The sequence below is a fragment of the Marmota flaviventris genome, chromosome 2 (assembly GCF_047511675.1).
Source record: "Marmota flaviventris isolate mMarFla1 chromosome 2, mMarFla1.hap1, whole genome shotgun sequence".
NCBI classification, from domain to species: Eukaryota; Metazoa; Chordata; class Mammalia; order Rodentia; family Sciuridae; genus Marmota; species Marmota flaviventris.
In genome coordinates this window covers 136,749,385-137,029,508 of record NC_092499.1, presented here as the reverse complement: position 1 = coordinate 137,029,508, position 280,124 = coordinate 136,749,385, and the positions used below count along the sequence as shown (strand labels likewise).

At 45.9% G+C, this 280,124-nt stretch overlaps 13 protein-coding genes, 1 long non-coding RNA gene and 1 pseudogene across 38 annotated transcripts; 7 read left to right on the top strand and 8 right to left on the bottom strand.

Annotated features, from left to right (window-relative positions):
* The first annotated feature begins 54,087 nt into the window (after positions 1-54,087).
* On the top strand, positions 54,088-93,978 carry Sema4b (semaphorin 4B). 2 transcript variants are annotated; one of them, XM_071608620.1, is made up of 15 exons: positions 54,088-54,150; positions 67,729-67,977; positions 81,095-81,258; positions 81,415-81,477; positions 83,075-83,173; positions 83,890-84,001; positions 84,302-84,415; positions 84,523-84,674; positions 87,759-87,940; positions 88,080-88,230; positions 89,560-89,770; positions 89,869-89,984; positions 90,259-90,425; positions 91,889-91,974; positions 92,240-93,978. In XM_071608620.1, the coding sequence occupies exons 2-15, from the start codon at positions 67,866-67,868 to the stop codon at positions 92,980-92,982; spliced, it is 2,472 nt and encodes an 823-aa protein (XP_071464721.1). In that variant the 5' UTR covers positions 54,088-54,150; positions 67,729-67,865; the 3' UTR covers positions 92,983-93,978. The 2 variants fall into 2 exon arrangements, with proteins under 2 accessions (XP_071464721.1, XP_027775654.2); XM_027919853.2 differs by lacking the exon at positions 54,088-54,150 and adding an exon at positions 54,889-55,010.
* A 945-nt stretch (positions 93,979-94,923) lies between these two features.
* Positions 94,924-98,488, bottom strand: Cib1 (calcium and integrin binding 1). The gene is made up of 7 exons (XM_027921973.2): positions 98,352-98,488; positions 98,187-98,221; positions 97,028-97,136; positions 95,899-96,049; positions 95,644-95,762; positions 95,467-95,555; positions 94,924-95,171 (listed from the first exon to the last, which is right to left on the bottom strand). The coding sequence occupies exons 1-7, from the start codon at positions 98,400-98,402 to the stop codon at positions 95,150-95,152; spliced, it is 576 nt and encodes a 191-aa protein (XP_027777774.1). The 5' UTR covers positions 98,403-98,488; the 3' UTR covers positions 94,924-95,149.
* Positions 98,489-98,721: 233 nt separating this feature from the next.
* On the top strand, positions 98,722-104,487 carry Gdpgp1 (GDP-D-glucose phosphorylase 1). Of its 2 annotated transcripts, XM_027922108.2 has the most exons (3): positions 98,722-98,965; positions 99,147-99,227; positions 103,113-104,487. In XM_027922108.2, the coding sequence occupies exon 3, from the start codon at positions 103,132-103,134 to the stop codon at positions 104,281-104,283; it is 1,152 nt and encodes a 383-aa protein (XP_027777909.2). In that variant the 5' UTR covers positions 98,722-98,965; positions 99,147-99,227; positions 103,113-103,131; the 3' UTR covers positions 104,284-104,487. The 2 variants fall into 2 exon arrangements, with proteins under 2 accessions (XP_027777909.2, XP_027777900.2); XM_027922099.2 differs by lacking the exon at positions 99,147-99,227 and having other exon boundaries at positions 98,722-99,091.
* A 4,717-nt stretch (positions 104,488-109,204) lies between these two features.
* On the top strand, positions 109,205-123,974 carry Ttll13 (tubulin tyrosine ligase like 13). The gene is made up of 14 exons (XM_027919859.2): positions 109,205-109,464; positions 110,014-110,054; positions 111,076-111,194; positions 113,849-113,979; positions 114,245-114,401; positions 114,979-115,122; positions 115,461-115,546; positions 115,859-116,090; positions 116,579-116,763; positions 120,858-121,043; positions 121,323-121,503; positions 121,797-121,976; positions 122,549-122,867; positions 123,242-123,974. The coding sequence occupies exons 1-14, from the start codon at positions 109,205-109,207 to the stop codon at positions 123,469-123,471; spliced, it is 2,451 nt and encodes an 816-aa protein (XP_027775660.2). The 3' UTR covers positions 123,472-123,974.
* Positions 123,975-124,136: 162 nt separating this feature from the next.
* Positions 124,137-130,560, top strand: Ngrn (neugrin, neurite outgrowth associated). The gene is made up of 3 exons (XM_027919877.3): positions 124,137-124,356; positions 124,771-124,881; positions 129,545-130,560. Exons 1-3 carry the CDS (start codon positions 124,193-124,195, stop codon positions 130,149-130,151), a joined length of 882 nt encoding a protein of 293 aa, XP_027775678.2. The 5' UTR covers positions 124,137-124,192; the 3' UTR covers positions 130,152-130,560.
* A 2,908-nt stretch (positions 130,561-133,468) lies between these two features.
* On the bottom strand, positions 133,469-137,297 carry LOC139704741 (uncharacterized). The gene is made up of 3 exons (XR_011706717.1): positions 137,230-137,297; positions 136,652-136,811; positions 133,469-134,192 (listed from the first exon to the last, which is right to left on the bottom strand). It is a non-coding gene; the product is annotated as an uncharacterized lncRNA (long non-coding RNA).
* Vps33b (VPS33B late endosome and lysosome associated) lies at positions 136,775-159,785 on the top strand. Of its 2 annotated transcripts, XM_027919867.3 has the most exons (23): positions 136,775-137,187; positions 142,498-142,578; positions 142,955-143,016; positions 144,080-144,129; positions 144,327-144,394; positions 149,871-149,916; positions 151,602-151,696; positions 151,989-152,093; positions 152,590-152,686; positions 153,049-153,126; positions 153,313-153,386; positions 153,950-154,036; positions 154,213-154,303; positions 154,532-154,606; positions 154,846-154,910; positions 155,034-155,088; positions 156,368-156,414; positions 156,984-157,116; positions 157,706-157,779; positions 158,259-158,360; positions 158,822-158,897; positions 159,004-159,120; positions 159,423-159,785. In XM_027919867.3, the coding sequence occupies exons 1-23, from the start codon at positions 137,092-137,094 to the stop codon at positions 159,500-159,502; spliced, it is 1,854 nt and encodes a 617-aa protein (XP_027775668.1). In that variant the 5' UTR covers positions 136,775-137,091; the 3' UTR covers positions 159,503-159,785. The 2 variants fall into 2 exon arrangements, with proteins under 2 accessions (XP_027775668.1, XP_071464720.1); XM_071608619.1 differs by lacking the exons at positions 136,775-137,187; positions 142,498-142,578; positions 142,955-143,016 and having other exon boundaries at positions 144,108-144,129; positions 149,871-149,932.
* On the bottom strand, positions 139,180-141,570 carry LOC114107361 (non-histone chromosomal protein HMG-17 pseudogene; annotated as a pseudogene).
* A 3,171-nt stretch (positions 159,786-162,956) lies between the features above and the next one.
* On the top strand, positions 162,957-191,696 carry Prc1 (protein regulator of cytokinesis 1). 4 transcript variants are annotated; one of them, XM_027919885.2, is made up of 15 exons: positions 162,957-163,058; positions 172,897-173,029; positions 173,250-173,372; positions 175,912-176,145; positions 176,227-176,397; positions 177,484-177,633; positions 178,112-178,259; positions 179,375-179,511; positions 182,657-182,752; positions 184,123-184,269; positions 184,479-184,589; positions 187,698-187,808; positions 188,437-188,613; positions 188,937-188,978; positions 190,664-191,696. In XM_027919885.2, the coding sequence occupies exons 1-15, from the start codon at positions 163,048-163,050 to the stop codon at positions 190,733-190,735; spliced, it is 1,863 nt and encodes a 620-aa protein (XP_027775686.2). In that variant the 5' UTR covers positions 162,957-163,047; the 3' UTR covers positions 190,736-191,696. The 4 variants fall into 4 exon arrangements, with proteins under 4 accessions (XP_027775686.2, XP_027775700.2, XP_027775694.2 ...); XM_027919899.2 differs by lacking the exon at positions 188,937-188,978 and having other exon boundaries at positions 188,437-188,536; XM_027919893.2 differs by lacking the exon at positions 188,937-188,978.
* Positions 176,894-201,254, bottom strand: Rccd1 (RCC1 domain containing 1). 10 transcript variants are annotated; one of them, XR_011706716.1, is made up of 11 exons: positions 200,735-200,895; positions 200,004-200,312; positions 199,432-199,822; positions 199,224-199,345; positions 197,548-197,646; positions 197,022-197,186; positions 196,294-196,323; positions 195,722-195,853; positions 195,457-195,619; positions 178,088-178,141; positions 176,894-177,568 (listed from the first exon to the last, which is right to left on the bottom strand). XR_011706716.1 is itself a non-coding variant. In XM_071608617.1 (10 exons), exons 1-9 carry the CDS (start codon positions 200,835-200,837, stop codon positions 195,468-195,470), a joined length of 1,503 nt encoding a protein of 500 aa, XP_071464718.1. In that variant the 5' UTR covers positions 200,838-200,894; the 3' UTR covers positions 176,894-177,568; positions 195,461-195,467. The 10 variants fall into 10 exon arrangements, 8 of the variants coding, with proteins under 8 accessions (XP_071464718.1, XP_071464717.1, XP_071464716.1 ...); XR_011706715.1 differs by having other exon boundaries at positions 195,461-195,619; positions 200,735-200,894; XM_071608617.1 differs by lacking the exon at positions 178,088-178,141 and having other exon boundaries at positions 195,461-195,619; positions 200,735-200,894.
* Positions 201,255-202,406: 1,152 nt separating this feature from the next.
* Positions 202,407-215,614, bottom strand: Unc45a (unc-45 myosin chaperone A). 2 transcript variants are annotated; one of them, XM_027919953.2, is made up of 20 exons: positions 215,517-215,614; positions 215,135-215,296; positions 214,859-214,895; positions 214,394-214,569; positions 213,017-213,109; positions 212,254-212,421; positions 210,545-210,713; positions 210,022-210,192; positions 208,838-209,009; positions 207,670-207,970; positions 206,784-206,878; positions 206,409-206,550; positions 205,918-206,058; positions 205,640-205,767; positions 205,362-205,428; positions 204,618-204,731; positions 204,272-204,387; positions 203,409-203,526; positions 203,145-203,300; positions 202,407-203,025 (listed from the first exon to the last, which is right to left on the bottom strand). In XM_027919953.2, exons 1-20 carry the CDS (start codon positions 215,520-215,522, stop codon positions 202,768-202,770), a joined length of 2,790 nt encoding a protein of 929 aa, XP_027775754.2. In that variant the 5' UTR covers positions 215,523-215,614; the 3' UTR covers positions 202,407-202,767. The 2 variants fall into 2 exon arrangements, with proteins under 2 accessions (XP_027775754.2, XP_027775744.2); XM_027919943.2 differs by having other exon boundaries at positions 215,472-215,613.
* Positions 215,615-218,772: 3,158 nt separating this feature from the next.
* Positions 218,773-252,491, top strand: Hddc3 (HD domain containing 3). Of its 7 annotated transcripts, none has more exons than XM_071608606.1 (6): positions 218,773-218,962; positions 219,223-219,278; positions 219,389-219,629; positions 222,085-222,211; positions 222,291-222,356; positions 252,235-252,491. In XM_071608606.1, exons 1-5 carry the CDS (start codon positions 218,803-218,805, stop codon positions 222,325-222,327), a joined length of 621 nt encoding a protein of 206 aa, XP_071464707.1. In that variant the 5' UTR covers positions 218,773-218,802; the 3' UTR covers positions 222,328-222,356; positions 252,235-252,491. The 7 variants fall into 7 exon arrangements, with proteins under 7 accessions (XP_071464707.1, XP_071464708.1, XP_071464709.1 ...); XM_071608607.1 differs by lacking the exon at positions 252,235-252,491 and adding an exon at positions 241,002-241,167; XM_071608608.1 differs by lacking the exon at positions 252,235-252,491 and adding an exon at positions 240,693-240,744.
* Positions 225,733-244,666, bottom strand: Man2a2 (mannosidase alpha class 2A member 2). Its single transcript, XM_027919963.2, has 24 exons — positions 244,470-244,666; positions 244,021-244,222; positions 243,055-243,204; positions 242,177-242,434; positions 241,961-242,105; positions 241,665-241,836; positions 241,142-241,269; positions 240,738-240,911; positions 240,174-240,360; positions 237,691-237,868; positions 237,254-237,456; positions 236,921-237,103; positions 236,682-236,796; positions 236,413-236,480; positions 236,081-236,246; positions 235,199-235,435; positions 234,362-234,484; positions 233,973-234,087; positions 233,549-233,682; positions 233,207-233,348; positions 231,285-231,418; positions 228,743-228,937; positions 228,482-228,592; positions 225,733-227,779 (listed from the first exon to the last, which is right to left on the bottom strand). Exons 3-24 carry the CDS (start codon positions 243,184-243,186, stop codon positions 227,627-227,629), a joined length of 3,453 nt encoding a protein of 1,150 aa, XP_027775764.2. The 5' UTR covers positions 243,187-243,204; positions 244,021-244,222; positions 244,470-244,666; the 3' UTR covers positions 225,733-227,626.
* An 18-nt stretch (positions 252,492-252,509) lies between the features above and the next one.
* Positions 252,510-263,673, bottom strand: Fes (FES proto-oncogene, tyrosine kinase). Its single transcript, XM_027919983.2, has 19 exons — positions 263,565-263,673; positions 262,820-263,041; positions 262,498-262,671; positions 260,542-260,638; positions 260,223-260,406; positions 258,385-258,522; positions 258,192-258,311; positions 257,888-258,010; positions 257,575-257,761; positions 257,370-257,453; positions 256,307-256,516; positions 255,833-255,955; positions 255,390-255,443; positions 254,743-254,861; positions 254,340-254,434; positions 254,126-254,249; positions 253,753-253,910; positions 253,521-253,643; positions 252,510-252,871 (listed from the first exon to the last, which is right to left on the bottom strand). The coding sequence occupies exons 2-19, from the start codon at positions 263,030-263,032 to the stop codon at positions 252,729-252,731; spliced, it is 2,469 nt and encodes an 822-aa protein (XP_027775784.1). The 5' UTR covers positions 263,033-263,041; positions 263,565-263,673; the 3' UTR covers positions 252,510-252,728.
* A 966-nt stretch (positions 263,674-264,639) lies between these two features.
* Furin (furin, paired basic amino acid cleaving enzyme) lies at positions 264,640-277,178 on the bottom strand. 3 transcript variants are annotated; one of them, XM_027919990.2, is made up of 17 exons: positions 277,026-277,178; positions 275,732-276,031; positions 272,169-272,506; positions 271,698-271,796; positions 271,489-271,584; positions 271,092-271,220; positions 270,906-270,982; positions 270,515-270,603; positions 269,836-270,008; positions 269,102-269,314; positions 268,546-268,646; positions 268,332-268,435; positions 268,117-268,234; positions 267,825-268,004; positions 267,284-267,408; positions 267,071-267,181; positions 264,640-266,816 (listed from the first exon to the last, which is right to left on the bottom strand). In XM_027919990.2, the coding sequence occupies exons 3-17, from the start codon at positions 272,343-272,345 to the stop codon at positions 266,224-266,226; spliced, it is 2,385 nt and encodes a 794-aa protein (XP_027775791.2). In that variant the 5' UTR covers positions 272,346-272,506; positions 275,732-276,031; positions 277,026-277,178; the 3' UTR covers positions 264,640-266,223. The 3 variants fall into 3 exon arrangements, with proteins under 3 accessions (XP_027775791.2, XP_027775798.2, XP_071464704.1); XM_027919997.2 differs by lacking the exon at positions 275,732-276,031; XM_071608603.1 differs by lacking the exons at positions 269,102-269,314; positions 275,732-276,031 and having other exon boundaries at positions 277,026-277,177.
* Positions 277,179-280,124: the final 2,946 nt, after the last annotated feature.

Sequence of the window (280,124 nt, the reverse complement as noted above, 5' to 3'; positions counted from 1 at the left end):
AGGATTGAACCCAGTGCCTTGTGGATGTCAGGCGAGCGCTTTACCACTGAGTCACAACCCTAGCCCTTGACATACTATTTAATTTACCAAAATTTTCTCTCTGTTGCATTTATAATCCTAAAAAGTCCTAATAAAACAGAGAGCCAGGGCTGGGGTTGTAGCTCAGTGGCAGAGCACTTGCCTAGCATGTGTGAGGCACTATGTTCTATCCTCAGCACCACATAATAATAAACAAATAAAATAAAGGCATTCTGTCCATCTACAATTACAAAACAATTAAAAACACAAAAACAAAAACAGAGAGCCAGAATCTGGACAAGGGGAAATAATTGAAAGCCATTAAAAAGAAACAGATGTGGGACTGAAGATATAGCTCAATGGTAGAGTGCTTGCCTGTCATGTGTGAGACCTTGGATTCAAGTCCCCAGCACTGCAAAGAAAAAGAAAGAAAAGAAAAAGAACCAGATGTGATATTATTATGTTGTAGCAGACTCCCAGACCATAAAGGTTTCTCCCAATTTGCAGGAGTAATTTGTATGATTAAGGGTCTCATTGCCTGACTATCACCTAACCTCTCTGAGCCTCAATTTCCTCATCTGGAAAATGAGGATAATAACAGCACCTAACACAAATAAAGAGCTAGCCAGCTGGGCACAGTGGCACATGCCTGTAATACTAGAGGCTCCAGAAGCAGAGGCAGGAGGATTGCAAGTTCAAATCCTCAGCAAAGGCAAGGCACTAAGCAACTCAGTGAGACCCTGTGTCTAAATAAAATACAAAATAGGGCTGGGGATGTGGCTCAGTGGTCAAGTGCCCCTGAGTTCAATCCTCAGTACCAATAGATAGATAGATAGATAGATAGATAGATAGATAGATAGATAGATAGAAGGATGTTCTGTGATATATTAAATGAAAATAGAAAATTGCTTGCTTGCTTGCTTCATCTTATTTATTTATTATAGCACCAGGGATTGAACCCTTTTTTATTTTTATTTTGAGACAAGATCTCAATAAATTGCCAAGGCTGTCCTCCAACTTGCCATCCTCCTGTCTCAGCCTCCAGAGTAGCTGGGGTTACAGGCTTGGGCCACCACACCTGACAAAACAAATTTCTTTCAAAAATAAATGGGATGGTACAGGCCTGTAATCTCAGCCACTCTGGAGGCTGAGACGGAGGATCATGAGTTCAAGCCAGTCTCAGCAACTCAGAAGGACCCTAAGCAACTTAACCAGACCCTATTTCAAAATAAAAAATAAAAAGAGCTGAGAATGTGGCTCAGTGAGGAAGTGTTCCTGGGTTTAATCTCTGGTTAAAAAAATAAAATAAAATAAAATAAAGGACACTAACTATGGTGCTGTACAGAGTGCTCAGCACAATTCACTCTGCTGTTTATTTATTTATTTATGTATGTATTTGGTACTGGGGATTGAACGCGGGGCACTCTACCACTGAACCACATCCCAGCCGTTTTATTTTTATTTTGAGACAGGGTCTCGCTAAGTGGCTGAGGGTATCCAGATCCCTGAGGCTGTCCTCAAACTTTACATTCTCCTGACTCAAACTCCTGAATGGCTGGGATGACAGGCGAATGCCACTGAGCCCGGCTGGCAGCGTCTTTTAGTTAAGGTTTTACCTTGGCGTTTTGTCCATCCCTGGGAGAAGGAAAGAGTTAAAGACGTTGGGGGAGGGGAAGAGGAAGTGAGGTAGGGGAAAGGAGGGTGAGGGGCCCCTGCCACCGGGCAGTTGCCACCAGAAAACAAAAAAACCCGGCTGCTGCCTGAAACTGGCCACGCCCACAGTTGGGGCCGCTGGCAACGGAAAGCCACTTCTCACACAGGGGAACCAGAGGGACCCAGAGGATGAAAGACAACAAAATACGAATTAGGTGGAGATTAGGACGAGGTCCTGCAACCCAGAGCAACGGTTCTCAATGCACATGCACGGCCCTGAGACCCTTGGTATCCACGTAATGAAACTATCTTCATAATAATGCTAAGACATCACTTTACTTTTTCATTGTGTTCACGTTTGTAAAGATGGTACGAAAGCAAAGGCGGGAAAACTGATGCCTTAACAGGAATCATGCAGAGGATTTCAAACTATGTTATGTAGGATTTCATTGCTCATCACCGTGCACTCCCAGTTGTTTTAAACCCTATTTTAGGTAAAATATCTTTTAAAAAGCAATAGCAATAATCTTATTAAGTCTTGCAAGATACAGTGACACATGCCACGTGGAAGTCTGAGGCGGGAGGATCACAAGTTCAAGGCCAGCTTAAGCAATTTAGTAAGGCCCTAAGCAACTTAGACCCTGTCTCAAAATAAAAAATAAAAAGGACTGGCGATTGACTCAGTGATAAAGGGCTCCTGGGTTCAATCCCCAGTATCAAAAAATAAAGAAAACTTATAAATAAAATATTATTTTCTTGCGCTCTTGTGTTAAAGTATATGTTTTATTTGTACAGAATTCTTATTCAAATACAGCTGTATTTAAAAATTCACTTAATCCAGGTATGCATGGTGGGGCACCCCTGTAATCCCAACCACCTGAGAGGCTGAGGAAGGAAGATCTCAAGTTCAAAGCCAGCCTCAGCAGAGACTCTGTCTTTAAATAAAGTGTAAAAAAGTCCTGGAGATGTCATTCGGTGGTTAAATACCCGTGTGTTCAATCCCTGGTCACACACACACACACACACACACACTATCCAGACTATCCAGGCACAGTGGGTACATTCAGGAAATCCCATTGGCTGGGGAGGCTGAGGAAGAAAGATTGCAAATTTGAGGCCAGATTCAGAAATTTCATGAGGCCCTAAGCAACTTAGTGATGTCACCTTTATTTAATCTCAAAATAAAATTTTTTTAAAAATGAACTCTTGGGGGAAGAACCCTCCACAAATAAAAAATTAAAAGAAAAACAAAAACAAAATAAAAATATTGTGCTACAGACCACAGTAAGAAGGATGATTGTGCCCTGAAAATGCACTTGGGATGACTGGAGTCATGGATTTTTTTCATAGAATACCATTTTAACTTGAAAAAATAACTGATAGAGAAACCATAGTTATTCTGACTTGATATTTGGCAGATATGGTCATCTCTCCGTATCTTTTGGGGTATTGGTTCCAGGACCCCCCACCTCACCAACACCCAGGATATTAAAATTCATGAATGCTTAAGTCCTTTATGTAAATGGATCAATGTTTGCATATAATCTGCACATAACCCCCCATATACTTTAAATCATTCTGAGATCATTTATAATACTCAATAAAATATAAATGACATATAAATTATTGTTATATAATATTCTTTAAGGAATAATTCAAGAAAAAAGCCTATACCTGTTCAGTACAGATACATTTTTTAATTTATTTTTGTTCAATACTGAAGATGGAACCCAGGGGTGCTCAACCACTGAGCTACATCCTCGCATCTTTTATGTTTTACTTTGAGGTCTTGCTAAATTGCCCGGATTAGCCTGGAAGTTAAGATCCTCCTGCCTCAGCCTCCAGAGTCAATGGGATCACAGATATTGCACCATCATGCCTACCCAACCTAATATTTGAATCTGCATTGATCTTCAAAAATGCATATATTAAAGGTTTGGTTGCCTGTGGCACTTTGGAAGGTAGAGGAGCCTTCAAGAGATGGAACCCAGTGAAGGTAGCTAGCCCGTTGAGGGCATGGCCTTGAAGGGGAAATTCCCTCTTCCTCTCTCTTTCACTTCTTGGCCATCCTGAGGTGGAAGACCTCCTCCAACCTGGGCTCCCACCATGACATACGGTGCTGCCACAGGCCCAAAGCAATGTGGCCCATGGACTGAAATCTATGAAACCATGAGCCAAAACAAAACTTTCCTCCTTTTAAGTTGTTTATCTCAGGTATTTGTCATAGCAACAGAAAGATGACTAACACACCTACTCATTGGTTTGGAAAGTATGCATTCTATTTGTATACATTTAGAAATTAAATTTGTAATATCACCTTACAAAGCTTAAAATGCATTTTCCCCCCCAGTGCTGGGAATCTAACCCAAAGTTTTGAACATGCTAGGCCAAGCACTTTACTACCAAGTTACATCTCCAGCAAACTGATTATTTTATTCATCCTTCTTAAAAATACAAAAATTAGTCAGGGGCTGGGGATGTGGCTCAAGCGGTAGTACGCTCGCCTGGCATGTGTGGCGCTGGGTTCGATCCTCAGCACCACATACAAATAAATTAAAGATGTTGTGTCCACGGAATACTAAACAATAAATATTTAAAAAGTTCTCTCTCTCTCTCTCTCTCTCTCTAAAAAAAAAAAAAAAAAACCTCTTAAAAAAAATTAGTCAGTTATGATGGTGCACACCTGTAATCCCAGCCACTCTGGAGGCTAAGGCAAGAGGATCACAAGTTTGAGGCCAGCCTCAGCAACTTAGTGAGACCCTTTCTCAAAATAGAAAGGGCTGGAGATGTAACTCAGTGGCACAGTGCCCCCAGGTCCAATACTGAGTACTCAAAAAACAGACAGACAGAAACTTAGATGATTTTTCCCCAGTTTCTCCTCCCTTACCTCCATGTTATTATTCCATAGTATTTTAGTTTCCTGGGATTCGAAGCTTCCCTCCTTTTTTTTTTTTCCTACTACTACATTCATAGACATTTTTGCTAATTTCTTTCTTTTTTAAAAATGTTGAGACAGGAACTTGCTAAGTTGCTTAGGGCCTTGCTAAATTGCTGAGGCTTGTCTCAAACTTGTGATCCTCCTGCCTCAGCCTCCCGAGTTGCTGTGATTACAGACATGGGACCCCACTCTTGGGTGCAGTTTATTTATTCAGCATCGTGTCTTGAATTCCACCTCCTGGACTCAGTTTCCTAATAACTGAACAGGTCTTTCAACAAAAGTCTATATTTAAGTTTCTCTCAAAATATTTTACCCTTGCTGCTATGATTGAAATGTCCCCCAAAATTAATATATTGAAACTTAATCACCAACATAACAGTCTTAAGAGGCAATTAAGTCATAAAGGGTTGAGCCCTCACCTCTAGGATTAGTGCCCTAATGAAAGGGCTTGAAGGGCTGAGAGTGTGGCTCAGGGGAAGAGCACTTGCTAAGCATGTATGAGGCCATGGATTCAATGACAAAAACAAACAACAAAAGCCACTTTTATGAAACAGCCATGATTTATTTCTACTATGGATTGAACATCCCTAATAGAAAATCTGAGGTCTGAAATGCTCCAAAATCTGAAACTTTTTGAGCACTGACATGAGGCTGCAGGTGGAAAGTCCCACACCTGGCCTCCTGTGATAAGTCATGGTCAAAGTAGTATTTAAAACTGTCAGTCTTCAGCTATTACTAATAATGTTTCTGTGAATATTCTTGCATAGAGGTATGAAATTCTGTTTCTATTAGTTAGGAGTAAATTACTTGGTCATAGGTACATATATAAGTGTTAAGTGTTTTGTTTTGTTTTTTTCAGTACTGGGGGTTGAACCCAGGTCACTCTATCACTGAGCTACATCTCCAGCCCTATTGATACTTTATTTTGAGTCAGGGTCTTGCTAAGTAGTCCAGGCTGGCTTCAAACTTGTGATTCTCCTGCCTCAGCTTCCCCAGTAGGGCATTACAGGGGGCACCACGGCGCCCAGCAGCTGTTCTGCTTTAATAGAAACTGCCAAAATTTTTCCAAAGTGGTAATTTATATTCCACCAGCAATGCATGAGAGTTTCGATTTCTCTACTTCTTGGCCAACAGTTGGCATTGTCATTCTTTTAGATTTTAGTCATTCTGGTGGGGACAGTGGCATCTCATTGTGATTTTTAATTGCATTTCCTTGGAAACTAATGAAATTGAGAACTCGTTTCATACGCTTATTAGCCATTTGGATATTCTCTTTTGTGAAGTGCCCATTTCAAGTCTTACCATGGCCTGTTTGTGATTTTTTTTAAGAGTTTGATATGCATTCTGATATAATTCCACCTTTTGGATATGTGTATTTCTTTTATTTTTCTCCCCCACCCTATCCCCCACTGGGGATGGAACCTAGGGATATTCTAACGCTGAGCTACAACCCCAGCTTTATTTATTTATTTATGGGTTTTTTTTGGGGGGGAGGGTACCCGGGATTGAACTAAGGGGCACTCAACCACTGAGCCACATCCCCAGTCCTATTTTGTATTTTATTTAGAGACAGGGTATCACTGAGTTACTCAGGGCCTCACTAAATTGCTAAGACTGGCTTTGAACTGTCATCTTCCTGCTTCGCCTCCCTAGCAGCTGGGATTTACAGGCGTGTGCCACGGTACCTGGCTCTATTTTTTATTTTGAGACAGAATTTCTCTAAAGTGCTGAGGCTGCCCCAGTCTCCAGAGTCACTGGGATTACAGGCACGCGCCACCAGGCCCGGCTGGATAGATGTATTTCGAATGTCTTCTACTCAGTGGCTTGACTGCTCTCATTCTCTTAAGATGTCTTTTGATGTATGATGTATAAAAACTATGTGGTGGGCTGGGGATGTGGCTCAAGCGGTAGCGCGCGGCCTGGGTTCGATCCTCAGCACCACATACAAATAAAGATGTTGTGTCTGCCGAAAATTAAAAAAAAAAAAAAAATTAAAATTCTCTCTCTCTCTCTCTCTCTTTAAAAAAAAAAAAAAAAACTATGTGGTATGTGTGTGTGTGTGTGTGTGTGTGTGTGAGAGAGAGAGAGAGAGAGAGAGAGAGAGAGACACGAAATTGAACCCAGGGTCTCACACATGCTAGGCAAGCGTTCTACCACTGAGCTACATCCCCAGTCCACAAAAGCTCTTAGTTTTATTTTATTTATAATTTATTTATTTATTTACTATTTTTCCTACAGTGTTGGGGATTGCACCCAGGGGTGCTCTACTATGAGCTATGTTCCCCCTCCATTTTATTCTTTTTTTTTTTTTTTTGGTGCTGGGGAATGAACCAGAGATGCTTACCAGTGAGTCATACCTCCAGCCTTTTTTTTATTTTTTATTTTGAGACAAGGTTTGGCTAAATTGCTAAGGCTGGACTCAATCCCTCCTGCCTCAGCCTCCTGGACCACTGGGATTTCAGGTATGTTCCACAATACCTGGCTAAAACCTCTTAACTTTAATAAAGTTGAATTCACTGACCTTTGTTTGTTTGTTTGTTTGTTTTTTAATGTGGTACCAGAGATTGAATCCAGGGGCAGTGAACCACTGAGCTATATCCCCAACCCTTTTAATTTTTTTTTTTTTTAATTTAGAGACAGGTTCTGCCTAAGTTGCTCAAGTCTTCATTAAGTTGCTGAGGATGGCTTTGAACTCAAGATCCTCCTACCTCAGTTTACCAAGTTGCTGGGATTACTGGCATCCACCACCGTGCCAGTATTTTTTTCTTAATACCTATAGGCATTTTTATCTGTCATTAAATATTCTACAAGATGCCCATCTGTATTTTTATTTTCAAATTGTCAATTTTCAAATTATAGTTACATGTATTTATGGGATCCAGAGTGATGTTATGATTTACGAATACAAAGTCGAATACTTAATCAAACTAATTAACATATCCATCATCTCTAATACTTAGTTGTTGTTGTTGTTGTTTGTAGTGAAAACTTACTCTGTAAGCAATTTTGAAACTTATTATTTACTATGTTCCCCATGATGTGCAATCTATCTCAAAGGAAATAAAGCTTCCTCCTATTAATTGAGGCTTTATTCCTTTGACTATCTTATTCTCATCATCCTTCCAAGATGTCTTTTTTAAAAAAAGCTGCCTAATAGCACATCCTATGTATTGCTGCTCCCTGGAGCAGGGCCTCTGGAATCAAGCAAACCTGGATAATATCTTGTCTCCCGCCCCTCTTCTTTTAGGTACTAGGGATTGAACCCAGGGACACTTAATCAATGAGCCACATCCCCAACCATTTTTATTTCTTACTTTGAGACAGGGTCTCACTAAGTTACTTAGGACCCTGATACATTGCTAGGGCTGACTTTGAACTTATGATCCTCCTACTGCGCCTAGCGGGTCTTCCCCTCTTAACAAGCTATGTAACTTTGGCAAGTAATTTAAACTCTCTAGATTTTAGCTTTCATGGGTGGTGGCCAGGTTTTGAACTGAGTTCATTTTACATAGCTGGATCTCAATTCCTAATTAATAATTGATTGGTTTATAAGTGCTGCATCAACTGAAACAGTGGGTCATGAACTCTAGAACACTCTTAGTAATTTGTTAAGGTCTCCTAAAGACCTAGGAATGGGAGATCACATTTTATGACTTCTCAGTTTTATTGTATGTGATTAAGAACAATAAACCATCTCTAACAATGCCCTATGTGGGCAGAGGGTATAGCTCAGTGATACAGCACTTTCGTAACATGTGGAAGGCCCTGGGTACAATCCCTAGTATTACAAAAAATAAAAAATAAAAAAAGTCAAACCAAGCCCTATGATAATTGAAAGCTCATGTAAGGGTTGGCTGCATAAAGGAGCAGCAACTGAACCACTTAATTCTCTGATCAGATAATCAGATTCTTCTTCTGAGGCTGTCCTTGAATTTAGGATCTTTGTACCTCAGCCTGCCAAACCACTGGGATTACAAGCATGCACCACTGTGTCCAGTTTCAGATTATGCTTTTTTATTTTTAATATTTTTTTATTTATCAATGGACCTTTACTTTATTTATTTATATGTGGTGCTGAGAATAGAACCTAGGGCCTCACACATGCTAAGCAAGCGCTCTATACTGAACCACAACCCCAGCTCCACTTTCAGATTATTCTTTATCAGAGAATTTTAACCTTGTCCCAGCTGGTTGTCTTGAAGGAAAGTGGATAAATTTCTCTGTGTGGCTTACTCTATGATCTGTAAAATGGGTAGAGTAGAGTAATAGTCCAGTGCCAGCCTCATGATAATGTAAGGATTTAATAAGAACTTCACTGAGAAAGGACTTGACAAGTGATAAGTGATCCATAATGGCCGCCATTGTTCTCACCTCTGGTATGGGGAAGGGCCAGTGGGATCTGGACATTTGAGGCAGCTCATGTGGACACTGGAGTGGGGATTAGGGAATACTGAAACTCATGAGGAATGGCTAAAGACATTGTCCAATGAGGTGCTAATGAACATTTCAGGACCAGCTTTGGTGGGGTTGTGTGTGTACATACATGCACACATGCACTGCTTTGTAGTGTTTGTTGATTTCTGTGGCATAAATACTTCTACCCTGGCCAACTTCAAACTACTAACATCCACCCCGGTGTGGTGGAGTGTTCCTGTAATCCCAGTGGTTTGGGAGACTAAGACAGGAGAATTGAGAGTTCAAAGCCAGCCTCAGCAACTGCAAGACAATAAGAAACTCAGTGAGATGTGGCTCAGTGAGATGTGAGATGTGGGGATGTAGCTCAGTGGTAGAGTACCCCTGAGTTCAATCCCTGATCCCAGGCACCAAAAAAAAAAAAAAAAACCAAGATCACTGAACACAGAATAGTATAGTACTTCCACCATATGCATAAGGTAGATACAAATATCCTCAGGTGAAGGGATACTATAAAATGTAAGAAAATAATTATTGAACATAGGAGATGCTTTACCTTTGAGCCACATCCCTAGCCCTTTTTATGTTTTATTTTGAGCCAGGGTCTCTGTAGGCTTCTTAGGGTCTTGCTAAATAGCCCAGGCTGGCCTCGAATTTGTAATACTCCTGCCTCAGCCTCCCAAATCACTGGAATTACAGGCGTGCACCACTGTGCCCAATACACCTATAATTTAATTTTGGGGGGTGGGGGATTGGGGATTGAACTCAGGGGCACTGAACACTGAGCCACATCGCCAGCCCTATTTTTTTTTTTTTTTTTTTTTGTATTTTATTTGGAGACAGGGTCTCACTGAGTTGCTTAGTGCCTTGCAGTTGCTGAGGCTGGCTTTGAACTCGAAATCTTCCCGCCTCAGCCTCCTGAGCCGCTGGGATTACAGGTGTGTGTCACCACGCCTGGCTTAAATTTTATTATTTTTATTTTATTTATTTATTTATTTATTTGTGGTCCTGGGATTGAACCCAGGACCTTGTGCATGGGAGGCAAGCACTCTACCAACTGAGCTATATCCCAAGCCCTGGCTTAATTTTTATAATGACTGTTGTTTTAGTCCAGTTTTTGTTGCTATAACAAAATTCATGAGGCCTGATAATTTATAAAGAGTGAAGGTTTAGCCAGATGCAGTAGCACATGCCTATAATCCCAGGAATTTAGGAGGCCGAGACAGGAGGATCTCAAATTCAAAGACAGCCTGTGCAATTAGCCAAAACCCTATCAGAATTAAAAAGGGCTGGGATTGTAGCTCAGTGGTAGAGCACCCTTGAGTTCAATTCCCAGTATGGGGGAAAAAAAAAAAAAGAAGAAGAAGAAGTAGTAGTAGTAGTAGTAGTAGTAGTTTCATTCCGTTAATGGTTCTGGAAGTTGAGAGAGATCTAAGGTCAAGGGGCCAGGTCTAGTAAGGGCCTTCTACCTGGTGGGGACTCTGTAGATCACAAGGCACCACACAGTGAGAAGGGAGTATCCAACAGAGCCAAAGTGGCTTTGTTTTATTTTTTGCAGTACTGGGGTTTGAAGCCAGTACTTGCTAGGTAAGTAAGTGTTCTATCACTGAGCTACAGTTCCAACCCTTTTAATTTTCAGTCAGGATCTCACTAAATTACTAAGGCTGGCCTCGAACTTGTGATCTTTCTGCTTCAGTCTCCTGAGTCACTGGGATTACAGGTATTTATCACCATGCCTGGCCCAGTCACCTCTGAAAGGTCCATGTGGTCTCATCGCTTAATACCTTCCAGTTGGAATTAAATGTCAACTTGAATTTTGATTGGGTACATTTGAACCACAGCAGCTGTGTTTAATAATTGCCTTTAGAAATTATTGAAAATGTAATCAGGCATGGTGGCACACACCTGTAATCCCAGCAGCTCAGGAGGCTGAGGCAGGAGGATGGAGAGTTCAAAGCCAGACTCAGCAATTTAGGCCTTAAACAACTTAGTGAGACCCTGTCTTAAAATAAAATATAAAAAGGGTTGGAGATGTGGCTCGGTGGTTGAGTGCCCCTGGGTTCAATCCCCCATACCATCTACCCCCTGCCAAAAAAAAAAAAAAAATCCTAAAAACTTAATAATTGACTCTCATGAACTGTACAAGCTGGCTCCAGCCACCGCAGATACTTTTAGGACCTGTAATCATAGACAAACAGCAGCTGTGTGTAGTTCAGAACCTGGCAACTGGACAAGTGTGAAGGGCAAGCTCAACGTATTTCTTAAGGACGGGGCTTGTTTCTCCAGTGATTGTGTCTGTCCCCCCCCACACACACACACACAAATACATGGCACAAAAGGTGGACTTCTCCCCTGGCTTCAAGCTGTTTAACGTTCTAATCCACCAGCACCCCCACCCCCTCCACTGCAGGGCAGACTATCTCAGGAATGCCAGGGACAGGCATGCATGGAGGGCGTTGTGGCCAACCACGTGTTTGCTGAACTCACCCTGTCAGGTGTTTGCAAGGTCATCCACATGGGCAGAAGGAGGGCAGCCGCCTGGGAACCGGCCGCCTACTCCTGCCCTCCGCCCTGAGACCTCTGCGTTCTGGGTTAGGAGATAAACTCCACCAGCCCACTGCCCCATGCGTTTCAAGTCCCACGAACAAATGACCATTTCCTGGCTTCATTTTGCTTCTCTCCATGGCTTCCCTGAAAATAATAAGAGCCAGTAATAATGCTGAGAACTGGCTGCTTGCTCTAGAAACATCCCACTTAATCCTCATAACAACCCTATGAAGTAGGGACTATTCTTATCGCAGTTCTGTGGATGAGAGATCCAGGGCTTAGGTAGGGTGCTAACTTGCCCATAGTCACATGAAGGACCCAGGACTTGACTTCTGTGGAACCCAAACACATCATTATCGGGTTTTTTCCCTCTTCTCTTAACCATCTTCCATCGTGTGGTCTCCTCAACTTGCAATTATTTGGCGTTCTTTGGCATGCTGCCCGCCACTCAACAGTCTCTGCATAGGAAAGTGGCAGAAGCTGTGGGTCTGAGAAGCTTGCTCAAAGAGCGAATGTGTATGAGGAGGAATCATTGCTGGGGGTCCTGCACACACCCGCACCGAAGGAACCTCAAGAGGAAGAGGAGACGACTGAGATGGAAGCTACAGAGTAGATTCATTGTCCATGGATGTGCAATCAAGAGACGATGGATGGCCAGACACTGTGTCTCACGTCTGTGATCCTAGTTACTCAGGAGGCTGAGGTGGGTGATCCCAAGTTCCAGCCCTGCCTGGACAACTTAGTGAGACCCTGTCTCAAAACAAAAAATTAAAAGGGTCAGGGGCAAGTGCGGTGGTACTTGCCTGTAATCCCAGTGGCCCTGGAGGCTGAAGCAGGAGGATCAAGAGTTCAAAGCCAGCCTCAGCAAAAGTGAGGCACTAAGCAACTCAGTGAGACCCTGTCTCTAAATAAAATACAAAATAGGGCTGGGGATGTGGCTCAGTGGTCAAGTGCCCCTGAGTTCAATCCCTAGTACTTCCCCTCCTCCAAAATAAAAGGGCCAGGGATATAGCTCAGTGCTAGAGCACCTCTGGCTTCAGTCCCCAATACAAAAAAAAAAAAAAAAAAAGTAATCGCTGACCTTGACCTTTTTTTGCCAGTTTGTGGAGGCTGGAGCAGGAGGTTGAAGTCAGGAGCCCAACCACATTGGGGATGGCCAGGGTAGACATCTCTTCTAGGAAAGAGAAGATGGGAAATACTAGAGACATGGGGACCTTTGGGGATTCGAGTCTCAGTTTTGTTTTGTCTTAAACTGTCCTTAGCAAATTAGTATGCTGTGGAAAGGAGCTGGCGGAAGGTGGCTGAGCATGCCAATGTAAGAACCGTGATGGGGCTGGGCTCCGCAGCGCCTGCCTTTATCCTGGTGACTTGGGAAGCTGAAGCAGGAAGATCACAAATTCTAGGACAGCCTCAGCAATTCAGCAAGACCCCAAAATTTTAAAAGGGGGAGGACGGGAGATGTGGTTTAGTGATAAAGCACCCTGGGTTTGATCCCTAGAGAGAGGAAGGAAGGGAGGGAGGGAGAGAGAAAGAACAGTGATGGTAACAGGTGGCTGGTGTCATAGGTGACAAGGGATCCCAGCTTCATACCTGAGAACTCACCCCTCCTCACCTGGAGAGGTGGGAGCTGAGAAGCTTCCATTCAGATGGCCTCTGTTTTCTCAACTAGGAGGCCACAAGTGAGGGGGAACTGAAGGAGTGACAGAGGTGTGGGACAGCCAGTTGCAATAGACAGAGGGCGCCACAGAAGCAACTGAAGTAGGAAGCATTGCAGGTGCGGTGGGACAGTGTCCGCAGCTGTCATGGCCCCAGCAGCTCCCTCCACTTGTGGGTGGATGCTGGTTTCATGCCATCTGTGGGCCCGGTTACCCCTTCCTTTCTTGCTGCTTCTGCCACTAGGGGGCGACACTCTCCCTCTGGGTCTGGAGACAGCTCCCCATGCCCCGCCCACAGGAAGCACACAAGGGCATCCTGGATTTGGCGCTTCCTCATGCTCTCCTATCTAACACATGACACGCAGAGCCACCTCACCTGCAGAATGAGGAAGTCAGAATGTGCTCAGAGCACAGCAGAACTTGCAGTAAGTTTTCCATGTCATGGGATGCACCCCAAGATCTCTTGAAGCTTTGGAGCTGGGGTCATGGCTCAGTGGTACAGCACTTGCCTAGCATGTGTGAGGCACTGGGTTCCATCCTCAGCACCATAAGAAAATAAATAAATAAAATAAAGGTATTACAACTAAAAAAAATATCTCTCCTGAGGCCTCCCTGTACTTGGTCAAACAAAAAATATGTCCTTCCAGAAAAGAAAGAGCCCTTGGAATTGGCTTTGCCGTATTCAGCATAGATGTAAGAATTCATTGCAACATTGGCCCTTTTCTTTTGAACCAGATTTGCCTGTTCCATAATTCAGACCTGAGCGCTCGGGGTGTAGCTCAGTGGGGCAGCACTTGCCTAGCATGGAGGAGCCTCTGGGTTAGATCCCCAGCACAAGAAAGGATGAGGAGAAGAAGAGAAGGAAGGAGAGGGAGGGAAGGAAAGAGAGAGAAGGGAGGAGGAGGAAAGAGAGAGAGAAAGGAACAGGAAGGAGGAGAGAGAAAGGAAGAGAGGGAGAGGAAGAGAAAGAAAGAAGAGAAGGAAGGAAGAGAGAGGAGGCAAGGGGAGGGGAGGGGAGGACAGAACAGAGAAGAGGGAAAGAGAAAGTTTATGTCTGTTTGTTGGAGTCAGGCAGGGGGTATCCAGAAAAGAAAAAATAGCTCTTGGAGTTTAGACACACCCTCCCCCAAATCCAGGGCACAGCAAGCAGAGCAGTTGCCAAAAATCTCAGGCACGGCTGCCTCTTGGCACGCAGACCTGCAGAGGTGGGGGGCCAAGGGCCTGTGGAAATGGTCTGGGAGGAGGAACGCTGAGTTAGCCCTCCTGCCAGAGGCAGGCACAGGGTGTACCAAACGCAGCCTGCACCTTCACTCTAGGCACAAATGGATTTTGGTCCTGTGGAGACTGAAGCTTACACAGTCGGATTGGCAGGGCTGGGGCGTCCTTTCTGTAGGCTCTGACTCTTGTCTATACAAGTATAGATGCTTAAGCTTCAGAAAGGGCTATCTGTAAAGAAGAAAATAAAAGAGGGCGAGGGGATAGAGCAGAAAGGAAAGGCTCCTCTACACTGAGTGGCAGGGGGAGGGGGTCAGGGAAGACCTTGTGAGCTGACTTTTTGGTCTGTTTGTTTGTGGAATTGAACCTAGGACCTCATGCATACTAGTCACAATTTCTACCCCTGATCTATATTCCCAGCCTATGAACAGACTTTTGAGCTGCAAAACAAATAAGAAGGAATTGGCTATGGGGCTATTTGTGTGAAGAACACTCTGGGCAGAAAGGAACAGTATGTGCAAAGGCTCTGAGGTTGAACCAACCTTGTGGTTGGAGGGTTAGAACTTTCAATCCCCCCACACCCTAGAGGGACTAAAGGTTGGGTTGGGCACTAACAGCCAATAATGTAATAATCATGCCTATGTAATGAATCTGCCTGAATCTGCCATAAAACCCCAAAAGGACAGGATCCAGAGAGTTTCTGGATTGATAAACAAGAACATATTGTCCTGCACTCAGGACCCTTCTGAACCTTGCCCTTTGTATCGCCAGGTAGATAGTGTAGGACACCTATAGCTAGTGTCTGCTGGAGAATCGCTTGGCATATGAGGGGTTAATTTTTGCTAAGAATTCCCAACACATCCCCCCACTATTATTCTCTCCTCAGATAGATTTGCTGGGATCCCTATAACCAGTTTCTCAGGTTTATCAAGGTCTTTGTTTGTCTCACTCCCCTTCTTTTTTTTTTTTTTTTTTTGGTACCAGGGATTGAACCCAGGGGTGGTTAACTACTGAGCCACATCCCCAGCCCTTTTTTTATATTTTATTTCGAGACAAGTTCTCCCTAAATTCCTTAGGGCCTCACTAAGTTGCTGAGGCTGGCATTGAACTCGTGATCCCCTGTACCCAGCTGTCTCCCTCCCCTTCTACAGATTATTGATATACTCTCAATCTCTTTCTCTCCCTCCTTCCCCCTGAATTGCAGGCAAACACTTTGCTGCCTTGCCTCCCAAAAATCACTCTGGCCAGGCCAAAAGCCCATTGTTTAGGCTCCAACTCAGTCCTCTCCACCAACAGACACCCCTTAGAGACCCAACTCCACCCTCCAAATCTTCTCACTCTGAAATCCCAAACAGGGAAGGGCACTGGGGCTACCATGTTGATTGGTGTCTTGCCTTAAGCTCCAAGGTGTAGCGCTACCTTGGTGCAGTTGCGCACACCTGTGATTCCAGCAGCTCCAGAGCCTGAGACAGGAGGATGGAGAGTTCAAAGTCAGCCTCGGCAATGGCAAGGCGATAAGCAACTCAGTGAGACCCTGTCTCTAAATAAATAAAAATACAATATAGGGCTGGGGATGTGGCTCTGTGGCCAAGTGCCTCTGGGTTCAATCCTCAATACCAAAAAATAAATAAAAATAAAAATAAACCACAAAGGGCTGGGGATGTGGCTCAAGCAGTAGCGCGCTCCCCTGGCATGCGTGCGGCCCGGGTTCGATCCTCAGCACCACATACAAAGATGTTGTGTCCGCCCATAACTAAAAAATAAATATTAAAAATTCTCTCTCTTTCTCCCTCTCTCTCTCTCTCTCTCTCACTCTCTCTTAAAAAAAAAAAAGTTATAAAAAAAATTTTTAAAAAATAAAATAAACCACAAAAAACTCCAGGGTGCTATAAAGTATGTCCTGGCCTTGTCCAGGGAGCTCTTGGTCCTCCCGGGGTGGGAAGAGGAGGCTAGTGGGGTCGTCATGGCACATGTTCCTCTAGACAGTGGACATTGGTAGCACTCACCCTGCTCCTGCTGCCCTACATCCTCCACCCTCTTCCTTGGCTTGAAGATCCTCTGACCACTTCATGTTTCCTTTCTGAAAAGTTCCTTTCCCCCTCCATGGAGCAAACTACTTCATCAGACCTCCTCAGCAACCTTCCTCCTTTCTTCAGTTCCCTTCTGGTGACACATTCTTCACACTGGAGGTTGTAGGATCTCAAAGATTCCCAGGGAGAACAGTGTGGTGGCATCCATCTGAAATCCCAGCTATTTGGAGTCTGAGGCAGGAGGATTGCAAATTTGAGGCCGTCCTTGGCTACCTAGTGAGATTCTGTCTCAAAGTAAAAAATAAAAAGAGCTGGGCATGCAGCTCAGGGGTAAAGCACCCCTGGGTTCAATCCCTAGTAACAACACACACACATACACACACACACACACCACACCACACACCACACCACACACATACACACTCAGCACACCACACACACACACATCACACACACCACAACACACACACATCACACACCACACACCACACCACACACACACACACAACACACACACACACACACACATGGGAGGGGATGGGGGGATGAGTAGGAACTCTGACACCTTTATCTCCATGATAATAACAGTGCACTGTGAGGCCCTGCCCCCAACCAACTGAAAAATTAAGCAATGGAAGCTATCTTTGGGGAGTTATAACAGTGACCGTTGTGATAAGCCTTAAGTGGAAGGAGACCAAAGATAGTTTCAGCTTTATTGTTTATAACTGACATATCAAATTAGATATACTTAAAGTATATAGTGGGAGCTAGGAAGTAGCTCAGTGGTAGAGTACTTGCCTAGCACGTTCTCCACAGGCAAAAATATATTAACAAATAAAGCTAATTATTAACTTTTATTTTCCCCCCTGTGGTGCTGGTGATAGAACCCAGGACTTTAAACATGCTCCAAGTAAGTGCTCTACCACTAAGCCACATCCTCAGCCTTTCTTTCTTTATTTATTTCCTTCTTTTTCTCCTGGTATTAGGGATTGAACCTGGGGCTCAATCCGAGCTCTATCACCAGTTCCCCCCCCTTTTTTTCTTTATCTTGTTTATTCATTTTTATGTGGTGCTGAGGATGGAACTCAGTGCCTTACATGTGTGAAGCAAGCACTCTGCCCCTGAGCCACAACCCCAGCCCCATCCCCAGCCCTTTTTTAATTTTTAATTTGAGACAGGGTCTTGCTAAATTGCTGTCAGTGGCTTCCAACTTGTGGTACTCCTACCTTAGATTCCTCAGTTGCTGGATTGCAGCTGTGCACCACTGAACCCTGTGCAGGAAGGCTATTAAAGAAGAGCAAGGGGGCCAGGCACAGTAGAGCACATCTGTAATCCCAGTGACTCAGGAGGCTGAGGCAGGAGGATCACAAGTCTGACGCAGCCACAGCAATTTAGCAAGACCCTGTCTCAAAATAAAAATTTAAAAAAGGGTTGGGGATGTAGCTCAGTGGTAAAGTGAAGAAGAGAAGGGGGGTAAGGGAGGAAAATCGGGGTGGATTTGATCAAAGTATATTTTTTGCATGTATGACTATGCCACAGTGAAACCCACTATTCTCATTAAAATGCACCAATCAAAAAATTCATGATGTACAAAATATTTTTTAAAAATCTGTGGAATTACAAAAGCTAGGATCACTCAGACAGATGCAAGCAACCTGTCTGGGACCTCCAGGAAGACAGCATTTTAAGTAGCTAAAGAAAACCTCATTAAGTGATCAGTAGAAAGCACATCTTGGTGGGTGGGGGCAGTCAGCTGACAAAGCCAGAAGGTGGCAGTGTCTACTCAGAGAGGGCAGGGCCCTGGCTGGGCCACATCTTTTCACCCTTCCGCAACTAGAGCTGCCCAAGTAGAAAGCCCTACATTGCCCCTGGGCAAGATTCAGGCCTGTCAGTCCTTCCCTCCAGGCCTGGTCCTCAACGTTGGTCGGCTATGAGATCAGACAAGGCAGGGACAAAGTATTAAAGGACAGCTGCCTAGGCTTAGCCCAGTTGCATGGCTGAGTGGCCCTAGACTTTATTTATTTATTTTATTTTATTTTGGGGGGCACTCAGCCACTGAGCCACATCCCCAACCCTATTTTTTATTTTATTTAGAGACAGGGTCTCAATAGGTGCTGCTAAGCACCTCCTGTTGCTGAAGCTGGCTTTGAACTCTCAATTCTCCTGTCTCAGCCTCCTGAGTTGCTAAGATTACAGGTGTAAGCCATGGCCCCCCAGATAAACTTTAATAAGATCTCCTCCCATGCCAATCCTACTAGCAGTGGGGCCCTCAGGATCCTCCCCACTGCTTCCAGGTGCCACTGGACTGAGTTGTGGCCCAAAATCACAGCCCCTTCCTCCCACTTCCTGGTGGGTCCATCTCCTGGGCCTGTGCTAGACTCAGTCTACCTCTCTTCTTCAACTTCTCCTTACATGAGATGAGGTTTTGCTGAAAGATTTGGCAGTAGACAGCTGTACCTAACAGGAAGACAAGCCATTTCCAATGGAGTGTTACAGAATCTGACCTTAAAAGTTCTAAGGCATCAAAAATCCCAACAGTATTTTGGGCAAAAAAAGAAAAATCCATTGTAAAAAATCACATGGAACGTCTGTCATAGGACCACAGCCTTGAGATGCCAGATGAATTTTATTCATATGCATAGCCAAAATAATCTTGGGAAAGAAGACAATGATTGAAGGACTTCCACTTCCTTGAAGTCCTCAAAATTTACAACAAAGTGACAGTAATTTAAAACAGCATGGGGGGGCTGGGGATGTGGCTCAAGCGGTAGCGCGCTCGCCTGGCATGCGTGCGGCCCGGGTTCGATCCTCAGCACCACATACAAAGATGTTGTGTCCACCGAGAACTAAAAAATAAATAAATATTAAAAAAAAAAAAAAAAACAGCATGGGACCAGCACAAACACAGACACAAGAGAACAATGGAATAGAATAGAGAGCTCAAAAATAGGTCCTCACACATTTGGTTAAGCCATTTTGGCAAGGTTACAAAAACAATTCAATGATGGTGTTAGTAAAATGGAATACCCACATGCAAAAGAATGAAGATGGACCGAACACCACATATAAAAGTTAATTCAAATATTCATACAATTAAGTTAACATTGTATTTTGTGTGGTGTTCTCAGACTATGGCCTCCAGAACTGTAAGATAATTTTTCCAGGGGTGGGTTCCCACAGATTGAATCCAGAGGCATTCAACCACTGAGCCACATCCCAGCCTCTTCTTATTTTTAAATTTTGAGACCATGTATTGCTAAGTTGCTTTGGGCCTTGCTAATTTGCTGAGGCTGTCTTTGAACTTGTGATACTTCTGCCTCAGCCCCCCAGCCTCTGGGATTGCAGGCTTGTGCCATGGTGCCCTGCTTCTTTTGTTGTTTTAAACTACTAAAAATAAAATAACAATAACAAAAGGGATCAAAGACCTAAATATAAAAGCTAGAAAACTATAAAATTCTTCAACAAAACATAAGAGACAGGCTTCATGACATTGCATTTGGCAATGGTTTCTTAAATACAATACCAAAGGCAAAGGTAACAAGAGCAAAAACAGAGCCAGGATAATCCCAGCTGCCATAATCCCAGCAACTAGAGAGGTTGAGGCAAGAGGATTGCAATTTAGCAAGGCTCTAAGCAACTTATCGAGAACCTATCTCAAAGTAAAAAAAAAAAAAAAATTAAATTAAAAAGGGCTGGGGGTGCTGGGGTTGTGGCTCAGCAATAAAGTGCTCCTAGCACGTGTGAGGCCCTGGGTTCGATCCTCAGCACCACATATAAATAAATAAAATAAAGGTATAAAAAAAGGCTTGGATGGGCTAGGGTTGTAGCTCAGTGGTAGAGCACTCACCTAGCACATGTGAGGGCCTGGGTTCCATCCTCAGCACCACATAAAAATAATTAAAATAAAATTATTGTGTCCATCTACAATTAAAAATATATATATATATTTTTTAAAAAGGGGTAACGCGGGGGATGTGGCTCAGTGGTAAAGCATCTTTAGGTTAAGCTGCAGTACCAAAAAAAAAAAGAAAGAAAGAAAACCAGACAAATGGGAATATATCAACAAAACTACATCAGTATAGAAATTGTACTATATCAATCACAATTAAACATTTGTGTGCATTGAGGAAACGAAGAGAATAAAAAAAGCAACTCACAGAAGAAAATATTCACATATCTTTGCAAAGCGTATGTCTGATAAGGGATAAGGGATTAATACTCTGTTATTATTATTATTGTTTGGGGGGGATTATCAGGTATTGAACTCAGGGGTACTTGACCACTGAGCCACATCTCCAGCCCTATTTTGTATTTTTATTGAGAGACAGGATCTCACTAAGTTGCTTAGCACCTCCCTTTTGCTGAGGTTGGTTTTGAACCTGCAGTCCTCCTGCCTCAGCCTCGTGAGCCACTAGGATTACAAGCGTGTGCCTGGCTGTTTTTTGTTTTGTTTTGTTTTATTTTAGCCTCTTTTGGTACCAGGGATTGAACCCAGAGTTTCTTAACCACTGAGCCACATCAGCAGCTCTTTTTGTATTTTATTAGAGACAGGGTCTCGCTAAGTTGCTTAGGGCCTTGCTGAACTGCTGAGGCTGGCTTTGAATTTGTGATCCTCTTGCCTCAGCCTCCAGAGCTGCTGGGATTACAGGTGTGCTCCACCAGACCCAGCTAATACTCTGGCTTATATTCAGAGTATTTAAAGAACAACAGTAACAACACAATCAATTAAAACATGGAGGGCCAGGCTGGAGATGTAGCTTAATTTAGAGAAGCCCTGGGTTCCATATCCCCAGGACCACACACATGCATAAAGAGGATAAGGAGGAGGAGGAGGAGGAGGAGGAGAAGGAGAAAGCCAAACCAGGGTGGGGAAGCATGATATCTCTTATTTGTAGAATCTTTTAGAGAGAGAGGGAAAAAACAGTTGAATACATAGAAAAAGAGATTAGAATGGTGGTTACCAGAGATGGTAATAAAATGGGGAGATGTGGTCAAAGAATACAAAATTACAGTTACACAAGATGATTAAGTGTAAGATATCAAATATATAGCTGAGGACTATGGTCAGTGATACTGTATTATAGGGCTGGGAATGTGGCACAGAGGTAGGGCAAAGCACTGGGTTCAATCCCCAGCATTGCAAAAGAACAAAATTAAATCACCAATAGCATACAATGTACTTATCATCAAAACTTTGGGGAGTATGTGTTTTATATTTTTTAATTTTATTTTTTAGTTATAGATGGACAAATAACTTTATTTTGTTTATTTATTTTTATGTGTTGTTGAGGATCGAACCCAGGGCCCCACACGTGCTAGGCAAGAGCTTTACTGCTAAGATACAACCTTAGCCTGTGCGTGTGCGTGTGTGTGTGGTGTGTGTATGTGTGTGTGTGTGTTTTAATGGGAATCAAACCCACTGCCTCTTGCATGTGAGGATACTATACTACTAAACTAGAACTCCAGCCTGCTGTATATATTTTACCACTTTTTTTTTTTTTTTTTTTGGTACTGGTGATGGAACCCAGGGACACTTTATTTCTGAGCTACATCCCCAGCCCTTTTTATTTTGAGATAGGTTCTTGCTAAGCTAAGTTGCTAAGTCTAGCCTCAAAGTTGTGAACCTCCTGCCACAGCCTTCCAAATCACAGGATTGCAGGTGTGTACCACCACACCTGGCATTGTATTTTAACACTTTTTTTTTTTTAAGTCCTCTGGTGTCCCTGCCACTAGGAATTTCTCACTGAACACATGCATCCCAGGTTCTGGCCCTCTGCCATTTTGTTCTGCCCCTGCCTAATTTCCCTGAATTTCTCCTCCGTCTTCACTTTTGGGGATCTCTCAAGTAAGTCCCAGTTATTGTTCTCTGTAAAGCTGTTTCGTTCCTCATGTGTTTAGCCATCTCTCTTCATCCATGTCCTTGGCACCTCCCCTTCCTCAGCCAAAGTGGCTGATCAAGATATTTTCCAAAACAAGATCTGTTCTCACCCTGTTAAATGCATCGAAAATTTACCATCTGGCCTATACATGGGTCTCCTGAGAAATGAATTAATCTGAGGCACAGCTGAGACACGAATTGCCTCTCCACCAGCTGCCAGGTTGAGATAGACCAAAGGCCCCAGGGGTGAATTTGTCAGGGGAAAGGCCACGTTGGGCAGTCTCTTGGCAGCATGCCAGTAGCCCCTTCTGGCAACATCCCAATTCTCTGAGCATCCTAGATCAAGCCTCAACAGTGTGTGGACTAAGGAAAAAACTGAAAAAGACGGTGGGCAGAGTAATCACAAAGTCCAGGAAGGGGGGACTCAGCATGGTGCTCGGAAGCCCAGAGGCTGCAGGACCTGGTGGGAGTGGGGTGGGGGTGATGGAATACTAGACAGAAGGAAAGTCCCACCTGTACAGAAATCTAGGGCTGGAGACAGGTCACCCCTGGAGGGGTGTTGGGGGTGGGAAAGTTAAAAGGGAAGACCAAAAGCTTTCCCTGTGGTGAAAACTGCAAGCCAAGCCTGGAGGGGAAATAGACAAGCCCTTCTGGGAACAGGTCTTCAAAGCAGAAGCAAGAGAGGGAGAGCGAGAAGTCTTTAGAATAAAAACTACTATTTGATAACTGTTTGCTTTTCCACGTGGCAGTCATTGAGTGCTGATAGCGTAACTGGGACTGAGAGAGGATTCCTTTGCTAAAAGCAGCAACTCTTAGATCTGCGGATACCCTGTGGGATAAATCTTGGCACCTCTGCTAGGGGAGCAGTGGTGTACACCTGCAATCCCAGCAACTTGGTAGTCTGAGGCAGGAGGATCGCAAGTTCGAGGCCAGCCTCAGCAATTTAGCAAGGCCCTGAGCAATTCATGAGACCTTGTCTCAAAATGAGTAATAAAAAGGTGTAACTTAGTAGCTCACTGGGCTCAATGAACATTGTCATATGCTTTCCAGTAATCCAATGTACAAGCAAAAAATTTCAGTTATCCACTATTATGCTCAGAGTGTAAGAGTGAGCCCAGCTGACTTCCCAAGCCTTACTAATCATCATGGTGCACTAGAGTCTCTGAACTTGGGCCCTGGTATAGGGATGGGGATAGGGCTCAGTGGTAGAGCATTTGCCTAGCATGTGCAAAGCCCTGAATTCAATCACCATCATAGCTGATAATAATAATAATAATAATAAGGCTGTGTGCAGTGGAACATGCCTGTAATCTGAGGGCTTGGGAGGCTAAGGCAGGAGGATCACAAGTCAAAGCCAGCCTCAGCAATTTAGTGAGGTCCTAAGCAACTTAATAGGACCCTTTCTCAAAATAAAAAGTAAAAGGGTCCAGAGATGTGGCACAGTAGTTAAGTGCCTCTGGGTTCAATTCCTGGTTTAAAAAACAAAACAAAACAATAACAACAACAACAACAACAAAACGGCAATGATATATGAAACCTATGAAAATAGTTTCCATGCGGCACTGAAGTGTTAACCATGCTTGAGTTTAGGTAATGGGGTGGCAAGTTGTTTTGCTTCCTTTATCTTCTCACATAACTGTTTTTTTCCTATCTTTTCTTGCATGAGCTTATGTTTCTTTTGAATGGAAGAAATAAACAACTGGCATAGAATACTGCCAGGGAGGACAATTAAAGGGAACTTGGGGGTTGTTCAGAACAAGAAGATGCAGGAATGGGCAAGCCTGTTGCTAGGAGCTGAGGGGTGGGGGGATATTTGCAGAAGCCAAAGGGCAGGTGGGACCCTTTGGGCCTGGACTTTCAGACGTGATAGGAGTGGGCACATGAGCATAACCAGGGAGGAACTAGTGCTTAGCTCATCCAAAATGGGTTGAAGAGTTGATAAACAAGCAAAATAAGTTTGTGTCCCTTGGCCTGGACTAATTATACACTAATCTACAGAGAAATGGGGTGGTGAGCACCTGTGAGAGGTCTTTGAAAAATGACAAAGATGAGGTAGAAGGCTGGACAAAAAGCCATTCCCTTTTGTTATGGTATGGATATGAGGTGTCCCCCAAAAGCTTATGGGTGAGACAATACAAGAAAGTTTAGAAGTGAAAGTGTTGGGTTCTGAGAACTGTAACCCAATCAGTGAATTAATGCACTTGAATGGATTAACTGGGTGGTAATTTAGGCGGGTAGGGTGTGGCTGGAGGAGGTGGGTCACTGGGGGCATAACTTTGGGTATATGTCTTGTCCCTGGTGAGCAGAGCTCTCCCTGTTTCCTGTTTCCATGTTCTGAGCTGCTTTTCTTCCTCTAAAATTGTTCTTGTCTGGTCTTTTAGTCACAGGGGTGAAAAAGTAACTAAATCACTATTTAAGAAGAGAAGATAATGGCCCAAGAAATATTGGGTCAAGCCAGGCGCCAGGGCACATGCCTGTAATCCCAGTGACTCAGGAGGCTGAGGCAGGAGGATTGTGAGTTCAAAGCCAGCTTCAGCAACTGCAAGTCTGTAAGCAACTCAGTATGACCCTGTCTCTAAATAAAATACAAAATAGGGCTGGGGATATGGTTCAGTGGTTGAGTGCCCCTGAATTTAATCCCTGGTACCTCAAAAAGAAAGAAAGAAATATTGGGCCAAAGGATGAGCAAGATTAAAGTAGCAATAAAAAGTTTCTTACAATAAATAGGGAGTAAGAAGAGATTGGGGAGCCTGAGGCAGGAGAATCCCAAGTTCGAGGCCAGCTTGGGCAACTTAGTAAGACTCTTTCTCAAAATAAAAAATAAAAAGAGTTGGGGGTATAGCTCAGTTGTAGGACACCCCCCACCCTGGGTTTAATCCCCAGTACCACAAAAAAATAAAATAAAATAAAATAGAGAAGGGACTAGGACAACCTGGGACAAGTAGTTCACTGAAGTCAAAATGAAGGAAGTTCTCCAAGTCTCTGTTGAAAGGCTCTGTCCCGTTCAATATTTTAAATCAATTACTAAGAATACAGCAGAAAACAAGAAAGGCATGTCCCTGCCTTCATGGAATTCACAAACTGGTGTAATCTATTGTTACTGGGGAAAGTTGATTTTGTTTTAAAGAATCACAACTGCTTCTTTTACCTCATGGAGTGACTGATAGCTAGTGGAACTGAGTGTCAATTACTGATTTCAATGACCTTGCTGCCTTCCAGGTGGAGTATGTTGCAAATCTCCACATAGGTGGAGCCCAGCAATGCCCCCGGCAGCAGTAGTGACTGGGTAACCAGTACATAAAGGAGAGGCACACGTGGCTGCCCAGCCCCAATTCTGAGCTGAAAGCCAGTCCCTCACTGTGGGAGATCCTGCTGGCTGCCCACTCAGGAGCCATTCCCCAGTTCTTCCAGTCTAAAAGTGCCACGGATTTTTCCTCTAATCTCTACCCTGGGGGTTGAGCTCAAGCCTTATGCATGTTAAGCAAGGGCTCTGCCCCTGACCTATATCCCTAACTCCCACCTCTCTTTCTTGCAGCCATATGCCTCAGGGGGAGTTGACCTTCACACACCAGGAGTGACCCTAATTGGCCTAAGAATAATTTTTTCTTCTTGACAGTGATTGGTCCTGGAAAGGGCATTGATCCAATCTGAGTGGTATCCTGTGGAAATGTCTGGGGAGGCAAAAAGGTTATTTTGGGGAAAAATATTCTCCTTCTTAATTTTTTTTTTAAATATAAGGAGTCCCACAGCTTTTATTGTCACCTGGCAATAAGATAAGGGTAATTAAAACAATACAAACAAATGTTTTAGAACTATGCTCCTAGCAAAGGACACCTAAGAAAAAATTTTTTGAGCTTTCTCTGTAATTTCTCACTTCATTGATCATTTCTAAGTATCAGGTAATATTATCTCTTCTGCATCATCTAATACAAGGTCCATGTAATCATCAAAGCCAATTAAACATCCCCTCTATCAGCATATTCGACTGTTCATAGAGCCACACCTGAATCCAGGATCTCTTTGTTTTCTGAAGGACAGAACTGTGTCATATGGCCACTCCTAGCTGCAAGGCAGGCTGGGAACGTGTGTTTTGCGCTCTCCTCTCTAGAAAGAAAGAGAAAATGGGACTAGGAACTTGAACCAGGTTAGCTACAATAGGAATTTATAGACACTCCTAATTTCTGGACACCTCAGTATGTGTAACTACTGCCGCCATCTTGATTCTAGTCTAAACAGGAAGCAAGAGCTGAAAAGCCAGAGCAGGGAGGTGGAAATAATCTACACCCAAGACTAACAGCCCAAATGGAAAGTGGACAAAGGAAGTGAAAGCAAAATTCACAGAGAAAAAAAAAAAAAAAACATGTATCCCTTAAGCATGAATAAATGTTCCACTCTACCTCACTCAGAATGAGAAATTAAAATTGAGTGGTTGGGGTTGAGGCTCAGTGGTAGAGCACTTGCCTAGCACATGTGAGGCGCTGGGTTCGATCTTCAGCACCACATAAAAATAAATAAAAGATATTGTGTCTGAAGGGAAAGCCAGGAACAAGAGACCGGTAAGTGTGAAATGGAAGACGGAGACCAGGCAGAGATACACAGGAGAGTTTATTTGTCAGCTCTGACAAATAAAGGCCATCTCTCATAGCAGAGAGAGGGACAAAACAGGCTTGGGTTCTGGGACTTCCATAGGACAGGCTCAGGAATCAGAGCCCTGCGGGTCCTGATGCCCGTGGTTAGGGGTTGGGTTGATATGAGGGAGTGGTGAGCCTTTCTCAGAAAGGCCCTTGGGCAGGAAAGTGAATCTTCTTCCGTAAAATGGCTGCTGTCACTTAAGATGGCCATCCAGATGCTAAGCAAGGACTTTATGGTGTCTATCTACAACTAAAAAATATTTAAAAAAAAATAAAACTGAAAGAACAATGTGATATCACTCTTCACCTATTAGACTGGCAAAAAATACAACTGTTTGACAACACACTCTCAGGCAAGAATTTTAAAATGACACAAATCCCTATGAAGGGGAAAGAGGACACATGAACTACGGGTCCTCATTGAGTTGCTGTAGCAATTGACCTGGAGCCCACTTCCTATTAAATGACACAATAAATGTCCTGGCTAATTAAGCCAGTTGGAGTATAGTTTTTGTTACTTAGAACCAAAAATAGCCAAATCATGCCTGCCCTGTACCCTGAGCCCATGAGCAAAGTGGTTCTGTCCAAAAGACAGATTTCTAGGTCTAAATGGGTCGTCCAGGGACTAGCCAAACCCAAACAGGTACAAGTCCAAAGGCTGAGATCATCGCTGACAACAGAATCCCTCCCAGAGAATGGGCCCAGAGCCAATTCAAGAATTGTGGGTGGGCTGCTGCCTAGGGTTAAATCCATTCCATGTGGTCATAGGAGTGGGTGGTGGTATCCTGAATGGTTAAATGTTCTAGGGGAATCCACTGGCAGAGATGGTTCCAAAGAGATGAAATCTAGAGTTAGGGAACACAGCTACCTTGTTTTTTGTTGTTGTTGTTTTGGTAGTACTGTAACAGTGGTCTACTTTATACTTTGAATATAGCCCTTGCTGCTCTGCCATTGCAACTTTTTTGGGGGGGGCAGTAACTAGGGATTGAACTCAAGGGCACTTGTCCACTGAGCCACATCCTCAGCCCTATTTTTTAATTTTATTTAGAAACAGAGTCTCACTGAATTGCTTAGCACCTTGCTGTTGCTGAGGCTGGCTTTGAACTCGCCATCCTCCTTCCTCAGCCTCCTGGGAGATTACAGGTGTGAGCCGCTGCGCCCCGCTACTGAAATTGATTTTTAAAATAGACATATTTTGTCCGGCATGGTGGCAAATGCCTGTAATCCCAGCAGCTCGGGATCCTGAGGCGGGAGGATCTCGAATTCAAAGCCAGCCTCAGCAAGTGGCAAGGCGCTAAGCAACTCAATGAGACCCTGTCTCTAAATAAAATACAGAATAGGGCTGGGGATGTTGCTGTGTGGTTGAGCGCCTCTGAGTTCAATCCCTGGCATGCCCTCCCCACCAAATAGACATGTTTCTTTCTCTTCCTCTCTCCCTGCTCCTCCTTAATCTTTCTCCCTCCCTAATCTCAGGAGAAGCAGGATTACCTTTCTTCCCCATCCCAAGAAGAGTTATCTGTCCCTGTGTACACACCCACCATAGGAAGGACATAATCCAGACTTTGAGGATATTATCAGAAGATCTCCAGAAGTGACTGTCTTCCAAATTAACAAGTGATTTACAACTCCAACAGAAAACTCTGTGGAATGCAGAGTTCTTTGAGTCACCTCTAAAAGCCCCATGTTCCTGCTGATGGGAGAATCACAGCCTCTGGACAGGCGTCCCCTGTGTTTCTCTTTGCTAACAAAGCAATAAACCTTCTTTACCCTTTTTCTCAAAACTGAGTCCTAGGGCTGGGGCTAAGGCTCGGTGGTAGAGCGCTTGCCTAGCATGTGTGAGGGGCTGGGTTGGATCCAAAATAAAAGTATTGTGTCCACCTACAACTATAAAGTAAATATTTTAAAAAAGGAAAAACACTGGGTTTTTAAAACATTATTGGGTAGGCATGGGAACAAGGACCAAGCTTTCAGCAACAGTACTGGGGGTTGAACCCAGGGTGCTCCACTACTGAGTTATATCCTCATCCCTTTTCACTTTGAGACAGGGTCTCACTAATTTGGTTAGGGTCTTGCTAAATTCTTGAGTCTGGCCTTGAGCCTGTGATCCTCCTGCCTCAGTCTCCCAAGTTGCTGGGATCATAGGTGTGTGCCAACATACCTAGCTCCCTCAGGCTGCTTTGTCATGATGTCTTTTGGTATTTGGTCCATCCTATTGTATTTAGTTGTTTGTTTTTTCATTTCATTTTGGTTTTGGTGCTGGGGGTGGAACCCAGAGTCTTGTGCATGCTAAGCACGCAGTCTACCACTGAGCAACACTCCTGGCCCTTTCAGTTGAGTTTCTCATTCACTGAACAACTTCCTAGTTGCCGAGTATTCCAAATGGTGTGGCAATCTCATACCCCAGTGTAAGTGAATAATTTGGCATTCTATTTGTCTTTTGAAAAATTACTGATGAACTGAGTTCAGGTTAGTGGAATCCCTCCATCCTCTGCAGGCAACATTCCTCACTAAGGAGCTTCCTGGTCTGACACGTGGTTAAAAACAATTGGTTCCTGCCCTCAAGCTACATTGCTTTAGGTAACTGAATTTCATAATCCCTGCCTTCTCTACTGAGCCCCCTGACTGGGACAAACTTCCAGGGCAGTCCTAATTAGAGTGGAGTGCTGCTACCTGTAGTTTGCTACACCCCGGCCCAGGTGATCTCTGCAAAGAATGAGCACATCTGACTTTGGGGGTGGAGCTCTGGGAATCCAAAGGACTGAGTTTGCACCCTTCAGTGAGGTTGTCCTGACAAGAAGTATTCTGATGCCCCTGGTGCAGCCTGAAGTCTGCTGGGGGCGGGGAGAGGCGCAGGAGTGGGCCAGATAGACCTGGCAGTGATTCATATTGAGCTTGCGTGGCAGTCATGCAGGGGGAGCAAGAACGTGTGGGGTCTTGGCATGGACAGAACCTGGAGAGTAGGTGGCAGGTGAACTGTGGTGCTTTAGTGAGCATAATGGTTTTATCTCTAGAAGATGTGTTGATTGTTAGGTCTGTGGAGGTAGTTGAGGAACAAAGCACCAAGCAACTCGCACGCAAAAGAACCACCAATCAGGCACTGAGGGAAACACCTGTCAATCAGCGGGGGTCTCCTGGCTAACCCTGGATCTTAGCCAGCTCCCCAGATCAATCCCAGTAGGACAAGGGACTCTGAAAACCCCCTTTTCCTGTCCCAAGCCCTTCCTTCCTGCCCTAAACCCAATAAAAATTCCAATCCGGTCCAGCCCCACGTGCTTCTCCAGGGACCCACCCTGTTGGTCTGGAGGGTCTCTCCCAGGAGTAAAATCTCAATAAAGCCTCATTTAGCAGCCTTTTAAGATCTGCCTCCTTTTGGTTCTTCTGCCTGACCTTACAGTGATGTTGGCCTCTCCTTGACATCTACCCACACCCCATATATGGGCATAGTGTTCTTGCTTGTTTATTTGTTGCAGTACTGGGGAATTGAACCCAGCTACCTCCCTATCCCCTTTGATTTTATTTTGGGACAGGGTCTCATTAAGTTGTCCAGGGTGGCCTTGGACTTGGGATCCTCCTGCTTAAGCTTTCTGAGTCACTGGGATTACAGACATGAACCACCACATGCAGCTTGGGCATGGTATTCTTCCAGATTCCTCTTAAACTATGTTTCCTAGCCTGGCATGGTGTCTCACCCGGGCAATTAGTCAGACTGTCTCAAATAAATAAATAAATAAATAAATAGAGTTGGGGAGGTAGCTCAGTGGAGAACACTTGGTTAGCAGGCTCAAGGCCTGGGTTCAATTCCAAGTATTACAAAAACAAAACACGCACTCAAAAATACGTTTCTTGCCATTGGCCTTTCTTCCCCTCCTTGTGTTGTAGTGGTTTGCAGGTTGTGTGTGTTGTGGCTAAGGTGGACAGAGAGGCCTCTGGGATCAGAATCTGTTTTCTGTTTTTTTGAATTGTCTTTCTTCCCTACCCCCCCCACCCCCAGTAACAGCTAACATTAACCCAGGTATTACATAACATAGACAAAAATGCCTGTAAATAAGTCAACATCACAAACACTTTGCCTCTATTGAAAATTCACACAACATAAGAGAAAGGCTTAGTTTTCAAAGCTAAAAAATACAGAGAGAGGAGGGGTTTTTGTTGGGTGTTTTTTTGTTTTGTTTTGTTTTATTTTATTTTTTGTACCAGAGATAAAACCCAGAGGGGCTTAAGGACTGAGACACATCACCAGCTCTTTTTTATATTTTATTTTGAGATAGGGTATCATTAAGTTGCTTAGGGCCTCGCTAAATTGCTAAGGCTGGCTTTGAACTCACAATCCTCCTGCCTCGGCTTCCAGAGCCACTGGGATTATAGGCATGTGCCACTGTGCCCAGCGAGAGAGGAGCTCTTTACCTCTGCAGTTCATTTCACAGACTAGGTTACCTGTTTGCCCTGACAGGGTTGTTGGAATCATAACAGAAGGGGAAGTTTCATAACCTCATGGAACATGTTTACCTAGAGCTGGCACAGAGCAGGCAAATAACTAAGACAACAATTTTCAGACATCATATTCTTCTGAGTAGTTAAGTTTTAAAATAAATTAGAGTCAGAAAATTTGCTTTGGCTTCATGAAAATCTAAAAATCCTTTTTTTCAAAAGTATTTACTCTGCATGGTGCAGTGATGAAGCATCATTATAATCCTTACAGAGTCTGAGGCAGGAGGACAGCAAGTTGGAGGCCAAGTATCAGCAATTCAGGGCAAGGGGTGTAGCTCAGTGGTAGAGTCCCTGCGTGTAATCCCCAATACCTTAAAAACATTAAAAAAATAATTTTTTTAAGAGTTTACTTTGAGATTCCTTAAGAGATCAACTTGTATAATATTCATTCTTTTTGGTACTGGAGATTGAACCCAGGATACTCTACCACTGAGCTACATTCCTAGAGGCTTTCTATTTTTTTCATTTAGAGACCTGGTCTGGCTAAGTTGCTGAGGCAGGCTCTGAACTTGCCATCTTCCTGTCTCAGCCTCCCGAGTCACTGGAATTACAGGCAGACACCATGAAATGTAGCCAGAATGTATTTTATTTAAAATACAAAACACACCTGGGTGTAGTGGTTCTTGCCTGTAATCCCAGCGACTCAGGAGGCTGAGGCAGGAGGATTGCAAGTTCAAAGACAGCCTCAGCAAAAAAAAAAAGCAAGGCGCTAAGCAACTTAGTGAGACCCTGTTTATAAATAAAATACAAAATAAGGCTGGGGTAGCTCAGTGGTCAAGTGCCCCTGAATTCAAACCCTAGTACCCCTCCCCACCAAAAAATAAATAAAATAAAATACAAAACACATACAAAGGTGCAAATTCTTCCTTTCCCTGAAGGTCAAGGTGCTGAGCATCTCCCAGCCACAAGGAGGCGTGGTCTCCTCAGTTCCAAACTAAGGAAACAATTATGGTGACTCCAGCTGTGCCAGCCTCAGCCAGCAGAACTAGGAGGGATGAAGCCAAGGTCCAGGGGTTCCATTAGACTCCAGACTTCTTCCCTTATTCCAGCAGCTCCAGCAGGGGAGTGAGTGTACGCCTGGGCTGCAGAGTCCACGGGCTGTCATGCTGGGGCGGAGGTCATGTTTAAATTATAGACTGGGCAGGAGTGCTGTGCTGGCAGCCTCACCCAGGAGCCAGCAGGGCGGGCCGTGTCTGGGGCATGACCTCTGGGAGGCTATGGTGTAGGTTAGGGTGCTGGGTGGAGCCTGGCTGGCAAGGCTGAGAGAGTGTGGGTGTGACAACCACAACAGAGATGGAACCACGCAGCGCCTGGCCAGCTGCTACTCCCAGGCCAGCCAGAATTGAGACTGTAGTGTGGTCAAGGCAAAGTCCAATTTGGGGTGCAGCCCTCTGAAGTCTGGCTTCACTCTCCCTTCCCAGCATCACCTTCTTTAAAGTAGCTCTTCTCCCGCTCAGCTGAATGACCAGCTCTTCCCCAAATTTCTGACACTTCACTTCATTATTCACTCACTTTTTCATACTTATTGAGTGCCTACTGAGTCAGGCACTGTGGAGATCTGAAGCACTGCTGGGCCTCCATATCTTTATTTCTATTTGCTTACCAATTATTGGGAGTGCTTTACCACTGAGCTACATCCCCAGGCCTTTTTAATTTTTTATTTTGAGATAGGGTCTCTCTAAATTGTCGAGGCTGGACTCAAACTTGTGATCCTCCTGCCTCAGGCTCATGCCTATATCTTTTTTCCCTTTGTGGAATATTCTGTCTTTCTCTCTCTGCCTGGCTGGATGTGACCATCATTTAGTGGCCTCCTCAAACCCCACCAGCTCTAGGAAGTCCCTTCTGATTATTCCAAAAATGAGAAAAGGGGTCTTGTCTTTATTTGTTATGGTCATACCCTGAGTGTCAAGTGCTGTACCTGGCACAGACAGGGGCTCAGTCAGTATTTGTTGACTGAATAAATAAGGTTGACTGGTCCACCTCTGACTTCATCACTTAGACTGCCCAACTTTCACTTGGCAAACCATTCAGTTTGCCCGTGACATCTCTCCTACTGAACTGTTGTGTTCATTACCACTCAAGGTGGGGTGGTTTGGTTGGGCAGGACTTTAGAGTTGCCAATTGCCTCAATCAATTACACAGGGAAGGCAGAAGGGAAGACAGGGACCTGGGAGTATAATGTCAGGACACCATCCCTCTCATGGCTTTTCTCTTTGATGTCTTCATCTCCCCTCTGCTTTTTCAAAGGTGCTTTCTCTACCCAGAGAATGGCTTTTGGCTGATCTAGATTCACATCCTTCCAGCTCAGCAACCCAAGAAGAATAGAATTTCCCTCTCCAGCTTCTAATTTAAAATTCAGGTAAAGACACTGGCAGGTCTAGCTTTTCTAGATTATTCGACCTTCTCTTGGACCAATCACTGTGGCCAGGGACTAATTTTTGTTTTTGTTTTTGTTTTTTGGTACTGGGAATTGAACTCAGGAGGGCTCAACCACTGAGCCACCTACCCAGGCCTATTTTTTTTTTTTTTTTTTAATTTAGAGGCAGGGTCTCACTGAGTTATTTAGTGCCTCGTAAATAGCTGAGGCTGGTTTTGAACTCATGATCCTCCTGCCTTAGCCTTCCGAGCTGCTGGGATTATAGGCGTGCACCACCGCAAGGCTCCCAGCTCCTACTTGGATGGCAGAGCCAGACTAGAAAAAGAGCTGTTGATTGAGAGGAAGGGATGGGGTCATTGGGAAGAACTGGGACAACCCTCTGATGCATGTGTATGTGTGAGTGAGATATATATTTGCTATGTATATATATTTGGTGTGTATATATATATTTGGAACTGGTGATTGAAACCATAGGTGCTTTACCGTGTGTGTATATGTGTGTGTGTGTGTGTGTGTGTGTGTGTGTGTGTGTTGCTGGGGACTGAACTCAGGGCCTTGTGCATTCGAGGCAAGCACTCTATCAACTGAGCTATATCCTCAGCCTGGTGCTTTACCTTTGAGCTACATGCCCCCCAACCCCCACACCCCCCCCTTTTTTAAATTTGAGACAGGGGCCTCCTAAATTGCTGAGGCTGGCCTTCAGCTTTCAATCCTCCTGCCTCAGCCTCCTGAGTTGCTGGCATTACAGATGTGAACCACTGTGCTTGACATATGTTTTTATGTTTATTCCCTGTTATTGGGCTCGGAGACAGACATACCAATGGTGTTTTTGCTGATAACAAGAACCTGATAAATATTGTCTAATTTATAGAAGAAATGTTTTTGTTTGTTTTTTGCTTGGCTGAAATCCTCAGTGGATCTTCCCTAGACTCTGTCTCAGCTTACAACAATCTGTCTGGGCATCTTGCTATTGCTACTGTGGTAGGGTCATTTGTCTTAGAGTGGAACAAGAGAGAATCCTAGTAACCAGGTGATGACTTGAGTTGTCACTTCTGATTTTCCTTCTGAGAAAATCCTCTGAACCCAGGTAAGTAATACTGGCTTTTGGGAATGGGAATGGTAAAGACTGGCTTTTCTATTTGTGTTTGTTGATTTTGGTAGAAAGCAAGAAGGGAAATTTTGTAAAAGAACATCTTTTAGAATGATCTCAAAGGAAGAGGCACTGGCCGGATGCAGTAGCACATGCCTGTAATCCCAGCGACTCGGGAGGCTAAAACAGGAGGATCCTCAGTTCAAAGCCAGCTTCAGCAACATTGAGGCACTAAGCAACTCAGTGAGACCCTGTCTCTAAATAAAATACAAAATAGGGCTGGGGATGTGGCTCAGTGGTTGAGTGCCCTTGAGTTCGATCCCTGGTACCCCCCCGGAAAAAAAAAAAGAAGAGGCACTGGCCAGGTGTCGTTGTGCACACCTGTAACCCCAGCAACTCGGGAGGCTGACAAGAGAATCAAAATTTTGAGACCAGCCCAGCAACTTAGTGAGACACTGTTTCAAAGTAAAAAATAAAAATTGGGGTTGGCACTGTGGCTCAACGGTAGTGCACTTGCCTGGCATGTGTGAGGCTCTGGGTTTGATTCTCAGCACTGCATATAAATAAGTAAAATAAAGGTCTATTAACAACAACAAAATATTAAAAAAAAAAAAAAAAAAAAAGTGGTACATTCCTGTAATCCCAGAGGCTTGGGAGGCTGAAGCAGGAGGATTGTAAGTTCAAAGCCAGCCTCAGCAAAAGCTGAGCTAAGCAACTCAGTGAGATCCTGTCTCTAAATAAAAAATACAAAATAGGGCTGGGGATGTGGTTCAGTGGTGCCCCTGAGTTCAATCCTGGGTACAAAAAAAAAAAAAGATTGGTGATGTAGCTTAGCGGTAAAACTTCTCTGGGTTAGATCCCTGCTACTAAAAAAAAAAAGAAAGAAAGAAAAGAAAAAGCACTGAAGAGCTTTCCACTTTCAACAACCTTATCAGGTAATTTTTATTATGCCTATTTGCTTGATGAGGAAACTGAGGCTTGGCATTAGTTATGTGCCCAAGGTCACAGAGAAGTGGAGAGGAAGACAGTAAGACGTGTGTGGATCAAGGTTTTCCTTATGTCAGATCATTTAATGTGTGTGTCTCTGGTGCTGGGGTTCAAGCCGAGGCCTTGCACATGCTGGACACTGAGATAGGCCCCACCCCGGCCCAAATAGTTTGACTCTCCATAACAGTCTTCTGTGGTCAGACATAGATGACCTTGTTCAAGATCACAGAGGCAAGCAGGGCTGGGATTTGTTGACGGTAAAGCCTAAGGAATTTGCACTTCCTTACACTGTGTGACCTTGGACAGGTCACCTTACCTGTTTATGCATCAATCTCCTAATCTGTAAAATGGGGATGATAATGGTATGTGCCTCTCCAGTTTGTTGTGAAGGTTAAATGAAATGACACAGCTGGTCTGTAGTAAGAGCTCCACAAGTGGACAGCTATTGTTGTTCTTGTTGTAATTATATCACAAGACCTCCCTCAAGGTCACAAGGTGGCCACTCCCTGTTGCAGGAGAACTAGATCCCGTGGGAGCCCCTGGCTGGCCCAGGTGCTCCTGAGGCCTAGTGCAGGTGCCTGGGAAAGTTTGCAACAGGAATAAAGGGAACAAAGGCTCCAGGTGCTGGGTTGGTGGATGGCTTTGGCTGGCTGGAGGCCAGTTTCCTGCTTGATCAGGTTGCTCTTGGCTAGCTGGGCTCAGGGAACTGACCCCTCTTCCCTGCTGCTGCCAGCTCAGGGATCAGGCCTGGGCCTAGTGACGCAGGACAGAACCTACCGGGCAATGTTCTTCCTTCTGGAGCACCGTGCGGGGTCTCAAGGGCTGAAGCAGGAAGCCCGGGGGCACCAGGAGGGACCCTTCCCTGGTGCCTCCTTCCTGTTCTGTGGCTTTCTGAACCTTTTCCAATCACCCTGGAGGGAATTGGCTTTGAGGGTGGACTGGGGCAGGGATCTGGGACCCGGGCTCCAATGCCAGCAGGAGAATGAAGCAGTGGGGTGTCCTCAAGCAAGTGGCTCCTTCTCAGGGCCCAGTTTTCCTGCTCTGGAGGTTCAGGTTCACAGTTAATGCCCTTGCAAGTTCTTTAAATTCCCTGGTGCCTCCACCACAGCTTGCAGGAGGTAAAACTCCAATCCTAGAGGAAGATGATCTTTGTAGGACACAAACTAGATCATGTCTGGCCTCTCCTTCAAACCTGCCGCAAGCCTCAGCATGCTCCCTTCACACCCTCTCCAGCCTGGGCTCTCAGCCACCACCAGCCTTCTTCACGTCCTTCAGCAGGAGTTTGTTCCTGCCTCAGGGCTTTTGCACTTACATCCCCTTGTGCTGGAACACTCGGTGCCCCAGGTCCTCACATGGCTTTCTTCCTCACTCAGTTCTTGTTCTTAGGTGTCACCTCTTGCAAGAAACCTCCTCCTCCTCCTCCTCCTCCTCCTCCTCCTCCTCCTTCTTCTTTTTCTTTTTCTTTCTTTTTTTGGTACTGGGGTTTGAACCCAGGGCACTTTACCACTGAGCCACATCCCCAGCCCTTTTTTGTTTTTTACTTTAAGATGGGGTCTCGGGGTTGGGGTTGGAGTTCAGTGGTAGAGCTCTTGCCTGGCATGTGTGAGGCCCTGGGTTCCATTCTCAGCACTTCATATAAATAAATAAACAAAATTTAAAAACAGAAGGGGTCTCACAACTGGGTGGTGCCACATGCCTGTGATCCAATGGCTCAGGAAGCTGAGGCAGGAGGATCGCAAGTTCAAGGCCAGCCTCAGCAACTTAATGAGGCCCTGAGTAAGACCTGTTTCAGGGCTTAGTGAGACCCTATTTCAAAATAAAAAATTAAAAAAAAAAAAAAAAGGCTGGGGATGTGGCTCAATGGTTAAGTGCCCCTGGGATCAATCACCAGTACAGAAGGAATGAAGGAAGAAAGAAAGAAAATTCATATTTGGGTTAGAATGTTTTAAAAATAAAAAGATGGAATCTCACTAAGTTGCTAAGGCTGGCCTTGAACTTGTGATCCTCCTGCTTCAGCCTTCTGAGTCTCTGGAAGTTCAGGTGGACAACACCACACTGGCAAGAGAAACCTTCTTTGGTGATCCCTTAAAGTAGCTCCTGTCTTGTCTTCTCTCTCTTTTCCCCCAGCCCTGGGGATGGAACCCAGGGCTTTGTGCCTGCTAGGTAAGCGCCCTACCACTGAGTTCACTCCCAGCCCTTCCCTGTCCTTCTCTACTATCTTTACTGACCTTGCTCAGTTTCATTATGTTGGGAATTCAGAGCACACCTCTCTAAGTTTCTGTTTCCATATGTTAGTTCTCTCTGTCTCTCTCTGGCAGTGTGGGATGAATCCACAGCCTCAGGCAGCCTAGGCCAATGCTCTGCCACTGTGCTATGCCCCCAGCCCTATTTATCTTCCTCTTTATTGTCTGCTCCCCCCACCATGAGGACAGTGACCACATCTGTCCTCCCCAATCTCAGGCACCTGAGCAAGCCTGGCACTGTGGACACTCTGGGGCTTTCTGTAGGTCTTCCACCAGCACCACCCACCTTGGAATAGTCTCATTGTGTGACCCTCATCACCTTTATCCTGGACAAGGGGACAGAGCTTCGAAGACACAGCTTTGCAGGTTCCAAGTGTACATTTTCAAACCACTTTCACATGTGGTGCCTCATTTTCACTTCACAATAATTTTGTGAGACAGGTAGGGCAGGATCGTAAACCTCAATTTATAGATGACAAAACTGAGGTGCCCAGAGGTTTAAGGAATTTGCCTAAAGCCATATGCCTCATTAGGTGAAGAACCAGAAGTAGAACTTGGGTTTTAAAGAGTGCTTCCCAGGGGGCTGGGGTTGTGGCTCAGTGGTGGAGCGCTTGCCTAGCATGTGTGAGGCACTGGGTTCGATCCTCAGTACCACATAAAAATAAATAAACAAAATTAATGTATTGTGTCAATCTACAACTTAAAGAAAAAAGTATGTTTAAAAAGAAAAAAAAAAAGTGCTTTCCAGGACCTTGAGCCAGATATGACAATGCCTTAAAAGAGGAAATCCACATGTCAAACCCATTTTTCCATTATGTCATGTTATAGGTGTAAATATATTTAGAAATACTGTGTGAGGGGGTAGTAAAATGATCTCTGAGCCTCTTTTCTGCTCTATATTTTTTCAGGGCTCTAGGATACCAGCATCCCTCTGTATCCAAGGAGGGATTGGTTCTAGGACTCCCCCCACCAATACCAAAATCCACAGATGCTCAAGTCTCTTATATAAAATGGCACATAGCATTTGCACATAACCTACACACATCCTCCCATCTAATTTAAAACAACTCTAGATGACTTATAATATCTAATACAATGGAAATGTCATGTAAATAATTGTTAAACTATATTGTTTAGGGAATAATGACAAGAAAAAAAGGCTGTGCATGTTCAGTACAGACATAGCCATCATAGGCCTAACACTTTTTTGATTGGCAGTTGGTTGAATCTGGATATGGAACCCATGGGTATGGAGGGTTTACTGTATGTATGCTGCATCCAGGAAAATTCTAAAGCTTTCACCCTCTTCCTGGACTGAACAAACCCAATTTCTTTCCTATTCTTTTTTTTTAAATTTTTTAAAATTTAGTTGTAGATGGACACAATACCTTTACTTTATTTATTTACTTTTATGTGGTGCTAAGGACTGAACCCAGTGCCTTACGCATGCCAGGCAAGCACTCTACCCATGAGCCACAACTCCAGCCCAATTCTTTTGCCATGGAATCATAGCAATGCCTCTGTGTAGCTGGGTACATACATGTAGTTCTTGATACTCTAATGCACCACACTTAGTTTTACATACATTCAACTGCAGAGGAAGTTCAGAATGAGGAAGGGACTCACCCACACAAGAAAAAAGGCAAAGACAAGTCTAGAGCTCAGCCACTCTGACCTCAAGTGGGGTGTTCTTCCCACCATGCTTAATTCACCAAACTGCTTGGAAGAGGGAGTTCTTCATGGCTAAATAGTTAAATTCATAATGCCATCTTTATATACCTCTATTAAGCTCATTAAAGGCTTATTAAGGCTTGCTGTAGCCTTCTGCAAAATTTTGCAGCAGGAAAGGAGGGAGACAAGGAAGATCCTTGTTACACCCACTTGGCGGAATACAGGGCAGCTTGATCTCAGCATATTGATGACTTTGTAAGTACGTGCCTGTGTTGTGTGCCGGCATACATAGAGAAAGTCAGGAAGGATGTACTCCAAAGTGTCAATGCTGTCATCTCTTGGGATGTTCTTGTACATGATTTTCTTTTTGGAGGGAGTACTGGGAAATGCCCTCAGGGGCACTTGGCTACTCAGCCATGTGCCCAGCCCTATATTTTTTTTTTTTGGTACCAGGAATTGAACTCAGGAGTACTAGACCACTGAGCCACATCCTCAGTCCGTTTTTGTATTTTATTTAGAGACAAGGACTCACTGAGTTGCTTAGAGCCTCACAGTTGCTGAGGCTGGCTTTGAACTAGTGATCCTCCTGCCTCAGCTGCCCAAGCCGCTGAGATTATAGACGTGCATGCCCAGCTAAACTCAGCCCTTCAAGACAGAATCTGGCTAAATTGCCCAGACTGGCTCTGAAGTTTCAATCCTCCTGCTTCTGCCTCCCAAATTGTGGGATTATAGACTTTTGCCAAATGTCTGACCAGAAATTGTTTTTTATAATAATAAATAATAATAATAAAGCTATTTCACTTTGAAGAGGAATTGAAAAAGTCACTGAATTAGAAAGAAAAAAAGAGTGGGAAAAGATCTTTATATAAAATGTTTAATGCTTTCATTCAAATTGCTTCAAGATGTATGCAGGTAGAATTTTTCCACAATCAATGGACTCTCTGCTTGAGGGCCATTTCAAAATAGTAAGGTAATAAGGACTAAGTAGACATCTTCCAATGGATGAGGAGGAAAACTGATCTTCCTGATGTCTTTTTGAACAACTCTTTAACTTGGGATTCAAATGGTTAAGGTCACCAAAAGACTGTGTGGTGGCTCTGGAAGAAACCCAAGAAGTGAAATGACTTGTTTATGGATAATTGTCGTGAGTCAGAACTCATTCAGAGCTCTGGAGTTTCCAGGCCGTTAACTTATCTGCCTGAACCTGTGAGTCAGAGTCCGTGGGCCTGGGGTTTGTGCACATACTTCCCTGTCCTGCTCTGCCAGCCTGGCTTCTGGGCTTCACGCATGCACACACAGAAGCACTCACAGACCTCCTCATGCGTACATCCTGGGAAGGGCGCGGGCATGCTTGCCTTATTTATCCATCTACAGGAGATACGCACAGGATCTTAGTACCCTCCTGAGTACTAAGATTGGACCCTAAAAATCATTTACTTTCCCTTTAAGTATTCCTGTGAAGAGGGTGGATATGCTTCTAAATATCACTGGGTTACATGCCAGTGCATGTAATAAACTATTATTCCTTTTCCCCCATTAATCTATCTTCAGATTGTCAAATTTAATTGTCAAACCTTAAACACATTTATTTTACATTTATGTGGTGCTGAGGATCGAACCCAGTGCCTTGTGCATGCTAGGCGAGCACTCTATCACTGAGCCACAACCCCAGGCCCTAAACACTTTTTTTTTAAATTAATTTTTATTTATTTTTTGTTATCAGGGATTGAAGCTAGGGTGCTTAACCACTGAGCCACATCCCCAGTCCCTTTTTTGTATTTTATTTAGAGATAGGGTCTAACTGAGTTGCTTAGGGCCTTGCTAAATTGCTGAGACTGGCTTGAAATTTGGGATCCTCCTGCCTCAGCCTCTAGAGCTGCTGGGATTACAGACATGGGCCACCGTGCCCAACTCTTAAACACTGTGTCTGCAAGGATGACCTTAGGCCTTAGCCTAAGCAACTCCATTTTAAAACTCTAGTTTGAAACCTGCAGTCTCACCAGACACACATATGGAGCCCTCTAGCACAGCCCTTAGGCACAAAGGAGTCACTTCTCCCCACCCCAACAAACTCAGAGTGAAGTCATTCCACCCCAGGAGAAGGCTGCCTTGGTTCCTGATCTGATCATCATGGTCTGAGTGAGTTTGCATCTGCTGGACTTAGAGCCTAAGGCTTGAGGTTTTTGATCTGACACTTGAGCTTAGCATGCAAAGGGAATGTCTGCCTATCATGATTAAGTGTGTTTGCAATGCTTAGAATTAATCTAGAATTGTTTGCTGTGAATTGATTATGTCTATTGCAGTGCCTAGCATTAAGGATTGTCATCTTCTTGATTAAGAACCTATAGAGTGAAATTATGTTGAGTGATTTGACTGAATAAAATATTGAAAAGGGCAGAAGTGTGTGGACATTCTTTATTTCTCCCCCTCAACCGCATTAGTTGCACTTTTTGCCCATCTCGACAGTGTCCCAGCAATGTGAGGGTATAACCCTCCTACAGACTCAGAAAGAGAAAAGACCTGGAAATATCATTGAGCTTTGGAACATCCATCTAGCTTCCCTTCCAAATCACTCTCTAACAGGTACCCTTCTGGGTATTTTTTGTTCACATTGATATACAGAGTAATTTTACAATTACATATTAATTAATTAATTATCTTTTTATGGTGCTGGGATCAAAGCCAGGGTCTCACATGTGCTAGGCAAACACTCTACTGCTGAGTTACACTCCCAGCCCTACAAACTTAAAAATACACGGTATATGTCTGTTAGTCCAACCTAGGTTTGAATCCCTAAGAGGTTACTTACCACTTGTGTCCCCTTAGACAAGCCCCTTGATCTTTTGAAGACTCAGTTTCCCATCTGAGTGGCAGTCCCCCCTTATCTACCTTTCCACATTCCTCAGTTTCATTTACCCATGGTCAATTGTGGTCTAAAAATATTAAATGGAAAATTTCAGAAGTAATTCATAAAATGGGTTTCTTTTGTTTTTCTTCATTTTCCTGTGGTTTTAATCCACTGGGAATTTAACCCAGGGCACTCTAACATTGAGGTATATCCCCAGCCCTTTTTTATTTACTAATTCTTTTGAGACAAATTCTCCCTAAGTTATTGAAGCTGCCCTCCAAATTGCAATCCTACTGCTTCAGTCTCCTGGGTACCTGGGATATAATTATATGCCACCACAATCAGCTAATTCATAAGTTTTTAAATTTTTATTTATTTATTTATTTATTGGTTCTGGGGATTGAACCCAGGGGCGCTTTACCACTGAGCCACAATCCTAGTTGGAGACAGGACCTCACTAAATTGCTGAGGCTGGCTTTGAACTCCTGATCCTCCTGCCTCAGCCTCTCAAAGCTGCTGGTATTACAGTCATGCACTACTGAGCCTTGAGTTGTTTTTGTATTTTTGTACTGAAGTTTAACCCGGGGGTGATTAACAAAGTGAGCCATATCCCCAGAACTTTTTATTTTTTTATTTTAAGACAGGGTCTTGCTAAGTTGCTAGGGCCTCCCTAAATTGCTGAGGCTGGCCTCAAACTTGCGATCCTCCTGCCTCGGTCTCCTGAGCCACTGAGAATACAGGTGTGTGCCACCACACCCAGCTAACAGCTAACAACTTTTATTATGGTATATTATTATGATTGCTGGTTTTTTTTTTAAGAGAGAGAGAATTTTTTAAATATTTATTATTTTAGTTTTCAGCGGACACAACATCTTTGTTTGTATGTGGTGCTGAGGATCGAACCCAGGCCGCACGCATGCCACGTGAGCGCGCTACCGCTTGAGCCACATCCCCAGCCCAGATTGCTGTGTTTTATTATTAGTTATTATTGTTAAGGTCTCACTGTGCCTAGTTTATTGTAGGTATTTATGCATAAGAAAAAATAATGTCGGGCTGGGGATGTGGCTCAAACGGTAGTGCGCTCGCCTGGCATGTGGGGGGTGCTGGGTTCAATCCTCAGAACCACATAAAAATAAAATAAAGATGTTGTGTCCACTGAAAACTAAAAAATAAATATAAAAAAAAGAAAAAAAGAATATCATTGGTATTTTTCAGGCATCCACTGGGGTTCTTAGACCATATTGGATATGGAGGAGCTACTCTATTTGCATCCTGGAAACTTGCAGATTAAATGTAATGGTGTAAATTAACTCTTAGTAAACAGCTGCTTAGTAAAGTCATAATAGTAATGTGGACCTAGGAAATGGAGTGTTTGAGGGTGATTGTTTAGAAACTATAAATAAATATGCAAAAAAAGATTATCTCCATCCATAGATGGAAGTTTTCTTTTCTCCTCCTCCTCCTCCTGCTCCTCCTCCTCCTGCTCCTCCTCCTCCTGCTCCTCCTCCTCCCCTCCCCTCCTCCTCCCCTCCCCTCCTCCTCCCCTCCTCCTCCCCTCCTCCTTCTCCCCTCCTCCTCCTCCCCCTCCTCCTCTTCCCCCTCCCCCTCCTCCTCTTCCCCCTCCCCCTCCTCCTCCTCCTCCTTCTTTTGAACTCAGGGGCACTTAACCACTGAGCCATATCCCCAGCCCTATTTTGTATTTTGTTTAGAGTCAAGGTTTCATTGAGTTGCTTAGTGCCTCATTTTTGCTGAGGCTGGCTTTAAACTCATGATCCTCCTGCCTCAGCCTCCTGACTTGCTAGAAATATAGGCGTGTGCCACTACACCTGGCTAGATGGAAGTTTTCTAGGTCCATATCTGGACCAGTTTCCTGGTATCACATAACCCTGGTGGGGAGGGGGAGATCGGATTTTTTAATGGCCAGGTCTTCCTTATCTTTTTTTTTTTTTTTTTGTACTAAGGACTAAACCCACCCACGGGCACTCTGCCACTGAGCCACATCCCCAACCCTTTTTATTGTTATTATTATTTATTTATTTATTAAAAAAATTTTTTAGTTGGAGTTGGACACAATACCTTGTTTTATTTATTTATTTCTATGAGGTGCTGAGGATTGAACCCAGGGCCTTGCTCGCACTAGGCGAGCACTCTACCGCTGAGCCACAACCCCAACTCCTATCGTTATTATTTTTATATTGAGATAGGGTTTCACAAAGTTGTGGAGGCTAGCTTCAAACTTGTGATCCTCCTGCTTCCGTCTCCCAGATTGCTAGGATTACAGGCATGTGCCTGGCTGGGTCCAGATTTTCTATACTACATTACTGAGCCTCATCTCTAAAATGACAGGGTCAGACTCCAGCCCCTTTCAGCTGAAAATATTCAATTGCACATCATTCCTGACACATCAGTAGGCCCAGACAGGTGGTGTGCGTGTCCTGCTAGTTGGATGCCAGCCTTCCCTGCATAACACCAGACTGGCTGCACAACACCAGATTGAGGTTTGGAGAACTACAGCCTGTCCCTGGTCCTCAAGAGGGTGAAGTGGGGGTGCTCTGTGGCCAGGCATTTGGCTGGGTGCCTACAGAATCAGGCAAGGGCTGCCCATGAGGGCTGGCTGAGTGCCGGGAACTTCTTGTCTTTCCATTGAAACAGACACTGGCTGTCTGTTGAGATTCTGGAAACATCTGACCTTTTGCGAGCATCTTTAGAACTGTGTGTGTGTGTGTAGGTTCCTGCTTTCTGTAAGTTGTTTAACCCTTTCCATGCAACCCTTGATGGGGGAGGGAATCGGTTTCCAAAGAACTCCAAAGATTTGCTTGGCTCATCTTGTCAGGTAGGGAGGTAGATGGTGCTTGGGGACAAAGAGACACTTAGCCACAACTTCTACACTGAGGTCAGGTTCAGACACCCTCCCTTTACTTTATATACCAAATAGAAGTCATCAGAGTAGAGTCTTTCTTATGTTTTTCCTACTTGCTTTGAGGTACCTGGGCTACTTTCATGAAAAGGGTGGTGGTCTTGGGACAGATGATGTGTGGATAGATAGCACATTACAAAAAAAAATGCAGTTATTTAAAATGTTTTGCTTTTGGATGGGGGGTACTGGGACTGAACCTAGGGCCTTGCACATGCTATGCCTGTGCTCTGCCAGGGCCTCTCCCATGAGATGTGGAGATGTGTTAAACATTAGATAAATGCAAATTAAAACAATGTACAGTACTTTTGGTTTGGGTACTGGGGATTGAACCCAGGGGAGCTTTACCACTTAAGTACATCCCCAGCCACCCCCCCTTTTTTTCTTTTTAAATTTTGAGTTGTTTAGATCCTTGCTAAGTTGCTGAGGCTGTCCTCGAACTGGAGATCGTCTTGCCTTAGCCTCTGCCTTAGCATCCGAGTTGCTGGATTTACAACAGGTGTGTATGGATAGCAGTTTATTAATAGTAGCTTCAACCTCCCCAAACTGGAAATGACCCTTATCAGTAGGTGAAAAAATTGATGGTAAATACAATAAATGATTATTTAACCATAAAGAGAAATCAGGCACAGTGGTGCTCTCATCTGTAATCCCAGAGACTCGGGAGGCTGAGGCAGGAAGATAGCAAGTTTAAGGCCAGCCTGGGCAATTTAGTAAGACTCTGTCTCAAAATAAAATTAAAAAGTGTGTGTGGGGAGGATAAACTATTGATACTTACATCCTCACAACTCTAGAAAACATCATACTGTAGAAAGAAGTCAGGCTCATGGGCTGGGGATGTGGCTCAAGCGGTAGCGCGCTCGCCTGGCATGCGTGCGGCCCGGGTTCGATCCTCAGCACCACATACAAACAAAGATGTTGTGTCCGCCAATAACTAAAAACTAAATATTAAAATTCTCACTCTCTCTTTAAAAAAAAAAAAAAAAGAAAAAAGTCAGGCTCAAAGTGTACATACTGTAAAGATTCTCTTTGTAATGAAGTTCTAGAACAGGCGAACTAATTTGTAACCATAGAAATAAGATCAGTGGTTGTTGGGGGAGAAAGGATATGACTGATGGCAAAGGACACAGGGAACATTTTGGTGTCTTGGAAATGTTTTATACCTTGACTGTGATTGTGCTTACAATTATGTACATTTTCAAAATTCATAAAAAATGTGCACATAAAGTAGGGCACGGTGGCACATGCCTGTAATCCCACAGAGTTGGGAGGTTGAGGCAGGAGAATCATAAGTTCAGGGCCAGCCTCAGCAACTCAGTGAGGCCCTAAGCAATTTAGGAAGAACTGTCTCAAAAATGTAAACAGAAAATGTGTTAATATTATTATATATAAGTTTATCTTGATAGAGTTGATTAAGAATTATGTCATTTAAGAGAAAAAAATGAAAAGAAAAATGATATCATTTAGATTAGAAAAATTAGCCAGATAATGCCAGAAATTAGCAGGGTACAAAGTTCCTACTAATGGGTATATGGGTGGCCTGTGACCTAGCAATTCATTTCCCACAAATAACCTCAAAAGACAGTCTCAAATGGGTCCATAAGGTAGAGAGGCAAGAAGATATTCACTACAAAGTTACTTCGGGATTGGAGTTTGCTTTCATTCCTTGTGGCATAGATGCATAAAATGTAGTAGATGTGCACTTGGATTATCGTGTGGCAGAAACAGTGGATTAGATGTACTCAGAGCAGCATGCATGGGTCTGCAGAATAAAAAAAACTAGAAAATAAGGCATGCATGTGTTGTTGGGTGTAGTGGTGTCCACCTGTAATCCAAACTACCTGGGAGGCTGAGGCACAAGGATCACAAGTTCCAGGCCAGTGTTAGCAACTTAGTGAGACCCTATCTCACCTTAAAAAAAAAAAAAAAAAAACGGCTGGGGAGACAGTATAGTGGTAAAGCACCCCTGGGTTCAATCCCCAGTACCACAAAAAGAGAGAAGAAAGGAAAAGAAGGAAAGAAAGAAAGGAAGGAAGGAAGGAAGGAGAAAAAAATGTGGAAAAACTAGATCTTTGGTACATCCCTGGTGGGAATGTAAAATGGAACAGCCATTCTGGAAAATAGTGTGGCAGTTTCTTACAAAACTAACATGCACTTACCTTAAGACCAGTAATTATACTCTTGGGGCATATATTCCAGAGAAATGAAAATTCATATTCACATAAAAACTTGTACATGAATATTCATAATAGCTTTATTTGTAATAGCCCCAAACCAGGAACAACCCAAATATTCTTCAGTTCAACACGTGACTGACTAATCTCTGGCATACCCACACTATGGGATACTACTAAGTGAGAAAAAAAAAAAGAACTAGCCGGCATGGTGGCACATGACTATGGTCCCAGCACTTGGGAGATAGAGGTGACAGGGCACTTGAGCCCAGGGATTTGACACCAGCTTGGTCAACATAATAAGACTCTGTCTAGGAAGGAAGGGAAAGAGGGAGGAAGAAAGGAAAGAAGGAAGGAAGGAGGGAAGAAGTGAGGGAGGGAAGGAAAGGTAGGCAGGCAGGGGAATTCACACAAAAAGAAACATACATGTACCTCAAAGTCATTCAGGTTGTGTGTGTGTGTGTGTGTGGGATGCTTATCTTGAAAAGTGATTCCATTTATTTACATAATAGTCCCCTGTTGTTTTGTTTAAAAGAAAAAAACAGGGATTGAATCCAGGGATGCTCTACCGTGGGACACATCCCCAGTGGCCCCCCCCCCTTTTAAATTAAATTATTTATTTATTCTAATTTGTTATACACAATGGCAGAATGCAATTCATTTCATATTACACATACAGAGCACAATTTTTCAAGTCACTGATTGTACACAAAGTATTGTCACACCATTCATGTCTTCATACATGTACTTAGGGTAATGATGTCTAACTCATTCCACCTTCATTCATTCCTACCCCCTTCCCCCTCCCTTCCCCTCCCTCCCCTTTGCCCTATTCCTCCATTCCTCACCCCCCATCACCATTATGAATCAGCATCCTCATATCAAACAAAACATTCCGCCTTTAGGTTTTGGGGATTGGCTAATTTCACTTAGCATTATATTCTCCAATTCTAACCATTTACCTGAAAATGCCATGATTTTATTGTCTTTTAATGCTGAGTAATGTTCCATTGTATATATATACCAAAGTTTCCCTGTCCATTCGTCTACTGAAGGGCATCTGGGTTGGTTCCACAATTTAGCTATTGTGAATTATGCTGCTATAAACATTGATATGGCTGTATTCCTGTAGTATGCTGTATTTAAGTCCTTTGGGTATAAGCTGATGCATGGGATAGCTGGGTCAAATGGTGGTTCCATTTCAAGTTTTCCAAGGATTCTCCACAATGCTTTGCATATTGGCTGCACCAATTTGCAGTCCCACCAGCAATGTATGAGTGTACCTCTTTCCCCCACATCCTCATCAACACTTATTGTTGATTGTATTCTTAATAGCTGCTATTCTGACTGGAATAAGATGAAATCTTAGAGTAGTTTTGATTTGAATTTCTCTAATTGCTAGAGATGTTGAACATTTTTTTCGTATGTTTGTTGATTGATTGTCTATCGTCTTCTGAGAAGTGTCTGTTCAGTTCCTTAGCCCATTTATTGATTGGATTATTATTATTATTATTTTAGTGTTAAGGTTTCTGAGTGTTTTATATATCCTAGAGTTTAGTGTTCTATCTTATGTGCTTGTGCTAGAGATTTGCTCCCATTCTGTAGGCTCTCTATCTACTTCACTGATTGTTTCTTTTGCTGAGAAGAAGCTTTTTAGTTTGAATCTATCCCATTTATTGATTCTTGGTTTTAATTCTTGAGCTACAGGAGTCTTATTAAAGAAGCTGAATCCCCAGCCTTTTTCACTTTTTGTTTTGAGACAGGATCTTGCTAAATTTATCATCTGGCCTCAATCTTTTGATCCTCCTACCTCAGTCTCCCGAGTCACTGGAATTGAGACCTGTGTAACAGCACCCCGTTTACTTAACTATTATTATTTTTTCCTTAGGTACCAGGGATTGAACCCAAGGGCACATAATCACTGAGCTACATCCCCAGCCCTTTTAAAATATTTTATTTAGATATGGGGCCTCACTAAATTTCTGAGGCTGGCTTTGAACTTATGATCTTCCTGCCTCAGCCTCCTGAGTTGCTGGGACTATAGGTGTGTACCAGCTACATAATATTTTTGAAATCACAAAACTATAAGATAAAGACATTAGTTTTTGTCAGGGACAGAGATAGAAGTGAGTGGGCAGGACTGTGACTATAAAGGGGTACTATGAGGGAGTTCTCTTATGGCAGTGTTACTGAAAGTTTGGTACTTGTCCCTGATCCCAATCCAATAATGAGGATGGGTTTTGAGAAAAAGGAAAAATAACTTTTATTGCTTTGCTAGCAATGGAGAAGCACAGTGGACTCCTGTCCCAGAGGCTGTGATTCCAAAAGCTGCATTCCAAGTCTCTTGAGTTGTAATTCACTTGTTAATTTGGGAGACAGTCATTTCTGAGATTTTATGGTGCCAACACCAAAGTCTAAATTACTTCATTCCTATGATGGGTGTGTGCTCCCACCTAGACAGATAACTCTGCCTAGGCTGGAGAAGAATGGTAATCCTATTTTCTCCAGAGTAGGAGAGATTAGGGAGATGGAGGGAGAGAGGAAGAGAAAGAAGCATGTCCCTTCCAAAAATAAGTTGCAGTGGCAGAGGAGCAAGGGCTACTATATTCAAAGCATAAGGAGGACCACTGTTACAGTGTTGGAGCAGTTCTGTATCTTGACTGTGGGGGGTGCAAAAATTGATTCTTGGTATCAACTTGCACAGATCTATACACATATATACAGCATGAGCACGTGTGTGTGCACACACACACACAGTGCATGTCACAATGGGAGGGAAATTAATGGAAAGATCTGTAATCTATTTCACAGCATCGTACCAATGTCAGTTTCTTGGTTTTGCTATTTTTCTGTGGCTATATAATATCATCATTGGGGGAAGCCTGAGAAAGTTTCATGGGACATTAAGTTCTAATTTTGCGACTTTTTGTGAATCTATAATTATTTCAGACTAAAAGGGTAAAAAGAACAACAACCATGTGTACAATTCTTCAATAAGCACTGCACAAGAATGTGTACCTTAGAATGGTAGTCTAGTGGGTGAGGGAGTGGAGGAGGAATGAGGATAAAAGGATAAAAACAGCAACATTAATCAAGGTCCTCTATGATGATAATGTGCTGCACACTGAAAAGATATTAACTCCACCTTCCTTGCACCTGAGGTCCTGCAGATAAGGAAGGATGTTTGTTGACCACAGGGAGTTGTGGGGGAGGTGGATCCATAAGAGTAAAGATGGGGCCTTTTCCCAGTGACATTAAATGTTTCTTTCTTTACTCAATAGAAAATTGGAGGAAGGTTGGGCTGGGATTGTTGCCGCTCAGTGGTTGGGTGCTTGCCTTGCATGTGTGAGGCACTGGGTTTGATCCTCAGCACAAATAAATAAATAAAATTATGTCCATTTACAACTAAAAAAATATTTTAAAAACCCCTCACACATCAGATAGAGCAGTAATCTCTAGGGTATATAAAAAACTCAAGAAGCTAAGCACCAAAAAAACACAAATAACCCAATCAACAAATGGGCCAAGGACCTGAAAAGACACTTCTCAGAAGAGGATATACAATCAATCAACAAATATATTAAAAAAAATGTTCAACATCTCTAGCAATTAGAGAAACTTGCAAATCAAAACTACTCTAAGATTTCATCTCACTCCTGTCAGAATGACAGCTATTATGAAGACAAACAACAATAGTGTTGGTGAGGATGTGAAGGAAAAAAGGTACACTCATACATTGCTGGTGGGACTGCAAATTGGTGCAGCCAATATGGAAAGCAGTATGGAGAGTCCTTGGAAATCTGGGAATGGAACCAGTATTTGACCCAGCTATTCCTCTCCTTGGACTATACCCAAAGGAATTAAAAACAACATACTACAGAGACATAGCCATATCAATGTTTATAGCAGCACAATTCACAATAGCTAAACTGTGGAACCTTCAGTGGATGAATGGATAAAAAAAGGTGGCATATGTACACAATGGAATTTTACTCAGCATTAAAAAAGAACAACAGCATGACATTTGCAGATAAATGGATGGCATTGGAGAAGATAATGCTAAGTGAAGTTAGCCAATCCCCAAAAAACAAATGCCAAATGTTTCTCTGATATAAGGAGGCTGACTCATAGTGGGTATTGAGGGGGAGCATGGGAGGATTAGATGAATTCTAGATAGGGAAGAGGGGTGGAGGGAAAGGGAGGGGGCAGGGAATTAGCAAGGATGGTGGATGTGATGGACAACATTATACAAAGTACATGTATGAAGACTTGAATTGGGTGTCAACATACTTTATATACAGAGATATGAAAAATTGTGGTATTGGGCTGGGGATGTGGCTCAAGCGGTAGCGCGCTCGCCTGGCATGCGTGCGGCCCGGGGTTTGATCCTCAGCACCACTTACAAACAAAGATGTTGTGTCTGCCAAAAACTAAAAAAATAAATATTAAAAAAAAAGAAAAATTGTGGTATATATGTGTAATAATAATTGTAATGCATTCCACTGCTGTTGTGTACTTAAAAAATAAAATCAATGAAAGATTAAAAAAAAAAAAAAAGAAACTTGGAGGAAGGTTGAAGGGGGAAGAGGAAGAAAAGGTGATGGGAAGGGATGGATGTGGTGTTGGTGTGTGTGTGTGTGTCTGTCTAGAGTATTCTTCTGGAGGTTCTGGGTTGGTCTAGGGATTACATGGGTCACAGTGACCAAAGCCTTCTGGAGCTCAGAGGTCCTAATGAAGAAGGCCAGAATTTTAGGCACTCTTGTGAGCAGCTGGTGCTCACAGGATGCTGTATGTGCTGGGAACTTGGAAGTTTTTGCATGGCCTCCTGGATCTAAAGACCTTAGACAAGACCTTTAATTTAGCTGTGTTCCCACTATTCTTTGCAGTGCCCCCACAATACTGTTTAGAAGGCAGAGCTAATAAAAAGATAAAAAGATTGATAGGACTTTTTTTTTTTTTTTGGTACTGAGGATTGAAACCAGGGGTGCTCAACTACTGAGCCACATCCCCAGCCTTTTTTTTTATTATTTTATTTAGAGAGAGGGTCTTGCTGAGTTGCCAAGTGCTTTACTAAGTTGCTGAGACTGGTTTTGAACTTGTGACCCTCTTGCCTCAGCCTCCCAAGTTGCTGAGATTACAGGTGTGCATCACTGTGCCCAGCATTATTTAAGATAATGAGTGATGCTGGGCACAGTGGTGTATTTCCAGCTCCTTGGGAGGCTGGGGCAGGAAAATTGAAAGTTCAAGGTCAGCCTGAGCAATTTAAACCTGTCTCAAAATAAAATAAAAAAGGCTGGGAATATAGCTAAATGGAGGAGTACCCTGGGGTTCAATCCCTAGTACAAAAAAAAAATGCTTAGAAATAATTTAATGTTCAATAGTAGAGTTTTGGTTAAATGTACATTGTATTTGAATAAATAGAACACATTAGTTGGGCAGTGGGCCCGGAGGCTGAGGCAGGAGGATAGAGAGTTCAAAGCCAGCCTCAGCAAAAGTGAGGCACTAAGCAACTCAGTAAGAACCTGTCTCTAAATAAATAATATAAAATAGGGCTGGAGATGTGGCTCAGTGGTGGAGTACCCTTGAGTTCAAATACATGTACCGCCCCCCCCCCAAAAAAAAAAAAAAAAAGGAAAAAGACCAGTCGATAGTCACCAAAATTGTAACGCCAGTGGACTTAAGATTTGTGCACTTGGTGGCTGGAATTGTAGCTCAGCCATAGAGTGCTTTCCTCTTAGGTGTGAGGCACTCCATTCGATTTCCAGCACCACATATAAATAAGCAAAAAAAGGTCCACCAACAAACTAAATAAATAAATAAATAAAGATTTGTGCACTTTACCAAATGTAAATTAGGTTTACATTTTTGAAAAGTTTTAGCTTTCCTTTTTCTTTGGTACTAGGGATTAAAACCCAGGGCCTCGTGCACACTAAATAAGTGCTCTATCACTAACTAAGTTATACTATCAACCAAAAAGTTTTTAAAAATATAATACTGGTGGTCTCTGGTGAGATGAAATTATGGGCAACAGTATTTTTCATTATTATTCAATCTTCCTGTGGTAAATATGTGCTACCTTTTGTAGGCAGGTAATAAAATAACCACTTTGTTCCTTTTCTAATGGAGTCTAGCAGCTCTGCCTGAAAAGATGGCATAGGGACAGTGTGCTCTTAGGCCTACTTTGGCCCAGGAAGAGGCTGGCACTTGGCCTCTTGTTTTCTCCAGCCTCTTGACCAGCCAGCTCTGGCCAGCTCAGCCATTTACACGCCCAGAACCGGTTGTTTCAGGAACCGCCCAGAAATCAGCTGTTGCTTTCCTGGAAGATAGGAGAACCAGGACATGAAGGTCTAAAGAGGGACCGGCAAGGTCACTTGATAAATGTGAGATATTTATAACCATATCTCTCCCCTCCTGCAGATCTCTTCCTTTACTCTCTCAGGGCGATCTCCCATTGGTCGCTAAGGAAGGCAGCAATGGGACGCTAAGGAAGGCAGCCAACGGCATTTATCATGGGTGGAGATCTGGGTGGATTCACAGAGGGTGGCTTGCTCCTCTCTCTCAGTGCCTCCTACTATAAACAATACTACCATTATAGCGAATTGACCACGTGTCGGGTGTTTCTCCACCACTGCATTTCACACCACAACCCTGTGAGGTCCCTACTGGTCTGATGCCCACTTTACAGGTGAAGAACTCAAGGATCAGAGAGGTTAAGGAACTCGCCTAAGCTAACAGTAGTGGATTCCAACCCGGGCCAAGCCAGGGCTCCAGCTAGTGAGACCGCCCCGCTTAGGGACAGGACCAGCGAGCCTTCCAAGGTCAAGAAGGACGCAGCCCCGTGGACCCCGCGGCCTATTTGGGCACGCAGCCACGGTTGGGGACAAGACCCGACGCGGGGCGGGAAGACAGCCTGGAGTCCCGAGTAAATGCCCGGGGTCGGCCAGAGTAGTGGCCGGGCCAGGGCGGTGGGGAGAGGGATCGCGCGGCTGCGGAGCCCAGAAGCCAGAAGTGCGCCTGGGGACCATTCCCGTAAACCCTGGCAGGACGGGGCGGGGCGGGGCGGAGCTTGGCCTCGGCCCAGCATTTCCGGGGACACCGCGCTGGACAGAGGGCGTTCGCTGGACACTCCGGGCCCCCAGGGACTGCGTCGGGCCGTCCTGGCAGCCGGAGCGAGCCTGCAGAACCTCGGGCCGCACTGTGGCTCAGAGGTGGCTACGCCGGGGGTGGTGACTCACTCCAGGTAGGCGCGTGTGTGTGGGGGTCGCCAGGCGGCGTGGGACTTGCGGCCCTAGGGTAGCAAACGAGGCCCAGGCAGCTGGACAGCCTCAGTCCCCCACTCTGCGAACTACCACCTCCCGCCAAGCCCCTCTCCCAAGAGGGCGCCACCTGCACGCTCTGACGGGCACCCGCGCCCGCCACTCGGGGAGCCTGTTGCCATGGCAGCGCAGGAGGCTGGCCCACGTTCCCATGGCCACCGGGGGCCTCTGCTTCGAATCCTTTAACTGCGTCTTAAAACACTCTGCTTATGCCATCCCTTACTCCCAAACCGGGAATTCTGACCCGGGAGGGAAGAGTAGTCACTTGGAATTTGGAAAGGCTTGGACCCCTCATGGTGGTCTTTTTATACCCTCCAAGTTAGGCCCTTTGTTATGGCTTTTTTTTCTTCTCTACAGCAATAAGGTGGATTTTGGGGATAGGAGGGGAGGAACATGAGGGTCTTGGGAAAGAGATCCTGTTGTGGCCTCTCCAGAGCCATTATGATTTAGCACAAAAGTGCGGGAACCTTGGGTCATCTTGGGAAGGTCATCAAACTTCTGCTTATATTTCCTCATGGGTAATGTATGTTATTTAAGAATCACAGGATTGGGCTGGGGTTGTAGCTCAGTGGTAAAGCGCTTGCCCCCCATGTGTGAGGGAGGCTCTGGGTTCGATTCTCAGCACTGCATATACATAGAGAATCAAAGCCCATCAACAACTAAAAATGCATATAAAAGTTTTCAAAAATCACAGTATTCTTGTGGAGGGCTGAATGCCATAAGAGCACAGAAGCATATAATTAAAAAAAAAATTTCCCCTATAGATGCTTTACAACTGGAAGAGATTTAGAAATCACTTAGTCCTGTGCTCCCTCATTTTCATGGGGGAAACTTGACTCGCAGATTAAATTACTTCCTAAAAAATACAGTGAGTTGGTGGGAAGGCCAGAGTTTTAACTCAGTTGCCTGAGTCCCAGGCTGTGGCTGTTTTCCTTTGTGAATATTCTTTCAGAAGCTCAGAGAAATAACGTATATCACCCGCTATTGGCTGAGGATAATTTAAAGATGGAGATGGGACTGGGCATGGTGGCTCATGCCTGTACTCTCAGTGACTGGGGAGGCAAGGCAGGAGAATCTCAAATATGAGACCAGCTTCAGCAATTTAGTGAGGCCCTAAGCACTTTAGGGAGGCCTATCTCAAAAAGAAAAATTTTTTTTTTCTAAAGGGCTGGGGGAGAGACTGGGGTTGTAGCTCAGAGGTAGAGCACTTGCCTAGCATGTGTGAGGCACTGGGTTCGAATCTTAGCACCACATATAAATAAATAAAGGTCCTCAACAACTAAAAAAAAAAAAATATATATATATATATATATATATATATATATATATATAGAGAGAGAGAGAGAGAGAGAGAGAGGGCTTAGGAGAAGGAAAAGGGGGACTGGGAATGTGGCTCAGTGGTAAATCACCTCTGGATTCAATTCCCGGTATCAAAAAAAAAAAAGAGAGAGAGAGAATGGGACTGGCAGTGTGGCTCCGTGGTACAACACGTGTTTAGCATGCTTTGAGGCCCTAGGCTCTATCCCCCAGCTTCAAATAAATAAAATTAAAGACGGAGACATTGACAATAGGTAAACTAAAGATGGGAAATTGAGGCTTTTGCTTTAGGGAGAACTGAAAAATTCTCTCTCCCTGGCACATGGGTCTTGTGCCCAGGACTTTTACTTTAATGCTGTTATCTAATAGGAGCAAGAGAATTCAGCCACTCTCCAACATACTACCTCTTCTGAAGCCAACAAAGCTGAGACTAGAGATATATGAGTAAGAAAACCCTTTGCCCTAAAGCCAGGAAATGAGGCTCTGGCCCTACCTGCATGGTGTGGTACCTTTTCCTTTGAACAGGATAAAGGAAGGTGGGAAAGAAAATCCAGGAGGAGTACTTGAATTAATCGTTTGGAAATGATTTGAGACGGGCAGCTAGAGCAGAAAACTCATTTATTCAGTTAGTAAATATTTACTGTGTGCCTGCTATTTACAAGTTCTGCCCTGGGGCTGGAGATTTAAAAACCCGAGTTAGGCAGGTCTGGTTCTTGCACCAAGCAGCTTGTAGAAGAGAAGGGAAGAGAGGGATGGGATGTGCAAATGAGTGTTTTACTACAGCATAATGAGTGCCTTAATGGAAATCTGAGCTGAGTGCAGAGGGAACCCAGAGAAGCAACTCCAGAAATCTCGTCAAAAACAGCAGGATTCTAGCCTCTACTGCCTGGGAGCACTGCTGGAGCTCTGCCAGGTTGGCCCTGGCCACTACCTTTTGGTAGTAATGGACATGTCTAAAGAAATGTGGGTGAGGATGGGTTTTCCCTGGAAAGAAGAGCTTAAAGGATCCTGATGATCTATAACTGTGAGGCAGCTACCATTTCCTTCACATTATCAACAATGCTTAGAAGGCAGCAAGTACCCAAGAAACATTTGTGGAAAGAAGGAATGAAGAAAGGAAGGATGGAGAAGGAAGGAAAAGAGGAAGAGATGAGAGAGAGAGAGAGAGAGAGAGAGAGAGAGAGAGAGAGAGGAATTGGAAAGCAGGAAGGACAACAGCCCATATTATCTGAAGAGGAGATGGCTTTAGAAACCTGGTTGAGATTCTGACTATAGGTAGAGTGCCCATGTGGGCCCTGGAGTAGAAGATCTGGGTCTGGTCCTAGTCCTGACTTAGCACTTATGTGACTTGAGCAAGTTCCCGAGCCTCTCTGTGCTCCAGTTTCTTGTCTGTGTAGTGGGAATAAACTGTAACTTATGTCTCCCTCTGTTGTGAGGATTAAATAAATGATTAAATGTAAAAAGGTCAGCACAGTGTTAAATGTCAACTTTGATTTAGGTGAAAAGAGTTCGCCAAATATTTCACATCACAGTTATATAACTGTTCCAAAGTAAGGTATGATTTCTTTTTACCTGAAGAAGGCTAATTTTTTGTTTGTTTGTTTGGAACTGGGGATTGAACAGGAGAGTGCTCTGCCTCTAAGTTACATCCCTAGACTTTGTATTTTTTATTTTGAGACAGAGCCTCATTTAGTTGCTGAGGGCTTTCTAAGTTTCTGAGACTGGACTTCAACTTGACTTGTGATCCTCCTGCCTCAGCCTCCAGAGTTTTGGGGATTATAGGCACATGTCAGAGTGCCTGGCTTGATCAAGGCTAATTTTGAAAGTTCCCTATATCTGCAGATGAACGTAACTTAAAGAAATGGTTCCTCATTTTTTTGGGAGGGGAGTTTTTTGTTTGTTTGTTTGTTTTTAAATATTTATTTTTTTAGGTGTAGATGGACACAACACAATGCCTTTATTTTTATGTGGTGCTGGAGGATCGAACCCGGGTCCCGCCTGTGCTAGGCAAGTGCTCTACCACTGAGCCACAATCCGGGAATTTTTTATTTTGTTTTGTTTTGTTACTGGGGATTAAACCTAGGGGCACTGTACCACTGAGCTACATCCTTAGCCCTTCCTATTTTTTATTTTGAGACAGGGTCTTATTAAATTGTCAGGCTGGCCTCCGACTTTTGATCCTCTTGCTTCAGCCTCCTAGATCACTGGAATTACAGGCATGAGCCACCTAACTTATGTCTCCCTCTGTTGTGAGGGAGTTGACAAGGATCCTTTTGAAATCAGATGAAAGCTCTGATCCCATTTCTCCAGAAATAGCATGTCATTCTTGGGGTTCACAGTTTCCTGACGCCTACCCTGGGGTTAAGGGGCTCCCTGCTCTGCTCCACATTCCACAGGCTGCAGTGAAAAGGCCTAAGGCAGCATTCATTGAAGAGGCTCTAGGAGGTGCAAACTGGGGTCTGCTCTTTCAAGCGGGTATGGAAACCACAAGATAGCGATTTGGAACTAATCCCATGTCTGGGTGGGTCTGGCTCCTTAGAGCTCCCTCCCCTGCTGGGACCAGGCTAGGGCCACTCCAAGTGCTGCAGAGTTCCTGGTGTGGCAACCTCTAGCCTGATGCTCACTTTACACTTATAAATGGTGCTGCTAGCAAGTCCCAGGGAGTCACGGGCCTAGGTAGATAGTGTATAAGCTCCCTCAGAAAAGTCTTTGTTGCCCTTTCTGCGAGTGTTGTCTCCTGATGCCATTGCTTTAGGGTGGCAAGTGGGCATACCACTATGGGTTGGGTATTTCTTAGAACCTTCATTCTGGCAAAGCAGGGTGGAAGTACCATCCTTGCAACCACAGAAAAAATAGCAACCTATATGTCTATTCCCACCACCCTTGTAGGCATACCAACCTGCCTACCCTCTGGATTCAGCATCATAGTCAAGAGAAAGGCTCTATCTGGGAGCAAGAGTGGCAGCCACCAGGTAATCTAAAGTGATTGAGACCTACCAGGTGACCTAAAATGCCCATCCTCTCTGGGACAAAAGAGGCTAAGTGGAGAACCTTGGGCCTGGGAAGGAAGATTTGTTCTCTTGGGTGACGGCAGGGCCCTGGCCTTCATAGGGCAATGCCTAGGGGCCTGGGGCTCAGAGTGGATTTACAGAGGAAAGAACTCAGTGGCAAATGGGGAGATAAGTTTCTTACTTCTTAAGATCTTGAGAACTGAGTATTATAATAAGCTGAACTGGAAGCTAAGACTCTTTCTCCCCCAGGCCTGAATCCTTCTTGCCCCATCCTTACCTGGCCTAGAACACTTACCTTCTACCTGTGAGAGGCTGCAGTGGTTTGAGAGCAGGGCAGAGTTGCTGGGCAGTTACTGTGCCCCTTCAGGGTTACAGGTGCCAAGTACCTGTCAGGCCAATTACCCTATGCTCTCTAGTCCCCCCAGTGAGCAGGCCTAAAGGCACAATATCCCCTGAGCTAGTGTTGGGGGTGCAAGGGAGTGACAGTGGCAACTTCATGTTCTACCCTGCCTGGGCAGGGACAGGTTGAGCCCTGCAGGTTGCACAATACCCCTGTAGGTGGGGGGGGGGGGGGCGCGGCGGATCCCCTCCCAGGGAGTGGCCAAATCAGGCCCCAACAGGCCCAGTGGGGGTGGTGCTGGGTGGCAGGCTGCTCACCATAGCTGGCACACCCAGGTTTGGGCTGGGCAGGCTGGTTTCTTCTCCCTGTGAGAGTTGCAACCTCAGCACTGGATTTGCAGGAGGCAGCCGAACCAAGAAAAGAGCCTAGAAGGGGTGGGGGGGTCCTTAGCATGGGCATCTAACATGGTTAAAAGTTGTTGAGGCTTTGGACAACTTTTAGATGGAGGTTGAACTGATACCATAGCCTGGAACATGGAGCATTCACTACATTCCAGTGTTGCCAGTTGCTTTATAGGTATTATCTCTTCATTTCTCTTAACTGCTCTAAAGTACTGTTAGTATTCCCATTGCAGATGAGGAAATGGAGGTCCAGAGGATGCATGGCTTTCTTTCCCATTTTTTTTTTTTAAACAAGCACTTTACCATTGAGCTACACCCCCAACCTAAACAACTTTCTTAAAGCCCACAAAAATAATGGGTAATGTTGATTTCTTCTGACAGAAGAACCTGTGTGCTCAGTCACTGGATTCTTGCACTTACAGGATCAAGAAAAAAACAAAGGACCAATGGATAGGAACCTGGTTTGGGGAATAGAGATGAGGCCATTTATTTACATTCATTGCCAGACCTTGGTTGAAAGCTGCCTGAGATTTGAAGGCAGTATTAGTACTAACCCTGGGTGGATGCCCTCTTCTGCAGAGGGCACTGCCCCAAGGAAGCACCCAGCCCCCAGGACCTGGCAACTATTGGCTGATTTAAAAGCACACACAGGATGTGCCAGCTGGTGTCACTTGCTCATCAAAATGTATCCATGCTGCAGCTGAGCTGCTTACGGAGCCCTAGGGAAGAGACACTAGCAGCGTGCCCAGCCAGGGCAGGATGGGGAGCTGCAGCTGCAGATTGGTATAAGAGAAGGACTTGGGGCTACGAGGGGATAGTGGCAGGGGGCCAGGACCTGAGGAGCTGGGCCACAGCCAGTTTGTGTCTGCAAGGCCTTGCTTGGGCAGGCTGCCAGTCAGCACCAAGAGCAGGGAGAAGTCTGGAGACTACCCTAGGAGGGAAAGTGGGACCTCTGGGTTCAAGCTCCACTGGACTTGGCAGGAGGCCCCTCCCCCAAGGGCAGCAAACAAAGCAATGACTCCCGAGTAGAATTGTGGGAGCCAGGGAGCCAGGCTCCCTGGGTGGGAATCAGAGCTGGCAGGCTTGGCTAGGGGCTGCCTGGCAGGGGTCATTCATGGGCAAGGATGCCTTGTTTGCACCTGGGCAGAAGTGGTACCTTGGGTGATTAATCAGTATTGATGGGTTTAGGAGACTGAATGTGGCCTGCTGAAGGTTCTATGGCTAATGCTTGCCCGGTGCCTATTCCCAGCCTTCCTGGAGAGAAGGAACAGGAGAGAGGCAGCAGATAGATGTGTTCATTTGATTCACATTTCTTCTTCTTTTTTTTTTTTTTTTTACAGGGATTGAACCCAGGGGTGCTTAATCACTGAGCCACATCCTCAGATCTTTTTTGTATTTTATTTAGAGACAGGATCTTGCTAAGGGCCTCAGCCTCTCTAGCCACTGGGATTATAGGCGTGTGCCTCCACACCTGGTTTACAGTTTTCTTCTTGTTCTTTTTATTTTCTCTTTCTCAGTAGCCTTTCTTATTTCTCATCATTCTCTTTCCTTCTTCTGTAGTTCCTCTCTCTTTTTTTAAAATTTTACCACCTGATCCCCTTTTTGTTCTCTCTCTATCTCTCTTTTTGGTCCTAGAGATTGGATTTAGAGGTGTTCTTCCACTGAGCTACATTTCTAGCCCTCCCCCCTTTAACTTTGAGATAAGGTCTCACTAAGTGCTGTGGCTATCCGAAAACTTTCCATCCTCCTGCCCCTCCTGCCCCAGCCTCCCAAGTAGCTAGGATTACAGGTGTGGCCACCACGCCCAGCCAGTCTCTCTTTTTTTCCCTATGATAATAGATAGAAAGTATAAGTTTACATACAGTAAAATGCATGGATCTTAAGTATACAGCTTGACATTTTAACATTTGTACACACTTGGAAAACCAATACCAGATCTAGATGTAGAATGTTTCTATCATCCCTCAAGTTTCCTCCTCTCCTGCCTACAAGTCGTGTACTCACTAGTCTGACATCTCTCACCGCAGAGAAGTTTTGTCTCAACTTTGTTATAATGTCTTCCAATGCACATTTTACCTCTTATTCTTTATTTTGTGTGTGTGCTACTGGGATTTGAACCCAGACACTTAACCATTGAGCCACATCCCCAGCCCTTTTTTATATTTTATCTAGAGACAGGGTCTCACTGAGTTGCTTAGGAACTTGCTAAGTTGCTGAGGCTGGCTTTGAACTCGAAATCCTTATGCCTCAGCCTCCCAAGCCTCCTCAGTCTCCCAAGGGATTACAGGCATGCATGCGTGTGCCACTGAGCTCCCCCACTTTACCTCTCATTCTTGTGCCTTTGTCCTTATATGTGCATAAGACAGACCCTCAGATAGAGAAGGCAGGAGGGTCAGAATGAGAGGAAGAGTAAGGACCAGTGAGCATGGGTGGAGATGGAGATGGAGGGCCACACTTGATGATGACTTCATCCTGCTGGCTCCGGGCACAGAGGAAGTGTTGCTTTTCTCTCTGCCCGCCTCCCCACCACTCTGTACTCCCTTTCCAAGCTGCCCCCTGAGCTCTTTATAAACACTGACAATTCTGGCCAAGAAAGACTTGCCTCCATTCAAGAGAAGCAGAGGGGAAGAAGAGACATGTCATTGGCTTGGGAACCACTCTTCAGCCCATAGGAAGTCTGTTCAAAGGAGATTTTTCTCTGTCGGTTGTCCTGTTTCTTCCAGTCTGGGGAGAACACATTAGCACACTCACAGAAGACGGTGGAGCCCACGAGGACTGAGATTGCCAGGCTGGGGATGCGGGTTAGAGGGCTCTTCTCCAGGCCAACATTGGGCCCCTCCTATTGTCAGCCCTGTGGAGCTTGTACTGGAGTGCCATGAGAGGCAATGGGGGTTTGGAAGACTGAAGACCTGTCACTGCCCTCGAGGGGCTTGCTGCCCAGTTGGCACAAGACATACTTTTGAAGCATTTGAGCAGCCGTGAGCAGGATATAATTAACCACCAAGTGAGGCTGCAGCAGCCCCTGCCTCCTCTCCCCAGAGATGAGTATAGCCCTGTGTTGCCAAGACACGAGGCAGACCAATCTTTCTGCCACCTTAGGAACTATCTGATGTTGAGATTCAGGTTCTCAACAAAGACTAATTGAGCAGGTGGCCACAGATCAAGTGCTGCTCTAAGTAAGGGCAATAAGCAGAAAACAAGAGAAGGAAATGCTGTAACCATTACCTTCATTTTGACAAGATTTCTTGAAGGTTTTTCCCATAATAGTCTTGTGGATAATATGGAGAAACGTGGGCTGAACAGTGGAGTTAGGAGGGCACAGAGATAATTGCTCAACCTATTAGGGCTATTGGTCTATTTTAACCCTATTGAGGGGATCCTATGACATGCCATGGGGATCTGTTTTCGGTTGTCTTACTTATTTTTCCCAAATGAAGAGCTAAAGGATCGGTACAAAAATATCCATAACTTTACCTTTATTGACAAACTGTTAAAGTTTTACCACAGTCATGTTCTTACTCTTTCTAACACACACACACACACACACACACACACACACACAATTTTTTTTTTTTTTGCTGAAGTATTCGAAAATAAGTTGTAGTATCATGACACTTCACTTCTAAAAACCTTAGTAGGCATTTCCAAAAAACAAGGACTTTACCATACATAAGAAATACCATCACATACCTAAGAAAATGAGCAATATTGAGCATGCCTGTAATCCCAGCTGAGGCAGAACCATTGCAAGTTCAGGGTAACTTAGTAAGACCCTATCTCAAAAAAATTGGGTACAGTCCCCATACAAACAAAACAAAACAAAAACCTAGAAAATAAACAATAAAGTCAATAAATACCAGCTGGGCATGGTATTTATTACACACCTGTAATCCCAGTGATTTTGGAGACTAAGGGAGGAGGATCACAAATTTGAAGTCAGCCTCAGTAACTTAGATCCTGTCTGAAAAAGGAAAATAAAAGGGCTGGGGATGTAGCTTAGTGGTAAAGCATTCCTGGGTTCAATCCCCAATACCCAAATTTTTTTTTTTTAAAACCCAGTAAATATCATATTACACAGTCTACATTAAAAATTTCCCAATTGCTCCATGGCATTTTTTCTCTCCAAGATTCAATCAAGGTTCATTTATTACCTTTGGTCATTATGCCTTTTTAGTCTCTGAACCTAAAATGGTCCCGTCTTTTTTGCCTGTTACTAGATTGACCTTTTGGAAGAATTCAGGCTAGTTGTTTTATAGAATGTTCCACATACTGGATATGTCTGATTGCATCCTTGTTATTAGATCTGGGTTAAACACTTTCTGCAAGAATGCCACAAGATTGTTGTATACTTTTTTTTTAATATTTTTTAGTTGTAGATGGACACAATACCTTTATTTCTTTTTATGTGGTGCTGAGGATCAAACCCAGTGCCCCATACGTGCAAGGCGGGCACTATACTACTAAGCTACAGCCCCAGCCCTGTTGTATACTTCTTATTGCATCAAATCAGGAGGTAAATTATGTCACACAGTCCTATAACCAGTGATGATACTTTTGGCCTTTTGGTTAAGATGGTAGCTACCAGATCTCTCTCTCAGAGATAATTCTTCCCTTTGGTAATTAGTAAAGTCATTTGTGGGACAGACTTTGAGACCTTGCTAATACGTACTTTCCTAATAATTTGCCATCCAATTGTTTCACATTCATTGATGATTCTTGTTTGAGTCTACATTTTTAGTCAGCATTTTTCTGTAAAGAAAATCTTCCTTTACAGAAGATTTTCTTTACAGAAATTAATGGATTAATGGATTATATTTTAATTTCATGCATTAGAAGCCATTATGCTATTTGATGCAAAAAGTGGTCATCAAGCTGGCTCCTAAGTCCCTTCCTGCCCTGCAAAATTTGCTCAGTAACAGAATAAGACACCTCCTAGGTCTCCTTTTGACATGACCCCATAAGTCTTTGATCACTCTTTGCTTTCTGGGCCAACAAACTGTCCTGTGTTTACTTCATACTTTTCCTTTCATTTTCCAAGGAGTCCTTATTCCTTTTATTGGAAACTGGTTTATAGAAACCAAGATCTGGGCGTTAGGTCTGCTCATCCATTATCTTTATCAATGACTTGTATAAAGGCATAGAAATACTTAGCTAAATTTACAGATTACTCAAAAGTGGGAGGGGAATATTGCAGCAATATTCAAAATGACTTCAGGAGGATGAAACCTGGGCCAGAATCAATAGATTTACAAGAGATACTAAGTCCTGTGTTGAACTGAAAAAGCTAATTGCCTAATTTCAGATTTGGGAGAGGTCTTTACTGGATCAAAGCGTATAAAAACTAGTTCTATAGCTGGCTATGGTAGCGCATGCCTGTAATCCCAGCGGCTTGGGAGGCTGAGGCAGGAGGATCACAATTTAAAGCCAGTCTCAGCAATTTAGTGAGGCCCTAAGCAACTTGACAAGACCCTGTCTCAAAAAAAAAGAAAGAAAGAAAAGAAAAGAAAAAATAAACCGTGTGTGTGGGGGGGTAGTGGGGACATGGCTCAGTGGGTAAGCACCCTGTGTTTAATCCCTGGTTCAAAAAAAAAAAAAAAAAGTTCTATTGTAAGTTAAAATGAGCCTGTAGTATTTTGTGACTCTTAGGTTACACTCATTCATTCATTCAACCAATATTTATTGGGGCCTGCCACCATATATCAGTACTGTTCTAAATGCTTAGGACAGGCTAACAAACCAACCAAACACAATTCCTGCCCTTTGATTTTCACCATTGAGCAGAGGAGAGGGGTGACCTGATTTTCTTTGATACTGGGGATAGAACCCAGGGGCACTTTACCATTGAGCTGTATCCCCAGATCTTTTTATTTTTATCTTGAGACAAGGTCTCACTAAAATTGTTGAGACTGGACTGCCTAAGGATCCAGGGATTATAGGTATGGGCCACTGTGCCCAGCCTGATTTTCACTTTTCTTTCTTTTTTGACCATAGTCTTTTTATTTTTTATTTTAGAGACAGGGTCTTGCTGAGTTGTTTAGGGCTTCACTAAGTTGCTGAAGCTGGCTTTGAACTTGGGACCCTCCTGCCTCAGACTCCCCAGTCACTTGGACTACAGGCAAATGACACCACCTGCCCCTGTGGAATTCTGTATCCAATGCTAGGAGCCCCTTTAAAAGGGATGCCTAGCTTGCACCATGTGCACACAAGGATGTCAGGATGGTGGAGGTGCAGATATCATGTAACATGAATAAATTTGGTTTGAAGAGAGAAGACCTGGGCCACTTGGAGTGCTATGCTCACCCTCTGCCTGCTGTGGGAGAGGATATGGCAGCAGGGAGGCAGGGCAAAAGGATGTGACTCCGAGGACACTGATTTTGGCCGCGGGGTGAAAAAGAGTTGTCTTGCATTAGCAGCAAATTCCTGGAGACTTGGTTCCCAGGACACCGAACTGAATAGCAGAGGCTTTCAAACTCCTTTGTTATTATAGTTAAATAAGGAATTACATTTTACTGTAATCCTGTGCACACTTAGGAAAAACTGAAACAGGTTTCCCAAAACATCCATTCTGTGATCAATGAACTCTGCTTTTTCTAGGTTGGTTTTTCACCAAATTGATTTCAGAATTCAATAAGGGGTTCAGGCTACTACTGAAAACCCCTGGTCTCAGCATTGCTGAACTCCACCCATAGGGATGTTGGGAGAATTGTGGATAGCTGCCTCTGGAATACCACTCCAGCATTAGTGGGTCCTTTCCCCTGCCAGGCCAAGTGCATATTGTGAAGATCTCATTTTCTTGGCAGTGTAGTGTATTAAATTCTCTTAGCCCACTTAAGCTAATTTTGCCCCGCCTCCCGGGTTTAGGGTGGACAGAATTCTAAGCATGGTCAAACCCCCGCAGGGTACCTAGACTAAGTGCTGAGCCTGTAGTGAACGGCCAGCTAAGACCTGCAGTGGATTGACTCGTGCGGAAATTAGATTCGCAAGCAACCAGCCCCCCTGTCTGCATGAGCTCGGCGGAGTTCATTTGTTCACAGACAAGTGGGTGCCAGGAAGGGGGACTAGGGGGAGCCGCACATAAAGGAAAGAGACCGAGGCCTGACCTTCCCAAGGCGCACAATTCTCAAACTGAGGTCTCGGAGGAGCCAGAAGGGGGCCCTGCCCCGCGCTGGTGGGCGGGTCTGAGAGGTAGGGCGGGGATCTGGGGGTCTTCTGTCGTTCGTGGTCCAGGGCTCCAGCTGCGTCGGTGGCTACTTGATCTCGCGGCTTGGCCGCTCCAAGCGAGCCCAGAGGGGGTGCACTAAGCCTGCGCCCCTTATGCTTCCAGCGCCCAGGAAAAAGGAAGAGGGAAGGGGAGGGTTGGACAAGGAGCGGAGCCCAGAGAGGCAGGACTAACCGCCCAACTTCCTCCTTGCCCTCCTCTCCCTCCCTCCCTCGAGCGACACTCGCTGGGGAGCTTGGTCTGAACCCACTGGCAGTACGTGCGCCGGGCGGGAGGATCGCGGTGCCGGGGGCTCCGGGCCAGCGTTGCAGCTACCCACGTGACACGTTTCCCGTCCGCGTCCCCTACCCCCAGGTCTGCAAGGGGAAGCCAGAGGAGTGACTCGGGGGCCGGACTGCGGGGCGGGGCTGCTGCCTGCGATTCCAGTTAGCAACCTGAGCCTGAGCTCGAGGACGCCGTCTCTCGCCGCGGTCCGAAGTCGAAGCGCCGCGATGGGCCGGGCAAGCGGGCCAGCCACCCCGCTGCCGCTGCTGCTCCTCTCTCTGCTCCTGTTGCCGCCGCCTCCGACGCGGGCTCTCAGCCCCAGGATCAGCCTGCCGCTGGGTGAGTGCTGCTGCGACCCGCGGGGTGCATGGAGGGGAGGGCTGCTTGGAGAGGTGCCTTGTGCAGAAGTGACCGTGACAAAGGAGGGAGGAGGGGGCCTGTGGGAGGCTTGGGATCCGTTACGATACCTCTTTCAAAAGTGCTGAGGGGAGGGAGGGAAAGGAGAGGGGAGCTGTGGGGCCGAGGGCCTCTTTCTTCCGTTTTCTTTCTGGGCATGGAGGGGGTTTCACTCACTGTCGCCGCCGCTCATCCCCTAGGAGGATGCATTTTCCGTTGTGTCTGGGGGCCTCCGGGTGCTGACCACCTGGCCTGCACTCGGTGGCCACCCTGTCCATCTCCTTGTCTTTGATGCTGGCCAGAACCGGCAGCGGTGCCGCCCCCTGAGCACGGCTCTGGGTGGAGGGAGTCTGGTGCTTGCTGTGCTGTAAACACTGGGGTTCTGGTATTCCTAGCAAGTTACTGCAGCGCCAGGAGAGATGGCTGGCTGGCGAGCGCCTGATCTTTCCTCCCGGCCCCTCTGTCCTTGACTGGAGGGAACCCCCCATCTCCACCGCCCCAGGTCCTGGGAGCCAGCCCTCTTTAGAGTGACCTGGAATGCCATCCTTTTGGGCCACCTTCCTCTGGTCGCCTCCCTTTCCAGTTTCTGCTCTTGCCTCTTTACTCCCAGCTCCTCTTGGCCATTCAGGCTTTGGAATCAGAGGGACCTGAGTCCCCAGCCCAGTAAGTACCTTCTGCTCCCCAGTTTCCTTATTTGGGAAGAGGACTCAGTCGTAGGTATCTTGCAGAGCTATCTTGGGGATTTGATAAAACTAGGTGCAGTATATGGGCATAGGCTTATAGGTGCCCAACAAATGTTTCTCCAAGCCCTTTAACTGGTTGTCACCTTGTACAAATTAGAATAAAGCAAATTAGAGGTTACAGACTGAAACAGTCCAGGCTTCCTTCTCCTCACAGCATCCCCACCCCTAAAAACATCCTATTTACAAAAGGAAAGAGTAGAATCAGCACTTAAATTAAGGCAGGGCTCCAGTGACCTGAGCAGCCCTATGTTAACATCTATCTGAAGCATTGCAGACGGCCTGGGTTCAGATCCTACCTCAGCCACTTAGTGACCTGGAGCAAGCTACTTCTGTGGACCTTGGTTTCCTTATTTGTAAAATGGGGATAATAATTGCACCTAACTCAGGTTTCTGAGTATTAAATCATCACATGTTTGAAAAGTCCTTAAGACAGGGCTTGGTACAGAAACTGCTCAAGAGGTGTTAGCTATCATTCTTGATATACATTGACCTTGGACCACTCCTACACATCCTGCCCAGAGCTAGGGCAGTTTTGCCTGAGGAGGGGATGGTGGGGGGGGGTGTGTGACTGCAGCCCCTTGGATGCTCCAGCTTGTGAAGTGAGAATGAACAGGTGTGTTTAGCCTCAGGCTGACGGCCGTGCTATTTCTGCTGTGACCTTGATTCATTTTTGGCCTTCAGACCCTCTTAGTTTGGGAAGTGAGGTGAAGTGGAGACAGATCCTCTGATGGACTTCACTTATACCTTGGGGAAACTGGACTGGCTCACAGGGCCATGAGAGATGCAATAAGTATCCCACTCAGAAAATGCAGTAAGTGTTGTGTCCAACTCAGAAAAGGGTGACTGGAAAGCAGAATTGGGGAACTGTGAAGGGGGAAAATAAGAGGACCTGCTTCCTGAAAACAGCTGAACTCTTAGTTATTAACTGCACAGTTCTAGCACCTGGCTCATTTCCACAGTTAGGCTCTAGTGGGGATTTTTGTCACACACCAAAACCCCCTGTACAGGTCACACCAGTTTATTTGTCAGGACTGTCACAGATTGTACAAGGGTGTCTAGGTGAGAGATTCAGAGGGCCTGAAATGCAGTCCATAGTATTCATCAGACTGGAAGTCCTAAAGAAAAGACCCCTTCCACTGTGCTCTTGGGGCCAGGTCTTCCCAGATGGAACCCCTTTTCCAGACCTACCAAATCCCTAGAATAGTTCAGCAATACCCCCACCTACTGAACTATGGAACACATATCCACACTTGACTGAGCTACCACACCTGGCATACTTCCCCTCCCTGAGCTTCTGCCTGGCCCTTGATACCTGTCTCTACCTCCTATCTATGCGCAGATCCTTTGCCTGTCTGGGAGTTCCAAAGGGGAATGCTCAATAGTGACTGAACAGGCTCATCCTCAGTGTGGCTTGAGGCAGTTTCCTCCCTCATCCCTGGGGGCTCATTAGATGTTCCTGGCAGCCTGCCCATCTTGGGCAGGCCTATGGTGACCAAGGGATGCTTGGCCCAGGGCCTTTGGGTCCTTCCTTCACATGCCTCTCAGGAAGAGAAGCATGGGACTGGAGACCACACCCCCTCTTCCTGCCACCTACCTTCCCCTACTGAATTCTCACCTAAACCTCCCAAGGGCCAGAATACCTAGGACAGTGGGCTATGTCCACAGCTTAAAACAAATCCATTGAAATGGATGGAGCTTCTAGTTGCTCTGCATCTGGGGTCCCTCATGGAAAACCCCCACCATCAGTGTTGATGAATAGCACATTCTTGGGGCCTTTAGGTGGTGAGGGCATTTGTGGCCTTACCCAGTATCCAGTAGGAAGAGGACGACTAGGGGTAGGCAATGGGGACTCCAGAGTTATCTGGAAGTCTCTGTGAAAGGAATATATGAGAGAAGAGTGTGGAACTTGAGTTCTTTTGCACTGAAAACTGAAAAGTTCTAGGACCAGAGCATTGTCAGCAGCAGGAGTGATATTGACTATAGGGTCCAGTGCCTCCCAGCCTGGCCATGTGAGAAGAAATAAAACAAATCTGTTCCCTGTTTCACCAAAATCTTATGTAATTCCCTTATTTAGGCAATTTAAGGGAGTTATAATGTCCCCCTGCCCAAGAAGTGCATTTCTGGAAAGCTTGGACACAGTGTGTCTGAACTAGATTGAAAATAAATCTATAGGCCTGCAAACTTCAGTCAAGAAAACCCCACTGAGCAGAGAGCAGGGACCTTGGCACGAATCAGATGCTAATCCTCTGATCCTGGGTCAGGCACCCAGGGTGAAGACTGCCTTGAGAGGTCCCCTGTGCTGCTTGCTTGTTTAGTCTTATCCCACCCTCCTTGTTGCGGCCTCAGCTCGGAATGAGTCTTTGTCTTCAGCTCTGTCCCATCCGCTGGCCTTTTCATGGTTCTTCAGGGCCAAATGGACAGGGCTGTAACTGAATGCTAAGAACCTAGTTGGGAAAACTAGCTGACCTCCCTCACTAACTACATATTCTAGAGCAAGCTTCTGGCCTTCTCCAAGCCTGCTCTCATGTTGGCAAGACTGGAATAATAATAGCAGGACCTGTCGCCCGGAGTCCTGAGAGGATTACATGAAATAACGCAAGTAAAGTGTTTGGCATGATGCCTGGCACGTGCTGCGAGTGTCCCCAGTAAAAGACAGTAGCTTCTGCTCTGCTGTGCTAGAAAGTCCCTCGAGCCTCACTGTGTGAGTCTTTTTGCACCAACATGGTGGACATTGTGTGAGTGCTGGCTGTATACAGCCCTCTGCAGAGGATAGGGAAGATCAGAGTTGGAGAGGGACAGGGAGGGAGAAGATGTCCAGTCCCAAGCAGATGAGATTCTTGGGGCAAAGGGGAACTTTGATTTTTTTTTTGAGGGGAAAGTATTGGAAATTAAACCCAGGGATACTTCACCACTGAGCTATATCGCCAGTCCTTTTTAGTTTTTATTTTGAGACAAGTTCTCACCAAGTTACTTTGGGCCTCGCTAAGTTGCTGAGGATTTTAGGTGATATAGTTGGTGTTCTAGCATTTGGAGCTTAGAAGAAGGTAGAAGGTGAGGTAATGGGGATAGAGCTATTGTGAGCACCAGGCTTTCATGGTCTGGACTTATAGGTAAGATTGCTCAGGATCACAGGGGGAAGGATTTTGTCCAGGTCATAGAGTTCTGCCTCCAAAGCCTGTGATCTGACCTATTCTCCATGGGACCCCTGAGCTCTGCACTCAAGGGTCCATCTCGAAGCCCATCTTCTATATTAGAGGGCTCTAGCTGGGTGGGGCCTGCAGTGAGGGACTTTCAGTGGGGATGTAAATGGGAGACAGAAGCTCTCATTCCACCCTACTCTTCAAGAGGGTCCAAATTAACCAATTTCCCTCCCCATTTTTGGCCTCTTGTTGTACATCCTTCAGAAGAGGCCCTTCCTCTGGAACAGGAAGGAAAACCGCTGTTGTGGAGTGCCCACTGAGCCAGGTGTGGAGGTGTGTTGTTTTATCTTGTGCAAAAGAGAAAGTCAAGCTTAAAGATTCCAACTCATATTGTCAGGGTTGTGCAGCTAGAAAGATAAGGGACCAAGACTGGACCACAGTCCTCTGACTCAGGAACCACATTTCCTCATGAGAACAACTGCTTCTTGCTTCACCTGTGAGTTGGACAAGAGCAGCAAAATGACCCCAGCTCACCTTTTGGGTAATTGATAAGTTATGTGATTCCATCTGTAAAGAAATCTATTGAGGCCACTCTTGGATAGGACAAGGAAGCCAGCTGAGGCACCTGAGGACATAGCCCTATTTGGAAATGTGGCAGAGCCCAGCTGACCTCACCAGGATTGCAGCGCACGGGAGACAGGGGACAGATGTCTTAGAGGTTTGCAAATTCTGGGGTAGTAAGCAAGAGCCAACCTGAAGATATATTTGGTTTGGCCCCCAGGTAATGGTAAAATTTTAACTAGTGGTTGATATTCAAAACTAAGGAAATTTTATATAAAAATCCTCATTTCCAACTTTTTAGATGACCTGGCAAGGCTGCACCCCCTTTCCATTTGGCAGTAAGCATCCAGGACAGTGGAGCTGCCACTGCTTCAGAGGGCACTCCTGTCTCCGGGTGGCTGCACCCCTCTTCCTTCCCTGCTGGAGTGAGCAAGCATCAGAGGTGGAGGTGACCAGCGTGCTGCATGTTGCCCAGGGAAAGCATGTTACCCATATGACACATGAGAGAGGCGTAGAGCAAGGTTGGGAGGAAGGAAGGCAGTCAGAGGAGCAGCAGAAGTCCTGATTGCTGGTGACCCCTGATCTTTGCAGAGCCTGGTGTGCCACATGGGCCGGGTTGTTGCCTTTCATTGCAATCCCTTAAGGCCTCTCAAGAGTCAGGTGATTTGTTCAGGGTTGTACAACTGGTCAGTGATGAAGTCAGGATTCACATGTGGCTCTTGTGACCTCCTACTCAGTGCCCCTTCTTTTGGTACTGGGGATTGAACTCGGGCACTCAACCACTGAGCCACATCCCCAGCCCTATTTGTATTTTATTTAGACAGGGTCTCACTGAGTTGCATAGCACCTTACTATTGCTGAGGCTGGCTTTGAACTCGTGATCTGCCTGCCTCAGCCTCCCAAGCCAGTGGGAGTATAGGCGTGCACCACTGTACCCGGCACTCAGTGCCCTTTCTGGTCCTTGTGGCTTGTGTCCTGTCTCCCTCAGCCCTTTAGCTTCTATCCGTGGACCCTGGGATTGCAGGGCTGAGTGTGCAGTGCTCCAAGAAGGGGACAGGGTGGAAGAAATTGCTTCTCAAACACACTCTTGTGAGTCTTGTGAAGTTCAGGACCTCCATGCTGCCTTTGAATCTGGGACCCTCCCAGGGCCAGAGCACCCCAAATTGGACGACTCTGTCACTCATTTATCCAGTCAACAAACATTTATGGTAAAACTCCGTAGTACTCACATAACCACATACAAATACGGAATACAAACATGACCAAAATGTGGTACTATTGGCTTGATGGAAAAGACAGGTACAGAAAAGTACAGAAAGCTTATCATAATCATTAGACAAGGTCACCATTGCACTGTGAGAAGTGTGGACAGAAAATGATGGGCACACAAAGAAGGGCCTCAGCCCAGCTGGAGATTCAGGAAGGTCTCCTGGAGGAGGTAAAACCAAGCTGGGTCTCAAAGGATGAATGTAAGTTAGTCAAAGGAATGAAGGACCTTTTGGGCAGAGGGGACCACCTGAGCAGAGATAAGAGATGAGAAACGGGCCCTTGAGTTGCAGTTCTGTGTCACTTAATTGAAACAGGGGAGGGAGGTGGTGGGTTAAAGCTTGGATGATGGGGCACCATTGGAGGTTTTAATCAGGACAGTGACAGTTCCCAGAGAACCTTCTTTTTTTTTTAATATTTATTTATTTTTTTAGTTATCGGCAGACACAACATCTTTGTTGGTATGTGGTGCTGAGGACACGCATGCCAGACAAGCGCGCTACCGCTTGAGCCACATCCCCAGCCCCCCAGAGAACCTTCTTGTTGCAGCATAGGGAGGCCCTTGGGAGGCTGCTGTAGTGACCCATGTGAGCAGATGGTGACTGGCCCTGGGCTGGGCAGTGGACATAGTGAGAGGAATGGATCTGGAAAATACTAAGGAGGATAAATTAGCAGGACTTGATGATAGATTAGATGTGTGTGGGTAAGAGAGAAGAAGGAGGAGCACAGGGCAGTGGGGCCATCCAGAGACACCAGATTCCAAGCCCATAGGTGGTAGTGGCGATGCCCATTGAGGGTTTCCTTGTGTGAACAGATTTGGGGGTCATTAGCATCCACATTATTGAAGTGATTGGTATGCATGCGTGACTCAGGGGCTTTCCCAGAGCGAGAAGAGCAGGGTCAAGAGCAAATCCCAGAGAACAAGAACATTTGAGATTAGAGCCTTGAGAGGCTCTGGGGTAGATTAGTAACACATACTCCAAAGCCAGGCAGCCCAGGTTCAAATCCCAGCCCCACCACTTTTCTACTTGGTGATTCTCATCTGAAGAATGGAGATGACAAATCCTACCTGACAACCACCTTGGGAGGATTATGGCCCTTAATCTACATAAGGTGCTAGAATATGACAGCTTTTTGAGGGATGGAGGCCCAGAAGGAGTGGAGAGAGATTGGAAATAATCTTTGAGACTGTTGGCGCATACACACCTGGCATACCTGCAGGACAGGTGGATGATAGTCCACAGGCAATCCCTGGGCCCTTGGAGTGCTGACCCACTGAATGTGGAGCTGCTTGAGGTCTAATTCCCTCTTGGAGTAAGTGGGAGGTGAGGAATGAAGACAGCATGGGCTGCTATCTTATTTGGAGTTTGCCTAAGGGATGGGGAGAGTTATAAACTTAAAGAATGGACTTAAAGAAAAAAACTGCTTTCTGAAAGTTCAAGTCTCTAAGGAGATTGGGGCTGGGATTGATGTTGACTATGCCGAGGGCCCCAGTATCCTCAGAAAAAATAGAAGCAGTTGAGGAGGAAGGTGGACCCTAAGGCAGAGCCCTCAGCACATGGGGGTGTTGAAATGGCCTGCCCCTGAGCAGAAGGCAGAGGAGCTGACCATGGTCCCAGGTGGGCCCTGGACCCGCAGGTGGAGGTCAGGGCCCTAAATTGGAGGTGGCAGCTTGAGTAATTGTGTACAGGCTCTGCAGCCTGGGGATTCTGACAGAAGCTCTTGGACAATTCACTGGGGGTCATGGCAGTGGGAGGCAGGCTGTCAAGAGTGTGCCCACTCTAGAACACAAATCTTTTGACTATTTTAGCCCATGGGGGGGGGGGAACTTCTGCTACAGTTCTCCTGTAATCCCCCCCCCCCCCACACACACACACACAATGGGAATGACCCTGATCGTGGACTGTGCTCTGGCGTGGTGACATCAGAGGTTGGTCTGCTGTTCCACACTCATGTAGCCTGGGGAAGAGGTGGCTGCTGGCTGCTTCCTGCCCCACACTGGGTGGTGTGCAGGAAGTACATCCAGGTCAACCTGCCATACCCTAGTTTATACTGACTGTAGTCCAGTCAGCATGCCTGTCTCAGGGGTGGTGCCCCTACTGTTACATATAGGCTCAAGGTTCTGGTGACTTGGCATGGTGCCCCTGGGACACATCCTCTCAGGGCTGTCCAGGGACTTGTCCTGGCTCATTCCCCTCTCTCTGGGGCCAGAGGAGCCTCTAGTTGCCTCCTCCACTGGAGGTGTTTTCTGGCCTCATCCTGCTGGGGCCTGTGGAGGACAGGATGTTAGGGCTAGGTCAGCATCTTGCTGCGATGCCAGGAGCCATGGAGGAGAGAAAGGTGGGGTGGAGCTCTGAGTCATGGCACTGCTACAACTCACTGGCAGGCTAGGGGTGGGGACTGCCCAGGGTGGGGATGGTACTGAGCTCTTTTCCCGTCTTAACTCAGAGAGCACCAAGCTTCCGGCTGAGTCACAGGGAAGGGGAGAGACTCTAGAAGGGGCTGGGGTCTGAGTTGTTCCCACATCACTTCCTGCTGAAAACCCACACCTCTGGGGTGCGGAGTGGAGCCCACAGGTGACCCTGAAGTGCCTAACGCAGCACTCCCTCTTTAGGAAGGTTGGTGCTGGGGCAGCTCCAGGCCAGTCTCCATCCTGCCTTCTGGGAGGATATTCTGCCTAGCTTGCACTGGTCTTGGAGAAGCCATGGTTTTGGCCAGCCCAGGGCAGAAGGTGGGCTTTCATCCTGCCTGGGAAAACCAGCCACAGCCTCAGACAGGCCCAGCTTTCTTTATAGTGGACAGCCTACTGGGTAGATGGATTTGGAGAATGTCTGAGCAGCACACGCAGCCCAGTAGACAAGGTGAGACGTGTTCGTTAGCACTGGAGCCACAACAGAGAACAACATAAAAGTTAAAACGGACCCAAGATTTACCAGTCCTTGCGGGGAGCAAGATGCAGAAACACCTGCCCAGTCACCTCTGCATAAAGAGCACCCAGGAGTGAGCACACAAGCATGGGCAGGCCCTGCGGTTCGGTGCACATAGACACAGACAGAGGCAGAGCCCCACACAGGCATCTGTAGTCACATCTACACTGGAGGTGACCCCTGGCACCTGCGAGCTTAGACATTAATACCACTCACACAGTCAGGCACAGACCCCAGCTCAGTACACAGCACATACCTGCAACCCATACACATTTCCATTTCTGAGCTGTTTTGGCCATGAGACCCTTGAGTGACCAAATTCAGGCCTAGTTAGAATCATCGAGACTAAGTGCTTTAACCACACAGGTGAGGGAGGCCCCACTCCTCCAGTGGCCCTGCCCCTCTGGCCACTCTCGCCTGGTTGGATTTTCCTGCAGGGCTTTTGAATTTTGTTTTTGAGCCACTTGAGAGTTGATCGTGTGCCAGACACCATGCCAGCACAGAGTAACGTGTGCAAAGTTGTTTTGAGTAAAGCTCTCAGTAAATGTGGGTTATTATGTATATTATTATTTACCTACATAATCTCATTTCTTCTCATAACAACCCTATGAGGCAGAGTGCTATGATTGTCCCCATTTTACAGATAAGGAAAGTGAGGCTGTAAGAAGTTAAATGGCTTGTCCTGATGGCACACAGCTAGTTAGTGCTAGAGGCTGGGTGTGAATCCAGGTCTCTGACTCCAGTTTGTACTCTCAATCTCTGTCTTGTTGAGATTTCCAGTGGGGAAGCCAGATCCACCAACCAGCCCTGGCCAAGCCCACAGTGTCAGGGGCCAAGGTCATCCATACACTATGGGTTTAATTCTGAGGCTCAGGCAGAGGGATGTGGGCAAGCTTGGAAAGCAATCCCCAATGGAAATGTTTGGAGCCAAGGGACCCTTACCTACCTCAAGGTACATTCCACTTTCTGTCCCTTTGCATTTTGAAAAGTGTATTCCCAAGATGACTGGAAGAGATGTGGGGGTTCAGGAGCAGCTGGATTGTTTGGAGGACAAGGGACCCACTGATGACCAGGCTTCCCCTCCAGCCTGGCTGTGCTCTATCTGCAAGACCCTGGGCAGCTTGCCACCCTCCTCCCAGGCCTGAAAGGGGTGAGCTGCCACCTGGGACTTCAGCTTATCTCCAACTCTTGGCATTTCTGTGTTTGGACATGTTCCAAGGGTGGCCTCCTGCTCAGAATTACAGGATCCGCCCAGGTGGAAATGCCCCTCCAGTGCAGGCAGATAAGCATTGGCAAATTGGAGGCCATCCTTGCTTTCAGAAAGTGTTGTGGAGGGATGTGAAAGATGTAGCTATTTGCCTTGATCTCACTGATTCTTCACGAGAATCTTGTGAGTTTCTTTTTTCATTATCCCTATGAATATGAATATGAATATGAATAGTATGAAGAAACTATAACTTTGTGAGTTGACGTCTACCCTGCCATACAGAAGGGCCCACTTGATGCTTCTCAGAATCACCCATGGTCTGGTAAAATGGCCATTTTCAGGCCCTATCCTAGATCAGCAGCATCAGAATTTCTAGGGGTAGGCCTGGGATTTTCCCATATTTTGTGGACCATGGATTCAGGAAGGAAGCTTCATGGGCCAGCCTCCTGCTCTGGCTTCCTTTGGCTTAAAGCTCTTTGAAGGTTGATGATCTCATTCATAAACTGGTGATGACAATTGTACCTGGCTGCCCCATACAGTTGTGGGGATGCAGAGTTAGCATCTGCAATGTGTTTGGCACAGCAGGGAAGGGTCTCCTAGGGTTGTGGTTCTTCCAGGGGCAAAGCACAAGATGAGATTGCTTGTTCCAACGTGCTCATTGGCTCGTGGCATAAAATACAAGCAATGTGATTGGATCCCAATATGTTGGGGAAATTTCTGATCTAGGAGAAGTTGGGGGGGTAGTGCTGGGGACTTTCCAGTGGGTAGAAATGGTGAGGAACTGGGACTCTAAGGCAGAAGTCCTAGAGTCTGATGTGATTCTGGACTTCGTGGTTGAAATATAGCCTCTTACTCATTTAAAGAGAGGTTCTCTTCAAGCTGAGCATGTTGGCACACGCCTGTAATCCCAGCGACTTGAGAAGCTGAGGCAGGGGGATCACAAATTTGAGGTCAGCCTCAACAACTTAGTGAGACCCTGTCTCAAAAAGTAAAAAGGCTGGGGATGTGCTGCCACACTACTATATCAGTCAGGGTCACTCCAGGTGAATTGGGTTGGCATTGAATAATCACACAGAAACAGAGAAAATACCTTTTTCTTGGGGTTCTTTGCCCCAGCTCCCACAAGGAAAGCAAGAGAGGCAGACAAAAGAGAGAGCGAGAGAGAGCACGCCTAAAGCCCTATTTCTTGAGGGGAAGGCACTCTACCCAAATGAGGCAAGGGATTGGGCTTCAGCAGGGTGTAGCCCAGTCTCATTGGGTGACATCCACTTCCAGAGCTTCATTCCCCTGCCTAGCAAAGGTGAGGTCCACCTGCTCTCACGCCGCGAGCTCGCTGTGAGCGGAAGCCAGTCCCACACTTAATGTCGCTCAAGGCTAAGGGTCTGAGCTCACTCCTATGTGGCAGTTCCTGACAGGGATGTAGCTTAGTGGTAGAGCACCCCTGGGTTCAATCCTCATACCAAAAAAGAGAGAGAGAGAGAGAGAGATCCTCTTCAGACTACAGCTGCCCTCTGTGGTTTCAGTAGAAAGTTTGGGCTCTAGTCTTTAGGCAGGACTGAAGAATTCCCCATGAATTCTAGCTCTGGTTCCAGAGTGTGATAAGACTTCCAGCTGCAGAGCCCACACACGTTCCCTATAAACTCCTCCAACTAGTCTTCTTGTGTCACCACTTCCTCTCACCAGGATTGGGCTTGGACCTGCTGTCATCCTGTCAAGATAGCATTCTGTCAAGATGCTATCCATGTCATGTCTGGGCACGTATACTGGGAAGACCCACCTGAGAGCTCCCTGGGCATTAACTTCCAGGGACCGAAAAACTGAGTTTTCCAGAAAAGGCTCATGTGCACTCTTCCTCTTAAGAAGTAACTTCATTTCCCTTTTCTCTTTGGCCACCAGGAGGAGGCTCTACATTAAATGTGCAATCCATTTCTAGTAGCTGTGTGGAGACCTCATGACCTGCTTATGTGACTCTTTTCTTTCTTTCTTTCTTGTTTAAGTCTTCAGATATTTCCCCCCACTGCCCTTGATTTTCATGTTTATATTTCACTACTTTCTTTTCTTTTGTGTTTCTTGCCTGTTGTGGAGCCAGTCTGAGGGTATGTAAAAGAAACTCACATACAAACACACATGAAGTCATTTTCATAACTGCTCTGTTGGCATGGCCTTTTTGCTCCCTCAGCTTCATGAGACTGTTTATTTGTGTGGTCATAATCCACTGGTCAGTTAGGACTTGCTTGAGGTTGCTGGGGGGAGGAGGCTGCATTTTATTGTTTTTCTGTTCTCATCAGCTGCTTAGAACAAAAGTATTTTTCAAATAATTACTCTCCAAACCTATTAGGTACTCCTAGCATAAATAGTACCCTGGCGAATCAGTGGGTGCGTTTACTTCGTTTTTCTTCTTTCTCTCTAATTTGTATCTTTCACAGTATACAAGTATAACTTATTGTAGAATCCAAAAGTGTTAAGTGAAAAGAAAAAAAAATGACCTGCAATCCTACTAGAAATTCTGCTTTTTCAGCATTTTTTTACATCCTTCTGGATTTTTTTTAGTTGATTTTTTTTTTTTTTTTTTTTTTTTAGTTTTATTTTATTTATTTATTTTGTGTGGTGCTGAGGATTGAACCCAGCGCCTCATACGTGCTAGGCAAGTACTCTACCATGAGCCACAACCACAGCCCCTAGATTTTTTGTTTGTTTGTATTTTTCCCACAAAATAAAAGAATCTGACCATATGTACTACTCTACATCCTTGATTTTCACTTTGTGGTAGGTAATTAGTATTATTACTTCATATTCTGCAATAATGAATGATACTTAAAATTTATATCAAGGGTACCTTACTTTTTTATTTTTTGGTACTGGGAATGGGAACCCAAGGGTATTCTACCACTGAGCTACATTCCCAGCTTTTTCTTTTTCTTTCTTTCTTTTTTTCTTTTTGAGACAGGGTCTGGGTACTTAGGCTGGCCTTGAACTTGAAATCCTTCTGCCTTAGCCTCCCAAGTCCCTGGGATTATAGGCGTGCACCACTGCATCCAGCCTGTTATATAATTTTTTGTTTGTTTGTTTCTTATATAATTTTTAAACCTGTCCCTCCTTCTCCCAACCCCTTGCCACCCAGTGCCTTCAGTTAAACTGGCCCATTCAAGAGGTTGGTGTAAGAGGTTTGTCATGGAATGAAAGGTGGTCCCTAGGTAATGTCAATCTTCTCCCCAGGCTCCAAAGATCGGCTGATCCTCAAATTTGAAGGTGAAAACATCTCTAACTACACAGCTCTTCTGCTGAGCACAGATGGCAAGACTCTGTACGTTGGTGCCCGGGAGGCCCTCTTTGCACTCAACACCAGCCTCAGTTTCTGGCCAGGCGGGAAATATCAGGAGGTGAGAGATGTTGTCCAGGACTGGTTAGGCTGGGCAGAGAGAGAACGACAAGAAGCTTGACCTTCTGGGTTTGAGGATGATGCAGACGGGAGAAGAAATTGGCTCAATGAATCCTCCACAACTCTTGTACACTTTCCTTCCCCTCTCATTCCCCAGCTGCTGTGGAGTGCAGATGCAGAGAGGAAGCAACAGTGCAGCTTCAAGGGCAAGGACCCAAAGGTAAGTCAGGACCTGGGGATGACTTGGGCTGAAGGAGGTTTGGAGGGTAATGGATCTGGGTCCAGGGCAGAGACCACAGAGGGGAGCAGACATATCCAGGTATGTCAGAAAGGGCATAGACTTCTGAGATGGCAGCACCTGGGTTTGAATCTCAGCCCTGTACTTATTATCTCTATGACCTTGGACAAGTAGATACACCTGGCCAAGCTATAATGCATACACCTGTAAAATGGTAGTAATGATACCTATCTCACTGGGCTTACTGTGAGGATCTAATGAGCTGGTAGCACCTGGCACATAATAAGTGCCATCAGCATCCAACATAGGTGGGGTGGGAGCTGTATCCTTCTGCACGTGGTCCCTGATGGCAGCTAGTCAGACAAATTCTGGTTTGGTTTTGGTCAAACCATTAGTAGGGTCTGGCCCAACCCAGGGTTTTCTGAAGGACTCCACACTGTTCCCAGAGGCTCCTCATCCTGAACACAGCAGGTGCAGCCAAGGCAAAGGCAAAAGAGCACCAGACTTGGGGGGCAAGGTAAAGGTTCAAGCCTTGTGTGGTGGTGAAAGCCAGTAATCCTAGTGTCTCAGGAGGCTGAGGCAGAAGGATTGCAAGTTTGAGTCCAGCCTCAGCAATTTAGCAACATCTTGTCTCAAAAAATAAAAAGCCTGGGGATGTAGCTCAGTTGTAAAGCACCCCTAGGTTCAATCCTCAGTTATCCCCTCTCGAAAGAAAGAGTGAAGAATTGAGAAGGTTGTGGAAAATTAAGGGAATTGACCGTAAGATATGTGGGAAAGAAACAGGATTTTGGATTTCACTCAGAGAAACATTTGGGGAACAAATGGAGAGCTAAGCAGAGAAGTGACATGGTCTCCCCTGGTGTTGGGCGACTCTGAGCTCCGGGGTAAAGGAGCCTCCATGCACAGGACAGAGGTGGTGGGCCACAGTGAAGAGCAAGAGATGAGGGTGGCTCTTTCTAGGGCGATATTGATAAAAGGAGTAAAAATGATGGATTCCAGATGTATTTTGAAGCTGGAGCTACCAGGATTTCCTTTTGGAAAGTTGTGGGGTTTGAGAGTCCAAGGCTAGGCCTTCAGCCACTGAAAAGATTGCATTGCAGTTAATAAGGGTGGAGCAAGTTTTGGGAATGATGATCGGGGTTGGAGATGTCTAGTAGATATCTCATGGAGTGACATGCACCTGGGTTCCGGACTGAGAGTGTCCTGCTCTGGGCTGTGACTTTCCCACAGGGTTGGTTGGGAGAGCTTTTGGTTTTCACTGAGCCTATAGAGGGGCAGACAGCAAATAGTTTGAGATTCCCCCGCATCAGGGTACCCTTCATTTACCAGACAGACAGAACCTTTGCTAGACAAAACTAGGTAAATCCCAATGTCCCTGTGGTGCACACACATGCTGTGATCTTCTGTCTGCTTGACTCCTGGAAGCTCCTGGATTCTCATTTGTACCAAAACTTGAGTGCCCACCTCCAGATCCTAACCCTAACCCCTGGCCTGGCCTTGGATCTGTGGAGGAGGGATCCTTGGTGCCCCTTGGAGGCTGGGCTGGACCTGATATTCTCCTCCTCCTCTTCCCCTCTAGCGTGACTGTCAAAATTACATCAAGATCCTCCTGCCACTCAATAGCAGCCACCTGTTCACCTGTGGCACAGCAGCCTTCAGCCCTCTGTGCACCTACATTGTGAGTACCCTCCTCAGCCCTGGGGTACCCCATGCCAGCCCCACAGGAGGAGCTGCCTCTCTTCCAGCTCCAGGGAGCTGTTTCTTAACACACACCCTTAGTAAAGAATAGGGCCGAGGCGGGGCGGGGCTTCTAAGTAGCAGTGGACTCTGAGAGCCCTGAGCCCCATCACCCTGGCACCTAGCCCAGCCCCAATAGCCAGAGTCTCCTGCAGGGGGAAGAGGGTGCATGCCATCACCCTTGGACGAAGATCCTGTTCATCCCTGACTGGCTGCCCTTTCGTTTTCTCCAGCTTCTCTCCCTTGCTTTTACTTGAACTTCTTGAGTCATCTTGTTATGCACCCCTCCTCCCCCCACCCCCACACCATTTCATTCCTGTCCTACTCACTAGCCGAGGCTGACATTTGAGGTCATGGATTGAAGCCCCAGCTTTAGAATCAGAAATACCTGGGTTTGCATCATGTTGCTATCTCTTCCTAGCTTAAATCATTTTCTAGGCCTTATCTCTCTGCTAAGTGGGACTGATAGTTTCCCCCTACATCATCTCACAGACAGGGCAGGTGCCAGAGTGAGAAGGATGGCCTCCCTGACACCTGAACCCTCTCTCCTGCTCACCTGTCTGCAGTCGCCCTGTCTCTCTGCCTTTTCTCCTTTTCCGCTGAGCATATTCTTCATTCCTGGGCATGCTCCAGAATCCACCTATCTGCCCCCTACAGAATGTGGAAAACTTCACTCTGGCACGGGATGAGATGGGAAATGTCCTCCAGGAAGATGGCAAGGGCCGTTGTCCCTTTGACCCCAATTTCAAGTCCACTGCCCTGGTGGTTGGTGAGTATTGGAGTCAGAATGGGCTCATGAAGCCTTCATGTGGAGGCAGGCAGATGCACAGGGCTGGAGAGTTGGCTATGGGCAGGGTAGGTCCCAGGCCTGAGCTATAGGTCTGTGCCGTGCTGATTCCCAGGGACACAGAGTGACCATGGGCTGCCCTTGGGTTTAGTTTTTCCAAGTTCCTGCTTCCGTCTCTGCCCACTGCAGGCAGATGGATGGTGCTGGGGTCACTCAGGGCCCTGAGCTGGGAGAAGGAGCCGTGCCCAGGGAGCCATTCCCATGGGAATGTTTTTTTGGCAGAGGGTGAGCTCTACACTGGAACAGTCAGCAGCTTCCAGGGTAACGACCCGGCCATTTCCCGGAGCCAAAGCCTCCGCCCCACCAAGACCGAGAGCTCCCTCAACTGGCTACAAGGTGAAGTTATCCTGCCACTCCTCCAGTCATCGGTTCTGAGGGGGCATTCTCCCCCAGCTGGGCCTGTCTCCAGAGTTCCTGGGCTGACTCTGTGCTGGCCCCCACAGACCCTGCATTCGTGGCTTCAGCCTACATTCCAGAGAGCCAGGACAGCTTTCAAGGTGATGATGATAAGATCTACTTCTTCTTCAGTGAGACTGGGCAGGAGTTTGAGTTCTTTGAGAACACCATCGTGTCCCGTGTCGCCCGCATCTGCAAGGTGAGTAGGTTGGGCTGGCGCCTTGGCTGCAGGATAACCCACATCTGTGGTCCTTCTTGTCTTCCCGGGAGCAGCAGCTTAGCCAACTGTCTGTCTTTCCGTCTTTTGTTTTTGTTTTTTATGTGGAACTGAGATGGAACCCCGTGTCTCATGAATGCTAGGCTGGTGATCTACCACTGAGCTACATCCCCAACCCGTCTCTCCTTTATTTTTTTATTATTATTATTTTTTTAATATTTATTTTTTAGTTTTCGGCGGACGCAACATCTTTATTTGTACGTGGTGCTGGGGATCGAACCCGGGCCGCACGCATGCCAGGCGAGCGCGCTACCGCTTGAGCCACATCCCCAGCGCCCCCCGTCTCTCCTTTAAATTAAAAGATTTCTTATTGGTTTTGCTTACTTGAAAAATGTGAAAATGTAGAAAAAGTACACAGGAAAATCACTTACAATATAAAAATTAAGGTCTTTAATCTTGCCAGGTACAGTGGCACAGGCCTATAATGTAATCACAGTGATTCAGGAGGCTCAGGCAGGAAGACTCAAGTTTGAGGCCAGCTTTGGTGACTTAATAAGACCGTGTGTCAAAGCTAAAAAAGGTAGGGGGATGTAGCTCATTGGTAAAGAGACCCTGGTCTCAATTCCTAGTACCAAAGAGAAAAAAAAAATCTTGATTTTTAATTTAATCTTAATTTAAAGATTAAGAGCATAGCTGGGCACAGTGACACGTGTTGGTAATCCCAGCAACTTGGGAGGCTGAGACAGGAGGATTGCAAGTTCAAGGCCAGCCTCAGAAACTTAGCAAGACCCTGCCTCAAAATAAAATATTAAAAGGGCTTAAAATTGGAGCTGGGGTTGTGACTCAGCGGTAGAGCGCTCGCCTAGCACTTGCGAGGCCCTGGGTTGATCCCAGCACTACATAAAAATAAATAAAATAAAGGTATTGTGTCCAACTACAACTAAAAAATAAATATTTAAAAAATTAAAAACTAAAAGGGCTAGAAATATAGCATAGTGGTAGAGTACCCCTGGGTTTAATCCCTAGTATCAAAAAAAAAAAAAAAAAGATTAAGAGCCAGACTCTGAAATCAGACTGGTGGGTTCAAACCCTGCTCTTCAGGCTCTTGTATAAATCCTCACATTCTGGGTTAACAGATTCCTCATCTGTTGAATGGGAATAAAAACAACACTAACCTCAGAGTGTGGATTAAATTCATTCACGGAAAGTTCTTAGGAGTGTGGGAGCCACTGACCAAACGGAAGCTGTTAGTATTTTAACCCCCAACCCCCACAAGAAGGGGCCACTGTTAACACTTCAGAATGTTCATTGCTGGGCTTTTAAAATTATATGTGAATTTACATTATTAACTTATTTACAAACATAAATTATGCACCCTTGCTTTGTTTTCCCTGTCTATCCAGAATTCTGTCATGGACACCTTTCCCTATTTGATTGATTGATTTGAGACTGAGTCTCATTGTGTTTCTCAGGTTGGCTGAGAACTCCTGGGCTCAGGTGATCCTCCTGTTTCAGCCTCCTGCTCAGGCTACATGCATGTAGCAAAATGGCTGGTAATGCTTGTATACTGGGCAAGCACTCTTCCACCAGCTACATCCCCAGCCCTTTCCCTGTTTTTATGGGCTCCTGTTGGTCCTTGTCTTTTGTAGCCCACAGTAAGGAATGTACTCTCATGATGGCATATGCACACTGCCTCCATATTTTCTTTTTGTTTGTTTGTTTGCCCATTTTATTTTATTTGTTCCAATTTGTTATGCATGACAACACAATGCATTTCGACTCATTGTACACAAATGGAGCACAACATTTTGTTTCTCTGGTTGTACATGATGCAGAGTCACACCATTCGTACAATAATACATGCACATAGGGTAATAATTACCATCTCGTTCCACCATCCTTCCCACCCACATACCCCTTACCCTTCCTTTCCTCTCCTCTGCCCAATCCAAAGTTCCTCCATTCTTCCCTTACCCCCAGCACCATTATGGATTAGTATCCACATATCAGAGAAAATATTTGGCCTTTAGTTTTTAGGATTGGCTTATTTTGCTTAGCAAGATATACTCCAACTCCATCCATTTACCTGCAAATACTATAATTTCATTCTTCTTTGAGGTTGAGTAATATTTTATTGTGTATATGTACCATAGTTTCTTTATCCATTCATCTATTGAGGGCATCTAGGTTGGTTCCATAGTTTAGCTATTTAGCTGCTATAAACATTGATGGGCTGTGACACTATAGTATGCTGATTTTAAGTCCTACTGAGGAGTGGGATAGCTGGGTCAAATGGTAATTCCATTTCAAGTTTTCTAAGGAATCTCCATACTGCTTTCCAGAGTGGTTGCATGCCTGGTTTCTGTTCTCGCGACTAAAAGGCTCAGGGGTCACTCTAGTTAAACTGGGCTAACTGGGCTGCACGAAATAACCACACAAGAGACACAAATACCTTTTTCTTTGGGGTCGCTGTGACGGCTCCTCTGACCTTAAGGGTCCACAGAAAGAGAGAGAGAGCGAGAGCATGCGCTGACCCCTTTTATTGAGGAGAAGCTATTCAAATGAGGCAAGGGGTCAGGTTTCAGGGGGCTGAGTCTATCTTCATGATGTCCACTGTCAGCAGGTTGACTGACACGTGGGTAGGCCACACCCAAGGGTACAGTAAGAGGAGGGGACACACACAAGGCATTTCCATGGAAGATTCTATCCTAAACATGGCAAGGGGTTATATTACAAAGGAACAGGTGAGCATAGCTTCACCCATGGGGCTGTAGCAAGACACACCCATTTCTGTGACTGAGCACCTCAGCACCCAGCTGGGGAGTGTAACTCAGTCACCCGTAAGGTTGGCCTCCCACAGTTGCACCAATTTGCAGTCCCACCAGCAGTGTATGAGTGTGCCTTTCCCCCCCACATCCTCAACTCCAAGTTTTCTCAATTGTAGATGGAACTTTGTCCCAGCTTTCATTTGTTCTTCATTCCACTAGGAAGGGGCAGTGAGGAGGCACCCTGTCTCCTGACTGCCCTGCTCCTGCCTCAGCTAGCCTGTGCCTCCTTCTCTTCCAGGGCGATGAGGGTGGTGAGCGGGTGCTGCAGCAGCGCTGGACATCCTTCCTTAAAGCACAGCTGCTATGCTCCCGGCCTGATGACGGCTTCCCATTCAATGTGCTGCAGGACGTCTTCACGCTGAGCCCCAGCCCCCAGGACTGGCGTGACACTCTTTTCTATGGGGTCTTTACTTCCCAGTGGTAGGGCTCCCAGGAACTAGCGGGGGATAGGAAGGTGAAGGGTGGCTGGGACTGGGACCCAGGAGCCAATCTTTGGGCCCTATGGGCCTCATCCTGAGCCCCTGAAGTTCCTGGGTTAATCTGGCTGTTTGCTTTGCAGGAACAGGGGGGCCACAGAAGGCTCTGCCCTCTGTGTCTTCACCATGGACGATGTGCAGAAGGCCTTCAATGGCCTCTACAAGGAGGTGAATCGAGAAACCCAGCAGTGGTACACTGTGACCCACCCGGTGCCCACGCCCCGGCCTGGAGCGGTGGGTACTGGTTTTGCACTCGGGGCCGGTATTGGGAAGATGTGGATCCCCATGTCATTCTGGGACCAAGGCTGTCCAGCCTCAAACAAATCATATAGTTTCTCGGAATCTGATTTCTCATCTTTAAAACTGAGGGTTTCTCTATGTAGGTCACTCTCAATCAGTACGTGAGGCAGCAGTGGTGATAACAACTCCAAATGAACTGTTCTGAGATGGGCTCCACACCACCTCGCAGGCCCCACTGAGCCTAAGCTGCAGTCACCCACAGCAGTAAGGGCTCACTGATACACCATTATGGCTTTCTTCTCCTACCTTCACCTGCCTGTGGTAACTGGCTTGGGTCATGGCTTAGCAGTAGAGTGTTTGACAGTATGTGTGGGGCACTGGTTCAATTCTCATGCACCACATGTAAAATAAATTAAAAAACAAAACACTGGGGACACAGCCCAGGCCTGCTTGACTCACTAAATAAGATATAAATATGTGTGTTGATATGCCTTTGGTCCTGTCCTATCTCAGGCTGGGCAAGTATGTCCCCATTACTACTTACTATTGTAATCATCCCTTCACTTGGTCCTCTCTCCTACTCAATTGCAAGCTCTTTATTTAATAAGTGACCAGATGAACAGGCTTTAAGGCAATAGACCTTTGAATTTTCATTCTAGCCTAATGGGCTCCCCCAAAAGCAGACCTTGAAACAAGGCTATGAGTGCCATTAGCTTATTTGGGAGGTGACCCCAGGAAGTAACCTGAGGGAACAGGCAGGTGAAGGTGGGAGAAGAAAGCCATAATGGTGTATCAGTGAGCCCTTACTGCTGTGGGTGACTGCAGCTTAGGCTCAGTGGGGCCTGCGAGGTGGTGTGGAGCCCATCTCAGCTCAGAACAGTCCATTTGGAGTTGTTATCACCAACTGCTGCCTCAATTACTGGTTGAGAGTGACTTACATAGAGAAACCCTCAGGAAGAGAGAATCGGGCAGCTCTGGAAGGTGCAGGAACTGACTGTAGCCATTGCTGCCAGGATACTGCCCAGCCAGGGCTTCCTGAGCACTCTAGTGGGAAAGATGATAGAAGTATAGGGAGAGTAGGCATGGTTCTTGAGGCCAGTGTGTGAATGGAGTAAGGAGGCCCCAGCAAGGAAACTCAAGTCAGCCCTTGGTGAGTCCACACCTTGGGCTTTCCCTTGGGCCTTCTGACTGGCACTCTGCAGAAGGCCAGGCAATGTGCCATGGCTTCTGGGGCAGGGGCAGAAGGCACTCCTGTCCACTGGGCCCCCATCCTGCCTGCTGCCCTGCAGTGTTGCTGGCTCATGCTGCCACCTTCTCCTTCAGTGTATCACCAATAGTGCCCGGGAACGGAGAATCAGCTCGTCCTTGCAGCTTCCAGACCGTGTGCTCAACTTCCTCAAGGACCACTTTCTGATGGACGGGCAGGTCCGCAGTCGCCTGATGCTGCTGCAGCCACAAGCCCGCTACCAGCGTGTGGCTGTGCACCGGGTCCCCGGCCTGCACCGCACCTACGATGTCCTCTTCTTAGGCACTGGTGAGTGCTTGCAGCCCACAGGCTCAGGGTAAGGGGCGTGGCTGGCGGGTCATGGGTGGCGGACTGTACCCAGGGCCTGAGTGCTGTCCATTCTCCAGGTGATGGATGGCTGCACAAGGCAGTAGATGTGGGCTCAAGGGTGCACATCATCGAGGAGCTCCAGATCTTCTCGTCAGGACAGCCTGTGCAGAACCTGCTCCTGGATAGCCACAGAGTGAGTGGGCATGGGAGGAGTCTAGGCAGCGTGCTTGGGAGTGGCCCTCCATAATTACCAGGTAGTCCCCACCCAGTTTTTCCTCCCCTACACCAGCGAATGAAAAGTTATGAAATCCAGGCTCATGGCACAGGTGATCAGAAAGTGGAGGGTGCCACTTTCTGATAGAGGCCTCTTGGGTGGAGCGCTAGTGGGCATGTGAACCAAGTGTGGTCATGGGTGGCGGCCCTGGCTGTCCATGCCTGCCTCTCATCCCCAGTGTCTGGCTGTGCAGGGGCTTCTGTATGCTGCCTCCCACTCGGGTGTAGTCCAGGTGCCTGTGGCCAACTGTAGCCTATACCGGAGCTGTGGGGACTGCCTCCTTGCCCGAGACCCCTACTGCGCTTGGAGTGGCTCCAACTGCAGACATATCAGCCTCTACAATCCTGAGCTGGACTTCAGGTAAGAGCTCCTTGGGGCCTCCCACCCTCGCACCCCTGCCTGTGTATCCAGCCTTAGAGCTCTTCCTCAGGTCTCTCTAGGATCATCACCTGGTCTCATTTGCACTGTCTTAATTCTGCTTAATTATCCTGAGCTCCCTGCTTCCTCTCAGCTGTTTTGTAGTTCAGATAGTGTGTTTACCTTACCTGCCTGAAAAGGAGTGACACAATTTGGTAGAGTGTGCAATGTCACAGCTATGAAAAACCTTGCGGGAGAATATGGATTGGCATGTGAATACGTTTTAGGAACAGTAAGGGCTACAAAACAGTCTATTAAACCAGTAAAGAGTGGTTCAGAATAACATTTGGATTATAAAATGTTCCTGTAGAAAACAGGGATAAACACAAACAAAATAAAAACTACCCCTAATCCTACCACCTAAAGAGAATCTGAGTAGGATTCTGATTTACTATTCTTCCAGATGTTTTTACATATGTAGTAAATAAACAATATAAATGTTAAATAACCATGGAATCTGTCATATTTGTAGTGTTCTTTTTGTTTGGGCCCAGGAAAAAGAATATACAAATTTATTACACACTTAAGGCATGGGAGTATCAGATTCCCCATTTATAGCATTCTCTCTTCTCAAGCATATATCTGGTGACAGTTTTTTTTTTAAATATTTTTTTAGTTTTAGGTGGACACAATATTTTTATTTTTATGTGGTGCTGAGGATCGAACTCAGTGCCTTATGTGTGCTAAGCAAGCACTCTACCACTTGAGCCACAACCCCAACCCTGGTGACAGTTTTTATTTCAAAAAACCAAATAGGCTGGGTGCAGTGGTGCACACCTGTAATCCCAGCAACTTGGGAGGCTAAGGTGGGAGGATCACAAGTCCAAAGCAGCCTCAGCAACTTAGTGAGACTGCCTCAAAATAAAAAAGAAAAAGGGCTGGGGATGTGGCTCAGTGGTGAAGTGCCCCTGGGTTCAATCCCTAGTACCAAAAAAATAGGAGTTTATGAACGTACACCTGGAAGGACATGCTGTCATGATCAATGGATGGCAGATTACATGAGATTTTTGTTTTATTTTTATCTTTTTGTTTGGTTGAGCTTTCCATTTTGAGTGCAGAATTATTTTTCTTTTTATTATTCTTTATGAAGTAAATCAATGCATGTGGATTAGTCTGAGACATATTTACATATAGGTCCAGCTGTCATTTGAGACTGTTTTTGAGAGCACATTCTGCTTTTATAACTAAGGGAAACAGTATGTCACTTTTATCTGCAATGATGTGTAAATAGAAGGTGCTCATTCAAGCCATGTAGGGTTGGGGAATGAGCTCAGGGAAGTCTCTTACCCTCTGCTTTGGGCTTGGTGTTCCCTGAGAACCAGGTCCCCTGGCCAGGCTCAGGTATGCATTGAGGGGTGAGGGAACACAGGCTCATGGGGCTATCCCAGACTTTTTCTGGTCCTCAGGCCATGGATCCAGGACATCGAGGGGGCCAATGCCAAGGAGCTCTGCAACACTTCCTCAGCTAGGCCCCGGTCTTTTGTACCACCAGGTAAGGTACACCCTCAGAGGCTGGAGGAGGGGGGTGGGACCAAGGCTGCTTAGAAGACCTGTCTGAACATTGATAGGTGTAAATGCCTTTCCTCGTATCCTCATCTTTTCAACTGGCAAGTGAGACCCTAGAAAATGAGACTCAGTCTCAGGAGTTCCCAGAGTTGCCCATCCTGGCACCAGGAGTATAGCTGGGAAGGAGGGTGTGAAGCTGGAGCGACTGTGGACACCAGCCCCCAAGTACCTGATGCCTCTTCTGTCCACAGCCAAGAAGCCCTGTGAACAAGTTCAATTCCAGCCCAACACAGTGAACACCTTGGCCTGCCCACTCCTCTCCAACCTGGCCACACGGCTCTGGCTGCACAATGGAGCCACTGTCAATGCCTCTGCCTCCTGCCGTGTGTTGCCCACGGGGGACTTGCTCTTGGTGGGCAGCCAGCAGGAGCTCGGAGTGTTCCAGTGCTGGTCACTGGAGGAAGGCTTCCAGCAGTTAGTGGCCAGCTACTGCCCAGAGGTGGTGGAGAATGGGGTGGTAGAACAAACAGACCGGGGGGGCAGTGTGCCTGTCGTTATCAACACGTCGCGAGTGAGCGCACCAGCTGGTGGCAAGTCCACCTGGGGTGCAGACAAGTCCTACTGGAATGAGTTCCTGGTGATGTGCGCACTGTTCGGGCTCGCTGTGGTACTTCTGATTTTATTCTTCCTCTATCGGCACCGGGATGGCATGAAAGTTTTCCTGAAACAGGGGGAGCGTGCCAGTGTGCACCCCAAGACTCGACCTGTGGTGCTGCCACCTGAGAACCGACCACTCAATGGCGTAGGTCCTCCTAGCACTCCACTGGACCACCGAGGGTACCAGGCCTTGTCAGATAGCTCCCCAGGGCCTCGGGTCTTCACTGAGTCAGAGAAGAGACCACTCAGCATCCAGGACAGCTTCGTGGAGGTGTCCCCTGTGTGCCCTCGGCCCCGGGTCCGCCTGGGCTCTGAGATCCGGGACTCTGTGGTATGACGGCTGACTTCTAGATGAGGCTGCCCTGGCTTCAGAGGCTGTGAATGCTCAGAAGGGGGTCACTAGGCCTCCATTTCTCATGGAACCCAACCAGGGTTCCTTGCCCTTGGGAGCCTTGGAGTTAGCTGGCCTGCTGCTCTTCAACCAAGTCTTACAGCCCAGCAAGCTGTAAGAGGGCTGCCCTCCAGGGCCCAGTGGGGCCTGCCTAGCTGGGCAGAACAGTGCTCCTAAGTAAACTGAGCCTTTGGTTTAAAAAGACAACTGAAAATGTGAATCCAGATGGGAAAGAGAGAGAACATGGACATGCCATGCCACAGACACATGGTTCCTACCTTCACGGTCTCCCAGACTCTTGGGACTTTTATTCGAAGTGGTTGTGTGAGACAGAGTTGGAAATCCCTGCCCAGTTGGTATCCTCTACCTTCTGCCTTATCCTACTGCCACAGGCTTCCCTTCTCCCTGCAGAGGTAGGGGCCAGCTTGGGCTCTGAGGGTCCTTGAATTGCCTGATTGAGGATACAGCTGTGCCGCCATTACCCCACCACTCAGGGACCAGAGGGCCAGGCTGGCTCTGCAGCCCTCCTTAGGCCCTGGGCTCAGACCCAGCTCCTGGGCCTTCTTGCCCATGTCAGGCTGTAGCCACGTGAGAGAAGGAGCATGAGCCTGGGAAAGATTGTGACAATGTACAAATTTCCATTGGAATTCAAGGAAGGAAGAGACCGTTGCCTGCCTTCATCCCAGTCAGAGAGACAACTCTTGTGTCCCTTTCACCATCTCAGCCCCATTTTTGAACTTAAGCACAGGGTGGAATTGACTGTATCCCAGCTTCTTCCCATCCCAGTTGACCTTCACACCCTGCCTGACTCCACACTAAGGGATACCCATACTGACACTGCCCAGCACAGGGCCTTGAATTTACATGGGTTTTATAAATTTTTTTTTTAATAAGATGCACTTTACTTTTTTTTGTAATAAAATTTGAAAAATAATTGTTTAATCATGGCTCTCTTAAAGGACTTTTGCTTTTTGAAGTTGGTCTGTTTCTGGGGGTTCTGAGCTTTTTTTTCCCCAAGGGTTAGTGAACCACAGCCAGCCTGGAGTGGAATATGGCACTTACCTAAGGGATTTTAGTTTGCAGGAGTCACTCTGTCCATCAGTTCAGTGTATCAAGGGATGGGCCTACTTTCCTTAAATGCCTTACAATTTTGGCAGGGTTGGGGGGTACCAGAGATTGAACTCAGGGGTGCTAGGTATTGAACCCAGGGACTGAAACCAGGGATTGGCCACTGAGCCACATCCCTAACCCTATTTTGTATTTTATTTAGAGACAGGGTCTCACTGAGTTGCTTAGGGCCTTGCTAAATTGCTGAGGCTGGCTTTGAACTCACAATCCTCCTCTCTCAGCCTCCTGAGTTGCTGGGATTATAGGAGTGCACCATCATGCCCAGCCTTTTACAATTTTTAATTTCACAAATGATAATTTGGTAAAACTAACTTTTCTTTTAGTATACAGTTCTTCAAATTTTAACACATTCCAAAATTCATGTAACTACCACCACAGCCAAAATTCTGGAGAGTTCCACCCCTCACTGCTATCTCCTTATACTCATACCTTCATTCAGGGGTGGGAGGGATTTGATTTCTCATTGATCCAACCTTTCTTTTTCTATATCTCTTTCTTTCTTACTGTACTGGGGATTGAACCCAGGGGTGCTTTACCACTCCCAGCCCTTTTAATTTTTTATTTTGAGGCAGGGTCTCAGTAAGTTGCTCAGAGCCTTGCTAAATTGCTGAGGCTGTGATCCTCCTGTCTCAGCCTCCCAAGACTCTGGGATTAGAGGCATGTGCCACATGCCTTGCTGGCCCCATTTTTAGATGTGACTTATTACTAGTATGATCAAAAGTTTCGTCCTTCCTTATACCAGTGTTTCTAGTGCCACACTTAGGATCAAAACTTCTAAACCTTTATTATTGATTAGTAGAAACAGAGTGATGACAATGGCAGGGAAAAGCAGGTGGGGTCCTCTCCTGCCCGGGACCAGACTGCGCGGTGCCGGCTCCAGGCTGGGCCTGCTTGGCCGGCCCTGACAACGCAGGCGTAACCTTGGCCACAGCTCAGCAGTGGAAAGGTCTTGGACAGGGTGCTGGGACACATGCTGGGGCTGCTGTCACAGGACAATCTTAAAGGAACTGCACAGAAAAGAGTGAGTTGGGTTTTCTTTTTCTTTTTTTCCCCAGTGCTAAGGTTGGAACCCAGAGCCTCATGCATGCTAGGAATATGCTCTGCCACTGAGCTACACCCCCAGCCCAAGTGGGGTTTTCTGATGGAAGAGGAGGGTAGGGACTGAATCCAAACCTAGCCGCCCCTCCCCCTAAGACCTTCTTTGGAATGGTTTGTGTCCCTTGTGAGTCTGTCCCTTCTCCTTTGGAAGAAGAGTGACCTGAGACCTGGTCCCCAGAATGCAGAGCAACCACTACCAAATACCTGGCAAAGTCAGGTGAACGGGAGATGACATGCTGGAACTCAGAGAGATTGATGGTCCCATCCCTATCAATGTCTGACTCTTCCAGGATCTGGGAAAGGGAGAGCTTTAAGCCAGAGCCCCAACTCTTGCCTCCTGCTCCCAAGCCCAGCTAGATCAGGCCTGATCTGGCCACTCACATTATCAATGAGCTGCTTCATCTCTGAAGCACTGAGTCGAGTGTCCTCGCCCTCTCCCGTAAGACAGTTCACAAGCTGACTCAGGTCTTCTCTGTCCAGAGTTCCATCATCATCAAAGTCTAGAGAGCAGACATAGGAGGGCATGGTCAGGAGGAGCACCACAAAATGCACAAATGCCACCCACTTCCCAAACAGCCCCACCATGAAGCCCATGTTGGAATAGGTGGTGTTCTACCAGTTCTTTCTGGTCCTTACCGAAAATGCGAAAGGCATAGTGGGACTTGATGTCTGGGGTTGCTGTGTCACTAAATACACTCAGGAGGTCCAGGAAGTCCTCAAAGCTTAGGCTATCCCTGGTGGGGGATGTAGAGAAGACCCTGCAGATTCGTTCCTTGAAGGGATTGGCCTAAGTAAGAGAGCCTTTGGTGAATGCTTTGGGAAGTAGCCCCAGGTCACATGATCATTAGACCCTATCAGAAACTTGATGGAGTGGGTCACAGTACCAGCACCATGGAGCTCAGATTTATGGGGAAGAAGCTCTGGGGCCAGGATATAAGGCCCTGGTAGGGGAGCGCAGGGGGCACTAAATGAGCCAGCTGGAGAAGGGGCAGGAATGGCTTCCTGGCAGTCTGTTTAACTCAAAGTGAGACCAGAGTGGGAAGAGGAAGGGAAAAAGATGAACTGGTTATTTTGGAATATAAGTATTTAACTGAACAACTATTATGTTACAGGAATTGGGTTAGTCCCTTTGTATAAAAAATTTCACAGCAGCCCTACTGAGTTACAACCAACCTGTGCAATAGGGTTTCTCAAACTTTAATAAGATTTTGTCCTCTTAAAGGACAAAACTTGTCTGAACTTCCAAGAATATGTCCTGGAATCCCAGTTTAAAAAGCACCATTCTAATCCAGGCATAGTGGTACCCTCCTATAATCCCAGTGATTTGGGAGGCTGAGGTGGGAGGGCCAGTCTCAGCAACTTTGTGAGACCCTTTATAAAAAACAGAAAAAGACTTGAGATGTAGCTCAGTGGCAAAGTGCCTCTGGGTTCAATTTCCAGTACCAATAAATAAATAAATAGCAACATTCTAGATAATTTTGCTGGGTGATTTTTCTTAAATATTTTTTTAGTTGAACACTTACTTTTATGTGGTGCTGAGAATTGAACCAAGTGCCCTGCACATGCTAGACGTGCACTCTATCCCTGAGCCACAACCCCAGCCCTTGCTGGATGAATTTGATAAATCCTTGCCCTCAGAAAGTTAGAGCTAAGCAGGAAAAAAAACTGGAATACAGACCAGTGACACCATTATCTCTATTTGAGTGGCAGGAAGAATTAGGGGGTCTAGCAGAGTAAAGGTGGGTAGAGGGGTGGGGAGCCTTACCTTGAGCTCTGGAATGCTGAGAATCAGCTCAAAGGATACCCGTGCCTGCAGTGATTCGTCCACACTTCGTTGCTCCTGGGGAAGGAGCTCACAAAACCGCCTGTGGGCTCTGACAAAGAGAGGGGAACTGGTCTCTCTCAAGCAATTGATCTCCCTGTGTGTACTTGCATTCCCATTCCTTGCCTTGCACCTGACCCGTTATAAATCAGGTGAGGAGCTAAGCCACAAACAGGACTTCTGCGTCACTGGGCAATGGTCAGTCAAAAGGAGATAAGTCACAAGACAGTACAGGCTGGGAGTCCATTCTTGAAATAGGTATTTACTGAGAGCCTATTGTGTGTTCTCTGGCACTGTGCTGGGCACTGATTCTAGATCACTGATGGATGGAGAGACTGGAGAAAGAGCCAAAAGGTCCTTAAGAACAGAAAGAAAAGATCAAAACCACAATCTCATTCTCTTTCACTCCAGGGACTCCTCCAGACCTCCTTGAACTATCTTTCTTCTCAGCCCCACCTCCTTCCCAATGGAATGATCTTTGCCAAGGGAAGCCCAGGAATCTTCTCATTCAAGGGTTCTAACCCACAACAAATCCACTTCCTCCCAAGGTAGTCTTAGGCAAGTTACCAAACCCCTCTGTACCTGTTTCCTTGCCCTATACCTCCCTAAGTTAGATGATACAGGCAATCACTTAGCACAGTTCCTGGCCTAGGTAAATGCTCAAGAAGTGTTAACAGTTACTATATTATTCAAGTAAAGTTGGAAGGAAACGCCAGGCTCTCCAAGGCTTCTCTGGTTTTGTTAGTGGGCAAAGTCAGCCGTGAGAGCTACAGCAACCCTTGCAGGACAGGGGCAGGATGTTCGCTAGTGCAGAAGCCAGTGGAGCGCAGGGTCAAACAGCTCCCAACTTTTCCCGGATCCTGAGAGGTGGTTCTGCGGTGCAACGATGGGGCCCCAGGCGCGACACGAGAGGGTGTACCAGGAAAGGGGTGCAGCCTTGGGCTTGGACTCCTCGCTTCCAGTAACATCTCCGCTGCTTAACTCCGGCAAGCCCTGCCCCACCCTCCAACAGGGGATCAGTTTGCCCATCTATAAGACAGTGACCCCCAAAGCCGCCTCTAGAGGATCCCAAGTCGGAAGTGGGGTTCAGGGCAGCACTCACAGGAGAATCTCCTGCTTAGTCAGGAACGTCAAGTCCTGGAAGGCAAACCAGAAGGGAGGTCAGCCGACAGTCCGGAGGCCGCAGCCGCTGGGCCGCCCACCCCGGGACACCGCTTCCGGGCGCAGGCCGGCACGCGAGCTCCCCGAGAACCCGCGTCCCGCGCACCTGGTACTCGGCCAGCAGCTCTTTGGACAGGCGACTGCCCGAACCCCCCATTGCCGCGCCGCGCGCACAGCTCCGCCAACTCTCCTTGGGACACCGACAACTTTCTCACTTCCGCCCTCGGCTGCGTCACCGACCAGTCCCCGCGGCAACAGCTGCTGAGGCCACCAACCCCGGCACCCCCTCCTCGCCACGCCCAGGCCTCCCAGAGCTGCTCCGCCCGCCAGCTGCCGGGCCCCGCGGTACTAGGCGAGCCGGAGGCGGGGCCCGAGGCGGGGCCGGACGCTCCGGGGTAGGGCCCAGGCCCCGCGGCCCCGCCCCCTGGTGGGCGGTGCGGCCGCGCGCGTAGTGCAGACTGCGCCTGCGCTAAAGTCTTCCTGACCCGCTTTCCCAGTGGTAGCGGCTGCAGGGAAAGTCTCGTGGTGTTGCAGCCCCACCTGCAATAGGTGCTGGCGGCTACAGCCCTGGGCGGGACCCGTAAGGAACATCCAGGAAATCCCTGCAGCCGGAGTATCCGGGAAACCTCGGGACTCGCCGGGTGACTGGAAGCGATCGGCTCCCCATCTGCCCTGAGAGCACTTTTCCAGTCTGTCAGCGGGCGCCTATTACAACACTCGGTACAAAGAGCCCCTTCTTCCAGAAGTAACCACAACCTTGCTGCCTGTTAAGCCTGTTTACTGAGAACCCACTGGATGTCAAGCACTGTGCACAGTTATCTTCCATTCTTGAAACAGCTGGACCAGGTAGGCTCCCATTTTACAGACACATCCCCAACCCTTTTTTATATTTTATTTACAGACAGGGTCTTGCTGAGTTGCTGAGACTGGCTTGGAACTCCCGATCCTTGTGCCTCAGCCTACTGAGCTGCTGGGATTATAGGCAAGTGCTACCACTCTTGGCTTTTGTTCCTCTTCATTTTATCTTCAGGGAAGTCTTTCCTGACTCCCTAGATTAGATAAGGACTCTACACTTAGAGAGGTTCTAATGCTTCTTCCATGACAGTGCATATATATCTTGTTTGCAATGTAGGTTTGAGTGATGATTGCGTAAGTGTCTGTTTCCCTTTGTAGAATGCAAGCCCCATAAGCACAGCTAGGACCTGATGTGTGGCAGTTGTTCAGTGTTTAATGAGTGACTCTAGTTTTCCCAGCACTTCATAATAAGGGGATCATTTGAGAGTGATTTTGTTAAGAAAGATTCACTAAATCAATGGATGAGTACCACATTTGTGGAAATGTTACACTCCATGCAGTGGAAACTACAGAGCTATGGAAACACCAAAACCAGTCAAAGTGATTGGAGTGTAGCCTCATCCCAACCTGATTATTTTTCTCTTGAGAGTAGGCCCTTTCTATCCAACATAGAGTTGATCTTCTGTATTAAAACAATAGATAAGGGCTGGGATTGTAGTTCAGTGGTAGAGCACTTGCCTAGCATGTGTGAGGCAGTGGGTTTGATTCACAGCACCTCATATAAATAAGTAAAATAAAGGTCCATTGACAAATAAAAAATTGCCGGGTTTCTGTTCTCGTGACTAAAAGGCTCAGGGGTCACTCTAGTTAAACTGGGCTAACTGGGCTGCACGAAATAACCACACAAGAGACACAAATACCTTTATCTTTGGGGTTGCTGTGGCGGCTCCTCTGACCTTAAGGGTCCCCAGAAGGAGAGAGAGAGAGAGCACACACACACACACACTGAGGCAAGGGGTCAGGTTTCAGGGGGCTGAGTCTATCTTCATGATGTCCACTGTCAGCAGGTTGACTGACACCTGGGTAGGCCACACCCAAGGGCACAGTAAGAGGAGGGGACACACACAAGGCATTTCCATGGAAGATTCTATCCTAAACAGGGCAAGGGGTTATATTACAAAGGAACAGGTGAGCATAGCTTCACCCATGGGTCTGTAGCAAGACACACCCATTTCTGTGACACCCATTTCAGCACCCAGCTGGGGAGTGTAACTCAGTCACCCATAAGATTGGCCTCCCACAGAAAATAATTTAAAAAACTAAACAGAAACAATAGACAAGCAAAAATCTGTCACTGTGGCTCCTATGTAAGACAGACCAGGAAAAGCTAACCAGCCAGGGGTATCTTGACTGCATGGTGATCAGAGATTTACATGAAGATGTGGCAATTGACCTTGTGACATGATGACCAGCTGTCATCTAGATCTCCCAGCTGCCTCATTTGGTTCTGAATCTTCCTTCCTGAATAACCTTCTGATGGTCACTTTGCTTCCTGGCAGATATTGTGCCATTTGGCACATTTGTCATAGTATTAAGTAGTTATTCTGAATCATGTGGTATCTGGTTAGCATATTGTCCTTTTTTGTTTTTGTTTGCCTAATCATTGATAAAATTGAGTTCCTAATGCCCACTGTGTGTGTGTGTGTGTGTGTGTGTGTGTGTGTTGTGCTGGGGTTCAAATCCAAGGGCACTCAACCCATAAACTATATCCCCAGCCTGTTTTATTTTTTTATTTTGAGGTAGGGTCTCACTAAGTTGCCAAGAATGACTTTGAACTTGCAATCCTGCCTCAGCCTCCCAAGTCATGGAGATTATAGGAATGAGCCATTGCTCCTGGCTCTGATATACATTAAAAGGAGTTTATCAAGAACTGGAGGATAGCTCAGTTGTAGAGCACTTGCCAAACATTCATGAGTCCCTGGGGTTCATCCTTAGCACCACCATTAAAACAAAACAAAATAAAAACCATCTTCTCATTCTGATTATAATTTTATTTCTTGGTTTGATTCTCAAAGGTTAAATTTGTGTGTGTGTGTGATTGGAGATTAAACCCAGGGCCTTGCACATGATGCCAGGCAAGTTGTCTCCCGCTAAGCTCCGTTCGTACCCCTTTTTAATTTTATTTGAGACAGTGTTTGCCCAGACTTGCCATCCTCCTGCCTCATCCTCCCAAGTAATTGGGATTACAGGCATATTGGTTATGATTTTGTCAAGAGTATCAACTCTTGGATTTATGGATTTGTTCTACTTTTTTCATTTTTTTTTTAATATTTATTTTTTAGTTATAGGTGGACACAGTGCCTTTATTTTATTTTTATATGGTGCTGAGGATTGAACCCAGTGTCTCATGCATGCTAGGCAAGCACTTCACCTCTGAGCCACAACCCCAGCCCCCTTTTTTCATGTTTAACAAGACTTTTTTTTTCTTTTTTGGTGCTGGGAATCGAATCCAGAGCCTTGTGCATGCAAGACAAGCAATCTACCAACTGAGCTATAGCCCCAGCCCAACAAGACATTTTTTTTCCTACTTGTAAGATTATTCCTTTCTTCTTGTTTTCTTTGGGACCTTCAATAGGATGGCCATACAGATTTCACCAACACAGTGATTTATGATCCGAGACCCAAAGGAGCCAGCCATGTGAAGAAACTTTGGGAAAAGGATGTGTTATTTTGCATTAAAGGAACAGAAAGTACTGACACCCTGAGCAAGAACAAACTTAGGAAGAGTAAGGAGTAGAGTGGCAGTGGGGAGAGTGGTCGAGATGAATTGAAAAGCATACAGAATAGGTATCCCCAGAATATCAGGAGTGAACATTATGTAGGTCTTTATCCTGAATGAATGAATGAATGAATACTGTCTTTGATATAGCTCGGGTAAATAGGAAATAATTGAATTTCTTAAATTCATTTTGAGACACTTTTTTTTTTAAAAGTTTTTAATTGTGCTAACAGATGCATAACATAAATTTTATGTTATCTTAATCTCTCTACAAAAAGTTTTTTTTTTTTAATACTGAGGATTGAACTTAGGGGTGCTCCACCAATTCCAGCTCTTTTTTATTGAAACTGGGTCTCATTAAGTTGCTGATTTTCCTGCCTCAAGTCTCCCAACTTGCTGGGATTAAGGACATGCATCACTATGCCCTGCTAAAATTTTTTAATTGCTTGGGATGTAGTTTAATGGTAGAACACTTGGCTAGCAAATGCCAGGCCCTGGGTTCAATCTGTAGCACCATACACACAAAAAATATATATAAAACACAAACAATATATTATATTGCCAGGCTTGATGGAACACACCTACAACCCCAATGACTTGAGAGGCTGAGGCAGGAAGACCAAAAGTTTGAGGCTGACCTTGGCAACTTGGCAAGACCCTGTCTCAACATAAAATTGAGGACTGGGGATATAGCTTAGTTGGTAGAGTGCTTGTCTCACATACACAAGGCTATGGGTTCAATGCCCAGCACCACAAAAATAAAAAAATAAAATTTGAAAAGAGGCGAGGATACAGCTCAGTGGTAAAGTGCCCCTGATTTTAACCCCCAGTATCAAAATAAATAAAATAAAATAAATTGTTTGGGGAACTGCTATACTTTTTCCTCCAATGGCTGTATTACTTCACTCTCCACCAACAGTGTACAAGGGAGGGTTCCAGTTTCTCCACATCTTTGTCAACATCATAGAATAAGTCTTTTATCTTTTTTTCTCCCATTCCTCTACTCTGTGTATACATATACAGAGAATACATGTGTGTGTATGTATATATAAATATGTATGGATGTTTGTATATAAAACTGTCAACAAAAAATAGTCTATACATTTTTGATTTAGTAAAAACATGCTCATCTGCAAGTGATGGAAATATGAGCAATTTCTATGTTTTCTAGGTATTTTACCAAAGGCATGGATTATATATTGTTTTTAACTATAATCTAAACAAAAAGTCAAGATTATTTGAAAATAAAAATCTCTGAAAATGGACTACTCTCATGTATTTTTCATCTCTTAGGATTGTTTCAGGTAGTTCCATGGCTCTTTTGCATTATTCAAAGGAAACTTCATATTTGCTACCTCCAAACAATGAGGACTGGGAAGAGAAAGGCATCCCTGACTTTGTCTATGGGCAGAAGGAACTTATAGTGGAAGGCATTCAGTGGCCAAGGAATGCACCCAGCACCCTGGACACACCATCGAGATTTGACTCTGCCCTCTGTTCTGCCTGGAGGCAGAGGGTGGAGCTAGGGCTCTTTCGCTACCGCCTAGGAGAGTTGCAAACTCAAACCCTCCCTGGTGCTGTGGGTTTTGTGGCTCAGCTAAATGTGGAACGAGGTGTACAGAGGAGACGTCCTCAGAACATCAAGAGTGTAAGGCAGGCATTTGACCCTGAACAGTTTAACTTCAACAAGATCCGGCCAGGAGAAGTTCTCTTCCGTCTGCACCGGAAGCCCAATGACTGTAGTGCTGTCCAGCAAGAGGACATCCTGGTGATAATAAATGTCAGTCCCCTGGAGTGGGGCCATGTGCTGCTGGTTCCTGAGCCTACGCGGGGGCTACCCCAGCGCCTGCTACCAGGTGTGCTGCGGGCAGGGCTTGAGACTGTGTTGCTGAGCTCTCACCCAGGCTTCAGGGTTGGCTTCAACAGCCTGGGGGGATTGGCCTCAGTGAACCACCTCCACCTGCACGGCTACTACCTGGCCCACAGATTGCCTGTGGAGGGGGCACCAAGTGAGGCTCTAGACCCAGGGGGCCATTTGTATTTGCTCCAGGCTGTCCCAGCTCCTGGTTTCCTCTTTTACACTAGTGGGCCAGGGCCTGACTTAGAAGCCTTGATTAGCAGGGTATGTCGAGCCACTGACTACCTCACTGACCACGAAATTGCACATAACTTGTTTGTAACTCGGGGAGCTCCACCTGGAAAGGCATCAGCATCCACAGTGCTCACAGGGGTCCGAGTAATTCTGTGGGCCCGGAAGTCCAACTTTGGAATAAAGGAAGGTGAGGCTTTCAGTGTTGCCCTCTGTGAACTGGCTGGCCACCTCCCTGTCAAAACATACCAGGACTTCAGCAGCCTGACAGAGGAGGCTGCCCTGGCCCTCATTCAGGACTGTCTGCTGCCCCCAGCACAAGCAGATGAGATACAGGAAGCACTGGTAGCCTTGATGGCCCAGGAAGAGCTGTGATCCTTCTGGAGGTATTTATTTGCTAACTGACTGAATCCCTTTCCATTCATAGTCCTTCATTGTCTAGTCATCTGGTCATTTATTTTTATGATTGCTTTCCTATTTCTCTCAGCCTAAGGGGAAGAATAAAGAAAGAACTGATGACTGGTCTTGGTGAAGGAGAGAAACCTTGGAATAAATTGAATCAGCATGCTCTCCTGGTTATATCTGCTGTTTCTCACCTTTCTTCCTTTTCTCACCTTCTCTGTTTGTTCCTCCTTTGCCCACTGTTTTGTTGTTGTTGCTGTATGTTTTTTGTTTTGAGACTGGCTCTCCCTATGTTATTCAGGCTGTCCTCAAATTCCTGAACTGTTGGGCTCAAGTGATTTTCCTGCCTCAGCCTCCCAAATAGCTGGGATTACAGATGAATGCCACCATACCTGACTGCAGCTCAGGCAGTCAGATGCCAGATGATGGAATAGAAAAAGGAAGGAAGGGAGGGAAAGAAAAGAAAATAAATGATAGAGAGAATCACAAATGCACATTGTCCCAGCTCAGATTCTGGCATCTGACTGCCTGAGCTGCAGTCAGGTATGGTGGCATTCATCTGTAATCCCAGCTATTTGGGAGGCTGAGGCAGGAAAATCACTTGAGCCCAACAGTTCAGGAATTTGAGGACAGCCTGAATAACATAGGGAGAGCCAGTCTCAAAACAAAAAACATACAGCAACAACAAAATCCTGAGTTTAGTTTTCAATAGGGATGATCACTGCCACTTATTTATTTTGTGGGGATTGAATCCAAGGGTGCTTTACCTTTGAGCTCCATCCTCAGCCCTTTTTATTTTTTGAGTCAGGATCTCACTAAATTGCTGAGGCTGGCCTGCAATCCTCCTGCCTCAGCCCCAGCCACTGGGATTTCAGATGTGCACAACCATGCCCAGTCCACTGCCACTACTCTTACCCCAAACCTCCTGAATGAATGGGAGTTCCTACTCACAGTGTAGGAGTCAGGGGGGCCTTCAGAATAAGGTGCCACCCGCTAGCTGGAAGAGTTCTCCCAGCAGAGGTTTGGGCTCCTCTGCCTTCTATTGTGTGGGCACAGCTTTGGCTGTGGCTTAGGCCCATAGGTACTTGGCTCCCTATGCCCAGGCCTGTAGAAAGCTTTATCGTAGAATTTTTTATTATTATTATTTTTTAAAGAGAGAGAGAGAGAGAGAATTTTTTAATGTTTATTTTTTAGTTTTTCGGCAAACAATATCTTTGTTTATTTGTGGTGCTGAGGAGTGAACCCAGACCGCACTCATGCCAGGCGAGTGGGCTACCCCAGCCCTATCATAGAATTTTAATTGGAAATTTTATATCACAAAAGAAGTTACAGTCTCATTGAGATAAAGCAGACTATGCACCCATAACCTATGTTATAAGAAAAACAATTAAGCATTTTTACATTCTCTCAAATTTTTGACTACCCTCATGTTTTTGGCAAATGGCAGTAATTTTAACGTTTTTCTGAGAACTTTTGCATATACAAGCTCAATATGCTTGCTTTTCCTTGCTTGCTCCCCAAAGGGAATGCATGAGATGATATTACAGCTAAGTAGATTTTGTGTCCAAGATGATGAACCAAATATCTGGATTTCTCCAGTTTGTCCCTGGGACTTCCCTGACCCAAATGAGTTTTTCTATAAAGCGGGGCAGGGTAAAGTCAAATAGGTTTTCTTTATGATAGTGTTTCTCAGCTGTTTATATGCTTTAGGAATTGTTTAAAGTTTTGTTGTTGTTGCTTTAGGAATCTTTAAGAAGGTGGGCCAGGGATATGGCTCAGTAGTAGAGCACTTGCCTAGCATGCGTGAGACACTGGCTTTGATCCCTGGCATCACATAAAAATAAATAAAATAAAGGTACATCTACAATTAAAAAAATTTTTTTAAAAAGAAGGGAATTTTATCTGAAGCTTTGTCTCAGCCAGAATATGGAATATATAGGCTCTTTGTACTCAGAGCCATGATAGGAACTGCTGATCCAAACAGGGCCTCTCCACCTTTTTGTCTCTTGATTCAGGACCTCAAATGCTAAGGGCCTATGGATTTGATCTAATGGGAAACCTTGAAGAGTACCAAATGGTGTAGTAACAGATTTGCATTTTAGGAAAAATACTCAAGCTGCAGATGTAAAGTGGTGGGAATATAAGGTTAGGGGGCTAATTCTATAAACTAGGTCCACTGTGCTGACCCCCACATGCTTTCTTTTAAAAAGCAATTTACCTGGCTTAAGTCAGGATATGTTACACCTCAGCAAACAACCTATTATCTGAAGAAGAAATGCAGGGTAACAGAAGTTAACCCTGAAGTCGGGGGACTTCTGTGACTTATATAGGCCAGATCCCAGAATTCAGGAAGATAAGGACAATTCCCCCTAACTCTAAAACCCATAAGAACAAGTTCTAGTTAGAACCAGTCAGCATGGGCAAATGCCCTGGATCTTTACTATACACAGTTGGGACTTGGAAGTTTGATGTGATTGTGCTGTCAGTCAAATGTCAAGAGGTGTCAGGCGCAGTGGCACACGTCTGTAATCCCAGTGGCTTGGAAGGCTAAGGCAGGAGGATTGCAAGTTCAAAGTCAGCCTCAGCAACTCAGTGAGGCACTAAGCAACTCAGTGAGACCCTGTCTCTAAATAAAAATTTAAAAAAGCACCCCTAGTTCAATCCCCGGTACCAAAAAAAAAAAAAATCAAGAGGTGTTGGGCTGGGGTTGTGGCTCACTGGTAGAGTGCTTGCCTAGATGTGTGAGGCACTGGGTTCGATTCTTAGCACCACATATAAATTAACAAATAAATAAAAAAATATTTTAAAAAATATTAAAAAAAGAAAGTCAAGAGGTGGACCTGGGGTGGGACCCTCCAGAAAACTCCCTGAGACCCCCCCCCAGGAGGGCAAGAGAGGGCCACCATCCCTCTGAGAGGACCCCCTCTCACGCTTGAGAGTGTTCCCTTTTCCTGTGAACTCATGTCTGCTACACTGAGTGACACGTCTGAAATCTTTCTGATCACAAGAATTGCTAATAGAGGACTGTTGTAGTGTCTCAGCTCTGCAGTAGGCGGTGCTCTGTAACAAGGAGGATAAATGAAGAATAGTCAAAGAATTCAATGAAGAGTTTGCTGAAACAGTGATTCAGGCAACAAATGAAGATGGACCAGATCCTAGGACAGTGCTTGTAACACTGAATATTTGTTGACAAAATGAGAAAAACTAGAAACAAGGGACTCCAGAGTATTTCAAGGAGATCTTATATAAAGTCAAGCCCCACCTCTTGACTTTAAAAAAAATATATTTTTAGTTGTAGATGGTCACAATACCTTTATTTTGTTAAGTTTTTTAATGTGGTGCTGGGGATATATATATATATATATATATATATATATATATATATATATATATATATATATATATATATAAATCATGTTGAAGAAAGAGCAAGAAATCTATGAATTTTAAAATGTCCATTTAGAGCTGGGGTATAGCTCAGTGGTAGAGTACTGGCCTAGCATATGCAAGGTCCGGGGTTCCATCCACAGCACCAAAAATGATACAAAAACAAACAGAAAAACAGAAGTCCTGTCCTCCTAAAGGATGGAAAATTTTAAAGTGTCTTCTGGATTTAGCCCACAGGATAATCTGAGTGACAAGTTGGGCTAAGTTTGGTGGAGATGGCTAGCAGAAGTCAAAGTGGGAGGGTGTCGGGGAAAAGAGGCCACAGTGACAGAACAATGTCATGAAGGGGTTCCGTTATTCCTTAATGGAGCTGTCTTGGACCATCAGGCTGAAAGCGCTGGAAGATATGTGTCTTAATCAGAGCTTTCCTAGAGGGCAAAGACTGTTCACTGCATGATTTCGGAAAAACCGAAGAAAAGAGAGCAGCTATTCGTCCCCAACGCAGACTTCATTTGTGCGTTCAAGAAAAGATGGGAGTGGGGAGGTGCGAAGTTGTGCCAAATCAGGAGAACTACAAGTCCCATGATGCACGCGCGGGGCGGGTCCTCCTGGGCCGCGACCCGCCGCTCTTCCGCTTCCATCTGTAAGCAAACGTAGCCCCGGCCAAGATGGCCTCAGCCGGCGCCCGGGTGGGTGTGGTCCGCGGAAGGACCCGCCCCCGGAACGCTTGTGCAATGGGAACCGCCCTCGTATCCATGGCGACGGCGACGGCGGCGGCCGTCGGCTAGCTAAAAAAGGCGCCGCCGCCGCCGGGATCTCGGAGTCAGCAGTTAACCCCCAGGGGGAGCGGGCTCCCTTTCGCGACAGCCCGGACAGACGGTCCTGTGGAACTAATAGGCGGTCCCCGACACCAGCAACGCCCAGGAAGAGCCGAAACGGGCGAAGGGCGGCCATGAGCGAGCAGCTGGGTTCTACCCCAGGCCGCTAGGGGCAGCCTCAGCAGCCCCTCAGCTCTTCTCGGAACCTCGGGTGGGCAGTGTCCGCCGTAGGCTCCCCTTCTGTGGTCAGAGCCCAAGGGTTGCCTGGCTCCAGTGTGTTTACATGGAGAATCTGAATCCTGAGGCAGAGAAAGGGCCGACCTATTGTACATTTGATCTTCAGTTGTATTACAAAGCAAATTATCTCCCCAGTTCACCCAGCCATCCCTCATTCCATTCAGGAACAAAAGAGCCATGGTTATGGTTTTTACCATCTCTGCTCATTACTGCACGCACCACAGTGTGTTGTATGATCCAGTGTGATCTTGGGTGGTAGTCAGAGAATCCTTATCTCCTGGCATCCCACACACCCTCACCCCAACTTGGAAACATCCTGTTATTCAGTGGGATTGTTCTGTTCCGAAGGAGCTGCAACATTTTCTTACAACACCACGAAGGGCCTTTGGGTGGATCCCTGCAAGCCATCCTGGGCCTTAATTCCTACCCTCTTCCCCTTAGAATCTAAGAGAATGGAACCGAGTACCTGTAAGACCAGTGAATCTGAGGAAGACTCTGTTGAGGAAGAGGAATCTGAGGAGGAGTGTGTTAAAGAGGAAGATACCACCCCTTCTAACTCTTCACAGCAGGCACTCTCAAAGGCAGACTATAAGGCATTTGAGAATGGGGATCCCTTAGCCATTATAGCCAAGAAAATTCCAAAGAAAATCATAGCCCCAACTGACACAGATGACTTAGAAGTTGGGAGGAGAAAGAGAAGGCGGAAATGCAGGTAACCTTCCCTGGACCTCCTCACCTGCCTGGCTCCAGAGTCACCCCCTGACCTCCCTTCAGTATTTGGGAGACTGGGACCTAAGCTCTTCCCTTCAGTCTTTGGAAGAGGAAAGGCTGGAGCATGATTTATCTTTTGGTACAACAGAAACAAAAATCAGAAACATTTGGGCTAGTTCATTTTGGAATTTCAGTATATTTTTTTCCATGCTGGGGATTGAACCCAGGGGTCTTTACCACTGAGCTATATCCCAGTCCTTTTTATTTTGAGACTAGGTTTTGCTAAATTGCTTAGGGCCTCATTAAGTTGCTGAGGCTAGCCTCAGACTGTGATCCTCCTGTCTCAGCCTCCAGAGTCCCTGGGATTACAGGCATGCTCACCATGCCTGGCAGAATTTCAGCATGTTTTTATCACCCTTGTCTTTCCTTTAAGTGGCTTCTAGAAAAAATGAATTGTGTTTGTTGGATATCTCTGCATCTGAGAGCCTGGCAGCCCAGGGTCTGTCCTTCCCTTCCACTCTGCCTGATTTCTGCTATTCCTCCATTCCAGACCCTTGGCCATCAACCTGACCAACTGCAAGTATGAAAGTGGTAAGTGCCCGACTCACACCCTTTTACACAAGAGGGCTGTCATTCTTACTAGGGAGAAGGAGCTCCAATCAAGCTTCCAGCGTTGGATCTTGCCAGGCTGTCCTAGAGCCCATGTTGATGCTCATGAGGTTCCCCTGGCTCAGCTACTGGCAGTTGAGATATTGCTATTCTAATTAGTCTCAATGGTAGGGACAATATCTTCAGTTAACTAACAAAAACAACGAAAAAAGTTCTGGGTATGGTGGCTCATGCCTGTAATCCTAGAGACTTGGGAGGCTGAGGCAGGGAAATAAGTTTGAATCCAGCCTCAGCATTTGGTGAGATCCTATCTCAAAATTTTAAAAAGATTTTTAAAAGGCTAGGGGGCGTATAGCTCAGTGATAGAGCACTACCGTGTTCAATCCCAAGTACTGCTAGAAATAAAATACATGAGAGTCACCATTGCCCTACCCTCCCCAGATTTGTGCAGAGATGAGACAAGCTTAAAACAGTTTGGGTGGGTGGCTAGGGATGTAGTTCAGCACGTGCCTAGCATGTGTGAGGTCCTGGGTTCGATCCCTAACACCTAAAAAACAAAACAAACAAACAACAATAACAACAACAACAACAAAAAAAAAACCCAAACCCCTACTTAAAAAAAAAAAATCCCCAATTAGGTCAGTGTTTTCCTTCTTCCCCTCTTTTTCCCACTGCCATCTGTGCAAGAGGCCACCCAGAGTGTTAGGCACCAGTGTGGTCCCTACCTATGGTCAGCTCTGCAGAAACAATCCTGATTGAGAGATAGGACTGGCAGAATCATAAGGCCAGGCGCTCATTTTCTCTGCTGCATATTTTGGAAGGGCCTGACAGCCTCATGAACTTGGAATTGCCACCTGATAACTAAGATGCAGAACTGAAGTAAGAGTCACCTCCCTCTTCAACCTGGCCTCTGGTCAGGTCTATTCCTTTCCTGACCCATCTAGAGTTCCAGGGCTTGTTGCTGGTGCTCAGGCTGGCAACACTGACCCCCCTATCTCTGCAGTGCGGCGGGCAGCCCAAATGTGTGGCCTGAAAGAAGTGGGGGAGGACGAAGAATGGACTGTGTATTGGACAGATTGCTCCGTCTCACTGGAACGAGTCATGGACATGAAGAGGTTTCAGGTACCAACATCCTGAGCTAAGATTCAGAATGACTATTCCTAACCCCTGTCCAGGCATGAGGCTGCCATTCTTTTTTGGCTGTACCCTGTTTAGACAGGAATGGCTATACTAAGGGTCTTCTGTTCCAATGGAAATATTCTCCTCTTGGCTCTCTGGAGCTTCTGTTATCTGAAGGAAGTTTCCGGTGGGTAGATAATTGCCCATTATTTGCTCTGCCTGGTGACATCTATGTCTAGCCTGCCTGCTCCAAGGCAGGACTGAGAGGCAGCCTCAGAGCTAACAAAAGGGCCATCTCAGCATCTTAGAACCCATCAGTGTGGTGGTGCATGCCTGTAATCCCAGCGATTTGGGAGGCTGGGGCAGGAGGATCACAAGTTCAAAGCTAGCCTCAGCAACTTAGCAAGGACCTACGCAATTTACTGAGACCCTCTCTCAAAATAAAAACAATAAGGACTAGAGATGTGGCTCAGTGGTAAAGCACCTCTGGTTTCAATTCCCAGTACAAAGAAGTGGGGGGAGGAAGAGAAGAGAGCGTGTCAGTTTGGGGTCCTGCCTGGCAGCAAGAAAATCAGGGAAGATGGACCAGGTCCCTAAGAAGAATGTTCCTGCCAGGCTAGGGATGTAGCTTAGTGATCAAACACTAGTACATGCAAGGCCCTGTGTTCAATCTTCAGTATCTCACATACACAAAAAATATACCTGCCTCAAGGTATTTTTATTACCCTCTAACAGATTCCTTGTGGTGAATATCAATAAAATAAGTCATGTGTCACTTAATGACAGAGATACATTTCTGAGGAATGCATTGGTAGGTGATTTCATCATTGTTTGAGTTTTGTAAAAGTATTTTACGAAATGGATGGATATGATATCACCAGATGACATAATCTTATAGAACCTTATATGTAGTTATTGAGTAAAATGCCCTTATACAATGCATGACTGTAATTAAAAAGGGTCTGGTGGGGCTCCACGGGAAGCTGAGTGATAGGTTTTCAAGTTCGAGGACAGCCCGGGCAACTTAGCAAGACCTTGTCTTAAATTTTTAAAAAGGCGATGGGGGTGCAGCTCACTTGTAGAGTACTTGTCTAGCAGGCTTGAGGAGCTGGGTTAGATCCTTAGGACACAATAAAAAAGGGAGTTGGGTGTGTATAGGCTTATTTTGAGGGGAAGCCAGTAAGGGATTGAAGAAACTATAACCTGTATCAAGATAGACAGCAAGTTCTACAAGTATTCAAGAAGCTTTGAAAAGAAATGCAGAAAGCTATTGTCAGATAAGGATGGCAATAATAACAGCTGTTATTGAGGACTTACTATGCATCTAACAGATACCATGTTAAGTGCTTTTATGTTGTTTTTTTTATTATTAAATCCTTAATAATGTTGGTTGTGATGGAGCAAACCTATAATCCCAGCAATTGGGTGGCAGGGGTGACTGAAGCAGGAGGATTACAAATTGAAGGACAGCCTGGGAAACTTAGTGAAACCCTATCCCAAAATAAAAATAAAAGGGCTGGGGATGTAGCTCAGTGGTAGAGCATCCCTGAGTTCAATCCCCAGTACCAGGGAAAAAAATCCTTAAAAACAAAATCCTGATGGCTGGGATATATCTCAGTTGATAGAAGGCTTGCCTCACATGCAGAAGGCCCTGGGTTCAATCCCTAACATCACACACACACACACACACACACAAAAAAAAAAAAAAAATCCTGAGCAGCAGGTATCCTTTTGTTTAAAAAGGAAGCTGAAGCTCAGAAATACTAAGTTTATACAGCTAGTGACTGAGAAAGTCATGAAGGACAGAGCAGCCAGAGGTTTCCTGGCAGGCACCATGTCATCTCTAGGTGTCATGGAGTGCATTTCCTTCAGCTGGTCTTCAGTTTCCTTTTCTATTTCCTATCTTTTAGAGAATGTTTTTCATGATTTCTTTGTACTGCCATACATTGTTACATTATAAGACAAGTACTGGTGGTGGTCTGAGGGATATTAGAAGATGGCTAGAAGGCCCAGAGGTCTGGCCTAGTACACATTCTTCTCTCTTGTCCTCCTCCTTTTTTTGAATGGGAGGGTAGGGGGTACCAGGGATTGAACTCAGTGTCACTTAACCACTGAGCCACATCCCCAGCCTTATTTTGTATTTTATTAGAGACAGGGTCTCACTAAGTTGCTTAGCACCTCACTAAATTGTTGAGGCTGGCTTTGAATTCATGATCCTTGGGCCTCCACCTCCCAAGCTGCTGGGATTATAGGCATGGGCCACTGGGCCAGCCTCTGTCCTTCTTTTTTTTTTTAATATTTATTTTTTAGTTGTATTGGACACGATACCTTTATTTTCTTTATATGTGGTGCTGAGGATCGAACCCAGGGCCCTGCACATGCTAGGCAAGTGCTCTACCACTGAGCCACAACTCCAGCCCCATGTCCTTTATTTTTGAATGAAGGATGTGCACATTGGGTGTAGAAGCCTTGGGAGGGTTTCTCACCTGCCTTAGGGAATCTTCCTGTTTCTACCTTTGGGGTAGTAAGGACAGTGCTCACCTCCACTGTGACTCCTCCCTTCTTCCCCATCCTCTTCCATGATTTTTTGGGATGCCCAGGCCCCAGGAGCTGTCATTTACTCTAGGAGACAATATAACTAACTGGCTCTGTTTCAGAAAATCAATCACTTTCCCGGCATGACAGAAATCTGCCGCAAAGATCTGCTGGCTCGGAATCTCAACCGCATGCAGAAACTCTATCCTACCGAGTACAACATCTTCCCCCGTACCTGGTGCCTCCCTGCAGAGTAAGTGAATCTAGCTTCCCAGGCTGAGATCCTAGGGGCAGGAATGGGTTGCCCTCCTTTGTCCCCTCCAGACTCTGGTCTGGTATGTCTCAGGGGGATGAAAGTGGACCAAGAAAGTTTCAGCTGATCAAAGAAAAGTGAGTCTGAGAACAGTGTTCCAGGAAGAGTGTGGATTAGATAGCCTAGATAGCAAGAATATAGCCACAGGCCCCTAGGTCAGCCACGATTTGCAGAAACCTTTTGACCTGCTCCTCTCTGCACATAGCTACGGGGACTTCCAGTCCTATGGTTGGCAGCGAAAAACCCGCACTTATATCTGCAAGCCAGACAGTGGCTGTCAGGGACGTGGCATCTTCATCACCCGGAACCCCCGTGAGATCAAGCCAGGAGAGCACATGATCTGCCAGCAGTACATCTCCAAGGTGAAAGATACCTCAGTACCATTAGGCTCCTCCCTGGCCCTGAGGTTCCTTGTCTCTTCCAAAGCCAGGGAGGAAGCCAGTTTTGGGCTCCTACCCTTTCTGCTGTCCCCATTATCCTGGAGGCAGTATGGAGCCATGGTTTAGTCAGCCTGCCTAGGTTTGAATCTCATCTTTTCTACTTCCTAGATATGTGACCTCAGGTAGGTGAATGACCTTTTTTTTTTTCTTCTTGCCTCCATTTCCTATTGTTTCATGGGAAGAGTAACAGTAACTACTTTATATGATTGTTGTGAAAATTAAATGAGTTGTGTATTTGAAGCACTTACAACAGTGTGTGGCACATAGTAAGCACTTCAAAAATTAATTACAGGGCTGGGGCTGTAGCTCAGTGGCAGAGAGCTTTCCTCTCATATGGGAGGTACTGGGTTCGATCCTCAGCACCACATAAAAATAAAGGTTATTGTGTCCACCTACAACTAAAACAAATATTTAAAAAAATAAAGGCATGCTATCCATCTACAACTACAAAAAAAATTTTTAAGTTAATTATATTCCTTCTGGGTTTGTGTGCTCTTAGCCTTTCCTTATTGATGGCTTCAAGTTTGATATACGAATCTACGTCCTGATCACATCCTGTGACCCTCTTCGGATCTTCATGTATGAGGAGGGCCTGGCCCGCTTTGCCACCATGCCATATGTGGAGCCCAGCCACAACAACCTGGTGAGAGGGCAGAATGACACCCGTTCTCTTCCATTGCATAAGTGCTGATGTTCTAGGGAGAAACGAGGTAGAGATTTTTCATTATCACACAAGAAAAAGGAAGGAAGTCAGCGAAAGCCATGACACCAAGCTATGAGGACAGCACTTGGTGGGTGGTGACTGAGAAAAGGTGCCCATCACACCCCACCCTCTTCCCCAGAATCTTATAAAAGGACAGTCCCCTGTTGCAAAGGGCCAGGAGACCAGCAATACTAGGGAGGGGTAGAGAAGGCCATAAGACACTGGAGAGGTGGGCCGCATGGAAGCAGTCTGAGCCCATGGGGCTACTTGCTTCACAGGAAGATGTCTGCATGCACCTGACTAACTATGCTATCAACAAACACAATGAGAATTTTGTCCGGGATGATGCTGTGGGCAGTAAGAGGTACTTGCTACTCTGTTTTTTCCTCCTTCCTCTATCCTTTAGCCCTACAATTTCAGGAGCCCATGAAACCCAGCTGACTTTTGGGAGGCTGACTGCTAAGGAAAAACTGTCTTTCTAGACCCTGGATCTGTGCCTGAGTCTATCAGCCCCAAGCCCCACCCTAATAACTAATCCCTGTTCGGAGCTGCTAGCAGCTCTTTGACACACAGGGGCCCAGGCCTGGAATTAGGGTTAGCATCAGGGAACCAGCTGCCTGTAGCCAGGCCCTGGTGGCATAGAAATCTGTATTCCTCTGAGCACTGGGCCTCACAGGAAGCTGTCAACACTCAACGCCTGGCTGCGAGAACACAGCTACAACCCCCGAGAGCTGTGGGGCAACATCGAGGACATCATCATCAAAACTGTCATCTCAGCCCACTCTATTCTTCGCCACAACTACCGAACTTGTTTTCCTCAATATCTGAGTAGTGGTACATGTGCCTGTTTTGAGATCCTTGGTTTTGATGTTTTGCTGGACCACAAGCTGAAGCCCTGGCTGCTGGAGGTAAGGTTTCTCTCCTCATCTTTGCAAAAGCAAGATTCAGAGGCTTCTCTGAACAGGACATCTGGGATAGGAGGCACTCAGGTGGGGACAGAGAAGGGGAGATGATAGGGAAACTTCAGGGTAGGTGGCAACCAGCAGAAGGCAAAAGACATCTATCTACCCTACCCTTTTGGCTGGCTGAGTCAAACTTTGGTGATCTCTGGCTTCTACCACAGCAATCCAGGTTTGGGATCCCCAGTATAAACCTTGACTTTCAGGACACTTTATCTGTAGACTTAGGCTATTTGATTTACTCTCCCCAAGATGCCTGTGAATTGGAGGGATCAGTATGCAGAGTCCTATGGCCTTGAAAGCTAGAGCTTCCAGCCAACTTGGTTGCTGTTATAGGAGGGGATGTTTCTCCTAGACCCTCACTCAGGTCTTCAAGAGACCACCATCTGTTCAGGTGGTAGATACAGGAAGGGGGCAATAACTACTTCTCCTGGCAGGTAAATCACTCTCCAAGCTTCACTACAGACTCCCGCCTTGATCGAGAGGTGAAGGATGCACTTCTTTGTGATGCCATGACCCTTGTTAACCTCCGGGGTTGTGACAAAAAAAAAGTGTTAGAGGAGGACAAGCGGAGAGTCAAGGAAAGGCTTTTGCAGAGCCACCAACAGCCACGAGAAGCCAGGTATGTCATCTCAGCCCACTCTGTTCTTCACCACAACTACCGAACCTGTTTCCCTCAATATCTAATGTGAGTTTATTAGCGTAACTGGTCTTGCTTTTATACTTTCCTGAGAGTGAAAGTCCACTAGAAGAAGGCCACAAAGAGCGAATTAACTATTGAAAAATATTTTGGGGCTGGGGTTATGGCTCAGAATTAGTGCTCACCTGGCATGTGCAAGGCCGTAGGTTCAATCCTCGGCACCACATAAAAATAAATAAGTAAAATAAAGGTTTTGTGTCCAACTACAACTAAAAAATAAATATTAAAAAAAAATTGGGGGGGCTAGGGTTGTGGCTCAGTGGTAGAGCACTTTCCTTGCACAAGTGAAGCACTGGGTTCGATCCTCAGCACCACATAAAAATAATTAAATAAAGATATTGTGTCCATCTACAACTAAAAAAAATTTAAAAAAAAAAAACAACATTATTTTGGGGGACTGGGGACATAGCTCCATTGTATAACACTTGCCTAGCATGCATGAGACCCTGGGTTTGATCCCCAGCCCTGTGAAAAAAATTTTTTTTGCATAGATAGTACATTACATATGTATAGATAATACATCACATAATATAGACAATATATTCAAAATTCAAATGATACAGTTCACAGTTTTTCCCCTGCCCTTCTCATCCAGCGACCCAATTTTCCTCCCTGGAGTCAGTCAACATTCCTAGTGTAGTGTCATACTTTCACAAGCACTTAAAGCACAAATATATATGTATTTATAACAAAGTATGTTTACCCAGACAGTTGCATAACTTATACATACTCGGCACCCTACTTAGCAATGTATTTTAGAGCTATTTTCATATTAACATATAAGGTGCTTTAGGTGGTTTGATTAGTTTTTTATCCTCATTTTTAATAGTTTTTTTAATCCTCATTTTTTATTGGTGTATTATAATTGTATATTTTTAAAATTTTTTTGTAGTTATAATGGACAGAATGCCTTTATTTTATTTACTTTTATGTGGTGCTAAGCATCAAACCCAATGCCTCACACATACTAGGCAAGTGCTCTGCCACTGAGCTACAGCCACAGCCCTAATTATACATATATACATATATATATATTTGTAGTTGGACATAATACCTTTATTTTACTTATTTATTTTTATGTGGTGCTGAGGATCGAACCCAGTGCCTTGCATGTGCACTTGCATGTGGGATTTGTTGTTACATATTTATATTTGTACATGCACACAATATAATAATGTAATTTGACCAAAATCACTTCCCAGCTTTCCCCCTTCCCTCTTTACTTTCCACCCCTTGATCCCTGTCCTAATCTCCCTTTGGTTTAGGAGATCCACCCTCACTTTTGTTTTCCTTTTTTTCCTCTAGCTTATGCATATGAGAGAAAACATAGGACCTTCTGAATTTGACTTATTTTGCTTAACATGATTGTCTCTGGTTCCATCCGGTGTCCTGCAAATGCCATAATTTCATTTTTCTTTATGGCTGAATGAAACTCTATTGTGTATATATACTATATTTTCTTTATCCATTTATCCACTGATAAACACCTAGTCTGGTTCCATAGTTTGGCTATTGTGAACTATAAACATGGTTATGCATATGTATCACTGTAGTAAAGGTAAATACCAAGAAGTAGTATAGTAGGGTTCCATGCCTAGTCTTTTGAGGAGCCTCCATTCTGATTTCCATAGTAATTATACTAATTTACAGTCCCACAAACAGTATAGAAGTGTTCCTTTTTCTCCACATCCTTTCCAGCATTTATTATTATTTGTATTCTTTTGTTTTTTGGTACCATGGATTGAACCCAGGGGCACTTAATCACTGAGCCACATCCTTAGCCCTTTTTATAGTTTATTTAGAGACAGGGTCTCACCGAGTTGCTTAGGGCCTTGCTAAGTTGCTAAAGCTGGCTTTGAACTTACAATCCTCCTTCCTCAGCCTCCCTAGCCCCTGGGATTACTGGTATGTGCCGTGGCATCCAGTTCTTATTTGTATATGTATTTTTTTATTATTTGTATATATATATTTGGTGCTGGAGATTGAACCCAGGGCCTTGTGCATGCGAGGTAAGCACTCTACCAACTGAGCTATATTCCCAGCCCTATTATTTGTATTATTGATGACTGCCATTCTGACTGGTGTGAGATACAATCTCACTGTAGTTTTGATTCGCATTTTCCTAATTGCTAATGATGTTGAGCTTTTTTCCATGTATTGTTGGCCATTTGTATTTTGTCTTTTTTTGAAAATTATAAATATTTATTTATTTTCTTTAAAAAATTTATTTATTGGGGCTAGGGTTGCGGCTCAGCAGTAGAGCACTAGCTTCTCACGTGTGAGACCCTGGGTTCGATCCTCAGCACCACATAAAAATAAATTTAAAAAAATAAAAATATTGTGCCCTTGGGGCTGGGGATGTGGCTCAAGCGGTAGCGCGCTCGCCTGGCATGCGTGCGGCCCGGGTTCGATCCTCAGCACCACGTACAAACAAAGATGTGTCCGCCGAAAACTAAAAATAAATAAATAAATAAATATTTAAAAAAAAAAAAATATTGTGCCCATGTATAACTAAAAAAATTTTTTTTAAAATTATTTATTTTAATTTGTATTTTTTCTTTTGAGGAGTGTCTGTTTAGTTTATTTGCCCATTTATTAATTGGGTCATTTGATTTTTTGGTGTAAAGATTTTTGAGCTCTTTATATGCTCTAGATACTAATCATCTGTCGGAAGAGTAGCTAATAAAGATTTTCTCCCATTCTGTGTGTTTTCTCTTCATATCCTAATTGTATACTTTGCTGTGCTTTTTTTTTTTTTTTTTTCCTTCAGTACTGGAGATTGAACCTAAGGGACTGAGCTATATTCCCAGCTCTTTTTATTTTTTTAAGACAGGGTCTCACTAAATTCCTGAGGCTGGCCTTAAACTTGTTATTTCCCTGTTTCAGCTTCCCACATAGCTGGGATTATAGGTATGCATCACCATGCCCAACTGCTGGTTTGTTTTTTTTAACACAGCTCCTCTAGAAACCAGTTCCTGAGGAACTTTCTAAAAATGAAACACAGAAAACAGTTTAGTTGTTAATAGGGAATTGTTTAAATCAGTATTGATCACCCATTGTTGTTTTCCGTATAAAATGGGTTACAAACATGGTGATTGGTTACTGATATTAAAAGTATATGTTAATGATACATAAAATTGAATTTGAGTAGGCTTTGGATATTCCTGTAGTAACATTGCTTTTCTCTACTGGTATTCCAATATGAGGGGTAGTTTGTATTTGATTCCTCATGATAGCCATAGGGCCTGGTGAATAACAGGTACTCAAATGTTTGTGTGATGAATGGGAGTGAAGGATAAATTAAACACCCTGAGTGTTCCCATGAGACTGAACAGGGGACTTGAGTGAATCATGTTCAATGGGGAAAAATGGTTGACAACTACTTTACCTCTGAGCTACATCCCGGACACTTTTATTTTTTATTATGAGACAGGGTCTCACTAAGTTGCTCAGTCTGGCCTTGAACTTGTGATCCTCCAGCCTCAGCCTCTCAAGTAGCTGGGATTACACGCATGTGCTACTATGTCTGGCACTCATTTTAAAATATTGATATATGATCCCAATTTGGAAGGAAGGAAGGAAAAAAAGGAAGTGAGGGAGGAAAGGCAAACTAGGGAGTAGCAAAGACAGGATTCAAACTCAGGAGGTCCTGCCCTGGAGTCCTTGCTCTGTGCTAATTACTGATATGTTAATTTCATAGTAAGATCATGGGGAGTTTTAATTTTTTTGCTCTTTTAAGTTTTCTGTAGTGAACTTATATTAGTCTCATAATTAGACTCCGATAATTTGGAGTGCCAGTTTATAAGTAAACCCCTGTGAACTTAGAACAAAAATCAAATTTCTGGAAGCAAAGCCTATTCTTCTGCCTACACACATGGTCATGCTGACCAGAGATGGCCTTGACAGCCTTCCCCACAGTCAAGGGCTTGGGAGGCCAAGCGGCCAGCAGGAGTTTCTCAAAGGCTTACCCAGCCTTCCTTTCTCAAATCTCTGACTCTGTTGAGCTGTTTCCACAGGCGAGAACAGATCGAGTCGTCCCATGCAGCCATGCAGGACCAGGAACGATATGAGGATTCCCACCTGGGGGGCTATCGGCGGATCTATCCTGGGCCTGACACAGGGAAGTATGAACCCTTCTTCAAGCACAATGGCTCCCTCTTCCAGGAGACTGCTGCCTCCAAAGCCAGAGAAGAGTGTGCCAGGTACTTTGCCACTTTGTCCTGCATTTCCTTTATGCAGATGGATGAGGGCAGATCTTGAACCTGAATTACTCCCCAGCAGTGGGGGAGGAAGCCAGACACTTGAGGAAAGAGAAATAGAGCTATATAGTCTGTCAGCCTCTTAGTGACTCTTCATTCTGCAGGTTCCTCCCTAATTCCTGTCCCAAGAACAGATCATGATTCCTGCTTATCCCGTTTTCCCTCTATTTCCTTTTCCCCAACACAATTCCTCCAGTATCTGAAGCTTTTATGTTTTATCAGGCAGCAACTAGAAGAGATCCGCCTGAAGCAGGAACAGCAGGAGAATTCAGGCACTAAGAGGCGAAAGGAAAACAAGGACCAGAACCAGGGTGAATCAGCTGGGGAGAAGAGCCGATCCAGGGCAGGGCCCCGGGGCCTTTTCACCTACTTGGCTTACAGGAATCGGAAGCGGGAGAAAGAGGTGTCAAGGGTTGTGTGACTCTTATCTTTCTGCAGGAAAATGGGTTGGGACTACTAGAAAAGGGAATCTCTGCTGTCCTCTCCTCCCCTTGCACAAGAGAGATGAGTTCCTTATCAGTAAATTGAAACTGACTTTTTGGAACAGAAGGTGAGAGAATGGACAGCAAAGGGAACTCTACAGGAGGGTCAGGGCAGGGATGGAGGTAGAGTGGGCTAGAGTCCTACAGCCATCCTTGCCGATGGTTTGGGACTTGTCCTTGGAGATCCTGCATTTATCTCTCATGTACCTTGCAGCCCAAATCAATACACCTGGATATTATGCAACCTCAAGATATTGTGGAAGAGGAGGAGCTAGAGCGGATGAAGGCCCTGATACAAAGGGAGAATCTCATTCGAAGCCTGGGTATTGTAGAGCAGCTGACCCGCATGCTACACCCCAGTCACAGGGGCCAGAAAAAACTTCATGAGTATCAGGTGAGGGTCCTTATGAAGCCTTTGGCAAAAGAAGGGATAAAAAGGTTGTGATATCAGCAGATGGTGGTGTCACACCAAAAGATGCTTATGTGATGGTATCTGTCAATGGAGCTTGGGAAAGTTGAATAGGCTGGGCCTTGGGAGAGGGTCTGGTCTGTTGGTTCTTTTTGCATCTATTCCCCATCTCCCTTATTTTCAGAATTGACATCCAGCAAAGTGCAGGCCCCAACTTTCTCAATTACAAGAGACTTACCCTCTATATTCTTATCTCATAGTAGCCCAAAAGTTATGACTGACAAATAACAAGGTTGCCATCATGCTGTGGCTTCTGTGTAATCTCTCTAGCACTGACAGTGTCCTCTAACAGGGAATAAGTAAATAGTCTCAGGCCAGTAAAACAGTTGCTGGGTTAGTAACAAATCTATTGGGCCCTCTGTTTTTATTGAACCCTAAAAGAGTAACTGGTTAAATAGTGGCTACGGCCTAGAAGAGATTTTTTAAGTTACTTATTTCTTCCAACACTCCATCCAGCCTCACAAGAAATGTGGTAAGGGGCTGCTCTTCTCCTCTAGCCTAGATTTCACCAGGACGGGCTGGGCAGTCAAGAAGTGCAATCTGTGAGTCTGGTCCCATTGGTGCTCCTAAGAGGGGCTACCTCAGAGCAGGGCCAGCCTCATTTCCTGCAACCACTTCGGCCCCATGAATTGATCCCCAGGATCTTAGGGCCACTGCCAAGCACGAATGCTGCAATCCCACAACATTCCCGGTGCCATCTGCAGCCCAAGACCTTCAACTGGATAGGAGATCCAGCAGCCATCGGTCCCTGTTCATTGTCAATGAGGAAAGCTGGGAGGCACTATTTTTCCAGCGCTAGAGTCAGGGTCACTAGCCGTAAGTATACAAAACTAGCTTTGGTCACTTTGACCTGTGTAAATTTCTAATAGCAGATATTACAGCTGGGATGCTCCTAAACTATAACGATGCAGTGGTACAGGAACGGGGAGGTGGTGGACCCATTTATTTAACTTCTCCTATGTATTAGACTCTGATGATAATAATGGCAGAATTACAGTCCTAGCCCTCAACAAAGGTAACAAGAAAGTGGGCAAGTAAACGTACCAAGTATAATACAGTGTGGTAAAGATGCTGGAGGAAAGCATGGGATACCATTCCTCTGTGGTAGTAACTGGATTACAGCTGAGAAAGAGGTGGGCAAATCTTTTCTGTGAGTACCAACTCAGGAGGGGTCCATGTTTTCACTGCAGAAGGCCAAGCCAGCAGAAGGCTAGAAGCCATAAACCAAGCCCTGGCAGTATCAGTGCCATCCACTTTAACCCCAAAGCATGGCTATCTTCTGCAGACTGAACGCACATTGCCTTCCATGGTAAAGTCTGAACACAGAACAGCCAAGGCCAGGGATCTCACCCTCTGCCCTGCCTCTGCACCTGTTCTGCAGCATTCCAGTACAATTCTTAACGTTAGCCAGCACAGGTAAAAGCAAGAAGGAAGTCAGCACTCAACCTCTCCTGGAGAACCTCCTGAGGTTCCAAAAGGAGCACTGGGCCTTCAATCTTTGCTAAATGAAAGTCGGCCACCAAGTTCCAGTTTGAAAACCCCAGTCAGGAATCCTGTTTGAAAAAGGAAAAACAAAGACACCAAGAATTCCTCAACACCCTAAGATTCTTTTGGGATTGGTAAAGACTAAAAGATGAAGAGCCAAGGCTGGCCAAATACTCATTTCCACTTGTCAAACCTGAAGCTGGGCTTACTGTTGAGGGCTGTCTGAACCTTGGGAGCGGTCACCCCAGCGACGTGTCCCTTTTACCATTGGAGTCAAGTGCCCAAGGCACGGGTCTGTCGCCGTCAGCCGACTGCCAAGGGTGGCCGCCCTTCCTGCCATGGTGGCGGAGACCGGCAGGCCTGGGCAGCTTGAGACAGAGGGGAGGCTCTCGGTAATTGAATCCGTCTTTTTATTAAAGTTTATGTCGTTTTCCAGGAGTGTCCTGAACCTCATTTAGACCCTCGCGTTTCAAGACAGCCAAACAGTTATAGCTGGGAAGAACGGGCCGCTAAACAGCTCAGGCCTAGACTGTCCTTACAGCCCTGGAAAGGGCAACGCCTCGCATCCGCCCTATTTCCCGCCCCGCCCCTTCCGCTTCCGGGACTGCTTCCGGTGCTGTAGGGTAGCGGGCTGCTGGAGGTTGGCTTACTTCGCCATGGCGGTTACCCTCAGCCTATTGCTGGGCGGCCGAGTCCGTACTGCTGTTGCTCGCTATGGGTTCGCGACCCAGGGGCTGGCGGGCTCAGGCCCTATGGGCCGTGAGCCGGACCCGGATTCCGACTGGGAGCCAGAGGAGAGGGAGTTGCAGGAGGTCGAGAGGTACTAGCTCCTTTCCCGGCCCTCAGCCTGAAGCTGGCCTTGGGCCTCGGCGCTTCAAGCCGCGCCCCCTTAGCGCCGGGCGTCCTCCAGCCGCCTCCACTGTGACTCTAGTTTCTTCTTACCTGTTGTTAGCGGCGTAGGGACAGATGTTCAGCTCCCTTGAGACCACAGGTTCCTTCGCTAGTGACGTATATTTCGTTACACTTTTAGATAGTTCAGCATGCTTACGGGCAGTTATTGTTGTAGGTGTTAGATTTTTGGGTCGGTGTACAGAGCGGCGTTAAGCTGGCAAACATGGCCCGGTGGCCTTTATTGACACAAAAGAGGGCTGGGCTGTTGGTGATTTAGCCCAAGACTTTTCAAACACCCATCTTGCTTCCACGCATGGCTTCTGCCATTGGTTCTCTCCCCCAGCACCCTGAAACGACAGAAAAAAGCAATTCGATTCCAGAAAATTCGGAGGCAAATGGAGGCGCCAGGTGCCCCGCCCAGAACTCTGACATGGGAAGCCATGGAGCAGATACGGTAAGACTCAAGGTACTTTGTTAGCATCCGCTATGATAAGAGGTGAAAGATTCTGGGGCTAAAACACAGGTTTGGCCATTTGAGTTTTGTTTTTGTATTTTGTCTTTCTGTTATAGGAAAATTTATATAGAAAATACAGTAACATGACGAATTTCCTTAATTTATCATCTAGATTTTATTTATTTATTTTATGGTATCGGGGATTGAACCCAGGGGCGCTTAAGCACTGAGCCACATCTCCTGCCCCCCTATATATATAGTTAATTAGTTGTAGGTGGACACAATTCTTTTATTTTTATGTGGTGCTGAGGATTGAGCCCAGTGCCTCACCCCCGCTAGACAAGCGCTCTACCGCTGAGCCACAACCCCAGCCCCCCTTTTCTATATTTTAATTAGAGACAGTGTGTTGCTGAGGCTAGCTTTCAATTTGCGATCCTCCTGTCGCAGTCTCCTGAGCCACCAGCTGCTGGGATTACAGGCAAGTGCTACATCTTACCCAGCTGTTATCTAGATTTAGCATATAACAGTTGGTTCGTTTTTGCTGAACATTTTAATATAATTTTGTGGTTATTAATATTTTCATATTTTTATTGGTGCATTACAATTATATGTAACATTGGAATTTCTTATTACATGTTTATACGTGCATGATATAAAATTATAATTGTCAATATTGCAGAAAATGTAAAATAACACATTGCAACCCTAGGTTCAGAAACAGGACTCACATGGTTATGTGAATTTTCTTTCCTGTTTGTTTTTTTGCTTTGCTGGGGATGGAACCCAGGACCTTGCACCTGCAAGTGCTCTACCACTGAGCTACATCCCCAGCCCAGTTATATGCATTTCCTGAAAAGAGGATCCATACCTTTAAAAATCTTAAAAGGTGCCTTCTCAAAAAATGTTAAATGTTTTTCAGTTGCTTTTCTTTTTAAATTTTTTCTCTTTTTTTTTTTATCTTGAATAGGTAATGTGTTATGGATGGTTCAAAATTATAACTATAACCTAGTGTACACATTGAGAATGAATCGTCCAGTTGCCTATTGGTACTATTTTTAATAGGTTTTGTGGTTTTTTTCCTCCAGATTTCCTTATGTAAATACAGCAAGTATGAGTACAAATTTTATTTTCACCACCTGAATCACAAAAAGTAGCATACTATAAATTCTGTTCTACATTTTCCTTTGTAACTTGATGTGTCCTATAGATCTTTCCATTTCAGAAGAGAGAGCTACGTGATTCTTGCCAGATGTATTTGTTGTATACATTCCCAGAAGTAGAGTTTACGGACCAAAAGATAAAGTATTTATATTTTGTTAATATTGCTGAATAGATCTATGTTGGTTATGTATGCTGAATGATTCCAGTTGGGAGTAAAATATTTTGTAGAAACCGGTTAAGATTTTGTGAGTCCAGCTGGATGTAGGGCATATGTGACTCTGGAGTCTGAGGTAGGCAGTTGCAAGTTTGAGACCAGCCTCAGCAACTCAGTGAGGCCCTAAGCAATTTTTCAAGACCCTATCTCAAAAAAAAAAAAGGGGGGGGGTGGGGCTGGGGATGTGGCTCAGTGGTTAAGTGCCCCTGGGTTCAATCCCCGGTTCCGGGGAAGGGGGAAGATTTTGTTAACCTGTACCATCTCCCTTCTAGGGTCCCATGAACTATATCTCCAGTCCTTTTTATTTTAATTCTGAGATTTTGAGACAGGGTCTTGCTAAGTTGCCTAGGCTGGTCCTAGAACTTAAGATCCTCCTGCCTCAACCTCCCAGCTTTTTTCTTTTTTTCTCCTGGTGCTGGAAATTGAATCCAGGGACTTACACATGCTAGGCAATCAGTTCTCTATTATCTTAAATAACTTTTTCAAACCTTCCAGCTTTCTACCTATCAAATCCCCTTTTGTAGTCAATAAATGTCCTTCTAAAAATTTAAAACAGGCCATTAAATAAAAACCCTGTGAGCTTCCTAGTCTTGCTCTTTATCTTTTATTCTCATTTTGAGAGAAGTGATAGCCTATCACTTTGTTTAGGACAGTTCTCTTTGTGCTTTAGGTTGTCCCCATGTATTTTCTTAGGAACCTGTCTGTTTGTTTGTTTGTACTGGGGATTGAACCTAGAGGTGCTTTACCACTGAGCTACATCCCCAATGCTTTATTTTTTATTTTGAGACAGGGTTTTGCTAAATTGCTTTAGGGCCTAAGTTGCTGAGGCTGGCCTTGAACTTGCAATTCTCCTGCCTCAGCTTCTCAAGTCTGGCATGCACTACTTACCCAGTGCAACCTGTCATCTTAAAACCCTCCCTTGGGGTTGGGATTGTGGCTCAAGGGTAGAGCCCTTACCTAGCATGGGTGGGACCCAGGTTCGATCCTCAGCACCACATAAAAATAAAGGCATTGTGTTGTGTCCATCTACACTTAAAAAACAAAAAACAAACCCTCCCTTACCAGGTGTTGTGACACACCTGGATGGACTGGGGATGTGGCTCAGTGGTTAAGTACCCCTGAGTTCAATCCCTCAGTACTCCCCCATCAAAAAAAAAACTATAAAGTAAAAACCCTACCTCTTCTTTTTGTTTCCAACTTGCTTCTACCCATATTAGTTTTTTTTTTTTGTTGTTGTTGTTGTTGTTGTTTTTTGTAGAGGGACAACATGCCTTTATTTTATTTAATTTTTACATGGTGCTGCGGATCAGACCCAGTGTCTCACACATGCTAGGCAAGTGCTCTGCCTCCTGAGGTACAGCCCCAGCCCCAGTTTTTTTTTTTTTTTTTTTTGCATGTGATGTTTTAACCACTACAATAAGACTGTTCTCTTTAAATCCATCAGTGACTTCCTTATTATTAGATTCAGCTGACACTGTGTGATCTTTAGCCTCCTTAAAATTCCTGGAGCATCTGACATCATAAACTGAACCTGGGACACATAGGTTCTTCAAACTGAATGTATACAAAATAGAATTAATCACTTTTACCTACAACTTAATTCTGTTCTTTTTTTCCCTATAACCCATCAACCACCCTAGCTTTTTTTTTTTTGTGTGTGTGTGTGTGTGTGTGTGTGTGTGTGGTGCTGGGGATTGAACCCAGGGCCTGTGTGTGCAGGGCAGGCACTCTACCACCTGAGTTATATCCCTTGCCCCCTAGCCTTGGCCTTGATACTACCATCCCCAGTATTTAGTTCCTTAACAAATTCTACATTTGACTTTCCTAAATATTCTTCAGCTCTCTTCTGTCCTGTGCACACCATGCCATTGTTTCTGTTCTGACTGCCTGAATTACAATAATAGCCTTTTGCCTAATCTTTCCACTTAGACCACCCCCACCACCACCCTGCCCCTATGATGCTGAAGATTGAACCCAGGCCCTGGGTCGTGCTGAGCAAGTACACTCTGCCACTGAGTGCACCTCCAATCCCTCCACCTACACTTTTTTTAAAAAAATATTTATTTATGTATTTTTTTTAGTTGTAGGTGGACACATTATTTTGTTTTTACGTGGTGCTGAGGATCGAACCCAGTGCCTCATGCTACATGGTGCTGAGAGGATTGAACCCAGTGCCTCATGCATGCTAGGTGAGCACTCTACCACTGAGCCACAACCCCAGCCCCACTTTTTTTTTTTTTTTTAATATTTAGTTTTTAGTTGTAGTTGGACATAATATCTTTCTTTGTTTTTATGTGGTGTTGGGGATCGAACCCAAGGCCAGTGCCCACCCCCCACCCTCCACTTTTGTCACTGAACAACAATCACTGGGTTGAGCTTCAGAATGAATACTTACTCATGGCATTCTACTGCTTAAAGTCCTTCTTTGGCTCCCTGTTGCCTTGGGATAAATTTCAGACTCCTAGGCGCCATGTGACCTTACTTCTGCTCTGTCTGTTCCCAGTGAAGGTGATGTGCTTCCTTGTATTTCAAATGTTGCTCACTCAACTATCAATGTCTTTGATCTGTCCTGCCCTCCTGTTTTTTGTAGTTGTAGATGGATAGAATGCCTTTATTTTGTTTTGTTTTTTTTTTTATTTTTTAGTTGTAATTGGACATAACTTGTTTGTTTGCTTATTTATTTATTTATTTATGTATTTATGTATGTGGTGCTGAGGATCGAATCCAGCACCTTGCATGTGCTAGGTGAGCACTCTACCACTGAGCCACAACTCTAGCCCCTTATTTGTTTATTTTTATGTGGTTCTGAGAATCGAACCCAGTGCCTCACATATGCTAGGCAAATGCTCTGCCACTGAGCTGCAGCCCCAGCCCCCCTTGCCCTCCTCTCTACTAGCTTATTACTGCTTTTCATCCTTTCTGATGGGCTCTAGCTTGGATTTCCTGGAACATTTCTTGGGCAGCCCTTTTGATTGTTCTCATTACATCATCTGCTGTCACTTAGCATAGTGCCATTGTGTGCTTTTGGGAGTGAAGTTCAGTCTTCCTTCACCCCAGGAAGTAACTTCCAATGGGAAGTGTTCAGTTGATGTGAAATGAAGTGACCGACTGAAAGTGGTCAGGTGTTACTGTGAGTATGCCAGTTACTTAATTGGCACAATAAAAGGACTGCATTTATAATTTTTCCAAAGTCCTTTTCTTTTTACTTATTTATGACTGGTATTATCAATTAGCTGTTCTGGTAGAAGACTTCTTCACAACTTGAAAACCTGCTCCTTTTTCCCATAGGTATTTACATAAGGAATTTGCTGAGTCCTGGTCAGTTCCCAGGTTGGCTGAAGGTTTTGATGTCAGCACCGATGTTATCCGAAGGGTTTTAAAAAGTAAATTTGTACCCACTTTGGAACAGAAACTGAAGCAGGATCAAAAAGTTCTTAAGAAAGCTGAGTTTGCCCACTCACTCCGGCAGCTCCAGGGCTCTAGAGATACCGTGAAGCCACTTGCTGCAGGCCACTCTGTATCAAACTCTTTTCTGATGCCAGGGGATGAAGCCTCATCTGAAGGTCAGCTTCACAGCACAGCTTTGACAGTGATAGAGTCAAAAACTCACAGTACAAATGCACTGAGACAAAAGGGAAGGAATAAAGGAATCCAGAGCTTGAAGAAGGAAAGCTTTGAGCCTATCACTGCAGCCTTAGGTCATCAGAGAGAGCTGCAAAAATACTCCAATGATTGTGTAGGCACCAGAAGAACTGACAGTAATGGATTGCCAAGTGATGAGAAACTGGAAATGTTGAAGACAGGGGAGCTACGGAACCAGAACTTCAGCAGCAAAGTAGTGCAGAGGGGACGGGAGTTCTTTGACAGCAATGGGAACTTCCTGTACAGAATTTGAGTTGGGGCCTGGCTTGTGGAGATGCCATGTGAAACAGCTAGACTAATATATTTGGAGCTGCCAAGATTTCTGCATGTGGATATCTACTTTGAAAATAGGAGGAATTTGATGAGCCTGGAATATGGACAGAAAGAGCTGCTTGGTTATTCAAGCTTCTTGGATCACTGCTCCCAGTCTGACCTGTGTATCTTCAGTATTCTCCTTTTTGCTTAACTTCTGTATGTTGAAAATCAGTATTGTTTCTGTGATACTTGCAATAATATGTTTGGGAGGAAGTGAAATGTTTGCTTTCTGACCTCATTTCCTTCTTGATCATTGAACACTAACAGTTTTTGAGCTGCTTAGTAAATTGGTTCTTTTATTTTCCTTTGGTGCAAAAATAAAATGTAGCAGTTCGTGTTGCTTTGTGTCTCTGGAGTGACTCTTGGAGAGTGCTGGAATGGAAAATGCACTGGGAGATGAGGAATCCCCATCTGAGGGCTCTCTGCAAAGCACCCTGCTCGTTGATAAAATTTGGGGAGTGGGGTACCCAGGGACAATTTACCACTGAGCTACATCCCCAGATTCTATTTTGAGATAGTGTCTCACTAAGTCACTTAGGACCTCACTAAATTGCTGAGGCTGGCCTTGAACTTTTGATCCTTCTGTGTCAGCCTCCTGAGCCACTAGGATTATAGATGTGTGCCACTGCACCAGGCTTAGTGATGGATTTTGATAACCCCAAACTGTACATCTTTCAGTTGCTGGAGTTTTGAGAGAGATTGGGAGTGGGAATTTGACAAAAAAATGGAAAGCATGCAAAGGCTTAAGAGTCCCCAACATCAGCCAAGCAGGCTGTAATTCCAATACATCTGTACTCCCAACTCCTGGTGAGGCTGAGGTAGGGAAAAGCAAGTTTGAGACCAGCCTGGCGAGTTAACCTTGTCTCAAAAATAAGAAAAGAGGGCTGGGGTTGTGGCTAAGTGGTAGAGTACTTGCCTGCCACATGTGAGGCACTGGTTTGATTTTCAGCACCACATAAAAATAAATGTGTCCATCTACAACTAAAAATAATATATTTTAAAATAAAAGGGTTTGGGATGTAGTTCAGAGTAAAGCTCTTGCCTAGCATGTGCAAGGCCCTGGGTCTAGTCCCCAATACTGAAGAATGAAGTCCCCATCGTAATTTCTTTTTTTTTTTTTTTAATATTTATTTATTTAATATTTATTTTTTAGTTTTCGGCGGGCACAACATCTTTGTTTGTATGTGGTGCTGAGGATCGAACCCTGGCCGCATGCATGCCAGGCGAGCGCGCTACTGCTTGAGCCACATCCCCAGCCCCTAATATTTATTTTTCAGTTGGACACAACACCTTTGTTTTATTTATTTTTATGTGGTGCTGAGGATGGAACCCAGGGCCTCGCATGTGCTAGGCAAGTGCTTTACCGCTGAGCCACAATCCCAGCCCCCACCCATCGTAATTTCTAGCCACATTTTAAAGCTTACCTAGATTACATCTGATTTTTACAGCTGACAACAGATTTCTACAAAAGTGCCATGCAGTAGGCAAGAACAAATAGGCCTCTCTTACAAATAATGAAATGGATATGATGGCTGCTGTTAAGTGGTGGTGTTGGGACATGAACCCAGGTCACCATTAAGGTTTTCTGAAACAGGAATATTCTAGGATGTGGCATAGTTTCTACTAATTTACTGATTTTTTTTTTTTTTTTTGGTAATGGGGATTGAACACAGGAGTGCTTCACAATTGAGCTATATCTGCAAGCCTTTTTTTTTTTTTTACTTTCGAGACAAGATCATTAAATTGCCAAGACAAACTTGGAATCCTGCTTCAACCTCCCAAGTAGCTGAGATTACAAATGTGTGCCACTGTCCCTGGCCCATGAAAATCTTTTGTCTAGAGGCATTAGATGCTGTTTGAATATTGCAGTATGCATATCTTTAACACTAAGCCATGCTTACAGCAACCCTGCCCCCCCCCCTTTTGTTACCAGGGATTAAACCCAGGGGCACTTAACCACTGAACTTTTTTTTTTTTTTTTTTTTGAGGCAGGGTCTTGCTAGGTTGCTTACAGCCTTGCTAAGTGGCTGAGGCTGACTTTGAACTTGTGATCCTCTTACTTAACGTCCTGAGTCTCTGGGATTATAAGCATGAGCCACTGTGCCCAGGTAGCCTTTTTTATTTTTGAGACAGGTCTTTGTACACATAAGGCTTACAGTTTGCATACCTTGCGAATCATCTCACCATTCATTTTCCCAGTGGACTGTGGAAATCTACAAGTTCAAACTTGGATGTGTTTTTCATATACTTTACCCCTGCACTCCCTTGCTCACTAATCTGAAATCTTTTTTCCCATTCTTGGAGCATGCCAGTTTAGGCTTTTGCTCTTATTCATTCTTTGCCCCCAGATTCATGTGACTGACTTCTTGTCATTTAAGTCTCAAATCAGTTGTCACTTTCTTAGAGGGGTCTCCTCTGATCATCCAATTTAAAGCAGGTTCTTTAATACTCATTATTACTACCTCATTTAATTTTCTTCAGTATCTGAAATCTGTTACCACTTGTTTTCTCCCCAGCATTTTACCTCATGAAGGTAAGAGACTTGTGTGTTCATTACTGTAGTCCCAGCCCCTAACATCTCAATATTGGTTGAGTGAATGAAGAAATGATTGAGGGACTACTGAACAGTCAATGTTTGATGGTCAAAAAGCCTTGCTTTTTACTGTTGCCAGTTTACCCAGGAGCTCAGCCAGGGTAGGCCTCCTGCTCTAGCCCGTCAGTGTGTCTCAGATCCTAACTCACTGGTTTTAGGAAACTCCAGTTTCTTTTTTTGAGGAAGGGGGGTAACTAAGGATTTAACCTAGGGGCAGTTAACTATTGAGCCACATTCTCAGCCCCTTTTTAAACAAATTTTGAGACAGGGTCTCTCTAAGTTGCTTAGGGCCTCAGCCTCTGTAGTCACTGAGATTACAGGCATGTGCCACCATGCCTGCTTTAGGAAATTCCAGTTTCAGTGTTTCAGGAAATAGTCTCTGAGCCCAAGCTGTGATGTGGGATGGGGTATAATTCCAGTTCTGTGTTTATTGGGCTGGGGTCATGCTCTTCACAGACCCCTGTTCTCAGTCCCTTTACATGACAAGAACATTAAGGCCACACCGGATGAGGTGGAACTGCACTGTGGAGCACAGGTTCGATGTGTCCAATAGAGAAAGCAACAGGTAACAAGGTTCTACCTGAGCTAGAGAGAAAGCAGCTACTGGTAGGTGTTTTTGTTAGCTATTTTGCCACTGTGACTTAAAGACCTGACCAGCACAGTTGTAGAGAAGGAAAAGTTTATTTGGGGGCTTACAGTCTCAGAGGTCTCAATCTACAGACAGCAGGCTCCATATCTTTGGGCTCAAGATGAGACAGAACATCATGGCAGAAGAGCATGGCGGTGGAAAGCAGCTCACATGGTGATCAGGAAGCAGAGAGAATCTACTGGCCAGATACAAAATATATACCACAAAGCCATGTCCCCAATGCCCACCTCTTCCAGCCACCCCTTACCAACCTTCAGTTACCAAGCAGTTAATTAATCCCCCAGGGGATTAATTCACTGATAATGGGTTCAGACTCTCAACCCAATCATTTCTTCTCTGAACCTTCTTGCATTTTCTTGCACATGAGCTTTTGGGGGACATCTCACATCCAAACCATAGTAGTGAAATAGTTACCTCCCAGCAGCCTTTGGCAAGCTCAAGAGGATGGCAAACCACAACAAAAGAACTTTTTGTGTCTCAGTGGTAGAGTGCTTACCTGGAATGTACAAGGTCCTGGGTTCAATTCCCAGCACCTCAAAAACAAATAACTTGTCCCTTTACTGTAGAGGATATACACTTACGTGCTTTAAGGGACAATAGAAGTGAAATTCACCATCTTTGGGCAGCCTCCAGTTCAGTGCACAGCTGAGATTCAAGCTAATGGTAATGTGGGGGGAGGAAGCTCAGCATAAAATATTACATGAGCTCCTAAAGTCCAGTATGAGCACAGCACTCTTCTAACAACAACAACAACAACAAAAGATGAAAATTAAAATGCAATGAACCACTGTTTACCGACCACTTTTTTTTTCTTTTGATGTGTGAGATTGAATCCAGGGTTTCATTCTACTAATGCACTACATCACCAGCTCTTAATAAATCGCCTAATATTCTGACAGTGGTGTCTCTCTTAGCAGTCCTACAATTAACTCAGGACCACTTTACCACTGTGTCCCATCCCTTTTTATTTTTCACTTTTGAGATTGGGTTGTTCTAAGTTGCTGAGGCCTCAAATTTGTGTTCCTCCTGCCTCAGCCTGAGTAGCTGGAATTACAGGCATGGGCCATCTTACCCAGCTGATGTGGTTTCTTTATTTTTCCTAAATGACTTTTGCAGTTAGTTTATTTGAATTAGTATCCAAACACGGTTCACACATTGTAACATTACATTTTATTGAGGTCCCTTAAGTCCTGTATTTTATTTATTTATTTTTTAATATTTATTTTTTAGTTGTAGTTGGACACAAAACTTTATTGATTTTTATGTGGTGCTGAGGATTGAACCCAGGGCCTCACACATGCTAGTGAGCCCTCTACCGCTGAGCCACAAACCCAACCCTAAGTCCTGTATTTTAAATATGGTTGCTTTGACCCCTATGTCTTAACATGTTCCTATTAATCTGTATGTTCTACAAACAAGTCGATATTAAAGTTTGATCAGGGGCTGGGGATGTGGCTCAGGTGGTAGCGCGCTCGCCTGGCATGCGTACGGCCTGGGTTTGATCCTCAGCACCACATACAAACAAAGATGTTGTGTCCGCCAAGAACTAAAAAATAAATATTAAAAAAAATTCTCTCTCTCTCTCTCTCACTCACTCTCTTTAAAAAAAAATAAAAATTAAAAATAAAGTTTGATCAGGTTCAAATTTTGGCAGGATGTGATGCTCTGTACTTTGTATGTATCTCACCAGGGAATGGTATGATGGAATGATTATTCAGAGTTTCAGATGGGTGCGGTGGCACCCACCTATAATCCCTCCCTACTTGGGAGGCTGAGACAGGAGGATCTCCAGCTAGGCAATTTACCAAGACCTATCAAAAAGGAAAAAATAGGGGCTGGGATTGTGGCTCACTGGTAGAGCACTCGCCTAGCACATGTGAGGCCCTGGGTTCGATCTTCAGCACCACATAAAAATAAATAAGAGGATTGTGTCTAACTACAACTAAAAAATTTAAAAAAGAATAAGAAGAAATAACCTAAAACAAATAACAAAAACAAAAACTGGGGATGTAGCTCAATGGTAGAGTGCCCCTAGGTTCAATATCTAGTACTCCCCAACCCACCTTTTTTTTTTTTTTTTTTAAGAGCTTCAGGTATTGTCATCCTCATGTCTCTTTGTCATGTGTGTGTGTGCGCGCGCGTGTGTGTGTGTGTGTGTGTGTGTGTGTGTGTAATTTACTTCCTGCGATGCTGGGGATGGAACCCAGAGCCTTGTGCATGCTAGACAATTGGCTGTACCACTGGATTGGGTATAATTCCAGCCCCTTACGTCTCATAAACCTTTTTTTTTTTAAAATAGATATAGATTATTACCATCATTACCCTTCATAGTTTCCTCTTATCTTCCCAGCCAACTCCTATTCTCAAAGGCAATCACTTTTTGGAAAACATTTTCACCATACATTAGTTTTTCCTGATTTAGAACCTCATGTAAATATCACCATAGAATTGTACTCTTGTCTTTATCTGCTTTCACTTATTCAGTTGTTTTAAATATATGAATATATCAGTTTATGTATCCATTTTTCCAAAAAAGTCATTAACAAATCAAAGTCTGAAGGCCAGAGCTGGCAGAGGTTGGCTTCTATTGGACTGTAAAGCGTTCCTCTTTCTCTCCACGGATAGGCATTTCCACGCATTTAGCCTCCTGCAGCCCTAAGCCACAGATGCCTATCTGGCTACTAAATTTGTCAAGTAGATTTGATTGACAGCTGAGACTCAAGTGATCCAATGCTCTGTGGACCGAGTTGGTTTAACTGAGCAGGTACCAGCACGGTGCACGCTGGAAACCCCTGTTACTTGGAAGGCTGAGGCAGGCGGATCGCAAATTCGAGGCCAGCCTGGGCAACTTAGTGAGAACATATCTCAAAATAAAAAATACTGGGGGATAGGCTGGGAATATAGCTCAGTTGGTAGAGTGAGTACCTCGCATGCACAAGGCCCTGCGTTCAATCCCCAACACCACACACACGAAAAAAGGCTGGGGATGTAGCCTTTTTAAACCTCAGGGTAAATTTAACTTGAGTTCAGTCTTCTGTACCAAAAAGAAAAGGAAATTGAAGACGTGCCCAACTCCTACTTGAATGAGCCAGAAGAATTGGCTGTATCCTTAAAAATTAGTTAAATATATCATTTTATCCTAGGAACACGTTCCTCTGGCCAGAAAATGAAACTAGAAAGTTGACTTGTCGCTTACGGTATCCACTTGTTCCTTCCCGGTCGCCGTTCCCTTCCCGGTATGCTAAGCGCTAGGAGAGCGAACAAGACTTCCGGGAGGTCTAGGAAGTGGCTTCTTTTTCTGGGCGGAGTTACTTTCTTTGGCGCCGGTGGAGTTTGTGCTGGTGTAGGGCGGAATCCTGCTGACAAACGGAGTAGGTTGGGAAGGAACGGATCGCTACACAGTGACTGCAGGTCTGAGGCGAGTCGCTCTCCAAGCCTGCGGCCGTCTGGCTGGGAGGCGGCTATTTATTTTTCTAGTGTGGCCGAGGGGCGAGGGCCCCTCCGGGTGTTCTGCTCTGGTACTACAGTCCCAGGCGAGCAGGATAGCCGTCCTGTGCTCACCCTGGGTGGCTGCCGGCCTTCTCAGAACGGAAGGCGCCCGCCTCCTTCTACACCGGGGCACAGGTGTCCGCTGCCATGGCTTTTCCACTTCGGCCGGACGCCCCTGAGCTTCCTGACTTTTCCATGCTCAAGAGGCTGGCTCGAGACCAACTCATCTATCTGCTTGAGCAGGTCAGTGCCCGTCACCCTCAGCATCCATGGTTTAGCACTCACATGACGCGTACTTCTTGTTGTTGTCCTTGAAGCTTCTGCGTCAGGTCCAAAATGAAGCAGACAGCAAAGAAAACCCAGGGTAGAATGAGCTGCTTGAGACCTGGCCAAAGAATTAATGGATTTTTTTTTTTAACAGTTAAGGGAGATAACGCTTGTCCAGGCGTCACTGGGGATGGAAAGACATCTTTGTCATTAAAAGATCTTAAGCACCAGGAGACAGATAAAACACAAAGTACTACACGCAGGGTATCAGGTGGTAAACCAGTGATAGACTGCTTGAAGTTCAGAATAAGCACTCATCTAGGTTGGATGATCTAGGAGTTTTGCGGAGCTAAGGTGTAAAGAATAAACATTTTCTTTAGAGACTGAAGATTATTCTCCAGGCAGATGGACTGGTAGGAGCAAAGCTGAGGAACCAGGGAAGGGCAAAGCATGTCAAGAAAATGGAGATATCAGATGATAGACTGAACCATTCCCCATCCTATTTGTGGCATGAACAATACTTGATAATGATTCTAATAGCAATGTGTGGGATGGGGTAAATGGGCAACAGAATGCCAGTTAAGTGACCATAGATCAGATTGAAGTAATAAAGACCCATATGAAGTTGGAGGCAATGGAATGAGGGAGAAATGATGGATTTGTAAGGCATGGTGAAAGAAGACTGAAAGAGTTACTGATGATTAGTTGTAAATAATGATGGAGAAGTAAAGTTGACTGAGATTTTTAACCTGGATAATTAGGGAAATAATGCTGCTACTATAACTGTAACAAATTACTTGTTTAATTATTTAGTTATTTGGGTTTTTTTCCCCAAACTGTATCCAGCTTTATTAAAGATATTTTTCACAAACAATCATAGTACTTCAAGCAAGATATGGGCAGACAATAGTTAACAGTATATAACAGCTTTAAAATTCCCTTCTTGGTTGGACTACCAAAATCAGAAAACCACTGTAAAACCCAATGAAATCTTCATACGATGCTCTAATAGAGAAAGTTTAGAGTGAGGGTTGACATTCCACATTTAGCATGTTGTTTAACAACTTTTCATGAGCCAGCCCTGACTTTCAGGAAATAAAATGAAAATGGTAAAAATTATTGATTTGAAGATCCACAATGTAGAAAAGGAACTGCTGCTCTTCTGAGGGACACTGTTCTCAATGATGTCACTGGAAAGACCCGATTGCCCCATACACTGGTAAAACCAAGTGTTGGAATCAGGTCCAACAGATCTGAGTTTAGGGGAGTTAAGTCTATGCAGGTGGCAGAAAGGGAGAGAAGGACATAAAGATGAATTTAAGTTTTTCCATACCATGAGGCATTTGTGCCAAGGTGACTAAGTGTGCCAACATCAGGGAGTCCCTCCTCTTGGGACTCTCAAAACTAGCAGGGAAAGGTGTTTTCCCCCACAGCAATCCAGCTTTGGAGACATTCTGCTAGTGATGTTTGCTCCTTCCCTCCAAAACAATAATGAGGGGCTGGGGATGTGGCTCAAGTGGTAGCACGCTCGCCTGGCGTGCGTGCGGCCCGGGTTCGATCCTCAGCACCACGTACAAACAAAGATGTTGTGTCCGCCGAAAAACTAAAAAAAATAAATAAATATTTAAAATTCTCTCTTTCTCTCTCACTCTCTCTTTAAAAAAAAAAAAAACCAATGATGAAGTGTTCTGTGTGCTAACAACATAGCTTTAACAACAACAACAACAAAAAAGTAGGGCTGGGATTGTGTCTCAGCGGTAGAGCGCTCGGCTAGCATTTGCAAGGCCCTGGGTTCGATTCTCAGTCCCACATGAAAATAAATAAACAAAATAAAGGTATTGTGTCCAACTACTTCTAAAAAATAAGTATTTTTTTAAAAAAGTAAAAAAAAATCTGCATTTTTATTAAATTTGATAAAAAATAGTATTTCAAACTGTACGGTACACAGTTATCAAAAATGCACACACTTCACTTGGCATAGTCAGCACCTTCAGCTTTCTGTGCCTTGTCTGTTTTGGTGTCTCCATTTTCTGCATTATTCCCATCCTTGGTGGTGTCAGCTTTTTCCTTTTTCCCTTTGGGTACCTTCTCTCCCTTTGCAGAGGCCTTTATATGATTGGGCTCTGGCTTTGGAGAAGTAGGTTTAGCAGACAACCTTGCAGATCTTCTGTGACTTTATCTCCTTTAGCATCCCCTTCAGCCTTTCTCTTGGGCACGGTGGCAGCTGCAAAGGGACGAAGGCGCTGGATGCAAGGGTGCAGCGGTGTGAGGCTTTGATTGGTTCAGGGGTTGTTCTTGCCTCTTCTTCACACTGCTCTGTGTTTTTTTTTTTTTTTTTTTTTGGTTTGTTTGTTTATTTTTTTTGGTGGAGCTGGGGATTGAATCCAGGGCCTTGTGTATGTGAGGCAAGCACTCTACCAATTGAGCTATATCCCCCAGCCCTAGTTATTTGTTTAATATCTTGTTTGCCACTAGATTGGAAGGTCCTCAAGGACCTAGCTTAGAGTCAAGCATATAGCATGTGCTTAATGAATATTCATTTTATGAACATTGAATGGAAATTAAAAAACACATAGAAAGAAGAATGAGTTTGGTGGTCAAAGCTGATTCTTTTAGATTTGGATGGGGTGAAGTTATGGAGTTTAGTGTGTAACATTTGGCAGATAGAAATGTAGAGCTGCATTTCCATCATGAGGGCTGGGAGACAGGAGAAAACCTCAAGACATCTGGGACTGAATTTTATTTTGCTTTTGTATGCCCCATAGTGCTAGCACAGTGATTTGCCCTCACTCATTGTTGAGTAAAAGATTCAACAAATGTCTGAGGAATTGAAAAGAGGTGCTAGTTAAAGCCATTAGTTCAGGTGAGATCAACATGAAAGAACAGAGACCAAGGATAGAGACTTGTAAGTGGGGGGAGTAGGTGAGGAAGAGGCGTCCACATAGTGACTCAACATGGCCAGAGTGGATCTCCATGAGCTAATGCCCTCCTCAAACTAACTTCTGATTCACTTCTTGTTAATGGGCACTGCTGTTTGGCTGGATCATAATCATCTTTGACTATCCTTCCCACTAACACTTAAGTGAATTGATTGCTGAATCCTATGGCTATTTCCTTGCACATAACCTTATAGTGCAGGGCTTTTCACTTGCTAGGCAAGCACTCTACCATTGAGCTATAATTCCAGCACTTCTTATTTTATCGTGACATAGGATCTTGCCAAATTGTCCAACTAGCCTCAATGTTGCAATCCTTCTGCCTAATCCTCCCAAGTAGCTGGGATTACAGACATGTGCCACCAAATCCAACTACATATTTTTTTAAAAATAATGATCATAAAATAGTTTGTATATTATAGAAAATGTGGAAGATAAAGAAAAATATTAAAAAAAAACACTTATAATCCCACCACCAGATATAAGCAGTGTTAATAATGCTAATTTCTTTCAGGTATATTAAAAACCTAAATTACATATTCCATGTAGCTCTTAACGTATTTTTATTCATGGCACTACCAGCTTAAAGCAGGTCTTCATTCGTTGTCACATGCTTGGCTGCTTAGTCTGGCATTAACTTCCTAAAAGGACTCACCTGCTTTTCTCACATCTCAATCCATTTTATCCATAGTTACTAGATTCTTTTTTTTTTTAAAAGAGAGAGAGAGAATTTTTTTTTTTAATATTTATTTATTTTTTTAGTTATCGGCAGACACAACATCTTTGTATGACACAACATCTTTGTTTGTATGTGGTGCTGAGGATCGAACCCGGGCCGCACGCATGCCAGGCGAGCGCGCTACCGCTTGAGCCACATCCCCAGCCCGAGAGAGAATTTTTAATATTTATTATTTTTTAGTTTTCGGCTGACACAACATCTTTGTTTGTATGTGGTGCTGAGGATCGAACCCGGGCCGCACGCATGCCAGGCAAGCTCACTACCGCTTGAGCCACATCCCCAGCCCAGTTACTAGATTCTTATGATTAAAATTTCTAACCAATTGGGATGTTTCAGTGCAAAAAAGTTTCCTGTTATCACTGATCCATAAAGGATTGTGTCATAACCTGCTATTGGAAGCCCTTTATGTTCCATTCTAGGCAACTGTTTCAGTATTATTCCTTACCATTATCCTACATAATGGTTTCTGAAGCTTGGTTCTGTTGACATTCTGGGCTGGATAATTCTGTGTTGTAGGACTTGTCCTATTCATTGTAGAATGCTTAGCAGCACCTCTGTTCTTACCTGTATGATGCCAATAACACCCTCTACTTGAAGGCAGGCAACCAAAACTGTCTCTGGACATTGTCAAATGTCTCTTTGGTGGGGCAGAATCATCCCTGATTGAGAACTTATACCTTCCATGTACCTTATCAGCCCAATTGAATTGTTTTGTTCTTCCCTTAACATTCAGTTTATTCTCTGTTCCTGGCCTTTGCTTGATTGCCTTTTTTTGTTGTTGTTTGTTTACTTTTTGTTTTTTGGTACTGGGGATAGGACCCAGGGGTGCTTTACCACTGAGCCACATCCCCAGCATTTTTAATTTTTCATTTTGAGACAAGGTCTCACTAAGTTGCTGAGGCAGGCCTTGAACTTGCAATCCTTCTGCCTCAGGCTCCCAAGTTGCTGGGATTATAGGTGTGCACCATTGCACCTGGCTGGATTGCCCTCTTAAGACAACTTCCAAACCATTTGTCAAGACCTAGTTGAGAGGAAACTTCCAGTGACTTCCTCCTCCCTGTCACTGACCGAGACTTCTCCTTCCTCTTCATCAGGAGTACAGGAGTCAGATGACAGAAATTGTGGGTGGGTGAGTGAGAAGGTGACAGGGCAAACACTGTCCTCATTTTCTAAGTTCTGTGTTGAACATGTGTTATTTTTGTAATTAGAAGAAAAATTCTACTTGAAAAGGTAGTTAGTAATTAGTTGAGGGGATTGCAGAAAGCAGGGTGGAGTTTTGTTGTATTTGGCTTTGTTCAGCAGGACACCAACCTTGTTGGGAGACAGAGTGGAGGAGGCAATGATGCAGATCAAAACCAATAGGCAGCAGGATGGTTGAGTGACAAGGAGTTGATCTGAGAAAGAAAATGGAATATCTTTCCAGAATAGTTGAATATACAGAAAAATGTTATCTGGATATAAATAATAAATGAGATGTTTAGCTAGATGATACCTACTGCCCTTCCAACTCAGAGACCATCTGTGTTTCTGTTAAATGGGTGGCTGGATGAATTCTCAACTGAAGGGGCTTGTGTGACCTATGAGTAACCTGACATACTATGTTTCCTTCAGCTTCCTGGAAAAAAGGATTTGTTCATTGAGGCAGATCTTATGAGCCCTTTGGATCGAATTGCCAATGTGTCCATACTGAAGGTACTGTCCCTTTTCCAAGGAGGCTCTTTCCCCTCTTTGCTGTCTTTCCTCTTTAAGCAGTTTTTCTTTCGATGAACAATACAAATTCGTGAAGAGTGACTGCTCTTACAGGGTGAAGATAGGGTAAGCTGATTTGGGGTAGTTGAATTAGGCTGACACAAGAATTGATATGTTGGTTGTATTGTTTTATATGTTCTATTTTTGTTTTTTCTATTGACAGTTTGAGGAAGGTTTAGGGGGACAGTTGTCAGGGGAGTATTTTGATTCCAAGAATTAACATAAATAGGAAGCCCTTAATAAGTCCCCTGTCTTTGTATCATGCTTTGTGCTTTTCAAGCACTTTTACGTTCTTTGTCTTGTTGGATTCTTCCTGTAGCAACATGAAGTAGACAAGCTGTACAAGGTGGAGAACAAGCCAGCTCTCAGCTCCAATGAACAGTGAGTGTCTGCAAGTGTGTCTCACTTCCAAGTTAGGAGATCCCACCATACACAGTGGTACATGCCTATAATCCCAATGACTCTGGAGGCTGAGGCAGGAGTATCACAAGCTGGAGACCAGTCTTAGCAACTTAATAAGACCCTGTCTCAAAATAAAAAAAGGATTGAGGATATTGTTAGCACATTTGCCTTTGACCTGTCCTTGCCCTTGGTCTGGCACCATGGTATCTATGATATGATTCACTTTCCTGAATTTTTATAATTTCATGCTTAGATTATTGTTTAGCCTCTTAATGAGTCTTCCTCTCAGTTTCTCCCACTCTTGTTCTTTTCCCTCTCTAATACATATCACTATTTTATAACTAGATTGATTCCTCTCCCAAAAATAATTTTTAAAAAAGTTTTTTAGTTGTAGATGGACACAACACCTTTATTTATTTATTTTATGTGGTGCTGGGGATCAAACCCAGTGCCTTATGCATGCTAGGCAAGCACTCTACCACTGAGCCTCAATCTCAGCACTTCCCCAAAATAATTTTTAATAAGGTTCTCTTTCAAGAACCTTCCAGGCTTCCCATTATTTACATTATAGTCCAAATTGTACATCACAGATTCTAAGGCTGTCATTAGTGTGGACTTACATGCTGTCTGTCCAGCCTTTTTTCTCATGTGTCCCCTTTAAGCTTCTGTTGACACATGCTTCCACACACACCATGCTCTCTGCATGTGCCTTCATCTTTTTAACCACTCCATTTGTTTGCCTGAAAAATTTTTTTTCTTTCTTTCTTTTTTTTCTTCCTTTTTTAGTACTGGATAACAAATCCAGGGGCACTCAGCCACTGAGCGACATCCAATGCTCTTTTTAAAAATTTTTTATTTTGAGACATCCTGGTAAATTTCTCAGATTGACCTGGAACTTGCGATCCTCCTGCCTCCGCCTTCCGAGTAGCTGAAGTTATAGATTTGCATCATTGTGTCCGGCTTACTCAGATTCTTCTAAACCGCTGTCACCAACTTCATGATTTATCTTCACCATTTTTTTTTTTCATCTTTTCTCTTATAGATTGTGCTTCTTGGTCAGACCTCGCATCAAGAATATGCGCTATATTGCCAGTGAGTGTGCCATGGTACTATGTGTAACCAAGACGTAGGAAAGAGTGGGCAAGATTGAAGGGCCCGTCAGTGAGGACCCTTTAATAGGAAGAGACTCTTATGAGTTGGCCCCTGCACTTGTAGAGAATATCTCCTTCCTTGTTTTTGGTCTAATACATGGCCCATGGCTTTCTGGGCTGGATTCTTTTTCTTTGTAGATCTTGTCAATGCTGACAAATTGGCTGGCCGAACTCGAAAATACAAAGTGATCTTCAGCCCTCAGAAGGTGAGTGTGGATCCTAGTAAGAGTGGGATGTGATATCAAACAAGGTGACAACTGGGTGAGTAAGGGGCTAGTGTTGCTGTCTCCCCCAAATCAAATTATGTGTGATTGAACCAATTAACTGCCACTGTCCTGAATGTATCCATGATTGTTAGGCAGAGGGTCTATCATCAAACTGCCCCAAATAGAATATTGTGGAGTTGTGAGAGGTGGCCTCTATTATATAGATTTCTTTAAATGAAAATCTTTACATTTTTGAAATAGAACCTGCTATATATCTCTGCTAACAGAATCCTGTATCATAATGTTTCTAATGTTATGGCTTCTCTCTATTATGGTTCAAAATATTGTGACCTTCTTCTTATATCCCTTTAATGATAACTATAATAAATCACCAATCCCCCCACTCCCATATTTTGATCCAACCCAAGGTATGTGGCCTTGGTTACTAGAACCACACCACCATTTTTTTGGCAGTGCTGTGGATTGAACCCAGGGCCTCACATGCTAGGCAGGCACTGAGCTAATCCATCCCTTTATATTTTTATATTTTTATTTTGAGACAGGGCTTTGCCCAGTTTCTTGTGATCATCTTGCCTTGGCCTTCTGAGTAGGTGGTATTACAGTTGTACAGGTATACACCACCATGTCCAGCTCACCTTTTTTTTGATACTGAGGACTGAATGCAGCAGCAGTTGACTCTGAGCTATACCCCAGTCTTGTTAATTGCTGAGGCTTGCCATGAACTTTCTATCCTCCTGTCTCCTAAATTGCTGGGATTGCAGGCATGTTCCACTGCACTCAGGTTCCCTTTTCTTTAAAAAAAAAAAATTTATAATAATTGTACATATTAACCAGGTGCACTGGTGCATGCTGGCAGTCCCAGCTATTAGCTGATGCAAGAAAATCACTTGAGCCCAGGAGTTTGAAGTCAGCTTGAGCAATATAGTGAGATTCTGTCTCAAAATAAAACAACAGCAACAGTGATAGCAAGAAAGAAACAATTGTACACTGGAGGGAGAAAGCCTTCTCTTACATAGGGAAGGACCCTAAAATACCATCTTATTTTACCCTAACTTTGAGCAACTGAGAGAACCTTGCCCCATGCTCACATGGTGAGTTACTATAGCCAAACTGGTTTCCTTCAATAATTGTAGTGTTTGAAGGTCCATCATAATATTTCTATTTCTTGATTCCATTGAATTCCCATCCCACTGCATATCAGCTAGGTGCCTTGTAGATGTGTCCCCAATCTCAGTGTTTGGCAGGAATGATATTCCAGGCCTTTACATTCTCAGCTATAGGCCTAAGAAGCTCTACCAAGTAGTGCATGCCACACTTAGAGCAGTTTGAAACTCAAGTTGAAAGGACAGGGATTTATTTCTTCTTAGTTTTTCTAAGAGAGTTCTAGAGAAAATTGAAGCTATAGCTAAGACTGAAGATTGTGAAGCCAGGCTATCTGGGTGTGAATCTTTATTTTAGCATTTGTTACCTGCATGATCTTGGATAAGGTACTTAACTCCTTTGTGTTCAGTTTCTTTATCTTTCAAATGGAATTGATAATGTTACCCCATCTCCCACCCCCATTAACCAAGGGGCACTTTACCACTGAGCCACATCCTCAGCCCTTTTTATTTTTTATTTTGAGACAGGATCTTGCTAAGTTGCTTAGGACCTTGCTAAATTGCTGAGGCTGGCCTCAAACTTGGAATCTTCCCACCTCAGCCTTCTGACTTCGTGGGATTACTATGTGATAGTGCACACCTGACTAGTACTTCTTTTAATTTAAGTGAGATGATTTTCAGAAAATAAATGAAAAATCCTGTGGAATTATATTTCTGTATGGTTTTCTCATCACATAAGAGGAATAAGAAGAAAGAGCCAATGATGTTCCTTGAAGGTTCTTTGAAAATGGATCGAGCAGTCTGACAAATAATTAGTCTGCCTATGAATACAAATGTAAAATGTATATAGTAACACTATTATCAGGGCAGGAAATTATTAAATAAGACGACAACCTATAAGAATCATAAGTTTGGGGGCTGGGGATGTGGCTCAAGCGGTAGCGCGCTCGCCTGGCATGAGTGCAGCCCGGGTTCAATCCTCAGCACCACATACAAACAAAGATGTTGTGTCTGCTGAAAACTAGAAAATAAATATTAAAAAATCTCTCTCTCTCTCTCTCTCTCTCTCTCTCTCTCTCTCTCTCTCTCTCTTTAAAAAAAAAAAAAAAAAAAGAATCATAAGTTTGAGCTGGGATTGTGGCTCAGCGGTAGAGCGCTCGCCTAGTACGGGTGCGACCCAGGTTTGATTCTCAGCACCACATAAAAATAAAGGCATTGTGTTGTCTATCTTCAAAAAAAAAAAAAAAAAAAGATTCATTTTCTCTCTCTCTCTTTAAAAAAAAAAAGAAGAATCATAGGTTAATTTTGAATGTTATTAAAGGAGCCATGGTCAATAATTTTTAGTGTTTGGGGTCTTATAAAACTCCCTCCACTTTTTTTTTCTCCAAATTATACTTTTATTTGTATTAACATGGAATAGAACAAGTTGGTAATAGTTTCAAATAAGTCTTCAAGCAGGCATGAAGCATATACCTGTAATTCAAGAGGCTGAGATAGGAGGATTGCAGATTTGAGGCTAGACTTCGCACTTAGTTCTTGCCTATGTCCTGTGCAGGTGAGGGAAAGGGTTCCTCTCTGAGGGATGGGCTGGCTGAGAAATAAAAGCTAGAAAAGTAGTACTATGAAATAACCACAGGACACAGAAATATAGGTTCAGAATGGGGGCAGTGATGGGCCATGACAAGACGGGTATAGCTTCTGACAAAAAACAGAGCCCATTGCCCTGTTTATTTATATCTGAACAGATCAAAGAGATTCGATAGAAAGTTCTTCGCCAGGGCTGGTGTTTTAGCTCAGTGGTAGAGTGCATGCCTTGCATGTGTGAGTCACTGGGTTCGATCCTCAGCAATACATAAAAATAAATAAATTAAATAAAGGTATTGTGTCCATCTGCAACTAAAAAAAAAAAAATTAAAAGAAAAAATAAAGAAAGAAAGTTCTTTGCCAAAAACAGGATAGAGGTGGGGCAGAAAGGCTTTGCTCAGTTCCTAATGGGTCATGTCCATCTCTGGTGCTGTATTGGACCTCTTGGCAGAGCTGAGGGGGAGTTCATATGTAATGGGGTGGTCTTAATGGTGGGATTGCTGCTATAAGTTCCCAATTACCAAATCTACTCCCTCAGTGGCTTCAATACTGGAAATCCTCATGCATTTTATGGGTGGCTTCCCGCACTTAGTGAAATCCTGTCTCAAAAATAAAATAAAAAGTACTGGGAGTGTCATTGATAGAGCACCCTTGGGGTCAATCCCTAGTATTATCACCAATTTTAAAAAAAAGTCTCCAAATTACACAGAAAAACAAAATTGGTATTTTTGTGAATATTCTTCATTTAACACCCTATCAAAACTTTTAGGCCAGACTCGGTGGCACATGCCTGTAATCCCAGTGGCTGGGGAGGCTGAGGCAGGAGGATTGCGAGTTCAAAGCTAGCCTAAGCAACTTAGGCCTTAAGCAACTCAGTGAGACCCTGTCTCTAAATAAAATACAAAAAAGGCCTGAGGATGTGGTTCAGTGGTTAAGTGTCCCTGAGTTCAATCCTTGGTACAATAAAAAAAAAAAAAAAATGTTTTATATCTCTTCCTCAGTAGTTGTTAGGAAATGGGGCATCTCTGTCTCTTTTTGAGTCTGCCTTTGTTAGTGACTAGGATAGGCAGATTTCAGACTGGGCTCTGAAGTTCAGTAGTTAGCACTAAAAGTTAAAAGCAAGACTGGATTTAGCTTACTGGCAGAAATGAGTTAGAGATGAATAAGGTTCTTTTGTGTAACAGTGAAATAAGGAGCACGTAGCATGAATCTTTACCTCATGGAGCTATCATGAGGTTGAAGACAGAAGGTCCTTGTAAAATACAAAGAACAAGACCTAGTACATGTTAAGTGCTTAATCTCAATCAGCTATTATTAGTGTCATCATCGTCTGATGTGAATACCCTCTGTATTCTTCCCTTTTATCTCCAAGTTTTTACCCTTTACCCACTTGTCTCAAAGGAGGAAGAGACGCTGGCCCTTTCTGAGATCAGCTGAGCTGTTTCAGCTAAGTGCTGGCCACCTCCATGCCTGCCTTTTCCATTATCTTACTTCATCAGCTAGATTCTCTTCTGTCTTCCCTGTCAACCCTTTCTAAACACCCACCCCACTCTGCCTCTTCTGCCAAGCCTGGGATTGCCTTTTTTTCATGGCTAGACTTCTGTGCAGAATGATCTGCTGTCAGGCTTCTGCTTCTTCACCTCCATCTTTACCCACTTGTCTTAGTGGTCTCTCTCTCTCTCTCTCTCTCTCTCTCTCTCTCTCTCGTACTAGGATTTGAATCCAGGAAAGCTTTACCACTGAGCTACATCCCCAACTTTTTTCATTTTTTTAAATTTTGAGACAGCAAAGCTAAGTTGTGATCCTCCTGTCTCAGCCTCCCGAGTCATTGGGGTTACAGGTGTGTGCCACTGTATCCAGCAGTGGTGTCTCTTTGATGCTCATCCTCCGGCATTTGACACCCTATCTTCCTTGAAGTGTTAGCTGTCCTGCTGTTAGTGGTGCTCCTGCCAAAATGGTTTTTTTTGTTGTCTGTTTGTTTGTTTTTGTTTTTTGGTAGTACTGGGGTTTTCCTTGTACACAAGAGGCAAGTGCTCTATCACTGCGCTTTTTGAATTTTTATTTTGAGATAGGTTCTCGCTGAGTTGGCAAGGCTGACCTGGGATTTGTGATCCTCCTGCCTCAGCCTCCTGAGAAAGTCAGGAGCCAGATTTCATTAGAACGCCAGATTCATGAGCTGGAATTATAGGTGTGCACCACTGTGCCAGGCATCAGCACCTCCATGATTTTTAGAGCAATTTTATGCCAATATTCCCAGCTCTGTCTGTACAGCTCACCCCTCAAATACAACTGAAATACCTTCTGGCATACACATGGCTCAGAGTTTAATCCTCAGTATCTCTCTCTCTCTCTCTCTCTCTCTCTCTCTCTCTCACATGGCTCAGAGTTTAATCCTCAGTATCTCTCTCTCTCTCTCTCTCTCTCACACACACACACACACACACACATAAATCTACCTACCTACACATATAAATCTACCTACCTACATACCTATGAACTCTTGGGGGTATAATCAGTCTCTCCCCAAACTGTAGCAGTATTTATAGAGGAACTCCAGAGAAATGGAAGCAACAGGGCTGGGGATGTGGCTCAAGCGGTAGCGCGCTCGCCTGGCATGCGTGCGGCCTGGGTTTGATCCTCAGCACCACATACAAAGAAAGATGTTGTGTCCACCGAAAACTAAAAAAAATAAATAAATATTAAAATTCAAAAAAAAGAAATGGAAGGAACAGAAGAAGATTGTTACTAATTAATGTCCTTTTTTCTTTCAGTTTTATGCATGTGAGATGGTGCTTGAGGAAGAGGGAATCTATGGAGGTGAGAGGAGATGAATGTGAGTGGAAGGGGAGAGAGAACATGTAGAAGAAAGAAATCAGATTGTCATCCCTCTCCCAGCTGCTCCTTCTACTGGTGTTATTCCTGTTGGTTTAGTGGGAGGAGAGGCTCCGAGGATGGGAGTGGGAATAGGACCCCAACCAAGAACACTAGAGGCATGCCAATGCTTAGAGTTGGAAATGACCAGTTGCTGTATTCTCATCTTCCAAGACCTCCACCTCTGTGTAGTCTTCATTTCATTCTTTATGCAGCCTAGACCTGACCACACGCCTTCCTGCTGAAAATCCTGCAGTGTTCATTGAAAGCAAGATTCCTCAACAGTGTCTCCTCTGCTCTTATAGTAAACCTCTTCCTGTCCCTTCAGCTGCATCATGTGCTGCTCTTTTTCCCTGTCTTCTTTCCAGCCATGGGGACTTTACAAATGCTTTTCTTGTTGCCTAGTCTCTTCTCCACCCTTCAGATTTTTGCCCACACAGATTTGTTTATTTGTTTGTTTGTTTGTTTGAGACAGGGTTTCACTGAGTTGCCCAGGCTGGCCTTGAACTTGCAATCTTCCTGCCTTAGCCTCCTGAGTAGTGCCTACACAAATCTTACTCAGATTCTAAGTTTGAATATTGCCAATTCGAGGCCAGCCTCAGCAATTTAGTGAGAGCCTGCTTCAAAAAAAAAAAAAAAAAGAAAAGAAAAAAGAAACACAAAAAGGGCTTGGGATGTGGCTCCATGGTTAAACACCCCTGGGTTCAATCCCCAGTACCAAAAAAAATAAAGGTTTATAAAATTCTAAGCTTGATTGTCACTTTTTTTTTTTTTTTAAATCAGGATTGAACCCAGGGGCACTTTTATCACTGAGCTACATTCCCAGCTCTTTTAATTTTTAATTTTGAGACTGGGTCTTGCTAGGTTGCTAAGGACCTCATTAAGTTCTCAAGGCTGGTCTCAACTTGAAATCCTTCTGCCTCTGCCTCTCCAATTACTGGGGTTATAGCATGCACCTCTGTGCCTGGGTCTGATTGTCACTTTTATTTTGTAGGCAAGTCTTTTATTTACCCTTAGTTGTATTTAGATCCCTGAAATATTTATGGTCAAGGCTTGTTGTTTTGTGCTGGAAATTAAACCCAGAGCTTCTTGTATACTGATATGCACTGTACTGCTGAGCTACCCCTAACTCAAGGCTTGGGGTTTTATATCTCTGGAGCACAAAAATGTGTAATTAAGTAGCTTGTGTCATAGTTTGTTTGCTGCATTTCTCCTCAACCACATCGTAAACCACATCATAAGCTCTAGAAGACTGGGAGTGGGTCCATGTTGCTTCTGCTCTGTTTGGTGCTTAGCATTTTCCTATACATATGTGGATTTCAGTAAATAACTTGCTGAATAGTGAATAAGTGAATCAGTGTTTTCTTAGCACTTGGGGTCAGCTCTCTAATAAAAGTCCACCACTTACAGTACTGTACTGTAGGCTGCAGTGTACATGTCTCCTCTCATTACCAGTCTGTGGGCTCTTTAAAAGGGAGGAACTATTTCTTATTTTGTGATTCTCTAGTGCTACGTGTAGTCCTGGCATGTGGCAGGCACTCAAATATTTGTTGCATGACTATGATAAATCATCATTTTAACATGGAGCTAAGTACCTTTTGCAGAAAGGCTGATGTCCTCTGTCCTCATAGATGTAAGCTGCGATGAATGGGCCTTCTCTTTGCTGCCTCTCGATGTGGATCTGCTGAGCATGGAACTGCCAGAATTTTTCAGGGACTATTTCCTGGTAAATGCCAGGCCCTTGATTCTTGGCACCAAGGAATTGGGACAAATATTGGGTCCAGTGAGCTAGAAATGCTGATTTAACCTTTGTCTAACTCATTATTTATCAAAGTGATAGTGATTTGGTGATTCATGGCTATCTATAGGTTGATCTGGATGGGACTTCCTTTGGGGTAAATAAAATGAACTCTTCCAAGCATTATCCAGACCCTGCCATCCTGCTTGGGGGCTTCTAGGATTAGCAGTTCTAAAGATGGGCCTGTTAGGTTGATTTGTGGTCCATATGAACCCTGTAGGAAGGAGATCAGCGTTGGACCAACACTGTGGCTCAGGCGTTGCACCTTCTCAGCACTCTCTATGGATCTTTTCCAAACTGCTATGGAGTTGGCAGATGTGCCAGGGTAAGAGCCCTAGTAGTACTTTTTCCCTATAGTCCCTTTTTTCCCTTGTTCTCTATCCTGTACACAAAAAGGATTATCCATAGGCATGTGTGATATGAGGTATATTCTTACCTTGTTTTTATGTTCCAGAATCGTTTCCCAGAGAGGAGAATTTGTGTGGCTAACTGAAAGGCAAAAGGCAGGGCCTGAGTGTTGTATTCCTAAATCTTTTTTTGAATCTCAAGGGCAGGTTGACATTTGTTCTTCATTGGTATGGGGAGGGGCAGGGAAGGATAGGAACAGCTGAGAGTAGAATAGGTTCACATTGTTCATTATTAGCTCCTTTCTTGGGTGCAAGATGAAGTATCACATAGAAGAGGTTGGCTTTTATAGGTTTAGGGCTACAAAACTTAATCAAAAAAATTGCAGTTCAGGGATAGTGCTGTAGCTCAGTGGTAGAGATTTTTTGTAGGTAGGGATTTAAACACAAAATTGAGAATGTCTTGGTTTCTCACAGATGTCATATGAACTATGGAGGAAACTGGAGGAGGAGGAGGATAGTGAAACCAAAGGCCGAAGACCAGAAATTGGTCATATCTTTCTCCTGGACAGAGGTAAATTATGCTCAGCACTTCTTGTATCTTTGGCCCCTTTAAGACACAGTAATAGGGGCTGGGGATGTGGCTCAAGTGGTAGCGCGCTCGCCTGGCATGTGTGCGGCCCGGGTTCGATCCTCAGCACTACATACAAACAAAGATGTTGTGTCCACCGAAAACTAAAAAATAAATATTAAAAATTCTCTAAAAAAAAAAAAAAAAAAAAAGACACAGTAATATATGGAAACTGTGGTGACAGAGTTAGGATCCTAAAGTTAGGACTGTGAATTCCTATGTTGAATTCCACTTGGGCCCTATGGTACTTGAGCTAATATTGAGCTGGATCAGAGGGGCCTACATGGTCAGGATCTTGGTTTCAGACATGGACTTTGTGACGGCACTTTGCTCCCAAGTGGTTTACGAGGGCCTGGTAGACGACACCTTCCGCATCAAATGTGGTAAGTGCCATCCATAGTCACAGTGGAAGTGGTCATCAACCTGTGGTGCCTCCCATAATGGGGTAGGGATTATGGGAGAGACCTTCGTTCTGTGTGCATTGCTGGGGTATCTTCACCAGCAGTTCAGGAAAGGGTAAGAGAAGGCCTCAGTGGGGATCCTAATAGCCCTTCCTTCTGTTCTCAAAGGAAGTGTGGACTTTGGCCCAGAAGTTACATCCTCTGACAAAAGCCTGAAGGTGCTACTCAATGCTGAGGACAAGGTGAGGGTGTGGGTACTAATAGTGGATTTACTTAGGGCCACTGCTTACACAAGGCTCAGGACTACCTCTGAGCCTTAGGTGGCTAAGGTCACAAGAGAGAGGGTTTCCCATTAGCTAAGACGCATACTCAGAGCACAGGGTAGGTACTTGGCATCCACTTACTGATTCCAGCTCAGTAATTCTGAGCGTTCTTCCTGAACTATTATTTTCTTTCTTTCTTTTTTTTTAAGTATTTATTTTTTAGTTTTAGGTGGACACAATATCTTTATTTTATTTTTATGTGGTGTTGAGGATCGAACCAGTGCCTCAAGTATGCTAGGCGAGCACTTAACCACTGAGCCACAACCCCAACCCTGAACTGCCTTTTTTTTTAATGGACAGAATGCCTTTATTTTATTTATTTATTTTCATGTGGTGCTGAGGATCGAACCCAGTGCCTCATGAGAACTAGGTAAGCGCTCTGCTACTGAGCTACAGCGCTAGCCCTGAACTGAAATTTTTTTGGTAAAGTAGGAAGATACTATGTTCTGACAAAGTAATTTATTCGTTTTGTTCCCTCACAGGTATTTAATGAGATTCGTAATGAGCACTTCTCCAATGTCTTTGGCTTCTTGAGCCAGAAGGCCCGGAACTTGCAGGCCCAGTATGATGTGAGGCTCTAAGCCCTGTTTCTCTGTTTTGTTTCCTTAGTGTCTCCTAAGGCTGCTGTCCTCTGGCTCTCCTTCTTCTGACAGAACCCCATTTCTTCTGGATGGGTAGCAACTGAGGGAGGGTGGTGGTTTCTCCTGAAATCAGAGGTATTGACCTTATGGGGATGTTCCCACAGCGCCGGAGAGGCATGGACATTAAGCAGATGAAGAACTTTGTGTCTCAGGAGCTCAAAGGACTGAAACAGGAGCATCGCCTGCTGAGCCTCCGTAGGTACCAGTGTGGAGGTGCTAGGGGAAGTGACTCGATATTCCCCAGGGGAATGCTGTGGAGGGGCCATTGCTACCCAGGAGGAGATCCCTGTTTGGCAAATAGTGGTCTCATTGGTATACAATGGGAAGAAGTACTTTGCCTGCAGAGGTTTCTATCATTTTGTATAATAAAGGGACTTCCATCTAGAACCAGGAATATGTCAGCTCCCTCTTTGTCCTCTGCAGATATTGGGGCCTGTGAATCTATCATGAAGAAGAAAACTAAGCAGGATTTCCAGGAGCTAATCAAGACTGAGCATGGTAACTACAACAGCCAATTTTTATGCTACTTTTTGTGCCCCAGCTCCCTGTGAAAGATGATTTCTGGCTCCTTCCAGCTGATGCTGGCTGTGTGGAATGCTGATTCCTGCTAGAAGTCCTGGGGGTCCCTTAACCCACCCCAAGGATGGAGAAAGAGATGAGGAGACAGATGCCTATTAGCATTGATGGCAACAGGTGAGCTGATCCCCAGTAATGGGCTTTCCTCTTATTACTCATAGCACTGCTAGAGGGGTTCAACATTCGGGAGAGCACCAACTACATTGAAGAACACATTGACCGGCAGGTGAGCAGCAAAGAGCTGGGGAGGCTGGGAATGGTGTTTAGAGGTGGGGTTGCTTAAGCAGAAGGAACTATTAGTATGCATTAAGAAACTTCAGTTCTTACCAGCTGTTTTTTTCTTGTGCAGGTGTCACCTATAGAAAGCCTTCGCCTCATGTGCCTTTTGTCCATCACTGAGAATGGTGAGCCCAAAAGATCAAAGATGAGAAGACAAGGTTGAGAAATATGCTTCAGGAAGAGAAGAAATAATTTTGAAAGACAAAGGCTAGGCTAGGTGGTGTATACCTGTAATCCCAGTTACGTGGAAGGCTTGAGTCAGGAGGATCACCAGTTCAAGGCTAGCCTGGGCAACTTAGGAATGCCCTGTCTCAAAGTTAAAAATAAATTTAAAAACCGGGAGTCGTGGTGCACTCCTGTAATCCTAGTGGAGGCTGAGGCAGGAGGATTGCAAGTTCAAAGCCAGCCTCAGCACAAGTGAGGTGATAAGTAACTCAGCAAGACCCTGTTTCTAAATAAAATACAAAATAGGGCTGGGGATATGGCTCAGTGGTTGAGTACCCCTGAGTTCAATCCCCAACACCCCTGGAAATAAATAAATAAATAAATAAATAGGGCTAGGCCTGTAACTCGGTGGTCAAGTCCCCCTGGGTTGAATCCCCAGTGCCCCCCAAAAAGTTTTTGTTTTGGTTGAATTATCACCAGGTTAAGGGCAATTTATTGTCCAGCCCTAACCAGGACCATCACAGAACAATGCCCTTCAGATCTTAAAATTGCAGAGGCACAGAGCCAAGTGGCCTTTCTCATCATTCTATGTGACCATCTGTCTTCAATAAAGTTTCTATGATAAAAATATGTTCTAGAAAAAAGGGACAGCCAAATAATTTCATGAACATTTCCAAAAACCCAGATTATGCAACTTTTCATGACAACTGTTTTTACTGTTGAAGTGTTCTAGTTGATCAGTATTCTTTAAGGTTTTTCTTTCTACCCAGGAAGGTACTTGCTTATTATAAATTTCCCTTGTTGTAGTTGGAAGTCCATTTCTTATGTCTATTTAGAAAAGCATTTGAGACCATATTTTTGGAACTCATTTTTATATACTGTCTGTTTCTTAGTAGCTATAAAGCATTTCAAGGAGAACTGGCCCTTAGCTGTGAAGAAATGTGTGAAAAAAGTCTCATCTCCTTTCTGCCACATTCTCTCACCCCCCGCTACCATTAACATTAGTTCCAGTGTTTCCTCAGCACCGTTGTGGTTCAGAGCTCTTCCTAGAATGCCTAGAACCCAGACTTAATGTTTCAATAAGTAAGCTTAAATTTAGCAGTAATTTTACAGTTATATCCTGTGTAAGGTTAACATGATTTACTGCATCGTTTTTCTGATTAAAGTATTGGTTTGTTGGTGTGGCTCCACATCTCCAGAGTACCTCAGCTGACATATTCTTATTTTCCTCTCCCTTAGGTTTGATCCCCAAGGATTACCGATCTCTGAAAACACAGTATCTGCAAGTAAGACCTGGAGAATGTATTCTATTTTTTTTTTTTTTTTAATGTTTGGAGAATTTATTCTTAAGGGAAGCTGGTATAAGGCAGTTGTCAGGCATTTTTGAAGGAGGCACAAGGAAAATATGGCCCCTTCCTTATTCCTATCCATTTGCATTCTAGCCTCCCTCTTAAAGGTATTAGGGAGAGTACCTTTTCAGCATACCCACACCCATCTTTGGTGGGCAGCCAGTGCCAAGAGAATTTATAAACAATTCAGCATTTGAACCCAGTGAGGAATTCTGTCTCCTGGAAATGTCCCTCACTTTAGCACCTTGTGAAGCATTGATTCACCTTGCTTTCCTGATCTTTTTCATGTGTGAAGCCTTTTCAACCATTTTTACCTCCATAGTTCCATGCTACTTCCTATTCCTCTTCTTTTGGTGTAGAGTTATTTCTGGTGTGAAAATCCTATACACAACAAAATGTGAGTTCTTTCAGGACAGACTGCAGGGTGTGGCCGTGGAGTCCTCCCCTCATTTCTCTATTACTAGCAGGGCCAGATTCAGTAAATAACTGATTTGAATTTTCTTCAGAGCTATGGCCCTGAGCATCTGCTCACCTTCTCTAATCTGCGGCGAGCTGGGCTCCTAACAGAGCAGGCCCCAGGGGACACTCTCACAGCAGTGGAGAGTAAAGTAAGCAAGCTGGTGACTGACAAGGCTGCAGGTGAGTAGGGAGCACAGGTGACCCCTATCCCCTACCCCACCCTTGCTGATGTTCCCTCTTCTCTCAACAGGCAGAGCACCCTGGGAGGGAACAAGGAGGGGGGAAGGAAGATGTGATTCTTTATTGCTATTGTCATTACTACTGCTACTTCTGCTAGTAAGAGCAGTTTCGATGCATTGAACGCTTAGCATGTGGTAACCTCCTACATATAGTTTTCCATTTAATCCTCACAAAGATTCTGTGAGGTACATTCCCTTTCCCCCATTTTTACTGATGAGGAAACTGAGACTTAAAGAGGTTTTATTGACATGTTCAAGGTCAGTCAGGTTGGTTTAAATCCAAAGCCCAGACAACTTATCTGATAAACTAGGGTCACCCTATAGTCTGCATTTATAGGTGGCTGGTACCCTGTAGGAGGAGAAAACAGTGGATGGGGAGAGGTGTGCTGAGTGTCATGATCAGTTCCAGGGAACTGTAGATGAATGGCTTCGAGGGAAGTCTTCAGACGTATCCTGAATGGTGTCACCTACAGCAGTGTCATGAATCTGTAGACCTTATATGGACCCTAGCACAGATTTTTTTTTCCCAGGAAAGATTACTGATGCCTTCAGTTCTCTGGCCAAGAGGAGCAATTTTCGGGCCATCAGCAAAAAGCTGAATTTGGTATGTGAAACAGGGCTGCATGGCTGGTTATGGGGCGGGTTATGATTTAATTCCTTTGTGGAGTATAGTCCATAAAAACCTTTTTGGTGTTTCATTTTTATGAAGATCTTTTAGTATTCTTATAGCATGAGCTTAATTTAATGAGACGGGAGGCAAGATTCACTTACTTAAAAGTATTTAACAAGCATCTGTCAGTGCTATAGGATAGTGGAAAGTATAGGTTCCTATGCTTCCTATGAAGGGGTTGAAGAGAAGGACTGGAGAGGATAACCCTTCCCTTCAGAAATTCATTGCAGAGAGTTAGTGGATACTGAACATAAGTGTCATCTTGGTTATGGATTCCTTTTGGGGGGCCTGCTGCTGGTTCTCCCTTTAGTTGAAACAGGAATTATTGTTTGGGATTTGTTACTTTTATCTGATCCTTTAAAGGACTAGAGAACTGGGCTTCCACTTGCCTAATCAGTATCACTGCCTTCTAGATTCCACGCGTGGATGGAGAGTATGATCTGAAAGTGCCCCGAGACATGGCTTATGTCTTCAGTGGTGCTTATGTGCCCCTGAGCTGCCGAATCATTGAGCAGGTGGGAACAAGCCACTCATATTTCACTCTCTGCTTTCTCTTATCCCTCGCCCATCCCAGCTTTTATTATTGAAGTAACTAGCAAGACACATGACAGTGGTACTATTTGTGGACTTGAAACCAGTTTTGTTTTTTTTTTTTTTAAATATTTATTTTTTAGTTGTAGTTGGACACAACTCCTTTATTTCACTTGTTTATTTTTGTATGTGGTGCTGAGGATCGAATCCAGGGTCTCGCATGTGCGAGGTGAGCGCTCTACTACTGAGTCACAGCCCCATCCCAAAACCATTTTTTTTAATATTTATTTTTTTATTTGTTTTTAGTTATAGGTGGACACAATGTCTTTATTTTTTACTTTATGTGGTGCTGAGGATAGAACCCAGTACCTCATGCATGTTAGGTGAGCGCTCTACCGCTGAGCCACAATCCCAGCCCTTGAAACCAGTTCTTATACCTTCCCAGGTGTTAGAGCGGCGAAGCTGGCAGGGTCTTGATGAGGTGGTACGGCTACTCAATTGCAGTGAGTTTGCATTCACAGGTGTGTGGCATTGCCAGGTGGGGCAGGGTGTCAGTAAGAGGTGGGCTCACACATCATGCAGTACTAGCATGTCAGTGAAGAGCTAAGTCTGGTCTGATCCTCACAGACATGACCAAGGAAGACAAGACTTCCAGTGAATCCCTGCGCCTTATCTTGGTGGTATTCCTGGGTGGCTGCACATTCTCTGAGATCTCAGCCCTTCGGTTCTTGGGCAAAGAGAAAGGTAAAAGAACAGAAAGTTGAGAACAGGCTAGCATGGGTCCTGAGGGAAAAAAGTGCCTTGCACAGGAAGCCTTTTCTCCAGGCCATGGTACCACTTGTTATAACCTTGCTGCAGGCTGCTATAACCATGAGCCCAATCCCGATAGGCTTGCAAGTTGTGGTATCCACCAGCCTAGTATTGATGTCTTTGTGTTTATAAACTGGTACACTGATTCATTGGGGATTGTGGAACTGGATGGGTCAATGTGGTTCCCGCTGGGAACCTGAGATCTCTTGTCACTTCTGCTGCTTTTGATTCCTTAGGGTACAGGTTCATTTTTCTGACAACAGCTATCACAAATAGTGCTCGCCTTATGGAGGCCATGAGTGAGGTGAAAGCCTGAAGCTTTTGAGGCCAACATTGAAGTCTTCCTTGGATGTAGGTGTTTGGTACCCAGCTGCTAACAAAGTATTCCCATTGGCCCTGCTGAGAGCTGGGGAATTTGGAATTTATTTGGGACCTACAGAACATATTTGACAACAATGTTCATATCATGTGCCTGGGATATTCCATTTTTTTGCTTATGAAGTAGAGTACATGCTGGTAAGATACAAGGGAGAAGAGGTAACCTTTGCTAAATCCTGTTTGAATATCATTGTAAATAAAGCCACTGCTCTCATACATAACATCCTGTAGTTCTGTATATTCACTTCTGTGTATATTAGTGAAAGCACAAGAAGAGCTATCCTTGGGGTTTCATATGTTTTGTGGACAGAACTCTGTGATAGCTCTAGTCCTATTGCATTCTTCTTGGAAAAAAAAAAAATTACCTGTTCTGTACCAGAGTTTCCTCAACTGTAAAATAAGGAAGATGGATTAGGTGGTCAGCAAAAATTCTAAAACCTTTCTAATTCTAAAATTTTGTGATTCATTACATTTTCAAGAAAACAAATTTATTATTGTTTTAACTTAAAAAGGCACTTTAAGCTTTTTGTTTCTTATTGTAGAATGAAAGATTGTTACCCATTATAAAAGCTATTTCTGGCAACAGTAAATAGTACTCCTGTAAATGTCGCCAGTGCCCTTCTCTCTTTACCTTTTGAAAATTATAAACTATAACCACATATATTAGTGATCTCTTTTTTAAAAAAAATATTTATTTTCTAGGTGTAGTTGGACACAATACCTTTATTTAATTTATTCATTTTTATGTGGTGCTGAGGATCAAACCCAAGGCCTTGCACACACTAGGTGAGTGTGCTACCGCTGAGCCACAACCCCAGCCCCAAGTGATCTCTTTTCAGGCCTTTTCTAACTTGATCTCATTGGAAACTACCTCTTTCTCCTTGAAATTCTCTTAATTCAGCTCTCATGACACTCATTTTTGTTCTGCATTTTTGTTGTCCATCTGTCTCCTTTGATTACTTCTGTATGCCTGTCCCATTTATTGACATCTCTCTCTCTCTTTTATTGTGGCGATCTATTTCCAGATCTCAGGCTTTTGCTAAGCTTCACTCACACTAGTATTTCCTACCTGGTCGTTTCACAAACTCTAAATGTCTAAAAGTTACAAATGGAACCTCTTGTCCACTCTTTAAAGCCCTAAATCTGCTCTTCTTCCCATTTTTAATTGACATTATCATCTACTCAAATTTTGTTCATTTTTTTGTAAAAGAAACTATCCTTGATATTACTGATTTTTCCCTTTATCCCTCACATTTAGTCTGTCCCCTTGTCCTATTGATTCTTATTTCAAAATGTCTCTAGTTAATCCCCTCCTTCCATTTCCACAACAGAGGTCTTTTTTGTTGTCTCTTGCTTGGGTTTTTGCAAGACTGTCTCTCCCAGTTGCTCTGCTTCCCATCTGTTCCCCTTTCACAGTGCTTCCACTTATCAAAAGAAAGAAAGTCAAAACGTGTAATTGAATTCTTTACTAGAAGAACAATAATGCTGTATCAGAGCACACTCTAAGGAGAAGACATGCATCAACTAGCTAGCTAGCATTTTCGATACTGGCTGGCATGGTGGCACAGGCCTGTAATCCCAGTGACATGGAGGCTGAGGCACAAGTTCAAGGCTAGTCTGGACAATTTAGCAAGATCCTGTCTTGAAATAAAAAATAAAAAGGGCTGGGTTGTAGCTCAGTGGTAGAGCACCCCTGGGTTCAATCACTAGTACCAGGAGAAAAAAAAAAAAATCTTTTGACAGTCTTATGTCAGGTTCGTGGATAAGATCAAAGACACTGTTGACAGAGATGTTAGTTCACAGAAGGAATATGTGGTTTCAGAAGGATTCTATAGCCAAGTAAATAAACAGTGACAGTGCATTGTATTTGTGCTATAGAATAGTACCATTTGGTAGAAATACAACATGGCCCTGTAATAGGGTCAGAATCACGGTATACACACAGTTTACGTGCTGAATATATTCTCTGAATAGACTTCTTTGCAAAGGCTGTAAGACTTGTGGAGCTTCAAAGCTATGATATTAAGAACATCAGAGCAAAATTGCCTTATCTCTGGATAAGTTACAATGCTAATCCTTGGAATGCATCTGAAGATACAAATTTTGAAGCATTTTGAAGAAACTTCCAAGTTAATTAATCAAAAGTGCCAGTAAATTTCGAGTATTGTCCCTATTATTTAGTGGTGTGAATTTTGGTATACTGTCACCAAGTTAAAAAATGTTATAAGTAACAATGAGAAATTTTTCTGAAAGAAAGGGAAAAAAAATCTGGTTTGGGAGGTGAAGCAAAGCATCCTTTAGGGAAAAGGCAAAGGGTGACAATTACAGAAATGATGATTCATTAAGATGTGTCATTTCAATTATAATAAAATAAGTGAATCAAACAGGAAATGCCCTTTTTTTTTTTTTTGCCTGATGAGCAGAGAGGTTTAAAAGTGTAGTGTTTGGCACTGCTGAGGGTAATCGGAGGTGGGTACTCCGGGTGCGTTTCCTTGTTGGGGAGGACAAATTAATAAATACAACCTCTTCGAAAAGGAGGCATCACATTTCCATGAATCAGTCATAATAATGCAAGATGCAAAGATTTATGTATGAGGATATTCATCCTAATATTATTTGTTAAATAATGAGATCTACATGCCACAGAAAAAAAATCTGATATGTGCATTTAGGGATATAGTTCAGTGAGAAAACGATGATACAAAAACACTTCGTCAATTTCAAGCCTTAAAATTTTCATATAACAGTTAAATAAACATAATTTGAAAGAAAACCAGGCCCCAGTGATCTCCATTTTTCACCAGTTGTGTGCCTTGGACAAGACACTCAGACTTGGGAGGCTTTTCTACCTTTTTTTGAGTCTCGTCCTCTGTATAGTGGTGATAGTACTTCCTAATGGGTTTGTCGTGATGATTAAATGGGATAACTTCTCTAGAAAGATACCAAGCCTTTGAGCAGGGCTCAGTGTTCCTTCCCTTCTTTGGTGGGCTTCTCAAGCCTCCCTGCTCCTGCCCCTCGGCCTCTAAAAACACCACAAACTTGAAATCAAAACTGCGCGCGTCGGGTGGGGCTCGGATGACATCATAAGCTCTGAAAGGATGCACTTCAGGGCTATAGCTGGTCTAGTGAAGCCAGCCGCGGCCGAGCGCACGCGCAGACCGTGAGATCCGCCCAACATGCTCTCCCATTGCACTTCCCACGCCCAGTGCGCAGCTCCTGCTTGGGCGGAGACAGACCCGTGAGGTAGTCCGCTGTGGCGGAGGGGCGGGGATGAGGCGGGGCTTCGTGAGGAATGATGGGAAGCCGCACCAATCGCATGGCTGCTCCGCCTCGGAGCTCAATTTGAAATTCCGCGGGGCCCAACGGCTCGCGGAGCGGCTACCCACAGCGAGAACTTCGGTGTGTGTTGCTGGTTGCTGCGCTCGTACCCGCGTGAAGGAGGTCGGGGGTCTCGATTCCCTGGGACTGCTTGGAGCGTCCGCCATGAGAAGAAGGTGCGAGTCGAGATGTGGTGGGAGGGAGCGACGCCTGTCCCGGGTACTGGGCTGGTGCGGTGTCCGAGAGGCCCCTCGGCTGGGACTAGGGTGTCCGGTCAACCCGCGGCTAGCGGGTGCACGTTCGAGCCTGACGCGCTGCTCTGAGGTCCCGCAGCCTCACCCCTGTGTCGTGTATGAGCGCGGCGTCGGAGCCGCTGAGCTGGGGCTGAGGCTGGAGGCAGGAGCCCGCCCCGCAGCGCCTCAGGTGCAGCTCCTTCGCACTGAAGGCCGCCTCAAAACCTCGGTCTGTGGCTTCACATTTCTTAAAGTCGTGAAGTTTTAAAAACATCTTTTGCTTTCTGTTGTATCCGCCCTGCGGTGTTAACGCTTTACTTATTTGGAAAGACGGCTTAGTTTCCTTGCAAATTAAAGAACTGATGATGGAATTCTCTTATGGTCGTTTTAACAGCTTCCGCAGCGTTGCTGGGGAGGGAGTGTCCAGTTTGAGATCCGATTAGACGTGTGAAATTGGGCAAGAGGTCGAATGCATTTTCCCGATTCTAAAATAAGAACAATATCTGTGTAGGAGTTGTGTGTTTAAATCATACAGATGTTTACATTCGGAAAGTAGTGGATTAAGTATTGTGCGTATTCCGTATTAAATAATTTGTAGTTAATTGGTTAAACTGATTACACTAAGGTTCTTGGTTCCATGATTACTAATTCTGATCAGGCTTTTCCAAATGCTTGTCCTCAGGGGAATAGGAATTAAGGAATTAAGTTTACATCATTAATACCCTTGCCAAAACAAACTTAGTATTATAAGGTTGTGGATTGCAAATAACTTTTTAACCCACCTATTGGTGCTGGGAATATCAAACCCGGGGTTTCCAGCATGCTAAGCAAGCACTCTACCACCGAGATACGTCCTAGTTCCACAAATAATCTTATTATCTAAAGGAAATTATCTTAAAACTGCTGTGCATTTAATCTAATGGTGCATTCTGAGGACTAGTAAAATTTTAAATAGCATTTAAAGGAAAATCTTTTATTCACAGTTCATTATTGATAGCTCAGGTATCTTCTGTATTCAAGTGATTGAATGAAGGTAGAAAAAAAAAGTTCCCCTTGAATGGTTATAATTAGATTTTTTAAAGGCCACTAGGATTCCTCTAACCCAAAGCTAGGTTTTGGGGGTACTTTTGAATTTCAGGTATTCATTTTTGGAAAGGGATGTGAGAAATAGGCCTCAGAAACAATGAGTGTCAGATTTTCACTGAATTAACTATGATTATGGATCCTGAAACAGGTTGTACAGAAGTTTTCACAGACCTTTTCCAGAGTCTACCACTGTCCAGGGGGAAAAACAAGGAAGTAACTCAGTGAAGGTTGACTGAAAGTAGGCAATCATGTAGAGAGGAATACTTGAAATCTTTTCCAGTCTAGTGACTTAGGTTCAAGAGACTGGAAAAAATGGTTCTTTTTACAACTTTTGTGTCCTTGTGTATTTTTTGTTCACTTTCAGTTATTTAGTGATGTATTCTAAGAAAAAAAAAATAGATTTGCTCCTTTTAGGGAACCATTTAGTAAGGATCACAATGATAGCTCTGAAGCATCTTCAAGTCATACAACTTTTTAAAATCTACAGGTTATTCTTTCAGAATACTTCTTGAATGTATATTATGTACAAAGTACAATTCAAATATTGGGGATAGTGTGGCAAAAAAAAAAAAACCTGACATCCTTGCTCTCGTAGGAGTTACATTCTGAAAAGAAAGGTAATAAACAGCTAGTGTGGTAACACAGGCCTTTAATCCCAGCAGCTGGAAGACTGAGGGCTGAAGCAGGAGGATGGCAAGTTTGAGGCAAGTCACAGCAATTTAGGGAGACCCTAACTCAAAACAGCAACACCAAAAAAAGGAGTGAGAATGTAGCTCAGTGGTAAAGCACCCCAGGGCTCAATCCATTGTACAGACTCTCAAAAAGGGTTGGGGGATGTGGTTCAGGGCTCAGGGGTTGAATGCCCCTGGGTTCCATCTCTGGTCCGAAAAAAGAAAGCATAGGAAGAAGTAGTTGCAGCTTGGTCACGGAAAGGCCTCCTAAGAAGGTGATCTTTGAGTAAAGACCTAAAATGAGGAACCAAGCTGTGCAGCATCTGAGGGAAGAGGGGTCCAGGTAGAGGGAACTGTAAACACAAATGCCCTTATGCCCTATATGGGGTGTTCCAGAGAGCAAGAAGGCCACTGTGACTAAAGTAGATAGTCAGTGCTGGTGTCAGAAGGTAAAATGAATATCAAATGGAATTGGGTTCCTTGGGCTTCTGGAAAGGCCAAGTCTTTAACTTGAGTGGGATGAGAAGTCCCTGGAGGGTTCTGAATGGAACCCTGTGCTCCACCTGTACTGACTGGAAACTTAAGGAGGCTTTGGCTCAAATTGGAAGCCCAGTTAAGAGCCCATTGACATACAGGTAAGAGATGATAGATGGTGACCTGCACCCATGTGGTAGGAGAGGAGAGCTAAGGAAGGTGAGATTTGGCTCTTTTGAAGGCAGTGTGAATGGCAACACACTGAAATATAAGAAAGGTGCCAAGTAATGCAAATGAAAAGAAAAAATTGGTACAATTTAAATGTTGAGAAGAGAGGAAAACATTTTATTTTGTATTGCTAGGGTTCAAACCCAGGGCTTGGTATGTTATTTTTTTAATTCTTAATTCTTTGAAATTTGTACTGTCATGTGAACTGTCCTAACAAGGATCTTTAGAAATTTCAAACACCTACTTCCATCAGACCAAATAAAATTTGTTATATATTATAAACTTGAAGGAGTAGTTAAATTTATAACAAATTGTGTGAATATTGCTTTTAGTTAGGCTGCTGAAGTCTAGCAGATAGATTGCTATTTGCTGTATAGATTTTTGTTTGTTTGTTTGTTTTGTTTTGTTTTTTGGTACTGGGAATGGAACCAACTTCATCAAGTGCTCTACCACTGAGCTATATACCCCAGCCCTTTAGATTTTATTTTGAAATCGGGTGTGGTAGTACATGCCTGTAATGCCAGCAGCTTGGGAGGCTGAGGCAGGAGGATCACAAATTCAAAGCCAGCCTTAGCAACTAGTGAGACCCTGTCTCTAATAGTTAAAATATAAGAAAGGGGCTGGGGATGTGGCTCAATGGTTAAGTGTCCCTGGGTTAAATCCCTAGTACCAATTTTTTTTTTTTTTTTTTTTTTTGAGACAGGGTCTCTCACTAAGTGGCTGAGGCTGACCTCAAACTTTCAATCCTCCTGCCTCAGCCTCCCAAGTAGCTGGGAGCATGCACAACCAAGGTGGCTTATCTTGGTTTTAATTGGATTTGAGACCCACAATTAATGTCCCAATCTCATGTGATTTTACTTTATAAAAGTAACTTGTATGACTAATTAGCAAAGATTTTTAAGTTTTTCAAAGAAATCACTAAATCAAAATCAGATTATATGTCAGATGTTTTGAATAACAGCTCTGATCATATACTGTCCCGACCAACAGGACACATCAACGTGGGCATAGTGAGCACAAGCCTTTTTAAGTTTTTCAAGAAAACGCAGGCTTAATTTTTTGTAGACACTCTGGGTTCCTTCCTGCCTTGGGGTGAACTCCTCATCCTCTGAGTCCTGATCTTCCTCGTGCCATTCCCCCGCTTCCTCCTCTTGATCCTCTTCTTTGTCCTCAGCCTGGGCGGGCTTATCTATCTGACTGCAGGTGATTGGGAAGGCGAGAACAGGCCTATGGCACGGCTTAGCCTTTGTATTAGACCACCTTGGGCCAGCTCGGGTTGACTCCGTGCCTAAGGCTAATGAGCGAAGCTCAGAGTCAAGGGATCTTAATTCTTTTAAAAGTTGGATCTGTTCCCGTCTATGTTGGAGAGACTCTCGCAAGGGAGCCAGGTTAGGTAAGGGAAGTGGAGAAAAAATATCTGAGGGGGCAGTTGGCCCCTGAAGGGCCGGAGCACAAAAGGCAGGAGGGATATAGGAGGGAGGTGGATGTGTAAGTCCTATAGGCTGTATCAGGGTCCTGAGAGGTGGCGGGTCTTCTGAATGGTAGCGAGCTGCTTCCTTCTCCAAGGTAACCTCCTCCCCAGGGGTCAATATGTCTCCGGCATTTAAAACTGGATAAAGGCAGTTGGTAACCTTTGGAGCCTTATTCATTAGGGTGGGATTTTGAGGGGGACCAGGAAGGTTCCCAGGGTCCTAGGGAGACTGAGAAGTATCTATGTCTATACTAACTGAAGGGCATGCCAAGGGGGGACGAGAGGTCTTTTGCATAGCCTCTTCCCCAATCCTGACAAGTTTTAAGGTACCATTGTCAAAGGGTGAACTTTTAAGAATTTCATTAAGTTCCAGTAAGAAAAGGTGGGAACAGGCACCTTTTCTGGGCCAAAGGATTCATAATAATCTTTTAAACAGTCTCCTACTCTAAGCCATCTTTTACCATCAATGGTCCCTTCAAGGGGAAACCATGGACACAATTCTCCTATGTATGAAAAGAATAATTTTAAGTCCTTTTTCTTAACATGCGCCCCTCGTGTCTTGAGGGCCTCCTTGAGGCCTGACAAAAACAAATCATGTGAAACTGCTTGTCCCATGGTGGGTCACTCACCTTGCGTCGTCCTCACTCTCCTCCTGGATCTGTCTCTGGATCTGGAGCTCCGCTTGGCCAAGTCTTCCTGGAGGACGGCGTTCCTTCTCAGTCAAAGGCTCGCGCCCCACATTGGGCGCCAAATGTCCCGTCCGGCAGGACACATCATGTGAAATTTTCCTTTTCCATATTTGCAACTCCCTTCTCTGATAGTGAGAAACTCAGCACCCACTATTTTCGATAAATGATTTGATGATTCTCCCCATATGCTGTCACCCCTCTGCTACGTGTATGCGTCCCATCTGGCAGGACACATCAACGTGGGCAGCGCGAACCTAGATGGGCAGGAATGAAGGGACAAGAGACACGAAAGGATGACAGCAAGACAGGAGTTCTGATCAAGCTGCAAACTTTTATTGTTCACACAGGGGTATTTATATGCTGGGGATGGGGAAGCTCTCTAATCAGCAATTGCTGGATGTGGGTGGTAAAACTGCCAGCTGCAAGATGTCTGATGATCCTGATAACCGCAGGATGTTCCAGGGAGATAGGTAGCTGCAGGATGTCTCCCAGGGGGCTGTCAGGCTATTCTTTGAAGGAGAATTTCCTTCTAGTCCCTGACAATATACCACATAATTTACCTTCATGAAGTATACAGTGATTCTTAGAATATTCAGAGTTGTGTAATTATCACCGCAGTTTTAGAATATTTTCAGCATTCTTCCAAAACCCTATTAGTGGTCAATCATCTTTTTAGCCTATGGTCTACATATTCACAACTATTTTTTCTATTCTGAGTAATTCACACAAAGGAGTCATTCACACAAATGAATCGTAAATATGTGGTCCTTAGTGACTTGCTTCCTTTAAGATAATGTTTTCAAAGTGTATTGCCTGGTAATATTCCAGTGTAAATACATTACATGTTATTTACCCATTTGTGGTGTTTTCACTTTTTGGCTATTATAAGTAATGCTGCTATAAACATTCCTGAACAAGTTTTTGTATGGTCATCTTTCTAATTCTCTTGGGTAAATATCTAGTAATGGATATTGGGGTTGCATGATAACAATGTTTAAATGTTTAGAACCTGACAGACCCGTTTTTGAAGAGCTGTATCATCTTGCTTTCCCATAAGCAGTGTATGAGGGTTCCAGTTTCTCACCAATACTTAATATTTGTCTTAAATATAGGAATCTTGGTGGCTATGCCATGGTATCTCATTGTGGCTTTGATTTGCAATTCCCTAATAACTAACATTGTTGAGCATCTTTTTGTGTGTTTATTGGCAATGGTATATCTTTGGAGAAATGACTTCTCAAATTCTTTGCCTGTTGTGCTGGATTTTCTACTGTTCGGGGGGAAAAAATGATCACTTTTTACTTTCATTACAAGATCTTGCCTATAAACCTGATTGTCAGGATCTGAAAGTGCATTAATTCTGATGGATCTGGAATCTTTGATAGGAATTCAAAGCCATTTGTTTTACATTTATCAAACAACTTCTATGTATTAGGGTCTGGTAAAATGAAGATGGTAAAGACATGGTGGTCCCTGTCTTTATTTATGACAAGTTCATAGCTTTCCAGAGGACACTGTGGCAGATGAAAGGAGCCAAGTGTGCAAACCATGAGGGTTACATTCATATCAAATATTGACCACAGATTAGATCTTGAGAGTTATTTATAGTAGGATCTTGACTTGTTTCTCCTTGTTTTTGAAGTAAAGTGTGAAGAGTCTTTGCCTGGGGAAGTTCTTTAGCTGCACTTTAGTTCACTGAGATCATATTAAATAAATGCTTTATTACCTGCTAACATTTCTAAAATAAAAGAAGCACAGTAAATTCTTTGAAGCACTAGATTATATCAGGTTATTGATACTGGCTGTCTGGTATAGGCAACTGGTATTTGTGTAGAATTTTCTTCAGGAACAGTCAACTTTAAAATGGGATTTCGTGGCTAGAGAAATGTCTGAAGGTTTTTGTGAATGTTCCCAGGTTCTAGATCTAGGCTAGTGGATCAGAGCACATCTAGTGTCTAGTTTCTCTGGTGCCCAGGCAGTCTTTGTTATCCTGTTGTATCTAAAGGAAAGACCTCTCTGTTCTTTAAATATTTTGTAAAACAGACAAATGGTTATAATTTTTAAAGATAAAATACAGGATGCCAGTTAAATACATATTTGGGATAAACAATTTTTTGGTTAAAGTAAACTTTTGTAATAGAAGAATAGTATGCATGTAGAAATGTTAACGAAGTTAATACACCTGTGTGAGTATCACAGAAGCCTTCTTTGTGGCCTCTCCCAATCATTCCTTCTTTAGAACCAAGGGGACCACTCTCCTGATTCCTGAGAGCATAGGTTAGTTTTGCCTCGTTTTGAACTGCATCCCTCCTTGGTGCTGGGGATTAAGCCTAGGGATTTGTGCATGCTAGGCAGGCCCTCTACCATTGAGCTACACCTTGGGCCCCAGGTTTTGAACTTTATATTGATGGCAATCACACAGTGATACATGCTTGCTTGTCTGGTTTCTTTGTTCATCCTAATTTTTCCCCTCCCCTATGTCTTTTTTCTTTTAATACCTTTGTTTTATTTATTCATTTTTATGTGGTGCTGAGAATCTAATCCAGTGCCTCACACATGCCAGGCAAATGCTGTACCACTGAACCACATCCCCAGCCTCTCATTCTTTTTTTTAAAATTTTTTTAGTTTGAGACAGGGTTTTGTTGTTGTTGTTTTGTAGATTCCTTAGGACTTTAAATAAAACACCACCATCTGACAATAGATTGTGTTATGACTTTCTTACTGATCTTTATTTCTTTTATTCCTTTTTTTTGGAGGGGGGGCTTATTTAGATGTCTAATACTTCCGGTAAGATGTGGTTAAAGTAGGCATCTTTGTCTTGTTCTTGACATTAGATAAATCACAATTTTACCATTATGTTAGCTGTATTTTTTTATTTATATATAATGGCGGAATGCATTACAATTCTTATTACATATATAGAACACAATTTTTCATACCTCTGGTCGTATACATAGTATATTCACACCAATTCGTGTCTAAGTTGCCCAGTCTGGTCTCCATCCTGTGGTTATCCCGCTTCTATAGTCATGTTCCACTGTGCCCAATCAGAGATGCTTAACCACTAAGTCACATCTCTAGCTCTTTTTGTTTTTAGACAGGATCTTGCTAAGTTACTCAGGAACCTGCTGAGGCTGGCTTTGAACTCATGATCCTCCTGTCTCAGCCTCCCAAATTGCTGGGATTACAAGTGTGTGCCATTGTACCTAGCTTCCTAAGTTTTTCTTATGGTTTATCTATTTTTCTAAAGATTTACAGTATAATTTACACATAATAAACCTAACTCATTTGACATGTTCAGTTTTAATTGTATACTATTATATATTTTCCATCAAGGTCTAGAACCATTTAATCACCCCAAAAAGTTTCTATTGCTCTTTTGCAGTTGATCTTCCCTGATCTCAAGAAATTAATTTGCTTTTTCAGTAAAGTTGTTTGTTTTTTGTACTGCTGGTTGAACTCAGGGAGCGCTGAGCCACTGAGATACACCTACACCCCAGCCCTTTTTTAAAATTTATTTTATTTTATTTTTAGTTGTTGATGGGCCTTTATTTTATTCATTTATTTATATGTGGTATTGAGAATCGAACCCAGTGCTTCATGTATGTGAGGCAAATGCTCTACCACTGAGCCACAACCCCAGCCCTAATTTTTTGAGACTGGATCTGGCTGTTGCTGAGGCTGGCCTCAGAATTTGGGATCTTCTAGCCTTCTGAGTCATTTTAGGTGTGTGCCACCCTGCCTGGTTCTTTTACTAAATTTTTATCTCTCCTAGAATGTTATAAAATGGAATCATTATGATATGTAGGGTTTGACTTTTTTCATTTAGCATAATTAAATGTTTTAGTTTTATTAATGTTGCATGTACCTTGCTCCTTTTCCTTTTCATTACTGGGGATTGAACCCAGGGGTACTCTACTACTAAGCTATGTCCTAACCTCTTTTTATTTTTATTTTTTTTATTTTGAGACAGTGTCTTGCTAAGTTCCCAGACTGGCCTTGAATTGTGAACCTCTTGCCTCAGCCTTCTGATTCTCTGGGATTATGTGTGGCTTGTGTTCAGTTTTTTGTTGTTTATTTTTGGTACCTGGGATTTAGCCCAGGAGTGCTTTATTACTGAGCTACATCCCCAGTCCTTTTTATTTTTTATTTTTATTGTGAGACAGAGTCTAAGTTAGGGCCTTGAAAATCGCTGAGACTGGCCTCAAACTTGTGATCTTCCTGCCTTAGCCTCCCAAGTTGCTGGGATGATAGTTGCTAGGATGATTGCACCACCACAGTGAGTTCAATTTTAATAGATGTTGCTAATATATATTAACATGGTTGTACTGATTTATACACTTTACTAGCAATGTATGAAAGTTCAGCTTTTCTACATCTTTACCAACATTGATATTCATCTTAGTAATTTTAGCCACTTTGGGTTACTAGTTGTAATTTGAGAATAAGATCAGGCTCGGCGTGGTGATGCACTCAGTAATCCTAGCTACTCAGGAGGCTGAGGCAGAAGGATCACAAGTTTGAGGCCAGTCTCAGCAACTTAGTTATATTCTGTTTAAAATTAAAGAGTTGAGGGGCTGGGGCTGGGGTTGAGGCTCAGTGGTAGAGCACTTGCCTAACATGTGAGGTACTGGATTTGATTCTCAGCACCACGTATAAATAAATGAATAAAATAAAGGTCCATCAACATCTTAAAAAAAATAAAAATAAAAAATAAGGGGCTGGGAATGTAGGTCAGAGTATTTGCCTGTCATATATGCAAGGCCTTGAATTTGCCTTGTACCTCGAAAAAATAATAATAATAATTAATCACTTGCTTCTTAACAGCAAGCTCATGTTAGTTTATTTTGCTGACATTTTGCCTAATTTTTCTTTAATAAAAGCATTTGTGATTATTATACTGTTAAAAGTAGAATCATCAATGAAAACCCAGATTCTGAGTACCATTCAAGGAGTGAATTTCCATGATGGGGATTGTGATATTGCATTTTGTTTGGCTTGTACGGGGGGAGAAGGAAAAAGGAATAGTCAGAGGTGAATTAAGCTAAATTCAGCTTTAAAGCTGCTGAAAAGATAGTCTATTTAGTTCCTGACAATACTACTTTTAGTCTGTAGGCAAAGATTGATGCAACAGGTGAGTTTGTTTTGTTTTGTTTTTCAGTGAGGTACTCGCAGAGGAGTCCATTGTATGTCTCCAGAAAGCCCTAAATCACCTTCGGGAAATATGGGAATTGATCGGGATTCCAGAGGACCAGAGGTTGCAAAGAACTGAGGTTGTAAAGAAGCATATCAAGGTGAGTTGAGTAATACTGGTGTCAGGCATAAGGATGCTGGTGTCTCATCTGAGAAATATGATCACCTACACTAGGATATTATAAGCTTTTCCTGTTTTGTTCTTAGGCTTTTCCTGTTTTTGTTTGTTTGTTAAGCCTTTTCTTGATATTTTGTATTATGAACATTTTGGTGTTGGGGTTTTCTTCTGTAAACTTATATGGATTATTTTCTCTTTTATAGGATCTTCTGGATATGATGATTGCTGAAGAAGAGAGCCTGAAGGAAAGGCTTATCAAAAGCATATCCATCTGCCAAAAAGAGTTGAACACCCTGTGCAGTGAGTTACATGTTGAGCCATTTCAGGTACATGGCAGTTTGGAGGTATCCAGCTTGGGTTTGAGATTTAGGAAGAAGCAATGACTTTGGACTACAGACAGAAGACTTCCTTATAGGGTTTTTACTGGAAAAATGGGGAGAGCATGGTACTTGGCCAATTAGTTCTGTAAAGTGATTTTTTTTATTTATGTAGAGAACATAAATAAAAAAGAAATGGAACAACTAATAGGTGATCAGAACTAAGCTTCTTGGGGCTAGGGCTGTAACTCAGTGGCAAAGCCTTGCCTTGCACTTGTGAGGCACTGAGTTCAATCCTCAGCGCGCGCGCTCTCTCTCTCTCTCTCTCTCTCATATATATATATTTGTTCATCTACAACTAAAAAAATATACAAAAATTTTAAAAAAGAAGGCTGGGGTTGTGGCTCGGCGGTAGAGCGCTCGCCTAGCACGTGCGAGGCCCCGGGTTCGATCCTCAGCACCACATAAAAATAAAAGAAAATTTTAAAAAAAGAAAATCACCAATCCTCAACATACAAAATTATTTAAAAAAAAAATAATAAATAAATTAAAATTAAAAAAGAAAGAAGATTCTTGCTGTAGTTCTGCTTTGTAGAGCATATTAATTTTTTTAAAAATTGACTTGGAGAAAAAGGTAGGCACAGATAATATTATGCTATTCTTTCTCTGAGAGAAAATGAAAAGAGGTACCTAGGAAGCAAAAGTAACTAGTGATAAAAGGAAAAGTTACCCCAAAATTCAACCTTTGTGGTTCTTTTCCTACTCCAAAGTTGTATGCCACTGAATCAGCCAGAGGGCTCCCTCAGAAGAAATGTCTCAAAAGCCAGGAGAACATATCTAGCTCAGCAGGCCATGATTATCAGTGTAGGTAGCTGAGAGATAACTGTATGTGGTCCAACATAAGTCAGGGATTTGAGTGAGGATATCAGGAGACAGGGTGCTGAAACAGCTCTGCTTAGAACTAGTGAAAACAGTGTTAGAATTGTGAAAGAACAGGTGGAGCTTGGCTAGGTAAAGATGTACTAATAAGGTTCTCTGGTCCCTCTTGCTGTTACAGGAAGAACTGCCTGTGTGTTTAGTCTGTTTTTTGAACTTTTAATGTGAAATTGGGTGAAAAGTTAGGTATATAGTGGCATTCTCCCTGAAATTATATGACAGTTCCTATTTTACTAATGTTAAATGAAGTTGTGTAAGTTTATAGAACATATAACTCCCCCTTCTCCTTTTGTCAGTTAAGAGTAACGCAGGGACCACTAAATTTATTTTTATTGGTAAGGTGATATTCATGAGATTATTAAGGTTTTGTTTTGTTTTGTTTTTGAGGTAGGTGCTGGGGATTGAATCCAGGAGTGCTTTACCACTGAGCTACATTCCCAGTACTTCTTATTTTAACACATGGTCTCAATAAGTTGCTGAGGCTGGCCTTGTACTTGCGATTCCCATTTCTTAGCCTCCTGAGTAGCAGTGATATAGGCACCATGCTCATTGAAGCTAGATATAGATACCTTCTTGCTAACTCAAAGCCAGCTTTTCAACCAATATATGTTTCTTGCAAAAGTGCTATGGTATCTAAAGAAGTCAAATTCATAGAGACACAAAGTATAATGGTGGTTGTGATGAGCTGGGGGTGGAGGCAGAGAATGAAGACTTTTTATTAAATACAGTTTCAGTTTTACAAGATTAAGTAACTTCTGGAAGTGGATGAAGGTGATGGTTATAGAACAGTATGAGTGTACAGATGCTCCTCAACTTAAAATAGGGTTACATGCAATAAATCTATTATAAGTAAAAAATGCATGCTATCAGACTAAACCTGCTGAATAAAGTTTAGCCTAGTTTACCTTACACTTGTGCTCAGAACACTTACATAGCCTGGAGTTGGGCAAAATAATCTAACATAGCCAGGCGTGGTGGCGCAACCTATAATCCCAGTTACTGAGGTTGGAGGATCCAAATTGAAGGCCAACCTCAGCAATTTAGTGAGACACTATCTCAAAATCAAAGGGATAGAGAAGTGTAGTTCATTGGTTAAAGCACCAGGGGGTAGGGGGAATTAAGCCTGGTAATCCTAGCACCTTTAATCCCAGCGGTTTGGCAGGCTGAGGCAGGAGGATCTCAAGTTCAAAGCCAGCCTCAGCAACTTAGTGAGACCATGTATGAAAATAAAAAAGGGCAAGGGATGTGGCTCAATGACTGAATGTCTTTGGGTTCAATCCCTAGTACCCCCTGCCAAAAAAAAAAGAGAGAGAGAGACAGAAACTGTTAAGTTGGTGACTATCTGTACTTAATCCAAAAAAATTTTTTAAAACATTTTTTTAGTTGTCAATTGACCTTTATTTTTATAAAAAGTGACCTGGTATCTATTAACCTTTCCTCATTTGGGACCTTCCTTAGGAGTTCTTCTTTGTGCCATATTCTATTGGTTATGAGTTGATTTATTTGTAAATTTAACTGAAAGTCTATCAATTCTCTTCCACTGTCCTTCTCAAGTGATTCCTGTGAAAGAATTACTTGAAACCTTGTAACATTGGTATACTGTCTTATACAGGAAGAAGGAGAAACAACTATCTTGCAACTAGAAAAAGATTTGCGCACTCAGGTAGAATTGATGCGAAAACAGAAAAAGGAGAGAAAACAGGAACTGAAGCTACTTCAAGAACAAGATCAAGAATTGTGTGAAATTCTTTGCATGCCCCACTATGACATTGATAATACTTCTGTTCCCACTTTAGAAGAACTGAACCAGTTCAGACAACATGTGGCAACACTGAGGGAAACAAAGGTACACTACCTGCATTTATACTTCCCAAAAGTCCTTCTGGCCTTCCTATAGGTTACTTTTAATTATTATTTTTTTTAATAGGCATCTAGGCGTGAAGAGTTTGTCAACATAAAGAGACAGATCATACTGTGTATGGAAGAATTAGATCACACACCGGACACAAGCTTTGAAAGAGATGTGGTGTGTGAAGATGAAGATGCCTTTTGTTTGTCTTTGGAGAATATTGCAACACTACAAAAGTTGCTGCGGCAGGTAATATCTTCTCAAATTAAGACCCTGGATCTCAATAGTGTGTAGCACCTTGAAAAAACTGGCAGCTTTTCCTTCTGTCTTAAATAAGTGCCAATGTACATTAAGAGAGTAAGGGAGAATAAAAATAGTAACTTAGGATATATGATCTCGGTTTTATTTTTTTGGTACTAAGGATTGAACCCTGAGGGTCTCAAAAATGCTAGGCAAGTGCTCTACCACTGGGCTCTACCCCAAGCCCTGATTTTTTTCTTTTTTAAAAAAATATAAACCTTGGGGCTGGGGTTGTAGCTCAGTGGTAGAACGCTTGCCTCACACATGTGATGCCCTGGGTTCGATCTTCAGCACCACTTAAAAATAAATAAATAAAGATATTGTGTCCATCTACAACTAAAAAAGAATTTTAAAAAAAACACCTTAATTTATAAGTAAATAAGAGATAAAATATTCTAAGAATATGAAATTACAATCAGATGAAATGACATCCATTTGATATACATAGTTGTTTTTTAAATAACTATTTTTATATTTATTTATTTATTCATTCATTTATTTTGATGATATGGGGGATTGAACTCAGGGCTTCAAGCTTGATAGGTGAGCGCTGTACCACTGAGCTGTAATCCCCAGCCCCAAGCATACTGTTTGATTGAAAAAAACTTTCAATTCAACATTGGAATCCTGTTCTTGAGGTCTGAGATCCTCCCATAGTGACAGCTTTACATCTTATGTTCAGAATGCATCAAAAAATTTCTCTTGGGAAGCCAGGCACAGTGGTGCACACCTATAATTCCAGCAGCTCAGGAGGCTGAGGTAGGAAATTGCGAGTTCAAAGCCAACTTCAGCAAAAGCCAGGTACTAAGCAGCTCAGTGAGACCCTGTCTCTAAATAAAATACAAAATAGGGCTGGGGATGTGGCTCAGTGGCTGAGTGCCCCTGAGTTCAATCCCAGGTACCAAAAAAAAAAAAAAAATGGGAATCACAGTATAAATGCTTCTTCTTCATTTGGGTCCAGACATTCCTTGCTGCAGAGGACTAGCCTTTTGTGTGTTACTATTTTGCTTTAACCACAGCCTTTCCTTGATACAGCTGGAAATGCAAAAATCACAAAATGAAGCAGTGTGTGAGGGACTTCGTGCTCAAATCCGGGAACTCTGGGACAGGTTGCAGATACCTGAAGAAGAGAGAGAAGCTGTGGCAATGGTTATGACTGGGTCAAAAGCCAAGGTCAGGAAAGCGGTAAGAAACTGAATGGGTGCTGGGTAAGCAGTCTTCTGTGAGTCTTCCTGAGTCTAGTCCAACATCCTTACCTATTTCTCCCTTGGGCCTACCTACTCTTAAAAGTGTCAGAAAAGGGGGAAATGGCCTGCTTATCTTCTATCTTCTGTATTCTGGCTCCTATAATATGATTGTTACAGAGTATTATGTGTTATAATTTTATTTTAAAAGGCAAAATACCAAGCACTGAGGGTACGTCTATAATCCTAGTGACTTAGGAAGTTGAGGCAGGAGGATCACAAGTTTGAGGCCAGCTTCTGCAACTTAGTGAGACCTGTCTCAAAAAATAAGAAGGGCTGGGAATGTAACAGTGGTAAAGCATATCTGGGTTCAATCCCCAGTACCCTAAAGGAAACAAAAACAACTAAAAAGGGGGAACTTTTAATCTAAGTGAATATGAAAGTATGGTGAATACCTTTAATATGTCTTTTTCTTTCAGCTGCAATTAGAAGTGGATCGGCTCGAAGAACTGAAAATGCAAAACATGAAGAAAGTGATTGAGGCAATTCGAGTAGAGCTGGCTCAGTATTGGGACCAGTGTTTTTATAGCCAGGAGCAGAGACGAGCTTTTGCCCCTTACTATGCTGGTTAGTACAGCAGTGAATTTCATGTGGTCTACTCACTGCTCTTTTATAAACCCAGACACTCACCAGGAAGCCTCTATTTCCTTATCTGAATAGATACAGCCAATTCTTAACTATATTATCTCACATAATCTTCATGTCGGGAGATGAGGACAGTAAGGGACATAAATGTTGATCAGCTTAACTCAGAGGCATATAGCAGGTAAATGCATTAGCCTATTTGAGCCTAGAGGAGTCTGACTCCTAGAGCCCAGTGGAATTCCAGGCTGAACTGAACATAAAATGAAGCTGTTCTAACTAAATTCAGCAAGTTTTTAGACAGTTTTGTGACCTGATCCTCTATTGTCTGGATAAGGCAGAGAGAAGAATACAAAAGAAACTAAGACAAAGCAAAAGATAACACAGATTTTGGAGAATACCCTTGGAGACTACTCTTTGTCCATACCCTAGGTACTTAGTCCCCTCAGGCTAATTATGACAAACATATTATTTTATTGATGGTTTATTTTTTCAGTACTGGGGATTGAACCCAGAGGGGCTTTAACACTGAGCTACATCCCATCCCTTTTAAAATTTGTTTTGAGACCAAGGTCTCACTAAGTTGCCTAAGCTGACCTCAAACTTAATATTCTTCTACCTCAGGCTCCTGGGTTGCTGGGATTATAGGCACGCACCACCATGCCCAGCTTTTTATGTTTTTTCTCTTCCGTTGTGCATGGAATGAAACCCAGGGCCTCATGCATGCTAGGTAAATGCCTAGCACTACACCCCCAGTCCTGGCTTTTATTTTTTATTAGCCACTTACTCCTATATTATAAAAAAAAAAATATATATATATATATATATATATATATATATATATATATATATATACACATATACATATATACACACACACACACCCCTATTTCCATTTTAGGGAAGTTGTGGATAGTAAATTGGGATATTAGACTAATTTTTTAAAAAAATTTTTAGTTGAAGATGAATATAATACCTTTATTTATTTTTATGTGGTGCTGAGGATCAAACCCAGTGTTTTAGGCAAGGACTTCACCACTGAGCTACAACCCCAGTCCTGAGTAATTTTAATTTTTAACTACTGGGTCTTTATGTTGCAGAGGACTACACAGAAAATCTGCTCCAACTACATGATGCTGAGATTGTGCGGTTAAGAAACTACTATGAAGTTCATAAAGAACTCTTTGAAGGTGTCCAGAAATGGGAAGAGAGCTGGAAGCTTTTCTTAGAGTTTGAGGTATGCCCTATTTGTCTGCTTTTTTTTTTTTTTTTTTTTAATATTTATTTTTAGGTGTAGATGGACACAACACAATGCCTTTATTTTTTTATGTGGTGCTGAGGATTGAATTCGGGTCCCGCCCATGCTAGGCGAGCGCTCTACTGCTGAGCCACCATCCTAGCCCCTGTTTTAATTTGGTACTAGGGATTGAACTCAGGAGTGGGCATTCGACCACTGAGCCACATCTCTAGCCATTTTTGTATTTTATTTAGAGACAGGGTCTTGCTGCATTGCTTAGCACCTCACTGTTGCTGAGGTTGGCTTTGAACTTTCAATCCTGCTGCCTCTGCCTCCCAAGCTTCTGGGATTACAGGCATGTGCCATGGTGTCTGGCTACTTGTCTGCTTTCTTAAGAGTGAAATGAAGGGTTGAGAAAACATGCCCTGCATTGGAGATATGGCTCAGTGAGCGAATGCTTGCCTAGCATAGATATGACCCTGGGTTCAATCCCCAGCTTTGGGGGAAAAATAGCAAGCAAGGCCAGTTACCAGTTTTCTAATGTCCTATAAATTAATGGCTTAAAGAAGATAGAAGTTTCTTGCTTGAAGGAAGCCCAGATGTGGATAGAGCAGGCTTCTCCAGCTCTGGGCTCCCCACCACTAAGTGGGGACCTCGTCCTCAGGGCCAAGCTGGTTGCTAGAGCTCCCACCTGAAGGGCCACATTTCGGGCAGCATGGTAGAGAAAGAACAAAGGTGGCATTGCCCTCTTGACCCTGAATTAAGGGCTCCTCCCAGTCTCTCTTCACAGCACTTGTGTTTATGTGCCATACCAGTGGCTGGCAAATTCTGGTTCTGTTACTAAGGAAGTCAACTAACTTCTCTACTATTGCTACTTTTGCTGTTTTCCTAGAAAACTAGATATCAGGATGAATTTGTATTCTCTGAATTCCTTCTCACAGATAGCACAAACAGCATTTTAGAATTCAGGGCTGGGATTGGGGTGAGAGAAATGAAGCACCAACAGCACAAAATTTAAGGAGAAAATTGTTATTAGGTTCATGCTGACTCTATTAGCATTCATAAGGGTCTGTAGACTTTTAAGCTGAACTCTTTCAAGTTTCAAGTTTATAGGCAGGAAGCTAGGACTCAGATGGAGAGAACCTGGCAAGACCTTACAGCCGTTTACGATCAACTAGTCCTTAGATGCTTCTTGCTTCTGGGTGAAAACCAGGAGGAGGAGGAGTGAATATGAACATAGCTAAAGCAGCAGCCTTGTGTAACTCACCACACATGAGAAAAATAAAGGAGTTACTTATGCCATGCTATTGTTGTTAATAAGTTATGACCTGTCAAGCACTCTTGAAGAGAAATAGTTTGGTCTACATATTATCAAGAATGCTTCTAGTTACCTGCACCATTCTTTTAAGTAATTCCCCTGATTTAAAATTTTATTTTTTATTTTTAAATATTTATTTTTTAGTTGTAGTTGGACACAATACCTTTATTTTATTTATTTATTTTTATGTGGTGCTGAGGATCTAACCCAAGGCCTCACACGTGCTAGGCCAGCACTCTACCACTGAGCCACAACCCCAGCCCCTAAAAATTTTAATTTATTTTTTGGTACCGGGGATTGAACTCGGGATTGAACCAGTGAGCCACATCCCCAGCCCTACTTTTATTTAGAGACAGAATCTCACTGAGTTGCTTAGTGCCTCAGTTTTGCTGAGGCTGGCTTTGAACTAGTGATCCTCCTGCCTAAGCCTCCCGAGCTGCTGGGATTACAGGCTTGCACCACTGCCCAGCAGTAATTCCCCCAGTTTATAATGCCTAGTTATATACTCAAAATTATTGTGTATACATTATAAAATAACAAAAGCCAGACATTTAAGAAAAATGAGAAACGTTTTTGTTTTTTTTTTAAACTCGGGGGCAGTCAACCACTGAGGAAATCCCCAGTCCAACTTTGTATTTTATTAGAGACAGGATCTCATTGAGTTGCTTAGTGCCTTGCCATTGCGGAGGTTGGCTTTGGACTTGGGATCCTCCTGTCTCAGCCTCCTGAGCTACTGGGATTACAGGCAAGAAAAGCTTTTTTGTGGGGAGGGCAGTGTTGGAATGTGAACCCAGAGCTTCTCATTTCACACTTATTTACTGAGGCCAAGGATTGAACCCAGGACCTCACGCACTGCCATTGAACTACACCCCAGCCCTCTAAATTTTTGTTTATCTTGTGAAGGTTAATTTAGTGAAACCCAGATTATCTGCAAATTTCCTGGCCATGTGCATTTAAGCTGCATTCTGTGCCAGTATGCTAGAAATACAAGCGCAAGCAGAGGTATCACAACAAGCCCTGAGTTTAGGCCTGCCCATCCCTCCTCACCTTGTATATTAAAATAACATCATCTGACATCCAAACCAAGGAAGGGAACTAGTGGCATTTCTTGCCCACATCTTGCATGGGCTAGCGAATGGGTTTCCCTTGGGTGGTATGGGCTGGCTGAAAAATAAAAGCTAGAATAGCGAAATGACCACAGAACACAGAAAGTAGTTTCAATGAGGGGGTAGACACAGACAAAGCTAACTAGATGGGTCCAGCTTCTAACAAAGAAAGGAGCCCACATTTGCTTTATTTATATTGGAAAACATCAAAGGCTTTCGATAGAAAGTTCTTCACCAAAACAGGATAGAGGTGGGGGCAAGAAGGCTGATCAGTTCCTAGTGGGTTATGCCCATAGGTGCTGCGAGGCACCTTTCTGGTAGAGAAGGGGAGTTCACTCGCTTCAGGTGATCTATTCCCATGAGTCTGCCATGGGAAGCTCCCAGTGCCAGATCTACCCCCTCATCGGTTGCAATGCTAAAAAAAAAAAAAAAGGTCCTCATCATTTCCGGATGGCTTCCTATAGTCATTGTTATATTTATCTGTTATTTTTTAGATTGAAGGAAGCTTGTAGTTTTCCTACCCCCCAGTGGATGATCTTGCATATGCCCAGGAGTGCCCATGGCTTAAAATGCCACCATTTCTAATGGCTAAATGTGGACAAGAATGTGAAACTCTACAGGTCAATTTAATAATATACATTATGTTATGAGGGCTTAGGAGGAGTAATTGGTATGACTATCCTAGGTTATACTATCATTAAATAAAATGTATTTTTCACAGAGAAAAGCTTCAGATCCAAGTCGATTTGTAAACCGAGGAGGAAACCTTCTAAAAGAAGAAAAGCAGCGAGCCAAGCTCCAGAAAACACTCCCTAAGGTAATATTGTTGCTAAGAGTTTTTGGCACTTGGCTCTTGAGATACTTTAATTTTTTGTATGTCCTTTGCTTTGTATTAATTTGCCCCAGAAATGTCTTCTCTTCCAAAGTTTATGCATTGGGCCTTCAGTGTAAGCAAAGGGCCACTGAACACCAAGGTGTAGTCTGCTGGAACCACCAAATTAAAGACTACAAATTAGGTGGCTTATACTACAGAAATTTACTTTCTCACAATTCTTGAAGCCAGTAGTCTGAGATTCAAGATGTCATTGGCAGGGCTGGATTTCTTCTGAGGCCTCTGCTTGTCTTATAGATGGCAGATTCTGATTGGATCTTCACATAACCTTTCCTCTGTGTGTCTTTGTGTCCTAATTACCATCAGTGATTGAATTAGGGCCCACCCTAATGACCTCATTTTAACTCAACTACCTTTTTTTTTTGGTGGTGCTAGGGATTGAACCCAGAGCCTTGTGCTTATGATGCAAGCACTCTACCAACTGAGCTATACGCCCAGCCCTGGACTACTTTTTTTAAAAGACCATCCAGAAACACTTACATTCTGAGGTGTTGGGGGTTAGGACTTCAAAATGAATTTTGGGCAACATTTTAGCCCATAATATAGGCAAGCTTTTGAGAAAGTACTGTGGGCTTTATTTTCTATGTTAATAATAGTAATGTTTCACATTTTTTTTTGAGTTGTTACTATTTCAAGATGTTTTCATTTATTCATATATATGACAATATCCCTTTAGGTTGATATTGTTTTTACAGATAATAAGGGGTAACTTGCCATTTTCACAGCTAGTAAGAGGTAGAGTCCAGACTGAAACCCAGATAATCTGGTTCCATAGTCATGCTTATGCTTATGCTTACATTAATCACTGTCTGGTTAATGTTACTGATTTTACTGATGCTGTTTCCAGCTTCAGGCATCAAAACCTCAGTATTCAGACTATGGGTTCTTGCCTTCTTCTACTTTTCTGTGTGTTGTAAATGAACCATCTCTGGTCACTCTGACCTGAAGCCCCATGGGTCTAGCTCCCTGAAGTTAGAATGCTAATGCTGTGGAAAAGGAAAAAATCATTGGTTTTTTTTTGTTTGTTTGTTTGTTTTTTTGCCCAGTGGTGGTAGCACTGGGGATTGAACCACTGAGCTACCCCAAACCTTTTTCACTTTGAGACAGGATTCTGCTAAGTTGCCTAGGCTCGTCTTGAACTTGAAATCCTCCTGCCTTATTCTTCTGAGTAGCTGGGATTACAGTCATGTGCCATTGCACCCAGCTTAAGTAGTCAATCTTTAAGATAATCGTTTCATTTGGGCTTCAACCCCAAAGATTAAAAGTAACTAACATGTCCTTGTTTCTGGTCTCAGCTGGAAGAAGAGTTGAAGGCACGGATTGAAATGTGGGAACAGGAGCAGTCAAAAACATTTGAGGTGAATGGGCAGAAATTCATGGAGTATGTGGCAGAACAATGGGAGATGCATCGACTGGAGAAAGAGAGAGCCAAGCAGGAAAGAGTAAGTGTACACACAAACTGGGAAAAGAGGAAGATAGTTTATGCATCGTAGCATGTCTGTCAGAGCTCTTAGAAGAATTAGGTAGTCTGTAACAGCTCCTTTTAACTCAGGCTGCAGACCTGGCTCTAGACTTCTAGCCCTGCTTCTGTTCCCATCCTAAAACCACTTCTTACTGGGATTCATCACTGTTGCTTCTGACTTTCATACAGCAACTAAAGAACAAGAAGCAAACAGAGGCAGAGATGCTCTATGGCAGTGCTCCCCGGACACCCAGCAAGCGGCGAGTACTGGCTCCCAACACACCAGGCAAAGTGCGGAAGGTAAATGTGGCTTTTGTGGAGCCCTGCTGGTGAAGGAGTGGGGAGATAGGGTTCTTTGTCCTCTCTCACCCTCTGTACTGCTGAGTTGGAAAAGCAGTTTTCTTCTCCAGGTTGAGTGAATTTGAGAGTAAATGGGTGACTGTAGTTTAATCTTTAGTATTGGTTTATCACAACAGTAAAGGAGTGACCAGCTTTGACGTGTGCCATTTGTTGAGTCCTGGCATTTAACTCCTAGGGACCAATAATTGCTAACATTCTCTGATGATGAAACTTTCAGAAGTTCATCATCCTGTAATTCTACCAGATGCCCACAGTACTGGGTGAAAGACAATTTTCATGCTTAATGAATGAAATTTTTAATATCCCTTAATCTCTAGAACAGGAAGTCAGGGAGTAATCATATTTTACTTTCTTTTTAATAAGACGGATTTTTTGTTTGGTTGGGTTTTTTTCCTTTTTTTGGGGGGAGGGTATGCTGGGAATCGAACCCAGGGCCTTGTGCATGTGAGGCAAGCACTATCAACTGAGCTATATCCCCAGCCCCAAGGTGGTGCATTATTTTTTAAATCATTATAATATAACTACAATAGAACCACTGTAAATATTTGGTGTTCTTTTTGCTCCCACCCACCAATGCTGGAGGCTGAACCCAGGGATTTGAGCATGGTAGGCAACTGTTCCACCCTGGGCTTACATCCTCAGCCTTGTTTTATATGGAGATAGGTTCTTGCTAAGTTGCCCAGACTGGCCTCAAACTTGAGATCTTACCACCTCAGCCTCCTGAGTGGGTGGGATTACAGACTTATGCTACTTTCTATCCTTTAAATATTGATACAAGGTCTTACTCAGTTTTCCCAAGGCTGGCCTCAAACTTGCTATCCTCCTACCACTTTTGGGCTTCAGGTCTGCATTGGCACCATGTCCAGCCTAGTCTTAAATAGTGTATTTTTACATAATAGAGGTCACATTATTTAATTTTGATATTTTTCTTAACCTTTTTCCCTGTTATTCCACCCCCACCCACTACTGGGAATAGAACCTACCCAGAAACACTCTACCACTGAGCTATATCCTCAGTCCACTCCCTACCACCCCTTTTTGAGACTGGATCTCACTGGGTTACCAAGATTGGCTTCAAACTTGCAATCTTTCTGCCACAGCCTCCCAAGTCATTGGGATTTTCTGTGCCCACCTGGGTTATGATATGACTTTTTTTTTTTTTTTTTTTAAAGAGAGAGAGAGAATTTTGATATTTATTTTTTAGTTTTCGGTAGACACAACATCTTTTTGTTTGTACGTGGTGCTGAGGATCGAACCCGGGCCGCACGCATGCCAAGCGAGCACACTACCGCTTGAGCCACATCCCCAGCCCGACTTTTTTTTTTTAAGTATTTGTTTAGTTGTACACATTACTTTTGTTTATTTTATGTAGTGCTGAGGATCAAACCCAGGGTCTCCAACGTGCTAGGCAAGTGCTCTACCACTGAGCCACAACCCCAGCCCCGGGTTATGACTTTTTTTTTTTTAATATTTGTTTTTTAGTTGTAGTTGGACACAATACCTCTATTTTACTTATTTATTTTCATGTGGTGCAGAGGATCGAACTCAGGGTCTCGCCCGTCTGAGGCGAGCACTCTACCGCTGAGCCACAACCCCAGCCCCCCGGGTTATGACTTTTTATAGCTTCAAATTATCTTCAGATATACACTCTTTATTACATATATATTCTATCCTCTTAAAAACTATTGTCATTTATTAAATTAGTTCCCTATTTGATCTACATACTTTTTTATTATGGAAATGTGATAAACTTTTACAAACATAAATTATACCACTAAGACTGAATTCTATGATTTGTTTTGGATCAGCAATGCTAAGAATATAAAGACATGTGAGGGCTGGGGATGTGGCTCAAGCGGTAGTGCGCTCGCCTGGCATGCATGCAGCCCAGGTTCGGTCCTCAGCACCACATACAAAACAAAGATGTTGTGTCCGCCAAAAACTAAAAAATAAATATTAAAATTCTCTCTCTCTCTCTCTCTCTCTCTCTCTCTCTCTCTTTATTTTTTATTTTATTTTATTTTTTTAATTTTTTATTGTTGGTTGTTCAAAACATTACATAGTTCTTGATATATCATATTTCACACTTTGATTCAAGTGGGTTATGAACTCCCATTTTTACCCCGTATACAGATTGCAGAATCACATCAATTACACATCCATTTCTCTCTCTCTTTAAAAAAAAAAAAAAAGACATGTGAGACAGCTCTTGCTGCTAAGAATGCTGTAAAATATTTCAAAAGTCTGGTTGTATTAATCACTGTCTGATTCCAATACGATTATGGCAGCTCATTAGTGTCTTAAGTGTTATCATTGGCTCCACTCTCTGTCAATACTTGAACAAATTTTCAGACGTTGAGTGTTTTTTTCCCTTGCTTTTTATTCAATTACTACTTTTTTTTTTTTTTTTAACTGGTACATTATGGTTGTATGGGATTTAATGTTGCATATTTGTAAGTTTTATCCTTCCTCAGCTCCTGGCAACTAGGGATTTAACTGTCACAAGAGAGTAGTTTTGTATTTTCTAACATTTAATATAAATAGAATCATAAGTACATATTTTTGTGTATGGCTTCTTTCATTTAGCCTGATTTCTTTGAGGTTCATCCTTGGTGTTGCGTGTATCAATAGGCCATTCCTTTTTATTGTGGAGCAGTATTGCATTCTATAAACAAATCATAATCTGCTTGTCCATTTATCCTGCTGAGTATTCTTTCTGGTTTTTGACTAGTACAGATAAAACTGCTATAAACATTTATGAATAAGTATCGTATGGATATATGCTTTTATTTCTGTTGGGTAGAGTGTTTGGGTCATATAATAAATGTCTCATGCCATAAGTGATTGTACTATTTTATAGTTCCATCTGCTGGATATAAACAGGCTTTGAAAACTTCACGTTTCCTCGAGTCCTATATATCAGATGCAGCAGGTTCTTTACTGTGTAGACTCATCTTTACTGGACTATTTCCCCTATTCTTTTTCCTGTTAGGTAGAAATAGGTTACTAGAAAGGCTGAATATCAGTAATGTATCTGTTCTTCTCTAGCTGAACACTACTACCATGTCCAATGCTACAGCCAATAGTAGCATTAGGCCCGTCTTTGGGGGGACAGTCTACCGCTCCCCTGTGTCTCGACTTCCTCCTTCTGGCAGCAAGGTAAGCAAGCTCTGTATGCACTGCCTAGTTACCCAGATGCCTCAATCTAGATGTCCTAATTTCTAATCTCCCTGAATTTGGTTATCAGTGAGATGCTCAGAGTTGACAGACATAAGTCAGATTATCACTAGATAATAGTAAAAAAAAAAAAATTAACAATGATAAAAAACGTCACCTAGCCTCTCTGGTACTATGAAAACCCTGGGCTGTGTCGAGACTAAAGGTCAGGTGATGGTCTTGTGGTCTCTGTGAGCTAAGGTCCAGTCTTCAGCTGGTGCTAAGCTAGGTTCCCCTGTACATGGGTTCCAGCCCAATGACACTGGGTCACTAGACACAGATACTCAAGAGAGAGGGGGATTCTGCCAAAACATATGTTTAGCCATTTAGCTATCCTACAGGCTATTCTCAAAGGTAGGTATTTTGTAAAATCATTAAGAATTCAAGGGCCTAGGAGTATATCTCAGTGGTAAAATATAGTGATAGAGCTCTTGCCTAGCATCAAGCAAAAGTAGTTTTTAAATCAAAAGTATAAATTATAGACATATAAATGTGATATTAGCTCTTGAGTTTGTGTGTGTGCTTATACATTCATCTTAAGGTGACATATGGATCTCTTTCCTTACTCTAGCCAGTGGTCAGTTCCACTTGTTCTGGAAAGAAAACACCCCGTGCCGGTAGGCATGGAGCCAACAAAGAGAACTTGGAGTTGAATGGCAGCATCCTGAGTGGTGGGTACCCTGACTCGACCCCTCTCCAGCGCAACTTCAGCATTAATTCTGTTGCCAGCACCTATTCTGAGTTTGCGGTAATTCACCTTTTCTAATATCTACCAGTCTCTGGGGAGCACACAGTTGGGGCAGTCATTGTCTTTCCAAGGGCACCCAGGCTATCTGGTCAGCACAGGTACCTTGGAGGCTGAGAATCCCTTTCCTGCCTTGACATGAGGAAGGTGAGGGTGGGGGTGGCTGAAAGGAAATGTATGGGAAGTTGGCAGTAGCAACTAGACATTAACTTGGATCCTTCTGCTTAAGATAATACCACTCCCTGGCTGCAGGAGGTGACCCTCTCTAATCATTGCCCTGGTGCTCTCTTGGTGGAGTTCTTGGTAATTGTCTTCTTTGTTCTTAGAAGGATCCGTCCCACTCTGACAGCTCCACTTTTGGGCTTCAGGTCTGTATGGCAACCCCTGCATGTCCAGTTCCCTTTTTCCAAACTTGTCTATCATCTCCTTGCTTCATTCTCAACTGGGCAAAGGGCAGCACTAACCTATCATCTCAGCTGTGTTATTACAGAACTATTTTAACAAAAGAATTCTATGACAAATTTCAAAAATAAGTATCTGGCTTATGTTTCCTATAATAGGCTGACTGTCAGCCTGCTGACTAATAGAAAAACTTGTTCAGACTTGAATTGGATTCTCAGCCCCATCTAAAGTCAGGTGACGAATTTTAAAAACATTATTTCACAAAAGAAAACTTTCACTCTCCCCAATTGTGATATCAAAGGCCTAAAATGTGCTGGAAAGAATAGAGGCCCCATCATGTGGGAAGGGGAGCCCCAGCTGTGTGCTGCTTATAATGAGGTTCTTGGCCTGTGTGCTGATTATTTCCTGGAGTATATGTCTTACTAACTCAGGGCTGAATCTCAAACTTTGTCTACTGGTCTTTTCCCTACATTTGCCTGTTTCTACCACATTGAGCTGCTAAAGCATTTATGAAGCACTGGATTAAAGTAATTTTTCCGGAATGATTATCTCCTTCTATCCTGCTTTGCATTTACTAACACTTTACTGCAATGCCTTTCCTTAACAAGCTTCCTCCTCCATGTCTTGCCATGAAACAGAAGTGAGGCTGCCCCTTACCCTTTGGGGAATACAGAGTTAAAGCCTAAGCTGCCTTCTCTCTCTTTTTTTTCCCCCCAAATATTTATTTTTTAGTTGTAGTTGGATATAATACCTTTATTCATTTTTATGTGGTGCTGAGGATCAAACCCAGGGCCTTGCTCATGCTAGGCAAGTGCTCTACCGCTGAGCCACAACCCCAGCCCCTGCCTTCTCTCTTAAAAAGGATGGAGAATGGGACATTTGCCCAGGGCTATATAGCTAGTGTGGAACGTTTAAGCCAGCTTCATATTCTGGCAGTTTATTCCAGTTTGTATTCCTGGTAGTGGTTCTACCTATAGAAATAGTGTGCCACTCTGGCCAGCTGTGTGCTGGACAGAGGGTCGTGTTTTTCTCTTTTGCTTGCTCAGCCAAGGCCTATTTTATCCACTTGGGGCCCATTTTATCCACTGCCTATCTATGGCTGATCTTGGGGGGTTCATTTGTTTTGGTTGTTAAACCTAATAACACTCCACCAGGCAGCACCAAAGTCACTGACTAAACTAACCTCTACTAATATCTGTCTCTCTCAGGGGTCACTCAAGCTTTACTTTCTGCTTTTATGCCATGTGCTCCAGCATGAGATCAAATCACCAGCAGGTTACAAGGCCCTCAGCCCCAGGGATTGGTAGATACATGGTCTGGCCCATTGTTTAAGGGCTCATGAAAACAAAGCTTGTTGCTTACTTAGTTTACAGAACTACTCTTGGAGTTGCCAAAGTATAAGGGATTTCTTGGGTGAAGTTTTGACTGGACTGGCAGAGGAAAGGCGACTGGGGCATGTGTGTGCATGCGCTCAGTCTATGACTAACCCAATGGTGCTCGGTTCCTCACCTATTCCTAACATACTAGGGATCTCTCTGTCTCAGAAACTCCTCAGGGGACTTTCTGTTGACACTTAACTAGGATTATAAAGGAAGGGCATGCACGATAGGAGCAGTAGTACTGCCACTGATGTTATTTATTTTTTCAACAGCGAGAACTTTCAAAGGCTTCCAAATCTGAAGCTACTTCTCGAATCCTCAATTCAACCAACATCCACGCCTGAGAAACCCTGACCAGCCAGCCACTGTGGCTTCCTGTGCATAGATTGGACTTATTATACAGGGGTGGCTCTAGTTTTTCTTTAAATGCGCTTAAAACCCTGGACAGGTTCTGTTACCTTGGGCCTAATTTAAAGACATGAACAAGAGTGACATTGAAAGTCTGTTATGGGTTTAGTGAGTCCATAGAGAGTTGCTTTTATTTTTTTGACTCAAGAAATATTTTAAAACTTAGTTTATAGCTGTAAGTACAAACATTGGCATCTGGGACCTAATTTCTTTCTCTACTCCAGGATTCTACTTTTCAAAGCACGATCACCATTGTATAGAAAATGATTGACTAGGCCCAACCTTGGGGGATGAGAAATGAAGTAATTTTGGCATGTATACTTGTAATTAGCAATTAACATTGTTTTTTGTCTAGGGGTGTTCAGTTAATGATGTAGCTATGATAGCTTTGCTCTCACCAGAAGGCCTGTCCCCACCAATCAGGACAGCCTCCCTCCCAATGAGGATGTCTGTGTGTCAGCATTTGAGGTGGCCTGATACAGTGCCAAAGATGACAGAGAGGCTGGGAGCACCTTTGTTAAATTGTACAGTGTGTGATATATACAGTGCAATCTGTTTGTGGGTGTGTGTGAGTGACACACATGCTTTTCTGGACTGTTTCTTCAGAATTCTCTCTGGGTCCACTGTGCCCCATTGTGCCCAAGTTCTTCTATCCCTGCAACTGCCAGCCCAGTTGGGAGGCCATCTGGGTAGGTTGGGTCATTTCTGTTGTGGAGATGAGCAGCTTTGCACATGTCACCACTGGGGACGTTTTCCTGCTATAGCTTCCACAGATGAGGCTCCTTCTTTACCTACCCTCAACATCACTACTGCACTTCCCGGAGCACTATTATTTATTCTTACTGTCTGCCTGCGCCAGTACTACTGTTGACACATTAAATGGTTCTCAAAAGCTTACCAGTGTGGACTTGGTCTATAGGTGTAAGCCATGCTGTTAGTCATGTCCTGTTTTTAAAATATAAATATATTCTTAAAAATAAATTAAAATGTGTGTAGTTACCTTTCAAAAAGATACCATGGCGTTTTTTTTTTTCTTGGTTTATTTTTCCCCACAACCAATTTTTGGTTGATTTGGCCTATGGAAAACAGAAAAGACCAAAAGGATATATGGAAATTTTTCTAGTTAGAACTTTTGTTATTTTGTGTCCTTTTTTGGGGGGCAGGGGGGTTGGGAATGGAGGGAAGTACTAGGGGTTGAACCCAGGGATGCTTTTCCACTCAGCTACATCCTCAGTCCTTCTTTGTTTTGTTTTGTTTTTTTAATTTTGACAGGGTCTTGCTGAGTTGCCCAGGCTAGCCTAGAACTTGAGATCCTCCTGCCTCACAGCCTCATGAACCATTGTACCTGGTTTCTTTTTTGCATTTCTAAATTAAGAAACTCCCATTCTTTATTTCTCTCAAAGATCTTTTTCCATAACTCCAACAACTGAAGGATTAGGAATCTTCCTAATTCATTGTCATTTGTTATATTTTTAAAGATGGACACAACATCTTTATGTATTTTTATGTGGTACTGAGGATAGAACCCAGTGCCTCATATGTGTGAGGCAAGCACTCTGCTATAACCCCAGCCCCTATCACTTGTCATATTAACAGGAATTGCTTTTACAAAAGTGAGCTTTATAAGCTGGGCATTGTGGTGCACACACCTGTAGCCCCAGCTACTTGGAAGGCTGAGGTAAGAGCACTGGAAAGTTTGAGGCCAACTTCAGCAACTTGGCAAGACACTATCTCAAAAAAAAAAAAAAAAAAAAAGCTGAGGCTGTAGGGTAACAGAACACCCCTGCGTTTAATTCCCAGTAACAAACAAACAAACAAAAAAAAACAGTAATAAGCTTTGAGGTATAACTGACATAAACTGCACTAGCAAAACTGTATACTTTGATAAATTGATAAAGTGCACATCTGTGAAATCTTCACCCTGACAGCAACTGCTGATTTGCTTTCTGATGCCATAGATTGCGTTTTCCAGAGTTTTTTATATAAGAATTTTTTTTTCTTTTTTTCTAAATGGACACATTACCATTATCTTATTTATTCATTTTTTTCTGGTGCTGAGAGTTGAACCCAATGGCTCACACATGCTAGGCAAGCACTCTCCACTGAGTCACAACCCCAGCCCATATAAGGAGAATCTATAAAATATATTCCTGTTTGATCTCGTTCTTCCAGTACTACTTTCATTATTTTGAGATTCATCCATGTTGTTGCTTGTATCCACAATTCATTCCCTTCTGCTGAGCAGTAGAATTATATACCATATAATAGGGATATATGATATATATCAGTTTATTCATGTTTGTTTTGTGTGTGTGTGTGTATTTACCTTTGGGATGTGCCCCAGTTTTTGACTGTTAAAATGGAACACTTCTTCAACACTTAGCCAGTTATTTATAACTCTGCCTTAATATATTTTTTTTTTTAGAATTTTAATTTTAATTTTTATTTTTTAACATTTTTCAGCGGACACAACATCTTTGTACGTGGTGCTGAGGATTGAACCCGGGCCGCACGCATGCCAGGCGAGCGCGCTACCGCTTGAGCCATATCCCCAGCCCTGCCTTAATCTTTAATTCTTGCTTGCACAGAACTTGCAGCTATCCAGAGGAATTTATTATTTTTACAGGCTTTTCGCTGAGTAATGTATCTAGTCTTGGCCTGTGTTCTAGCCTTCTCAATCCCTAGCATATGAGAGCTTTTAGAAACCTTTCCTCTGGGGGCTGGGGATGTGGCTCAAGCAGTAGCGCGCTCGCCTGGCATGCGTGCGGCCTGAGTTCGATTCTCAGCACCACATATAAACAAAGATGTGTCTGCCAAAAACTAAAAAACAGAAAAAAAAAGAAACCCTTCCTCTGTGTATCTCCTTTCCTGACCTCTTCATCTCCAGAAGTTATGTTTATTGCTTATGCCAACTATTTGTCCCTTGTCCCAGATTGCTGCAGCCAGTACTTGTACTTTTAAAAAGAGTTTCAGAATGAGATCCTGAATAAGTTATACTCTGTGTATGTACAATATGTACATATTGAAATATACTGTCATGTAAATCCAAAAAGAACAAATAAAAAAAAGAGAGCTGAGCTTGTAGAGCGCTCACCTAGCATGTGCAAGGCCCAGGTTCAATCCTAAGCACCAAATAAAACGAAAGAAAGAAAGGTATTTGTCCATCTACAACTAAAAAAATATTAAAAGAAAGAAAAAATATAAATAAAACCATCCAGTTCTTGAGAGCCTACCGGATAAGTCAAAACCCACAACCACAATTCTTTGAAAAAGACCATACAATTTATTAGTTGGTTTTGTGGGAGATGAACCCAGAGTTTTCTTACTTTGCCACTTTCAGTGATGTTCCACTTCTAAATGTGTCTGTATTTTAAAAGCAGCTTCAAGACAGACAAAGCTAAAACTGGTAGAACTGAAAAGAAAAATGGACAAATCCACAGTCAAGGATTTAACAACCCTCTCCCAGCAATACAGAATAGCTAGGTAAAAATCAGCAAGACTAGACGAACTAAACACTACCCTAGCACCAATCAGCCAGACCTAAGTGTGGAGAACTCCAACCAAAATCTGTTACTAGTAAAAGCCACATTCATCAAAATAGTCAAATAAATCATAACAAATTTGTCTTAAAAACTGTAATGATTGAGGCCTGGGCTTGTGGCTCAGCGGTAGAGCGCTCGCCTCGCATATATGAGACCCTGGGTTCGATCCTCAGCACCACATAAAAATAAATAAGTGAAATAAGGTATTATGTCTAACTAAAAATATATATATATGCCTTGTAATGATTGAAATAAAATGTTCCTGACCATAATGGAATCAAACTATAATAGAAAATTTCTTAGGAAGTACACATACTTAGAAATTAAGGCAAATTCTCAAGGGAAATCAGAACATTTTGAATCAAACGAAAATACAACATATTGATGAATTACAGGGAAATGAGTGAAAAAAATGACCTATAGTGGTTCCTAGTCTTGGCTGTACATTAAAATCATCTGGGTGAGAGTGGTGGCACACATCTATAACCCCTTGACTCAGGAGGCTGAGAAAGGAGGATCACAAGTTCCAGGCCAGCCTAGGACAAATATTAACATCTGGGACCTAATTTCTTTTTCTACCCCATGATTCTACTTATTGAAGCACAATCACCATTGTATAGAAAATGACTGACTAGGCCCAGGCTTGGGGTGAAAACGTAGCAAGACCCCTGTCTCAAAAAAGGGTAGCAGTGTACCTCAGTGGTAGAGTATTTGCCTAGAGTGGGCAAGATCCTAAATTCTGTCCTCGGGACAAAAAAAAAAAAAATGGGATTTAGTGGGAAAACTTCAAAACCCATCTATGTCTAGGCCTCACATACAGAGTTTCTGATTCATCATCTGGGACACTGGCCTGTGTCATCAAAGTTTCCAGTGCTCTCCAAGTGTTTCTATAGTGCAGCAAAGTTAAGGCCCCTGCTCTAAAGTGAAGGGGAGTGCTGTGATGGAAAGGGACAAATGCAGGGACATTGGATGCTGGCAATGGTTTTCCCTAACCTGAAAAGGAGTTCTTTTTTTCTCTCCTCACCTCCCAAAAGGGAGTTTCACAATTGTTAACTTTATAATTTTCTAACATATATTTTGTTCACTTTTCTATATTTTATAACTTAAATACATACATACACACATGTCAGGTCTTCTCTTTTTCCACAGCATACACATAGGTGTTCCATGGCCCACAGGTGACTGTCTTCACTTGGAGCTGTTTCTCTACAAAGTATTCCACAAGGCAGGGCTGATCCACGCTGGTGCTATCCTTGTGGCCAAGCTGTCCATATTTACCTGAAGTGAGATGAGTCTCTTTGCCATCCTCTCCAATAGACCTTGCTACTTTTCCATGCAGCCCAAGGACGGCAGCCAGGAGGGGATAAGGTTTACACCCACCCCCTGCTGGTGCTTGCTCTGTGAATCCAGGAGACTGGAGCCAGAAAGCCTCTAGGGCCAGGCTCAGGGTCCCAAAAGTCCAGTGGCAACCAGTCATTACAGGCAAGAGGTTCCTCCGAGCTTCCTTGCTACCTACACCAAAATGTTTACCATAGATTTCCATTTTATCATTTTCTACCTAGTGCCAGAACACACAAACATGTTTTATAAATGCTGTTAAACACTCCCTTGCATGCACACTTATAATCCCAGCTACCAGGGAGGCTGATGGAGTAGGATCTCAAGTTCAAGGCCAGCCTTGGCAACATAGCAGAAAGCAAGATGTCATAGCTCCCCAGCCTGTCAGTCCTGATGTCATCTCCTATTTCTCTGTTGGTTGTAGACATTCTCTGGAGTGTGCCTAGATCTGTTTAGACCCCAGGAAGGGAGCACACAGCTTTTCAGTTCTGCACCTCCAGTAATCAGGTTGAGACCCCTGCTTCTTCAAGATGATGCAGCTTTGTCACCCATCTTTATTTCCAGGCTTTTCCTGCCCTTGGCTTAAGGGTCACGAAAACAATTCTTATACTTACCCCAGCCCCAGGTGTACAGCTCTCCTGTTCCTAAAACCAGAAGGACAATAAATAGCTGTCAGTATTATTCTATTCTCTGGCAAGACATTGGTCTAGCCTGGCCTGGCACAACCCATAGCCAGCATGTCACAATCCTCACAAGATATGTGTGGTGTGGAACAACATATTCTCTCTTTACAACTGTCTAATCAAATTTGATGTGGTAAAGGATCCAGTGGAAAAAGTTTATCTTCCCATATGTGAACTGAGTGGCCTGCATCTCGCAGCTACTGAGATCAGGACACTGGATGAGGCAGTATCTGAGTGTGGAAGAGGCATAATCTTCTGGGCCTGACAGGCTGGGGAGCTATTATTAAAGCTATTTGCGGATAGAAGCTTGATTAAATGAGTAAGTATGTAAAGATGCCTTATACTTGGTGGCAGAGCACTTGCCTCGCACACATGAGGCATTGGGTTTGATCCTCAGCTCCACGTAAAACAATAAATAAAACGATATCGTGTCTATGTATAACTAAAAAAAAAAAAAAAAGATAATACTCTTTGCTGAGGATGCACCTTCAGTGGTAGAGTGCTCTTAGCATGTGCAAGGGCCTGGGTTCCGTCCCCCGCACCTCTCCTCACCACCTCCTCCCCCAGTGTTGACCACTCCCTTTTCTGTAGCTCCAGCTAGAACACAGGTAGAATGCCTTTTCAGTCCATCCTGGAAAAGCCTGCCCAGCCCCACTCACTTGTCACTACAGCAGTGTGCCGGGATCCACAGCTGGCTTTGACTACATCTGAGCCCAGGGGAAGATCCAATAGAGCTGGGAAGGGCTGTACAGATATGAAGGGAGCAGGGGCTCCATCCTCAGCCCCAGATAGTCTATTCACTTCAGAACCATCTTCATTCAGACCTGTGGTTTTGGAATGTTTATACTGATGATTATTAACACTGAGTATTAAGCTTATTCACACATTATCTCATTGCTACAACAGATCTACAGAGCACATTATTCTCTGGCTTTAAAGCTGATGCTCCCACCATACTCACAGGAAGTGTTAGAGTTGACAGGCTTGCAGGCTGCGCAGTGCTGAGACTGGCATTAGCCTTGCCAATGCTCCCCAGTAAGGGACTCAAAATCCTGTGTTGTAGTCTGGGGTGACAAGGATATCAGGCTTTTGAGCACTGTAGCTCTTCAGCCAGCATACATCCAGGAGTAAGAAATGATAGCAACATTGTGAGGAGATGACTCTGAAAGTCATGTTGACCCTCACCTTCCTCTGTAAAAATCTTCTTATCCTCTGCCAGGTTCCTTGCAGGCAGGGCCAGTTGCCCCGATTCATTCCAGCCCCAGATATAAATATCCCCTGTTTCTGAAAGAGATCAAGGGGACCCATTAAATAACCATGAACCCCTGTTCACCAATCCAAACTTTCCTAACCCTCCCATCAGCTTCTGGGCACTACTAAAGCCTGCTCTGCCCAAGTGGCACTCCAGGCAAAGGTGACCTCAGACTCTAGTGGCTTACTTGTCTTAGGTTCCCTGATCCTTAATTCTTTCTGGTTACCTTTCCCTTAAATTAAATCCCTGCTGGACTTTCTCTATTTTCATTTTTTCTTTATGTTGCTAAATCAATCCCCCCACACACCCAAACACACCATGGTAACCCCAGAATTTCTGCAGTATTATTTCCCTTTCAAACCCAATGAGGCAGCCTGTGCCCCTTTTCAACCCCACCTGCCACTAGTCCTGTTGCCTCTTGAAGCTCTCACCTCTCCTGTACCACTGCTGCTCTAATACCATCATGTTGAAGCAATGGCCCTAATGCTAAAAATTTGCTAACAATGATAACCTTATAAAGGTTATTATTTTGTGATGGTTTTTATGCACTTTTTTAAATATAATCCTTGAATCCTCACAGTAACCCACAAGAAATTATATGACAATACCCCTATTTTACAAATATTACCACTTTGATCAGGAGACAACTAAGGCACAGAGACATTAAGTACCAGGCCCAAGATCACAGGGGCAGAATGATGATTTGAAGGCATAGTTTGATGCCTCCATGCTTCAACCTGTACTCCAAACCTAAGCATGCCAATTCATCCTGGTCCTTAAGTGTGAGGTCTACCATTGGGCTGTTTCCAGTCCTCTGTTCTATGCCCTCTAGCCCAAAGGTTCTTCAGCTTGGCTGCCAAACCAGGCCCATTACATTAGAATATGGGGAAAGTAACTGAAAAAGCTCTAGTGATGTAAGTAGCAGATTAAGAGCCGTAGCTACAGAGATCACCTACTGCCAGTCACATGCTCTGTGTGGGCTCCAAGAGGCTAGGAAATAGCTGTCCCTGGATCACCCATATGGTTTTGAACTCAACACATCCAAAGTGAACCTCCTGGGGCTGGGGATATAGCTCAGCTGGTAGAGTGCATGCCTCCAATGCACAAGGCCCTGGGTTCAATCCCCAGCTCCACAAAGAAAAAACAGAACCTCCTTATCTGGCTCTAGGTCACCACCACCAGAGTCACACCCACCAACCTCATCCTCCCTCTAGGGATCTCAGGGTCCAGTGTGCCAAACATCACAGCCACCTGGGCAACTTCCAGTCTTTTCTCTGTTCTCCTTGACTGGGCTGCCCCTCATCCTTTCATGTTTTCCTGGATGGGTATTTCAGAAAGTTGACCCTGGCTGCGGGCAGGTGGATGGGAGAGGTACTGAGAACAGTATTAGAAGTAGAGAAACATCTGAATCGGCCCAGGTGTGAGAGGGCAGTGGTGGAGGCAGAGGGACTGAATTTGAGAAGCACTGGGGAGTCATACAAATGAGTGGGTGTTGACTAAAGTGTGATGAGTTTAAAAAGAGGCCTGAAGAGGCTTCCCACCAAAACTGGAAGAGGAGGGAGGTGTAAAAAGATCATGAGCTAGTCTAGAAAAGTACTGGGTCACTCACCACTCACACACACAGAATGCCAGCCGCCAGCCGCCACCTCGGCCATGGGTAAGCCCTGCAACGCCTCCAAAAGCCTTGGTTCCAACTCTGCCTCCAGCGTCCCGTGGCCCAGCTGTCCGTGCCTGAGCAGGTGAAACCCTAGTCAGCTCTGGGCACATTAAGGGGCCCCTCCTCCGGCTTCTCCTAATCGCATTCAGCTGGCCCTCACCTGCCCCCGCCCCAGGAGAACACCTGGCCAGCAGCGCACAGCAACAACACGTGTTCCGCGCCCAGCTCTAGCCGGCGTGCCCGCAGCTCCGGGACCAGAGTCCGGCTAAAGGGTGGCTGCGGACTCACGTAGGCGCAGGCGCCAGGCAGCAGGGGCAGCGAGCCAGCTCCAGACTCATCTCGTGCTTGGTCTTCCACCTCAGCCTCAGGCGCCAGCTTCTGGGTCCAAAGGGGCGCCCCACGCAGCGCCGAGCCCGGCGTCCACGCCTGCAGTTCAGTCCCAGACTCCGTCCCGGTGCGAATCACCACGAGGAGTCCTTCCGAGGCCCAAGCATCCCTGCAGTCGTCTGCCGCTCCATTAGTGGAGCCAGACAGCTCCAAGCGACCTGCACCTGTGTGGGCAGACCGGGGTGGGACACATACCAGAGTAGGGTCTAGGCAGGGGCAGGGTGCCAAAATGGATGGCTAGGGAGGGAACGGGACCAAAATGGGAGTGCTATCCTGGAGTGGCCATATGGTAGGGTGTAGTTTGCCAGGGGCGGGGCTGGAATCGGGATCAGGTGAGGGTCTCACGGGTCACGAAGGCTGTGTAGCTCCAGCTCGCGCTAACTCGACAAACATCGACGCCCGCCCGCAGCGGCTCAGGACTGCGCACCTGGCGTCCTCGCCTGGAGCCCAGCGCCTGCCCGAAGCCACAGAAACCGAAGCCGAACCAAGCCCCGGGTCGCTCTCCGGCCATGCTCCGCAGCGCCCTCTGCCCGCCGCCACCCGGCTGGGGTCGCAAGGTCCCAGGAATAGGGCTGGAACACAGGTGCTTCTTGCAGACGAGCAAGGGTGCGACACCCTGCGTCTCTGGCCTCCCAGGAGCTGGAGCTTCCTTATCTACAAAGTGAAAGAAATGTCATACTCCTGACTACAGGGGAAGAGGGCTGAGCACAAGTTCCACCGACTGCACAGTGTTCTCAACAAAACCGAGGAAGTAGAGAGGCAGCTCCGGCCTCACCCACATGCGCCTCCGCAGCCAACCGATGTTCTTAACCTGAATCCAAATCCATTTCTTCAGTTTTACAAAAGCGGTGAGACGGGTGCTGTTTGTATCTACCTCTCAGAATTGTAATGAATGCAAATAAAGGCTTCGGTATGTTGTTGGCTTATTAGGTTCAGTCTGGGGGTTCCAACAGCAATGCCACTTTCTCGGTAAGTTAGGCTTGATCGGAATTTTACAAGGATTTTCAAATCTCAGAAATCAGCTCATGGGTCCCCCACCCCCGGTGTCCGCTCCCAACCCAGGGGGGGTCTCTGACCTTGATCCTGGCCCAGTACCCTCCATCCCTCAGGAAAGTCCTTTCTCCAGGTAGCGCTGCGGAGGAGAGCAGCTTTGAAGAGCCGCGCGCCAAGCGAGGCCATTGGCTGCAGCAGCCTTCCTGGGGCCAATCACTGTTTGGCCCCACTATCGCGGTAACGTCACTGTTACGGAGGCTGCAGGTAAGTGCTCACCTCCCAGGGGGTCCCGCTGGGTCGGCCAGACCTATGCTGAGTTAATCTGTAAAGTGGGCCTGAAACCTTCGGTAAGTATGGACACTCACAGGGCGGAGGAGCTCGGATTAGAACCACCGAGGGAACACTCATTAAGAGTCTAGCTAAAGTCCTAGTAACAGGGCCTTCCTCGCCCTTAGCCAGGACTGACGGGATCTCTAGCTCCTTCACTACTTCCTTCAGGCTGACAGCGGTAGCTCACTACTGGACATGCGCAGAACTCCCGGGCTATCGGGAAGCGGATGTACTGGGCGCCTCCGCTTTTACTTTCCACTGATTGGCTTGGGCCCTGTCATTCACGCTTCAGAGGCCTCTGAGCTTGGAACCCTGGTTTAGGCTCTGAGAGAAGGGAGGGGAAAAGTCCCAGACCTGCACCATTCTTCCAACCAGGCTCAACTACAGAAGAGACTGGATTTTCACAGGAGTGAAGACATACACTGAAAAACTAATGTGACTCCATTTTTAAAAATAAATAACAGCAGCTTCTACCTCAAGGCCTGTCCTAAGGAAGGGGGCTGACCCTTGTCCTTGGAAAAACCCACAGAGCACTCCTAAGTACATACCCACTCTGCTGAGTTGTTTGTAAATAACAGGAGAGGTCTGCAGCGCCAAATATCCCTGACTAAGTTAGGCTAGGTGAGGACCCATGGCAACCCCCTCTAGCAACCTCCAATCAGCATAAGACAATGAAAATACCTGGAATGCACGATGACCCCCAAGAACTCTATGGTGGTTGATAACATGATGGGAAACCATGTAGTTTAGCACGTACACCCCTTGTGGCCTAAACCAATCAGTTCAAATGAACCTCCCTCTTGTACTAGCCAATCACCCCTACCCAACTTGTTCCTGCCAATGAATATGCTTTCAATGTTAAGAGTTGTTGTTTGATTCTCCCACGGTATGGAATGATTTGCTGTGTGATGTTGTGACGCATAAAGTATCCTCCAAAAACCTATAAAATCTCACAGAACAAAGGACCAGGACTCACTCCCTGGGACCACTGAGTCGGGAACTGTTGTGAGTCCAGGTTTGAGCTTGCAATAAAGACTCTTGTGTGCTTGCATCAGATTCGGCTCCTGGAGGTCTACTGGGGTCCCACGAATCTGGCATAACAACACCAACCCCAGATCCCAAGCACTGCCTGACTGGAGGTCACCAAGACTCATAAAGACAAAAATACTGAAGGGCAAACATGGGAGTCCATATCCTAAAACCATTTATTTCCAGGAAACTGAATGGTTTCTATTGACTAGCTTCTTGGTCTTACCCCTTCTCTCTCCAGCAGGATTAAAAGCAACTCAGTGGGCCCCGGAGAGGTAAATCGATCAGATTCCTTCCATAAAGGTGGTCCTCCTGCTGCTACAGAACTCTACTGTACACTCACCCATATCCAGCTCCTGCCCACAGAGTCCTCCCTGCTCAGAGACAGAGCACACATTTGAGTACCATACACTTTATTAGAGGGGCAGACCTAACAGACTGAAAGGATGCTCACAGCTAAGAGGTTACTGATATGCCCTTCCTGATGCCTAGAATCCACAGGCAGAGTTGTAATGCCCCTCCCCAGCTCTCTACAGCGGTGAAGAAATAGGGCCCCTGTGAGTAGGCTCAAGGCAGTGCTGGCAGAGCAGGGCTGTATGACTGATTATGATCCATAACTCAACAGATTGTCAAAGTGCAGCTGTGGAGGAGAGGCAAGAGTGTTTGGTATCCCAGGGCCCATCAACCAAAGCTGCTTCTGTCCTTATTCTCAGTGCAATAGGTAGTGTGTGTGAGAGCCTTGGGACAAGGGCAGCCCTCACTTTTTATCCTGGTTGGGTTGGATAAGCCCGTATTCCATTGATTTTCCTAGGCAGGCTGCAGCAGCCCGAGTAACAGGGCTTTCCTCGCCCTTAGCCAGGACTGACAGGATCTCTAGCACCTCACTCTCCATCAGGGTGCTGGCAATCTCCTTAGAGGCGTCCACCATGTTCAACACCACCACAACACCCCGGTGCTGCAGCTCCTGGTTGGGGCTCAGAAGCAGGGCCTGTAGGATCTCCAGCCAATGTGTGGTCTGCAAGAAACAGGGCAGCAATAGGCTCAATCCTGGTGGAGAACACACCTACACCCTGGGACATCCTCCACCAACACCATGAGGGTCACCTATCCTCCCCCACTAAGAACAGCACTGACCACTTGGGGGATGCGGCTGCACAGTGAGGGTCGCATTGACGTGAGCATGGCCAAGCCTCCAGCAGCTGCCTGCCGTAACAATTCATCATCTTCTCCACTGTATAGCACCAACAGCTTCAGCCGGTCATTGCCCTGGGCTTCAAAGAGGTCCTGCACCTGTGGTCATATGGAGGGACAGAACCATGTCATCTGGGTGCAAAGCCCATCCAGGGCACAGGGTCAACTCCATCTCTGCATGACAGGACAACCTGGACCATCACTCACCTCCTTGCTCATGGCCAAGTTACACATGCACTCTGTGGCTGCCCGGCGGATCATCTCGTGTTCCTCAAACATGTAACCCTCAATCATGGGCACAGCTTTCTCCTTTAGAATCTTCTGTCTGAAGACAAAGGTAGACGAGTCAGCATCATCAGGGATTTCCCTTGGGAATGTCCATTGACAGGGCTGTACCAGATATGAACTGCAGTTGTTTCTAGCCTTCTGACTAGGCCTAGGAAACAGCATAAGACTGTGGAAAATGCTCACAAATAGGCAGTAGGCCAACAGAGCAGTGGCAATAGCAGTGCTATTTAAACCCTAACGATTGAGCACTTAACCTGTTCAGCTGTTTGGATTATTTTACTTATTCCTCACCACAACCCCATTATGAAAGCAGGTATGATTATCTTTACATTTTGTAGAAGGGGAAACTGGGACTGAGTGGTGAGTAATGTGCTCAAGATCACAATTAGTATTTTGTCAAATACATACTGAACACATTGCTAGGGGACCAAAATGCCTATGTGCTAATTACTTTTACATGTATTTTCTCATTTAATTCTTCTTACCACTACTTCATGAGCTAGATACTATAATCATCCCACTCACAGAAGGGGAAACTGAGACACAGCCATGAGTAACTTGCTTGAAGTTACACACTGGCAATTACTGAGGTCAAGATTTGAAGCCAGGTAGTCTCTAGAACCTGCAATGTTCTCACCCAATGTCTTGGTGCCTCTCCTGGCCTGTCTCCTCATCTGTATGATACAGAGGAGTCACTATGAGGCTCCAATAAGCCAATGATTGACTGTAATCTACCAGGGATAATACAAATCCTGATGTCCCACCCAGCCCTTACCCCTTACCTGAGCCTCTCACTGATCCCCGCCAGGTTTGTCAGGGCCATGAGCGCCTCGAAGTTCTGCAATCCTGAGCAGTTGAGGTGCAATAGGGAGACGAGGGGCCGGACCACTTCATAGATCTGTGATATGCCCCCCACTGGTCAGGGCTAATCACCACAGCCCCTGCTATTCCACTAACCCCACGGGGAGGAGTCCACCCTCCAAGAGAGTGCTGCTAAGGCTTTCCCCTACCCTAGGGCTTAGCAAAGCTACTGATACATGTTGGTCCCAAGGAGTAGCCCTAGCAAGAGGCCATCTGGGCCCAGTGAGGGTGGAGGAGAGGCTACGATTGAGTCAAGAAGGCACTCACCCGCTCACCAGGGAAGGTCATCTCTGGGTTGGAGGTAATGGTGAGTTTTGCAAGAGCCTGGGCTGCCTTTGTCTGTCCCACTTCAGTGCCTTCCAGAGCCAGCGGAAGCAGAGCCTGTAGGAACAAGCCCATCAGTGGCCCAGGACATGCCTGGGAATGCAAGCCAAACTGTGCCCCCACCCTTCTCCTTCTCTCTCCAGGCTTGACAACACTTCCTGCTCAGATGCTATTCACCAGAGGTCTCTCATTAAACTACTCAAACTCTTGCTCAAACACCTGTTAAGAGTTAGTTATGGGGCTGGGGATGTGACTCAAGTGGTAGCGCGCTGGCCTGGCATGCATGCGGCCCCGGTTCGATCCTCAGCACCACATACAAACAAAGATGTTGTGTCTGCCAAATACTAAAAAATAAATATTAAAATTCTATCTCTCTCTCTCCCTCTCTCTCCCTCTCTCTTTAAAAAAAAAAAAAATAGTTATGGATTGTGGGGCCATGGGCCATGGAAGTAAGTGAGAAAAGAGAAAGGGAGGTGAGCTCAGGATTTTAATGGGCATAAAACACTGAGGTACTCTGAAGAACCCGCCCACATCAGCATCACTAACTCTGTAGGAAGCTATTCCTGATGGTCACTAATAATGTCCTTCCATGCCACATTCAACCCTTATCTCTGGCATAACAGGTACTGAATCATGTTTTATAAGCTAAAGGCTTAGCATCAGGAAGAAATAGGTAAACCAGCTCACCTTGCCTCCCCCCTGAGCAACCACAGTGCCTCTGTCCTCCACCTCTTCTACCAAAGCCAGGAAGACTCTGCAGGGAGAAGACAGTAGTGGGTGGAGGGGTCTGAGGTTCTGACAAGCAGATACTCCATTCTTGGGCTCAACAAAGAAAGGCAGGCAAATGGCCTCCCTTGCTCCAAGAGGCCCACAGTCCCAGGACCTCTTCCACCTACAGTCACACTAGCAGCCTGACAAGGCCTAAGAGTTGGGAGAGCTCTCATGCCAACTCAAGGCAGCCTTACCTACAGAGCAGCTCTCTACAGGAATTAGTCAACACAGGGCTCTCAGTCTTCACCATACATGTCATGGCTGACACCACACCTGCTGCCAGCAGCTTCTTCACCCGAGCCCTCACAAAGCTCGGTTTGTCCTAGAGAAGGACACAGCTTAGGAAGGGCCTTGGCCAACCAGACAGGGGAAGGGAGCCCTTCTCACAGCAGAGATTGATAAACATGGAAACAAAAAGCCAGCTGTTCCCAACAACAGACAAACTCCAAGACTCTTCTAGTGTACCCCTTACCTTAGGGTGCTGCTCAGGCAGGTGCTGCTTAGCATATTTGGCCAGCTCCACCATCTTGGGGTCAGGCTCCTCATAGTCATAGCTGTTGGTGCAGTTGACCAGTGCTGAAGCAACTGCGAAGAGCACCGACCTCTCCTCGGACTGCCAGGAACAGAGGGAAGTTCAGCTGGCCAGTCCAGGACAGAGTAGTGAATGCTGCCAGGTCTGGGGCCCTGTTTCACCCTCTGCTGTTCCACCTGGACATCAGGGTGAATCTGGGAACCTCCCAAGGCCCCAGACTTAGGGAGCTCACAAACTTGACCTCCCCCATTCCTCCAAAAAGCTCATCTTCCCTGACACTGCTGCTGCCCAGGCAACATAGAGTAGCTGCTCAGGCTGCCAGCCCTTGCTCCCTGGAATTGCAATACCAAGTCCAAGACCTGCCAAGAAAGCCTGGTAAACTATATCCTAAATGGTGTCCCCAGGGTGACAGCAGGAACCCACAGAGCTACCCTACTGAGCTGGAACAGAGCCTTCAGAGCAGCCTCATCTGCCACAAACTCTTCTTTCACATCAGCATCAAAGGTGAGGTAAGCCAGGCCCTCCACTGCCCAGCGCCGAGTGCCCGCATCGATTTGGTCATTGCATAGCCACCTGGGGACATGCAGGGGAGTGAATGACCATCTGAATTGGGGAATGGGAAAGAATATATCAGGATAAAGAAAAGTCAGAGGCTTGGGCATCCTGTCAACATACAGAAACAATGTGCCGGCATCCAGAAGAGTTTGCCTAGGGGAGAACAGCCCCTGCCTGGGACAGAAAGCCCTCTATCCAAACCCCCCACCCCCGAGCTCTGACAGGTGTGGAGCCACAGCAACACCACTCACTTTCGACACTGCTTGGCCAGCTTCAGAGTAGAGCCTTCAGCAAACTGCTTCATGCTAAAGTCAGTCCCTCCAGCTGAACCAAGCTTGCAGAGTCCCTGGAAAAAGAAGACAGGACACATTGTCTGCCCTCCTCCATGCCTAGTTTAGGCTTCCTCCCAAATTCTCTGCTTCGGCTCTCTTAAAGCTGATACACAAATCAGCACCTTCTCCACCAGGCTACCATCTCAGCATTAGGCAATGATTGCCTGTTGAGATGGCCACACGACATAGAGCCTGGTAGTGACTGGCACCCTGGCTTCCTAGATTCCAGCCCTTCCCAATCTACACTGAGAATTGTTCTGTTCCATTCTAGGTCTACAATAAACCTCTTTGCAAGTGGAGCCAATATGTGTGTAGAGAAAAAACAGGTGTTTTAGCATGGCCTTATGGGATAGAGAAATCCAGGACTAAGTGACCCAAGAAGGAAGGACAGCTTCCACAAGTCCGTGGCCACAGTAGGCTCATGGAAGGCTAGACAATGCCCAAGCCGCCAGTTCCTGGGGACACTGCCTGATTCCTGCAGGCTCAGCCTTTCTTACCAGCAGGGGAACAGCATGTGACACCCTATATCCCCAACTCTCCTCCAGCGGTGGAGCACTTGCCTAACACGTGTGAGGCACTGGGTTCAATCCTCAGCACCACATAAAAATAATTAAATAAAATAAAGGCATTCTGTCCATTCACAACTCAAAAAAAAAAAAAAAAAAGTACCTGGCTTGTCAGGAGGAACCAGGCCTTATATATCTTACTTTCACTTACAGGGTGCTAAGACTGTACAGTGAGACCCAGCCACGTCAGCACCCATGCTCATCCACCTCCATGCCCACCCTCAGCCTGTCCATCTCACCACCAGTGCCCGGATGCGGATGCTGTCCTTCTCACTACGCTTATACAGGTCCTTTAGCAGCGAGACACCATTGGCAGTGATGAATGAGGCCCTCTTGGCCTTGCCAGCTGCATGGATCAGAGCCTCCACGGCCACCAGCTGCTCTTCCTCCTGCTCAGAGGCACACAGAGCAATCACACTCTCCATGACACCACTCAGCTCCAAGGCCCGGTTGCCGGCGTCACATGGGCCCTGCAGGAGGCAGGACACTGTCTGGATGGCCCGTAGCTTCCCGGCCAGCCCTTGGCCCTCAAACCAGCTCCTGAGAGGAATAGAGTGATAGCTGTCACACCAAGGCATGCATGAAGGTACTCTCCTTTCCTTGCTTCCCTCCACTGACCAGGCACCTAAACTACTTGGAAAGAAATTGCAAGAAAAGCTGCCAAAGGAAGACAAGGGCTCTCTCACCAGGATGACAATGGTCACCCCAATTATCTTTATCTACTTTCATTCAAGTCTTCCCTGATGACATACCACCTAACAAAGGCTACTGTCACTCACACCATCCTGTTTACTTCCTTTCTTGTACTGAGATCATTCTGTTTATTTCACAGTTTATCATCTGTCATTTCCCCCAAAGCTATAAGCTCTTTAAGGGCAAGCAGTATCATGTTTCCCCTCTGTGTTGGAATGAATACATGGAAAGTGCCTAGTTGGGCTATTGTAGCTCAGTGGTAGCGTGTGTGGAGGTACTGGGTTCAATTCTCAGAACTGTATATAAACTGTATATAAAACAAAGGTCCATCAACCACTAAAAAAAGTATGCAGTAAAGGTATGCACTTGATACATTCATTGCATTACTGGAAAACTGATTTGAGAAAGAACCTCCCTAGTGAAGTCACATGGGAACAAGAAGAGAGTCTGGGCAGGGCACAGTGGCATGCACTTGTAGTCCCAGCTACTTGGGAGGCTGAGGCAAGAAGATCATTTGAGTCCAGGAGTTCAAGGCCAGCCTGGACAACATAGCAAGACTCCCTTACTCATCTTGGGGCACTTTGTCTAGCCCCTGCCAGTCCTCCCCAAAGTTGCTTTTCCTGATGAAAGCCTGTCACTTATGCCCCTTCCCAAAGAAGTCAGAACTTTTTTGTTGGAATCCCTGGAAATGAGAAAGAGGGCAGACTCCCTTACTTGATGTAGTTTTCACAGAGTCGGTGGAAATTCTCCCTCTCAGCATCACACTTCAGGTCATCAAAGAGCTTGCTGAGGAGAATGGAGGCACTCATACGGCTATTTGCTGTCACTGCAAGCTCCCCAGGAGGATCCTGCAAGGAGCCCCCCACCTCCAAGATCTTTTTCAGACCTGAAAAGAGACTCCATTTAGTCAGTAGAACACCAATTCCAACCCCTATGTAAAGAGACATGGCTTTCCAGGAGACAAGCAGGACTACCTCCTTCTCAGCCGAGAAGTCACAGAGTTCAGACAATCACATCAAAGCAGCACAGAGAACATGGCTGGTGGATATACAACCTCCAGGAGGCTGCTGTGGGTCAGGGAAGGACCTCAAAAGTGAGGTCTGCATGCCAGCCCTATGGGACCAAATATTCTGGGGCTCTGAAGTTCCTGCTCTATAAAACTAAGGGAAAAATAACACCCAGGGTTCAGAGGATCATTATGATAACAAAAAAGCTGAGGGGTGCAAAGGGACCTGGCAGAGGTGCTCAGCATGGCCTTTTCAAACCTTTTCTTATTTATCTTTTTTTTTGGGAAAAAAGAGGAGTAAACCAACATATTAAAATTTGTTTTTTTTCAGCCAGGTACAGTGGTACATCTCAGTCACTCTGGAGACTGAGACAGAAGGATCACACGTTCAATTGCTAGCCTCAGCAATTTAGCAAGACTGTCTCAAAATAAAAACTTTTTAAAAAGGGCTAGGGACATGCTCAGTGGTAGAGTGCCCCTGGGTTTAGTTCCAATAAATAAACAAAACCTTCAGAAAAAGAAAGCCAATCCAGGGGCTGAGGTTGTGGCTCAGCCATAGAACACTCGCCTAAGCACGTGCAAGGCGCTGGGTTTGATCTTCAGCACCACATAAAAATAAAGGTATTGTGTCCAACTACAACTAAAAAAAAAAAAAAAAAAAAGCCAATCCAATCCTTCTGTTAACCTGCTATTTCAGGCCTGCTTGGTATGTATGCCTTTGCACACATACACAATCAAAGGGTCTAACTTTAAGTTCCTAAGGGTACTATGAAGGCCATAGGATGTACTTTGAAGCAGATGCATGGCTGTGTGTTTGCTCCTTTTCTGATCACTCCTATGGATAAACAGTCCTCAGCTACCTAAGCAAATTTCTGTAAACTATATCACCTACCTTGGTCAATAACCCAGAGAGTCAGGCTATTGTTGGGATCCTTAGGTGATTTCCGGGGCACTATTTTAATCAGGAGGGTCAGAGCATTATCTCGGCCTTGGCCAGAGACCCCAACCTCAGTCAGTAGCTCCAAGAGATTATTGATGAGGACCTTCAGCTCCCGGGCAGGATCTGGCAACAAGGACACATCAGTGATTAGCATACAGAGGCCCTAGGTTCAATTCTCAGCACCAAAAAGAGGACATTAGTGGGATCCACTGTGGCCCATCCCAGTCTGACGTTTGAACTCCCCCAACAAGCCAAGAAGACACAGGGGGAACTGTATCTAGGCTCATGCCTGAACTCCAGCCTTACCCTCAAGCATCTTGGCTACTTAGAATCTAGAGTAAAATCCTGTCACCAAGCCATTTCCTAACCAACTTGCAGCTGCAAGTCTGGTCCCAAAAGAACTAGCCTCATTGGTTCAGCCCCATCCCCTCCACAATAACAACATGACAAAAAACTGCAGGCCTGCTTCACTCACCCACAATGATAGCACCTTCTTTGCCTCGGAAACCTTTTTTGACACCTTCTTTGAGGGCATCAAATATAACTTGTAGCAGGTGGCAGGCAGCCAAGGACACAGCCTGGTTTTCCACACCCAAGATGGAGACCACTCGTCGAGTTCCCAGCACACTCAGGGTTGCCACTGTCTGGAATGGGAGAGAGGCAGATAGAAGCCTCTGGTCAATGAACGGCAGCCATAGAGTTTCCTAACTCTGAGTTGGAGAGTGTGGTCAGAGGTGAGAAAACATTTGGGAGGAAGAACCATCTCCAAGAGAGCACAAAGCAGGCCTGACAGATGGTGTGACCTGGGGTCATGCCAAAAAAATTGCATTTGAAAGGCTTCCTAAAGAAAACATTCCAGAGGAGTCCTTACCTCTGCTCTCCTTGGTCCAATTAGAAGACAAAAAACACTCTGGCCCAGGGAGCAACTACTTTGTTTCACGTCTCCTCAAGAAGAGAAACATAAACTGGACAAAGGTACCTAAGCCCCAGGCCTATAGCCACCTTATTCCTCCCTAACCACAGCCCTGACGTCTGTCCATAGCTAGAGGATGTGAACATGAGTGGAATGAACCTGCAAGGCCTCTCTACCCCAATCTTCATCTGGAGAACCCCATAAGGTCCATGTGAACCCATCACTGGCTCCTTCCAGAAGCTGAAGGAGAAAACAAAATTTACATGGTTCAACCATTCTTGACCTGTTGGGAGGCCAAGAAAAATAGCCCATACTTGGCCCAAAGAGACTTCATTGAGGGGCTGGGGATGTAACTCAGCAGTAGAATGCTTGCTCAGAGTGTCCAAGGCCCTCGGTTCAACCTCAGTATGCACCCAACCCAACCCCACCAGCCTAAAAAAAAAATGTGAAAGGGAATTTCTTTGAGTACTTCACAGTTCCACTTCTGATTTACAAGTTGTAGTTTCCTCTAAAAGCAACCAAGGGTCAAGTCCCTGTCTGCTAGATCAAGCCAGCTCAAGAAAGAGCTGAGAGCATGGACTTTACTACACTGGTCCAAGAGCAGGACCATTCTGGCTATACTCTCTGTGCTGAGAATCATGTCAGGGTCAGGTAGTTTCTACATGTAAAGTCACTATCTCCATGATAAAAATGTTATGGGTGACATCTTTGACCACATAACTCTAAGTGAGGACCCCTCTCTAGAAGAAAAGCCAGTTTGATCTTTTCTTTCTTTTTTTTTTTGGTACTAGGGATTCAACCCAGAGATACACAATCACTGAGCGACATTCTCAGTCCTTTCTATTTTTTATTTTGAGACAGGGTCTCACTAAGTTGCAGAGGCTGTCTTGAACTTGCAATCCTCCTGCCTCAGCCTCCCTGAATTGCTGAGATTAGAAACCTGTGCCACCATGCCTGGCTGCCAATTTGATCTCTAGGACCCCTTTCTGAGCATATGGACACTAAATGAGTCAGTGACCAGGTGTTTTTGTGTGAGCTAGCTGCAAGAAAGCAGTGCTCAGGGTGCCCTACTTCATACTAATTCACGTTGGTCTTTTAGGTATTATTTTTATTTTTCATCCTATACTCTGCCTCAAGTTCTTTTTGGAATAAGATGAAGGGTAGAAGAATGGATGGAAGGTAGATAAATTAATGGATTGTTGAATACATAGATAGATGGATGGACAGACAAATGGACTGAAGCAATAAACTAGATCTTCTGCCCTACCTACCCGTGATTGATGCTCAGAGCAAATGCCAACCAGTGTACGTAGAGCTGCCAGCATGAGGTCAGTTTCTCCAGTGTCCAGCAGGCGTTGCAAGAGCTGAACCCCATTGCTCCGGAAGATCTTCTCAGCTCCAGCATCCTCTCGGGCCAGCACCACCAAGTTCTGAGAAGCCTGTGTCGACGGAAGCACATTATAAGAGCTGGGGATGTAGCTCAGTGGTAGAGCACTTCTCTAACATGCATGAGGCACTGGATTCATTCCCAGCACACACCACACACACACAAAGTACATTACAACACTGACACTGTATGTAGCATGGGACAGGTTAAGCAGAGGCACTGAGCTCTGGACCTCCCCACTTCCACTTAGTGGCTGAGTGACACTGGCCATAAATTTAACCTCTCTAAGCTTCCTTCTAGGTAGAGGGGAAACCCTGCTCTCAGAGTTGATGGTTAGAACAAATGTGGTCCTAAGTCTTCAGCAGAGCCTGAAAGGTAGGGACAGTGCCTCAGTTACCTCTGTATACCTAGCTCCTGGAAGAGGACTGGCCAACAAGTCACTCTTCAATACTGGTTCCCTTTTCTTGGTTCATACTATGATTCCAAGCCCTCAGAGCTACCATCTAGGACCCATGATTCAAACAGCAACATACATCAGACCAGGCCAGCAAAGGGGTTTCTGAGACCAACACCAGGGAAGAGATAGAGGACTATGAATGGGCAGATCCAGGAGTTCAGCCCCCATGGGCTCACTCAAGGCCCTATACCTTTTGCTTCTTCTCAGTCCCTTTTTCTTCTGGGTCCAACAGTATCTGAAACATCTGTTCCACTTTGGCATCTGTTGAGGACATGTATCGTACCTAGGACAAACGAGTAAAACACAGAAGCAATCACTTCTCTTGGCCAGAGATATCACATTCCTTGCTGTTCTCTCCGTCTCCTCCAAGGCCTGGCTCCTGTTTCTGGGAGGCACAGTGAGGATGTCTGGGCTCAGGGCTAGCACCACGCTACCATGGGCAGGAAGAGACTTGCTGGGAAGCTCCTCCTAAATTTCCTGAAGTGATTTTCCTCTCTGAGCTAATTCTTGTTTGGGCAACAGGAACAGCACCAATGCTAAAGATAGTGCTCTTTGGAAGGGGAGGTATCCTATTAGCCACAAGGAAACCCACTGACAGTGGTGCCATCTATGTAGAGAACTCATGGCATACTCATCAAGGGAGCTGGAAGGTTGGAAGGCAGTTGCTGACACTTCTTTTAGCTCAGAATTCTCTTTTTGACAGTTTTTTTTTTTTTTTAATCTGAACAAGCAAGACCATCCTAAGCCTACTTACCTACCCATCCCCAGGTGATTAGGCATCGATGATGGCACAAACCTAGTCCCCACTTCTCCTCTTGCATCCATGGCAGACATGACTAATCAAGCACAGCACATTCCCTTGCTAGGCCCAGGAAATATGCTTCCTAGTCCTTCTCTACATATAGGCAGCTGCTGCCATCCAAACAGATTTAGCAATGAGAGGAAAACTATTTGTTTTCCCAGGTCTCAACCTGTCAATAAAGTGTTTGCCATTGTATTATTTGCTTCTACTGCATATTTTAACAACACATTATCTGGTTAATTCAAACTTTGGTTAGAGTTCATGACAGTCTTTGAATTATTTTCCCTCAATTAATTTAAAAATATATGTAGTAGGGCTGGGGTTATGGCTCAGTGGTAGATCACTTGCCTAGCATGTGTGAGGCACTGGGTTCAATTCTCAGCACAACATAAAATAAATGAATAAAATAAAGGTATAAAAATTAGTTTTCATCAGCTGTATTTAAAAATATATAAATATATGTACCATGAAACAATATCTTTATTAAAAATATATTGACAGTCCAGGCACAATGGCAAACATCTGTAATCCCAGCAACTCAAGAGGCTGAGGGCCTCAAAAAAAAAAAAATTTGCCAAACAAACCACACAAAAAAGTATGGTGCCATTATTTTAACCTGCTTTTCCCTATCCACTGGCATGGCTGAGCATCATTCTATGCTCACTTGCCATCAGCAGCTCCTGTCCAGAGAACTGTGTCTATACCCTTGATTCAGACTACTTCATCATGGGGTCAATGCTCCAATCTCTCAAGTCTTTCACATACCTTCTCCTGAATCTGGCCCCCAATGCTCCGCAGGGCTTCCTGGAAGACTTTGTTCTTGGGTTCTAGGCTCACACATCTCTGCAGGTCAAGGACAGCTTGGTCCAGGCGGCCCAGTTTCTCTAGGGCTTGGCTCCTCCGGTAAAGTGCTTTGACATCCCCACCGTCCTTTTCAATGGCTGAGCACAAACAGGAGCTCTGTCAGCACCCATGAGGCCACCGTCTCCAGGCAAGAGCAGGAGGGAAATATCTCCAGGGCCAGAGGAAGGTGGGGGGATGCGTGGGTACTTCAGCCTCAGAAAAGGTGAGGGTAACTGTGGAAAAGGAAATGCCCAAGGGAGTGGGAAAGAAAGAAGGCAGATGTGTTTCAGGGTCCAAAGGAGAAGAAAGTAGATAGTGCAGTGCTCCCAGAGTCCTTGCCCACCAAAGAAGCCCCACAGCTCCACGTGAGGGCCCATATTCCCTTACCTTTAGATGCCTCCGTTTCTGCTTTATCATAATCTTCCTGTAGAAAAAAAGATCAGAAGCCTGAGAAGATGGTCATCTCCCTTTCCAGGCACTAAAGGGACAGAAGAGATACACTTGTTTTCCAGAGTCACCCGATCCCCCAACACCCTGAGGCCCGAAGACATCTGGCAATCATAGCTGGGAAAATCGAATGCCCAGATCAAGCCCAAGCAGCAGCAAAGATGGGCCAAATAGGGACCCACGCAGGCCAGGGAAAGAGCGGCAAGTTTCCCTCACCAGCTTGAGGTGACAAGCAGCCAGATTCCGGTGCAGAATGGCCTGGTCCTGAGGCGTCGCGCCCAGACCTAGGGCTTGGGTATAGGCCGATAAGGCGCCCTCGTAGTCTCCGCATTTGAACAGCTCGTTGCCCTCTTTGCGCAGCTGCTCCACTGAGCTGGCCTGTGGAGAATGGGATGGAAACGTCGGGGAGGCAGCTCAGGGAAGAACAAGGGAGCTAGGAGAGGGGAGCAGGGGTCGGGAGCGGGTCCAATCGAGGGCTAAGAATGGGAAAGGAGGCCAGGAGATACCCAGGGTAACTGTGAAGGAGAGATGACACGGAAGGATGACTACGCACCCCGGGGACGACGGGTCGGGGTTCAGGGGTCCCTGGACCACTCACAGTCATCACGGAGCCGAAGTCCCGGGCCCGCGCAGGCGCAGTCTCTGGGGCGGAGGTGGCCCTGGGCTCTGGAAGCTGCCAGTGGCTGACGCGCCCCAGCTCTGAGTCAGAGGCGGCGTGAGAGAGGGGCGGGCCAAGGAGAGCGCGACCCGGCAGGGGCGGGGCGCTGGGGAGGAGGTTCCGCCCCTCTAGCACGCGCACCTAGTTTGTGAGCTCCGGGACCTGCAGGGGGCGCGCAGCGGAGGAGCCAGTGGGGGACCTGCGGCGGCTACAGCTCCGGCCAGCGCCCCGGCCCCGACCGCTGCAGAAGTGCAGGAGGTCTGCGGTCATCAGGGCCACGATCAGTAGGCTGTAGAGGCCCAGGGCTAGGAAAGCACCCGGGCCCCTGTGGGAGAGGGGAGACCATCAGGATAGTGGCAACCGTGTGTTACAGACCCCTGCGAGTCTGGAGAAAGCGCAGACCCCTCTCCCTGAATAAATTTGCACACGCACATATTTTGCAAAGGAACATTTTGGAGTTCACAGATACCTAAAGCCACCCATGGGCAGATTCAGAATTAAAACCTTCTACTACAATGTGTGTAACACACGGATTAGAGCACACATTCTTTCCGCTTACACATTGCCCCCAGCCCCCTCCACTTCACAGCACAAGCTAATGGCTTCCGGTTGCCCGCTTTCACCGCCCCCTAAACATTTCCTTCACAGTTGTTTGTAATTATGATTTACGTGATTTTCGGTTTGCCGTCTGGCCCTCTACTGGTCTGCAAGTCACAAGTCTCCCACCCCAGAATTTAAGGAACAAACTCCCAGGCACTGGAACACCCTGTTCCAAAGGCTCTGGGGCTGGAGTTCTCACCTAAGGATGGGTGGCGGAGGAAGAGCAGACAGGTTGACTTGGTATAGGGCCTCAAATTCATCCCGGGTACAGCAGTAGCCCCCTGCAGCCTGCAGGTGACAGCAGTAGGCTTCCTCGGGAGTATCAGAGAGCCGGGGACAGAAGAAACCAGAGTAGTGGCGGCCATCAGCATCCTGGGTGGTCTGGCACAAGTTGGGATGGTAAGCCAATGCTGAAGAGACAGACAAGGGGTCTGGAGACAAGAAGGAGGAGTCTGTCCAAACCCTATTCCACAATTCCCAGAAAGGAAAAGGGATCATCCCCTACCAAAATAGAAGGTCCCTTCTTCCCCTCCTCACCAACTCCCCAAATAACTCATACCACCTGCAGGGAATGAAAGAGTGCTGTACCTGAGAGAGATGTGGGCTGGGCAAAGGTCATCCAACTGAAGAGCAGTAGCAGCCCCACTGACAGGCCTGTCATCAAGGGGCCTGGCCTCCTTTTTTGGAAGCCCATGAGAAGTCACCTCCACCTCAGCCTTGATTCTAGGAACCCCATCATCTTTCTATCTAAGCCATGACTGCAGAAAACAAGGAATTAAAAATCAAAGGGATGGAGATGTAGCTCAGAGGTAGAGTGCTTGCCTAGCATAAACAAGGCCCTGGGTTCAATCCTCAGTACCATAAAAATTTTAAAAAGGCATTGGCTTGGGACCATAAGTGGACACATGCCTATAATCCCAGTTACTTGAGAGGTTGGGGCAAGGAGGATAGAAAGTTCAAGGTCAACTTGGGCAACTTAGCAAGACCCTATCTCAAAATTTAAAACCAACAGAAAGAAAGGCCTGGGTGAGTCCCTGAGTTCAATCCCTAGTACTGAAAAAATAAATACATACATACATACAAAAGCACCGACACCCTTAGGCACCATTAACACAAACCTGAAGCTCTTCTACTACAGGCTTCTAGAGAGATGAAAGCCACTCAGTTTTTATCTCCTGCTGGAAAAAGGCCTGTACTTTTAAACTACCTAAGGTTTTCTGAGCAAAAGGGGAAAAGGCTCAGAGGAATAGAGGAGGGACTAATGGATGAGACCAAAGATAAGCCATTGGCCTGAAAAATAGACAAGTATTTAGAGACAAATATATCGCTATCTACCTACTCTTCAACTTCGAGGCTGCCATGGAAGCCCTGGGAATTCTGACGGTTCCATTTCAGGACCTCTGTTTTCAGCTTATGGAGCTTCCCTCCCTAACCACCGCAACGTGGCAACCACCAAATCTAGCTGTAAACCAAGGGTGAGTCTCTTCATTAACTTTCCTCCTGAGCCTCATCTCCCCCAGTTACCAGCCAAAACACAAAAACTACCTGTTTGATTGGAGTATACTTAGCAACAGGCCAATTCCAACTCACAGGAAAGCCAGCTGGGGCATCTCCAGGTCTCTATGACCCCTCATACCTCATAGCTGCCAGGTAATTCCCTAAGACAGGGAATTTCTCCAGAAGACCCAAGTCACTAGCCAGCAGAGTTAATTAAGTGTTATCACAGAACCTATCTAGGCTAGACAACATCATGCTCCAAAAACAACAGGGACAAGACTCAGCACCCCAGAGGCCCACAGCAGTTACCTAGAGACCAAAGCAGGGGCCCGATGGAACAAGAAAGCAACTCAAATTTTACCTGAACACTGAAAACAAAAACAGTCCTGTGGAAACACTACTGCTGACTGGAAGTCTAAATTTGAAACATTTAGGCAGGGCTCCCAGTTTAGGATCCAATTTTCCAGAAGGTCAGGCCCTAGGGTCTCTTAGGCCCAAAGGTGGAGCTGGTCGCCCATAGTAACAGGACCCACATCCTCAGGGAAAACTTTATGGAGCCCTTTGAAAATGTTTCAGAGCACTTACAGGTTAAAGATTGCCTTTAACTCTTGGTAGAAGCTGTCTCTGACTCTGAGACTAGTTGAATTGTTCCTTCTCTATGGACCCTGTATAGTCTCCTATGCCTTTGAGTACTGGACTTAGCACACTGTGAGGCCACTGCCTTATTTCCAGTTTGCCCTCCCACCTCTCTCCACAGATTATGGGCTCCCAAAGAACCAGACTATGTTTTTCTTTATTTTCTTTCTTTATTTTTATGTGCCGCTGAGGATGGAACCCAGTGCCTCACACGTGCTAGGGAAACGCTCTACCACTGAGTTACAAACCAGCCCCCAGACTGTTGTCCTTCTTGAACCCTCACTGAAGCACACTGAATAAGGACTGTGATGCTGAATGAAGCTCTCCATACCAGTCTTTCTCTGTGCCATAATTTCAGTTCCAAGAGGAACCAGTCTGTGGCAGCTTGTTAGAATCAGAGCCTCTCCAATCCCTGGGCCTCCGAGGCGCAAGGAGGCGCTGTAAACGCTCCAATCCAACTCCCCCTGACACAGTCCCCAGCGCCATCCGCGCGATGGGCTCTGAAGCAGCGCAGCTGCTGGAGGCTGCAGACTTCGCTGCTCGGAAGCATAAACAGCAGCGTCGGAAGGATCCAGAAGGGACCCCCTACATCAACCACCCCATCGGTGGGCGCGCCGATCCGGAAGCACCCCTAGCGGCGCCTGGGGGTGGGGGTGGGTACTGTGAAGGGCGTGCACCTCATTGAGCACCTACTTTATCCCAAGCTTTGTGTCAGACACTGTTTGTGCGGTATGATTTAAGCCTCACAAGAACCCGGGGCAGCAGGCATGATTATTCCCTTGGTTCGGTGAACACCCCAAGAGAATAAGGGACTCGCTCAAGGTCACTCAGCTAGTGAAGGGCTACATCTGCCTCTCCAAAATCCAAAACAGTGAGGCTGTCTCCGATCTTAATTCCTGCTTTGCCCTGCCAGGTGTGGCTCGTATCCTGACCCATGAGGCGGGAATCACTGACATTGTGGTCTTACAGGTAACTTTACCCCCTCTCTGCCAGGAGGTCAGGGTGGGGATCAGAGGTCCCTTTCAGCAATGGGCACCCCTTGGTTGACATCACAGGACTGAAAGGGAGCCTGTCCCCAGGCGGCCTTGCTTCATGACACAGTGGAAGACACAGACACTACCCTGGATGAGGTGGAGATGCACTTTGGGGCACAGGTGCGGCGCTTGGTGGAGGAGGTAACAGATGACAAGACTCTGCCCAAGTTGGAGAGAAAGCGGCAACAGGTGGAGCAGGCACCTCACAGCAGCCCAGGGGCCAAACTGGTGAAACTGGCAGACAAGCTGTACAATCTGAGGGACCTGAATCGCTGCACCCCTGAGGGTATGTTTCCCCACTGGTTCTGAGGGAACATGAAGAGATGTCCCCCTTCAAAAATCACAAGTTAGTCATATCAGTGGAGGGGGGGGCGTCTAGGCATTCTCAATTCCCCAAACTAATCCTACTAGAATAGTCTTCTTTCATAAGGTGAAAATACAATAGCTGGGCCAAGAGGAAGTTTTCAAGACAAATCATTCCGTCAGGAATTCATCTCATGGCCCTATACCAAGCCCTCCAATCAGTAAGCAAAAGGCAATGTTGTCCTTGGCATTACACTAGCAGGTTTCTGTCCACTCTTATGCAGGATGGTCAGAACATCGCGTCCAGGAATACTTCGAGTGGGCAGCACAGGTGGTGAAGGGGCTTCAGGGAACAAACCAACAACTGGAAGAGGCTCTAAAACAGCTGTTCAAGGAGCGTGGGCTGACACTCTGAGCAGTGCTGGGAGCCATGGGTGCTACTGACTCCAACCCTCCCATGCCAGACCGGATTCATACTTAAGTTTTTCAGTGCCTCCTGATCTCCCTCCATGCTTCACTCAGCCCAGATATTGAAGGTTAAAAATACTTGCTTTTTCTTACTCTGAAGGTTTCCCACCAACTAAACTGAGCCTGGAATGTGGGAAGCAGATGTACTCCCTCCATTTCTAACCCAGTCACTGCCCTCTCCTAAGTCCTGGGTCTGTTTACTATTTTGCATGGTGGGATCTCTAGCCCCTTAGAGACCTGTGCTTGTATAAACACTGGTTAGATGTCATCATGGAAAATAAAGCAAGTGGGGTAAAGTTTTAAGTTGCTCTCCTCCTTCCCCAGCCTCCTCAGTAGACACCGATATGTTGTAGGCTTGTCCTCCACAATGCAGGTTTCCAAAAATGTGTCCCCGGTGTCAGCTCCTTCTGATTGAGGGCTTCAACCCCTGGAGCCTGGCTTCCTTCTCACAGCTGGGCTGTGTCATTATAAGGGTCAGATTACGAGACAGACAGAAAGGGTCTTCATTAAAATAACTGGAAAGTAATACCAGCGCTTACTGGAAATCCTGCCTGGGCACTGAGAGGCCGAAGCCCCAATAGGAGACGGCCGGTGGGGGCTTCTATTCTCTACCCTAGACCGCCAGGTGATGGGCAGTCCACCTAGGAGTCGCTCTAAGAAATTGGGTGTTCCCGCGGTTGCTAAGCAACAGGAACTTCCGGACGTCCCGGAAGTGGCTTTGGGGAGGCAGTTCCGGTGAGTGAATCTGTTGTTGGTTAGCTGATCAGTGCTAAGCAGCTGGGGTTTTTTTAGTTGTCTTGAAAAGCTGTCAAACTAGGGACTGTTTCATGTAGGACCACGGTGGTTATTTATCCAAATGAAGGTACCAGTATAGGGTTCCTCGAAAAAAGTAGGTGAAGGGCAACAAAAAAGCTGACATTGAAATAAAACTGTCCCAGGTTTTGATGACGTTCAGCGTGATCCTCTTAAGGCAGACCAGGGTATGGTACATTTTGGTTTTAATTTAAAATCAGTTTTGCGTCGGGCACAGTGATCCACGCCTGAAATCCCAGCGTCTCCTTAGGCTGTGAAGCAGGAAGATCTCAAAATTCAAGGCCAGTCTGGGCAACTAAGCGATACCCTGGCTGGGGGTGTAGTTCAGTGGCTCAGTCCCCAGTAACAAAAAAAAAAAAAATTTGCGGAAGCGCAATTGCAAGATTTTTTTTTAAACTTCCTTACACTTAAAATATTAACGTAAGTTTGCACGCAGTTCACAATAACCAAATTATGGAATCAGCCCACATGCCTATCACAGGTGGATAAAGAATATGTGAAATATATACATAATGGAGTTTTACTCAGCTATAAAGAATGAAATTGTGACATTTGCTAATATGTGGATGGAACTGGAGAAAATGCTAAGTGGAATAAATCAGTCAAGGTCGAATGTTTTCTCATATACAGAAGCTAGAGTAAATAAACAGGAAGATGGAGAGGGGAGACACCATGAAAATGGGAGATCAGTGGGGAGGAACAGTGGAATGAGGTTGACCAGATTGTGCTGTGTGTGTGTGTGTGAATGTGCCGCGGTGAAGTCTATCTTTATGTGTAAAGTGTCAATTTATAAAAACAATAAATAGATGGGGGAAATGGAGTAAAGTGGAGAAGAAGGGAAACGTACTAGGGACGGAAATGGGTCAACTTCTATTCCACACGTGTGATTATGTCAAAATGAACCTATTGTGTGTAGCTCTAATACGCCAATAAAACCATAAATAAGTCTGCAGTTTTTAAGTGATTTGAAGTTAAAAATTTTAAAGTTTTAGGACGTTTAATAAACATTGATTCCCTCTGTACCTTTAGAATGCAAAGATGAAGACTGTCACAAGGTTTTTTTTGTTGTTGTTGTTTTGTTTTTTGTACCAGGGATTGAACTCTGGGGCACTCAACCACTGAGCCATATCCCCAGCCCTATTTTGTATTTTATTTAGAGACAGGGTCTCACCGAGTTTCTAAGCACCTCACCAGTGCTGAGGCTGGCTTTGAACTAGCGATCCTCTGGTCTCAGCCTCCCAAGACACTGGGTTTACAGGTGTACACCACCAGGCCGGGCACAAGGTAACATTTTTTTTTTTTTAAAGTTTTTTTTTTTTTCTTTTTAAAGAGAGAGAGAATTTTTAATATTTATTTTTTTTAGTTTTCAGCGGACACAACATCTTTGTTTGTGGTGCTGAGGATCGAACCCGGGCCGCACGCATGCCAGGTGAGCGCGCTACCGTTTGAGCCACATCCCCAGCCCCATAAGGTAACATTTTTAAAAGTTACTTCATATGTTTTTATAGACATCAGGAAAAAAAATTTTTTTAAAGAGATGTCTGGCTGTGTTACCCAGGCTGGTCTTGAACTCATGGGCTCAAGATCCTCCAGTCTCAGTCTCCAGAGTAGCTGGGATTATAGGCATTCACCACTGCACCAGGCAAAGGTTTTCTTTTGTTTGGGGTTTTCTTTTGGTGCAGTGGATCAAACCCAGGGACTCCTGCATGCTAAGCACCCACTTTACCACTGAGCTACACCCCCAGCTCTTAAAAGAATTTTAAGTTATGGTAAAATGTAAGAAAATCTACCATCTTAGCCATTTTTAAGTGCACAGTAGGTGGCATTAAGTAGATTCACATTGTGCCAGGATGGTGATGCACATCTGTATTCCAAGTGCCTTAGGAGGCCAAGACAGGAGGATCTCAAGTTTGAAGCCAGTCTCTGTGCAACTTAGCAAGACCCTGTCTCAAAAATAAGGGCTAGGGATGTAGCTCAGTGGTAGAGCACCCATGAGTTTAATCCCCAGTACTAGACACAAAAAGGAAAAAAATATGTATATTCACATTGTTGTTTAACCATCACTACCATCCAGCTTCAGAATTTTTTTCATCTTTATTTTTGTGTGTGTGTGTTCTATAAGTGATTGGAGCTTTATCACTAAAGTACATCTACACCCCAAGTTTTTTTTTTGTTGTTGTTGTTTGGTATGGGAAGGGCATGAGGCCTTTTACAAGGTCCTTTATCTTATTCACCAGAAAGAAGCCCTTAAGACCTAATAACCTCCCAAGGCCCCATCTCTTCATATTGTTGCACTGGAGATTGTTTCAACATGAATTTTGGAGGGACACACATTAAAACCATAGCACTACATTCTTACAAGGAAATCTTTCTTCTGAGGGACCTTCTCAAGTCCTCTACCCTGTTGTCAAATCTTCAATCCTTGTCACATTCTAGATACCTAGGAATCCTCACCCCCAGCTCAGGCATCCTGTGCCAAGGCTACTCTAATTATGTGGAGTTCACATTTAGTTCAGGTTTATTCTCTACTAGGGAGGTCCAAAGTCAGTAGCCAGTTTGGATGAACACTTTGTATTGCCCTATCGGTCCTGGCAATTATGATCTGGATTTTTTGCCCACTGACCTAAGTTATGCTTCAAGGGATCTGTCATCTCTTACTGAAACTTGCCCTTTGAATGTCCTTTGCACACATTTTCGTTAGGGAAGAACCAAGTTTTATGTTTTTGGTACCAGGAATTGAAACCAAGGGTGTTTACCCACTGAGCCTCATTCCCAGCCCTTTTTATGTTTTGATACAGGGTCTCCCTAAGTTGCTGAAGCTGGCTTTGAACTTGCAATCCTTCTGCCTCAGCCTCCTGAGTCACTGGGATCACAGGCATGCAGCATCCTTCCCAGCAAGAACAAAGATTTTGTTGGGAGATCTTTACCTTGGAGGATCTCATTCCTACTACTCTAGAATGACCCACGACTCCAGTGCTATTTCCTTTTGCTGACCACAATCACATCAGGCAGGTCAAGTTCGGGCTAAAGATGTTATCTGCACAGGTGTTCAAGGTTACAATCATGCCCTATGCAAGCCACATCTGAACACTGGGCCTGGTTCTTTCTGCATGGAAAGACCCAGCTCTTTGCCTGTGTCTGCCTTTCTTTCCATGCTTCCAACTAGACATACAACTCTTTCCACTTCAAAAGAAATGTGTGGTTCTAAGTAGATGAAAGGTTGCAGAAAGCAATCAAATCTTACTTCTGGGTGAAGTTACTTCTGGTTCTAGGTTTGATTAAAACCGTAAGCCTCAGTGCTGGAGCTCCATGATTAAGGGTTGTTGCTTGCTTTAAAACAGTAGGCCTAGGGCTGGGGTTGTGGTAGTGGTAGAGCGCCCACCTATCATGTGTGAGGCACCGGGTTCAATCCTCAGCACCACATAAAAATGAAACATATTGTATCCCACTTACAACTAAAAAATTAAAAAACAAAACAGTAGGCCCATTTACAAACCTTGTGCTCTCAAGAATCAACTGGATGCTTATTCAAAATGCAAATTCTAGCCTGGTACAATGGTGTATGCCTACAATCCCACTGGCTCAGCACCTCACTGAGGCCTGGTTGGGCAATTTAGTGAGACCTCAACTCAAAAATAAAAAGGTTTGGCATGTAGCTCAGTGGCATAGCACCCCTGGGTTTTTAATCACCAGTATCCCTCTATCAACAATAACATTCTTTGGTGTGGTCTCTTGCTCCCAGAGACCTCTTCAAAGGTTGTACCCTATGCACTAAAACAGGCTTTTGTTTCTTGCTACTGTTGCAGCATCAGACTTAGGACAGCTGTGGCTCTGCTCCAGACATCATTGCAACACCCAGACCAAAGGAGAATCCCTATTTAGGATAAGACAGAAACCCATACTTCCAACTAGGAACTCTGATGATCCCTGAACCACTTTTTTTTTTTTTGGACATTGAACCCAGGAGGGCTTTACCACTGAGCTAGATCCCTGGCCATTTTTGTTTAGAGACAAATTGCTGGGGCTGGCCTCAAACTTGGAATTCTCCTGCCTCAGACTCGACTGCTGGAATTACAGGCATGTGTCACCATGCCAGGCTCTGGACCATATCTTGAACAATGCTGCCTTATTATTTTAAAAGGCTAGTGTATAACATAATTCCTGTCAAGACAAATAATTTCACTGCACATCTAAGACCTCCAAAGATAATATCCTTTATTCTGCTAATTTCCTAGGGGTTCACAGATTCTCTCCTATCATTTCATTACAAATCATATACTAGCAAATAACACTTGCCGTAATTGCTTAGCAACCTTTACCAATATGGTTATAACTCCTATTCGTGGAGCTCTTCTGTGTACGAGGCACTATGCTAAGCACTTCACATTTGTTACCTTAGTTCTTCCATCAGGTTATGGACAGGATTCCACGAGCTATGGCCTGACATTGGCACAAAGATTCTGGCAAACCCACAAAAACTTGGCCTTGTCACTCTTTGAGATTTCAGATGGCTCCTGGCAGGCCCCCAGTGACTTTGAGGACCCTAAAGCAAATTTTCTAATCATACTGATTTTTACTACACCACAAATATTTTCTCCCACATCTGACATTTATATTTCAACCTGATGTTTCTCATAGCACAGAAACTCAATTGTGTGTGTCTGGTAAGATGTTTTTCTTTTTGGTTTCATGTTTTCAAAAGACCTTCCTACATCAGTTATAAAAATATATTTTCTTATTTTGTTTTTTTCCCCCTCTCAAACTAATTTTTGTGGAAACTGAGGTAGAGATCTTACTCTAATAAGTCATCTCAAAGTATTATTTATTAAATAATCCATCTTTTCCCCCATTTAAAATACTCCCATTTAAAAAAAAAAAAAATTTACCATATACTAAATCCCTATGTACCCAGGACTGTTTCTGGATTCTCCATACTGTCCCATCTGTCTGACCCAGTCTGTTATACTAATTAAATTCATGCTAGCCAGAGTCCTTTGGGAAATCTGGTAGGACAAGTGCCTTTTACCCACCTCAGTACCATCACTGGACTCATCGCCATTCGGAGATACCTTGATATTCTCATGCCTTTACTCTTCCAAATGAACTTCAGAAGCTACTGAATTTCAAAAAGTATCCAATCTCATTGGAATTACATTGAATTGAGCCGATTTAGGGAGAACCAAAATCTTTACAGGAACATGTTTAGTACTGGCTCAATTTACAGAATGCACTTCCTAGGTCTTCAGCCAATTCTGCTGGATTTCATAGGCAGGCTGCTTTAGGGTCTATAGATGATGGCAATTATAACCCTTCCTTACCTCCTTCACTTGACTTGTTGCAGGGGTAAGTAATGCCAGACACTGCTAAACCACAGCACCCCTGGCTAGTTTCTTACCCTCATTGGGAATGCTTATGGTGTTTGACTCTTCAGAGTGCCATTAACTGTTTCTGACATGGACCTTTTCTAGATTAGTAAGTTTCTTTCTTAGAATTTTAAGAAGGGGTGGATTTTATTTTTGTGGTGCTGGGGATCAAACCCAGAGCCTCATGCTTGCTAGGCAAACACTCTACTCACGAAGCCATATCCCCAGCCCTAGGGGGGGGGATTTTAAATTTTATCAAATATCTCTTCAGCATCTATAGAGACTATTATAAATTTTTCTCTATTATTTGAAGCTGAAATGAAGACTCATGAGCAGTCCTACCACTTCCTAATTTAGTCTACATATCCCTCATCCCCCGTGTCAAGAATTGAATACTGTAAAAGGATGGGCCAAAGGTGAGGCTTCGAGGCCTGCTAGGCATGGCACCGAAAGTCGTCTCAAGTTGCCCAAGCATGGAGGGTCTTGGAGGTTTCACTTTCTTTCCAGGACCAAACCCCTCATGATAGAAAGTTCTTGGGGGCAGTAGTGCAGAGAGTAAAGGGAACAAACCAGAGTCAGGTAGGGTGGAGAACCCCCGCTAAGCCCCAGCCACCAATCCCATTAATCAACACACAGACAAACTGCCCAATTTGAGATGGGGGTTTTGGTATCTGAAATGTTCTATGCCCTCTGGCCATAAGTCTCTAGTGAGTCCTTCCTGCCATCCTGCAGCCCCCACCAGGATGTGCAGGCCCAGTGGCATTTAGGGTAGAGCCATCACAGAAAGCAGAAAAGCCTTCAGGCCCTTAGGAGAAACTGCGATTCCTTCTACTCCTCCACCCCACCACTAACTGTGGGTCCCCATCCTTCTCTTCCCACTGATCCTGCTCCTTATACCAGGATACATGGTCTCTTCTTCACCACAGGATTCCCCTAGAGTAAGCTCTCATCTGTAGTCACCCGACACTGGGCCTTACCCACTTAGCTTCCCTGACCTCCTGTCTGTCCCCACTCCTCCCACATCCCACTTTGGGAAAAGGATGGGTACTTGAGCTTGTGCCCAAGCATGTGGCCACTCAACCCAGAGCAGAGTCTGGTACCATCAACCCCGATCAATGGCTTCCTCTCCCTCATCTCACCAGCATCTGCCCTACCTGCCCACCACTGGGCATTGCCCTAAATACAGAAGCAACAATAAACAAGATGAGGGGAGAGCCCAGTCTGTCAGGTTTTAGAGGCAGATTGGATGGGATACCCAGTGTGGCTTGTCCAACCCATTCTCAGTGTTAAGAGGCAGTCTTTGTGGATGAGCTTTTTCTTCAGGCCACAAGAAGCCTTAACCCAAGCGGAGGCGAAAGGTGGCGATCTCCATGGGTTCCAGATAGATGTCAGTGCTGTTGGAGGGTGAGGCTAGAGGGTACAATAGTGTCAAGGAGGTTGGCTGTAGGAATCCCACATCCAGGCCATGGAAAAGGCTACCTAGGGCTACCTGTGGAGAGAGAAGACACCGGGCTGTGCTAGATACTCCTAAACAGAAACACTTGTCATCTACATCACTAGTGTTAACTCTTTAGCAATCTGACAGAGTAACTCAGTATTAGAGTACTTGCCCACCATGTGCAAAACCCTAGTTTCAGCACTTCAAAAAAAAAAAAAAAAGCAACAAGGCTTCATACATATATACATTGGTATCCAACCTCCAGGGCTCACTGAGATTTGCTCAACCCCAAAGCCCATCTGTGGATCTCAGGGTGGGAACCATTTCACTGAGATGCAACCACTTTGAGGACAGTGACTAATCTCCTAAATCACCAGTGGCTTGCAAAGAGTCTGGCATATGAGGGCATTTAATGCCAACTGAAACCACAAATACAGCTCACAAAGGACCAGCATCATGGATTTAGTTTTACATGCCTGGTGTTACGTCCCTGTTCCTCAGGGAACAGAAGTTCTCTAGCTCCATGCCATGTCTGGAGCTGCCCCTACCAAGGCCTCAGTTACTGAAAACATGTGTCAATGGCTTCCTCCTTTCTCTATGGAAAGCCTTGAAATGAGTGACACTTTCTTCTTTCATCCTGCTGTCCAACCCCAGTCCTCTCCCCATAAGCTCTTGCTCTTATATTCCCAGTGCCTCAGCTTCCCTGCCTCCCCACATCAGGTGTTTCACCTTCCATCCCTGGGGCCCACTCACCTTGCCCTGGCTTGTGGTACAGTTGAAGCCCAAGTTCTTGGCCTCAAGGCTGCAGTCAAAACCCTTGCGGTGTAAGATAAATGCAGTGTCTGCTGAGGGCAAGTTATCTTCCTGGACAACAGGAGGAAAGACAATGACTGACAGGGCTCTGCAGAATTCAGAAAGGCAGCAATACCCTGCCCAAAAGGCAAGTGCTGGGAACAGGGAGTGAGGGGGACCAGAATTTGGTCCTGGAGGTTCTGAGCCCAAAGGGACACTCACCTCGCCTGGAAGCGTACGTAGGTTGAGCAAGTGGAAGTCACAGGGCAGTGCGGAAGCCAGAGGATGAAATGAGTGCAGACTGGAGCCTGGGAGCTGCCTCTTGGCTACGGGCAGGGCAAGCACAGGGGTATTCAGGTACATGGAGGTCAGGTGGCTGAGGAGGGATGGGTAGCTGGTAGAGCGGCCTTCTTGGACCTGCAAGATGGACCGGAGATATGAATGAGGGAGCAAAGCCAGGCTAATAGGTAAAGGTGAGGCAGAGTAACAGTACACCAGGCCAGTTCCTTTGGCAGGAGCTTTCCTGGTGTTGTCTGGATGCAGGCACTGCCTGGCTCCAGATCCTGCACCTTTAACTCTTCATTGTAACTACTTTCCATAATACCCAACTCAGAGGGCTATTTTACAGGCCACTTCTTCCCTACGTTTTATTATTATTTTATTATTACTCCAAAATATATCATGAGCAACATTCATCAGTGACACCTCCCATCAGAGATCCTCAGTGCAGGTGGGGAATGAAGACACTTCACCATGGAGGATGGGCCTTGGATGGACAAAGTGTTCTGAGCCATCCTGTGGTCTCCAATAACACACCATACCCACTGTGCCAGCTTGATGCCCAGGACAATGGTCCCCCATGGCTCTGCCAACTGAAGACGACTCCTTAAGATAGCTCCCCGACATGTCACACTCATGGATTTATGTGGAACTTTCCCTCAAAGCTGCTGCTTTTCTGTGTTCTGATTTCTGTCCCTATTACTACTCTCCTAGTTGCCCAGAATCTCACTTCCCTCTACTCTGATCTCCAGGGACAGGTGGTTACCAAACCCTCCTCCATTCCGCCTCTGCAGTATACCGTTAGCTACCCCAATTCCTTTCTCCCACCCATGGCCTGGTTCAAGTTCAACCCACCAACACTTCCTATTTGAACAACCTTCAAATTCTTACTCATGCCTGTCTTCCTACACACAAAGCCACCGGCTCCCTGCTGTTGGAATGATATGATGAGTAGAGTCCATGTAGTGTCCCTCCCTGCTCAGGTCTTTCCTTGGTGTCCAGATTCTTTGGCCAGACATTCATGGACTCTGCAGTCTGCCCCTACTATCCCACAATGCTGTATCCCAGCACTTGCCCACAGAGCTTTCTGTAATAATGGAAATGTACTGTAACTGCACTTAGCCAACTTGGGACCACTAATGATTTGAAATGTTGCCAGTATTAATGAAAAACTGAATTTTTAATTTCATTTTATTTGCATAGCCACATGTGGCTGGTAGCTACCATAATGGACAGTGCAGCTCCCACTCATATTCTTTCTTGCCTTCCACCCATTCCCTGGGGTGTGTGTGTTTGTGCTTTGATACTGGGGATTGAACCTAGGGGCACTGGATCACTGAATTACAATGATCCAGTGCCCCTAGGTTTTGATTTTTTAGTTTTTACTTATTTATTTTTGTATGTGGTGCTGGGGATTGAACCCAGGGCATTGTGCATGCAAGGCAAGCACCCTACCAACTGAGCCATATCCCAGCCCTTATTTTTTTTATTTTGAGACAGGGTCTCGCCAAGTTGGTTAGGGTCTCACTAAATTTTTAAGGCTGACTTTGAACTTGCAACACTCCAGTCTCAGCCTCTCAAGATGCTGGGATTACAGGCATGTGCCACCACGCCTGGTACCCAGTCATTTTTGAGAAAGCTTGCTAAGTTCCTGAGACTGGCCTCAAATTTGAGATTCTCCTGCCTCAGCCTCCTGAGTCACTAGGATTACACAAGTGTGCCACTGTGCCCAGCTCATGTGTTTATATCATAACCCCATTTATCAAAGCTGCTCTTGGAAGACACATCCTCCAAGAAAATTGTCCTTGATGTCTTCAGGACCAGCGGGACACATCCATTTCTACTCTGTACTTTTACACTCAGAGTTGACTCTACCCCTACTCACGGGGAAATTGCTAAAAGTCAGCAGCATCATATGCACTGATGGCCCCCTCAGGTCCTACAGCACAGCAGGGGCTCAGTATCCATGTGATTAAGGAGTGACTGAGCCCCAGACATGTGACACTAGACAGCAGGCTCCAGCTACAGTGACGGCTTGCTCATACTAGTTCTCTAGTCCCATCGCTGTCCCTTACCTCTTGGTCACTGCTCCTGCTGCTGTGAAAGATCAAGTCCCTAAACATGGCTGCCAGTTTGGAGAAATAGCCTGGCTGGTGGGGGCAAAGAAAGCCATGATTATGAGCAGGGTTGGAGCAGAAGGTTAGAAAATGTTGGGGCGAGGGGAGGGAAGAAGGATCACAGAGGAAGGTGGCAAATGAACATGAAGGGAACTTAGGAAACAGGATGCAGCCAGAAGAGGAGGTGCCAGGTTGCATGAGATGGATCACAAAATGACAGAAAGTCGCCCGCCACAACCCAGGAATTAAGCCCTCTCTGTCTATCCCTTGCCCTCCTCCACCTATGCTCAAATCCTTGGCCAGAACCCCAGGGCCACCCATAAGAACGAGCTTGCTCTGACTCCCTGGGCACTGGGATCAGATTTTACCTCACTGCCCACGGTTCGACGTTCTAACAGGAGGCGGAAACGGTTGCAGGTTCTCTTGTTGTCCTTGAGCCCTTGACCTAGTCCCCGGTTGTCATCCTGCATTAGCCGACGGTCTAAGATCACCTCCAGCTGGCCTGGGGAAGTTCACAGTGAGTCCACAGACTGCCATCCCAATCCCTAAGCAGACACTGGCCTAAGACAAGAATCCCAGCCCCAGGCCCTAAACCCAGTGAGGCAGACAAGAAGCTGAGTCATTCACAAACTAGGAGGGAGCTGAATGTGGGGCTGGTCCTGTGTCCTTGTTCTACAGATGAAGAAATAACAGGCCCCAAAAGGGACAGGCTGACCCTGGCCGCTCACTCTGTGAGTCAGGAGTCGGACCTAGGCTCAGGGGACCCAAGCAGGGAACCCTATTAAGACTGGCCACATGAAAAAAACAAACAGAAAACAGAGCAACACCATCTGTAGTGTGGCTGCAGATTCCCTCATTGGGGGCTGGTTTCTCAGACTGGGCAGTTCTGTTGTGACCAAAACCTGTTCTCCTACCCTTGCTCTACATGAGAACAGCTAGAAGGCCCAGCAGGCCAGACTTGGTCCTAACAGCCTTGTCTGTCAGAAGCTGGGTTGTACAGAGTCTGTGTAGGTCCAGTGCTCCTCATGCAGAGGTAGATCAGACAGGTTCAATGGGGCCTCTAGGCTGTCTTGGGGCAAAGAGATGGCAGATGACCACCTCAACTTTTTTTTTTTTTTTTGGTAGTACTAGGGATTAAACCCAAGGGTACTTTATCACTGAGCCCAGCCCATTTTTTTTACTTATGTTAAGTCTTGTTAAGTTGCCCAGGCTGGCCTGAAACTTGCCATCCTTCTGCCTCAGACTCCCAAAATGCTGGGATTATAGGCATGCAACACGGAGCAGGCTTCCCTCAGCTCTCCTGAGGGAAGGCCACACCAGCTTCTCACACAGAGATGGCCCTGCTTCCCTTTCACTTCCACAGCCCTGACTCTGACTTCTGTAGTCTTTTTACCATGAGCAATCACAGAAAGTCATCTCAAAACCCTAAAATGAATCCTTTGGATAGAAAACAATCATTTCTTAACACAAACCCAGCAGGGCAGAAGGAGATAATCAAGCAAGAACACTGAGCTGTAGTCAGGAATCATGAGGTGGAGCAGCTGGGGCAGAGGGCAGTGTAGCCACACTCGCTCCTAGGGGAAGAAGGCCCCACCCTTCCACCACGCCCACACACACAGCCTTGAACCCACAGCAATTCAGCCTTCACAAAGGCTCTGTCCCATAGAAGACTTCAAGGGCCAAATTTAATTTTCCCCTGAGGCTATGGGAGCCACCTGGAGCTCACCCAGCATGATCAGTGGCCAGCTCTGATTCCACACCAGTGCGCTTCATGCCTTGGTTTTTTTGGTTTTGTTTTTTCAATGCTGAGGATGAAACTCAGGGTCCAGCTTTGATTCTTTAAAGTGTCATCTTTTCTTCTATTGACCTTTAGCAGGTCATTAGAACGAGACAAATTTTTCTCCTTTTCTAAATATTTCACTATTAACATCAAGTATGCTTTTTAACTATCCATAATCTCATCTCTGGCCAGAATAAGGGTCACACATCTCATTAGAGAGTCACCATTTAATAACCTGATGCTTCTTGAGGGGACCTAACAGGACACCTGCCACTCAATGGCCACCCAGCTGCCTCCTCCAAGAGAGGAGAGAGCAATGCCTGCTTTCCTCCTATGGCCAGCTCTTGACGAGTGACATAAGCTGAGGATGGCTCATCCCTCCTGCAAGCACAGAGGTGATGCAGACAAGAAAGACACTGAGAGAGGCCTACAGAGTGGAGACCCTCAAGGGTGTGATGAGCTGCTCCTCCCTGCCTCACACCCTCTGCAGAGCTCCTATTCTCCACTCACCATCCCTGAGGCTGGAGACGCCCAAGGCCTGAGCAGTGTGTAGTGTGAGGCGCTTCTGTGCATCCTGGATGTAGGCCATAACTGGCATGGGGTAGAAGTTAGCCTGCAGGGGCAGCTTCTTTAGATACCTCCGGGGCTGCACCTGTGGGGCCAAGGCCAGCAGGTCAAGGGCATCTAGGGACTCTTTGGGTCTTAAGGCATCCCCAGTCTGAAGGTGTCCCTGATTACTCTCACTTCCAGTTTCTTCTTTTACATCAGGGTAGACCACCCCCCATGTCCTGTGACGGAGGCCAAAAGCACAGTCCAGGTCTACTCTGATTAGGGCTCCAGCCCAGGAATCACCTGAAAGCCATTGAGGTCTGTGAAGAAGGTTCCCTGGCTGTCAATGTCTGTGTGGATGCGCAGGGCCAGCTCCTTGTTGACATAGTCCCGGATGTCCACCATGGATGACACATCCAGAGACAGCCCCTCTACCCCTGGCACAGGGAAAAAGGGGAGGGCATCAAGAGGAGTGAGGATAGGCCATGGATGAGAGCCTGGGCCAGGAAATCAAAGCTGAGCTGGGGAGAGGCTCTGCCCAACCCCCACCAAGCAATTCCCAGGGCATTTTTGAATGACCTTTTCTCTAAGAGAATTAAACATACCCGTCTTATGTGAAACACCTGTTGGGAGCAGATGTGTAAACAAAGGAGGGGCAGGAGGAGCAGCACATGAGCCCAGGGAGCCCACACTTCCTTTCCCACCCTTCCTTGTTCGCAGGACTCACCAGGCAGGTTATAAAGCCGGACCACCTGGTGAACATGCTCATAGTAGGCAACCACCTCTGAGTAGAAAGGGCCTTCGGTGACACGCAGCACAGGGGGGTCCTTGGGGGAATAGGGCTGGAGAAAGAGCAGGTGGCCACTGAGCCCACAGTGTGGAAAGAAAAGCAGGAGTTGGCAGCCCAGGGTTGGGCGAGATGTCTCATCTCATCAGGGTCTGGCCTAACCACCCCGGGACTGAGCTGCCCAACCCGCCAACCTCCTCCAGGCATCGAAGACAAGTCTTCCTGCATGAAGTGATCATCCTGAGGGATGCCTATACCCCTCTTCTGGCCCTCCCTGATAGTGAAAAATACCAAGGCCTGCCAGGTTTTGTGAGACAACTCTCAGGTACCTTGGCCTCGCCGTCAGGCAGGAAGAGGTAGGCTCCACTCTTGTCCTTGGATGTACGAGTGCCATAGATGAGGAATTCCATGTTCATCTGCTGGTCCTGCTCCTCATCCACCCTTCGTATGCTCTGCCAAAAAACACAGCCCTGACCCCTGGCCCCACACCAGCATGTCAGGCCTGCCCCCTGGAGGGCACGGACTAATTTCCCCACGGAGCCAAGCCCAGTGCTACAAGTTTGGATCTTAAGTGTCTCTCAAAGGTCTGTGTATTAAAGGCTTGTTCTCTGTTGTGGGGCTACTGGAGGGAAGCAGAAGCTTTAAGAAGTAGGGTCTAGTGGGAGATTTTAGGTCACTAGAGGCATGCCCTTAAGGGGGAGAGTGAGTTCACTCACTCAGAGCCATGAGTGAACAGCTCTGCTCTAAGCTCCCCACCTGATGTTGCTGCCTCACCATAGGCCCAAAAAGCAGTGGTTCCACTCCTTTGAACTGTCCTAGAACCACAAGCCAAAGTAAACCTTTTTGCTTTGTAAGTTGATTACCTCAGATACTTGTGCATATTTTTTTTCCTTTTTTGTTTTTCATTTTGTGGTGCTGGAGATCAAACCCAGGATCTCGTGCATGCTAGGCAGGTGCTCTAGCACTGAGCTATGTCCCCAGCTATCTCAGGTATTTGTCACAGTAACAAAAGGCTAACATACCTAGCTTCCTCATGTTGTCAGCTTGGAGCAAAGATGGCCCATACCCAAGTCACTGTCAGGTGGCAGCAGCACTTGGGGTAGGAAAGCAGCTCTGCCCAACCCCACTGGCATGCACACCCTTTCCCACCACCCCTGGCCCTTTACCTTTGGGAGCCCAGTAAGGCCTGAGAACCAGACCTGCATGTAGCGGTTGCTGAGGGCAAAGTCACTGGATCCTGAGTCAATGACATGGAGAGGAAATGCATCATGCCTGCTCACAGAGAGCTGCCGGCCATGCAAGTAGACTCGCACAGAGGAGGGCAGTGTGCGGTGCCCATCCAGGCCCAGCTGTAGCTGCAGCACACCCAGGCCCAGGGCTGGCAGACGGATGGGCACAGATACCTGTGAGCACAGGAAGGGTGAGGAGGCATAGGCCATGGCCAAGGATCAATTCCAGATCCAGGAAGGGGAATTCTGGGGTACTGGGACATTTGCTTCCTAATAGTCTGAGCAAGCAACTACCCTGCAGGAGCCCTATCCCCTTCTCTGAAAATACTCCTTCTTGTCAGACTTAATCAGTCTCAAATGATACTTAAAAACTATAAAGTGGTAACCACACATTAAGCCTTCAACAAATATCTGTTGTGCTGTGACACATGCCTGTCATCCCAGCACTTGGGAGACAGAGGCAGGCAGATCACTTGAGCCCAGGAATTCAAGACCAGCCAGGGCAACAGAGCAAGACTCATAAATAAACAGACAGATACATAGATAAATATTTGCTGAATTAATGGATGAATGAAGAGGCCATTTTTATTATTACCATATCATCCTTCACTTTCCTTTCAAGGACAGAATCAAATCCTAAGAGTGACTAATCCTCTGGACAAGCCCTCTCCCAGACACCCATCCCCAGCCTGAGAAGTGAGAAAGGCACAGCAGAGAGGCAGGAACTAGATGTCCATGGGAGGGTAAGGCCCTGGCAAGAGGATACTGATTAGCAGAGGGGGCCAAAGCAAGGGCCCACCTGCCAAGCTCCTGCCTTACCTGGTAGACATCGGGGACCATGTCTGTGGCAGATCTCCAGTGTGCACTGATCTGCACAGCCAGGGGCTGACCCTCCTCTGAAAGAACACGCACACGGGGTGAGTTGACCAACAGGGACACCACAATGAGCCGCTCCTGTTCCAGTGGGTTGAACAGCACCACAAACCTGTGGGTAGAGGGTGGGCTGAGCCAAGGGGCTGTTGCCACCAGCAGCATGGCAGGAACAGCAGCCAGGACAGAACCCTGCAGTGGGTCAGCAAGTACAGAGGTGGAAAGGCACTGGAAGCCAGGGAGTGGCTTTGCCCCTCGGCCCCTGGCCTGATCTGGCTCACCTGGGTGAGGAATCCAGCTGGATCACTGTACGCTCTGGCAGGGCATCATGATTTAAGCGGGTGTCATCCTGGAATTAAGTGGGTAAACAGGGAAAAAACATCAAGGGGCTTGGCCAGCCTGTCCTGGACGTGGACCACCCACTGTCCAGGACACAGAAATCTCACCCCCAGACAGGAAAGGAAGAAAGAGTAACACACCCGAAATGACAGTTGTTGGGATGGCACCCCCGCATGCTGGAGGGTCCATGCAGATCCAGGAGGGGGCTCACCATTTGGAGGAAGGGTGCCTCAGGGTCAAAGTGGTAGGTATCCTTGTCCCCTAGCACCAGATAATGAGCTGCATTGATGATAACCTGCTTCAGGCCAATGAGGGAGCGCAGGAGCCTGTGGCAGGGTAGGAGAGGAGACAGGGAGGAGATGACCAAAGGGAGGCAGCCTGCCCGCTGACCACCCTGCACATCCTCTTCTTGGGATGGTGGGTGGGTGGGTGAGAGGAGACAGCTCCTACCTGACACCATAGTCCACCACCACTGCCTCCTTGGCAGTTCCAGTGATGGCATCATGGTGCTGAAAGAGCCCCAGTGTGCGCCGAGCTTCCGTCAGGAGGGTGAAGTCAGACAGTGGGTACCGGCTGGCTAGTCCAGAGCGGCGGGCGTGGGCCACAGCCAGGCTGTACAGAATCTCTGCCCCCCTAGTCCAAGAGAAGAGTCAGCTGCCTGCCCACTCCACTCTGAGGGGCCATCCACATTCATTCCCTTTCCTTTCCCAACACTTCTCTTAAGCCTTGGCCTCTTGCCAAGCCAACTCTACTCCCCCAGCCTGCAAGGGAGTGGGGTCTCACCGAAGGTGGGCTTCTAGGACTCGGTCCAGACTCTTGTAGAAAGGTCTGGAAGTATAATAGCCTGTCCAGTAATGGTCCTCACGGTCCGCGTAGGAGAAGAAATCCCCGCTTAGCACAGGAAACCCTGGGGGCCGGGCCCCTGGTTCCACGCCTGTCCTCTTGTATAGAGCGTCAAAATAGTCAGAGAGGGTGCCAAACTGGGCCTGTGGGAACCCAAAAAATGAGCTCTCATGAGTTCCAGAGCCTCCTGGAATTCTGGTCACCAGTGCTGCAGCTGTGGAGGTCCACCTCAGCAGAGGGCATACCTTCTGGACCTAAAATAAAAGCTGGGGAGCAAGAAGTGAATTTTGACATAAAAGGGGAACCCTTGCTTTGGAGTAGCTAACGGGGATAGTCAGAGGAAAGCCCTCCTCCCTCAGCAATGCACCACCCCACACCTGCACGTGGAGTTCAGGCTTGCTGTTGAGGAAGTCAAAGAGCCGCTGGTAGTTGAAAAACTGGGCATCCCATTCCTGGGGCTTGTCATATCGGAAGTCATCGCCCAGTGGCACCAAGAGGACATTGCTTCGGAAGAGCCGAGACTTCTTCCTGTACTGGTCTAGGAGCAGGGCTGCCCTGAAGCAGGAAAGGACACAGGTTCCATATGAAGTCTCAGGGCTAAGAGATCTCCAAGCAGAGTCACCTCAAGAGTCAGCCCACTTTGAAACACCACTACGGAGTTGTTGTTCAGCCTGCAGATAGACACTTCCTGAGACAGGAAGCCCAGTCCCAGTGTTCTCTGGGACATTTCTGAGAACAGAAGAGTTCTTATCCTAGGCTGCAGTTGATGGCTTCAATTCCCTGATTCCACTTACGCCCTGTGACACAAGACAAATCAGTCCTTCCCCACGATTATCCTTCAGATACATCAAAGATGTGCTCATGCCCCTCGAGCTGTCAATTTGGTTCCTGGAGAACAATTTAGAATCTGCTCACCAGCAGTTCTCTGGCCAGTGACCTGAGTCAGGGCCCAGCACCTCATATGGAGGTCCACAGAGGGCAGACCCACTAGAGGAAGGCAGAACCACCCTCTTCAGCCAGGTCAGGACCCCAGAGAGCAGTGTGCAGAAAACTTCACTATCACCATGCTGATGGTCAGTTTCCATAGTTCTAAGTATGTAGGTTTTTTTCCTTTACCTGAACTCACATGTTCTGTCTTCTGAAGCTAAGATGGAATCCTACATTTCTACCTGTTAAACCCTATCTGTCTTTTGGGAATCCCAGTTCTGAAGCTCCAGTGAACAATGCAGCACAGTACTATGGTGAAGAACCCAGACTCTGGAGCCAGATTTTGCTAGCTGAGTGACCTTAGGCAAGTAACTTAACCTCTTAGGGCTTCAGTTTCTGGAAAAATGAGGAAAACATCAGTATCATTACTGACACTGATGTCATTAACCCCCATGATGTTATGAGAATTAAAATTAATTGAATGAATTAATATTTAAGCAAGCATTTCAAATAGTGCCTGGCACATGGGAGGAACCATATACAAACATTTGCGTGTGTTTTTTCATCCATAGTATGGTTAAAATCAATAGAAAAATAGTGCCCCATAGCATATCATTGGAAAATCCTTTCTGTTTTCAGACCAACCTGTTAAATGACATGTTATGGATATCACAGTCCTAGCAGTCACTAATCTAACTTAACAGGACAAGACCAGCTTTTTCTGTTCTATTTGGTTCTTAAAGAAAGGACTCCTCAAAGACCAACTACCCCTGATTTATCAGCTTAGCAAGCCCTTCAAAGGAAGAAATGTGGTTTTGTCTCCTGGCCTGTTCTCTGTGAACTGGGGTCAGAAACACAGATTGTCACTGCTGCTTTAGGAAAAACCACACCTACTTAATAGACCTATATTCCTGCCAGCAATCAGCATTTAGATTCCTGGAAACAAAAGACCATTTTCTTTCTCCTTTGGTCATAGGCCTCATCTCTTGTACATCATAGAAATCACAGCATTGCAACATAAAAACCAGTTCAACTTGTTATATTCTTGTTTTTTTGTTTTTTGTTTTTTTGTGATGCTGGGACTCCAACCCAGGCCCTCACAAATGCTACCACTAAGCTACTCCCACAATCTTCAAATTTTTTATATTCTGGTGTTTGTTTTTTTTTAGTGGAATCCAGGGGCACTTTACCACTGAGCTATATCCCCCACCCTTTTTGAGACAAGGGTCTTGCTCAATTGCCCAGGCTGGCCTTGAACTTCAGTCTTTCTGCATCAGTTTCTTGAGTCACTGGGATTACGGGCATGTACAACCACGCCCAGCAATGGCTCATTATTTTCTGAAGGTTTTCACTGAATCACTGTTTAGATCATGTTTAATCAACACTTTCTTAGTGGATTTCAGCCACTTTCCTAGTGCTGATTTCAGCCACAGTGATATCTTTGAGAGTCCGCAATTCTTTTCTCACAGGGACAAGTCTGTTTCCTCAGGGGGACTGAATACAGATCTGAATGGAATTCAGGTCCACTGAACACAGATCTTGGCTGACTTTGAGCCAAGTTAGAATATCTGAGCCAAATGAAGGCACATTTGCCTCAAGTTTGTAAGAAATTGTACCAGTTTAATAATCATTCATCTGAGGCAGTCAACTGGCTCTGACAGCTTGCTGGGACACCAGAAAACATACTTCTTGGGGAAAATAAAAGTGTTCTGTAAAAGGCAGTTCCTTAGCACATTCTAGTTTTCTAGGAAGACTTCACAGCCACCACTGCAAATGCTGCAGGCCTGAACCCACTCTGAGCCCATACTCCATTTTCCAGATACCACCTGCACCATGCAGTCCCCGGACTCAGCAGAGCATGGCCAGGTCTCCTGACTCCTCTACGGAGCAAAAATGCTAACCCCATGCCCAGGCCAGAGCTGGAAACAGATACCTTTCTGCCACATTGGCCTCTGTGATGGCCCGGGGTGGCACTTTCCAAGGGCAGTTGATGCGTCCACCGGGCAGGCGTTTGAAATCAAACTGGCAGCAGATCTTGGGATCTGGGCCACAGGTATGAGGGACATCATAGCTGTAGAAGGGCATCATGTGGCAAAAGATGTCTGTGCTGGAATCCGAGTCTGCAGAAGACACATCACGTGGTCAACCAATGGCAAACAGCCTCAGGAATTGGGCATAGGGACTCCAGGAAGGCATGGATCTGCATAAGCTAAAGGTCGCCTGACAGGAGGGTCCAACTGGATTTAGGCTGTACACGACATACAGGACAGGGGACAGGATATGTGGGGCTCCAGGGCCCACAGGTCCTGTAGGGGAAGTCCTTGCACAGACAGCAGCCCTGTAGAAGCCACAGGTCAATGTGACCCTCCCCTAGCTTAAAGGAGAGATAGCTTCTGCCAGTCTTCCCTGAGAAGTGGAGTCTTATTTCTGACATCCCTGATCTTCCCCCCAGGGAAGTCTATGCTGCTTGGACCCCCTCTACCCTACCTGGCCTTACCCCAAGTCTGTCTCCACATGAACTCCAAGCTGTGGGTGGCAGCAAAGTGCTTCTTAATGGCATAATGTACCCTCTGGATCAACATGCTGGTCAGGTTGGCACGGCGCAGCAGGTAAGGCATGGTGGAGCTGTGTCCAAATGGGTCCACTGCCCAGCCAGAGCGTGGGGTTGCACCTAGGCAGGGTATGTAACCAGAGGCTCTGAACACCTCAGGGCCTGGCCTCTGGGCTCCCAGGTCCTAAGATCTCAGCTCTTGCCTTGCAGGGAGAAGATGCCATATGGACAGGCCCATGTTAACCTTGAGAAGAACTACCCCCTGACAATCCCTGTGCCTTACAGCATCATGTCACAGCACTCTGGGCCAAGCTATGGGGCCAGAACCCCACTTCTGGGCCTGGACTTACCAAGGTTTCTCTCCAGCCACTGGTGTCCCTCAATGAGCTGGTCAATCAATGCAAAGTAGTGGGAGTTGGCCTCATCTGGCATCACCCAGCCTCCTGTTGCAATCTCTAGCTGCCCATTTCCCACCAGCCTGAAGGTAAAGATGCATACTTAGCATGGGGTGGGGATGCTTGCCCAGTCCTGCCAACCAGAAGATGATGCTAGTGCCTGCATGTTCTGGCCCTACTAGGCTGGTTCACTCAAATCCAAGACTAAGAGAACACACACTTGCCCTCCTTTCCCTCCAGTCCAACCCCATGTTGTCCTGGCCCTGCTTATCTTGGGACTTTTGGGGGAAGGCCCCATGTTTCTTCTTCACTTATACTCAGACAACTCTGATATCTAACACTAGTGGCCCTCAAACCGTTGTTCCTCATTTCTGCCCCAGCTCCCTGTGTCTCTTCTTGCCACCTCAGCACCCACAGTATGAGACGAGACCTAGCCATTCAGCTCAGGCCCTCCAACGCCTCCCTAACTGCTACTGGCCTTCGGACTGCTGCTCTCTTTTGGGCATTGATGTTGTCCCACCACTTGGCAAAGAAGGAGACTTCTGCCCAGAGGAAGCGCCGCCGGGAGTCCTCCTGTAGCTTGGATACCATGCTGTTGAGGATGTGTTGGGTCTGCTCTGTGTAGTACTTGTCAAAGGTCTTGATCCAGCCTGGGGAGCCAACAGAGTCTCCTGAAGATACCACCTTCTTCAATGATGCCATCTGCCCCTTCCTTACGTTTGCCATGAGAAAGCCCACTCCACACCCCCTCTTCTATGCCTACTAGACCTTCACCTGGGTCATTGTGTGAGTGGGGCACCACAAACACCTGCAGGTCTTCAGTATCCCAGTCATGTGGGCTGTAGGAGATGTCAAAGCCTTGCCTCCAAACGCCGCCCTCCACATTGTCAAATGGCAACTCTTCTGACACAGTTAGCATCTGCCAGGCAGGAAGGCAGTTCAGTGTCCCATCTGTGGTCACTGCAAGTCCCTGCCAGCTCTGATTCTTACCTGTAGCTCTGGCTTCTGGCCCCGGTCCTCCAAAGCAAACTGGCAATCCTGGGGGGAGATGGAGAAGAAGCTGGGCCGGGGCTCCGGGGGCACCACCCAGGATCCATTGGCTGTGTGGTAGGGCAGCAGAGCAGGTGGGCCTTCTGCATTGGCTGTCAGCTCCAGCACAGAGTCCTTGATGTGGCTGATAATTTCATGGTTCTCCTCCAACAGCTGCTCCAGCTGCTCAATGCGATTCTGCAGCACAGAAATTTGGCTCTGCCAGAAAAGCAAAAAACAATCACCCACAGCTCCTTATGCCATAGGGAAGGTCTCTGCTTAGTGTCTACCACCTGAGGCCTGACTATGAGCCCACTCTCCTCAATCAAAGCTAGACTGCAAGCGTACATGGATGGAAAGTTCTGGGAACCTCTCTACTAAGGACTAAGATCCATTTGGGTTAGAAGTTCTGTCACTTTCTAGCTCACAGATGGTAAAGGTTTCCTCTCACATGCCAATGCTCAATGATCAGTATTGCTTTTTGGAGCATGGAGCTGAGGATTGCACTGGGACTTAATGGGAAAAAATGCTGCAATCAATCAGCAACGTCTGCCAAAAATTCAGGAGGACACTTCATTTTTTTTTCTTCATTCTTTTTGTCATCACTATTTTTTGCTTCCTATTGGGGCTGGGATGTAGCTAAGTGATAAGTGTGCATGTTTAGCAAGCACAAGGCCTTAGGTTCAATCTCCAGCATAAAACAAAAACGAAAACAAAACAAAAACTTGCCTATTGAAAAGTAATGTTCCTGTCCTGGGCTGACATAACTCTCCAGTCCAGGTGACAACCTGAACTCAGGTGATTTGTATATGAAGAGATTAGCAACCAGGCTTACTCACCCGTGGGAAGTTTCCACCATTCTGGTGTCGGGTGGGATCATGCTGTACTCTGTCCAGCATGAGGTACAGCGAAAAGACTGCCACGCAGAAGATAGCAGCCCCACACACTGTCACCTGCTTTTTCAGCTTCATACTGGCCTCCACACACCCCTAGCAGGAGAGACACCATCTGTAGCTCTGGCATGTAAAATCCCTTTGGTATCTTCCCACCAAATAGTTCCCAAGGGCTGTTCCCAAGGAACACCTATTTACCTGGCTCCAATAAAAAGCTAACTCCTAAGCACAAGATCCCAACATTAGTTAAGTATCCTGACCCAACCCTGATTTTATTCTCTTGCTTCAGATTCCAAAAGCACAAGCAGCACATCTGGGACTGGTCCTGTCTGGTCCTGGAAACAGCTCTACCCCTAAGGTAGGATGATGCCCCCTCTCAGCTGATGATGTAAAATAGGTTCAAGAAAACAGAGTCCCACCTCTAGCCCCACATTTCACTACACAAATTCCTAATTGCAATCAGCTTTCCCCTGGGGCCTGCCCACAGGTGGAGCCTGTACAGGTTCCTTGGCCTTGTGCTTCTCCTTTCTAAGGAATAAACTGGTCTCTGATTTAAAGGTATAGCCAGAGGCCAAGAGGCAGAAAAGCCTTTCCACCAATCCTCTTGGATCAGACTGCCACTTAGCAAAAACAGTCTTTCGCACAGATCCTCAGTAAAAATAGTGAATGAATTTCTTTATAGAAAAGATGATGCTTCTGTTTCCAACATAAAGCTAGTCCTCTCTGTTCTTTCCGTTAGTACTAATTCCTGTAGTGCAAAACTTTCAGTCCTGGCTTATAGAAGCTGTACGGGATCCCTGGGAAGCCAGCAAGATGCTGAAAGTCCCCTAGGTAGGGAGAGGCATAGCAGCTAGGCTGTGGGACAACTTCTGAGGACCGGAACAGCTGCCACCGCGGCTGGCCCCTACTTGCCTGGCAGGCGGAGGGAGGGCTCTAGCTGCCCACTCGGGCGTGGGCGGGACCACGCTCCCGAGACTTCTCCGGGCGCCCTGGGGCAAAGGAGCTCTGTTGCCTCTGCGTTGTGCCCTACTTAGCGCGATCTGATTCCTCTCAGGAGCCTCTGGGCAATTATTTTTAGCCCCTGGAGTCAAGGTCCAGGCCAAAGTGGGTGGAGCTGGAGGAAGAGAGTTGGATCACAGGAGGGCTAGCACCTGCCGCCGGGTCTTCTTCAGCGCGCCCAGCCCCCTCCCGGGCCTCCCGGACTCTGCCCGCGCAGGAGACCGGAACGTCAGCTGCTTGGGCCGGGCCTTCCGCCCGGACCGACCTCTCAGCGCAGCGCGGTCTCTTAGCGCTCTAGTCGTCCAAGCCCGGCTGAGGCCGAATCAATTGGAACCCTCCCCCGCATCCGCTCGGCCCATTACCGTCTGCAGCTGGCCTCCGCGGCGCTCGGGACCCCGCCGGCCAAGCCGCGATCCCTCACATCCCTGGGGAAGGCGATCCCGCTCAGGCAGCGACGCAGGCGAAAGGCGGACTCCCGCCCACGGTTTCAAGCGCCGCAGCCGCGCTCCCGTGGGGGCCAAGGCCGCCAGCGCGCTCCGGTGCGCCCGCGCCGGTCCGCCAGCCTCTAGCGGCCACCCGGCCGAGCAGCGTGCGGGGCGGGGACACACGCGCCGCGTCCCCGCGTGCCCCGCCCCGCCAGGCCCTACCGCCTCCTAAGTGAGCCCCGCAGCCCCCGCCCTGCTCCAGCGGCGCTGCTTGTCCGGTTTGGGCCCGGCTGCCCGAGCTGCGGGCGCCAAGAATCCAGGTGCCGGCGCCGGGGCCGCACTGCGCAGCCGCAGCCCGAGACCGGCCTTAGCGCGCTGCGGAACCTGAGCTGGGGCGCGCAACTTTGTTTTTTTATGAATCTTCCTAGAGTAAGCACATTTCACCAAACAGTTGCAGAAAATTCCAGCTCCTTTTCACCAGCCAGTAGTGGAGTGCGTTTTCCTCAGTCCGCCTTGATCAACTCTAGATAGTCTGTTTTCTGAAGTTACCTTCGCAGGCAAAGGGGTGCTGCCTTCTGTAGGTATTCCTTTCCGTGCCACCCAGTAAGACACTCCCCCACCTTTTATCTCTCTCCCCATTTTTGTACTGGAGATTGAACCCAGGGGCATTTTACTACTGGTCTACATCTCAAGCCCCTTTACACATTTTAAAATTTTTGAGGAGGGTGTGTGTGTGTGATGGGGGCACATCTCACTAAGATGCCCTGGCTGACCTTGAATTTGAGATTCTCCCGCCTTGGCTTCCCAAGTAGCTAGGATTATAGGCATATGCCACCACGCCTGTCTCAAATCCTTTCTATTTATTTGAAGCAACATCAGGTAACAGTGACCATCACTCTGATTCAGCAGGATCATCAGGCTCACTTGGAAGACCATAGTCAGGCTCCCCATTCTAGAATTATTCCAGATGCCACTGGGTATGGACATTAGCATCACCTGGCTTTCCCTCTAAGTTCAGAAGCTAGTCCACCTTTTCTAGTTCATTAAGCCAAGTGTGGCAAGAGATGTTGGCAACCACATAGATGCCGCCCTGAATGACCAGCATGATGCCCAGGGCAAGATGGCTGTCTACCACTTTTCATGCTATAGAGTATACTCTTACTCTAGTGTTTGACAGGGTAGTGAGAGAAGCACCTGGTTAGAATTTCCAACCCTCCCAGCTCTCCTTTGCCTACATAGGTTCCAGTAGCCTAATCTGCTGAAGGCAGGCATGAGAGGGAAAATGGAAAAGTGAGAAATATGTGATTTGGGTCTCTTACAACCAATTGGGGTCTCTTCTCCCCATCCCAGCCTTTAAACTGAACATTTTATTTAATAAGAACTACCCATCCTGGAAATTGCCACAGTGAGAATAGACATTGCCTGGCTGGGTGTGGTGGCCCATCCTGTAATCCTAGCAACTCTGGGGGATGAGGCAGGAAGATCACAAGTTCCAGGCCAGCCTGGGCAATTTAGTGAGACCCTGTCTTCATGTTTAAATTTGTGTGTGTGTGTGTGTGTGTGTTCATTCCAGGGATTGAACCCAGGGGTGCTAAACCTCTGAGCTACATCTCCAACCTTTTTATTTTTTATTTTGAGACAGGATCTCACTAAGTTGCTTAGGGCCTCTCTTAGTTGCTGAGGCTGGCCTTGAACTTGTGATCCTCCTGCCTCAGCCCCACCACCCCCTACCCCATGCTGCTGGGATTACAAGCATGTGCCAGCACCCTCAGCTTGAAATTTTTATAAAAGGGCTGGGAATGTAGCTCAGTGGTTCAATCTCCAGCACAGGGTGGGGAGGAACATGAAAAAAAAAAAAAAAAGAATACAAACTACCTTCTTTATGTGTGTATGCTCCCTTGGGAGTTGAGCTTTAGTTGTCCTTTTATCTTTTTTAGTTGATCTTTTAAGAAATTCAATCTATGTTTTATCTGGGTGCAGTAGTGCATACCTGTAATCCCAGCAATTTAGGAGGCTGAGGTGAGTGAAATACAAAGGCCAGTCTGGGCAATTTAGTAAGAGCCCCATCTTAAAACAGAAAGTAAAAAAGTGCTGGAGATTTACTCAATGGTAGAATGTTGGTGGGATTGATGCCCAGTACCCCCACTGCCAATCCATTTTGTGTTTTGCTGATGCTGCTACCTGTCAGTGACACAGGGCATAAAATGTCCATCAGTGTCCCAAGTGGTTCCCCATTGCTGGGTACTCTTGGTTATAAAGGCAGGCAGCTTCCTTGCCTAATTGGATGTGTCTGAAGAATACAAATATGTGACATTGTCTACTTAGGACTCCAAACAATATGGCCTACATCCACAGTGCATAATGGGAATTACTGTGCCATACCTGGAAAACCCTATATGTTGCAATCAACATCCAGTGGTACCCTCAAGGTGGAAGTAGGTGGCCCATCTAGTCTATTTGTCAGGGCCAGAGAAGTAACCGGACTATGTGCTCTGGAGTTCTCTTTGCCACTCAACTGTATAGAGTATCTAGGCACATTAGCAGGACTTCTTTGGCTTCACGTTCTGGGATCACAAGTGCTTATTTTGGCCCTAGCCATAGACAAAATATCATATCCTATGTGATAGTGGCTGTAGCTTCTACTTGAGAGATCTCGCCAGCTGGTTGCTTCCATTGATATTCATAACAAAGGGTCCTTTTTCCATGGGCATCTCTCTTGGACGTGTGTCCCACTCAATCTATTGCCAGAGTGTCTCCAACTTCTATAGGAGTTGGGACTTAACCAGTTATACTGCTTCCAGGCTAGCCCATTGGCTATTGCTCATGAGTCAGTGAAACCATAGTGAGGTTCACCGTGAGAGGTGTTTCCCATACCAAGCACCACAGTCTAAATCTCTGCCTATTGGGTAGAATTCCCTTTTCCATGCAAATTTTTAAACTGTTATTTCTGTGGCTGCACAGCAGCAGCTGTTTTGTACATTAACTGGGCTGTCAGTTCTGAAGTCATGTCCAGGTTCTCAGGAGACTCAATGTACTTCGGACCCAAGAAACCCAAGATACTGGCAGTCTTTGGTCTTTGTCTCAGGGTTAGCCACACCTTTGCCTTTTTTTTTTTAACTCAGGAGCACTCCACCACTGGTCACATCTCCAGCCCTATTTTGTATTTTATTTAGATAGGATCTCACTGAGTTGCTTGGTGCTTCACAGTAACTGAGACTGGCTTTGAACTCATGATCCTCCTGTCTCAGCTTTCCAAGATGCTGGGATTATAGGCCTGTGCCTTTTCACATGGCCTGGCCTCTTTTTATGGAGGAAAGAGATTCCACAGATGCCTGGTTCATTCTTTTCTTGGAACACTTCCTCTTTAATGAATAATGCTTGGTAAGCAATCTGGCATTGTGGCACACCCTTGGGAGGCTGAGGCAGGATGATCCAAGGTTGAGGCCAGCCTGGGCAATTTAGCAAGACCCTGTCTCAAAATAAATAAATTAATTAAAAGGGCTGGTTTATCAGACAAGTGCCATGTGTCCTAAAACCCACAGATGCCTTTGCCTCTGGGTGATGTCCTTCTTCCATGGGTTCTAGTCTGTGTAGTTGTCAGTCATTGACACTTTTCATCCAAAAGCCTAGTGTTCAGGGCACCACTCATAGGTGGTACCTTTTGGGTAACCTTGTGTAGTGGGCTGAATACATCCTGTTGATAAAACCGTCTCTCATGCTCAGACATGCCCATTGGATGTTTTACCTCCTTTGGTTTGCTGGAAGTTTTCAGGCCAGTTGTTTTGTTCTTTTTCTTTTCCTTTTTTTTTCTGTGACAGGCTTGGGAATTGTCCTCTGGGTATGGGTCCACATGGTGCCCAAGAACTTACATGTCTGGCCTCTGTATCAGATTAATTTTTCAGCTTTGGTCAACCCATCCAATCTAAGGAAGTTTGTACAAGTTAATTCTCTAACTGGATGATGTTATCAACATAGTCATACTAATATACTTCTGATGGGATCTCAGGCTTCTCTATGTCTGGCCAGCTGGCCTATCCATTGGTGGCAAATCATAGGGGAATGCAGGTACCTCTGTGGCAATACTATAAAGATGCATTGTCGGGCTAGGGTTGTGGTAGAGTGCCTGGCACCTGCAAGGCAATGGGTTTGATTCTCAGCACCACATAAAAATAAACGAAGCATACAATTCGATGTTTTTTTTTAAAAAAGATGTGGGATGGAGTTGTGGCCCAGTGGGAGAGTGCTCACCTAGCACATATGAGGCACTGGATTCGATCCTCAGCACCACATAAAAATGAGAAAAGATATTGTGTGTCCACCTACAACTAAAAGAATATTTTTAAAAAAATAACTTATTAAAAAAGATGCATTGTCACTCAAGCCAATGAGGGTAAAGTAGTTTTCATCTTCCACATGCATTGGAAAGATCAAAAAGGCATTAGTAGGAGCTGGGATTGTGGCTCAGTGGTAAAGCACTTGCTGGGCATGTGTGAGGCCCTGGATTCAATTCCAAGCACCACATATAAATAAATAAATAAATACAATAAAGGTCCATTAACAACTAAAAAAATGTTTTAAAAAAACCCAAAAAGGTATGTAAATCAATGGATGTGTAACTGATGTGATTCTGCAATCTGTGTATGGGGTGAAGGTGGGAGTTCATAACCCACTTGAATCAAAGTGTGGAATATGATATGTCAAGAAATTTGTAATGTTTTGAACAACCCACAATAAAAAATTTAAAAAAAAAAAAAAACCCAAAAAGGAATTAGTAGCCTGTAATCCCAGTGACTCACATGTCTGAGGCAAGAGGATTGCAAGTTCAAGGTCAGCCTCAACAGTTTAGTGAGACTGTCTCAAAATAAAAAATTAAAAGGGCTGTGGTAAAGACACTCTGGGTTCAATTTCCACTACCGCAAAAACAAAACAAAAATTGACATGAGTACTCTGCATACTAGGTGACTTCGGTCTGTACAATGAGCTCTATGATATGAAATAATCCATAAGATGCCAAGGTCAGGGACCTTTTGTACTTGCCACTCAGGCTCCCTCCACCCACTGTTCTGTATTGCTTTGCAGTAGCCACTTGGCTAGGTCTAGACGATGAACATTTGTCCCTATCTAAGTCCCACTCCAAGGACCTGGTCCTCCAACTTAGCCTGTTTGAGCAGTGGGGAAAGGATAGTGCTGAAAGTGGTGGGTCAAACAGTAGTCCCAACAGCACAAACCTCAGCTTGATGTCCCTCCTATCAGTCCACAGGAAATGTTAAAGCTGGTCCAGTAAATAGCCCAAATCTTTAAGTCCCATAACCCTCCCAGAGCCCTGTGAGAAATAGAATATTCCTTCATAGGTAGAATCATCACTTGCCTCTTCAGGGACCACCTGATGTAACAGCCAGATCCATGTGTCCTTTTAGATGGTTTCTCCCCTATCTTGGTCTATAGTGCATTATCTGGGCCTTTCCCAAGGCTTCCATTGTGGGAAAGGTGTTGCTTGATAGCTGAATAGTTTTCTGAAAAATATCCCCAGGGTGTAAGAGAAGATTCATTTTCCCTCCACAGCCTGATATGTCAATTAAAATGTGTAGTCTGATGGGGATGACTATTTCATCATCTGGGCACTCATGATCTCCATTATGAATTCAGGCTGAGGTCACAGTGGCATAATAGTGGCAGCCTCCTCCAGTACTGTTCAGATGATGGGAACTCATCTCAGATAGGCCACTATGTCATGACAACTATAAAGACCCAGTGCAACAAGCCCTGATTTTCTCTTTATCTTTTCCTCCTTTGTCATTGATTGTGGCCAAAAATGGCCTGGAGCATGGGGTCAGTCCTAAAGTATCCACGCAACTTCTGTTCCTTCCCATTCAGGAGATCTTGCAGAGAACCCTCACTTGGATGATTCATACTTCTATAGTGGATTAGACTTTTCACCAAATCTCTTATTGCTCCTTGTAAAAGTGGATCTCAGTACATTTCTGAGCTACTAATTGCCATTGATCACTCCGTCCCTTGAGGGTAGCCCTCTTAAGATTTCAATGGAAAGTCTGGCCTGTCTTTTTCTCTCTCAGCTCTTTCAAATTCTGCTCTTCAGAGATTTTCAGGACTTCATAGACTCCCAACATACAGAGGTTCAAACTCTAGCAGATACAAGGAAGAGAGACCAAGACCAACTCTTACTGATGACCCAAATCAATGAACACCCTATGGAAGACAATGGCTGCCTATCACTAACTGACCTTGGAAGCATTCTTTCCCTTGAAATTGTGGGTCATCTGGTCTTCATTTCTTCCACCACTCTCCATTCTCTTTAAAAATAAGATCATTTCCATCTTATCTACTTTTTCCCAGCTGTTGCAATGGAGGGAGGGGCATGGCCCACAGAGACCTACCACAGCCTACCCAGAAGCAGAAGTTCTTTAGTTCTGTTTTTTTAACCACTTCCATTGGAGAAATTATTTCAATTACTATTTTCACTTAATCACACTCCAACTTAACTTCCTTTTAAAAATATTTTAATTCTACCTTTTCTTTTTAATTTTTTTTTGTAGTTATAGATGGACAGAATGCCTTTGTTTATTTTTATGAGGTGCTGAGAATCGAACCCAGTGCCTCATGCATGCTAGGAAAGCACTCTACCACTGAGCTACAGTCCCAGCGCATCCTTTTTAAAAATTTTTTTACAAATTTTTATTGGTGCATTATAATTGTACACAATGATGGGATTCCTTTTTTTTGGGGGGGGGTGCTAGGGATTAAACCTCATGCATTCTGGGAAAGTGCTGAACTACACCTCCAACCGTCAATTTCCTCTTTTTAAACAAATTAGAGCTCTCTTTTATCTCTTTGAAAACTTATATTGTCCATTTTCCTAACTTCCTTGAGGGATGGCTATTTTACTTCATGGTTTATATTACTTGTTTTCTTGTATTATAAATCTTTCTCTTTTTCTTTTCTTTCTTTTTTTAGTTCAGCCCTATTACTTTACTTATTTATTTATTATTTATGGTCCAAAGTATTGAACTTGGGGGTGCTCTACCACTGAGCTATATCCCCAGACCTTTTTATTTTTTATTTTGAGACAGGTCTCACGAAGTTGCTGAGGCTAGCCTGGAACTTGCGATCCTTGCGATCCTTCTGCTTCAGCCTCTGGAGTTGCAGGGGTTACAGGCACGTTCCCCCATACCCAGCCTACATTGTCTCAACCTTCACTGTTTCTACTGGGAATGTTTCAGATGACTACAGATTTCAGTGGAACCCCTCCCAGTAAGGGCTCCCCAATCTGCCATCCCATTGCTCAGGAAACTCTTTTTTTTTTTTTTTTAAAGAGTTTAGTTGTTGTCAATGGACCTTTATTTTAAATTTATTTATATGTAGTGCTGAGACTCAAAACCCAGTGCCTCACACATGCTAGGCAAGTGCTTTACCACTGTGATACAACCCCAGCCCCAAGAAACTCTTAAGAGATGAACTCCTTAGAAAAAGCATTTCTTTCTCTTCAGCCACATCAGTCTCCTCGAGTGGAACCCTAACCTTCCCTCTCTTCCCAGCTCTTCTTGAACTGTATGTGACTGTTGTACACATCCACAGTGTCAGTTACTCTCTAACATTTATAAGCTGATGACTTTCATATCTCTGTTGCCAGCCTTTACCTCCATCTGGGCTTTCAGACTGATCTGTATACTTTTTATCTCCACAGGCCCCTAAGCAAAACATCTCTGAACTCAATATCCTCCGTCCTCCCCGCAGCACGGCTCCTCTTGTTGAGATCCTGTTTTGGGAAACAGTGCCACCATCTGGATCTAGCCAAAGCATGTATAATACCCTCAGCCATGTCCCACATCCAGCTGCTACCAAATTATATCAGCTCCGCTCCATGAGTTCTGCCTATCCTCTTTCTTCTCATAGCCATTACAGAGGTCTTGCAGGCCTTCTAAGATGTGCCCTCCAGAGGACCACACATGCCAAGAGTACTGGATGGATAAAAGTGGTTTTATTATTTCTTCCTGGGAGAGGAAGCCCTGGCAAGAGCAGGGACACAGAGCCAACACAGGGCTGCATACTTCTCACAGCACAGCTGCTGGTGACTGGAGTGCAAGAACATGGAGAGCTGTTCAACAGTATGAACGGGAGCTGCCGAGGAGATACACTCTTGCCTGAAGAAGCCACTGGCTTGAGAAGGGGGTCCCAGCCTCATCGATGCCGCTTTCGAATGCTCTGCAGCTCCTGGTAGATGGTGCTGAAGCTGGGTCGCTGCCCAGGCTCATAGGCCCAGCACTGCTCCATGAGCCTGAACACAGCATCAGGGCACAGCTCTGGGCAGGGCAGGCGACCCCCTGTGAGGACAGGCACAGCACACTAGGCATGAGGAAGGGTTCCTGGGGCAGCCTGTGAGCAACAGGAGCTGCTAAAGATGTACTGTCCCTACTTTTGTTTTGTTCAACAAAACCTCAAGAAACAGAGATTGGATGTGACCTTTTTTTTTTTAAGGTATTAAGGATTGAACCCATGGCCTCATGCATGTTAAGCAAGCATTCTATCACTGAGCTACATCCCCAGCCCTTTTAATGTTATTTTGAGACAGGATCTCACTAAGGTGATGAGGGTTTTGCTAAGCTGCTGAGGCTGGTTTCAAACTTGCCATCCTTCTGCCTCAGCCTTCCAGGTCACTGGGATTACAGGTGTGCACCACCATGCCCAGCTGAGGCCTGTGTTCCCACTATGTGCTACTTGTGTGATCTCTGCAAGCCTGTTTTTATATCTGCAAAAGGAACATATTAATCTCCACCTTATGTTTGGCAAGGAGTAAATGAAGTAACCTTTGACCTAGTATTAACAGGTGCCCTGCTCAGTGGCAGCTCTGGGATTATTCTTATTCTGCCCCAGTGGGAAGGTTAGGAAGTTAAGGGAAGAAAAGGTGTCCAGGTGGAGCATGGGAAAGAGGGTGTGGCCCTAAGGTTGCTGTCACACACAGGCTTGCCTTACCCGTTTCCACAAACTCTCGTGTTTGCTGATTGCTGAGGTTGGGATAGGGCGAGGCCCCCAGGCTAAAGGTCTCCCAGAGCAAGATGCCAAAGCTCCATACATCACTCTCAGAGGAGTAGCGGCCTGCAGAGGAGGTGAGGCAGCATGAGAGAGCTGTCCACATCCATAGAGTAAGATTCCACCCATGCCTAGTCTTCAATGTTGCAAAGCAGGGTTGGAAAGGGCCAGATACCATAGTTAAGGGCCTCCGGTGCGGTCCACTTCACTGGGACTTGTCTGAGACCCCCTGAGGCTGCATAGATTCCATCAGCTTCCTCTCGGGACATCCCAAAATCACTGATCTTCAGAACGTTCTTCTCTGTCACCAGGCAGTTTCGAGCAGCCAAGTCCCTGGGTGAAGCAGGGTCAGGGTCTCCTTTAGCTAATGTTTCCTGCCTTGCCTGGGCCAAGCCCTCCACACAAAGCCATGGATAGAAGCTCTGCTTGTCCCAGGCTAGTCTATCAGGAGAGGCTGACTCTACCTCTGGAGCTGAAGCCTGATAGCCAAAGGGTTCAGGGATGACAGCTCTTCCTGACTAGGGGCATCAGGGCTGTAGCCCACTCACCGGTGGATGCAACACTTGCTTTCTAAGTATTCCATGCCTGCAGCTGCATCCCCCACCATCTGCAGCAGAGTCTTCACCCTCAGGCGGGCTCCCTCTGTCCGCAGGAAGGTCAGGAAATCTCCTCCTGGAGGTGGGGGCGGCTATGAGCCTCCTGCGGGGGCAGCCACCTTGCCAGGCTGAGTTCCCCACCCTGGAGATTAGCAACCCTGCTCACCCTGCACAAGCTCCATGACAATGTAGATGGGTTGCTTCTGGGTGCAGACACCAATGAGACGCACAATGTTGGGGTGGCTGTACTGCTTCAGGATCCTGCAGGGCACTGCGGCTTAGGTACCATGTGGCCTGGGCCCACCTTCCACCTCCTCCAGAAACCCCAGGGAGGATGGGAGAATGGCTGGAGAGAAAAGCTTGACCTCTGGAGGCCAACAGCCCTAGATGTGTGGCCTTAGGTGGGGCCTTGGCAGCTTCTACCTCTTGGCACTATGGGGGATGCTACCCAACTGTGAGGGGGCAAGAAGATTAAATGACACCAGAGAAGTCAAGCATTTTATGTCTGGCCATGCACAGGGGACACTTTCATATATGGAACCTCTGGTTGTCCTTATTTTGTTACCCACCTTGCTTCCTGCAGAAACTTGGCCTTGAGGTCAGGGGGGAGTGTCTCTCGACAAGATTTCACTGCCACCAGAGTATTATCAGCTCTCAGGCGTCCACTGAATACTTCACCGAAGTTCCCCTGAAATGGTCTAAGGCTCCTACCAAGGCTTCCCTATGCCACTGTCCTTTCTCCACTCAGGGGGACACCCACCTTGTTCCTGCCCCCTCTACATTCAGCCCCCACGTTCACAATTGCTCACTCTAGCTCTCTAGGAGTTTACTCCCTAGTTAGGGAACTGAGAGAGGATGGGCAGGAAAAGCCACCTGTGACATGCCACATTCTCCAAGAGAAATGACATGGAAAATAAAAAAACACTTTCCTTTGTGTTTGAAAAACATTTTGATTTTTAGGAAAGTGACTTCCTTTCTAGGCAGATATTTTACAGTTCATATTAAAGAATATCTTTCCACATATGCAAGAAGCCTCTGAGGAGGAGCTGGAGTGGGGTGCCAGTGACAGAGCTGTCTTCCGGGGAGTTTGGGGGTGGGTACTCTGCTTCCTGGAGGACAGGGCATGGCAATGGTTAGGAAGCAGTGGAGCTGGAGAAAAAGGGCAAGCCAGGAGGAGGGGCTGGCAAAGCATCCTCCTAGTGGAGGCCCAACTTACCCGCCCAATCTGCTCGCCTAACACCAGGTCCTCATGGTTCAGTACCCACTTGTCCTGGGGAAAAGGAGTTAGAAAGTCAGAAATCAGTGATGAGAGGGGATGCTGGGCTCTGGGAAGGACTGAACAGCTCTCCTACTGACACTATCTTTCATTTCTTGGAGCTTTAGTGTGTTGGTCTGTCTAGTGCAGTTGAATATCAGGATCATGCTCAGGTGACTCCAGGAAGCAGCCAGGTGCCTTCACCAAGTGAGCACCAGTCATCTCTGCACAGCCTTTGGAGTGGAAGTGGCCTTGACATTCCAAACCTAGAAATCTGGCCAAATTGTGGAGTGAGGGCTCCCTTCACATTCTGCACGTAGACCAAAGACACAACAGGTCCTTACTGCTCCTACCATGGTCAAGCCTTACCACAAGTAGCACAGCCAGGTTGGGCACAGGCTCACCTTGGGCACAGGCCTGTACAGGACAACACCGCTCTTCTTGGTGAGGGGCTGCCGGGAGCACAGCAGGTGGTCAATGAGCAATGGGATGCTAGGGAAGCCATCCCCTTCTAACCGGTACAGGTTCTGTGGGACAGAGTGACTGGGGTCAGCAGCTTCCATTGCTGAAGGGGCCTGAGTCTTGGCAGAGGGCAGGAAGAGCAGCAGGGGAGAAAGGGCCTGCCTGCGACAAGAGGCAGAGAGGCCTACGGAAAAGATATGAGCATGTGGGACACAACACTGCTACCCTCCTTAGTGGAGGATAATGCTTAAGTCTCTATTGCATTACAGAGACTTGGGACCTCTTGATAGTTCTTCCAGCTCAGCTAGGGAGGCATCTAAGACATAGCAGCTACTCCCTACCCTCTAGAGGTTATCAGTCTCAAAATCATTCCACTGGGAAGGAAAAGGGAAGGCTCAGGTCCCAGCCTCACTCACGTCCAAGGACTGGATGATGAAGTGCCGGGGCTGGCCATCCCACAGCACTGAGAGCACATACTCCTGCTTGCCCTGGCTCTCCCGCACCAGAAAGTCCCCAGAGTGTGTCAGCAGCTCAGCCACCTCTGCCCGCGGGATGGCCCCATGGTACCATAGCTGCTCATGCAGGGGCTTCTGCACCTCTGGAACAAGCTGTAGCGGTGGGGGAAGCTGGGCAGGGGAGAAGCAAGTGAGGTCACTCAGCCAGCTTGCCAGGGAAAGCCACTGGGTCAAAGGGTATCTCTCCCCCACCCAATAAGCTCTCAGTCCTTACAACCACAGGGAGTGGCACACAGAGCCATCTGTGGGCCCTTGGATCACTCTGGGGAAGAACTGGGATGGGAAGCCCAGACTGGCAGTCCCAAACCAAACTGGTGCCTTTTCCTCCAGGCCACAGAGGTCCCTGCCCACTTCTGGAGCAAGTAGAGCACTGGGTTAACCAAAGCTGCTGGTCCCTGCAGTACACCGGGGTGGTGGGTGGAAGGAGTACAGGGGTAGCAGGATTTGGGGGCATCTGCAGCCAGGACTCCTAAGGAAGACATGGACACCTCAAGCTGCTGGGCCTGCAGCTTGGCTTGGCCACACAGTGCTACCTGCAGCCTCTGCAGCTCCTCCTGCAGTGCCTGCTTCTTGCCTAAAACCCAGGAGGCTGAAGTAGAAAGATCACAAGTTCAAAGTCATTCTCAGAAATTTAGCAAGGCCCTAAACAACATAGTGAGAACTTGTCTCAAAATAAAAAATAAAGACAGGGCTGGGGTTGTGGCTCAGTGGTAGAGTGCTTGCCTAGCATGCATGAGACACCAGGTTCAATCCTCAGCACCACAAAAAAATAAAGATATTGTGTCCACCTAAAACTAAAAAATATTATAAAATAAAATAAAGACAGCTGGGATTTGGCTCAGTGGTTAAGCAACCCTGGGTTCAGATCACCAAGGAAGGAGCCTAGAGGAGTATGTCTGAGACCCCTGATCTGGCCTATCTCTTAGGACATACAGAGGTATGAAGCAGGCTGACCGCCACTCACCGAGAACTTGGGGCGGAAGATTCCTGAGAAGTGGCTCTTAAGGATCTCCAGCGTAGGTGTCCTTCCCCCCTCTCGCTCCTGCTCCTGAGGCCAGGGACAGACGTCAGCAGGTGGCCAGGCTTGGGGAGGGGGAGGGCAAAAATGAGGAGCACAGCCCCTGCGGGCAGGCATGGCTGGCAGGCAAGGGCAATAGCAGGTAGCTCACCGAGGATGAGGTGGAATGGCGGTCATCCTGCAGGAGCAGCACGGCTGGGGGCTCGCCAGGGCCCAGCTGCTCCAGCTTGGTCTGCAGCAGCTCCTGCTGGGCCTGTAGCTTGGCTTGGCCACACAGTGCTACCTGCAGCCCCTGCAGCGCCTCCTGCAGTGCCTGCTTCTTGCCTAACAGCTGCACCCTGCAGGCAGAGGGTAGGTAGGCGGGTAGGACAGAGACATGGGCTCAGTCCCCAGCTGGAAGCAGCAGCAGGTAGGGCAGGCAGAACAGAGCAGGGCCAGGAGCTGCTGCAGGAGGGCCTACTCACCGCTCCCGGGGGTGAGTGTTCTGCTCCTCACTCTGGAGCTCATGCTGCAGCTGACTGACCACCTCCTTTCGGTTCAGCACAGTCTCAGTGGCCACAGCCAGGTCATCTGTCACAGAGGTCAGTCTGTATCCACAAGAAGAGCAATGTTAGAGCCGCACTCGCCACAAGCATCCTTACAGAGCCAAGCAAGCCTGGTTGCCTAGCCATAGCTCGGTATAGGCAGAGTTCCCTCCCCACCCTGCCACACAGACACCCATGGTCTGTCAGGAGCCCACCCTGGCCCAGAAGCCAAGCCACCACACACGTGTGCTGCACACTCTCCACAGTTAGCTCGTTCAGTTGCAGCTCCCCAGGCTCCAGCTGTTCACCCTCCTCAAGCAACGACTCATCAAAGGTGACACAGGGTGGGATGTCAGGGGCAGACCTGTGGGTGACATGACCCTGTCAGTGAATAGGCCAGTAGCCCTAGTGTCAAGCAGGTGCAAGGATGGGCTTACCCATACTGCTGTAGGAAGCCTTGGTACTCAGCCTCCGGCTGGATGCGGGCAACAGCTGCAGCCATCTCCCGGTGAATAGTGACCACCTCATCCTGCACCAGACTGCTAATCTCCAGGTATTCCTGTAGAATCTCCTTCCTGTCCCCGGGATGCAACCCCCAGTTAGGGAGACCTCAGGCTAGGAGAGGCAGGCAGTTCAGTCTAGGGCATTGGGTTTGGAGGCTGTGCTGGGATTGACTCCACCTCAGCTAATGGCAAATTATTTAACCTCTCCTTGATCTTCTACTTTCTGATGTGTGTGATGGACACACTGGCAGTTGCATTAAGGATCCAAAGTGATCCTGAATACAGATGTCTGGTACTTAGGAAGTACTCTGGCAGCCAGCTTAAAATTGGGACTCTGGGCCCCCAATAAATGTATAAGCCACCAATGTGCTGCTAACTCCACGTCTGTATCTCCTAGGCCTGACAGCACCCCTGAGCTCCAGCCTCATGTCTTCATCCACTTACCCAAAATGTCCCATTGAACACTGGTCTCTCAGACACCCGAATTATACTCAATGAAAAATTAATTCCTAGTCCCCAAAACCTCTTCCTTCCATATCCTTCTCTACACAAGCTAATGGCAAGTCTAAGCTCTAAGCTCAGTCCTTAGAGACAAGCTTGATTCCTCTATTTCACACTCTACTTCCAATCATAAGGAAATCCTACCACTGTATCTTCAAAATATACCCAGGACCTGACCACTTTTTCATCTCCATCGCTACCACTTTGGCCCAATAGCCAAGATCTGTAGCTAGGATCCATGCAAGACACTCCTTTCTGACCTCTCTTCTCTGGCCTCACCCCTTAAAAATCTATTCTTAAATCAGCAGCCACAGCAACCTTATAGAGCATGTCACTATGGTTTACCCAGAGCCAGTCCTCACAGTGGCCTGCTGGACCCTCTCATTGAGCCCCCAACCTCTGGCTCCTCTAGTCCATGTCTGATTCTCCCCTCCCCTTGTTCTGCAGAAAGTCCACTGATTCTTTGTTACCCTCTAAAGCTCTCCCACTATAGCACCTAATCACTCGCTGTCCCTCTTTCTGGAATAGTCTTTCTCCAGAGAGTCCCATGGTTCACTCCATATCTCTCTTAATTCTCTCTTGGGATGTCACCTTCTCATGATCTTTTTGTTTTCAGTGGTACTGGGGATTGAATCCAGGAGTGCTCTACCAATGAGCTATATCCACAACTTTTAATTTTTTATTTTGAAACAGTATCTGGTTAAGTTGCTCAGACTGGACTTGATGCTTCTGCCTTTCTTCATAGTCGCTGGAATTACAGAACATCATCATCTCAAAGAAGCCTTCTCAGAGCACTCTACTTAAAATTGCAGCTCCTCCCCTGCCCTCCTAACCCTCTTCCCTAAGTTTAGTTTTTTTCACAGCACTTATCACTCGTAACATACTTCCTATTTTATTTCTTCCCTCCCTCCCTTCACTAAAGTGGAAGATTCTGAGGACAGATGTTTGTCTACATTTTTCTCTGCTACATTCCAGAGTGTAGAATAATGCTCAGTGAATTTAACTAAACCCTAGGACTCTTCTCTCTCTTGCTTTGCAGAAGGTTCACTGGCCCTTTGCTACCCTCTAAAGCTCTCTTGCTGCTACAACTGTACACTTGCTATAAGGGGCCCTAGAATAATGTAATTTGGATTAAGTCGACTGGCTAAGGACCCATCCTCACCCAATTACATGGTCCATGCTTTTACAGGATTGAATTTTCTAGGCCCTGCTTCTGGGCCTAGTAGTGGGTTTAGGACTGTTACAAGGCTAGGGTGGGACTGCGGGCTTACAGGATGTGCACCATCTCCTCGTGTAGGTCCTGCAGCGACTGCAGCAAGCTAGGCAGCATGAGCTGGTGGTGGTGCTGGTGGTGCAGCTGCGCAGCCCGCACACCAAGCACATAGCGGTTGTGATGGGCAAAGAGTTTCCAAAGGCTGCGCACATACTTGTCTTTGGCCTTGTCACGGTCCTTGTCTGCAGGTGGGAGGGAGGGAGGTGTGGAGAAAAGTGTCAGCATAGGGGCTTGAGTAGTCCTCACTTTTGGGACACCCACAGGCAGGTGAGCACTGGTTTGGGATTCCCTCCCTGCTAGCAAGGGAAGCCACAAACCTTTGCTGGCCTCTTGGTATTTACGCCTGGCCTGGGCACTGTCCCGGGCCAGGGCTCGGTATTGGCTTTTTAGCTTCTCGATGTCCTGGTTGTGGGTCTGGGGAGAGAGGGGATGGTCAGAATAAGGAGGAAGGTCCCTAAGCACGGGTGATTCCTTCTTGAGGTAAAGCCCTGGCAAGGTCCTGCCAATGAGTCAGGAAGCATATCTAAGCCCATCCTCCTGGAAGGGTCTGGAGACGTGAGGAAGCTGGCTGCAAGGTTTAGGGTCAGAGGAGCTGAGTTAAAGACAGCCCACTGTGGGAGGCAGACAGGTGGCCTGGGCCTGTCCCTCTATACCTTAAGAATGCTATCCTGGAACTATATAGGTCCAGCTTTAGGAATATGCAGCCCATATAGTCATGTAGGGCTCCATATGCAGATAGGTCTTGTGTGTGGTTCACATGCACTCCTGTTCTCATGTTGTAAAAAAAAATTTTTTTTTTTTGGTAGTGGGGATTGAACCCAGGGCTAGCACACTTCTACTGAGCTACATCCCCAGCCCTTTTAAATTTTGAGACAGGGACTCACTCAGTTGCCCAGGTTTGGCCTTGAACTTTCACTCCTCCTGCCTCAGCCTCTTGAGTAGCTAGGGTTACAGATGTGCACTAACACACCATGCAATGTCATATTGAAATTTCCAATGATTTCTTAAAAGAGGACCCACATTGTCATTTTGTACTGGGCTTGGCAAATTATGTTCCTGGCCAACAAGAACAATATATGACAGTCGAGAGTGGAGTTCTCATCCCAGTTCTCCTGTTTAGATGCTGAGACACCTTGGGAAAGCTCCATCCATCTTCTCTGAATCTCAGTTTCCCCATCTGGAACTGAGCTAAATGTATAAACTAGAGCAGCTTTTCTCTTAAACAGCCAGAAAGTATTTCAGGCCTGTAAGCCATAAAGTCTCTGTTGCAATTATTCAATTCTGTCATTGTAGCTCTCTCTATAGTAGCCATAGATGATATGAAAAGAAACAGGCATGGTTGTGCTCCAGTAAAACTTTATAAAATAGGGCAGACCCTAATGTCTAATCCCAGCAACTCGGGAGGCAGAAGCAGGAAGACCCCAAGTTTTGAGGCCAAAATTTAAAAATGGCCAGGGGTGGTGGCACACTCCTGTAATCCCAGTGGCTTGGCCAGATGAGGCAGGAGGATCACGAGTTCAAAGCCAGCCTCAGGAATGGTGAGGCACTAAGCAACTCAGTGAGACCCTGTCTCTAAATAAATACAAAATAGGTCTAGGGATGTAGCTCAATCCCCAGTCTCCTCCCGCCACCAAAAAAAATTTCAAAACGGCTGGGGATTTTCCCGCGAAGGAGTGTGAGGCCAGGTTGGCCACCAGGGGCTGCTGTGGGTCTGTGGCAAAGCCAGGCTCTGTGCTGGCGCAAGAGGTGTGGTTCCAGTGACACAGTGAACACTGGACTGAAGCACCCAGAGAAAGAGCAGCTCCCAAATCATACATCCTACAACTAAGGAGCTGGTGGAATTAAGAGCTAGGCAGGCTAATTTCAGCTGTGAGGGGGCCACTCTGCTGCCCTGTCTCTGGGGCCCTGAGAAGGAGTCCTAAGCTAAAAGCAAACAGAGAGACACTCATTCTTCTCACTGTCTCTGGGATCCATACAGGAGGCAGAGCACAGACCCTGGGCTCCACCCAGGTAGTGACATGCCTCACCCATCCTTGCATTCCCAGCACTATGGCTAGGAACAGACAACACATGGCCAGGCCAGCTGTGCTGCAGGCCAGCCCAAGTGAGGGGGCCAGGGTGGGGGAGCTACAGCAAGGCTGGAGCATGCCATCCTGAGGCCAGGCCTGCGGTCAGGGACTTCCACTTCCCCAGTTAATCTAGGGGCTCTAGTTTAAAATCATTCCTTTTAAGCTCCACACTATGACAGAAATGATTGTCTGCCATGTACCCACCTTGGTGAGCTCCTGCTGCAGTTGCTGCCACTGCTCACTGTAGGTCTTGCGCAGCTGCTGCCGCTCCCTGATCAGGAGGCTCAGCTTGCTCAGGGGCCCTGAGTTCAGATCTTCTGCATGCTGCCGTAGCACCCGGCTCAGACCCTCTGTCTGGCTGGTGATCTCTGCCCATGACTATGCACAGGATGGGGGAGGCAGGGAAGAGTAGACAATGGCTCCCAAGCCTGGGCCTGCCAAATCTCCAACTCCATCCCAGAGAGTTTTAGGAAAGGAAGGGGGTGGGCAGGTGTAGCTAGCACCCACAGGAACCCCAGTAACCCACCTGGCTGACAGGGCTGTCAGGGCCGCTACTCCGGCTCTGGCCTCCGCTGTCCTGCAGGGACATGTGGTGAAGAAGTCCTGCATATTCCCGGTCACTCTTGACCCTCTGGGCCATCCACTTCCGCATGCCCTCCAACAGGCGAAGCTCTGCTTCCTGCATCTGCTGCACTGCCCCATGGCCCTGGGGGCTGCACAGCTCTGAGGAGAAGCCCATAATGGTGTCCTAGGGACAGATAATAGGCCATCACTGGGGGCAAAGCAGCAGCTGGAGTGAAATGAGGGGACAAAGAGGCTGGGGACTACAAGGTCAAAAGGGTTGCAGGAGCTGCAAACAGGTAGAAGGTGGGTGGGGTCCTACCCTGCTAAAACAGCAATAGGTACAGGACAGTAGCCTGGCCTCGGACTGGCCTTCATTGTTTCCTATGCCCCCAGTCAAGCCCTAGTGCCAGAGGTCCCCTTTCCAATTGTGGAGAGGAACCAGTCTGGCGCCAGCGCCATTCCTAGGTCCTTCATCCAAAAACCAGTTAGAGGCCCTCCACAGAGCCAAGCCTAGGAGGGCTGGAGCCTCAGGAGCCTACAGCTGGAGCCCTGTAACTGTGGCCACCCGGCCCTTCCGCGGCCCCTACCCCCACCCAAATGGGTGTCAGGCTCTCAGGACGCCTGCCCGGTCCCTGCCCACTACCACCCAGCTTCCCGCCCCACGTCTGCGCGCGTCGTCGCCTGCTGGGCTGCGAGGCTGATGTTACCGGCGCGGGTAGCTGCTCCTGGAGCGGCCGTGGACCGACTCAAGCCCCGCGCCGACCCCCGGCCAGTTCCTGATTCCGCGCTTCCTCCTCCCGCGGTTTCAGTTGGCCCAGGCCCCGGGGCGGGCCCGCGGAGGGGAAGGGGCGGGCGGCAGCGGCCTGCGGCCCGACGCCCGCCCGCCCCCCTGCTCAGTGCTGGGCCGTAGCCTCCGGCCGCCGCTCGGCCACGGAAACGGAAGGGAGGGGGAGGCCGGGAAAGAATGGCCGTGTGGAGAGGGGCCTGCGCGGCACTCCCCAGGGCCCAGCACCGTCCCAGGAACGAGGAGAAGGGGCCTTCGGTGGAAGTGGGGATGGGTGAAGGGTGAGGCCCTAGACAGGTGCTGGGCTGGGGGAATCCATAGACGTAGGTCCTAGCAGGCCGCCAGGGTGACCCAGAAAAGGAAGGGGAAAACTAGTCCAGGCCCTCCCCATCCCACTGGATTCCCTAAGGAGAACTCAGGCCAGCCTCTATTTGAATAAAATCACCCGAGAGGCCTGTCAGGCACAGGTCCTGGGAGCAAGGTCTCCAATCCCTATCACTAGCAAGCATTTCTATTCTAAGGGAAACCTGGGACTGGCATACCTAGTCATTCCCCAACGTTCCAACGTTCCAGCTGGGGAATGGCTAGGTAGTTTTCCAATGTGGGACTCAGCACCCCACATACCAATGTCATCTTTGTGTTCAGTCAGACCCCACTTTAGGCCTCAGCCCTGTGGCTTGTAGCTAGGTCACTTCAGGGGCAACACAGGCCCACCTATTCTCTACCCAGTTCAGCCCCTATCATTCACTTGCCCTACACCCTGGGGCTTGTCTCCAGCTTCCTCTTGGAGGTGGAAGAGGACAGGGCTGCCCTGGTGCATTTATCTGTTCCTTGCAGGAGGCCCTGGAGTCCCTGGCCTTCTGACACAGGCCTACCTATAGGCAGGCAGGCAGGCCATCAGTAGGCCTAAATGGCCTCCAATCCAGATCCCATTTCCCCATCCAGGACACAGCCAGTGATCCTGGGAAGAAATATATCACCACACCGGAGGACAGGCCTGATTTGCATAGTCTGCACGTTTAATCACTTTAAAATTTCTAACATTATCTCGTGTCCATTAAATAGAACCAACAATGCTGGGCCTGTTTAAATTACAAGGAAAAAAAATCACTGTGCACCAACCCAGTATCTTACAAAACCAGCCGGGCTGGCCACGAGGGTAGGGGGATGGGAGAGGAGGGGGCACCCCTGGGCAGGTGACTGGGTACCTGGAAAGGCTAGGGGAAAGAAAATGGGGCTCCCAAATGGGAGGGGACTGATTGTCCTAATGGAAGGGGTGCAAAAGGCACGTCAGAAGAGGTGGCTTGGGGGGGCATAACAGGTCAGTGCTTTCTCCGCTAGGGCACAGTGTTGGAGGGGGCTTAGGTGCCACCACCTGCCCACCCCTGGCACTTGGAGAGCCAATGACCCATCAGCCCTTTGCACAAGCCCCATTTGAAACACAGATGTCAGCCTGCCCCTTCCACCCTGACCCCTTTTCCTAGAGCCCGCCTGGCTGGCCTCTCTCTTCAAGACTTGGGGCTCAGCTCCTTCTCACTCCTCAGCAACATGCTGCAGCCCCTACACCTCAGGAGCTGGGCAGCCAGGGGAAGAGCAGGGTGGACGTGGGTGTGAGAAGGTGAGTGTGAGAAGGTGGGTGTGGTCCAGCTGCTACCCCCATTAAAAATACAAAAAAAAAAATCAGCATCTAAAGTGAAATAATCACAAAGTGAAAATATATCCTCAAACAGCTCCTGAGATCCCCACAGGGGAAAGCAGCATTGGGTGGGAGGCGGAAGAGGCCGGCTGGGCCACCGTCCCTCCCCACCACCCACCCAGGGGCTCCGGGACTGTGAGTGCCAACAGCCCAGGCAGCTCCGGGCTCAGAAAACAGGGACTTGGGCCCTGGTGGGAGGGGAGGGTGTTGGAGATAAGAGGGTGGTCAGGACACCAGCATGGGCTCCCCCCGCCCCAAGCTGCAGCCGGGGCCCGTACCAGCCTGGCTCAGCCTGACAGCCATCTGTTGTAGAGGCCTATAGCACAGAGGCAGGGGACACACACATGTGCACACCTGGAAGCGCCTGCCTCGTCTTGGTCCCTTCCTATGATTGCCACTTCTGCCGAGGCTCACCAGAGGAGCGGGACAGGATTGGGGATGCAAAAGCCCTTGGTGAGGTGACCTCTCCTTCAAATACCTCTCAGGCCAGCCTCCTGCTGCCTGGATGGGGACCATTATTGCTTTAGAGGGACAGGGAAGGGGCAAGAGCTGCAGCCTGGGTCGTGAATCCCCAAAAGGACTGCCTCTCTTCACTCCGCAAGAACTCCGGCTGGGGCCTAGGCCTTGAAAAGCTGCCCTAAAGGTTTCACTCCTTTCTCCACATGGAGGGGTGCTGGGGGTGAGGTGAGGTCCTCCCCTGTCCCCAGCTGGTCCTGGGGCCCTACCTTGGGCAGCTAGGTGGGCCCAAGGATTGGATAGGAAGCAGTTTCTGCCCCTCTTGCCTCCCAGCTGGGGTCCAAACCCAGTCCCAAGATAAAAAAATACTTTGGTGAATTAAAAAGTGCCCAAGGAAGGGATTGGCTTGAAGGGGCGGGCAGTGGGCTCGTCAAAGGGCGCTCTGGTCTTTGATAAAGGCGGTCCTCTCGCCCCGGCCCTCATCTTCTTCTGAGTCTGATGGGCACTCCTCCTGCCAGGCTTCAGGGGGGAGCCCCTTGTAGGAGATGAGGCCACGGTCCATGGTGTACACCTTCACCCCCCGAAAGCTGAAGCCTGAACGTAGTTGCAGGACCAGGAAGACAGTGACGAAGACCAGCACAATGAAGGCGCAGCTGAGGCCAGCCACCACCTCAGGCAGGTGAGAGGGCAACAGCCCAGCCTGCAGCCGTGGCTCTGCCTCCACCTCTGGGGACAGCCCTGGTGGTTGCTGCTGTTCAGGGGACTCGCGGCTGCTCTGGCTTTGCCTGGAGCACGTCTGCTCCACAGGGTCCAGGGAGGCATGGCTGGGGCAGCTGAGGCAGTCCGTGGGGGCTGGACCCTGGCATGTGGCACAGGAGGCATGGCAGGGGGCACACACACTGGCCCGGATGATTTCCATGTCGTTCTCAGTGCTATAGTGTGTATCGAGGACTTGGGGTGTGAATCCTGGTGGGCAGTGCTGGACACAGCTTTTCTGGTGCAGGGAAAAGCCTTCCTCACACACTGCCAGCATAGAGAGAGAAAGGTAGTGTCAGCCAAGTGGACCACAGCCACGAGCCACATAAGCCCTCAGTCCCAGGTCCATGGCAGCCTGGTGAACCTAGACCTGCAGGCCCAAGCACAATTACCACAGTCCCTAGGATCCTCCAGGTCTTTTAAGACCCCTTATTCTCCTAGAGCAGGGCTTCAGGACAGGCACCCACTGTCCCTCACCTAACCCAGTGCAACTGCTGGTCCCAATAGAACCCACTACTAACCAACACAGGCCTGGCTAGATGTGAGGGTCTTGCAGCCGCTGCTCTCAGAAGGTGTAGGGAGCCCCTCAGGGGCTGTGCCATATAGTACAAGAGTGAACTTGGTCAGTGTCCCTGTTGGGGGGGGGGAAGAAGCAAGGGTTAGAGGGCACTGGCATCACACCAGGTCCCTCCAGCTCTTTTCCTTGTTCCCCACCAATCAAATATCCCCTATACCATAGTTGTTGGCTTCGCTGGTGTTTTCAATCTCCAGAACCCACTCGCCAGAAGGGTCCTCATCCCAAGAATGGGTTGTCATGAAGGCCCAGTCATTAAACCCATCTGCAGAGTAGTCATGTGGCCTGGAGGAGGGAGTTGAATATAGCCATTTGAGGGCCTTGGGGGATCCCAGGCCAGGTGACACCTAACAGACAAGACATGGGCCAAACACCCTTCCCCTCATGCAGCACCAATCCCGCCGGGCTGAAAATGCCTATTGGCTTGGCTGTTTCCCAGGGGACCAAATGTTTTCAGCGAGGGGACTCTAGAGGGACAAAAGCATTTCGTAAGGGAACACAACACTGATGTTAAATACGTAGAAGCGAGGGATTCCTATGATATGAGGCAATCCCATAGGATAAAGCTGTCCCTCCCCAAATGCCAACAATGCCCTCAGTAGTATTTGACAGTGATTATTAGGGGTGTGGGTGAATGACTGAACATGGGCTGTGAGGGAGAAGAGGGGATGGGCAGGGCAAGCAGGGTACAGGGCAAGAACCTGGCAGCCAGGAGGGTGGAGCGGGTGCCCATGGGGCTGACCAGGTGGATGGCCAGGTCGCCACGGCGATTGTAGGACAGGGTTAGCCGCGCCTGAGCATGCTCCAGCCGGGTGATATGGTTGGGCTCGCCCAGACATGCAGTCACAGTCTTGCGCACCTCTAGCCGTTTGCCAATGTCCCTGTGCAGAGAGTATCACAGTGGGGTGTCAACTTTGTCCAAAAAGACCAGGAGGCACCCCCTATAGCTTTCAGGCCCCACTTGCCTCCTCCCAGCCCAGGTCCAGTTCTCACTTGGGTTCAGTGAGGATGTCAATGATACACTTCCGCTGGGGGGCTACTGTTGTCCAGTTCTGGGCCAGGGCCACCATGGCACCTGCGTCCAATAACCCATAGCCATATGAATGACTCACTGTGGGGACAAGTAAGGCAGAATCAGCAAGGAGGCAGAGAATGTCCTCCTCCACTTACCTTGGAGTCCAGCTCCCCCTGGGCTGCCCTGCCCTCACCTTTCCGGCCCACACCATTGGTGGCCCAGTCATTAGCATTAAGATGGGCTGGCTTTGAGGTCTGAACCACCAGATGTTGCATGTCCCGCCAGGTGAGGTTTTTACTGTAAAGGAGGAAGGGAGAGGCCAGGATTCAATCTTTTTGGAGAAAAGCTGGATAGTAAATACTGCCCTGCATAGGACACTGAAACAAGGATGTTCCTCATCCACTTACTTGGCCTCTAGGGTGAGAGCAATGATGCCAGCTGCCAAGGGGGCAGAGGCTGAGGTGCCTGTGTGAGACTCTGTGCACTTCTGCCGCAAGTCAGTGGTCACCTGCCAGGAGACAAAAGCGTTTGGTTTTTGATGGGTACAGGGGGCTAGAAGGGCTACCTGCCTGCCTTCCATCTGTCCACAGGCCCTGGATACTACCAATGGCATAGTGAGCCAGGGTTAAGAAACCTCCATCACAACTGATGTCTTACTAACTTGCTATGGATAGACCAATGCATGGCCCCTTCTGGACTTTAGTTTCCCAAGGAATAAGGAGGTTCACCAAGAGCTTGGAGAGCAATGCCTGTTTTTATGGAGACTCTACATGCCTAAAGGGCTTCACAGATAGCTTCACAGCTCTCAAGAGTCTTAGAGAGGTTCCGACTCACATTCCATGATGCCTGAATGGCTATCACCCAGCCACATGGGGATGAGAGGCAGAGAGGTCTAAAAAGAGACCCTGAGCAGAGCCAATAACAGCCTCACTTCCCCAGTTCCCTGCCCCATGCAAGACTCACAATCTGCTTCTCATTCTGATTGCCACTGCTGTAGGTGGTGGCTAATGTGGATGAGCAGGCCTCGCTGTACCAGGGCACATTGCCGAACTGTGTGGCACTGCTGATGGACAGCGTGTAGATACTGTTGGTGTAGCCGTCGCAGTTGCAGCTGTCATGTTCCCGGCCCCCATTCCCTGAGGCCCAGACAAAGATGGAGCCCAGCCCCCCGCGGCCCTGTGGACAAAGTGGGCTGGGGTCACTCAGGATAGGTACTTGGGGGAGATCCAGTTGAAGACACTGCTACAGACTGGGAAGGCTAGAGTCTCATTCTCCAGGAACTCTGGATCCAGATCCACCTCTCACATCCCCTGTGAGATCCCTGGTAGATAAGTATGTATACAAAATTTATCTCTGTGCACAAAATAAAAATAAGACTAGAATCACTACCAAAATGCTCAGAGTGGTGATCTCCAGGGAGTAGTATTATGGGTGACTTTTATTTAACTTATGCTTTTTTTTGTCCTCCCTACTTTTTAATAGGGCTGGGATCAAACCCAGGCCCTTGAACATGCAAAGCATGTGTTCTACTACTGTGTTACACCTCTAGCCCTTAATGTTTTAATAAAGACAATTGTGTACAATTAAAAATAAACACAGTAAATAAAAACAAAAGAGAGCTATGGAGAGAACCGTGCCCAGCCATCCCCAAGAGGCTAGGCCTGGTTTCCAGGCCTGGGCAAGGACTCCCACCTTACCTGACTAACCCCCCGGAAGAAGGCCTCCTCAGCAAGGCGGGCTGGCCCATCCACTGTCTTGCCATCATCCTCAGGGCCCCAGCTGGCACTGTAGATGTGGATGTGGTTGGGGTTCAGGCCCAGTGAGCGTGCCTCCACTGCATCTGTCACCTCACCATCCAGCATGCGCACCCCTGGCCATAGAAAGGATCAGAAGAAGGATGCTGTGTGGGCCCACTACCACGGGCCCCTCTGGGGATAAACCCAGTCCCACACCCCAGGGGAGAGGCAGGAGAGGAGCAGGGGAGGGTAGAGGTCAGTGCTGGGAAACCCTGAGCCCCTAACTATAACTATAAGACCCAAGGAGAGGAAGAGGACAGTGCCTTCTGCCCCTAGCCTCTCATTCTGGATTAGAAAGATTCTCAGTTCTCAGAAGAGTGAGGTGATCAAGGCCTGCCATGTAAGGACTCAGAGTGGGTTGTCAGGATTTAGACTCCTGCTAATAGACACCCACCCCACCCCACAGTACCACCATCACTGGGAGTCCAGCTCTTTGAGTTACTAAGAACCCCTATGGTCAGAAGGATCCCCAATGGGAATGAGGCATGTGTGGCCAAAAGGAAAACAAGCAGAGTACACTCCTACCAAAAGGGCCCTCCCACTTCTAATATGGGATAGAGGGACCAAGGCACACACCTACCTCCAATACGGGCATTGTAGGCCACGCCCACACCACAGACACCGTTGTTGGCCACTGCAGCCACTTCTCCTGCACACCGTGTGCCATGCCTGCCAGGACCAAAAGCAGAGCATTAGCGGAATGGACACACCACAGCAGATGCAGAGAGGCCAGGGCAGCCTGAGCAGCAGGAAGGATCAGCACACCCCTCTACCCATGATCACCATCCATGTGTGTGCACAGACCCCTGCCACACACACTCCACTGGGCCTGTGGCCATCTCCAACTGGACCAGGACTGTGGCACTCAGGCTCATGAGGCACAACATGCCTTAGGCACCTAGGCTCAGCCCTACGTCCTTGGTGAAAGAAAGGAGAAGGGAGACAGAGGTCAGGGACCTGCCATTTCTTACCTGTTGTCATTCATCTGTGTGTACCGAGGCTGGGGGTCAGGGTCCTGGTCATTGACATCAAAGCTGGCTCCAGGATCCTGGAAAGGATGTGGTCATTGTCAGGAGCAGTCTAATCAAATGGCAGAACATGAGGTCCCCTTGATACTCCTCAGCAGGGGTTACTACCTCCCTCCCCCACCTCCTCACATAATTGCCTGCCAAGTCTGGGTGGTTCTTCTCAATGCCATCGTCCAGGATGGAGACCACGATGCCGTGCCCTGTGTAGCCCTGGGCCCAGGCCTCCTTCACATTCAGGTCCCGCTGAGTGACACCAGACTGTGAAGACACCCAACCTGATTATTTACAAGATGTGGTTGATTGTGTAAGGTTAGGACTAATTTGAAGAATCCCTTCACCACCCCAAAACCTCATTCTCCACTCATCCCAGCTCTAGAAGAGTCACCATTGGTCTTATGGCCTCTGTGAAATGTTAAGGGCTCTGGAGGGATGTGCTGAGGAAAGATCACCCAGCAAAGGAAAGAAAAAGAATTAGAGAAAGTCTTAGACATATCTGGAGGGGTCAAGTCCCCCAGAGGCCACATACCAGGTACCACTGCTGGGGAAACTTGGGATCTGTGGGCTCCTGGTACACATCCCGCTTTGATCTTCGCTTTGCCACCTGTTGTTCTAGCCACAGCACCTGGGAGGAAGCAAGGGAGAGATGATATAGCTTGGGTGAGGGGAGGAAGCAAGAGGAGCTCCTGACAGTGAGAAGGGTAGGGTGGCAACAAGAGGGGCTATGGTCATACTCACTTGAGGCTCCCTCTGCAGTCGGCTGTGCCGTGAGTGGTGAGGTGACAGGGACCGCTTTGTTACTGCTCGATGCCAGAAGTGGTAATAGTCGCCGAAGATCTGCAATAGATCAGGGTAACTGAGATGGGCTTTCAGTCCCCAGGAGCGGGGGCTGGGGGTAGACAATGGCTGGAAGGGGAGGCTCACAACAGCAGTGGGTGGTGGGGCATCTGCTTCCTGCCCAGGACCCTACAAGAACAAGCAGGGGACTTTGCCCTCACTGGATATGCTGATTGAACAACCTATGCCAAAAGCCCACAGGTAGGACAAGCCACTGCTTCTATCCCACTGGCCACCCAGAACTTGCCTACTACCTAGGTACCCTGAGAAGATAAACCCAATTGTTTCAGTCCTCTGGTGCCAGAATCACTGTTCTGTCTTCACCCCCAGGCAATGTCCTGTGCCTAGGCCAGCAGGCCAGGACACACCTACCTGGCCCAGGTTGTGGAACCCATGTTTTCGTGCCACGCTATCAGCCACGGCTAGGCCTCCAGGAATGTGCACAGCCCACGTGTTGGTGAAGACCTTCTGGCCACGGGCATTAGCTGTCAGCAGCACCAAGACTCCTGCTGCTGCTACCACCCATAGCAACCAGGGCCTCAGCTCCATGGGGCGGCAGGAGGCTGGAACCCCAGAGCTCCCGTCTTCTTGGCCTGGTCACAGGGCTTTAGCTTCCACGTGTTTGCTCACTGCCTGTGGCCCGGGGCTGACTGGTGGGGGCATGGAGCCGAGATGGGCAGGGCTGTGGAGGAGAATGAGGGCTGCCGGCTCTGAGAGGAACAGGGGAAAAAGGGGAAAAGAGTCAGTCCCTCCTCAGCCACATGCCTAAGGCTGCCCTTTCTACCCCATGGCTCAATCTGGGCCTAAAAGAGGCTCTGGGAAACCAGGGGTAGTGACATACACCTGTAATGAAAGCTACTTGAGAGGCTGAGGCAGGAGGATTCCAAGTTTGAGGCAAGCCTCGACAACTTAGGAAGACACTATCTCTCAAAAAAATAAAAATGTCTGGAGGTATAGCTCAGTGGTAAAGCACACCTGGGTTCAGTCCCTAGTACAAGAAAGAGGGTGTGGGTGCTAGTGGAGGAGAAAGGAGTTAAACCAAAAAACCCCTGAAGAAATCCACCCCCTCCAAGGTCAGTGTAATAAACTGACACATGGACCACCCTATACACACACATCTCTTTCTTTTTTTTTTTTTAATATTTATTTTTTAGTTGTAACTGGACACAATACCTTTTTTTTTTTTTTTTTAAGAGAAAGAGAGAGAATTTCAATATTTATTTTTCAGTTCTCGGCGGACACAACATCTTTGTATGTGGTGCTGAGGATCAAACCCGGGCCGCACGCATGCCAGGTAAGCGCGCTACCGCTTGAGCCACATCCCCAGCCCTGGACACAATACCTTTATTTAATTTATTTATTTTTATGTGGTGCTGGGGGTCAAACCCAGCTCCTCGCACGTGCTAGGCAAGCGCTCTAGCTCCGAGCCCCAGATCCATCCCCACATACATCTCCTTCTTTCTCAACCAGAGAACAGAAGTGGGATGAAGAAAGAGTATCAAGTTTTGAGTTCCTTTTTTCCTCAAAATCAGAAACAACAAATAAAAATTCACCATAATCAAAGTAAAAAAGATACACTATAAAGCAGTATGTACACACAATCTTATTTTGTTTTTTTTAAAAAACTATTTATACATGCATATTTATACATAACCCAAAACAAAATCTGGAAGGACACACGCCAAAATGTTAACAATGGTTCTCTCAAGATGAAGACAATTTCAAGTAACTGGTATTTCCTTCTTTGTATCATTGCATATTATCCACAATAGCGAGGTGTATTTTATAAAGGAATAAAAATGTTGGCTTTTTAAAGGTTTTTAAATGAACAGGGTCTACCAAACTCACTAGAGTTTCCTGGTTCAGCAAAACAAGATTCAGCCCGAGGGAGTTACTCACAAAGCCCACAGTTCCTGGGAGGAAAAATGGTCAACCCAAGTTGGGATGGAGCCTGGGAGGACATGCTTGGAGCACAGGAGATCCCCCAGGCTTCACCTCCCTCTAAGGCTGAGATGACAGCCATCTGCAAAGTCAGGGTGCCCAGGTTCTTTTTACTGTTTCCTGGGGAACTCGGGGGCTTCCCAGCCCTGCCTTGCCTGGGGGCTCCCAGCCACCTCCTTGCTTGCTCCAGGCCCACCACCTTGTGTAATCAGAGCTAGACAGCCAGGGCAAACACTGGCTGCGGAGCCAGGAGCGCCAAGGTGAGGCTGAATCAATAGTCCATGTGTTGTTTTTCCTCCTTCAGCAAACAGACAGCGGGACCTCTCTGCCTGGGGCCACATAACTGTCCCCATACAGGGACCCTGACTAACCAGAAGCCAAGCTCCTGGGGTGAGCAGCAGTTAGGGTAGTCTCAGTTGGGCTGCTGGGGGTACCCTGTCTCAGTGCCAAGCTCCTTGAGTCACTTTTGTGCCTGCCCACAGGGCCCCATGCCCCTACCATACCCTTGGCCCAGCCCCAAAGGAGGCCATACTGCCAGGTGGCAAATGAAGGTACCCCAGCTCACACAGGCCCTGGGGAGCTGGGCAGGCAGGCTAGACACTGGGAACCCCTTGTTTCTTCAGGGGCTGTCACAGCCACAACCAGCCTCTCTGGCTGCTGTAGTCCCACCAGGCAGGCTGGGGGCGGGGGTGGGGGACTCCACATAATTCCTGGAGTATTTTCAGTTTACACCAAAATAACCTGACAGCTGATGGCAGGAGACATCTACAATGCATCTTCTCCACACCCCTGATGAGCAGAGCCCACAGGGCTCCATGATAAGCCTGGGAGCCACAGCTCCATTAAGCTTTGGGCAGCTGAAGCATGTCCCAGTCCCTGGGAGTGAAGGGACCCTGAGGCCCCATTTAAAAGAATGTGGGGCCAGGCTCAGTGGCACATGCCTGTAATCCCCGCAACTCAGGCGGCTGAGGCAAGAGAATCACAAATTTGAGGTGAGCCTCAACAATTTAGCCAGACACTGTCTCAAAATATTTAAAAAGAAAAAGGACTGGGGATGTGTCTCAGGGGTAAAGTGCCTCTGTGTTCAATCTCTAAAACTAAAAATAAAATTTAAATAAAAATAAAAGGATATGGGGCCCAGGGGGCACAGCCATATGGGAACTGGGTCTCTTCCTTCCCCCAGGTGGGAGGGGGGGTATACTAGGGATTGAACCTAAATGTACTCTACCACTGAGCTATATCCCTAGCCTATTTTATTTTTTGAGACAGAATCTTGCAAAGTTGCCAAGGCCAGCTTTATACTTGTGATCCTCATGCCTCAGCCTTCCAAGTAGCTGAGATCTTCTCCACTTCTTGCCACACAGCTGCCTCTTGGATCCAGATGTCATGTAAAGAGACACTGACCACAGTGCTATGGGCCTTCAAATCTAAGGCTGAATTCATCTGGGTCTAGCCCAGATTCCAGCATACTGTAGATGGAGCTGCAGCTGCTTGGTGTTAAAGATGATTAACCAACTATCTAATTACCTTGCAGCACCCAGAAAGAAAGCAGGCTTCAGGCACAACTAAACAGACCCCAAGAAAGAGAGCCTACCAATCCTCTACCTAGCGTCCTCAGCCATAGTAAGGTATCCTTATGGCTTTGAGAGCCATAAAGCCCTGCAGACAGTTCTGTCTTAGCATCCAGGACACAGGAAGGACCCCCCCACCCCACACACACAAAGAGCAGGAGCTGAGAACAGTGAATGAATGGGCTTCTCCCCACCCCCATCTTAGACTCTGACTCATCCTCTGAGTCCCAGTTGTCTTAAACTCTGAGGCTTGCTGTATTTCTGTCCCCCTGTGATGGGTCTCACTTGGACCTGAGCTCCAGGATTGACCAGAGAGAGATGTGGGTGCTCGTTCTGACTGTTGTTCTTGGGCAAAGGCCATTTCTCCAGTCTCAGACTTTCCCAACACAGATGGTTACCCCACTGCACCTGAACTGCACCTACCTCAGGTTGGGCTGCTGTTTTCCAGGCACTGGAGGTCTGGTTCCCATACAACCACAGAGCAAGCCACTGAGGGCCACTGGAAAATCCAATCAGATCTCTCTTTCCATCAGAGACCCCAGCCAGGTCCTGTTACAGGCACTGGGAGGCTCCCAAGAAATTCTGACTGCTAGTTTCTGCTCAGCTAGTATTTGCTGTGTGATCTTATACAAGTCACTTCCTCTGTCTGGGCCTCAGTTTCCTTGGTGGTAAAAACTGTTAGACCAGCGGTTTTCAAACTTTTTTTTAAAGCCACAGAATCCTCTATTAAAAAAAAAAAAATCAAATCTTATGTGGAAGCCCAGTATAGGTAATAGTAAACCTAGCTAGGGCTGCTCTGGTTAAGTTGGGGCAAGCTTGACTACTCTCCTATGCTGTGTCCACACCTGGCAAGAAGCTGCCCAGTCCTCATTAAGAGCACATCACCTGGATTCCCCTCACATCCCAACACTCTCAAGTAGATGAGGGTCTGCCCCCGCGGGGAAAAGGGGTGTGGGTGATGGGAAAGCAGATACTGACCAGACAAGTGATTGCCGTCAGACCTGTCTGGGAATTGGGCCGCCCCTTGGTCTAGCCACCCCACGGGGACAGCAGGGGCCTCCACCAGGCCTCGGGAGGAAGCAGCCCTGGAACCTACCTGAGCCGGCCTGCCAGCATCCCCGAATCCCGCACCTGAGTGCGCCCACCACACAGGTGTGCGGACTGAGGCGAGGCTCCAGCGTGAATGATCTCCTCTACCTCACGAATTGCCGCTCCGCTCCTCCCCTCTCCCGGCGGGACGCAGGCCCTCCCCAGCCACGGAGTGGGCGAGCCGGCGGCGGCCCCGGAGGACGGCGGGGAGGCGGGAGCACCCAGCGCCTCCGGAATTCTCTCTCCCCATCCCGCCCCCAGCAGAGGCCCCGCAGGCGCTTCCTGGGGTCAGAGGGCTCGCCCCGGCCCCAAGCGGAAAAGTACCGGCACGGGCAGGGACCAGGGCCGGGGCCCGGGCGCTCAGGTGGGCTACGGAGCGCCCTTCCTGGTCCCCGTGGCTCCACCTCCGGACCAGCCCCGGAGCCAGTTCCCAAAGCCGGGCGGGCAGCCAGGGCCCGGGTCAGGGCTACCCCGACACCAGCGCCCTCGATTCTTCCCCGCCGGGGCGCCCGGGCCGCGGAGCTCGCTCTCCTGGGGCAGAGCGGCCCGGCCTGAACGGCTCCCCGCGGGCCCGGTACCCCGGCGCGCTGCCTCCCTGGGCCCCGGGCCCCGCGCCCTCACTGCTTACCCTGGGGAGCCCAGGCGGGGAAACTTTTCCAGGCGAGCGCCGCGGCGGCTCGGGCGCCCCTCGGCCGAGCGGAGAGCCCGGCGGCGGGGGCCTGGGCTCGGCGCGGTCCCCGCGCCAGCAGCAGCGTCACGGTGCGGAGGCGGGGAGGCGCGGCGGCGCGGCCTCGGCCCGGCCGGCGACCAGGGCAGGGCTCGGCCTCGCTCCGGCTCGGGCGGGGGCAGCGGCCGGGCCGCGGCGGCGCGGCTTGTTTACTCGGGCCGCTGTCACGGCGGCGGCGGCGGCGGCCCGGGCTCCTCCTCCTCCGCCGCCGCGCCCCTCCCCCTCGCGGCGCCACCTCCGCGCTCCCCCGGCCGCCGCCGCCGCCGCCGCCGCCGCCGGCCCGCCGCGCAGCCCAGCCCATGCAGCGCATGCAGCCCAGCCCGGGCCCGCTTTCGGAGTGCGAGCGCCGCGCGACCCTGCACGCCCGGCCCTGCGGCCTTCTGGGGCGCCCGCTGCCTCTGGCTCCCGGTAGGGGCAGGTAGGACGTGGGGCCGATGATCCCAAAGCCCTCACGGTCGCCAGCGCGCCCCCCCCAGGCCCCATAGTCCCCGTCTCTGCCCCCGGGTTCGGCTCTTCGTACCGCGAGCTCCCTGGGCAGCTGGTTGTGGACACCCGAACTCGGAACCCTCATGAGGGGATGGGAAGGGAAGGGTCTGGGGAGTCATTCCGAACCCAGCCTCGGCAGGACTCTGGGAAGCTGGCGTTCTCCCCACCTCCACCCCCACCCCAGCCCTTCCCCGCTTCCCCAGCTCTTCCTGAGTCCTGAGTTTGGGCATGACCGGATGAAGGGGCCTGAGATGGCAGACCTGGGCATGCCACTTGAAGGTCCCATCTCCCAGCGGCAAGACAAACCTCGTGGCCTGTTAGAGGAGTCACGATTTTATTTGCTTATGTTTGGACAGGTGGATACATAAGCAGAAGTAACCCATCTTTTAATTCCCCCCCCACACACACACACACATGCCAGGCACTTGGCCAGTGATATAAGATTATCTCTTCCTTAGGTATATTATTTAATACACATAATCCTTTCTCAGACTGACGTTATTAATCCCATTTTACTGATAAGGAAACTGAGGTGTACAAAGTTTAAATAATTTGCCCTAAATCCCACAACTAGCAGGCCTTGGATCCTGGAAGAGACCTGGTGTTTTAGTGAGCCTGAATCCAAGCTACTTGAAATATACCAGCTGAAGCCTCTCCCTCCCTGGGTTCCTGCCCTAAAAAACGTCTGTGCTACTTGGCTGAGGTGGACACTGCTTGAGCTGAGAAAGAAAAGAGGGAAAATGTGGCCAAGAGCTTCCCAGGCTGGGTTATTCCAAGGTCGCCGAGCAGCCTCTGCCCATCCCTTCCTGCTCCCTGTGAGATAACCTGGCAGCAGAGTGCTATCCTGTCACCTCCTTCACAAGTTCCCGGATAATGATAAAAACAAATGCCACGGAGTGCTTACCCGGAGCCAGGCACCATTCTAAGCCAGTTCCATGTATTAACTCTTCTCACCACAAACCTCATGAGATAGGTACTGTACTGTTTTCCTTCAGGAGCTTGTATTTAATTTTATTTTGAGGTAGGGTATTGCTAAATTGCCCAGGCCAGCCAGCTGGAACTGCGATTTGCCTCCCCAGTAGCTGCCCAAGTAGCTGGGATTACATGCATGTATCGGCTTCACAATGTTTTTTTGTTTTATTTTTGTGGTAATGGGGATTGAACCAAGGGCCAAGCAAATGCTCTACCATCGAGCTACATTCCAGCTCTTCTTCTTATTTTGAGACAAGGTCTTGTGTAATTGCACAGGCTTGCCCTGTTCTTGCAATTCTCCTGCCTCAGCCTCCCAAGCAGCTGGGACTATAGTCACATACCCCCAGGTCGTGTTTCCATTAGGAGCCTTTTATGCATCATGAACTACATTTGACAGAGGAGGAAACAGTCCCAGAGAAGTTAAATAATATTCCTAAAGTCACTCATGTGAAAGATCAACCAGTGAACTGGAGTTCAAGTCCCTGTGGCACTGTTTTGTATTGTGCCACCTTAACTCCTCAGAGCCCCCATATCCCTCTGTAAAATAAGAGATAATATTCAATTAATGGGTTTAGGTGCTTTTGGGATACCCTTACAAACACGACAGAAAATTTAAGAATGTAGGGGTCCTCAGAGCTAGGAGATAAGTTGGTAAATCCATAAATCTGTTTGACTCCCAGTTTGGGGACTTCCTGCCCACAAGGAGTCAAAACTTCTAGGGGCAACCTTGGGGTAGCCCCTACCATCACCAGCCACAGTTGGGAGAACAATACTCCTATAGTGAGACTGAGGCAGGAAGTGAGTCACAGTTCTTCCTCAGGCTATGAGCAAGAGAACCCCATTGAGGGGAAATAGGGACAGGGCTGGCCCCACCTCACATGGGAGTCCCCCAGTGCCCTTCCTTTGTGTTCTGTGGCCTAGAAGAAAGGTCAGCTGAGAAAGAAAGCACTACAGGCTACCTCAGGTGCCCTATCCATCTGGGAGTTGGTCCCAGGCAAGCTGCTGTGGGTTTTTGGAGAAGGAAGGACCAAAAGGCTGCCACTCAGACAGGGGCTATGCAGCTTCCCCATTTCTTCTGCCAGCTTGTTCTTCCAATCATGCCTTTGGCATAAAGATAGAATTCATTAAACTATGTTGCTCAAAGATGCATCATTAGGGGGCGGGAAGAGGAGGTATTGAGCAGGTAAGCACCTGCCCTGCTTCACCCAAAGCCTGTCCACTCTGGTCCTTCTCACATTCTGGGGTTTCCCAGAAGATTGTATTTTGCAACAATTCTGCCTAGAAAAGATTTGGAAGCCACTCTCTGAGATACCTCTGGAGAGAATCAGCTGCCCCAGCTGAGAACTTATGCCTTTATCTCTTTGAAACAAATCCTGTTGGCAGGTATTGTTCTCTTTATATCTCCCAGCTGATTGATCTGAGGCCCCAGGGCCTAAGAAGCTAAGCTGTCTCTAAAGCTCAGGACTTGTGACTTGGGGCTTTAGGAGCCCAAGGTCCTCTTTGGTGAGGCATTATAAGTTTTATACTACAGTTAGTAGTTAG

Coding starts and splice junctions, on each gene's coding strand:
- Sema4b (XM_071608620.1), top strand. CDS start 67,866: ATGGGCCGGGCAAGCGGGCCAGCCACCCCGCTGCCGCTGCTGCTCCTC. Junction 89,985..90,258: donor TGCTCCTGGATAGCCACAGA/GTGAGTGGGCAT, acceptor CTGGCTGTGCAG/GGGCTTCTGTATGCTGCCTC. Junction 90,426..91,888: donor AATCCTGAGCTGGACTTCAG/GTAAGAGCTCCT, acceptor TCTGGTCCTCAG/GCCATGGATCCAGGACATCG.
- Cib1 (XM_027921973.2), bottom strand. CDS start 98,402: ATGGGGGGTTCGGGCAGTCGCCTGTCCAAAGAGCTGCTGGCCGAGTAC. Junction 97,137..98,186: donor ACTAAGCAGGAGATTCTCCT/GTGAGTGCTGCC, acceptor TCTCTTTGTCAG/AGCCCACAGGCGGTTTTGTG. Junction 96,050..97,027: donor TCAGCATTCCAGAGCTCAAG/GTAAGGCTCCCC, acceptor TCTCTTACTTAG/GCCAATCCCTTCAAGGAACG.
- Gdpgp1 (XM_027922108.2), top strand. CDS start 103,132: ATGGCTCTTTTGCATTATTCAAAGGAAACTTCATATTTGCTACCTCCA.
- Ttll13 (XM_027919859.2), top strand. CDS start 109,205: ATGGAACCGAGTACCTGTAAGACCAGTGAATCTGAGGAAGACTCTGTT. Junction 114,402..114,978: donor GCCAGCAGTACATCTCCAAG/GTGAAAGATACC, acceptor GTGTGCTCTTAG/CCTTTCCTTATTGATGGCTT. Junction 121,977..122,548: donor AAAAACTTCATGAGTATCAG/GTGAGGGTCCTT, acceptor CTTCTCCTCTAG/CCTAGATTTCACCAGGACGG.
- Ngrn (XM_027919877.3), top strand. CDS start 124,193: ATGGCGGTTACCCTCAGCCTATTGCTGGGCGGCCGAGTCCGTACTGCT. Junction 124,357..124,770: donor GAGTTGCAGGAGGTCGAGAG/GTACTAGCTCCT, acceptor TCTCTCCCCCAG/CACCCTGAAACGACAGAAAA. Junction 124,882..129,544: donor GAAGCCATGGAGCAGATACG/GTAAGACTCAAG, acceptor TTTTTCCCATAG/GTATTTACATAAGGAATTTG.
- Vps33b (XM_027919867.3), top strand. CDS start 137,092: ATGGCTTTTCCACTTCGGCCGGACGCCCCTGAGCTTCCTGACTTTTCC. Junction 151,697..151,988: donor TTTTCAGGGACTATTTCCTG/GTAAATGCCAGG, acceptor TGAACCCTGTAG/GAAGGAGATCAGCGTTGGAC. Junction 159,121..159,422: donor GTTCTTGGGCAAAGAGAAAG/GTAAAAGAACAG, acceptor TTGATTCCTTAG/GGTACAGGTTCATTTTTCTG.
- Prc1 (XM_071608610.1), top strand. Junction 179,512..182,656: donor AGCTTTTCTTAGAGTTTGAG/GTATGCCCTATT, acceptor TATTTTTCACAG/AGAAAAGCTTCAGATCCAAG. Junction 182,753..184,122: donor TCCAGAAAACACTCCCTAAG/GTAATATTGTTG, acceptor TTCTGGTCTCAG/CTGGAAGAAGAGTTGAAGGC.
- Rccd1 (XM_071608616.1), bottom strand. CDS start 200,837: ATGGCCTCGCTTGGCGCGCGGCTCTTCAAAGCTGCTCTCCTCCGCAGC. Junction 197,187..197,547: donor GAAGATTTTTACAGAGGAAG/GTGAGGGTCAAC, acceptor CCAAAACCACAG/GTCTGAATGAAGATGGTTCT. Junction 196,324..197,021: donor GCACACTGCTGTAGTGACAA/GTGAGTGGGGCT, acceptor TTCTGGTTTTAG/GAACAGGAGAGCTGTACACC.
- Unc45a (XM_027919943.2), bottom strand. CDS start 215,522: ATGACTGTGAGTGGTCCAGGGACCCCTGAACCCCGACCCGTCGTCCCC. Junction 212,422..213,016: donor GGACTGAGAAGAAGCAAAAG/GTATAGGGCCTT, acceptor CCGTCGACACAG/GCTTCTCAGAACTTGGTGGT. Junction 206,059..206,408: donor CTCTGTTCCAGCTCAGTAGG/GTAGCTCTGTGG, acceptor TGTTCCTGGCAG/TCCGAGGAGAGGTCGGTGCT.
- Hddc3 (XM_071608606.1), top strand. CDS start 218,803: ATGGGCTCTGAAGCAGCGCAGCTGCTGGAGGCTGCAGACTTCGCTGCT. Junction 218,963..219,222: donor AGCGGCGCCTGGGGGTGGGG/GTGGGTACTGTG, acceptor TTGCCCTGCCAG/GTGTGGCTCGTATCCTGACC. Junction 219,630..222,084: donor GAATCGCTGCACCCCTGAGG/GTATGTTTCCCC, acceptor TATTTTATTTAG/AGACAGGGTCTCACCGAGTT.
- Man2a2 (XM_027919963.2), bottom strand. CDS start 243,186: ATGAAGCTGAAAAAGCAGGTGACAGTGTGTGGGGCTGCTATCTTCTGC. Junction 242,435..243,054: donor ATGGTGGAAACTTCCCACGG/GTGAGTAAGCCT, acceptor CTTTTCTGGCAG/AGCCAAATTTCTGTGCTGCA. Junction 240,912..241,141: donor GTGGCTGGAGAGAAACCTTG/GTAAGTCCAGGC, acceptor TACCCTGCCTAG/GTGCAACCCCACGCTCTGGC.
- Fes (XM_027919983.2), bottom strand. CDS start 263,032: ATGGGCTTCTCCTCAGAGCTGTGCAGCCCCCAGGGCCATGGGGCAGTG. Junction 255,956..256,306: donor TCATCATCCAGTCCTTGGAC/GTGAGTGAGGCT, acceptor TCTGTCCCACAG/AACCTGTACCGGTTAGAAGG. Junction 253,644..253,752: donor ACCGGAGGCCCTTAACTATG/GTATCTGGCCCT, acceptor CCTCCTCTGCAG/GCCGCTACTCCTCTGAGAGT.
- Furin (XM_027919990.2), bottom strand. CDS start 272,345: ATGGAGCTGAGGCCCTGGTTGCTATGGGTGGTAGCAGCAGCAGGAGTC. Junction 271,797..272,168: donor GGTTCCACAACCTGGGCCAG/GTAGGTGTGTCC, acceptor GATCTATTGCAG/ATCTTCGGCGACTATTACCA. Junction 270,983..271,091: donor CAGACTTGGCAGGCAATTAT/GTGAGGAGGTGG, acceptor CATCCTTTCCAG/GATCCTGGAGCCAGCTTTGA.